General features: G+C 45.4%; 1 protein-coding gene and 1 pseudogene across 1 annotated transcript; one reads left to right on the forward strand and one right to left on the reverse strand.

Moving 5' to 3' along the window:
* Positions 1-42,676: 42,676 nt before the first annotated feature.
* TGFA (transforming growth factor alpha) lies at positions 42,677-159,361 on the reverse strand. The gene is made up of 6 exons (XM_055122783.1): positions 158,900-159,361; positions 121,234-121,287; positions 64,006-64,126; positions 51,137-51,286; positions 48,505-48,614; positions 42,677-46,334 (listed from the first exon to the last, which is right to left on the reverse strand). The coding sequence occupies exons 1-6, from the start codon at positions 158,937-158,939 to the stop codon at positions 46,327-46,329; spliced, it is 483 nt and encodes a 160-aa protein (XP_054978758.1). The 5' UTR covers positions 158,940-159,361; the 3' UTR covers positions 42,677-46,326.
* On the forward strand, positions 150,592-151,160 carry LOC101553608 (low molecular weight phosphotyrosine protein phosphatase-like; annotated as a pseudogene).
* Positions 159,362-226,777: the final 67,416 nt, after the last annotated feature.

Raw genomic sequence — 226,777 nt, forward strand, 5'->3', positions numbered from 1 at the left:
GTAGCTTGCCAGGCTCTACCGTGTGGGTGGGATACTCTCGGTAGCTTGCCGGACTCTCCGAGAGGGATGGAGGAATCAAACCTGGGTTGGCCGTGTGCAAGGCAAACGCCCTACCCGCTGTGAGAGTAAATTATAGTGTTTATTTTCCAATAACTGCTACATTTAGGAAGGGGTGGTGACCCTTAGGTAGGGGTGGTGACCCACAGTTTAAGAAGCTAGGGTGTCTGCCAGTCACCCTGGTGGTGTTTGTTACAGCAGCCCTAGCAAAACAATGTATTTGGTTTGGTGCTCGTAACTCTGCTAGGAACTCTGAACCTCTCAACTAAATCCAGTGTTCTGCATAACTTTTTTTTTTCTTTTTGGGTCACACCTGGCGATGCACAGGGGTTACTCCTGGCTCTGCACTCAGGAATTACTCCTGGCGGTGCTCAGGGGACCATATGGGATGCTGGGAATCAAACCTGTGTTGGCCGCGTGCAAGGCAAACACCCTACCCACTGTGCTATTGCTCCAGCCCTCTGCATGACTTTTCTTTTGTAGCTATTAGTAAATTCTCAAAGGACCTGGTCCTTCTCAACAATCAAGTTTTACTGTAAGATTTGTATTCATCTTTTATGTATTTTTGCATTTTTTAAAAATTAAAAATAACTTAGGCAATATAGTTCTAATAGTGTTAAATTTTATGATATTGATCTTTGAAGTTACCACATCCAACCACCATTAAAACCCCCACGGCCCTCCATCACTGTCCTATATCACTTCTGATCTGATCTTCATTCTCCTCTCACCCTGTTTGTTAATAAGTTTTATAATCCAAGGTCAAGGGTTTGTCATTATTTGATACTGTCTATCCCCTTATTTTGTCTCTCTGTGCCACAGATGAGTGAGGTCATCTGGTATTCGTCCTTTTCCCTCTGTCTTCCTTTGCTTAACATGACACCCTTCAGTTCCTTTTAACTTGCACCAAACTGCATGATTTCATCTTTTCTTACAGCGACAGAGTTTTCCACTGTGTTTATAGTTTTTGCATTCTTTCATGCCACTTTCTTAGTTTTTCGGTCATGGCCTGTGTATTAGGAAACTGAAGCCATACTCAGCATCCTGGATCTGTAGAAGCAGCAATTGAGTGTTCTCTGAAGTCACTCAATTGCAGCTTTGGCACATCTCCTGCTGGACAGGTTCTTTTTTTTTGTTTTGTTTTGTTTTTGGGTCACACCTGGTGATGCATAGGAGTTACTTTATTCCTGGCTCATGTACTGAGGAATTACTTCTGGCGATGCTTGGGGGACTATATGGGATGCTGGGAATCAAACCTGGGTCGGCCATGTGCAAGGCAAACACCCTACCCGCTGTGCTATTGCTTTAGCCCCGTTCCTCAGGTTCTGGACTTCTCTGTAAGGCAGCTCGAGAATTTGTTGTTCCCCACATCTGCAAAGAAATCCTATAGGATTTCTGTGGAAAAAATTCCTGTGAGGAAATCTTATAAGAAGAAATCTTATAAGATTAGTCATGTGCTACTGAGAGAACAAGGAAGAATATCCTGATTCCAGGGAGCAGATCTGGAATTCAGAGACATTCCCAGTGCTGCCTGTGACTTACTTAGCTCCATTAGGCAAGTGGGTGAATTGCCTTTTGTTTCCACATAGGCAATGGTTGAGCTCACACCTCACATGCCTTGAAAATGGATGACTATTGAGATGTAAAATACCGCAACATGGACTGAACTATTCTAGAGACTCAGCCTGGCTCCTGTTCTAGAGAAGCTTTGCCACTTGGGCAGCCAGGCTGAGCCTACAGTCTAGGCGGGGTTTGCATTGTCCTTTTCCCTTCTCCACGTGCAGCCTGCCCTGTCCTATCATCCTGCCATGGACAGCTTATCCATTGGAGCAGGCACTGCCCCGCTGTTCTCTGGCACGCATCTAAGCCCCATCCTCGGCAATCTCCTGATGATTCCCCTCGAGCTCCAAGTTTTACTGCGTACCTTCCTTTAATTTTATTTCGTCCAGCACAGCTTCATAATTTTAGATGCTTCCTCTATTTTCAGAACTAAAAGGATACACAATGTTTCATAGTCCACTCCTAGATACAGGAAACTTACAGTTTCCAGGGAAGATCAGGTCCTTATGTAAAATCATCAGAAAAGAAAGATGAGAGAGGGATGGTCTCTGCGGGGTTGAGCAGTGGGTCTGATACACACATGGATGAGTCAGTTATTGAGCCTGGTAACAGTGAGGAAGGAGAGCAATTAGCAAGGGCCGCAATTTTCAGAATGGACTTCAAAGAAAGCTGTGAGCCTTGATCTGGTTGGCATTTTCAAGTGGTATTATAGTTTCATTGAAGATGCCTTTGAGGTCAAGATCTTGAAGGGTCTTGCTGTTTTTTTCCTCAATGTATTCAATGGAAGTAGGTTTGCTATTGAGGCCTTTAATCCATTTTTGAATTGGCCTTAGAGTACAGTATGAGATAGGGATCTAAATTCTTTTTTCTTTCTTTTTCTCTGCATGTGGCTAACCAGTTTTCCTAAGCCCATTTGTTGAAGAGGCTCTCCTTTCTCCACTCAGACACCTACCCACCTTGTCATATATTAACTGTCCATGCAGTTGAAAGTTTATCTCTGGGCTCTCAGTTCTATTCTATTGATTTGGGAGTCTATCTTTGTTCCAGTCCTATACAATTTTGATCACTGTAGCTTTGTAGTAAAGATTAAAGTCTAGGAATCTAATTTCCATTTTCTTTTCTTCTCAGAATTTCTGTGTCTATTCTGGGAGATTTGTGGTTCCATACAAATTTGAGAACCATTTTTTCCCTATGTTCTTAAAGAATGCCATGAGAATTTTGATGGGAATAGCATCGCATCTGTAAATTACTTTGGGTAATTTAATAATTTAATTTTTAAATTAAAATTATTTATTTTTATTAAGGCATTGTGATTTACAAAGTTATTCATAGTTGAGTTTCAGGCATACAGAGTCCCAGCACCGGTCCCACTGCCAGTGTCAACTTCCCTCCACTGATATCTCCAGGTTCCCTCCCGCCCTCCAGCCTTCCTCCTTGACAGGCATAATTTGACTGCTGTAGTTTAGATCTCCTGCTTTCAGTGTTGCTGACTGTGTGGTTTAGATAAAAAGCTATACCAGCCCTCTACACCACCAACGTACCCAAGGCCCTTGACCCCTGACCCTGTTATCTCCCATCTTCTTACTTCCCCCTAGATTTCTTTCCTTCTCTGTCCTTCCTCCTATACTTTGGGGCTAATGGTGATCTAGACGCGCGCCCCTTGCCCCTCCCTCCCACCGCCTTCCCTCGTAAAACATTGCATTCCCTTGCCCAGTTAATCTATATAATACAGATAAATGTGATCATTCTGTTTCTCCTTCTTTTGGTTTATTTCACTTAACATTATATCCTCCAGTTTCATGCAAGGTACAGCAAATTTGCATGATTTCACCATTCCTTGCAGCTGCACTGTGTATATATATATATATATATATATATATATATATTTTTTTTTTTTTTTTTTTGGGTCACACCTGGCGATGCATAGGGGTTACTCCTGGCTCATGCACTCAGGAATCACTCCTGGCGGTGCTCAGGGGACCATGTGGGATGCTGGGATCGAACCCAGGTCAGCTGCGTGCAAGGCAAACGCCCTACTCGCTGTGGTATCGCTTCAGCCCCTGCACTGTGCATATTAACCACATCTTCACAATCCATTCATCTGTTGTTGAACACCTACGTTGATTTCATATCTTAATTTTCATACTAAGTGATAAAATAAAGAATGGTGTGTATATGTCCTTTTGAATAAGTGTTTTTGTGTCTTGGGGGGGTACATATCCAGAAGGGACTGTACGATAGCTCAATTCTTACCTTATTGAGAAATCTTCATATTGTTTTTTATAGAGGTTGAACCAGACAACATTCACACCAGCAGTGTGTAAGAGTTTCTTCTTCACCACATTCCTGCCAAAGCAGATTGTTTTTAGTTCCCCCCCCCCCCCCGCCCCAACACCTCTCTTACATGTGCTGTTCTCGCTGGTGTGAGGTGATATCTTATAGTTGTTTTAATTTGGATTTTCCCAATGATAAGTAAAAAGGATCACTTTTTCATGTGCCTCTTGGCAGTAATGACATTGACTCTCCAATATATGAGCAAGAAATCAAAAGCAGAAATAAGCAAATGGGACTATCACCAAGTGTATCCCATTGTGTATGTGAAACCTCTCTATGCCTTCACCTTTCATAGCTGTAAAAAGTTGAGAATGGGGCTGGAGAGATAATACAGCGGGTAGGGCGCTTTGCCTTGCACATAGCTGACCGGGGTTTGATCCCAGGCACCCCAGATGGCCCAGGAGTGGTCACTGATACAGAGACAGGTGCAAGCCCTGAACAGTGTAGGGTGTGGCCCAAGAACCAAAACCAAAACCAAAACCAAAACCAAACCAAACCAAAATAGCAACAACAACAAAACAGGCACATGAAAAAAATGTTCATCATTATTGATCATCAGGGAAGTGGAAGTCAAAACAACACTGATAAGTCACCTCAAACCAGCTAGAACAGTCTACATGAAAAAGACCAGAAACTAAAAGTGCTGAGAGATGTGGTGAAAAAGGAACTCTCATTCGCCGTTGCATGTTTAGTCTCTGCAAAAACAGCTTGGAAACTTCTTAACACATGAATACAACTTCCACATGACCCTGAATCTCACGCCTGGGAATCTAAAACAAGAACAAGAACATAAAACATGAATCCCCAAAGATACATGTAAGCCTGAGTTCATTGCAACACTATTGACAATAGCCAAGATCTGGAAATAACCCAAGTGTCTAACAATAGATGAGTGGATAAGAAATTGTGGCTTATACAATGGAATACAATTCAGCACTGAGAAAAGTGAAATTTTGCAGTTTGTTGCAACCTGGATGGAACTGGAGGCTGCCATGCTGAGTGAAGTGAGTCAGAAAGTGAAAGGCAAATATTGAAGATCTAATTCATATGTGGAGCATAAAGAAACAAAGAAAGGGATTAGATACTCCCTTAATGCAAGCAGACCCAGAGACATAGTCAATAGAAGCGGAAGCTGAGGGTGTGATGGGGAGGAAGGGACCATGGGGTAATGGAGGAGGGATCTTGAAACAGTGGTGGAGGCATTGGTGTAGTATTCTGCAACGATAAAACCATGATTTCAATATTACTGTAAACTGTGATGCTTCAATTAAAAAATTGTTCTACGTATATGTGGGCATAGAATAGGGGGGAGAATTTTTATGACTGATAGAAGTAAGATGCTGGGTTGAGGAGAGGTAAGAATTAGTAGAGAGAAAGGGGCAGAGATGGAACGTGGACTTGAGAAAATAGCCTGTTTAATTTGGACGGTGTGAGATGGTTTCCAAATAAACAGTTCTCTCCCTTCTCCCTTGCCTGCTTCTTCAGTTTCCAGACCCTGATGTCATGACTGAGTGCAGATGCAGTTATGTGGCTTTTCCTTTCCACTCAACAACCCTCTCCTTCCCCACTCCCTGCCTTCCAGCTAAAGTACCACTTTTTTGGCAACTGAAACAGAGTGCCCTGCCCATGGAGAGAATGAGTGATGGAGTTTGGCCTGTAAGCCTGATGGACAACTGTATGCTATGGCTTGAAGTTAGCTTAGATGGTCATTGGGAAAGGGTGTGGGGTGATTCCTGTGAGATGGTGGGACTTAGGATGCCCAGTGAATCCTCATCTAGAATCTGAAGATGGGTGTAGACTTCTATCCCTCCTGAATCAGCCAGGACCATGACACTGATCTGGGAACTTGCAACACTCATTTCCTCCCCTGGACCAGGGATATCATTGTCCTGGGGTTCATTTGATGTGATATTTGAGGTTGGAGGACTCAGGACTGCTGTAAGATGGGACAACAGCCACATAAACGGATTATTGAAAACGAGAAGTTGGATGGCAGTGAATGCATTTTATTTATTTCTATTTTATAAATTTTGTGGGGGTTTGGGCCACACCTAGCTGTGCTCAGGGCTTACTCCTGGCTCTGCACCCAGTGATCACTTTTGGTGTGCTGAGGGCACCATAAGGGGTGCTGGTCATGGAATTAATAAGACAAATCAACTTACCCTATGTACTATCTCTCCAGCCTGCATTTTCTTTTTTATGTAGACAGGAGAATCTATTCTTTGGAGCATGTCTATTTTAACTGTGCTATTTAAAATGTCATCAAGAATATTATTGGAAAGATAGTACAATGGATAGGGTGCTTGCTTTGCACCTGGGTTCCATCTTGGTTCCAGATGGTCCCCTGATCTACGTAGGAGGAATCCCTGAACACAGAGTCAAGAGTATGGCCCAGAAACAAATGAGAGAAAGAAAGAAAGAAGGAAAGAAAGAAAGAAAGAGAGAGAAAGAAAGAGAGAGAGAGAAAGAAAGAAAGAAAGAAAGAAAGAAAGAGAGAAAGAAAGAAAGAAAGAAAGAAAGAAAGAGAGAAAGAGAGAAAGAAAAGAAAGAAACTTGGCCCCATAGAGCCACATCTGGTAACATACTTTGATGACTTAAAAATTGACAGTCTGCTTGCCTGCCAGAGAGTTCAGGAGGGCACAGTCCTCTTTGTCTTGCTGGTGGCTCACATAGAAGGTTACATCTAGAAAGTAGCTGCATACAGAGGCTATTTCCTGGGCACCTGCATATGCCATGCACTGATCAAATTAATGAACTCATGTCAGATGGTTATGAGGGTTTTGAGGACATCTTTGTGGGGGACTTTGTCATTGGAAAGTCTTCTGAGGATGTTGAACATGGCTTTAGCAGCGGACCAGGAGGGGTACTACCTGTGGACGTGCTGAACTCCAGGGCAAAGATGCCAGCTGTGAGACGCTTATGTCTCTAGAACCTTTGAAGCACAGAGTGTCACTGAGTATGAGAGAATCTTGGAAGATCCTTTTCACTCTTCCTTGGATTGCATTAATGGTATTTCTACCCTAAATAGACCCCTTGTTATTAAACCCTGTTTTACCCAACTCAGTGCTCCCCAGTCTCTCCCACTTGCACAGGTCTCTTCTCTATTAGGAGGGTTAATGTCTAGAGTTCTTGGGATAATATCGTTATTAGTCAAGCAGACATATGTTCCCTCTCTAATCCCTCCAGGCAAAAGTGTATCTCTGCAAACTGATGTATCTCTGCACCAGCTGATGCCAAATGCCTGGGAGTCAGAAAGAGCAAAACCTGCCAAGCTTTTAAAGTTGGATTTTCATTCAAATTGCAAGTTAGGGAGCTGGTTCTTCGGAGTTTGGAGTGAGCTAGACATCAGGGGAAAACCCTAGTCTCTGGAAGTTATTAGTTGAGTGACATCAGGCAAATCACTGAGTATAGCTGGGGCTATTTCCTTAGCTGTCAAATGGGGTGGTTCAAAATATGTGTGGGGTGGGGCTAAAGGAGGCAATGTGCCCGTTCTGCTGTTTTTCCTCCACCTTTATGGGTGTTACTGCAGTGAGGAGCTATTCGGATAATGCAGGACAATCTCTCTCATCAAGACCCATAATTTAATCACAATTGCAAAGTCACTGATGCCTTTTCAGGTAACCAGTTTTGGGCATTCGGATGTGGACCTATTTGGGGGCCATCATTCAGTGTATCACCCTGCCCTCTACTTAAATGTGGGCTGTGTATAGTGACTTTTATGAAAGTCTGGTGTGCAAAGGGGAAGAAAGAGTGATTTATGGTGGAGAAACCCGACGAACACTACCTAAGCCAGATGATCCAGTTTGGCATCCACAGTGACAAGTCATGCTATGAGTATGTACCTTAGTATAAGATCATGACAGTGACACTTGGCCTCTCTGATCTTCTCCAAACCTCATAACCCCAATCTGACCATGGGAAAGAGATCAGACAAATCCCAGTGGTGGCACATTCTACAAAAGACAGGACTAGTGTTTCTCTAAATTGACAAGACCACCCAAAATGAGGTAGGTCTGAGAAATTTTCCCTGTCAAGAGTAGCCTGTGAAGACAGGAATGATGAATGTGACGTCCTGGAACAGAAAAAGAACAATTGGTAAAAGCTAAGGAATTTTTTTTTATTTGCTTGTTTTTGGGCCCCATGTGGCCCCATGTTCAGTGCTCACTTCTGGTAGGACTCAGGGAACTATTTGGGGTACCAGTGATGGAACTGGAGTCAGCTGTATATTAGGAAAATTTGTTAACCCCAGTAATATTTCTCTGGCCCAAAGCTAGGGAATTTTAAGTGAAATAGAGTTAATAATAATATATCAATTTTAACTCTTTAATTGGAATAAATCATAAAAATGTTAAGATGCTAACTGGGGATCTGCCTCTGAGCGCCATTTCAGCACATCAACAGCCTTGATTCAGAGACACAGCAGTGAATCCCGGAAGACAACAGCTCACAGGAGATCTCCACAGGGGCACCCGTGAACATGGAGCAGTTGTGCTCTCTTTGCCCATTCCAGATGAAACTCTGATGACCACGAGCTTCCAGAAGAAAAACCCTGGTACTCGGGTTCAGGGGCTAAGACTCCAAGCCACATGATGGCAGTGGAAATGGGTCGGCCCTTCCCATATCCCCACCTGATTGGGGTCCTGGCTGTCATGCCCACGATCTGCCTCTGGGCACCATCTCATTGCATCAACGGTCTTGATCCAGACTCCCAAATGAATCTCAAAATGGATCAGCTCCCTACAGAGATGCGTCTGGACCCCAGCCATTTACAATTTTAGAATTCCAGAAGCGACCTCTCATGATATTCAGAGTAAGCAGTAGAAAATAAATTATCTGGCATCTGTCCCTGCAGGCAGGCTTGAACGGTGGTGGGAAAATTTGAAATAATGGTGGTAGAAGATGTCATGGTGGTGGAATTGGTGTTAAAATAATGAATGAAGTCGATTAATGTGAACAACCTTATGAAAATAAATTTTTTTTAAAAAAGATGCTAACTGGAGGGGAGATTGGATGTAAGGTATACGGGAAGTCTATGTGCTTTGTGCAATTTTTCTATAGGCTTAGAGTATACTAAAAAGTTTATTTAGAAAAAAATAGAAAGCAGAAGTACAGTATCTGAAATGCACGTAACTAACAAGTATATGAGTAGACACTCAACCTGCCAGAATTTAGGGGAAATTCACAGCCATTCAACTGTGGATTTGTATACCCATTAGTCAGGGAAAAATTGAGGAGACGTATTATCCTAATACCAGAAGATAATTATTTCGGATCTTTCCATAAAGCTGGATATTTGCATAAGTAATTGCCCTTTCAGACATATGCCTGAGTCTGGATAGGCCCGAGAACGCAGTGGAGGAGGCTAGAGAGATGGAGTCCAAGGCTAAGGCAGAGCAGCTGAGAGGGCTTTGCTGGGTTTCCTGGGACCCCCTTAGACCTCAGTCGCTGTACGTGAGGAAGCCAAGATGCTGCAGGGAAGCCCATCTTGCCTTCAGTGGGATAAACGGCATCTTAGAATTCAGAGATGGGAGGATTTGAACAGAAATGACTACACCTTTTGCCACTTAGTCCACAAATCTCACACTGTGCTCATACTCTCCTTATAACCCATTTTTTAAAAATTATAACCCATTTTGGGGTTTGCTTTTGGTTTGGATTCCTCTAATTTTCAAGATCTTCAGTCCTGTGATTAACTCACATCCTTTCTTGCTTTAATCTTCTCTATCCTTGCTCCATTTCTTCATATGTATATCATTATCAGCATCATCCCATTGATTGTCGATTTTCTCAAGCAGTCTCGGTAACGTCTCCATTCGTCCTAGCCCTGAGATTTTAGAAGCCCCTCTTTACTCGTCCTTCCCAAAGGTGCCGCATTAGAGGCTCTTTCAGGGTCAGGGGAATGAGACCCATCATTGTTACTGGTTTTGGCATATGAATACGCCACAGGGAGCTTGCCAGGCTCTCCCATGCGGGCTGAAAACTCTCGGTAGTTAGTCAGATTCTCGGAGAGGGAGAACTAGGCTATAAGATGTTGCACAGCCGCTTCATGGGAGCTTGGTTTTATAGTCTCTGGATGTTGGCCATTGATGGGATTTCATGGCGCTGGGGGTAGTTTCTGGGTGTGATCGCCTAGCTACTGGAAAATGGGGGCTTTAGGCAGAAGAGGCTCACTCCCGATCTGAGCACATACTCATGAAACTTCCAACTCTTTAAAATAAAAGTGGTACAGTAGATCAGAGATATGTCTCAGTGGGTAGAGTGCCATGCTCTGCCAACATGAGCCCCAGACTCAGTCTCCAGTACCTCACAGACTCCTGAGCACCTCAGGGTGTGGCACAATTGACAAAAACAGTAAAATGAGAAACAAAATGTCATAGTATCATCTTCAAATATATAGCTTAGTGTGAATTGCCAAGAAAAGTCTTCGCTGGGAGATGCAGCTGTTGGGTGTATAGTTTATATATATATGTACATATATATACATATACATATATATTTAAAGTGTGCTGTAATACCCTCCACTATTTTTTTTTTTTTTGCTTTTTGGGTCACACCCAGCGATGCACAGGGGTTATTCCTGGCTGTGCACTCAGGAATTACTCCTGGCAGTGCTTGGGGGACCATGCGGGATACTAGGAATCGAACCCAGGTCAGCTGCATGCAAGGCAAACGCCCTACCCACTGTGCTATCACTCCAGCCCCTACCCTCCACTATTTAACAAAGGCAAAGAGGTTCACTTTTCACCCTTGCACCAGTCCACCTTCCTGTCATTCACTCTCAGCGAGAACCTTCTGGAGAGCTGGCTGCCCCATTGCACTTTCTCTTCTGCCCCACTCCTGGCTGGATCCTGCCTCTATTGCTCCATCAGAGCAGCTCCAGGGCTCACTGTGCCACCAGTGCCACCACTGCCACTGATCAGCGTCAGCATTTAATAGTGTGACAACTCTCCACCCCTCCCCCACTCCTCCTGCTGCAAATAGTCACCTCCTTATTTTCCCTGACTTTTGATCTTTGGGTTTGCTTTCAGACTCTTGTCTACAGGTCTATATCACCTGGTCACTAGTTATTCTGTGCTCCGGCCTCGGCTGGGCCTTCTTCTCTTTTTGCTTCCTCTCCTGTCTTATACGACTCTCTCTAAGAGACTCTCAGAGCACTGACTCTCAGAGCACACTGCTCAGGGTTGCCACGTGCTGATGACTCTCTCTGTGCTTCCACCTCCCTCCAGATTTAACGATGCAAACACTAAAGAGCGGTGTCTCACAAGGATATCTCTAAACTCCTCCAACATTAGCTTTCCAAAACAGAGCACATCTTCTCCCCAGACTGGTTCTTCTCTAGTATTTCCATCTTTGGCAAATGCTATCTCCTACCCACATGGTTGCTCAAGCCTAAAATCTAAGAGTCACTTTGGACGGCTCCCATTTTCCTCATGCCCCAGTCTCTGAACTGCAGTAACCCCAGCCAGTATTTCTCCCGGGGCGTGTTTCCGATATGGCCTCGGTGCCATTGCACCATCTTCACTAGCCATCATCTCTCACCTGGACGGCTGCTGTGGCTTGAGAACAGGATTTTCCACTCCCATTCTGACTTTACCTTTCATCGCTCTGTAACCTTGGAAGTGTTTGTTCAAAAGGTAAATCATCATGTCAGTCCACTGCCTGAAATGTTTTTGTGGCTTCCCACTGACTTAGCAGAAAATTCCAAGTCACAGGGGTCTAGAAGTTGAGAGAACTATATGCCCATTGCTCCTTCAGATCATCCACCTGATCTGACCACCCAATGCTACTGCCATAACCACCTTTTCTTTATCATCATCTTCTTCGTTTGGGAGAGGCCACATCTGGTGATGCTCAGGAGTCCTGGCACTGCACTCAAGAATTACTCCAGGTAGTGCTTGGAGGACCATATGGGATACTGGGGATCAAACCCAGATAAGTTGCATGCAGGCAAGCACCCTACCTGTTGTACTATCTCTCTGCCTCCCCCTACCCCCTTTTCTAGCTTCTGGAACATTTCATTCTAGGTGCTGTCACTCCATCTCTCTGGCACATTGTTGAGGTCTTCCTATTTTATATTTATACATTTATAAATTTATACATTTATAAATCTCTCCCCTACATAGAGATATTCCAGTGGGCAGGGATGGTTAATTTTTTGCTCAATTTTGTATTTCCAATATCCAGCACTCTGGAAGTTAGAAGGTCCACAAACGAGTTCTCGAGAATGACTGCATTTTCTCACTCTCCAAATTCCCAGTCCACCTTCCTGAGGTGCGCCTCATTATCAGATGCACTTGGAGACTCACTTGGAAGAGTTACAGTACTTCACTAGTTTTTACAGCTGGTAAGAGTTCACATCTAGTGCTTGTCTGACCACCAGAGCCCATGGGCAGTACCAGTACCCCTGTGTGCCCCCATACTGAACAGTGCCACTGAGCTTTAGCATGTGATCATGACTTACAGCAAAAGTACACAGGGTCATTTCTGGAAAAACCCATTTTCAGGAGTAGCTAGGGGAACCAGGCAATCAAAACAGGTGTTTTTAAAAGGACACAAAGCAACCAAATAAAAGTCATTGAATCTTTTTCTTCCTGGTGTTTCCCCTTGTTTACTGGAGGTGGGAACAGATTCTTGGAGGGAGTAATGGGAGGGGGACCTCGGGCAGGTGAGAAGTGGGCAGGGACAGGTGGAAGGGACTCTCTGGCCCACTTATTAAATTGACTACTGCATCCATCCAATGAGGGCTGGAGCCATAGCACAGCGGTAGGGCGTTCGCCTTTCATGCGGCCGACCCATGTTCAACTCCTCCGCCCCTCTCGGAGAGCCTGGCAAGCTACCGAGAGTATCGAGCCTGCACAGCAGAGCCTGGCAAGCTACCCGTGGCGTATTGGATATGCAAAAAACAGTAACAATAAGTCTCACAGTGAGAGACGTTACTGGTGCCCACTTGAACAAATTGATGAGTAACAGGATGACAGTGACAATTACAGTGATTCATCCAATGCATTTCTGAAGTACAGAGGAATCCTGGCTTTCTGTGGTTCTACATGTGATTTTTCAGTTTTTTAATGGCACATTCAGTAGTAACAATACTTAAAATAACTTCACTCTCACTACAGTATTTGATGAATTGCATGAGACATTCAATACTTTATTATAAATCGGCTTTGTGTAAGAGGATTTTGTCCAACAGCAGGTTAATTTAAGTGATCTGAGCATGTGTAAGGTAAATTAGATTAGGCTGAGTTTTGGTGGGTTACTATAGACACATAAATGCATTTTTTTCCTTTTTGGGTCACACCCATGGATACACAGGGGTTATTCCTGGATCATGCCCTCAGGAATTACTCCTGGCGGTGCTCTGGGGACCATATGGGATGCTGGAAATCAAACCCGAGTTGGCCATGTGCAAGGCAAACACCCTACCTGCTGTGCTATTGCTCTAGCACCAAAGGACATATAAATGCATTTGACTGAGAATATTTTCTTTTTTTCCTTTTTTGAGGGGGTGGTTGGGCCACACCCAGCGGTGGGGATATTCCTGGCTCTGCACTCAGGAATTACTCCTGGAGGTGCTTGGGGGACCATATGGGATGCCAGGGATTGAACCGGGGTCGGCTGCATGCAAGGCAAATGCTATACCTGCTATACTATCGCTCCGGGCCCCCAAGATCCCTATACTTCCGGGCTTGATTCTTCCTCTCCGGTTCTACCTCCTACAACATAATCTGCGTTCATTTCATCTCACGTTGAGCCATGGGCAGCCTCAGAGCCCAGTGTTCTAGCCAGGCTGTGTTTTCTTCTGAAGCCCACACTTCCCTGGAGAAACTCGGGTGCTAGCTCCTGCTGTGCACTGTTCCCAAGTGGCTGCAACTTTTCTCTGACCTCAGCTCCTGCCCAACTCTGGCAGACCTCTACCCCTGCTCTCATCATGCTCAGGCCATTCACGTTCTTTCTATCTCAGCTCCCAGCACTGTCCTTCCACTAGAAAAAAATTCCCCAAGACCGGCCCCAGTACTTTCCATTTGCAAAATGGTGCATTCCCTGCCTTAAGTCCGAGAGGCCTCCTGTAGCCTTGGCTCAGGGCTGCCCTGCACTACCGCTGAACAGCGGGTTCCTTCTTTCCCCTGCCGGAGTGTTGCTCTGGGACTCAGATCCTGGCTGTTGTCTTAGCACCCAGGGTGGAGGCATTGCATCAAAGTGTAGAGCGAGTGACTGAGTGAGGGCTGACGCTCGTCGTCTCTAAAACTGCCTGGGAGCTGAGGGCTCTGCTACCAGGCCCTGATACACAGAGGCAAGTCAAAGGTGGGCAGTGGCTGGGTCGTCCTGTGGCAGAGACCAGGCGGCTCCCATCTGGCCCCTCTCAGCCCTCTCAAGTAATCCAGGGAGTGGCAGTTAGCAGCACACAGTGGAGTCTCCCAGCCAGCAGCTGGCATGAGATTCAGAGCACTCTCGAGGCAGGGCTTCTCAGGCTGAGCAACCTTCGGAAAGCACCTGTGCCCCGGTGAGGTCGTGAACTGTGCAGCTGGATAAATGGAAGGGAAGGCTGAGCCCGTGGCTGGTTTCTCCGTGTCATCACCTTGTCTTGCTGCCGCCTCGCCCGCCGCTGCTGTGCTGGCCCTGCACTGGCCTCAGGCTGGGTGGCGCTTGGAAAAAGACGGAGAAGCTTGGCCCTTGGAACCTCTCGCAGCGGTCCTCAAACCTGGGTGCCTTTTGCAATCACTTGAGAACTTTTGAAAGATACAGATGCTTGGTCTCATCCTCAGAGATTTAGCTTTAATTGGTTTGGGTGGAGACCAGGATTGGAACTCGTTTAAAAGCTCCCTAGGTGATTCTAATGTACAGCCGGTTTCGGAAACCTGGGGTTCAGGGATTTAATGGAATGTTCCTTTCTAGCTCTGATGCCAAGGAAGAGCCCTGGGGCAGAGGCTGAGGGCTGGCTTCCCCAGAGACTGGTCAGCCCGCATCAGAGCTTGTGCTCCGGGATGGCGGTCAATGAGCTTTCTTAGTGAAGATCCAGCGGGGAAGATGGTTGTGTCTTGTGGGCCATTTGGTTCCTGTCACAGCTTCTCGGAGCAACTATTGTGGCAGAAAAGCAGCTGGAGCTGACCACATATAAATGAATGAGCACAGCTGAGTCCCCTGAGCTTCATTGGAAATTAGAAATTCACATTTCATACAGGTCTCATGTCAGAGAAGAATCTTTAGGTATTTTAATTTTCTAGTTATTAAAAATGCTTCTCAGCTGGTGCACTCCAAAAGGGTGGTATCATGTAGGGTGACCATTCTTGCCTCCAGGGGTTCAGGGGAAGCTGCTCTGAATGGCCGGATGAGTGGTGTCCCCCACCCAGTTTTCCAGTACTGGGTGCGGGATATCACTTTTCTCCAGCAGGAAAGCCATTGCATTGATATGAGCACTTTATTTGGAGCAAAAGGTGCTCCAGTGCACATTGGGACAGGGGGTGGGGGTGGGGGCGGAAGGTGGAAAAGCTTTAAGCCTGTAGCTGTTTGAGACCTGCCTTTCCTCCCAGAAGATAAGGGCCCGGGGACTGGGGGGAGGCAGGCATGGGAGACAGGCACAGTTCCTTATGAACCTGACTGAGAAAGGAGGATGGGGCAAGAGGGGAACTTTAAGTTATTAATGTGGGTGGTAGTGGGAGACCCAGCTATGCTCAGGACCCAGCTGTGATCAGGGGATTCTGCAGTGCTGGGGGTCACCTGGGGCAACCTAGTGGTGCTCAGGGATGATGCAATGCTAGGCTATGGGTGATCTACTGCTGTGTTCTGTTTCCCTGGTGAACAATGCTAGGCAAGTGATCTACTGCTGTGTTCTGTTTCCTTGGCTCCAAGACTTGAAGCTCTTTATGTCACTGAAGTCTAGTTGGCTCATTCAGTTTGTCTTATCTGAACCAGCTAGTCGGGTCCAGAGTTTGGATGTGGCATTGTTGGATGATGCCCATGTCTTAGTCGGGTCCAGAGTTTGGATGTGGCATTGTTGGATGATGCCCATGTCTTAGTTCCTGTCATCCACCTTGTTTTCAAGGGGACCCCATGTCTAGCTCCAAGGGTGAACCATGAACAGTTTAAGTATACGCAGCATCCACATGAGAAATATCCCTTTTCTCTTCCTACATGCTGTTATATGTCATTGATACCTACATGTTGATGACTGGAACTGTGGCAGTGATGTTGGGAACAGGAGGAAAGTGAGTCTAGACAGAACATATGGTGACCAGTACAACAGAAAGGTAAAAACAATCAGATGGAATCCTCATTAGCTGTGTGCAAAACAAGCACACTACCCTTAGTACTAGCTCATGGGCTCCCAAAGGCACAACTTTAAGTGCATGCATTAATTATTATTGTCTGACAAGGGCAGTCCCCGTTCTCCTCTGCCCCTTCCCTCTCTTGATTGTTGTTTTGATGACACGGGTTTTAACACACACTTGGTTGTGGTGCTCAGACATTTGCTGGGTGCTCACCAGGATCTCCTGTCTGTGATGCTCATGCACTTGCTCTTTGTAAGGAACTAGATACTTCACCCATGCTTGCATATATGCTTGCAAAGGGGCACAGGGTAGGTACTCCTGGTCATGGTGATTGCACATTTTCCCAGCTGTGGGCCTCACAGGGGTTTCTCTCAGGCTTTACCTGGGTGTGGTACAGCTGGAAGTGTTCTATATTTGAAAACAACAACAAAACAATTTATCATTGCATAATCTAATAGTAGATAATATAATACCTACTAATTTTCGGGATTTGCTTAGAGTGCATTGAACAGTAAAGCTCTCTATTAGGACATAAGCTGATGATGCTTGGAGAATTTTTGTGGGAAGTAAAATTTCCAGAACATCAGAGCTAGACTCTAATGAAGCTAGACTCTGATGGGCCTCCCCTAGTGGAGAGTCTAAGACTAGACCCCTGGGAATGAAGAGGAAGAATAAGTTAGGTAAGTGGTCATGAACAGAGCCCAAGGTCACCAGAGCCTAACCCCAGGACAGGAGCTTGTTTCTCCTGATTTTCACGCAAAGATTGCTTCACCAGGTTGGAGAAGAAGTCTTTTGACCCTTGGGCATCATCAAAATGTGACCACAGGGCACAAGTGATCCTGAGCATTACACGGTCCCCTGAGCACTGCCAGGAGTAATACAAAAACAGCGAGGTTGAAGCCAAGAAACTCCAAAGAACAGGAGTTCCACCCCTTCAGGGAAGATGAAGTGTCACCTCTATGGAAGGTAAGTGATTACTGAGAAAAGTTCATGGGAGTTGCCTGGAGCCAGAATAGGAGGTAAAGTGTTTGGTTCATTTCCATTATTTTCACTTTCAGCTAGGATGGCTTGGAAAGTCCAAATTAATACTTGCATATATTTGTGGTTGATTCCCTGCCCCCTATTTTCTTTTCTTTTTTTTTTTTTTGCTTATTTTGGGCCACATCTGGTCCTGCTCAGGGCTCTGTGCTCAGAGGTTACTCCTAGCTGTGCTCAGGGCACCATATATGGTTCTGAGGATCCTCATGCAAGGTTAACCTCAAGCAACGTGAAGTGCCTTGCCCACTGTGTGAGTTTCAAAGAAAAGCCGGTGGGTGGGGTGGTGCGCAGGGCAGAGAGCTATTCCCCTACCCAGGCTTGTTGGTCAATAGTTTATTTCTCTCTCCCCTTCTCCTCCCTGCATAGTCAGACCTCTCCCTTACAGCACAATCGTAGTCACAGTTTTGGTCGTAGTCCCAGTCATCATAGTTTCATCATAACAGTCTCCATAGTCCATCTCATCCTGTCTAGTCCTTTCTTCCTAGGCCCCTCTATCTCCTTACAGCACAGTTATATAGAAATCATGAAGGGTGGGGGTGCAAATAGGTGGGGTTGAACATTGTCATAACAACAGAGGTAAAGCTCCTCCTTCAGGAGAAGTTCTAGGAGATTAACTCAAAGACAAGATCTCATCTGAGGGTTCAGCACTCTGGATTACTAGGAGATCTGCTCAAGGGTGGGATTCCATCTAGGGTGTATTGCTTTCTCCTTTCCTCAGCTAGTAATCCATTCAACCAATCATAGTATGTTTACTTCTTATAATATTTCTAGTCATTTTATATGAACATAGTAAGAGATATATTAAACTTAAAGGTTGGCTCTTCCTGGGGACCTCTCTCTATATATCCCAGACTACATTCCTCAGGCCAGGTTACTCTTTCCTAACCCTATCAGGGTGCTTATTCAGTTACTTTTTTTTTGGATCATGACAGAGTTTTTTCTATGACTGTGCATTTAATTTATACTTTTTATTGCACTTAGCCTGTCCCTTTCTGATGTCAGGGTAGCTTACAGCTTGCTTTGGGTACATCCAGTCCCTTTGTTAGGGTCCTCCTTTTGGGGGTGTTAGGAAGTAAGGAGAACTGAGGCTTAAGTCACGTATATATGATGGATGCCTAGGAGCAAATATTATTTGGAGGCAATTAACTCCCATGCTACAAAAGCATAGCATGTCTTCCTGTGTCTATACAAAAAGGACATTGCTAACCCATGCAAGTTACATAAAGGAAAGAGAAAAGCAATATAAGATTATTAGTGCTTGATGGAATTGGGTGTGCCTCATGAGCACTTCTGTGGGAGTAACTCAATAAACCTGAACTCCCTGCATGAGGAGCAAGAACAAACCAATGTTATCCAACACCACTGTACTATATCTCCACCCCATCGTGGTTGACTTTTTTTTTTTTTTTTGCTTTTTGGGTCACACCCGGCAATGCACAGGGGTCACTCCTGGCTCTGCACTCAGGAATCACCCCTGGCGGTGCTCAGGGGACCATATGGGATGCTGGGAATCGAACCCGGGTCGGCCGCGTGCAAGGCAAACGCCCTACCCGCTGTGCTATTGCTCCAGCCCCCGTGGTTGACTTTTTTGAGTGCCCATATCAGTATCACTATGCATGATTTTAGGGAATTTCAATGCAAGGAAAGTGCCAGGTGACTATGTGCTCCCTGAGTCTAGAGTCCTGAGGGAGCCAGAAGGCAAGGTGTGTCTGGACTTCCTGTGCAGAAATCCAATCAGAAGTTTTCCGATTTCTTCTGAATGAAGAAATGTACTATCAAGGCAAGAAAGTCAAGACCACCAAGGGTCTCTCCTCCATCTTCCACTTTTAAGATGGTCACTAAAAAGCAAAAACAAACCAAAAATTCTGGTTAGTGTGGACCAAGTCTTCTCCCTTAAAGATTCTAATTTGTTCTGTCATTAGAAACATTTGGGTGTTTCTAATGGCCTTTCTGATGAAAAGACTCATGCTAGATTCTAAACACGTAGAAGGTTTTGGCTAAGCTTCTAACACTACAGAATACTCTGGAGATGTCATTAATAAGTCCAGAGAAAGGACTCCCATTTACTTTGAGTCCAGTGGGAAAATGAGTGTTGTGTTCTAGGAAGTAGCGGGGGGTCAGGGGCAAAGGGGCAAGGGAGCAGCCAGGGCCTGGGTCTGGGCCCTAGGTATGGTTCTCAGGAGAATATGTCCTGAGGCTATAGAACCTTTAGGTCACTCTGACACTGGTGAGAGCTTAAGTTGAGGCTAGGAGGGCTCAGGAAAATACAAAGAATTATTTATAGATGGTAGCATGGTGACTGTCGTTCATAACTGGAAATCTTGCATCTTGATGGCTAAGAAGAGAAATACAACAAGATACCCTCCTACTAAATGGCCCAAATTAGCCAAAGTCCCCACTGTATTGAGTTAGTACCATGGGAAATTAAAAATGCTTTTTAAAAAGTCAGCTGGGAGTTTTTGACAGATAAATGTTCAGCTCATGACGGATAATTCTTCACAGCAAGCAAATATCTCCCTGCACTGAAAATTCTAGAGTCTGTCCCGAGGAGTATTTAACTAAGCTGCTTTGTATGTGACAGGAAAAATTCTGTGTAACACAGCTTTCTGCTTCAGTGATTTATCCTAATGCAGTCTGCTTTTAGAGCTGTGTTAATTGGTAAGTAGAGATACAGAATTAAATAAAAAGAGTGAATGACACTACACATATAAATATTCAACTGAAATAAAAGTCAGGTAAACAAGTACTTTTTTCCGTGCATGGGTAATTTCCCTCTTGCTGGCTATTAAGTAAAGCCTTTAATTTTTTTTCATCTGCCCAGTGGCTGGTTATTTCTTTTGACATTGATGGCAAGATATGTATTCACTTCTACGGCATAAAAAATGTGAAAATCCTGCATCTGAGAACAGAGGTAGCCATCTAGAACAGTGGCGTAGACACTGTTGGGTTACCAAATCAACATCCTCCTGCAGAGTCACCAACTAAAGCTAATGGGATATGACATAAGAGAGTAAACTGGGACATGTGCAACATTAAAAACGCATGATGTAGGGGAGGGGGAGACTAAAACATTTTGATGATTTCAACTTCAGTATAAGCTATACCATTGGAGTGCACAGTGGTAGCTGGATAATTTTCCCCTTAAAATATGTAAATTATATTTTAAAACACATAGCCTTCCTCTGGGCTGGAGTAATAGCACATGTTCGATTCCTCCACCCCTCTCGGGAGAGCCCGGCAAGCTACTGAGAGTATCTCGCCTGCACGGCAGAGCCTGGCAAGTTACCCGTGGTGTATTCGATATGCCCAAAACAGTAACAATAAGTCTCACAATGAGAGACGTTACTGGTGCCTGCTTGAACAAATCGATGAGCAACGGGATGACAGTGATAGCCTTCCTCTGATTAAACTCTCCAGTGGCTTCCCAGAACACTGGGAATAAAACCACAACTCTTCTCACTGTCCCTCCCAGATCCAACCCTCCAGTCTCTGATCTCCTCTCCATCTCTCCCTGCTCTCTGGCTAACTGGCCTCCTTGGTGTCTTAAAACTGGAGCTGTTCCTTCCTTGAGGTCCTGTACAGGCCCTTCTTTTCTCTCTGGAGTATCCTATTCCCATACGGTCCTGTGGGCTAGAGAGTCTTGCCCACTCTCTGTATTCAGATCTTGAAATCTCAATTTCACTCCATAAAACCTCTGACCTTTCTATCTGGGTCAGCAGCCCATTCCCTGTGCTCTATCCCCTTGCTCTATCTTGCTTAATTTTTTCCTCAAAACTCAGATTGTACTATGATATTATATTTACATATTTATTATCTATGGCCTGTTTATGGTACTGCGGCATAAGTAAGCAGGGATGTTTGAAAGCAGGGATTTTTCTGTTTTCATCATTCTCTCTCTAGTGCTCAGTGAGTACACATAGGAGGTACCTTTTTGAGTCAGTGCTTGAATTAAAGAGATTTTTCTTGATGTGAGTCCCTGCATAATTTATTTTTCATTTCATTTATTTATTTTGGGGGTTTAGGGGCCATAACCGCTGGAGGTGAGTGGCTTTGTGTCTTAGTCAAATGCCATCTCCTGGCAACTAACAAACAGCCAGAGCCAGTGCGGGCTGGCTCCGTTTGACTGGCATCCTGTTGGTGCTGGTGCTTATTCCAAAGAAAAGGCACATTTGGAGGACAGACTTCTATCTTAAATTAATAATTTCATTTTTGTTTTTTGTTAGGTTTTAGAAGCCACACTTGGTGGTGTTTGAGGCACGGTTACGACAGTGCATGGAGGTACCATGTGGTACAGATGTCTCACACTCAAAATATTCACCCCTGCCCCTTGGGTCATTCCCCTTACCCAGATGTTCCTTTCTTTATTTGTTTTATTTATTTTTTATTTTTTTATTTTTTTTTGGTTTTTGGGTCACACCCGGCGATGCACAGGGGTTACTCCTGGCTCTTCACTCAGGAATTACCCCTGGCGGTGCTCAGGGGACCATATGGGATGCTGGGATTAGAACCGGGTCGGCCGCGTGCAAGGCAAACGCCCTACCCGCTGTGCTATCGCTCCAGCCCCTCTTTATTTGTTTTAAATCTCATTTTCCCTCCCTCCCTCCCTTTCTTTCTTCCTCCCTCCCTCTTCTTTCTTTCTTTCTTTCTTTCTTTCTTTCTTTGCTTTCTTTCTTTCTTTCTTTCTTTCTTTCTTTCTTTCTTTCTTTCTTTCTTTCTTTCTTTCTTTCTTTCTTTCTTTCCTCCTTCCTCCTTCCTTCCTTCCTTCCTTCCTTCCTTCCTTTCTTTCTTCTTTCTTTCTTTCTTCTTTCTTTCTTTCTTTCTTTCTTTCTTTCTTTCTTTCTTTCTTTCTTTCTTTCTTTCTTTCTTTCTTTTTCTCTCTCTCTTTCTCTCTCTTTCTCTTCTTTCTTTCTTTCTTTCATTCTTTCTTTTCTTTCTTTCTTTCTTTCTTTCTTTCTTTCTTTCTTTCTTTCTTTCTTTCCTCCTTCCTTCCCTCCTTTCTTCCTCCCTTCCTTCCTTCCTTCCTTCCTTCCTTCCTTCCTTCCTTCCTTCCTTCCTTCCTTCCTTCCTTCCTTCCTCCTTTCCTTCCTTCCTTCCTTCCTCCCTCCCTTCCTTCCTTCCTTCCTTCCTTCCTTTCTTTCTCTCTCTCTCTCTTTCTTTCTTTCTTTCTTTCTTTCTTTCTTTCTTTCTTTCTTTCTTTCTTTCTTTCTTTCTTTCTTTCTTTCTTTCTTCCTTCCTTCCCTCCCTCCCTCCTCCTCCTTCCTTTCCTTCCTTCCTTCCTTCCTTCCTTCCTTTCTTTCTTTCTTTCTTTCTTTCTTTCTTTCTTCTTTCTTTCCTTTCTTTCCTTTCTTTCTTACTTTCTTTCTTTCTTTCTTTCCTTCCTCCTTCATCCTTCCTTCCTTTCTCTCTTTCTTTCTCTCTCTCTCTTCTTTCTTTCTTTCTTTCTTTCTTTCTTTCTTTCTTTCTTTCTTTCTTTCTTTCTTTCTTTCTTTCTCTCTCTCTCTCTCTCTCTCTCTCTTTCTTTCTTTCTTTCTTTCTTTCTTTCTTTCTTTCTTTCTTTCTTTCTTTCTTTCTTTCTTCCCTCCTTCTTCCTTCCCTCCTTCCTTCCCTCCTTTCTTCCTTCCTTCCTTTCTTTTCCTTCTTTCTTTCTTTCTTTCTTTCTTTCTTTCTTTCTTTCTTTCTTTCTTTCTTTCTTTCTTTCTTTCTTCTTCTTTCTTTCTTTCTCTTCTTTCTTTCTTTCTTTCTTTCTTTCTTTCTTCCCTCCTTCCTTCCTTCCCTCCTTCCTTCCCTCCTTTCTTCCTTCCTTCCTTTCCTTCCTTCCTTCCTTCCTTCCTTCCTTCCTTCCTTCCTTCCTTCCTTCCTTCCTTCCTTCCTTCCTTCCTTCCTTCCTTCCTTCCTCCTTCCTTCTCTTCCTTTCTTTCTTTCTTTTTTCTTTCTTTCTTTCTTTCTTTCTTTCTTTCTTTCTTTCTTTCTTTCTTTCTTTCTTTCTTTCCTTCCTTCCTTCCTTCCTTCCTTCCTTCTTTCTTTCTTTCTTTCTTTCTTTCTCTTCTTTCTTTCTTTCTTTCTTTCTTTCTTTCTTTTCTTTCTTTCTTTCTTTCTTTCTTTCTTCTTTCTTTCTTTCCTTCTTTCTTTCTTCTTGTCCATACCTGATGGTGTTTAGTTTCTCTGCTCTGGGATTACTCCTTGTGGTGCTCAGGGAACCACATGTGGTCAGGGATTGACAATAGGTTTGCCACATGCAAGGCAATTTTCTTAACCCTATGTTGTCTCTCTGGTCTATTTATTTATTTATGGGCCACACCTGTCTGTTCTCAGGGCATACTCCTGGTTCTGTGCTCAGGGATCACTTTTGGGGGGCTCAAGAGACCATATGAGGTGTCAGAGATCTAATCTAGGTCAGCCATGTGCAAGGCAAGAACACTGCCCCCTGTACTATTTCTCTGGCCTCTGGCCCATTTGTTTTTTAAGTTATTATTATTTTTTATCAAGGTATCATAGCAGGCTTTTATTTTTAAATGTTAATAAATATTAATGTGAGAAAGGAATTAGTTTCATTCATTATTGCTCTAAAGCTGCACTCTCTAAATTTTAAAAATTATTCACCCATATGGGAAAAATATTTTCAACATTCTTTCAGCAAATATATATTTACTTGCAAATTATATGCATATCAGCCATCAGCACAGCTGACTTTCCTTGCTTTTAAGATTCTAAAGAAATAGTTCACTCCTCCAGGTAAGAAGAAGCTACAGGAGCATCTAATGGTTGTTATAAGAATATGAAAGGGCCATCAAAAGCTCATGCTTTGGGGACTGGAGAGGTAGTACAGAGGGTAAGGTTCATGCCTTGCATGCAGCCGACCTGGGTTCAATCCCCAGCACCTCATGTGATCCCCCAAGATTGTAGGAGTGATTTCTAAGCACAGAGCCAGGAGTAAGCCCTGAGCACTCCCTGGTGTGGGCCCCAAAACAAACAAATAAGACCAAGACTTTTTCCCTATGACCACTCCCACATTAATTTTTAAGTATGAAGAAAACTCCAGGCCAAGAGAATTTGAAGAAATTGTTTATAATCTTCTCCCAAAAGCCCTTCTCTGACTTTCTCCACTCTGGAAAATCCCATGTTCTCTTAAACATGAATTTTTCATTCATTTTCTTTCCCTCACATTTCTCTAAGTAGATTTCTTTAAATAAAACTAGTTTGCTTCACAAAAAAAGAGAGAAAGAGATAGTTCTACAATGACAAGTCCTTGGTCTTGGATTATAAAATTTATCAACAAACAATGGGGAAAGAATTCAGTGGGGCAGAAAGGTCAGACCAGAGGTGCCATAGCGAAAGAAAGTGGAGGGTCGTCGTGGCCACTTCAGTGCTGGTGGGGTGCAGTAACTGTGTACCAGTGTCATAAACTTAAACACTCTTATAACCCTGTTACCTAAACTATTGAAAGAATAGTACTAGTATTTCCATCCACAGACTCTTTGTTTATTTTTGACCACACCTGGCAGTGCTCAGGGCTTTACTCCTGGCTCTGTGCTCAGGAGTCACTCCTGGAAGTGCTTGGAGTAGGTCATCTACAGGGCAAAGGCCATGTGCAAAGGCCTTCACGCTGTGAGATCTCTCCAGCCCTCCTCCCACCGTCTGAAGAAAGTCTTTCATTCCTGTTGGGGTGTTCACACCCTAATTTGGAGGCCTGACACGGGGGAGGTGCACTGTTAGTCCAGTAGGGGGAGGACCAAGGAGGCTGATTCTGGCCAGACTGGGGTATCCATAAGCTCTGTCTGTCATACCAACACCCCTGTTTCTGGGTTCATGGCAATAATTAATATTTTCACAAGGCAGTTATGTGACACAAGACATTTGATGAAACCCTGGTGGGAGCCCAGACAGGGACAAACGTGGATCTCAAGGACAGACTGCACATCAGGGGTGCAGTAGTTGCGCTCTTCAGGAAGTGGGTGCCAAGCTGGTAGGAGTGCAACTGATTCTGGGAAGGGTGTGTGTGGGGTGCTTGCGAAGGATAAAGAGGAGAGAAGGCAGGAGAAGGTGGGAAGATCCTTCAGGCCATGACACTGGTCTGGAACCCATGACAAGAGAGGAAGAATGAATGAATGATGGGGCTGGAAGAGCCTGAGATGTCACTGCGTCTCTGAAAGTATCCCAGTCAGGTGGATGAGGCATCTTCACACGGAACTGCCCACCCAGAGAGTCTTCTGCTAGGCAATGCCAGCCCAGCTCCACGGTCCTTGCTGTGCCCAGTCACGGGGAATAGCTTGGAGACAGTGATGTGTGAATGCTGCACCCCATCCTCAAGGGGCTGCCGTGGCTGGAGGCTGACACCGAGCCACACGTCCTTGTAGCTGGAGACCTGGGAAGAGCATCTTCAGGGTCCCGTAGAAGCCTGGAAAAAGGCTGAGCCTAAAGTGGGGACTCTAAATTGATGACAAATGAACCCAACCAGGTTCTCTCTCTCTTTCTCTCTCTCTCTCTGTCTCTCTCTGTCTCTCCCGCTTTCTAACTCTCCCTTTCCCTCCCTCCCTCTCTCTCTCTCTCTCTCTCTCTCAGAATAAAGGCCCTTTGAGAGTTGACAAACCATTGGATGTCTGGGAATACTCACTGTGCCTGACTGACAATTGACCCTCTTCCCTGCCCCTGCACGGCCCCCTCCCACACACACACCTGGTAGCTTTTTTTTTTTTTTTCTGACTCCGAACTCAGGAGTGACCCTTGGCAGAGCTCAGGGGACCGTCTGAAGTTTGGGAGTTCAGGCCAGAGTTGGCTGAAGTAGCCGCAAGCAAGGCAAGTGTCTTACTTCTTCTTAGATCTCTCTGGTCTTGCAAGTTTTGTCTGCTCCGTCTGCATGTGACTTTATACCACATCCTCATCACTTAGCATCTCCCGAGAACATACCTTACCAGAGCTCAGTGCACCTCCCCGAAACACAGTTAAATAAGGAACTTGAGGAACTTTCCTTTGCCAGGGGGTGGGGGTGGGGAGAAGTCCTCTAAGTGGTGCTTAGGAGGCCTGGGGTACCCCTGGTGATTCTCAGCCAACTGGGGATACCTGGACACCCTGACAGTACCGAAGGCCTCCAGGGCTGCATGTGGTGATGCTTGGGGGCCTCCATGGCTGCATTCAGTAGTGCTTAGGGGACCATGTGGTGCCAGAAATCAAAGCCAGGTACTATCTCCCAGCTCCATGAAGATCCCTTAGGGATAAGAGACACCGGGCCGTGGCTATACTGGCCCCACAGGGAGTGACCGCTGCCTGAGCACTGGGCTTGCTTCAGTTCAGGTGGCTCCTCAGAAAGTAGGACTAGACCAATAGTCCCCAAAGAGAGCCTGGGGAACCCATAGTAGCTGTGTGTGCGGGTAGGCCTGAGTGGGGGCTGCTGGAAGTGCAGATAAAAAGCACTTTCCCCCCCACCTCCAAAATCAGCATATTTGGGGGAGGGATCCAGGAATTAGGATGAGTTGAAGTCTTTCTGGATAATGTGGACTATAAGATCCTGCCCTATTCGGAGACTCTGATTCTTTGTCTAATGTGGCCGATCCACTTGAGCGATGCAGAAACCCATGGGCTGGTAAAGTGGCAGCACCTTTGAGCTCAGTGGTGCCAAGCACCTATTTCCTACCTTGCTTCTCCTTATGGGAAGCCTTGCTTGTAGCGGCAGCAAGGGAGAGGTTAAAAAATAGTGTGTGGCAGTGACATGAAGTAGTAAGTGCTCAATAAATTTTTGTTGATTGAGAGCGTGGTGTAGGGTTAGTCAAAGAAGACCATTCAAAACAGGAGGAAAGCCACATCTTAAGAGCATGGAGCTTCCCCGGCTTGGCTGCCTTCAGGGCTAACATGAAAGCCGTTATTTAGGTTGTGCCTCTGAAGTGGGTTGGAGGGAGGAGGCAGGGCTCACCCTCGCAGACCAGTGACGGGCCAATAAACGCTCAGCTCGCCATGCATGCCTATTGCCGTGTGGCTCTATCAAAGGCTGCGGGCCGGTGGCCAGAACACAGAGCTGGTCCTGTGTGGGCACAGAGAGGCCTTGTCAGGCTGCCCCTTCGAGGAGCTGATTTTCATCCCCTGTAGGGAGGAAAAGGAAGGAGGAGCGGGAGGTCTAGAAGCAGCGGGCCCAGAGGCAGGGGGCGGACAGCAGTGCTCACAGATCCAGGGGCTCTCCCAGTCATGCTCCTTCTGGCCTGACAGTTCAGGGCTTGGTCCTGGTGACATGGTGCTGTGCTGGCCCAGAGGGGCTGGGGGGGTCTTCAGGGGTGGGTGAGGGGGAAAGGGAGGGAAGGCGGAGCCTCTGGTATACCTGGGATTAAACTTGAGTCCCCCAGATGTGCTTCCGGTCATTTGAGCTATCTTCCCCACGCAGGGTGGTGGTCCTGACTGCAGTGGTTCTGACTTTCCATCCTCCGGGTGGGGTGGGAAAACACTAGAACTATCTAGGCAGAAGTAAATTGTTAGAGCAACAGAGCCTAGAAAATGGTCTGGAGGAGTGGAAGTACGGTGTTGGAAGTTGCAACAAGGGTAGTCTCATAGTATTTGGGGTGGACTGAATGCTGTAAACTCTAAGGCAATCACCAGTGAGGCCTCGTTACCTCCCCAGAGCCCCCAAAGATACCCAGGAACTGTCGGATATGAGCGCTGGGCACTGGGCATGGTAAAGCTTCTGAGGGGCCTGGAGCCAGTCTGAGGACCACCGCTGAGCTCGCTTGGAGGAAAGGCCTAAAGCTGTGAAGAACCACGGCCTGAACCCGGTCTTATCCACACACACTGCAGTCCGGCCCCTGGGACTGTTTTTTTTGGTTTTGTGTTGTTTTTGCATCATTCCCAGCAGTGCTCAGGGCTAACTGCTGGTTCTGTGCTCAGGGATCACCTCTGGAGGGGCTCGGGAGAGCATACGTGGTGCCGAGGATTGAACCGAGGCGGGCTACATTCGAGTCAAGCAAACGCCTTAACCTTTCTCTGGTCATTAGGACTTGGAGGGAAAAATATACTGCCTCCCTACAACCCCCCAAGTCCCCCACCCTCCAGCTGGTTAACCCTGCTCTGGGCAGTTGCTGGCACAATCATGTTGCCCCTGAGGTCAGTTCCCTGGAACTGCTAATGGGCAAGGCCTGGAGCTGGACCCAGCTGACCCACCTCCTCTTCTCTGTAAAGGGAATGACTGACTCTGTCGGTCTGAGCTCCCTTAGGGCCCATGTGAAGAGCTGGGCAGGGCCAAGACGGGTGTGAGACAATTCTTCCCGAGAAAGCCAACATTTAACAGGCAGCAGACATTTAATTTTTGTTTGTCTTGGGGCCACACCTGGCATGCTCAGGGCTTACTCATGACTCTGTGCGCAGAGGGCTTGGGGGACCGTATGGGGTGCTCTGTGCTCTGTACTGCTGCTGGTGAGTTCAGGGGACCAATGGGGTGCCAGGGATTGAACCCCGGTTGACTGTGTGCAAGACTCACATCTTACCCACTGTACTATCACTTCAGGCCCCAAACATTTACTTTTTTAAAACATTGTGTCCACACCCACCGGCGCTCAGCGGTCACTCTGGCGGCAGTGCTGGAGGGAGGCTGCAGTGCCAGGGACTGAGACCAGCCTCCTGAGTGCACAGCATGTGCCCAGTCTGTGATGCTATTGCCACAACCCCACGGGGGAGTTTCAGAGGAATTTTGACACAGGTTCACTAAATTCGGCTGCCCATCAGAATTGTCCAGAACAATAACTGAAAAAAAAAAATCTAGATTCCTCCTTAGGCCTGTCACATCGGTTCCTCAGTGGAAAAACAGAGGCTCCAATGCGTACTTGTCCAGGCAGCTTCCGGAAAGCAGCCGGAGACCCCAAGGCATTGCCAGGACAGGGCTGGGAGCTGTGGCCGGTGGCAGGCTGCTCTGACCCCCTCTTTTTGGATTTGGGGCCTTCTGAGTGGAAGGACAGAATCTGGCCTGCTACTCTGGGCCCCAATTCGGGTCCAGGGCAGGAGTCCCCCAGAGACATGCCCGGTGTCTGCAAGGGCTAGTTTACACCAGCTGCTGGGGACTGTGCTCACAGAAACGGTTTCTTTGTCAAAACACACCGATAGCGAGCCTGCTTTGGCCCCAGGCTTCTGTTTCATAACTCTTTTTTATTGGAGCAGAAAGAAGTAGCACAGTATTGTTCTTCTGCTCCATGTTTTCTCAGGGATTAAGAGAGCAAGAAGCACTTTGTGCAAATAGAAAAGACAGCTTTGTTGTCTGAGGACAGAGAGGTGAGAGTGATGAGAAGGAGGCCATTCACAGACCATAAAAGAGACTGCCACACAATGCGGGCTTGAGCTGCCGCTGGGCGGGGAGAGCTGGGAATAGGTGGGGAATAATCATTTGCCCTTCTCCACGTCCAGGTTCCACCTGTCTCAGCAGAGAAAGTGGCCTGGGCAGGGAGGTGCTGGCTGTCCCAGCTCTCCATAGACTTGGCCAAGGCCATCATCATCATCATCATCATTTTGGGATGCTTTCCTGCTGTGACATGATTTCTAAAAAATGAGTTGGTAAAGTTGTGGGGAGAACTTTAAGAAACCTTGGCACTAAGAATTCATGCCGATGTGTGTTCCATGTGTTAGTTGGTCATGCTCGGAAGCAGAGATGTGGGTCCATGGGTACCACAATGTCATGTGATTTTTCCCCCCTTTTTTAAATAATGAAGTGTAAAATACAGAGGGCAGGTCATCACTTTAATGTTGTTCTGTGAGAAGTTGACACTCTTCCCAGCCCACTTTCTTGCCTCAGGGCTTGGAAGTGTCTGTCCCTCCTCCTAGCTGCAGATGACCTCAGTGCTTTTGGTCTCACTTACAGAGTTGGTCCTATGTTGGCACCTAAAGGGAAGGAGCACAGCTGACACATGTAGGTTCCTGGAGCAGGAGACAAGCTCTTCTTGTTTCTCAAGAAAAGCCTGGAATGCGATCAGAATTTTTTTTTTTTGGTGGGGGAAATACTGAGCATGAGCAGTTTGGACCCTGAACTTGAGGATGACCAGGCATTGGGAGTGCAGAATGCTGCATGAAGATGCAGAAGATGCAGCCAGGAGTGTGAGTGTTGGAGAATCAGTTCTGGTTCTAGGTAACAAATGAGACTTAAAAGCATCATGTGGGGCCAGAGAGATAGTGTAGCGGGTACAGGACTTGCCTTGTATGTAGTAGTCCCAGGTTCAATCCCTGGCACCTCCTCTGGCTCCTAAATAGAGCCAGGGATGGTTCTTTAGCACAAAGCCAGGAGTACCCTCTTGGTGTGGCCCAAAAACAAACAAATGAACAAATCAAGTCAACGCAGGATGTATCTCAAGTAGGATGGGAGCACATACTTCTTATGGGCAAGACCTGAGTTTGAGCTGCAGCAATGCATGGTCTGCCTTCCTTCCTGAACCCCACAGGGTGTGGTCACAACAACAAAACAATGACAACAAGTGCAGAAAAGCATAAAAAGGAAAAAGAAAACCACACTCTTATGATACAAAGTTCTCATTTCAATCGTTTCCCTTCCCATCTCTCTACACACTCCCCCATCTGTCTTTCCTGATATCAGAGGGACCGTTTCTCCCTCTCAGGCAAAACTCTGTAGACTCTGTAATGGTGCTCGAGCGCCTCACGTCCCTGACATATTCTGGTTCTGAGTGAAGGCAGCTCCTTCCTGAACCCTGGCTGGTTCTCTGTTGGCTCCTTGGCTGGCAGGCTGAAATGGCAGCTGTCACACTGAGTGGCGGGTGCCTGTCCTCTTTGCTTGGGTGGGGGTGTTTGGCAAGCCTAAAAGGCAGTATGGCGAGCAGTCGAGGGAGAGCACCGAAGCCAAGCCCATGATCACGGACCTCCAGATGGAATGCAAATTGGGGGAAGTAGAGATGGTATAGTAGGGAGGGCACTTGTTTTGCACATGGCCAACCCGGGTTTGATCCTTGGCACCCCTTATGGTCCCCCGAGCTCTTTCCAGAGTGATCCCTGAATGCAGAGCCAGGAGTAAGGCTTGAGCATTGCCGGGTATGTCCCCCTCCAGAAACAAAAACATATAAATAAAAAACCCTAAACCAAAACCAAACCAAACCAAAACAAAACCACCAACAAGTGGAACACAAATGGTCACACCCGGAGCATGATACCTTTGGGGGAAAGTGGAACTAAACAAATGTGCAGCCCTCATAGATGTCAGCCCCAGTGGTGCCAGCTGCTGGCCTCTGCAGGGACCCTGGGAATGGGCCAGAAGTTTCTAGCCTTGCCTCTTGCTAATGGCACATTCAGGTGGCTGAGCTAGGAGTGGAAGTTACCAGGAGAATCTATATGCAGTCCTAGAAGGCTGGCTCATGCACGCATAAAGTGTGCAGTCCGTGTGGCTTCGGGGTTCTCCAGCTGTCCCTGCTGGTGCAGAAACCCCAGGGGTCAGCTGGGAGGGTGGCAGTGCGAAGGACCCGTGGGGTCCCTCAGGAAGGAACTTCTTTGCGGCCTCCTGAGGCTCGTCTTGCCTGTCACCTCTCACTGCCTTCTGGTTTTAGGTGGGGGGCCCCTGCAGACACACTAGACCTGCTTTGTGACTACGTGCATCTCCCCGAGGGTGTGTTCCCTGTCCTTGTGCAATGAGGGCTGAATAGCTGGGCACAGCGCTGGATGCAGCTCCCAGGCAGCTGGCACCATGCCACCAACTGGCCCACACCCCTCTGCCCGCTGGGCTTCTGTCACAGTTGCCTTGATGTGGCGATGGCAGTGAGGGACCTCAGGAACCCTTCACCACACACCTGTGTTCACTGTGATCTGGCCCTGTGTGTGTGTGTGTGTGTGTGTGTGTGTGTGTGTGTGTGTGTGTGTGACGATTTCCAGGGACCCTTGAGGGGAAAACCAACCCGAAATCCACATCAGAAACATGGTGTTGCTAGTGATAATTAATACAATAACTATTTATCAGGCACTTACTCTGCATCGGTCTTGGGTTCAGAGCTTTGATGCATTAACTTAATAAAGCCTCACACAAACTCCCTGAGCTAAGTACAGCGAACACCCTCATCTTAATGAAGAAATGGAGATCATATGGGATGCTGGGATTGAACTCTGGTTGAGAGCATGCAAGTCAAGCACCCTACCCACCGTACTATCTCTTGGGCCCCCAAAACTTTATATTAGTGTACTGAGTGAGCACTTTAATTGCAATAGATTTTCTGTTGTTTTGCTAAAATTTTATAAGCATGCCATTAAATAAGTCATGTTTACTCTTTTTGCTCCACTTAAAAATTTTTTTTTTTTATTTTTGATGGGCTCAGGGGATATTCCTGGCTCTGTGCTCAGGAGACCATGCAGTGCTGGGAACCAAGCCTGGGCCTCCTGTGTGCAAAGCAAGAATTCCAGCCCTTTGAGCTATTTTTTTCAGTTATATTTAATTTTTTTTTTTTTTTTTTGCTTTTTGGGTCACACCTGGCAATGCACAGGGGTTACTCCTGGCTCTGCACTCAGGAATTACCCCTGGCCGTGTTCAGGGGACCATATGGGATGCTGGGATTTGAACCCGGGTCGGCCACATGCAAGGCAAACGCCCTACCTGCTGTGCTATCTCTCCAGCCCCTATATTTAAATTTTTAATTTTTGTTTTATGTCTATTGTCTTGGTTGATGACCCCAACTAATGACTAAGTAACATGAAAATAGTAAAAATTTATGATTTTGAAATGAATAATTTAGTGTTCTACTATTATGAATGAGGAGCCGGAACAATAGTATAGTGGGTAGGGAATTTGCTTTGCACACGGCCAAATTGGGTTCTATTCCCAGCATCACATATGGTCCCCCGAGCACCACCAAGAGTGATTTCTGAGTGCAGAGTCAGGAGTAACCCCTGAGCATCACTGGGTGTCACCCAAACCCCCCCACCCCCAAAAAAAGAGTGATGTTGACTATAAAGTTTATCTCATTTGACTTGTCACCATGCTTTTTTGTTGTTGTTGTTCATTTGTTGTTGTTTTGGGGCCCCTTGTAGCAGTGCTCAGAACTTACTCCTGACTCTATACTCAGGGATCATTCCCGGTGGGGCTCCGGGGACCAATGGGGTGAGGGGATCAAATCTGGGTCAGCCACATGCAAGGTAAGTGCCCTACCTGCTGTACTATTTCATTATGTGGTTTTGTTATCTTCTGTTTTTGCAGGAATGGGGATCAAACCCAGGGCCTCACATATGTAAGGTAAATACTTATTACTGACTACATTCCCCATTCTGTCTAATTGTGCTCTAAACTCTTCTTTTTACCTGTCATCCAAGATATTCACTATTGGCTGTGATACTTTCCCCCCCTAATATACTTCAAGTTATTAGAATAAATAACTTACTTTTATTTATAAGTAAGGTTTAACTTTAGTGCTTTGTTCCATCTGTATATACCATTTGCACAACTAGTCACATTTATTAAAATGTGAAACAAGTTTAGTTTTTGGAGCTTGGAATAACTTCTAATTTACCAAGGGAGAAGAGGAAGCCTAGAAGGCAAGACAGAAAACCTAGAACTAGATAAGAATACACAAACAATATTAACAATGTATATAATATATTATAACATGTAAAAGACACTGTGAGTAAAACAAGACAAATAAATCATTTAGAAGCAATTTAAACACAAATTTCAGACACATAGTAGTATACAAAAAGATTCTGTAAGTTATAAAGAAAATAAAACAAAAGTGAACAAATATCATGAGAAGAGAAAACCCAATGGCCAATTATTATATAACAGATGTGTGAACTCACTATTAGGAAAATGTGAGTTGAAACATTATTGTATGACAATTTCACATATCAAATCATATTCTCTCTCTGATAGAATAACAAATGACTACAATTTATTTGAAAGCTCTATTATCAATATCTATTTAAATAAAATATACATGGTGATAGATACTAGTTGTATATCCAGCTCATTTCTGGATATTTCCCATTATAAAAGCCCAAAATATACTTTCTTTTTCTTTTTTGGGTCACACCTGGCGATGCTCAAGGGTTACTCCTGGCTTATGCACTTAGGAATTACTCCTGGAGGTGCTCGGGGGACCATATGGGATGCTGGGAATTGAACCTGGGTCGGCCGCGTGCAAGGCAAATGCCTTACCCACTGTGCTATTGCCCTAGCCCCCAAAATATACTTTTATGAGCTGTGTGCACCCCTGTGTACTGAAGTTCATTCACAAAAAGCAAGATATGAAGCCACCCAAGAATCCAATGACAGATTCAAGGATAAAGAAGACATAGCATAGATACTTCAATGGACAAAGTTCTTAAAAAAAAAATATCTTGCCATTTGTGATAATGTGGGTAGAACTGGATGAGTGATGTTGAGTGACCTCAGAAGGAGGAAGACAAAATCTGGATAATTTTACTCACATGTGGATTCTAAAGAAGTAAAGCAAGGGACTAGACAAAGCCAAATCCAAAACAAAATTTTGGATTATGACCATAAAACTGAGGTTGCGAGAGGGAGGGAGGGATTGAGCGGAATGAGAGACTGTAAGGGACCCAGGGGGCTGTGGTGGAGGGCTGTTGGTACCTCGGTGGGGGTGAGGTGTGGTAATGCACATTTGAAGAGGTGTGAATCAGTATTCTTAAACACATACAGTATTGTAAACCAATCTTACGTAACACAAAACGTTCTGTTTCAGTTAGAATGGAGCTATAAGTTACATCATTGTTTTCATCTGAGGCCTCATGAGAGAACATAGCAGAATTCATGGGAACTGACCTCAAGAAGAGAATTGTGTAGACTAAAGACTTAGAAAACCCTTCCCATCTTTCCCCTCTTTTCTATGTCTCATATAAACTTCATCTTCGATGGAAGCAGCTTCTGGAGGTCAAGACCTAGAGGTATCCTGAAGGAAGATTACTGGTGTATGAGCTATGTGCAAATAAAGATAGCTATGAAAACAGTATACCCACTTACTAACTGCTATTACTAATTACATACCACTTACCATTTACTAACCCAGAGGGGAGAATATAAAAGGGGTTAAAAATTCCTGTCACATAAAAGCAGAAATTGACCAATGGAACATAATAATAGAGTACAGAAATAAAACCTCATGTCAACTAATATTTGACAGGAGAACCAGGAATAGCCAATGGGGGAAAGAATGGTCTCTTATCTGTTTTTGTCTCTGTCTCTGTCTGACCTCTCTCTCTCTCTCTCTCTCTCTCTCTCTCTCTCTCTCTCAATAATCCTCTCTCGACATAACAGTGCTGGAAAAGTGGACGATCACATAAGAAGAATGAAATTTGACCCCTATCTTGCACCACAATAAAAATGAACTGAAGGGCTAAAGTGATAGTACAGCAGGTAGGGCATTTGCTTTGCATATGGCTGACCCAGATTCAATTCCCGGCATCCCAGATAGTCCTCTGAGCACTGCTAAGAGTAATTTCTGAGTGCAAAGCCAGAAGTAACCCTGAGTATGCCAGGTTTGGCCCCCAAGCAAACAAAAATACCCCACACCAAACAAACAAACAAACAGACAAACAAAAAGAACTGGAAAGGGTTAATAAAAGACAATACATAGTAACAAACCATCAAACTCTTAGAATAAAACAGGGGAAACTTTCTTGACATTGCTCTTAGCAAAGACTTCTTTTTTGCGGGGGGGGGGGGGGGGTGGGGGTTGTGAGAACACTAAAAATGCAAGAAACAGAAGTAAAAAATGAATCAGGGGACTATGGCAAACTAAAAGGTTTCTTCATGGTATGAGAAATTATTAACAATGAAAAGTCAATTTCATAATGGGAAAAATATTTGTAAGCCATTTTTCTTATAAGAGTTTAACATCCAAATGTCAGAAACACACAACTCAATAACAAAAGCAAAACGAAACCCCAAACCCAATCTGATATAAAATGGAAGGAGGTCCCAATAGATACTTTTTAAGGGAAAGCATATATGTGGCCAAAAAGATGAACACATGAAAATGTACTCAAAATTAATACTCATCAAATAAATGCAAACTGAAACACAAGTCAATTCATGCCACTTAGAATGGTTATAATAAAAAAGATGAAAGGGAGGTACTGGTGAGGATTTGGAGACAAGGGAGATCCTTTTGTTCAACTGACGACACCCACAAAGGTGTTCCCACTAAGAAAAACAGTATTAAGAATCCTCAAGTATAACCAGCTCTATCACTCAGTGAAATTCTCCCTCTTCTAGGGATATATGTAGGGAAAATGAAATCATGATCTTAAAGAAATATCTGCTTCTCCAAGTTCACTGCAGCCTTGTTAACAATAGCCAAGATAAGAAAACAACCTGCGTTTATGGATGAATGGATAAAGAAACTGAGCTATGTACACATAAGTGTATAGACACACATGTATCAACATGCATGTTATTCAGTTGTGAAAAAAAAGGAAGTCTTGTAATTTGAGACAATTTCGAGGACATTATGCTACACAAACTATTTCATAATGACTGTGTGATCTAAAAAGGCAGAAACAGATAAACGAGTAGTTGTGATTGCCAGGAGCTGGGAGGGTTGGAAAACAGGGAGATGTTGGTCAAAGAATCACTGTCATCACTGTCATTCCGTTGCGCATCAATTTTGCCCGAGCAGGCACCAGTAACGTCTCCATTGTGAGACTTGTTGTTACTGTTTTTGGCACATTGAATATGCCACGGGTAGTTTGCCAGGCTCTGCTGTGTGGGCGAGATACTTTCAGTAGCTTGTCGGGCTCTCTGAGAGGGGTGGAGGAATCGAACCCGGGCCAGCTGTGTGCAAGGCAAACGCCCTACCCGCTGTGCTATCGTTCCAGCCCAGGTCAAAGAATAAAGACCCAATTAGGAGCAGGCTCTCCACTTCCAATGCCAGCACTGTGGCGATAGTAAACACTGTTTGGTTCTTTGGCATGCTGCTGAGAGCGGCTCTTAAATGTTCTCACCACACGTATGTAGTCATGTGAGGTAAGGGAGGTGTCAACTCGCCTAGTGGTAGTAATCATTTCACAACAGATACCTGTACCAAATCATCAAGTGGACAACTGAAAGCAAAGATCTTCAGAGGAGGCAAGGGTCAGGGAGGGTCAAAGACCTCTGATGAGTAAGTGTCTAACTTAGCAGCCAACACCACGTCCCAGTTACTGCCCCACAGGACCTGGCCAAAGCCTGAGACAGTGATGGTTCGGTCCAACACCATGTTATTGCATTGCCTTCCAGACCTCAGGCTAAATGCCTGGGCGAGAAAAGTGCCCAGGACAGAGGTCCCTGGCCTTGAAGAGTTCAGGAGGACACAGGATGACTTGGGGACACAGGACAACTGAGGGGGCGTTGTCAACAAACGTCGGCAGCACAATGCTTCGCCTGTCTCCCCAGAGTCTGCAGAAAGAGCTCCGGGTGAGCTGGAAGGCTCCGCCTGGGGCTCCAGGAAGCCTTGGGAGAGAGAGAAAATGAGGTGTGAGCCTGTTCCTGAAGGAACACACGTTTGTTTGGGCAAAGAAGCCGAGAAAGCCATTTCCAGGAGAAGGAAACTGAGGAGGGAGAGGGGTGTGAGAGGGCCTGGCAGGACCTGGGACAAGCAAACAGCTCGGGAGTAGAGGTTTCCTGGCCCATGGCCTGAGGACAGCTTGCAGGGGTGCGGCGGGGGGGGGGGGGGAGCGGGAGACGGCTTCTACATTTAGGCCACATTTAGAAATGAAGGAAAATCTTGTGACTTCTACTTCTCTTGTGGGGAAAGAAAAAACAAGTGGGGGGGGGGGTGGGGGAGGGAGTCCTGGTCAACCCTGCTGGTCCTCCACCCCGGGCTGGAGCTGACAGGCGCCTACTGCCCTCCGTGTCTGTCCTCACTGCCACTGCCTGCTCCAGAGGCTCACATCTGAAGCCAGATTCAGACACGCTTCACAGGCTGTAGGGCTATTGCAGGTGACTCGCTTCCCTCCCGGAGGCGTTTGGATCTTCAGCCTTTGTGTCTCACTTTCCTGAAAGTTAAGGAGCAAGGGGAGAAACCTGGCATCCAAGGAGCTCCCCTGGGCAGCTGCCGCCCCCCCATCCCAAGAATAGTGGATCAAAGGAGGGCAGTGGAGTGCACGGAGGGTGGTGAGGGCTGGAGCCTGGTGCAGGGGGACGGGGGAAGGGGGTAGGGTAAGGTGAGAGGGGTAGGATAGGGTGAGAGGGGGTGAGTCGTGTTCGGGGAACAGTCCTGGAGCCGTGAGAGAAAGGCGGGAGGGCCCTCTTCCTTCTCCAGGGCCCCCACTGGCTCAGCCTCCCAGAAAGAGGGCAATGGATTTCAGAGTGTCACGAAGGTCCTCTCCAGAGAGCCATCCCCGCTGTGGTCCCTGCATGGGGTCTCCTCTGGGGAGGGGTAAACACAGGCTCTCGTGCCTGTGTGCGGTAGGGAAGGGGGCTGCACAGGGTCCAGGCCCCCACCATGGATTCAAAGCCCAGAGAGGATGCAGAACCCACAGTTAGGGCTCAGGGCAGACCTGGCTCCAGTTCAGGCTCACCATTCTCTAGGATTTTGTTTTGTTTTGTTTTGTTTTTTTGAGGGAGGGTCACACTTGGCAATGCTAAGGAGTTTTCACATGGATCTGCACTTAGGAATTAACCCCTGGTAGTGCCCAGGGCTTTCATATGGGCTTCTGGACATCAGACTCGGGTCAGCTGTATGCAAGGCAAGCGCCCTACTCCCATACCACCTCTCCGACCCCTCACAGAGACTATTCTAGAAGAATGTTGTAGAAGGGGGCAGTATAGAGAGCTGTGTAAATGTCAGGTCCATAGGCAGAGGACACCAGCCCAGGGCACTGCACGAGGCCGGGCTCCTGTCACGGGGAAAGACACTGCACGGAGCTGACCTTGCCTCTTCCCTGAGGACCAGACGCTGCCTCACTGTGTGGTGGGAGGGCAGTTTCCTCCACGCCCCCCTTGGCCCCTTTGAAAGGGGGAGCAAGTCTCTGAGTGTGACTCCTACTGTCCCCACGTCCCTGTGCTCTGGAGAGATTCCCTCATGCCTTCTTCTTCCACTTTGACTTGAAGGTCACTGGGTGATGGGTTTGGGGGGTCCCCTCCATTGAGTTGGAGAACTTGTGCATGACATTTAGGATGGTGCTAGGTAGTTTTGTCCTGAGAATCAAGCATGCACATTGAGGCAGGTGAGCTTTATCTCTGCAGTGCCCCAGCAAAGAGCCTCAGAGGCTGAGAATCAGCCGCGAACCAGGGGACACAGCCAGCCAGCAGCAGGGCGTAGCCCTCCCCAGGTCTTTGCTGCCAGCCTCCGCCCACCCAGGATCCCTGTGTTCTGGCTCGGGGGGCTGCTGAGGCGTGGGGGGCACTGCTAGTTGTGGTCTGGGGGCCCAGCTTTGAGGGTTGTGGCTTCTCACAGCACCTGCCCTCCTGGAGGGCAGTTCCAGGCCTGGATCATCTCCAGGCTGTGCAGAGCAGACACTTCAGGGACCAGTGCAGCGGCCTCGCCTGGTTATTTCCACTCCAGTCCTCGGCCTCCAGTGACGGTCACTCTCAGGACTGGGCTCTCGTCACGGCCACACAGGCTCTTCTCCCTTCTCAGGGCCCATGAGGATGCACCCAGGCACTGAAGCTTCCCTGGGACTCACCTCCTCCCTCCCTCTCAGCTTGAGTGTTGCCTTGTTTTTTTTATTACCAAAGACACAGTTTGGCCCCTGGAAAGTCATTGTCCACCGATGCGTGACTTCAAGTGGGGCCCTTTATAGGTTTCTGTTCCCAGATGAGTTCTCACTTCTCTGCCCTAGATGACTTTCTAGAAAGGAGGCCAGACCTCCGTGTCTCCTGAGGGGCTCACACCTAGTCCTGAAGGGATCCTTAGCTTGGACGAGGGTATGAGGCCATGGGTGGGCATCAGGCACCCTTGGCTCTAGGCCACCCACCGTCTCCCATGCCATCTGCTTTCTAGGGACCTGGTGGGCTCTAGAGGGGCAGGAGGGATTGAATTAGAAACTCTGGAGCAGATTTTATTTATTTTTTTGGCCATATCCGGTGGTGCTCAGAGCTTACTCTTGGCTCTGTGCTCAGAGATCACTCTTGGCAGACTCAGGGGACCATATGTGGTGCTGGGGATCAAATCCAGATCAGGCACATGAAAGGCAAGCACCCTGTCTGCTTTGTTCTCTCTCTGGCTCCAGGAAGAGATTAAAAAAGCTGCCCAGGGCCAGCTCCCACAGTCCATCATTCAGTCCAGCTGGGGTGAGCAACCCTTGCCTAGTGGAACAGAGTTGGCTAGACACAGGTCCTCTGGCCAGGGGCATGGCATTCCCTGGTTCTGGAGGGGGAAAGTCTGTGGTAGAAATCCCAGGGTCTGCTAGCAAAAGCAAGGCCTGCAGAGAGGAAATATGGAAAAGATAAAAGTTGGTGCTAGACTATTTACAATAGCCAGAATCTGGAAAAAACCCGAGTGCCTGAGAACAGATGACTGGTTAAAGAAGCTCTGGTACATCTACGCAATGAAATACTAGGAAGCTGTTAGAAAAATGAAATAATGAAATTTGCATATAAGTGAATGGTCATGGAGAGTATCATGCTAAGTGAAATGAGTTAGAAAGAGAGGGGCAGACATCGAATGACTGCACTCATTTGTGAATATAAAGTAAAATAATAGGAGACAAACACCTAAGGATAGTAGAGATAAGGGCCAGGAGGATCACTACAGGACTTGGTAGCTGATCTCATGTGCTGGGGAAGGGGCAGCTGGGATAGAGAAGGAACTACTAAGTAAATGATGGTTGGAGGGCTTGCTCGGTATGGGAGATGTGTGCTGAAAGTAGACTATGGACCCAACACGATGGCTGCTTAGTACCTGTTTTTCAAACCATAACACCCAAAAGCAGAAAGAGAATAAGAGGAAACGTGCCTGCCACAGAGGCAGGGAGTGGGAAAGGGTGGGGATGGCAGGAGGGACACTGGGAACACTGGTGGTGGAGAATGGGCATTGGTGGAGGGATGGGTAACTCGATTACTGTATGACTGAAATGTAATCACGAAAGTTTGTCACTGTATCTCACAGCAGTTTATTAAAAAAAAAAGTTGGTGCTAGAGTCAAAGGCAGTGGTTGGCAAGGAGATGTGAGATAGAGAGGAGGAAAGGCTGGATCATTCTCTAACACCTCAGACTGGACCGGGCAAAAGTGAGGACAAATAGGAGTCAGGGCTGACAAGTGAACCATCAGATTAACAATAGAACATTCCAGTCTAGAACATGGATCCAGGTTGCAACTATAAGTCATCTGAGGGAATGAAGGAAGATCTGGTTTGGCTTGTCCTTCCTAAGTGCTTTATTTTTTTCTGGAAGGGGCCCTTCTTTCTAACTCCCCCAGCTACCCCAGTGCAACTGGCTAGGACCAGGGACAATCACTGGACCCTGCCTCTGGCAGTAAGGCACCCTGTAAGAGAAGGGCTTACAGTTGAGGGAGAAGGAATGAGATAGACCATCACAGCAGTAAGGATGGAGGATGCCTGGAGCAGGGACAGGAGGGGAAACATGTGGTGTGGCAGCAGTCTCTCTTTCTCCTGGAAAGAAGGCCAGACACCGGACCAGACATGCTAGGACATGGAATGGCCTGAATCTCCATCTTCTTGCAGAACCAGCCAATGTAAAGTGCAATGGGGCCTGAGGTTGAGGGTGTGGCGGTGGCTACACACGCTTCTGACTGTCCGGAGGCCTGCAGAGTTCAGAACTCTCCTGGGCCTTCTCGGGAGCGGGACGTTCCCCGGGGAGGCTGCTGCTGGCCTGGGGTGCACCCCGGAGACCCACATCTCTCTACCCCTCCTCCGACAATAATGTGGTGAATATGGATTTGGTCTAGAAAGGCTCTGCAGGAGTTTTCTGCATGTCAGTCTGTCTTCCCAGCTGAAACTCGATTCCTTCAGGGGAAGGGATTGTGTACCAGACATCTTCTTCTTCCAGATTAGCTGCACACATAAAAATACCTAAATTGAGAAGAACTTTATAGAGAATTTTGTTTCTGCAAGTAGAGAGGGCTCAACTGAGGTTCATTTTAACGTTGTTTTAAACATGTGTTAACAATGTTAACATTTAACATGGCTTCCACATTGTTTCTGGATGGGGAATCCCAAGTGGTTCTGGAGCTAACCAGGCTGGGCAGTTGCAAGTTTGGGCCTGGTGATGAGACACTACTTGGGCTCATTGGCGCTCGGGGCCATCACGACCATACCTAGAGGTGTTCAGGGGCCTCCAGGGTCACCTGATGGTGCTGGGGGACTCTGCAGTGCCAGAGATCACACTTAGAGCCTGAGATATGCAGAACATGTACCTTGACCCCTGAGCTCTCTCCCCAGCTACAGATGACCACATTTTGATTAAGTACACCATTTCCCTTTCATTATTCATATTTGGAGAAAAAAAATCTTAATTTGCCCGCGCAATGTCCCCTCTCATAGAAGAAACAATTAAAAAAAAAAAGAGTTCCAGTCTTGACTTAGGAAATAAAAAGAGTTCATTCCTTCATCCTTCCAAATAAGGTACAGTACAGCTGAACAATGATGCACATCACTGTGAAACACAACCGCGTTCTGTATCGCTCACTATGCTTTAAATAAGTGTAATCTCAGATATTAAGGAAAAGAACTGCTAATCACATTAATGCATTACAGAAATCAAAATTAACTTACCACACAAAATAAATTAAAACATTTAAATATTAACCTTTTCAGTGCAACATATACAGAAGTCAGAAAAACGAGTTCTAAAAAAAAAGCATCAGGTGTGTTATAATAAAGATAATGAAAAGTCGAACACTTCAGGCAGTTATTACACTAGGAAGAGGGTTTACTTTTCAGTACTGTATATGTGTTTACCACTAGATCTTTCTAGAAAGCCATATAATGCTTGGATGGAGAGATAGGTCTTATGTTAGAACATGACGAACTCATCTAAGCATTTGTCTTATTTCTGTGATGTCTCCCTTCATCCTGTTCCTTTACCTCAGTTCTCCAATGCCCCACTCCCCAGCCCGCACTGCTGAGTGGGTTCAAGAAATCAGAGCCCACACTCTTACTAGAGGGGTCGGGGTGCAATGATGCAGGGGCGCTGATTCATTGCTGCCAGATGGCCTTGGGCGAGCAACAGCTGGGCCCACCTGCAGAATCCAGGCAACAACCCACCGGCTGAGGACGCCAGACCTTTCCACCTCCAGGGGGCGCTCTCCTAAAATCAGGCTCTGCACTTCCTGCTGCATTGCCTGTGGGAGTGGGTTGGTGAATCCCACCTCTCCTCTTTCTGAGGCCAACAGGCTCTGAGACCATTCTGTCCTCCTCTGTTACTGGAGCACAGGGGCACACTCTTGTCTGTGTGTTCCCTGCATGTCCAGATGCTTCTTCCAGAAAGTGGGTATGGGGGAGAGGGCGGGGGGTGCTGTTTTCATCTACAAGGCAATGCCTCCTGCTCGGGTGCTCTAGGACGTCTCCACTGCAGAACCATGGGGGAGCACTCCGGTTCCTGCAAAGATTTGGAAGCACCTCTCCTTTCATCAACTGAGGACTTTTCATATCCCTCCCTGGACACAGACCTTGGAAACAGCCGTGTCCCTCACTTCCAGGGGCATGGCTGCTCCCCAGGCTGGGGAAGTGACATCCCCACTGCTGTTAGCCCCACTGAAGGCCAAAGGTAAGTTCTCATCTGCGGTGTAGACAAAGCAAAGGTAGCCAGGACTGCCCTGGCCCTCACCTCTCCTAGCAACTCGTCCTGCCTGCTGGTGCAGTGGGCCCTGGAAAGCCACTTTCCAGTTGGTGACTGTGATGGCTGTGTGGTTGCACAGGCTTGGGAAGGGGCCATGGCTGTGTGTGGTTTGCTGGGCTCCAGGCACCGAACCCTTATGGAAATCAAATCTGCAGTCCCCACAGAGAACCCAGAAGTTTCCTTCTGCACCCACCCTTCTCTTACGCCTCTGCAAAGGTCTTAGATGCTTCCAGATCGAATATGGACAGTGTCATTGTGAGTCACGAGAAACAAAATGGGTTTGGGGCATTCTCTTGAAAGGCAATCAGACCTCCTGAAGTTTCTAGAGAGATTGCTCTATGGTTAAAAAAAAAAAAGGATCTCAAGTTCAAAGTCAGTTCAAAGTCACTCATCCATTAAGTCTTTAAATCAGACCCTTGGGCTTACAGGAGAGGCTTGAGGTGAGGGGTGTACAATAGGTTAGCAGGGGCACCCCCGGCACTGATGGGTATGGTTTCTGAGTAAGATGCTTCTGTCAAGCCTCTGCCACCAATCTCCCTTGCTGTAGTGGGCTGGCCCAGGAATGCAAAGGGAAACCTGATTTGAGTTCTGGGAGCTGGGCCAATGACACTGCTGGCAGTCTGCTGGGGAGCAAACCCCGGTTCTGATGATGGTGGTCTGGGTGCAGCTTCCTTCAGCCCCAGTGCCCACATGCTGGCCAAGGTCAGAGAACTGTTTCAGTGAGAAGGAACAAGGAGAAAATCCATAGACACTAATGGGAAGATGGCAAGGAAGAACTAGGGGAGGACCAAATTTCCTGATGGAAATTTCAAGGCAACTCATGTATTTGAAAAGTCCCCTTCACCGTGTGAGGAACTAGGTGCACTGAAGGGTTAATACACAGAGCCTGGTCTTTTCCAAATATTAGTGAATAAAGAGTTCCCTCACATAAGGAATTGACATATTATTTCACTGTTAACTGTTTCCAAATGTTCATGGAAATTCCTAGGGACGAGTGTCCTGCTGTTGAGTTGGAGGCAACCAGAGCTTCTCCCAGGCAGGCCCCCGGGGGCCAGAATGGCCCCAGTTGCTCAGGAGAACAATTTTTCCTTCTCTGGGGTGGGGGGGGGGGAAGCAAGACCTACATGGTGGAGGTGACTTGTGAGAGTTTCGGTTCATAAAACCAGCATCCTGAATGGAAAATGAAAAAAGTCACTGGAATATTCCTCTGAGTGCTTGAAGATAAATAGGAAAATTACATTTCTCCTTTTGAAAATAAAGCAACAAATCAACCTAGCAACAACATGAAAAATAAATCACTGGTCCCCTTTTCCTGGATGTGGCCCCAAATGCCATGGCTCTTGGCTTATGCTCGGTTGTGAGTGTGCTCTCCGAGGACTCCCTAGGAAGCGAGCTGTCCCACCAGGGAGCTGTGGAGTACACTGGAATTTCTCCCCCCTCACACGATCTTCCTCTCTCTCCCACAGAGGTGACAAATGGGCCGCTTTTCTTCAAATTTGCCAGCTTTCCTTCCCACTTGGTGTCTTAAGTGGCACAACCTCTGGAGCCCAGTCTTTGTCCCCATCAGAAACCTCATCCTCTGCTCTCGTCTCTGCCTGCCGGTGGCTTATCCCAAGCCTCAAAGAGGTCAAGACACTTCTAACAACCGTCACTTTACATCCAGCAACATGGACATCATGAATACAGAAGTCTGAAAGGCTTTTATGCTTTCTACATCGGCTGTGTAAAAGATTGAAAAAGAAAACCCCTCATCCATCTAATAAATAAGAAAGCATTTCCCTGGGGCATGATGCCTGGAGAAGGTCCTCATCACCCTGCCGAGGAAGACGCTGGGCTGGCGGCGGAAGGTCTGGTGCACAGAGGGCGGATACGGTTCCTTTCACATTTAACATCTCGATACGACCCTTGTTCACCTTTTCCCAAAAGTGGATATAAAAAAAAAAAAACCAACAACACAAAAACAAAACCAACAATAGGAAATCCTTGGTGTTGGGCAGGATGGATCCTGTTGAAGGGACACAGACCCATGAGAGACAAATGCTGTCTGGCACTGGAGGCTGGCGGGAGACGTCTGCCTGCACACAGAGGCTGGGCACCACACACGCTGAAGCCGGGCAAACAGGGAGTCCTCCCTTTCTCAGTTCCTTTGGTCCAGTTTTTAGACAGTGGCCCATGGATTTCTTCTTCAGGACACCAAATAACCCCAAGCAGACAGAGTTCTTGACAGAGCTTTGAAGGAAGGCCCACAAAAGACGGAAAGGCTGCTCAGGTGATTACAGGCTGGGTAGGAAAGGCTGGCCGGCATGGCCCGGTGTCCCTCGCGGTGCTGGCCTTGAGAAGTCCTTTCTTCAGGTCGCCCCCTCCACCTGGCTGAGCTTCTCCTCAGGGTCTTCAGACCACTGCCAAGAGGGAAAGACAGGTTAAGTTCTGGAGTCAAATCGCAGTCATGCTTGGGAAGCTGGCCTGGCTCAGAAACTTGGAGCTGAAACTGGTCACTAGGTTCTCTCAGGCAGTCAGGGCTGCTCTGGTGCTGCTGATTTGGCCTCAGGGGCAGCAGCTTCTGAGATCACAGTTCTCCACGCTACCGGAGTACAGGAAACGGAGGGAGTGTTCAATGAGAGAAGAGAGTGGGAGGTATGGCCGGGGCTAGGGGGCTACACCCTGTTGTGCAGGGGACTAAATTCAACTGGAGGTGGTTCAGCTGAGACTGGAGTTTGTTCCCCTACTAGGGACGGCTGAGTGGACAGCACCTGAGCTGGTGCTGGTGACTCTGGTGGCAGAATGGCTTCCTTCAAGAAAGGACCCATGGGGGCTGGAGCAATAGCACAGCGGGTAGGGCATTTGCCTTGCACGCGGCCGACCCGGGTTCGATTCCCAGCATCCCATATGGTCCCCTGAGCACCGCCAGGAGTGATTCCTGAGTGCAGAGCCAGGAGTAACCCCTGTGCATCGCCGGGTGTGACCCAAAAAGAAAAAAAAAAAAAAAAAAAAAAGAAAGGACCCATTTGTGGCCCAGCCTCTGTGGTAATTTGGGTTAGACCCATTTCCAGCAGCTCCCGAGTCTACTAGGCTGGGGTCACTTCTGGATCCCAGAACTTCCCTGATCTACCTTCTGGAAATTGCAGAGGGAACACCCTGGCCTGGTGTGAATCAGTGGGTCAGCTTCAAAAGGGCTCCTGTCAGCTCTAGAAGGTGCCACTTGGGATTTGGAGCCCGCCTCATCTCAGGTACAGGGGTTTCTGCTCTTACGGCCAGTCATGTTCCAGGCTCCCAGCCCATAACATCTTTACAAAAGCGGGTGGTGAAGGAGGAACATCCACCAGAACCTTCTCTCCTCAAATGACTGTCAAGTACAGAATCTACTACATGCTTTCTCAGAATAGACATAAACATCTTTTCTGTTGGTGCTCGGAGAAGAAATAGAAGTACTTCCTTCATTAGGTGAGGAATGGTCCCCCAGAACAGTGGAAAAGAAACAAGAATGGGGCACTTTGAGGCACTGGATCTTGTCCCAGGACTCATGACAATACCCAAACATGTCCTGGGCAGACTCAGTTTACCTGCACTCAAAGATCACTCCTAGTGGCTCATGGGGAACTATATGAGGTACCAGGGATCGAACTCCAGACCAGGCATGTGGAAGGAAAACACATTACTTGTCGTACTATCTCTCTGGATTAGCATTTTCAAGACTGTGGGCCTCCTAAGACAAAATAACTGCTTAAAAATAATTATGGTGGTTTGGGAGATGAAGAAAGGCCGGGCTCTGGCTCTGAGGCTGGCTGGCAACATTGTGCACATGTCACAGTCCCACTGTGGGACAGGACAAGACAGTGGCCCAGCTCCCCAGGCACCTTTCTTCCTACCCTCCCCAGGAACCCGTGAGCTTCCCAAACGCAATGTGAACTGACAAGGACATCCTGGCAGATCAGCCTGCGGTGTCTGTATCCGGACTGCTCAGGTCAGTTGGCACCAGGTCCCACAAACAGTGATGCCACTGGGATCGCACTTAGTATAGAGGGTGGTGCAGGGGATTGAACTTAAGGACTCACAGCTGCAGAGCAGATGCTCACTGAGCCACACTGCTAGATCCCATTCCTCTTCCTCCTCCTCGTCTTCCTCTTTCACCTCCTCCACCATCACTACCTCCTCCACTTCCTCCTCCTCCTCTTCCATTTTCTTCATTTTTTTTTTTTGTGGTGGCCATACCTCCACAGGGTCCCTTCCTGGATCTGTGCCCAGGAAGGCCCCTAGGGTGTGCCCAGGGGGCCATATAGAGTGCCAGTGTCTCAAAATGAGGCTGGCTGCATGCAAAGGAAGTGCCTCCCCCTACTTGTCTTGTCTCTCTGGCCCCTCACCATCATTTTTATTTGAAGAGGATGGACCCCAGGATTTGGGCTTGTGAGACCTGCATTGGGCTGCTGTGCTACACTCCTGGCCCTCTAACGACCTTTTTCCTTTCCTCCTTTCTTCTGCTTCAGCTTCCCAAACTCCTTCGCTGGCCTGGAGAACACGGTCCTGTTTCTCACGCAGCCTCTAAGGGGGCAGGACCTTGGATACAGCCCTTACCTGTTTCAGAGTGGCAGCATGCGCTCCTTCCCTTCAGGAGGGCACTGGGCTTCTCGTGCCGGCAGACGAGGGCCCGGCACCATTCACAGTGCTTCCGGACCTGGCAGCAGCTGCGAGGACACAGAGAACAGGGTCTGAGCAGGAGCCTGGCAGCCGGGCCTGGCCCGGGCAGCATCCACCCTTGAGGCTGACTGGGCTAGTTGGGGCTCTAAGTCAGCCTTTCTGGGGGAGAGGGGCCCAGGAGGGACAGGCACAACAGAGGGACGCAACGCCCTGCAGAACAGGGGTCTCTGGGGAAGATGCTGGCCAGCCACACAGTACCTATTGGTGACCCCAAACTACCAGCTCCGATGGTGCAATTCTGCTCCATCGGCAAATACCTTGCCCTGCTGCTCCCAGCTTAGCAGTAGGTAACTCCATACATGTAGTCCCAGCCTCAGAAGTGCCGATGGACTAGGGACAAAGCAGCCAGCTCAGGCAGCAGGGCCTGGAGTGCCTGGGAGGGGGTCACCCACTAGGTACTGGCAGCAGCAAAGCAGGAAATGAATTGGCTCATGGAAAGAATGAGAACAAGTCGTAGACCTCAGTGGCTCTGAAGCCTCCTCCAAGGACTAATATTCTCTAGTTGCTGCAGACCCAGCGTCGCGGTGACCTTGTGTCACCAAGAACCCAGAGGGTGAGGCTTATGAGTGTTCTACCTCTCTTAGTGCAGTGGGCAGAACTGACCAGCTAGCAGAGTTAGCCTGGAAGGGAGACCGGGGAACTGAAAAGAAGGGCCGAGGAGGAGGCATGGAGCAGGGCAGAGCCGCCTGAGGGGGAGCTCAGCTCCCAGGAGCCTGAAAACCGAGCAGAGGAAGCAAGTCTGTCCCTGTGCTTTCCCTTCCGTGCTGGTTGGCTGCTTCTGGCCTCTCTCCAGCCCCCTCTCAGTTCTGTCCCAGGAAGGCTACTTGGGTTCCTGAATCTCATGGATCCGAGATGTTCCTGCCCAACCTGCTTCGGCTGGGTGGACAGTGAAAGGCCAGGGCAGTGGGCTTCGGCAGGAGGCCCTGTGTGGGTTCCAAGCTGTGACGGGCTCATTCCAGGTTGGAGAGACCCAGAGTTCTTCCTTCTAGACCCGAGACTGTTGAGAGCTGGCAGTGAGCTGGGCAGGCTTGCCTCTCCCTTCCCAGCATCCCAGAGAAGGGGACCAAGGACTTGGGTCCCTCCCATATGGGATGAGTTGCTCCCAACCTGACCCCACGCCCAGGGAACCACCAGCCTGTTTCTGATCTTGGACTCCGCCAATGAGGGAGAGGACAGAGGAGATGTGGGATGGCTGCCACCCTGTGAGTGACAGAGACTCTCCAGGTCACTTAGATACGTCCTGTTTCTAGAGCCTCATCCTTTTATTTTTTTTAGTGGGAGAGGGGTTGGGCCATGACTGACTTGAAAGGTCACTCCTAAAGGTGCTCAGGGGACTGTATGCAAAACGCTAGGGACTTGAACCAGGGTTGGCTGCAGGCAAGGCAAGTGCCTTAACCCCTGCGTCATCTCTTTGGTCCCAAAGAGCCTAGATTCTTAAACTGTGGGTGGCGTCCCACATGGGGTCATGTCACTGAATGTGGGGGTTGTGAAAAATTAAATTGTTTAAAAAATTTTCTTTCTGATTTGCTGTCAGTAACTGATCGGAATACCTATTATATACACCTCTATACCCGAGGTTGCATAAAAATTAATCTGCTGCAAAGGGGTTACCAGTGGAAAATGTCTAAGAAGTCTTGCTCTAGAAAGTCTGCAATACCTGTCTTTCAGCACCCCCTGCAAAGGCCCAGAAAGGCCCCTTGTCTTGATCCCAAGTCTCTGGCAGAGAAACAGGACTGTGTTTGTGGAACAGCACACACGAGCAGCTCATATGAGAGGGGCAAGGCTGCTGGTCTGTGTGGGTGCTCTTGGTCCCAGGAAGATTCTTCCCGAGTGGCAGGGCCTGGACTGTACCCTAGCCAGAGCCAGGAATGCTGGTCACTTCCTACAATCACAGCATTCCCATGATGCCTGCAAATGAAGCGCAGGCCTCTTGGGGAGGAAGGAAGGTCCTGTTCAGATCTCAACGTCTAGCGCTGGCCCGGGCCAGGTCTGGGCCCTTTGCTGGGGCACTGTAGGGAATACATCTGGCCAGAGTTGGGGATACAGCCCTGAGGTGTCTCTCTCTTTGAAGACAGATAATGGGCAAGTAAGCAGGTCTAAGAAAGAGCTGAAAGGGGTCTCTCCTGGGCTCAGAAGATGAACACAGCCTTTGCGGTTGTGACGATGAGGAAGGAGAGACATAGAGAAAGGGGCAGGGCTGCTGTCAGCTGGTCATGAGGGCAACTAGGCCTCTGGGGACAGGGGCTCTAGGAGTTGTGATGAGGGCCAGTGGCCTTGCCCCCTGGGGCTGTGAGCACCTGCCGGATCTCTCAGGCATGCTCCCCCCTTCCCATGCTCAAGGCAGAGCGAGCGAACAGTGCTGTTGGCTCTGTGCCGGCCTCTGCAGTGCATGGACCACCGTTGGGGACCCTCCCAGAATGCGTGGCTTTGATAAAACCCATCGAACATGTGGGCGGTACCCTGAGGTGCAGCAGAGGGAGGGGGAGGACCGTGGCCGGCCACTACTCACTGGATCAGCACACATGCGATGATGAGAATCGCCAGGGCCACGATGGAGACCACCACCAGGGCGGTGATGGCTTGTTTCTTCTGGCTGGCTGCCACCACGGCCAGGAGGTCGGCATGCTCACAGCGGGCGCCTACGAACCCAGAGTGGCAGCTGGGGAAGAAAGGAGCGTCAGTGTGTTCTCTTGGTACAAGGTTCCCCCAGAAAAGAGGCCAAGTGGGACAGAGGGTCCCCAAGTTCCTGGAGAAAGCCTTTTAATGGGACTACTCGGCTTTTTCAAGCAGAGGCAAAAGTGCTGGCCACCTAGCTCCTTCTTCCTCACGCCTGCCTTTCGTGCTGGGGATGACCCCTGAGTATTGTCAGCTGAGGCCCTTCATGATCACTGTTGCCAACCCTTGTTCCCGGGGGACTAAAGGGAACCTATAAAACTGTGTTTCTGCCATGGTGTCCATGTTGGCAGTTCATAAAAAGCCAGATAATAATAATAATAATTATTATTATTGTTTTTTTTTTTAAATTTTTTTTTTTGGCGTCATACTCGGCGTTGCACAGGGGTCTCCACAATCAGGAATCACCCCTGGCGGTGCTCAGGGGACCATATGGGATGCTGGGAATGGAACCGGGTCGGCCTCGTGTAAGGCAAACGCCCTACCCGCTGTGCTATCGCTCCAGCCCGCCCCTATTATTATTTTTTTTTAAGCAGATGTGTTTTCAGAGTTTCTGATGATGGGAGAAAGAAAAACATGAGAAGTCAGAGGGAGACCCAATGGCCTGGAATCACGCCATTCTCAGTTGAGGCAAGCGTGGGGGCTGCGGGCTGGCGCAGGGCGCAGCAGCGCCACTGTCTGCACGGCCACAGCTGTGGGAAGCTGGGAGTCCCTATTTCCACAGGGATCAAGGTCGGGCATGGCATGTGGAGTAGGTGCAGGGCGGGGGGCGGGCAGCCGCAATGGAGGCTCTGCCTAGTGTTGCTGCTGTCAGAGGCCCACCCCCACGGTGGTGCAGAAGGGGGCAATGCCTTTTCCATCTGTTCTCCCTCTGCCGAGCTCCCCAACTCCTGATTCTGGAGGGGCCACAGGTGGTTCCTGGGGGCTGGTCCCCAGAACACGGTCCAACCACAAGGAACCAAGGGCCTCTGAATGAGGGGGCTCCTCTCCCCTAAGCACAGGCTTCTCAGCAGCAGATGCTGAACTCAGCTCCTTTCCATGTGGTGAATTTCTGGCTGTAATGACATAATGGAAGTGTTTGATCCCCACTTTCCTTTTTTTTTTTTTTTTGCGTCCACCCAGCAACGCACAGGGGCTACTCCTGGTTCATGCACTCAGAAACTACACCTGGCGGTGCTTGGGGGACCATATGGATGCTGGGAATCAAACCCGGGTTGGCCGCATGCAAAGCAAACGCCCTACCCACTGTGCTATCGCTCCAGTTCCCCCCCCCCTCCATTCCTTCTTAGATGGGAGAATTTCCTTCCCACAGAAAACTCCCCACCTGTGCCCCCAGCATTGCTCCAGTTCATGCAGGCTGCATTTAAAGCTTCAATCCTCCATCCACATATAGTGATGATGGATTAACTACCTTTGACTAAGTATCAGCAGATACTTAGTCTGCTGATAAGTATCTCTTCACTTTTAGATAAGACCTTTGAGGAACAAAGGGCAGATGAAAGTCCGGGTGTGCCTGCTATCATACCAGGTGACTCCTCTAAACCTGTGTTCCTGAGCTGCAATCCCCACATGCCGGAGTCAAGAAGGAGAAACAGTAAATTTATTTTCCTGAGCACTGGGCTTTGTTCAGTAGCAATACAAATGCAGTAATTTTTTATAGTTCAGCAGAGATTCTCATACTTATTTGGCCTACCATATTCTTTTCAGGAAAAACAAAAAAAGTCATTCAGCACCTCCCAGAAAATGAACAAATAAAAAGCCCCCACCCCCATCCCAAGGCAGTTACTAAGCCCCTGGATTGTTCCTGCACCCCGGGATGGTGTTGCCCACTCAGAGAAACCATGAAAAGGAGCTGGTACTGTGTGGACTTCAAGTTTATGGCAAACAGGAGATGCTATAATGCCCAAAAGTAGAGAGAGAGTATGGGGAATATTGTCTGTCATGGAGGCAGGGAAAGGGGGGTATACCAGGGATATTGGTGGTGGGGAATGTGCACTGGTGGAGGGATGGGTGTTTGATGATTGTGTGATTGTAACCCAAACATGAAAGCTTGTAACTATCTCACAGTGATTCAATAAAATTAAAAAAAAAAGAGATTTAAATATGTGGAGAAAATAACCTTAATAAAAGCACTGTAGCACTGTAAAAACAAAACAAAACAAACAGGAGATGCTAGAACAAAAAGTGGGGGAGTGACAGTACAGCAGGTAGGGTACTTGCTGTACATGCAGCCAACCTGGGTTCAATCCCTGGCATCTCATATGGTCACTGGTGCACCGGTAGGAGAAATTCCTCAGCACAGAGCCAGAAATTAACCCTGAGCATCACCAGGTGTGCTCCGCCCCCCAAAACAAAACAAAACAAACAGAAAAATCCCCATCCAAACAAAACCAAACCAGCTGCTTGTATCTCCCCTCTGAGACATCACTGTGAAAAGGTCTTCCATGGGGTGCTTCACCCCAAAGCTCAATTTTTATGTACCTTATGCACTGCCATCCTGATGTTCATCGATTTGCTCGAGCGGGCACCAGTCACGTCTCCGTTATGAGACTTGTTGTTACTGTTTTTGGCATATCGAATACGCCATGGGTAGCTTGCCAGGCTCTGCTGTGCGGGCGGGATACTCTCGGTAGCTTGCTGGGCTCTCCGAGAGGGATGGAGGAATTGAACCCAGGTCAGCCGTGTGCAAGGCAAATGCCCTACCTGCTGTGCTGGAGTTTAGGCACTTGCTTTGCTGCTTAGGGTCCATTTCCATTAAACCTGGATTTTCTCATTTAATCCTGACACAAAAATGTCAACACTGGTGCCTGCAGACACCGGCTACGGAAAGGAGAGAAGCTCACATGGAACCTGCTGGGGCCGCCTATGCCCGAGCTGGGCGCACTCATTCCCCAGGCTGTGTCCCGGTGTCCCAAGATGGAGGGGGATGGGACATCAAGGAGAAAGCCAGCATCAAACCTGGCTCTTGGTTTAGCCTCCAATCTCAAAGGAGTGAAAGAGACTTGAGCATTTTCGGCCCAATAGGGGTGCAAAAGGTTTAAAGTCTTTCTCCAGAGAGCCAGCAAGGAGAGAGCAGAATCAGGAGGCAGAACAAAGTGGAAGAGGTGGGGATTCTCCAGAAAGAAGACTTTTCCTTGAAAAAAAGATCAGGCTCCGAGGTATTGCCCAAGGATGCCAACTCTCCAGACCTGTGCTGGAAGGGAGTGGCCGGGACAGGCTTTATAAACTCCACTGAGCCCACTTTGGTCTGTAACGTTATGTGATTCAGCTGCACTGCACTAGCATTCGACATCTGTTTACACAACATCATGGCCCGCACCAAAGTCAAGCTTCTCTCTACCACCATACAATTAACTGGCTTTTTCCATTTTACCTGCCCCACCACTCCTCTCTGGTAGCCAATCAGTTCTTTCTAGGGAGAAGGGTTTGCTTTTGTTTTGCTTTGTTTATTAGCTTTGTTTCTTTATATTCCACATGAGTGAGGTCATATGTTATTTATCTTTCCCTGCCCGGCCTATTTTAGCATAATACCTCAAGGTCTGTGCATGTATTGCTAACAGCAAGACTTGCCTACTTTATACCTGAGTAGTATTCCATGCTGTGTGTATCTACATCTTTAGCCATTCAGCTGTTGATGGACATTTGCACTTTTCTCATATCTTGTCCATTGTAAATAATGTTACAGTGAACATAGGGGTGTGTGTATTTTTCTGGATAGGTGGTTTTTATATTCTTCAGATGAATACCCAAAGGACTGGAGTAATAGCATAGCGGGTAGGCTGTTTGCCTTGATGTGGCCCACCCAGGTTCGATTCCTCCGTCCCTCTCAGAGAGCCTGGCAAGCTACCAAGAGTATCCTGCCCACATGGCAGAGCCTGGCAAGCTACCCATGGCATATTCAATATGCCAAAAACAGTAACAATAAATCTTATGATGGAGACGTTACTGGTGCCTGCTTGAGCAAATCGATGAACAGCAGGACGACAGTGCTATAGTGCTACAGTGAATACCCAAAAGTAGAATAGCAGGGTCACACAGTATTTCTATTTTTAATTTTTTTGAGGAATACCCCTGTGGTTTTCCACAGAGGCTAGACTGATTCACAATCATACCAACAGTGTTCTCAATAAACACGGGCATGCATACAACTCTTCAAATTAATGTTTTTGTATTAGATTTTTTTGGGGGTAACTACCAGAAGTGTGGTACCTGGATTATATGGATTTTCTATTTTTAATTTTTTGAGGAATCTTCATATTGCTTCCCATCATGGCTGTATAGTTGACATTTCCACTAGTGTATAAAAGTTCTCTTTTCTTCCTCACCAGTGCTATTTCTTGTCTTTTTGTAATAGCCATTTTAACTGCTACGAGGTGGGATCTTACTGTAGCTTGGATTTGTACTTCACTAACAATGGATGAGGAATATCTTCATTTGCCTGTGAACCTTCTGAATGTCTTCTTTGGGAAAACGTGTTTTCAAATTCTCCTTCTGGTTTTAAATTAGGTTTTGTTGTTGAATTCTATGCACTCAACATATTTCGGTGACCCTTTGTTGCATATGTGATTTGAAAACATTTCTTTCTGTGAGCTGCAATTTCAGGCCACTGAAGATTCTGTTCATGATGCAGCAGCATATCAGTTTGGGGTAGTCCCATTTGTTTACTTTTGCTCTTGTTGTCATTTGAGTTGAGTCCAGAGATTCTGAAAAAAGCCAGTGCCAAGGAGTTTATCAACTACGTTTCCATCTATATATTTTACGGCTTCAGGTTTTCAAGTCCTTAAAACATTTGGAATTGACAGTTTTGTCTGGTATGAGAGAGAGTGCTAGTTTTTACTTTTTGCATACACCTCTCCAGTTTCCCCAGTCCTAGTTACTGAAGGATTTTCCTTTCTTCTCTGTACATTCTTTTCTTTTTTTAATTTTATACTATTTTTATAAAGTGGAAAATTTTTACCTATTTTCATAAAGTAGTTCACAGTAGTTCATTACAGGTAATATTCAAACACTCACCCAACAAGTGAGCATCTTCCCACCACAGTAAGAGGGAAGTGTGTGAAGGTGGTTGTATTTCATTCTGGGGCCATTTAAGCCCGTATATACAAGAATACAAGCAAGTATGTTATTATTTAAAAAATTTTTTTTAATACAAGTATGTTAAAACCAAACACACGTATGCTACTTTAGGTACATCAGTGGGCTAGAGTATAAGAGGTTGTGCGGCCCTGAATGCGGCCACGTGCTCCAGGAAATACTGCATTGCTCTCTTCCAGGAGCTTTATTTTCTAGTCTCTGGATCTTGGCCATTGATGAGATTATATGGGGGCCAGGGAGGCGGGGTTGGCGGTTTGTGGGTATGACTGCCAAGCTACTAGAAAACTGGGGACCTGGGTGGAGGAGGCTTGGTCCCAATCCAAGCAGACTTGGAGATTTCCTCTCTATATGTTCTCAATGGCTCCTTTGTCCATACATGTGTTGATTTATTTCTGTGCTCTCCATTTTTTTCCCTTAACCTGCGTGTCTTTTTTTTTTAAGTCCCAGTACTGTACTGTTTTATTTATTATTTTTTATTGTGCTGTTTTAAACACGACAACTTTGCAGTACAGGTTGAAGTGGAGTATGACATCTATGTTTCTATTCTTTTTCTTGTGGGAATTCTTTGATTAATTCATTTAATCTGCAAATAGACCAGCTTTTTTAATTTCCCTTTCTGGTAGTTCATTGTTTGCATAGAAAAACAACAGGTGCCTGTATTTCTGAAGCCCCTCGATGGTTTCATATGGCAGTCCAAGTTGAAACCTGCAACTGAGACGTTCTGGCCTTAGGGCTGGGGGAGGCCCTTTCTCTATCCAAGTTGATAATAAAACAGAGAGGCTTCTCAGTAACTTAAACTAATTTTACCTTTAATTGACAAATTACTGATTCCTTTTCCCTGTCTATGGTTGCTGCTATGACCAGAGTTCATGTATGCTTGGGCACTGGTGCTCACTGGTGCTCACATACTTTGTCCTTGCACTGTGTCCCAAATGGCAGTGCTGCTGAGACGGAGCTGAGCACATGTGGGGTGAGGCTGGGGATCAGAGTTGAGACCTTATGTCTGTAAGGCCAGCACTTTGCCACAGAGCCATGCTGGGTGTCCTCTTTATGAGGAGTTTGGTGACAAACTCTCCCCCCCCACACCAACTCTTCACATTTCTAATATTAGATTGAACTATGCCGATTATTTTAGGCACCAACCACAGAAGGAAGGGGAGAGTCACCTCATCCAAGCACCAAAGAACCAGGTTTGACTCAGGCACTGTCCTTTTTGTTATCTCAGGTAGGTGCCAGTCCCCACCTGACTGTACTTGAGGTACAGCCGGATGTACAGCCGGGTGCTCTGGAAACTGCCAAGCCCAAGTCACACACCCGGACAGTCAGTCTAGCTGGCTGGGGTGTCCATATGATTCCAAAGTGTGGCCAGGCCTGAGAACCACTAAAGCAGGGCTGTCATTTAAACACACAAAATTAACAACCAGCCACCTCCCCTTCCTCTCCTCCCCTCTGCCCCACCTCCCATTCTCTGGGTACTTCCTCAGGGTGGTGGCTGTTGATGGGGCCCCTCAGACAGGGTGCAGGAGACAGGGGAGCTGCTGGGTGCTCTATGGACAAAATATCTCTGATCACAGAAGGAATCAGAGGGGGAGACAGAGTATTTTCTCTGTTTACTGACCATTCAATTTCATCTGTCTCGAGTGGGTTTGGTCAAATGCATGCTTCTGCGTGTCTTTAAATTTTTTTTCTTCCTCATTCAGAAAAATGAGGCTTTAGAATTATATTCAGGATGTTTCCCCAAAACAGAAGGCCAAAGGAAAGAAGTGCAAAGTCAAGGCAGCAAGCTGCCGAAGGGAATGTTGTAGCAGGGGCTACGAGGCCACTCGTTGCCTGGTCAGTTGTGTCCAGAGACCTTTCACTCTTCTTACTGACTAGACCCAAGGTGGCCTTGGTGCTTTTAGTGCCCGTGGGCCTCTCCATCTGAACAGAATTCAGTGCTGGTAATGTCCTTTCTCCCCGGTGGGCTCCTCATCCTGCTGAGCTGCTCTCCTTCAACACCAACTCCTTATTTCATCTGATTCACACCCCCCTTTTTCTTTTTCCTCTTTTTTTTTTTTTTTGTTTTTTGGGACACACCTGGTGATGTTTAGCACTTACTACTCCTGGCTCTGCACTCAGGGATCACTCCTGGCAGTGCTCAGTGAGACCCTATGGGGTGCTGGGGATTGAACCTGGGTCAGCTGTGTGCAAGGCAAGAGCCTTACCTCTTTGTATTCTAATTGAAGCTCCAGATACTTTTTTTTTTTTTTTGGTTTTTGGGTCACACCTGGTGATGCACAGGGATCACTCCTGGCTCTACACTCAGGAATCACCCCTGGCGGTGCTCAGGGGACCATATGGGATGCTGGGAATCGAACCCGGGTCGGCCGCATGCAAGGCAAATGCCCTACCTGCTGTGCTATTGCTCCAGCCCCAGATACTTTTTTTTTTTAAGTAATTTTTTTTCTTAAGTAGAAAGGGTCTATTTCTAAGCGAACTAGAAAGTACATTCATAAGTAAAATAAGGCAGAAAAGAGAGGAAAGAAAGCCAGCCCATGCTCTCACACTGGCCACCAATGTCACAGGGCAGTGACATTGACAAGTTTCCCTTCAGGATGGTTCCCAGAAGCTTCTAAAATGGTTATTTTTTTGTTTGACAGTTTGGTATTAATTTTCTCAACAACATTCCTTTACCTTTCGGCTAACATTAGAAACCTCTGCAAAAGTCACTTAACATGATTGCACATTAAATATGTACAGTAACTTATGTATATGTTCGTTTCATCAAACCACGTAGATGTATCTAATTATGGTGTCATAAATGATGCCAGGTGATTATCTTTAAGCACACACCTTTGTTTGTACAATAGGGCAGAGACTTGGTGTCAAATGATCACAGGACCAGTCCCCCACTACTTACTACCTGGGTGACCCTGGCAAAGTTACTTAACCTTTCTGCACAAAGTGTGATAGTCATAAAACTTAGAGTTGTAAGCACTGAGTATGAAATGCAATGAGCAGAGCCTGACATAGAAAAGTGCTAAAAGAGTAAATAAGAGGATGGTGACATTTTCAAGGTTTGAGAGATCCTGAAGATGGCATCTCTCTGGAAAGAGGCGAGTGTTAATTTTTAGTCAAATCTTTTGGCAGAGGTATCAAAGAAAGCCATTACTATAGGGGCCAAGGGTCAAACTGACCAAGGACCATAGTTTTGAAACATATTTTATTCTCGGCTGGAGTGATAGCGCAGTGGGTAGGGCATTCGTCTTGCACACAGCCAACCTGGGTTTGATTCCTCCGTCCCTCTTGGAGAGCCTGGCAAGCTACCAAGAATAACTCGCCCGCACGGCAGAGCCTGGCAAGCTACCTGTGGCGTATTCGATATGCCAAAAACAGTAACAACAAGTCTCATGATGGAGATGTTACTGGTGCCCGCTCGAGCAAATCGATGAACAACGGGATGACAGTGATACTCGAATGTAACATTATGAACCCCCCACATACAGCAGTGGAGTGGGGAATATTGGGGCCCAGGGACACCTGGACTGGGCAGTTTCACTCTGGGTTACTTAAGAACCAGATGTGCCCAGTCCAGAACCTCCCTACTCTGGGAGTGAAAGAAGTGGACTGGGTCAGGGCCTCCTTGGAAGCTCTTGGCCCAAGCTTCAGGGGAAACCAGGAGACCTGTGACCACCTGGACTCCCACTGTGCCTTGCATCAAGACTGGACAAGAGTCTCTGCTCTGGGGTGGGGGGAGTGTCACAGTGTGATGTGCAGCTTGGCTTGTAGTCTCTGCTGGGAAGCAGCCTGTGGCCTCTCCAGCACTGTCTAGCAGAACTTTTTTTTTTTTTTTAATTTATTTATTTTTAATTAGAGAATCACCGTGAGGGTACAGTTACAGATTTATACACTTTTGTGCTTATACTTCCCTCATACAAAGTTTGGGAACCCATCCCTTCACCAGTGCCCATTCTCCACCACCCGTAAACCCAGTGTCCCTCCCACCCTCCCCAAACCCATCTCCCCCCCACCCCACCCTGCCACTGTGGCAAGGCATTCCCTTCTGTTTTCTCTCTCTAATTAGCTGTTGTGGTTTGCAATAAAGGTGTTGAGTGGCCGCTGTGCTCAGTCTTCTAGCAGAACTTTCTGTGCTGATGGGAATCTTTGGTGCCTGTGCAAACCCAGCTACACTGGCCACTGCACGGTGCGGAGGACCTGAAGTGTGGCTAGTGTGTGGTGAATGAAGTTAGCCACTCCAATCACCACACGTGTCTAGTGACCACCCCATCCCCTGCGTTGGACAGCAACTGCCCTCTTGCACTCGGGTCACTGGGCTCTCACACTACAGTCCCCTGGAGGGTTAGTATCTTTCATTTTGTACCCATAGAACCTGCATGGGGAGAAGCCAGTTGGATGAGACACAGAGGCTGATGCAGACCCAGATCTGTCCGGGGTTTTAACTCCCGTCAGTGGGACCTTGTCATCAGTCCCTGAAACTGCGATGTGATCCTGGGTCTCTCAGCTCTCGTGTCTGCCTCGAGAAAGATGGGGAGCAGAACAGATGGAGGCTATGGGCTTTCCCCAGCCCGGGAGTGAGATGCTGCCATTCTTCAGCCCCTGCCCCCCACTCCCGACACTTTCTGGTTGCTGGGGTGATGTAGGTCCATCTTCACATGGTGGCTCGGACAACCACACAAGATCACTTGAGTCCACAGGTCAGCTGTGTGCGGCTCACTTGGGCGGGCTGCTGGCGCATGGACAGTGCTCACCCTCTCGGCGTGTTTGCTTCTGTTCCCATCCCACCGGAAAGCTGTGGCTGGGGCCCGGGGAATATTTCCCTTGGCGGCCAGTGCTGTGCTTGCACAGTCCACTGTGGGAAAGTTCAGCCAGGGTGTCCAGAACCTGGGCAGCATCTGCGACCGCTGAGGTGCTTCTTATTCGTTGCTCTTGGCAACCACCTGGGACCTTCGAGCTTGTCCCTCCGTGGCTGCCTTCAACTCCCTGTGTTTGTTCAGGCAGCTTCAGTGTGGGGTGTTCAGCCAGGGAGTAAGCAGGGCACCGAGTCCTCACCTGGTCTTTCTTCCACATTACTCCCCAAGGGAAACATTTTCCCTTAAGATGAAGTTGGGTACCACAGGGGTTTACTAATGGGAGAAATAAAGTCCAACTTGGGGTTCACAGGGCAGAAGCAGTGCTTTAGGCTACTTTCCACTACCTTGGTCACCCCTGATTACCGAACCTTTTGTTCTCTTTCCTTCATATTCAGTGAGAGATATCATTTAGTTTTCTGAAAACTTGACTGTCGTGTTTCTGGCAAACAGAGTTTCTGTATGACAATGTTTTATGGCAGGTTTTTGATTTTTCCTCTTGGGTCACACTGGGTGGTACCCAGGGATCACTCCGGGTGGTGTGGGTGGGGAGGGAGGGCAGGCTGTCTCTCTGGACCCAGCAGGTTTGTTTTTGACAAGAATATGTGTGTCTTCAGTTTTTCCTGAAGACAGAACTAAATCTTCTCTGTGGTGGCCTTGGAGGTGACAGACAGCCTTACAGCCTTATCACTACAAGCTTCAATCCTTATCATCTAGCAAGGCATTTTTTCAGACATATGTACAGAAAGCTGCAAAGTTCCCTTTTCTTTGCAAAGCTATTTACTTCCCCGTTTTTCTGTTTGAAATGTACTGCCCCTTTCTAGAAACTGTCTAACCTCACTGGAAGGACCAAAGGACAGAGCCCACGGTGCTCTCTGGGCCCCTGAGTGCACAGGATCCAAGTCTGGGCTTTCTCTCACTCTCTCTTGTGTCAATTCAATTATTTCCAGCCTCACCGACTGAGAAGGGTAGAGGAAGGCTAGCTCCCTCCCCCACAGTTTTCTCTGCACAGACTGCCTCTGGTCTAGAGGAAATCCATTCAGTAGAATCTTAGTTTCTTAGCTCTGCAGACAGAACACAGGGCCCTCATATGATCTTCCTCTGCAAGAGGTGGTTAGTGTGTTTCTGGGGTGGGGGCTCAGAGGGCCCCAAGGAGCCTGCCCAGACTCATGTGGCTGCCCCTCAGGAACAGGCATACCCTGCCACCATGGCTCATGGGACAGGCTCTCCTGCCCCCAATCTCCTGGGTCATTGCATCTGACAGCCACAGATACTTGACTAAGAGCTCGGTGTCAGGTGCTGAGAGCCAAGCACCGGAGTGTGTGACTGGGGCACCATCCCACTCTGCCCACCTCAGCATCCCTGTAAGGATGCCACAGTGAATGTGGGGCTCATGCTGAACACAAGACCAAAGCTCAGTTCCCGCCTGCTTTGATTACTTCGTACTGTTGCCCCGGGTCTGCTAGCAAGACGGGTGCTGCGACTTCATACTGTCCACAGGGAGGGGTCATGGGAAACCTGCTGACCTGCCACCATTTCTGACCCACAGAAACAGCAACTTGATGTAGATGGGTGGTTCTGGGTGGGCTTTGTCACCCCATCGCCTACATCCATCCACGAGCAATATCTGGCTGGGGGTATGCTGTGCCTTCTGGTGAAGGCCGGGTATGCTACTGGCATCCTTCAGTGCACAGGAACTGCTTCTGCCCCCTATAGGGTGCTTCGGCGCCCACCTACTGTAACAGGCAGGTAGTTTCCGTTATGTGCCTCTCCCAAACCAACCTGGCAGGCGCTGCATAGACAATAAAGCTCTCCCCAGCAGGCGCTGGTCTCCACTTCACACCCAACCTTTTCTACTGGAGAGGAGCAGAGCGCAGCCAAGTTAAACTGTGACAACCAAGCCTGGAGTCACCAGCGTGGCTTCAAATGAGCCGGACCCTGACCCTTTCCGAGGAAGCTTCCTCACATGCTTCTTCCCCAGCAGGGCTGGCCAGGGCCATCACTGGAGGTTCCCGAAGGATGTGATTCCTGGGGTGCCATCAATGGAGATTCTGAGTCAGAAGGCTGGTGTGTGTGTGTGGGGGGGTTGGGGCACTGGGGAGCTGGTTGGCGTGGAAACCATCCTGCCCTGGCCCCCATCATTACTTCTGAGCTGCCCCTGTTCAGATGGCATCACTGCAGCCAGCCCTTAGCATGCATTTCCATAACCAAGCTAGGAGAGAGAGAGACCCTGGCTGCTCAGCGAGGTGTAGCCACAGCTTGTCCCGCAGAAATTCTAAGGGAGCTGAAATTGGATCCAGGAAGTTTCACACTTTTCGGACTCCAGGGGTCACCCCGGGTGTGTGATGAAGATGCAGACTCATCGGGTTCTACCTCTGAGGGATTCTGCTTCAGGGGCTCTGGCAGGAGGCCTTGGCATCTATATTTTGGTCCTGTTTTTTTTTTGTTGTTGTTGAACCAGAGCCACTCCCAGTGATGCTTAGGCTGCTGCTGTAGGCCCTTGGGCCGAGAGCTCAGTGACAATGCAGTGCTGCTGGGCACTGTCCCATGCACTCTCCAGGCTCCCGGGCGCAGGGTCTAGGAGAGGTCCCTGGCCTGCTGCTGTGACCCTCTAACATGTCACCCTGGGTCTCAGGGCCTCTGATGGAGGAGGAGGTGAGAGCTCTGTGAAGGACTTGCGAGGCTGCCTCCGCCCCCCCTCCCCGCCCTTACCCCAACCCCTCCCCACCCCCGCCACCCCGCCACCTCATCCCAGGACACTCACACACATGCTGGCTTGTCTTCCTGCACCAAAAACCTGCAGGTTCCATGGAAGCAGAACTGGCTGTGGGAATCCGGGCAGTCGTTAAAGTGGGACAACACGGCCGCGGCTACAGGGGGCTCAGCTGTGGAGAGAAAGGACACGGGGCTCAGGGACACAGCACTGCAGGGGCTCATCCTCCATCCCCCCCACCGCGTCCTCCTCAAGGAAGGCTCTGGTGGCCGGGAGCTCTGCTCCCACTCAAGCACCCCCCCCCTTTTTTTTGCTTTTTGGGTCACACCTGGAAACGCACAGGGGTTACTCCTGGCTTCGCATTCAGGAATTACTCCTGGTGGTGCTCAGGGGACCAAATGGGATGCTGAGGATCGAACCTGGGTCGACCGCGTGCAAGGCAAACGCCCTACCTGCTGTACTATTGCTCCAGCCCCTCCAGCACCCCTTCTGCGCTCTCACTCACTCTCCCACTCTCTTGCTCTCTTGGAAGGGGCTGACCCATGGCAGTGCTGGGGGCGGGGAGCACCAGGGCTGCACCCATCAGTCCTCTGGGTGGGGGCAAGCAGCACCTGGGAGGGGACCCAGCACCTCAGAAATGTAAGGCTTTCCTCCACCATGGGAGCTCTCCCCACCTCTGCCTCTGCCTCTGGAATTTTCCAGTAGGACATTATCTTTGTTTGTTTTTGTTTTGGGGCCACACCTGGCAATACTCTGGGGTTACTCCTGGTTCTACACTCAGGAGTCACTCCTGGCGGGGCTCAGGGAACCATGTCGGGGATCAAACCCAGTTTGGCTATGACTGAGCACTCTACCCACTGTGCTATCTCTCTGGCCCCATGGACTTTATAGTAGAAAATGAAGTGATCTCTCCAAAAGATTCAGTATGATTCAAGGACACCAGAGCAATTTTTACTAGTAAAAGCCTACTATTACCAAGAGTGAGCCAACTTGTCTTAACCAAGTGAGAGGGATGAGTGAATTTCCCTCCCTGCCCCATAGGGCCCTGGCAGCCTAAAACCTCCAGAACGCAATTGTTGCCACGCTTACGGCCGCTCTCCACAGGCTCACATGAGCCTCACCCATGAGTGAATCTAATGCATAATTGTCTTTCAAATTTTAGAATTCCTAGACCGCAAGGCTGCATTTGTATATACTCTCAAACTCTACCAGAGTAGCATACAGCATCTGATGGGGCTTAAAGTAGAAGGAAACCAATCTCATAGGGAACAAAAATATATGTATATATATGCACACAAGGCTCAACCTGAAACAAACATGTTAGTAATCTCTTATACAAGGACTTAATGGTTCCAGGATGAAATACAACAATCTTCACACACTTTTCTCTATGGAAACTTTGTTGGACCATTTTTACAGGATTATTCATAATAAGCAATACAAAATTAATTGTTTTGTTTCTGCTTTGGGGGGCACGGTTTGGGATTTGGGGTGAAAACATTTTAAATATGGTGGTGGGAAGGTGCAGTGGTGGTGGAATTCATGTTCAAATATATATATATAGCTATTTTTTGCTTTTTGGGGTTACACCTGGCAATGCACAGGGGATACTCCTGGAGGTGCTCAGGGGACCATATAGGATGCTGGAAATTGAACCTGGGTCAGCTGTGTGTGAGGCAAACGCCCTACCTGCTGTACTATTGCTCCAGCCCCTCAACTATTAAATGTAATGAATTATTGTGAACAACTTTATAAAAAATAAAATTAAATTTTAAAAAAGTGAGCCAACTTTACTCTGGCAAAAGGACAGCAGTCCTTATTTATTTTAAAAAGATTGCCTTCCTGAAATCTGTTTTTATAAGTGGGAAACCAGAAGTAAGATACAAGAGTGCCAAGTCAGCATTCAATTGGTTAATAACAATACAAGACATATATGACTGTAAGTGAAGTGGTACATTTCCAGTATGGTCGATCTCGAATGATTCTCCTTCGACACCAGAATAATCAGAATGGAAGTCTGAGAAGGACAAACAGGGAAACAGCAGCCATCTCCCTGGGTGGGGCTGAGCAGTCCTCACACCTGCAGTGGTCCAAGGCAGCCACCAGCAGCCCAGACAGAGCAGGGAAAGTGGAGGGGGGGCAAGGGAACAGAGCGGGCCCATCACTGTCCAGAGCCCGAGACAGCACCTCATCTCTGGCTTTCCCTCTCCTGGCTTCCACACAGCAATAAATAAAAAAAAAAAAAGCCAGCTCCAGGAGCCAGGGAGCACAGCTCAGAACCGGGGAGCACCAGTCCGGAACCACACCACAACAGACGTGCTACACTGTTAGACCCTTGAGACACGTTAGGCGTTTATTTTGGTTTTGTTGTTTGCTTTCAGACCACACCTGGCAGTGCTTAGGGCTTACTCCTGGCTCATACTTCGGGATCACTTCTGGCAATGATCAGGGGACGTATGTACAGGAGTTTGAACCTGGGCTGGCCACGTGCAGGTCAAACACTGTACTATCTCTCTGGGTCCCTGTTTTTATTTTGGGCCTCGCTCAGCAGTGCTCAGGGCTTACTCCTGCTTCTCTGCTTTGGGGACCACATATAGTGCTGGGGAGGAAATCCAGATTGGCTGCACGCAAGGCAAGTGCCTTACTCCCTGCACTCTCTCTCCAGCCCCCTTAGGCAGCTATTTCAAAAGGCCCAAGAGATGTTTCTACTGCTTCTCCCAAAAGGCTCTCTGAGTCTGTACTGGGTATTTGGGGAGTGAGTGTCTCCTTTGTGCTTGGAGCTCTTGCTCTTTGAGAACAGGCAGACCACTTCCTGTTTTGGGGAGGGGCTAAGACCATCACTGAGTAAACCTCAAACTCACACTGTTGGCTCTCTTCACGAACGGCTTCTAGAAGCATCATCACCTTGGAAAGTGCATTTCCCAGTGGAAAAAGCAGAGGCTGAGTCCACACCAGCCTTGGGGCGGCGAGGGGGCACTGAGTGGAGGCAGAGAGCTGGCGACCAGGGAGTGCCCCGCCTCTGGCCCCTGGATGCTTGTGCTGTCCTCACTGCTTCCACCGCCATAAGATGGGGCGAGTGGGGCGGTGCTGAGGCTGCACAAGGCTCAATGAAAGGGTGCGGGCCTCTCAGCTACAAGCGCTTTGTCATCACGGCAATCGGCAATCGCAAGCAGCTAGTGAAGCCCTCCTGCGAGCACTAATGCCTCCAGTCTGCCCTGAGTGAGCGGGGCCCCAGGTGTCTCCCTTTGGCTCCCAGCAATCATGACGTGCACACTCGAGGAAGCCCAGCATCAGGCGGAGGTGCTGACCCGCTGGTTCTGCTCCGGGACTGGGGCTGGGCCATCACTGAATATGGACAAAGGGAGGTTTCCCGAAGCCCGGGATGGATTCTCTGGGGCTGTTCCAACCTGCTCCTCGGTGCGCACCCACTCCACCAGTGGAGGAGCAAATCTGGAGAGATGAAGGGGCTGGAGAGGAGTGAGTGCATCTAATTCGATTTAGACGTTGAAAAGGCTTTTTGATAAGCTCCACAAAAGGCCTTTAGACAAGCACCTCCGAGCAGCTCTCTCTGTGTGTGTGTGTGTGTGTGTGTGTGTGTGTGTGTGTGTGTGTGTGGTGGGGGGTGGTGTCCAGAGCGTGCCTTAAGGTGTGGTCCATGGAACTGCAGTTTCCCCTCCCTAGTGCTTGTTGGGAAGCCAGGTTCCCGCCCCTCCTCTGCCCCTCCCCGCACTGACTGAATTGGGGTCTGTGTGTGTATGTGTGTTGGGGTGGGGGTGTGAGGACAGTGTGACAGATACTCCAGGTGCAGTTTTTCCCAGGCAGGTTTCTTGAGAGGAGGGAGAGGGAGAGAGGGAGAGAGATTGGGGGGGGGGGGAGAGAGGGATAGAGAAGAGGAGAGAGAGAAGGAGGGAGGAAGAGGGAGAGAGGGTGAGGGAGAGAGGGGGAGGGAAAAGGGGAGGGAGAGAGGGAGCAAGAGCAAGGGGGGGAGAGAGAGAGGGAGGGAGAGAGAGAGGAAGAGGGAGGGAGGGGGAGGGAGAGAGAGCACCTAGGTTTGCCCCAGGTGTGCTCAGGTTAGAACTGGATTGCACAGGAAACAATAGACAGACAAAGGGCAGCTCAGAAAGAGGGACCCACAGGGGGTCTAAGGCCGGCTCCTCTCTGCAGCTGAGGGGCAATTTCGGGGCGCTGAGCCTTGAGGTCTCTGAAGACTCTCTGTGTGTATGGGGGTGCTGTTGGTGGGGAGACATACTCTGGCTCTGCCCCATGGAAAGGCAGCTTTCACACAGACTGGGGGCCACAAGCCATGCAGTGGCCGTCTGACCAGGGCTGTGGATATTCTGGGGCTCTTAAATGACTTACGGGGCTTTATGAAAACAGGTGCCAGTCAAAAAGGGAAAGAGAGATGTGTGAGAGAGAGAAGTGGGGAGAGGGAGGAAGGGGGAGACACAAAAGGAAAGCAGGGAAGGGGAGAGAGATGGAGAAAAGGAGATGGAGAGGTGACAGGGGAAGGGAGGGCTGGAGCAGGGCAGTGAGGCTCACGCAGGCACACGTCACTGGACCTTGCTGTGGCGGGCAGAGGCCCCGGCGACTCTCCACGCCCCTGTCCGCAGCACAGCCAGTGCAGTCACAGATGTGAGCCCAAGGGCACTGAGCTCCTCTCCTGGGGGTGACTCTGAGGGACCGAAGTACTGGAGGGACAGGAGTGTCCCGGTTGGAGATCCACGCGGAAGCCTCAGTCAAATGCTGGCCAGGTCATGTCTGGTGGCAGGACACAGCCCAGGGTCCTCCACGAGCCCATTTGACGCCCCCCCACCCCCAACTTCGGAGGGAAGCAGGGGAGACAGCAGTGTTCTGGCCGGTCACCACCACAAGAGAAATGGCCTTGAAACTCTCGCCAAGTGGAAAAGGGACCCCTCAGTGTGGAACCCTTTGGGGAATGCCAACGAGGGAATCAAACAACTGAGGGGCTGCAGAGACGGTTAAGAGGGCTGGAGTAATAGCACAGCGGGTAGGGCGTTTGCCTTGTACGCGGCCAACCCGGGTTCAATTCCCAGCATCCTATATGGTCCCCTGAGCACCGCCAGGGATAATTCCTGAGTGCAGAGCCAAGAGTGACCTTTGTGCATTGCCAGATGTGATCCAAAAAAGCAAACAAACAAAAACAAGGGGGCTGGAGAGCAGGCTTGCATATGGGAGGCCCCACACGGTCCCCACAAGCTCTGAGCTTCAGGGGGTGGGCCCCTCCTTAAACACAAAACGGAGAACAACTAACAGAGTCAAGGCACCTGGCCTTTCAGTGGGCACTGACATCCCTAAGGGCCCTCTGCACGCTCATGGGAGCTACTCCGTGCCAGGCCTGCAGCCCCCGCCCCCCCCCCCTCCCCGCCGAATATCAGGCATTTCCGAAGCTCAGTTCTCTGCACGGGGTGAGCTGTGCCTCGAGTCTCCAGCAGCGTGGCTGGAGATGGAACTTGGGGGGGGTGGAACTCCCACTTGAGAGATGGAAAGCGAGGGCAAGGGCGGAAGGCAGCAGGGGGTGGGTTCCGGCCACACCCCCAAAGGGGTGGGCTCTGCGCAGATTGAACCCCCCACCCCCCCTCCCCCGCACTGAGTGCGGCACTTGCTCCTCTGTGTGTGTGTGGGGGGGGGGCTTCTGTAAGGCGCTGGACTCGGGTCTCACCCGAACCAGCAGAGGAAACCCCGCAGCACGCGCGTGCAGGGCAGCCTGCGCAAGAAGGCGGGTCTCCGCGTGCCAGGCAGGAGCTCAGGCAGCCTTGGAGAGGGGGCTGCCTCCTGCTGAGGGTGCGCGGGTGCCAGGTGCTTTCCTTATACACCCCGCTCCCAGGGGCCAGGCAGGTGGTCAGAAGAGATGCAAGTGGCACCTGGTTACTAACCTAACCCCAGCTCCGGGGTAAAACAGCTTCTATTGATTTAACGGAAATAAGCTTCTCCCAGGAAACCCCCCGATTCGGCAGTTTCCCAGAGAATGTGTCTCTCAGCCCCTCTTTCAATCTCCCCCTGTTCCCTGCTGGTCCTCTACCTCTCTCAACTCTTCCTCCCTATTATTTCTTTTGTCCCCTTTCCATCTCCCGCCAAACCCAAGAAACTATCAAGTGAAGGAGAAAAATAGTCCAAACACTTAAAAGAGGGGAAACAGTCACTTAGGAAAAGAATGGCAGAGAAGGAAGGGGGAGGGGGACACTCCCCAGGATCTGTGGAGGCCCGGGCAGGGGGAGGGATGGTGGTGGTGGTTGGGGGGGTCCCCAGGGTTCAGCACTAGATCCTCCCAACAGTGTCTGATTAGCACCCGGGGCTGATTGGAAAATCAAATGTTCCGGTTTTCAGCACAGATCTCAGCCCAAGCCCATCTGCAGCTGGAGTTTCAAAGGCGCTCAGTTCCTGTTGCTCTGAAATTTATGAGACGCCTTTCCAACGTGTTAACCAAACGCACATCTTGCAGACACCACCGTCCTCCGGGGAGGCTGGGGAAGCGCTGTCCAGAGACCACAGACCCGCTATTGGGGCCTGGAAGCCAGCCCACTGTGGGGAAGAGGGTCTGGGAAGAGTGATGGAGGAGCCGGGAGCCTTGGATTCCATTCCCAGGAGGGGTCGCTCCAGCCATCTGAACAGTTCCTTTCCGTAGCCCAGCTCTGGGGTATGGAGCTGTGTCCATACCCCAATTGCAGAACCCCTGTGCCCCTCCAACCCCCTTTAAAAGCTGCCCTAATTGGATTTGCTGCTGGGCTGAGCAGTGGGAGCGGCCCGGGCCTGGTGTCCTACTCCTCTCCAGATGTCAGAAGCTGCAAACACGTGCAGAGGTGACATCACTCACAGCTGCTTCATTACTTCCTCACATATCATGGCCAACTTTGGGACCATTGAGTAACAACACTGAAATTTTCTAAGAAGTGGGGTGGGGTGGTGTACTTGGAGCCAAGGTTTTTGACCTGGGATTAAATATCTCCTTTCAGACACAGTGACAAAGCCATCTAATGCTTCTGGAATGTCTAGGAGAAAAGGCAGTAGGTGAGGTGGAAGATGAGAAGACAGAGCAAGGTGCTCCGGGTCATCCTCCCCAGCCGCATCTGTACTCAGGAGTGACCCTTGGTGGTGCTCAGGGGACCATATTGGGGGTCCTGGGGATCAACTAGGGTCATGGCTAAAGCTATGGCACTGCAAAGCCATTTCTTTTTATTTCTTTAAAAAAATTTTTTTAGAGCATTACAAAGCCATTCATGATTGAATTTCAGCCATATGGGAGCAAGGCCATTTCTGCTATACTCTCTCTCCAGCTCTACGCCTGTAGCATGTGAACTGCATCCTCTGAAATTCTCCACTGCCCAGGTCTCCTTCCATCCCAGGGCCATGCGAGAGTTACACACAGTTCTGGGCAAGTTTGAGGCTACTTTGGGCCTGTTTTATGGACATGGAATTCCGAATTTATTCGGGACAACACATGAAGGTGTATGATGAGCCTGATGTGAAGGCTGGTTCAGATGTTACACTCAATTTCAGGGGGCATGTATCAGAGGGAGGCTGGTTATTGGGTCCTGCTCCCCTGGGCATTGGGATGGTGCTGGTGGGGGGGTAATGGTGGAGGAGAATTCTTACCAGATTTGTAGATGACCCTGAAGAGGATGGGTAATGCCTGTGTGGTGTGGACCTACAGGACTGAATCAGGGAAGATGCTGCATGAGTGGGAAGATCATGGGGATGGCCACAGGGGTGACGTTAGTGTGAAACAGACAAGGGAGGTGAAGTTATCCTAGTTACATTCATGAGAATAGGAAATCCAGCCCTTATTACGCTCTTATTCACGAGGGCTGCTGATTAATGACGTGACCTCAATGTTTTCCTGTGGTATATGCTTGGTGGTGGGAATGAGAAAAATATAATTTCACAACTCATTCGCTACAAAAGCCAGCACTAGTGAATAATTTTAAAAACAAGTGATAGTAAAGCCATTTGAGAAGAGTTTGGTTTCCCAGTACCAGTATGTAAAAGAAGACACAGTCATTTCATCAAACAGAATAAAGTAAGTTCTGAAATAGCTCCTCACTGCCCCGTTCCACTTGTTGAGAGGGCATGTGGAACTATTTTTGTCACTACCAGCCCCCCCCCACCCCAAGGTGCTCAATTTCCTGAGAGTATCCCCCATCCTTAAAGGTACATATTCCTCTTGAACATGATCTCTGACCACAGATGAACTCCAGCAATCTTTCCCAGCATGGGCTAATTTTGTCCCTGTTAGACCTTCATCTTTCCCAATCTAACCCACGCTTAGATCCAGGGAAACCGTCTGACCCCACCACTAAGCACCTGCTCAGTACACCCTCTCCACCTCCTCTGAAGGGCAGAGGAGACCTATTATCTCAGGAAACCTCAAAACCACTCTCTGGCTACACATTACTAGACTCTATTTTTCAGATGAAGAAAACTTGCCAGTGGACAAGACAGGACTAGAACAGGAATTTCACTTCAGTTCTCTCTGACTTAGGAGAATAAAGAGCTGCAGAAATTAGGGCACTATTCAAGTCCAGGAAGACCAAACAAACATGGAATGGCACACAGTTACACCTGCTCTACTGAGAGAGAGAGAAGCTTCCAGAAGCTTCTAGCCAGCAGAAGAGGGCACTTGTAGGAGAAATAAGAGGAAGAATTATTTCATTGTGGGGATGAGTGGGAACTCCACATATGGGACTTATTATTCCCACAGGGGATCAGTGGCTGAAAGACATAAACAGATGCACTAGCACCTTCTATCCATCCACAGATGATGGGGAGCTTAAGAGTAGCAGGAGGGAAGGTGGGGGCGGCTTCCCAGGAGGGCACGAGGTGTCCCACAAAACCGCCCCACTTTCTGGTCATTGTGTGGCATTCATGCCATGAGCTCAGAGGCTCAGCACAGCGCTGAAATACCCTCTTAAAATTCTTTGGTAGCTTTCACCAAGCTGCCGCAGGAAACCTAAGAGCACAACATCTGTGCTGATTTAGCTCCCTGTGATCATTTCAGACCCAAGGGGCATCAGAAGTGGAGGAACCAAGTTAAAAGAAAGATGTTAGTAAAGAAGCAAACAACAAATTTTCTACTTTCCTACAAAGATTCTGATTATGAAAGACTCAGCATGTGTGTGTGCATGTGTACATATTCATGTGTGTGTGTGTATATGTGTGCACAAGAGAGAGAGAGAGACAGAGAGAGGGAGAGGGAGAGGGGAGAAGGGAGAAGGGAGAAGGAGGAGGTGGGTGAGGGAGGGAAAGGATAAGAGAGAGGAAAGAGATTGTGTGAAGGTTAAAATATCCTGTGGGTATACCTTCCACAGTCAAGAAAATTAGTTTTTTGTCTTTGTCTTTGTTTTGGGGTCATACCCAGCTGTCCTTAGTGTTTATCTTTGTGCTCAGGGATCACTCCTGGTGGGCCCAGGGAACTATATAAGGTGCTGGGGAATGAACCTGGGTCAGACAGATGCAAGACAAGCACTTTGCCCACTGTACTATCCCTTTGGTCTTAAGACAAGTCTTTTATCTGGAGAGAAAACAAATCAGGAATTACCATGAAACTCTCAGGATTATTTTAGAATAAAAGGACTTCGTATTGCCAAGGCAAAATGATTTCAACTAGCAAATCATATTTGGGAATCTAACATAAAACTCTGAACTCATATGCAGTAAGGGCTAAGACCCATTTAACATGCACATTTAACATGCACATGCCATACTTCTCCACTTGTTCCTTCACATGTATCCACTGTGCCCAGGAACAAAGGGCGTGAGACAGCATGGGCCTGTGTGATCAGGGAGCATCTGAGTTCCCGGGTGGCTTAAACTCGGCTGTAAGCAGAGCAGAATACACTAGGTATAGAAGTTTACCCCCATCCCTTCCTCCTGACCCCATTTCTCCAGCCCCCAGGTTACTCTTTCTAGTGTTACTTTGGTTTTTTGTAATTTTAAGCAAAAAAACCAATTAAGAAAATTGCAGGTCATGGTTTTCTTTGAAGACGGAGAGTCAAATCTCCCCTCCCTCTTTTACTGTTTAATAATGTGATTTCAAAGAGAGATCACTTCTTTCCTATCTTCCAGGCAGAAAGTCCCATATTCTAATTACATCCTCTTGGGTGTTAAGCAGTATTCTGAAAATATTTCAAGTTTCCATTTATGAAGTAAACAAGGATATCTGTGTTTGGCTCTTGTCAGCCGGCTCTGAATGGGAACAGAAATGGCTCTGAAAACCAGGGTGCTGCTGGGTGGGGAAATTTTCTTTCAGCTTTGTTGGAGGTATAGCCCCGTTACAGCCCAAGGCTACCTGGCTGTGCAGTTTCTGAGAGTCTCTATTCTCTTCTCTATTAATATCAAAATTGTTAGGTGAAGTGGTTGGCAGGAAACCCTCAATCTACCCTTAGGGAAAAATGCTTCCGCTTGCAGTCTTTGAACTATAATTCCTTCAAACTCTCCACACTGAGTATATGTAAGCACGACCAGGATGATTACTTTTCTAGAACATTCTATGCCCACAGAAATTTTGACAAATGCCATTTTCAGTTATAGTCCTGCAGATGAAATCTGGATGATCATTTTAAGTGAGGAAACTGAGGAGAGGAGAGGAAAATTGAAGAAAAAGTTAAATAGTCTTAAAAACTTAGATGTAGGGCCTGGAGTGATAGCACAGCAGGTAGGGCAATTGCCTTGCATGCGGCCAACCCGGATCGGTTCCCAGAATCCCATATGGTCCCCTGATCACCGCTAGAAGTAATTCCTGAGTGCAGATCCAGGAGTGACTCCTGTGCATTGTCAGGTGTGACCAAAAAGCGAAAAAAAAATCCCCCAAAAAGGTAGATGTAAACCTGTAGCTAGACTTTGTCCATGATAAGAAGAGGTTTCCTTTTCCATTTGAGTTTTATATCAATGATTTTTGTTGCCATTAGATAAATGCTTTTTAATTAAAATAATATTCCAGAGGAAACACAGTGAGATGTTGAGACTACTCATAGGGTTATACGTATTTTTCTCTTTTATCATTTCCACATAAAATGAACATTTTGGAGCTTGAAAAGCATTATTTAAAATAAAACTGCACAAGTTATAAGCACAATTAAAGTTTAAAAATTTAAAAGTCTTATTTGTTTACTTAGAGATAGAACTGTAATTTCATAGACTACTTATTTTTGGACTGGAGCGATAGCACAGTGGCTAGGGCATTTGCCTTGCATGTGGCCAACCCGGGTTCGATTCCTCCATCCCTCTCAGAGAGCAAGGCAAGCTACCGAGAGTATCCCGCCCACACGGCAGAGCCTGGCAAGCTACCCGTGGTGTATTCAATATGCCAAAAACAGTAACAACAAGTCTCACAATGGAGACGTTACTGGTGCCCACTTGAGCAAATTGATGAACAACAGGACAATAGTGCTACAGTGCTACTTATTTTTAGCTATCTGAATCTCAGTTTGCACTAGATATATCATGTCACAATCTCCTGTTTGATCAGTAAAAGGGAACAAGGAGGAGGGAGACACAAGACAATACTTAGAGAAGACAGAAGATCCTTGTATGAAAGATGTTTGGCAAGAGTTAATCTCAGACTGGTCTCTAAGCACAGAAAACTCAAAAGTTCCTAACATGAACAGCAGCAAAACTCAGAAAAAAATTTATTTACTCCATTTCCAACCACCTCAGGCCTGTCATATTTTAACTGAAAGCTGGCATTAGGAAAACTATTCTGTGAAGGTGGTGGAGACAGAGAAGGTAGACTTCCATGAGCTCCCCTAAACCTGCGTTCATTTCCCACCCCACCTGGGTATACAGTCTTGTAGTTAGGTGTGATCCTGTAGCCAGGTTATAGTCAATTGATAAGAGCAGAAGGGATGAGTGCCACTCCCAGATTTGGTTCATAAAAATCTCCCCAGTGAGAGATCTTTTCTTTGTTCCCTAATTATTGGCTGACTGGAGAGACTTCCTTCCAAGACATGGAGAAGGGAAGAGTCACAGATATAAAGAAAGCTACAGGCCAATATCCTCAATGAATATGGAACTCAAATACTTTCAACAAAATCCCAGTGAACCAAATTCAACAACACATTAAAAAGATAGTATAGGGTTGGAGTGATAGTACAGTGGGTAGGGCATTTACCTTGCACATGGCAAACTGGGTTCAATCCTGGTGTCCATATGGTCCCCCACCCCCAGTACCTCCAGGGATAATTCCTTTTTTTCTTTTTAACTTTTTTAATTGACTCACTATGAGATAGACCTTATAAAGCTGTTCAGTATTGCATTTCAGTCATACACTATTCCAACACCCATCCCTCTACCATTGCACATTTCCCAGTGCCCCCAGTTTCCCTCCCATCACCCCCAGCCCCCTGCCTGCCTCTATGACAAGCACTTTTCTTCTCTCTCTCCTCCTCTCTCCCCCTCCCGTCCTCCCTCCTTTCCCCCTCCTTTTGGGCATTGTGGTTTGCGATATTGATACTGAACGGCTATCAAGAAAAGCCTTTTACCTATTTTTAACCCTCAGATCTTTTCCAGCTATTACTGTCATACTGGTCCCTTCTTTATCCTCAGTCTACCCCTACCCTCAGCCCCCCACACACTTGTGGTTAGTTCCAACCACTGGCCAGTCCTCCTAATAAGGCTGATTCCTGAGTGTAGAGCCAGAAGTAACACCTGAGCATCACTGATTGTGACACAAAAAGCTAAAAATAAAATAAAAGGATAGTATATCATGACCAAATGGGATCTATCCAAAGATGTTTAGCAGATGCAAATCAACCGTGATTAAAATCATAGTAAAATCAAAGATTTAAAATAGATTAATGTGATTAAATCACATCAATAAAATGGAAGAGAAAAATCAAATAATTATATCAATAGATCTGAAGAAAGCTTTTGACAACATATGTTACAATAAGAACTCTTGACAAAATGGGACAGAAGAAACACCCAACATAGTATATATAGGTCATATAGAACAAACCCATAGCTAACATCAAGTTCAGTGGGGAAAAACTGAACAAGAACAGGCACAGGACAAGGATATCCATTTTCAACATAGTACTGAAATCCTAATCATAGCAATTAGACAAGAAAAAGAAATATAAAGGATCCAAATTGGAGTATTTCTATTATTACTATTTGCAGACAGTATGCTAGTATGTACATAAAGCACTTAAAGATTTTACTAAAAAACTATTAAAAACCATAAGTTAAAACAGTAAAGTGATAGGCTACAAAACCAATGTACATGTCCATATTCCTATATTTAAACAATGAACTAGAGGAGAGAAAAATCAAGAAAAAAACTCTGTAGATAGTAGCATCAACAAGAATTAAGTATCTAGTGTTCAATCAAGGTACTGAAAGACTGATGTATCAAAAACTATGACAGTTTAAAAACTAGAAAAAGACAAGTAAATGGAAATTATTATGGATTGAAAAAATATTAAAATGGTCATCCTAGCCAAAGCATCATACAGATTCAATGAAATACTAACATGCGTACAGCTGCAAGAAAACACATAATCATGTAATTTGCTGTTACATGGCTGGACCTGGAGAGTATAGTGTTAAGTTAATCAGAAGAAGAGTGAGAGATACAGAATAATCTCTCTCTCTCTTCTATGGAAATATCATATGCATGAAAGATTATCAGTAACAGTATTATAAATCATGGTAGCTAAAATTTAAAAATATTAAAAGATTCCAACAGCATTCTTCAAGGAACTAGAACAAACATTACTAAAATTTGTATGAAACCACAAGATTATCTGAATAGCCTAAATAGAAATGTTTTTGGCTAAGGAAAATGAAGATGGGAGGCATCACATTCCCTGACTTTATACTATAAAGCTATAGTAATCAAAACTATGTGAAATTGGTATAAAAGCAGATACTCAGACAATTGGAATGAACTGAGAGCCAGGAAAAAAAATTCCTCATGTATTTGGACAGTTAATTAATGCAAAGTTAATTGAACCAAGGGTATAGATGGAAAAAAATAAAATCTCTTCATCAAATGGTGTTGGGAAAACTGTATAGACACATACTAAATAAGGGATCAGCATCACTCTCTCATACCATGCATAAAAGTAAACAAAAAATAATGGAAAGACTTAGATGTTGGGGGTGGAGCTGGAGGGGTGAGACGGTGGTGGAGATAACAATGTATGAGATTCTGGGTTTGATACCTGGCACCGCTGGGGGTGGAGGGGAAGACTTAGATGTTAGATCTAAATTCATAAAATTCACTGAAGAAAGAACAGGCAAAGACCCCATTCTACTGTGTTAGTGGTGTCTTTGGTGATTTTACTCCTTAGCCAGGACAACAAAGAAGAAATAAATGTGACTGCACCAAACTACAAAGCTGCAGTGTGATGGAACTATTATTAAAATAAAAAGATCCAATTTCTCCCTTGAGAAAAAAATGTAGGTACACCATACATTAGACAAAGGGCTAATATCCAAGATAAAATTACAGAACTCAACAACAACCCCATGAAAAAAAGGGGAGAAGAGATAAAACAGACACTTCTCCAGAGAAGACATAACAACTGGGCATCAGGCACATGAAAAAGTGCTCATTATCACTCATTACCATGGAAGTGAAAATCAAAATGACAGTGAGACATCATCTCATACCTGTGAAAATGACCTAAATCAAAAAGGACGAACCAACCAGTGCTGGTGGGGATGTGAAGTTAAAGGAACCCTCATTCACTGTTGGTAGGAATGTAAACTGGTCCAGCCCCCTATGGAAAACAGCATGGAGATTTCTCAAAAAAAATTAAAAAACAGGATAATCATATGATCCAACAATTTCACACTCCTAAGTATCTATGCAATGAACACAAGAACATCAATTCAAAAAAGACACACCTATGTTCACTTCAGCACCCTTTATGATAGTCAAGATCTGGAAACAACCCAAATGCCCCATGATAGACAAGTCGATGCAGATATGTATATACACACAATGGAATCCTAACCAACAACTAGAAAGGATGATATATTGCCTTTTGGTATAGCAGGGATGGAAGTGGAGGGGTCATGCTAAGTGAAATAAGAAAGAGAAAGACAGATACTAGGTGATACCACTCAGGCATTGTCTATAAGGCAAGGCAACAAGGTTGAGTGAAAACAAATCCTTAGACTCTGACTACAGGATTGAGGTTACCAAAGGGGCAGTAGATAGGACAGACTGAGGAAATGAGGAGGTTCAGTCAAGAGATACCAGCACCTTGGTGTTGAGAGTGCTGTGGTGATATTGTACCCTAAGAACAAATACTCTCTTGGAAACTAACGTTACCTAAAAAAGGAATAAAAACAAAAATAAGGTAATATATGTCGTTGTAGAAATTTTAGAAAACACAAATTCCTAAAAAATTACTTTCTTTATAAGAAATGTCTTTGTCACCCTTCCCTTCCCTGCCCCCAGTGTCAAGAATAGAATCCAATGCTTCATTCATGCAAGGCTTGTCCTCTGCCTGAGTCCACTCTCCAGTCCCAGAAATAATCACCATCTTCAAAAACACTACAAATACATGCCATTTCTACTCAGCTTCCTCTTTTTAAACAACAACAGCAAGAAATCTTTGCATAAGGGTCTATGTTCCTTAAATCCCCGTTTCCTTGTAGTGATTTCAGAACAATGGTTTCAACCATTTTACACCTGCAAACAATCAATTAAACATGGGAGAAAAATCTTGTGGGCTGCGAAGGCAGAGACAAAATCATTTTTTCTATGATTGTATTGTTTATATTAGTTTTAAAATACAAAACGAAAATGCTATCTGATGTACCATATGTTAAGTGGCAATAATTTTCAGTGATTAGTAGGACATGACTGTGGATCAGTATGCGTCCAGGAACTGGCAGCTAAAAACTACTGATTTAAAATAGGTATACCCTCTTTGTAATGCTTAGGATTATCTTTACATTTAAAAGTGGATTTCATTTTTGCTAATTGCTAATGTTAAGAATGAAATTGGGTAAGAAATTTAGCATTCCTAAGCTGGAGAGAGATAGAGTGATGGAAGGTATATGCCCAGTGTGCATGTGACCCTGATTGTATCTCTGGTACCACATGGCCTCCTGAATAGGAGTGACCCCTGAGAACAGAGCCAGCAGTATCCCCTGAACACCACTGAGTGTGATATTAAGAAGACATAAAATCCTCCTCCTCCAAAACACAAAAATCTACCACCTGCCCCAAAGAAAGTTAGACTGTTTTTACTTACTCTTTCCTCTTATCCCCATTTTCAGTTGTTACTATAATCTTATTGTATAGCCTCAGTATACTTACACAATAGTTTGTATTTGGGAGAGGGGTTTCCTAAGCAGTGCCAGGGGCCATCAGGATTTCTTAAGTGGTACTTGGGGGAGCTTGAGGCGCCAGGAATCAAACCTGGGGCCTCCACCAGCCAGGCATGCACTCCAGCCCATCAAGCTATTTCCATGGCCCTTATCTATGATTTTAATAATAACTCCCATCTGTACAAGTAAAAACTAACAAAAATTCCTTAAATACACCTTATCGCTATTTTAATTACATCTCATCTTTCTAATTTGGATATATATATATACACACATATACATATACTTATCTATATATAACTTTGATACACCTGCTACTTAACTGAATGGGAATCTGGATATTCCCCCCCCCCCCAGTAAGGACATGTAAGGGGTATGTCTACTCAATGAAATATTTTATGTTTGAGAACATCTTTCTGTTTTATTATCAATATTCATGGATTTCAATATGAATGACAACTTGGGCCACAATCTGTAGAACCCAGAATCTTCCCATCATTTCTTCTTATTTCATTTAATTGTAATAAACACTTAATTTCTATTGAAAATTAATGTTTTCATTTTAAGAACACAGTTTTGATGTAAAACTGGCTAGCCACTGGGCTTGTCTTTTCATTCTAAGGACAAAGTTGTATCAGCTTAGAAAAGTTCTACTTAGTCCTTTGAGGAGTGTCAATCTTACTTTTTTTTTAATATCTTAGAAATATTATTGTGTATAATGGATCACCTAGCTTTGTTTTCCGCACTCTCTCCCCTATCATTATTTAGTTATTTGTCCTCTAAGTTCTGGAAGAAATTTCCCAACTTATGTAATTATTTCACTAATTTACAACAATAGCCTATAAAGCTGTAATACTACAGATCTGTTGCTCATTGGTCATTGTGGATTCAAAATTGTTTGCCATTCTATTTTTCCCCATCTCTTTGCAGCTATTTTTTTTTGTTTGTTTTACTTATAGCTCCAGGCTGAGAGTCTATAAGTGCACTATCAACTTCAGTCTTGAAGATACAAATTAGAGACTATTCAACATCTTCTTCCACTTTTCAGGAGTAGAGACAGTCATTAAAATTCCACAGTGCTGCTCTTCCATAAGTCTTTCTTGCAGTCCTTTCTTGCATCATCATCTTTACAAAGATCTACTTTGTTGAGCCGGATGGGGTATTAAGGTAGATCCTATCAGAACCTACTGATGTATACCTATTCAATATATTGGGACCAGGTAAAGAGAGAAAAGAAGTTTAAGTATACCGTGTTTTTTTAAATTAATTTTTTAAAACTGAATCACCGTGAGATACAGTTACAAAGCTTTCATGATTGAGTTTCAGTCATGCAATAATCAAACACCTATCCCTCCACTGGTAAGTATACTGGTTTTATCTAAGAAATCTGGTAGGGGCAGGAAAGTTTATCTTGGGTTAGAAGATTTTATTTCCCCCCTACTTTGCTAAATATACCATGCGTGGCAGGCCTGAAGAAGAGCTTACCTAATTCATTAGTAAATATGAACTAACTGGTCTCTTTCCAGTGACACAGAAAGGATCCAAACAGACCTGCCTTTCCTTTTGCCCCATGGCTAGCCCTCACCTACATACTCTAGGCTTCCAAGATTGGGATATTGGGGCGATTCTGTTCCCAGCAACCTCCTCAGCTTCTGGACGGGTGGTAGATGCACTGCACCAGGACGGGTCTCACCTACCCATTCACATGTTCCTCAGAGAACCCCGCACTGATACAAATGTTGAAATGACTTAATATTTTACTGTTCACTTGTTTCAATGAGCACCCAAGGGCATATGCCAAAAGGAGGCGTTAACTCGAACTGTCCAAATCCCCCTTTGTTTCCTTGTAAATATTCTCTGTTAGGATTATACAGGGTGACCACGCTAACTGTGCCTCGTCACCCTGATCCCTTCAAATATTTGAAAAGATTTTCCAGGAGATGACGGGAAAATGAGTGTCATTTCAGTTCACCATGTGGGAATGCCCAGCAGTGACAGCAGCTGTGTTGCCTGCTTAGAGAAGAGACTTGATCTCCCCTAGTGGGCGTCTGAGCCCTTCATGGACAGAAGCCCCCAGAGCTGAACCTTCAGCCCTCTCTCCCGAGTCAGCTGGATTCCCAGTGAGAAAAACACAGTCCGAATGTTCCTGCCCCCTTCATGATCTAAGGTTGCCTCATAAGCAGTTGGCAATTCCTGATGCCAACCCCACGGGCAAAGTGCACACGAACCACGTCAGAACTTTGTTCTTAAAAGGAAAAATGTTAGGGAATTCCAGAGACACCACGGCGGCTGTACCTCTTAATAGTTTCTCCAAGCCATACTGGTTCAGGAACAAAGACTTTACACTTCAGTGAAACATTTATTTTCCATCAAATCTAAAAGAAAAGAATGAAGCCCTACAGGGTCCTGTTCTCAAAACTCCTCCCTAAACCAGAAATAAAAATCACAGAGTTGGAGGTTCTCAAGTTTAACTTTCTATCGAACCCCACCGTGAAAGGGGCCTCCTGATTGCCCATATTCTACCTGGGTCGCTGTGACAGGAAGGTTCTTCCTTAAACCAAGTGGATGGATGCCTCTTAGAAACCTCTGCTTGTTGGTGTGAAGTCTGTCCTTGGAAGCCACATAGAATAAGTCTTGTATTTTATATTGCAGCCCTTCCCTCTATTTACAGCCACCACTTGGGTCTTTGTGTGTGTATGTGTGTGTATGTGTGTGTGTGTGTGTGTGGGGGGGGGGGGGAATTTGTAACAGCCAGCTTCCACTATGGTGGTGGAAACCCCATATCTTGCTTCCATGGAGCCACGAATCCCCTCCCTCATTGTCTCAGGGTTGGTTTGTGTAAAGATATAAATAGTATGTGACTTCAGGGGAGAGGTTTTAAAAGTCTCACTGTCTCTCTGTGTCTCAGAGGTCCAAGGATTCTACCCACAAGTTATGTGAGTGAACTCTTCCTGGCCCCTGTCAAGTCTTCAGATGACCACGCAACCCTGGCAAGACCCATTCCCCCTGAGCCGTCCCCCGCCCCGCCCCCGAAGAAATCCTGAATCAGAATCTCTAAGCCAAACTGCTTCTGAGTTCCTAACTTTTTTGTACTTTGTGAAAGAATACATGTTCAGTGATTTAAACTGCTAATTATTTTGCTTGCTTTTTGGGCCACAGTGGAAGTGCTCAGGGCTTACTCTTGGTTCTGTGCTCAGGAATCACTCCTAGCAGTGCTTGGGGGAACCAGAGAGGGTGCTGGAGACTGAGCTCTGGTCAGCTGTCTGCAAGGAAACACCCTACCTCTGCACTGCCTCTCCATTCCCCATAAGCTGCTAAATTTTTGAGCAAATTGCTATATAGCAATAATTAACAATATACGTTCCAGTTTGCTATAAATGTTTGTTTTTAAAAACCCATGACAGATCTGATGTCTTTTTAGTGACCTTAAAATAGCCCATTAGAGGCAGGAGTACAGTGCTAAGGCATCTGTCTTGCATATAACCAACCTGAGTTCCATCCCATATGGTCCTTTGAGCCCTACCCGGAGTGATCCCTAAACACAGAGCCAAGAGTAAACCCTGAGCACTGCTGGGTGTGGCCCCCAAACAACCCCCCCAACCCCAATAGCCCACTGTAACAAAATCGACAACACAAAGAGAAAAAGTCTTTACCAAATGCTTTAGGTACTGGTCTTTATGCTAAGAGTTAGATACACACCATCTAAATTAATTCCTATAAAATTCCTGTGACACAGTTCTACTATTCTACATTTTATACATGAGGAATACAGGTTGAGAGAGTTTAGCATTTTGCATGAAGGTGTAAAATTAGGACAAGGTAGAGGGGAAATAGGCAGAGTAACCCCTACAGGAATAGGGGACAGTGGAGAGCTGTCTCCCATGACCTGAATTTCTACATGAATAGAACTTAATTCTTCATCATTTTTGCTAGCAGCTCTGGAATGCTGTTGTCTTATATAAGCTTGTGGCCAATAAGGCCTCTTCTCTCACTTAGCGACAGTCACACTTGGCCTCATATCCTAATTAAATAATTATTCTTAACCTAAATACTGTTAAATGTGTCACTGTTTAAATTGGCTTTGATCCATCATGAAAGCTCAACACTATTCCCCCACTTCGAGTCTTTATCGTCCAATATTTCATTTATCATTCTGGATTTTGTATTCCCTCTAAATTTGACAAATTCACCTTACATGTCCTTTTCCCCCCAATTTGTTTATTTATCTTTTTGCTCATAAAACTGTCAACAAAAAAGGAAAAAATATTCCCACCAACACAATCCCCTCAAGGTTCCCTCCCACGTCAGCATAGATCCACCAGTGAACAGTGTCTCAGGGTACAAAACAGCCTGATTTCCAAAGCTCACCCATGAACCCAAGGCGTGTGTGCCTGGGGGTCCATTTACTTAAGTTCCCTCATTGTTCCACCTCAATAACCTGCTATCCTTTTACACACCTTTCTCTAATCTGTCCTACTAAAGTCCGTCATGCGCCTTACTGAAATAAAACTATATTATCTTTATAGCATCCCCTGATCAGTCCTCTGACACCGAATTACTGACAAATAAATAGAGTTGACCATGACTCATTTTTGGTGGATTCATTCAGGACCAGAACATTCATTCTTTATTAGTGACAATGATTTTGTCTAGAGTTTTCCTGGGACTATCATCAACTGTTATCATCTATATTCCAAAGCCTCTTCTTACGGAGTTACTTTAAATCAGAAGCATACTTGTCTTTTCCACCTTCTAAACAACTTTTATATTTGCTACTATTTCTTAACGGTTATCAGCTGTAGACTGGGAATGCGGCTCCAGTGGAGAGCACAGGCCTTATCTATGCAAGGCCAGAACTTCAGCACCGCATGGTCCTGCCCCCATCCTGCCCCAGCAATGCTGCATGTAACCTTGATGCTGTCCGAGCACTGCATCCACTGGCTGAGTCACACAGGGAGTGCTCCTCACTGTACAAAAAACTGTCAACAAGAATAGAGTGATTTTTCCTGGGCGGTGATGATGTTGGTGGTATTTGGAGGCCACACCTGGCAGTGCTTAGGAGCTATTCCTGGCTCTGTGCTTAGGACATATGAACACAGGAAGGTGGTGCCCAGGGACCATATGATAAGCTAAGGGTCAAACCAGGGCTGGCCAGTATGCAAGGCAAATGCCTTAACCCCTGTACTACTTCTCAGGTACAGATGGAACAACTTTTTGTCGTTCCAAGTTTTGCTACAAGTTTCCTCAGTATATTAAAGTGCAGTTCATGTGTATCCTCAAAGATAAATTCACTCATGGAATGAAAGGTTCTTTCAGTAAATTTTCTATTTCTTAGTTATTAGGTATGTATCAGCTTCCCTAGCCTGAAGAGTCTTCTCCACAGAAAAGATGAGAACAAAGTTAGTAGTTTCCCCCTGCTTCTGTGCTAACTGTATTCCATCTGCCCCCCAGGGATGAATTTATTCCTTTCCCTTTCACATGCCTGTCTCCAAATATAGCTTTATGAATGGCCCTCTCCTGCTCCCCCCCATTTTATGTGGGTAGCCAATAATGATGGGGACAATCCCCATTCTTCTGTCTTTGGCTTTACTGACATTGTTTAGGAACACTCGTGCCCAGGAGGGACCAACATGTTGGTTCACCTAACGAAGTGCTATTCAGTCCTGTTTTGGGTTACATCTCAAGGATATGTCTTTGGTTTGATCTTTGCACAGTTTACTAAATCTCTGGGTCCCCAGAGAGCCCCTCTGAAGACGCACCTGGACACTAAACACTTTCTCCTTGTCTTTCTCCTGTATACTCTGACTGGGAGCCTAGAACCAGCACGGGCTTGCCCACCTCCCCAGGCTGTGCTCCTTTCTAGACTCCCCTTCAGGGGCTCAGCTCTGGATTTACTCTGAATGTTTGTTGACCCTGTTTTCTAAAGTTGAATGAGTCTGGCATCTCCTTCTTTCATGGTTGAAAACTTCAGTTTGGCGTGTGTGATGTCAACCTGTAATCTTTTCTAGGCAAGATCACATTTGAAGGGAGAAGGTATCCCTGTTGGGTTCTCTACCTTCAGGACAACATTTAGGGGCTAGAGCAGGTAGGGCATTTGCCTTGCATGCAGCTGAACCCAGGGTTCTATTCCTATAAGGTCCCCTGAGTAGTGCAGTCAGGGGTAATTCCTGAGTGCAGAGCCAGGAGTAACCCCTGTGCATCACCAGGTGTGACCCAAAGAAGCAAAAAAAAAAAAAAAAAAAAAAAAGAACAATAGAACAACATCTAAGTTTATATGTTAACAGGCATGTCAAGAATTTTCCAGCTGTCCAGCTGTTCAATTTGTGGCACACCAAGATTTCCAGAAGATGAATTGATCTGCAGTTTGCTGTCAAATCACATTATGTCCTCACGATTACTTCATAAACAAGATTCAGGCAGCATGAACTACTTGGATAAACCCTCTCTCCACAAAATGGATGAGTTATAATAGTACTTTTGATACTTCTTCCTTTTTTCATCTTGATCTTTATCTTTGTGCTCAATAATATGACTGCCTCACGATCATTTTTCCACTTGAGTATCCAGATTTTTGTGGGATGGGGGATGATCTCTTCCTTCATGTGTTTACACTAGTTTATGACCACAGTGAGATGTCTAACTTCCTTTACACTTTCTTTTGCAGAGTTTGAATTTTGACAGGACAAAGAGCTAATATAGAGGAGCACATGCATCACAACTGTGGCTTCCAGAGCACAATTCCTACCTGGACATGGGTCCTGTTACTCCCAATCCCTGGCTCCCATAGTCACTGACTACTCATGTTCCAATCTGAATCTCAAGTTTTCCTACTGATTCTGTGGGATTTTGTCAGCTTTATGAACAAGTTTGCCTTTATTCAAGTTAACTCTACTTGATTGATGCAATCAGAGAAGTCTAGCTGATAGACTTCACGACAAGGCATGTTCTCCCAAGAACTCACTCTAATGGCATTTCTTTCCAACACATTTCCAATGTCTACAGCATCTGAGAATTACTCAACTGATTGGACCCATCCACTTATTTCAATTTTCCAAAATTACTTCCCTAGCAAGCTCTTGAGGCAGTTTATTGGATTAAAGTTTCATCTATTCACCCAAAGTAGGCTCTAAGGCCGAGTTATCTGAGGTCTTAAGAACTGTTTATAGAAATGATGCATTCTGCCTCATTTCTGTTCTTTTTTACCCCAAGTTTTCCCATCCTAAATGACTGATTTAACTTCATGGCTTCTTTTATTCATTTTGACCATTTTAATTGAGGTAACAGAATTTAGAATATTGTTAATCATACTTAAAGTTAATCATACTCTTCATGCATACATCATTCCAATACTACATCCACCAAAAGAGAGCTCACTTTCCTCTACCAGTGTCTCAGGGACCCCTCCAGAACTCCTACCCCCATGTAAGCTTGATTCTGTACACAAAATCTTCAGTTCCAATGACTTTGACCATTTGTTGTTTCCTTACTATGTTTCTCTATATCACATATATGAGATATTTTTGTTTTAATTTATTATGGAGGTGATAAAAGCTACACACATAGAGGTGAATAGAACCAATCTGAAATTCCACAAAACAATACACCAATGATAATTTGATAAAATAGATTTTTCCCCAATGATATATTTTTCTTTTTCTAATAGTCATATACATTTGAAAACAAATAATTTTGTACTGATAGATCAAAAAAATTACATGAAATAGATAAACCCCACAAATGTAAAATTTAGTAAGAGTGAATAAAACTAAGAAAATAGGGGGAAATCTGAATAGACCTATAAAATTGTGTTTTATCCTAAGAAAGGAAATACTGTATGTCAGAAAAAAAACTACATTACAGATACTGCTTAAGTATCTGCATTAATAAAAAAAAGATTGAAATCAACATTTCTATGGATGTTAAAAAAGAACAAGAACAAAAAACACCTGATTAGATATAAAACAATCACTATAAACGAAGCATTTGCTATGGAAAAGAAATAAAATTCTTTAGCAAGGTAGGAATAAACAAACCTTTCTTAACCTAGTTGTGGACAACCTTAAACACCATGAATGAATGCCATGGAAGCCTCAATGTATGGCTTCCTTTAACGGTTTACAGGATTAAAAAATTGATTCAGTTCTTTAGCTGAGAACTGAGAATCAACTCAAATGGGCTGAGTGTGGTTTAGTTTTCAAACTATATCTCCCACCCTCTCCATATGTCTGACATTATAGCTTTATTTGCATCTTCATCATCTCGAAACTTCTGTTTAAAGGCACATTGCTCAGATCTGGTGGCTCTTTGCCAAATACATACTTACTTTCCTGGCTTTGTGTCCATCTCTTGCAGGAATCTTTACAGGTCAGGGCCATATGTATATATAATGTTTATATAGGCAACAATTCCTTTTGGTGGTATGTATGTTGGCTATTCTCCAACATGTCTCATATGTCCAAGAAAGACCAGCTACCCACCATTCAACAGGAAGTCTTAGTTCACAACTGTACTGCCTCTTCTGGAATCATAAACCCTTAGGATCAATTACGCTTCCAGTTGCTAAGGGGATGGTATTTAAAAGGTAAATGCTCATGTTGCAAGTCCCTTAATGTATCTGAACATGTTTTTCCTAGATCGTCAAGCCAGGAAGTTATTGATTTCTACTGCCCACTGAAGTTGGCTTATCCTGCACATACCCACTTAGGAAATATTTCTTGCAAATGAAGGTTTCTATATTTTGCTTTAGACAATGCAGCAAAAATGCCTTATATAGATTGAGCTGGTAAAACAATGAGTATCTGTTCTATTCTACAGCTGTACTTGTGGGATAAAGGGTTAAGGAAATGATGTTGTCAGGAACAAAGGCTGAGTATTTCACCTTGCTTGGGTAGCATTAAGGTACAATTCCCAATAATAAATGTCTATTTGGTCTCAAAATCAGTGAGAAAATCCTGCCCTGATTCTTATCACTGCAAAACTGCACCCCATGAATTTTTCTTGTTTCAATAACTTTTGAAATTGCAAAAACAACATATGTTAAAGACAAGAAACTCGAGAGACCAGAAAAGCACAAAGAAAGAAAAATCTGAAGCTAGCAGAAAGCCTATCACTCAGAGATAACTGTTCATACTTCAGGTATGACCTTTCTTCTGTGCCTTCGGGCACATTTCTCTGGGAGAAAAGGAAACTATATCAATAACTTCCCAGCTCAGTGTGTATTGGTTTGGAAGATAATTTTCAATGACTGAGTTTTCTTTAAGCAATCATCTTATTGGATATTGTAATCGTTTCCCAATATCTCACTACAAATAATATAGCTCTTAATATCCTCTGCGGATATCTTTGTTCATAAGGATTTTTTATATTTCCCTTAGGAGCAGAACTTGTATGACAAAGAAATACTCATTTCTAAGACTTTGGAGACACATTGTCATGCTGTATTCCAGGATACTGGCAACAACTTTCATTTCCATCAGGGGGAGATGACTGTTTTTTTTAATATTCTTCTTGATATTGGATATTATCCTTTATTTCCCTCTTTATGAATTTAATGGTGGCATATGGGAATCTCCTAATTTGCATTTCCTTGATTGTTTATGCTGGATTTTTTTTTCACAGAATTGTTAGCATTTGTATTTCAACTTTGGCTAACTGGCTATTTATGCATTTTGTGTATTTTTCTATAGATATGCTCTTTCCTGTTTATTTGTAAGAGCTCTTTAAAATAATAAGAATAATAACTGTGCATCCTGTTATATATATTACAAATAATTTGTGGTTTGTGTCTTCATTTTGTTTATGCAAAAGCCACCTCAGCTATGATTAGAGACCTGTTTTCCCTTAAGATTATATAAATATTTACCTATGTCTCCTTCTACTACTTTATTGTTTATATTTAACTCCAAACCATCTATAATTTATTTTAGTATATAATATGTACTTTGTTATTTTTAAAACAGATGACCAATTATTCCAACACCAATAATTAACGACTTCATTGTTTTCTTATTGAATAAAATGTTACCTTTGTTGTACAATAATTTTTGTGGTCTTTCTACTCTGTTCAATTGAGGTTCATTCTATTTTATTTTTTATTATTTTAATTTTATTTTACTTTGTTTTGGGGTAACACCCAGCATTGCTCAGGGCTTACTCCTGGCTCTGCTCTGAGGAATCACTCCTAAAAGTGCTCAGGAAACCATATGGAAAGCTGGGGACCAAACCTGGGTCAGCTGCGTGCAAGACAAGCGCCTAATCCTGCCAGTCCCTTTATTTTAGTTTTTAAATTAATTTACTGAATCACCATGAAATACAAAGATATTCATGATTGAGTTTCAGGGGTACAATATTCAAGCATCAATCCCTTCACTGGTGTCCACTTCCCTCCACCAGTGTTCCCAGTTTCCCACTCATCCTATTCTTATATCATTGCCAAACTATTTTATTTATTATAATTCTGTAATATTATTTAATCTCAGAAGATACAATTTTTTTCTTTTTGACTCCCATCCCTATGGAAAAGAAAAGAACCAAAACAAATACCAGAATATTCTCATGTACTTTTTTTTTTTCCATATTAACTATACGATTGTTTACAAGTTCCTTCACCCGTATCAAAATCTTCCAGAGCCTGAAGTTACAAATTAACTTAGGGATAAGTGGATCATTTGACTATGAGGTTTCCCGAGACTCAAACGTGCTGTTCTTTTCCATTTATTTACTTGTTCTTTGCACATCCTGCAGAGTGGTCCATGGAGGAAGGAGTCTGTGGAAATTGAAATCTAAAGTCTACTATGAACATTGCTTAGGAGCAGAAGTAGCAAAGGATGAAAGGCGTGATTGTTTCAACGGGACTGGCTTAATCTGAGGACACTGGTTGGAGAAGAAGGGGTGAATGTGGGTTTTAAAAGGCTCCTCAAATATATGGAGTTGCTTCCTACACTATGACAAAGGTCTGGGGTGCTGGGGGCTGCAGACACGGGTGATATCTGAAGGAGCAGAGAGCAAGGCCTAAGGTGGAGAGGCAAAGAGGGGCAAAGTCTGAAAATGAAGTCTGAGCCCATTCTCACACATCTGCTTCTTTTTTGGTTTCGTTTTTAGCTCACACCTGGCTGTGCTCAGGGCTTACTCCTGGCTCTGTGCTCACGGATCACTCTTGGCTGTGCCCAGGGGATCATTGCCAGGGGCCCAGGCTGGAATCCAGGTCTGCTGCATGCAAGGCAAGTGCCTGACTATTACTGCTGTACTATCTCTGGCCTGTGTCTGCTTCTTTAACTCAGTCTCAGTGGCACTTCCACAGAATCACCTTCCCCAGGAGGACCCTGTTGAGGATGTCCAGCTCCCATCCCAAGATATCCCTGGTCTACAGACTGGCCAAAGGGTCCAAGTTACATCACCATAGGGATGCAGGCTATGAGGCCATCCTTTCCAGGAGTTGAGAGGGCCTGGAGAGCACAGAGCAAGACACTCTTTTCTGGCCCCAGAGACCTTTGACTAGCTGTCTCTTTGGCACCCCTAGCACAGAGGGAGTCCCAGTGCTGGCCCAGAGGGAGTCCCGGTGCTGGTCTCAGGGCAGGTGAGCGCTGCTCCCACCAGCTGGCCAGCTGGTGGGCGTTGGAATGCTGCTCCCAGGCACCCTAGCCTGGCTCAGCCTGGCGTTTCACACACCCAACCCTTAACCTCATTCTCTGCCCATTTCATTCCTCTGCCCACACAGTGTTTACTAAAATCTCTCCTCCCCACCAGACGAGGCACGAGACTGGGGTTCCCTGGGCTGCTGGGGAATGTTCCCACAACTGGGCGAGCCGCCAGAGCAGAGAACACAGGGTACCTCCCTGCAGACCGTGGTCCCTGGCCGCCCACTCAAGGGGGAAGGACTCGGACCTCCACCTGGAGGGTGATGTTCTCTAGGATGATGTTCTCAAACATCGTCAGAGAAAAAGCGGGGCCTTTCCTTGGGGATTTATCATTAAAAAACCCCCAAAAACCAAAAAGCAAATTAACACTTTACAGGAAAAGGAAGATGAAGACGCGGGTGGCTTTGCTGTTTGTTTACAAAGCAAGGAATAGCAGTGAAGGGACCAGTGAGACCTTGTGCAGCCTCTCATCATCACCACGGCTTCTGCCAAGTGTCTTGCTGTGAGCTCTCTTCCAGAGCCTAGGACCATGCTGCTCACAGTGTGGGCCAAGACCAGTAGCATCAGTGCTGGCCGGAAGCTTGCCAAGAATGCAGGGTGCCAGGCCCTGCCCCACAGCAGCTGAATCAGTATCTGCATCATTTACCCAGGACTCCCCACTCTTCCTCTGCCCCTGGGGCTGCACACACCTTGCAGTTTGCAAAGCAAGTCCTGGTGCACTGTCCCTTAACCTTGGCTGCACATTCGTGTCACCTTGGAAAAGTACCTGTGACTGGGTCCACCCTGGAGGTGATGAGTAAACTGTACTGGGTTGCAGCTGAGGCAACGGGAGTTTTTAAAGACTCTCCAGATGATTCTAATTCTCTGCCAAGTTTGAAAACTACTGGTCTGGGGGGGGTGTTGTGTGTGTGTGTGTGTGTGTGTGTGTGTGTGTGTGTGTGTGTGTGTGTGTGTGTGTGTGTGTGTGTGTGTGTGTGTGTGTTGTATATATGGAAAGGGGCAGGGGGAAGAAATGAAGAAATTCCTTCCTGGATCATTAACAGAATCCAAAAAGTTCTGCAAAACAACTGAGCAAAAAATTCGGTGAGCAGAAAATGAAGACTCATTGACTCAATGTGCCTTTACCAAACACCAATAAATGACTGACAGCAGCCTCCCTTATCTGAGGGGACACATTTCCAGGACCTCTCAAGGGAGCATGAAGCCTCAGATAGTACCAAATACCATAAATACTGTGCTACACATACATCTTGACGTTAGTTTAATGTCTGAATTAGGCACAGTGAGAGAAGAACAAAAGCTAAGAGTCAAAAAAGAAACAGTGACCACAGTCTGCTGTACTAGAAATTATGTGACTGTGATTGGTCTCTCAAATATATTACTGTCTATAATATTTTTTTTATCATAATTGACCCTGGGTAACTGAAAGCATGAAAAGCAAACTTGCAGGGAAGAGGGAGCTATTGAATTCTAGAAAACCCCAAACGAGACTGAACTGCATTTATCAGTGGAACGGGAACATTCCTCACTCCCATCTTCATTCTATCTCATAACTGGTTTAAAACACAAACAAACCCCATATCATACAACAAATTCCATATCATGACAAATGGGGACTATATGGGAACTTTGATCTTACTAGCATGATTTTACTTTTGCATTGCAAATGTTGGGTCTGATAATGCATGATGCACTACAGTCACTGAAGAACAGTGGAAGTGCTTGTGTTCACTGGCAGAATACAGAGTTCCCTTTTAGCCACACACTCCTTTAATGTAGCTGGACATCAATCTTTCTAGCCTAGAAAGAAGGTTTTATTTCACTGCCAGAGGATAGAACTTCCAAAAAACACAAATGTCTTTCAGCATCATGTTGAAAAAATAATCAAGGGGGTATGAATTGGTCTCTCTCTCTTTCTCTCTTCTCTCACTTCCTGCCTTATTTGCTTTAAATTCATAGGTGAGCTATGCCTATTAGACATCTGCCCTAATGTTCCAGCCACCAGGCAAGACGTGCAAGATGTCAGCCCCAACGACAAGTCAAGGTAATTCCAGTGTGTCTCACATTTACCTGTCCTGGGATTCACCAACCTACAAAGACATGGCCAAGCCTGTGTACTGGTTAGTACCAGTTAGTGCCTTTCCTAAGCCCAGTCATTCATAAATCTGACTCTGGAAAGTAGAAATGACTCTAGGCACAGGCTTCCCCATTCAATCTGATTTTACATACGATACGGCCATCTGCAGTGGCAATTGACAGCAGGGAAAATGGTCAGTGTGAAGGATTCCAAGTTCCCGGGCAGCGCAAAGTTAACCCCTGCACTGGGCCACTTGGATTTAACTCTTACAAGAGGCACTGTGGGGCTGGAGTGCTAGTACAGCAGGTAGGGCACTTGCCTTGCATACGGCCGACCCGGGTTCGATTCCAGCATCCCACATGGTCCCCTGAGCACTGCCAGGAGTAATTCCTGAGTGCAGAGCCAGGAGTAACCCCTGTGCATTGCCGGGTGTGACCCCCAAAAGAAAAAAAAACTAAAAGAGGCACTGTCCACTGCCAGGGCCCTGGCAGAAGCCCAGTGAGTCCTTGGAGCAGAGCGTGGGTGACAGCTTCTGGATGGTGCTGCAGCCTCAGGTTCGGGGTGGTTAGGAAATGGGCTGGAAGGTGCCCCCAGGCTGAAGCTATACTGAGGCAGGGCACAAGGTACCTGGCTGGCCAGGACCAGTGGATTTCAGTGGTGGGAGACACAGGGGACTGACGTTTCTCTAGACCCAAACCACACTTCCCAGCTTGACACCACCCAGCGGTCACCTTGCTCTGCTTAGGGGTTTCATCAAAGCCTACCTCAGATGGAACCTTAAAAACTCCCTTGGCCTCTCAGGCATGGCGGGGGTGAGGTGCAGTAACTTTAAGTCCATCCAGCCACAGATGTTAATGCTCTTATAACCAATGTGACCTGACCTACAACAGTAATGAGAAACAAGAACCCAGGCAGAGTCATTTCAAGGTCATTTCAAGGTTGACTCGAAGAGAATCAAATGGCAAAATCCACTCCCATGTTGGGAAGACCGTGCAGGGGTCCTGGATACATGCTCTGTACACATATGACCCAGGTTCAATCCCAGGCAACACATCACCGGGGGTGGCCCAGAGGCCTCCTGCACTGTGGAGTGGGGTAGGTGGCCTCAGCACCACAGGGCTGGAGCAGCAATGGATGTTCAGGCCTCACCCTGGGCCACTGGTCAAGCTGACTGAGAATGGTTGGGAGAGGACCCTGGGCCTCCTGAGTACCACTTGGGAGGAGTCCCCCAGCAATAAATAAAAGCATCCATCCCCTTTATCTTGAAATCACAAAAAGGGCGCAAGCATACCCTGTGAAGTCTCCCTGACACTCTGCTCCAAGGAGTCAGACCTCTGGCAGGAGCTGGGGTCACTCCAGGGGGTGAGTGACAGGAGTCTCGGCACCTATTTCTGTCTCACACGGGCTCTGCCCCACAAAGGAACCTACACCCCAGCTCCCTGACTCCTGTGAGCAGCTCACATGGGCGTCATATCATGGGGAAGGTTCCACTCCAGTCAGTCTCCTCCTGCACGGGCCCCAGGCCTAACTCCACATGATCAGAGCCATAAAACCCGGGAAACAACCTGTGCATCTTCAGGCTTTCTTCCCCCAGTGCTCACTAGGCTCTAGTTTTCTGTAGGACAACTTGCTGCAGAAGAGAGCCCTTGCTGAGACATCTTTTGCTTACTGCCCCGGACTTGGACTTGCTTAAAGCAGGGTTCTCTCATATTCTCCTGCTGAACTTCAAAATCCCGCTTCTGTTTCACTAGCTCTCTGTGTTCCCCCCTTAGTGTTTCGCAATCACCGATTGTGCTTCAAATGTGCTCCAAGAAACAAAGACACCTTTCACGTCATTCCCCCAGACAAAAGGTTTTACTTTTAGGTGTGAATGCTCAATTCCACAGCTTTTGTTTCCAGGAGTGATTAAGATGAAATCACTCCCACTTTAAAAAATGGCCCTTGGGACAAGAGGTAGCTCCCTGGACTGAGGGCAAGCTTTGCCTACGGGGAGCCTGGACTTGACTCTTGGTACCATATGGTTCCCAGAGCACTGCAGGGAGCAAGCCCTGGGCACAGAGATAGATTATTCCATGAGCAGTGCTTGGTGTGGACCCTAAACACAGAAACAAACCTAATTTTTTTTTTAAAGGCACTAATCTTTTACAGGTGCCAACACTAATTTGAAAGTCACATGGATATGCTGGATCAAGTCTGACCCAAACAGTAATGGATCACCCCTCCCCCTCACCCCCATACTATATTTAAACACTGTGGTTTACAAAGTTGTTCACAATGACTTGTTACATACATTCAATATTCCAACAAGAATCCCCCCAACCACCCTCACCTTACAGTAATGAACTTGATTCTGGTTCTTGTGCAGAGGAAAGGGTGGTAAAACCCCAAATACCAACACCCTATACTACTGAACATGCATGCTCTCAGAGGTATTGGGTGATCAAACTCTCGCTGCTAATGTCCGGCAGTTTCCTATAGCAGCACCTAGCGGGCCATTTCCAGGGGGCAGAGCGCAGACAGCGTGGAGGAGAGGAGACAAAGGGAGACTCCTCTGACCTTGTGGGCTGCAGACCCTGGGTCCTTCCACTGTGGATGCTGATGTCACATTATAACCTCAGACCTCTCATTCTGTACATGTTAAAAACTTTCAGTGATTTGAAATAGGGCCTGAGGAAGGGGACTCTTTAGGGAAACCTTTCTAATATGACCTGAGCTCCTCTGGGACACTGCGAGGCTCACATGCCAGGAGTCCATTTGTCCCAGGTCTCGTGGGAGGCTTCTCATCCCTGGGTATGTCTTCACTGTCTCCCTGCACTCACTACAGCACTCTGGGATCCTCTGGAAGACAACTCATCACACACCCAGGCACACCCCCCCAAAAAAGGAAAATGCTAACAATAGTAAAGCCAGCTTCCAAAATAAACAAACTGAAATCTACTCACAGCCTCACCCGTACTTATCAGTGTCATAACAATGACGTATCTAATGACGGTCAACAGATGTTGAAGGATGAATAGAACTTCAGAGTAAGAACTGAGGAGCGAAGAAGATACAAGCTAGAGGGGTGCCTTCCTAAACCTGGGACAAGAATTCAGTCTTCAAACTTCTCATGCTGGACTAATGTGTAGTGATGGCTCAAATAAATTTAAGCCATTCTCCCATTTTTTTCCAAATTAGTATTAGTTTTCTAATGTTGCCATTACAAATTACCACTAATGCAGTAACTTAAAATAATACAAATAGGGACTGGAGAGATTATATGGCAGTTAAGGCACTTGCCTTGCATTTGACTGAGCTGGAATCAATCTCTGGCACTGCACCTGGTCTCCCGAGCCCCACCAGGAATGATCCCTGAGCACAGAACCAGGAGTAAGCCCTGAGCATGTCAGGTAAGCCCCTCTCCAAACAAAACAACCAACCAAACATACCCCTTCCCACAAGAAATGTATTTTACAGTTCTGTAGATGTTAAGTGTGAAATAAGTCTTAAAGAGCTAAAATCAAGATAGCCTCAGGGCTGACTCCTCCAGACCACATTTTCTTGATTTTTCCAATTTCTTGAGTTTACTGGGATCTTCATCACTCCAGTACTGGCTCCCCTCCCTTGCTCTGACCCTGGTCCTCCTTCTCCCTCACAGGAGGGGCCTTTAGAGAATGTTGTGCTTATTTAGATGGCTTATTAGATCATCTCCCTGTTTCAAGACCTTTAGCATGCTGATGCTGGTGCAAACCATAGATTGCTGACATTTGGATATGGCTAAATTAACACACATTGGAGCACTGGTGTCAAATGTGTTTAAGCAACCTACAAAGCCCCCTCTGCTGTGTGAAGTAATAGAATCACTGGTCTTGGGGCTCAGGAGGTGATCCTCTTTGGAAAATCTTATGCAATCTGCCACATCAAACAAAAAATAATTCCCTTCTATTTGCTCAGTTATCTGAGTTCTGCAGAAAAATATTTTCAGGTTTGATGGTATTTTTAAAGTGAGTAGTACAGTAAGAAAAAGCAAGCTATACATTTTGTTTGCATAGTTATAAACCACAAATCAACGTAGACGAGAACTTGAAGCAAAAGGCTGTGTTCTCTAGGACCATGCAAGCTTAAGCAGGCATTCATTTATTTAATAGCAAAACTCTAAATAAAAAATGTAGGTCCAATGCACAGTAACCTGGAAGATATAATCCTGAAAAACTTCAGCTAAAATGAGAAAACTTAAAAAAAAAAAAGCAAGTAACCCAAGTGACAGGGCATCAAATGCATCATTGTCCTTTACACATATCAGACACTAAGCCAGTGACCTGAGCACTAAGCGTTCTGTGCGGTCCAATAACAGAGACAGGCCCTGCCCCACCCACTGCGAAGCAATTCTAAGCCTTTCAGCATCTCTCACCGTCTTAGGACCTGGAGTTTTCCTAGTAAACATCATGCTGCAATGAACATCACTGTAGCTGAAACCTGACACAATCTACCCAGGCTTATTTCCTTAGGATAAATTCTTAGAAGTGGTATTTCTGGGTCAACGGGTAAGCAGGACACCTTGAAGCCTTTATGATGAGTGTTACCAAATGGCTCCCATAAAAGCTGTGACAACTTACACACCCAACAACCCGAGTCTCCAACATTATCTACTTTGGACACTGACATTTATTTTTATCTGTACTAATTTGATCGATGAAGACGATGTCTCATATGGATTTGCATTTCTTAGAGCACAAGCAAGGCAGGACATCGTTTCTGTGTTTATTGGCCACAGGTGGTTGCTATTTTGTGACTGATCTATTCCAACAACTTGCTTGTTCTCTTACTGGTGTGAGAGCTGACATTTCTATTAATGGTTTGCATGAGAACTCTACGTATTAAAGACATGAATCATCAGGTTCAGATATCGGCACACAATGCCTGTGCAGTTTCTCTGCAGTGTTTCTCTCTCTCTCTCTCTCTGTGTATGTGTGTGTGAATTTTCCTATATTACTTGTCTTTGATGTTCATATTAGTCTCTTTTGTAAGTTATAGAAATGCTCATCTGTATTTTCTTAGTGAAATTTTATGATTCCATTTAAAAAAAAATTCCAAGGGCTAGGGATGTAGCTCTGTGGTAAAGTACGTACCTCACAGGTGTGAGGCCCTGGGCATCACAGAAAAGAAAAGAAAAAGAATAAATATTCCAGTCAATTAGAACCCATCTTTGAATTTAATTGATTTTTTCTAATTAACTTTAACTCTTGCAGTGTGTGACTTACAACCCCACAATCACTTGTGGCATTACTCCCTCTTTCCCTAATGATGTGAAATACACCTTTATTGTTTGTTTGGTTTTGGTTTGTGGACAACACTTGGTGGTTTACTCCTGGCTCTGTGCTCAGGAATCACTCCTGATGGGACTCAAAGGGCCATACGTAGTATCAGGGATCAAACTCAGGTTGGCCTCATACAAGGCATATGCCGTACCTGCTGTACTATCTCTCTGGCCCTGAAATACACTTTTATCACATGTCCACCTGCTATTTGTCACAGGCACCTTTTCGTCTGATTTCTGGAGTTTATCATGGTGGCTAAGGAATGTGTTTATTCTTATGCAGGGTCACCATGTTTAAATTAGTTTAGTTTTGTATTATTTATTAGCATTTGATGGCCCAAATTTTGCTACCTTTTAACCAACAATTTCTTGTACCTTAATTTTAAGGTAAATTTCAGAATCCTTTATTCAAGTTCCCCTTTACCCTTTCTGATCTTCTGTAAATATTGGTTGGAACTGCCTTAAGTTTACAAAGGAATAACGAGAAGAACTAACAGTTTTCCAAGTTGTGCCTTGCTACGCAGTCACAACTCTTTTTTGCCAAATAAATCCCTTCCAAAGGAATGCTTTACAGTATTTGTTAAACAGATTCTGAACACATCTTTAAAAGTGTATTCCCATGTTATTTATACTTCCTTTTAGAACTCATTTTTTTTTTCTTTTTTGGTCACACCCAGTATTCAGGGGTTACTTCTGGTTCTGCATTCAGGAATTCTTCCTAAAGGACCATATGGACTGGTAGGGATCAAACCTGGGTTGGCTGCATGCAAGGCAAGTATCCTATTGGCTGTACTATTGCATTGGCTCCTATAACTCACTTTTAAAAGTGATCGTCTCTAGTTTATTTTTATTGGAGTCTGATGGGAAAAACCACTAGTTAATTTTTAACTCCTGAAAAAAATGGTTTTATTATGTTTTTGGAGAATTTTTTTTGGGGGGGTTGTCAGAGAGGGCCCACACCCAGTGGTGCTCAGGACTTATTCCTGGTTCTGTACCCATCACTCCTGGTGGGTTCGAGGAACCACCTGGGATGCTGGGGATCAAACTCAAATTGACTCTGTGCAATGCAAGCATCTTATCTGCTGTACTATCTCTCTGGCCCCTATCTTACTATGTTTAATCGACTTTCTGATGGTCTGTAGTTTCCAGGTATATGACACTGTTTGTAACAACAGTTACATATTTCCCTTCCAGCCAGGGTTTATGAGCTCCCTCCTTCGTGGGTCTCCTGGTCTGAGAGATGGTGCTGCTGCTGAGCTGTGCCAGCGTCACGGAAGCTGTCTGAGGGTGGCTGTTCTCCAAGGGAGGCCACTGCTCACAACAAGCTTTGTTTGCCAAAACCCTGAAGATTTTAAAGTCAGTCTTGAAGACATGCTTTACTCCTCAATAAGAATCACCCATCAATAATCCTCATGCTCAAGCAGATGTGTACAGCCACCTCCACTCTCCGCCCCCAGTGGGCTTCCACTGGAACTCTTCCTTCTTACCACCAAGTTCTTTTGGGCAAAATAGTGGGAAATGAATGATTTCAAAGCCCACGGGCAAAACAGTGTTGAGTCAGAGAAATAAACAAAATACTTCCTACTAATACATGAATAAAGATATAGAAAAGGGCAAGATTTGAGATTGAGCCAGACATGATCTGGGATAAATGCTGCCTGGCAGGGGGACAGAGATCAAATATTAGCTCTCTGTGGCAAATTCTGACTTGGGATAAGTCATTAAAATTGTCTGGGCCTCAGTTTCCCCAAAAATCAACAGTGAATGTTGAAAAGATGCAGTGGTGGTATATTTACTTGGCTTCCTTCCTCCTTTCCTTCCTTCCTTCTCCCCTCCTTTTCTTCCTTCTTTCTGTCCTCTTTCTCTTCTTTCCTGTCTTCCCTTCCAAGCGCCTTCAAAGGATCAGGCACTGTGCTAGGCACTGGGGAAGGTATTAACGAACCAGAAGAACAAGATCCCTGCCCTCCAGGATCTTAGGTCTTCTGAGGGAGGCGAGCAACTGATAGGTAAATAAACACATGAAATCATTAGAGGCAGCCGGCGCTCAGAAAGAAAGAAGCAGAGGTGTGATGGGGAGAAGTGTAGGTGGCCAGAAGTTAGGGACAACCTCTCCAGGGAGGAGAAATAGACTGAGACCAAAGACAAATGAGTCTGTCACGGGAAAAGGTAAAAAAGAGTACTCCACACCCGAAGAGGAGCAAGTGCCAAAGTCTAAAGGCAGAGAAGAAAGGAAAACACTTGTGAGGTGCAGAAAGGAGGCCAGGCGGGGGGTTGGTGGGAGAACAGTAGCCAAGGAGGCAAGAGGTGGGAGCTACTGTGGAGAAGAGCGCAGGGTTGCGGGGTGACAGCGTACGTTGTGGCTTCAGCCTGAACCCTGAACATGTACACCACAATTTCATTTGGAAGAAAGCCAGTCACTGAACTGACTTAGAGCTTCATTTAAAGACTGAAGAGCATTTCCATTTAATTCCACGAATCTCCAATGTCTGACCAAGACCTAACACCATGCACCAAACAACAGAAACCACCACTGCACCATCAGTGTGGGAGCTGCAGAGAGAAGGAGAGCCGACTTGTGAGGTCCCAGCTCCTTGAACAACTCTTTTTGGGGGGCGCATACCTTCCAGGTCTCTAACTTTTGATGAAGAACCCAGAAGTGGGAGTGAGGAGATTCAGATGGGGCAGGAGTGGGGGGGGGGGGGGGAGGAGAAGAACTTGGCCTCCGGCATGTGGGAAGGGAGGGGAGACCTCCAATACGGTGATTGACATCAAACCTCCACTGCTGAGATGCCCGGCATGTCTGCCTGGCCAGTAACAAACCATTTAGAAGGATCCGTGTCGTCGCTGTCCAGACTGAGGTCTCTCCCAATGTTTCCTAAAGTCACCACTTTCACATGAAAGGCACACCGATGTTTTCATCAATGGAATTGCCTCTATTTCCATGAGGTACTCAAGCATGATGCCTTGGAAACTTTTAGACCCACGAGGAAAAATAATTAAAAACAGCTTATTTATTCCCACATTAGCTTGTAGCTTTGTCCATGGATGACAGCCAATGTGGCTGTGTTTGTATAACCCAAGAAAATCAACTTCTTAGGCAATTACAGTCTACAGAATGGTAGCATTTCAAGAGTTTGTTTGAAATTTGGTTGATTATAACTCAGGATCTAGCAGGAGACTAAATATGAGCAAGCATGAGAAAGGGTGCCAAACAAGCACACCCAAACTCTTTACGAGTTGCATTCAGAGTGCCACTGGGGCTGCGGTGCCTGACATGCCCTGGGACCAGGTGTTAGGGGCGCTCTGAGACTGAATTCCATAAGTATTTCAGTCTACCAGGATGCAGAAACCTTGGCCTGGCCCCTGGGACTTGCCGCCTGCCCTGGCAGAGGCCTGGGAAGGGGGGAGGGTCAGTTGGGAGCTGGCCAATAGGGAGAGATTGGGTGGGCAGGGGGGAGATCGGGGATCCCAGGAGCAAAGCACAGCTCTGAGGCTGGAGGGAGAGTGAGGGCTCCGGGGCCTGGGAAAGGTGGTGGCTGCAGGACAAGCTCGAGAAAGGAAACAGAAGCAGGTAAAGAGGTTTTCCCTCCACAACTCTCACCCTTCTAGCACTGAGAAGGGACCCAAAACCTGACTGTACACAGAGGCAGGTGGGGCTCTCCTTTGTCCCCATGCTTTGTGTGGGGAAGGGACACGCACAGCACGGGAACACATGGAGCAAGCCAAAGCCGGTGGAGGAAAGCTGCGGGCCGACCAAAGGTGTTCTGTTAGCAGTCGGCAAACATGTCCCGGGTGACTTGCTCTCTACTCCAGTGACCATGGGCTGCTGGGCTGAGCCTCCGTCCGCATCAGTGTGGGGCTCATGCCTCCTCGCTTCGTGCCCTATCCTGGACCCAGAGACTCTGGAAGAGACCGAACAAACTCTGGTGCTACATCTCTCCCTCAGAGCTTTTTGTGAATTTGCGTCTCAGCAGTGGGGCAGAGGCAGCAGAGTTTTGAAAATTTCCTGGATAGGTGCTTTGTTTATTTATTTATTTATTTTTGCTTTTTTTGGGGGGGTGGGTCACATCTGGTGATGCTTAGAGGTCACTCCTGGCTCTGCACTCAGGAATTATTCGTGGCATTGCTCAGAGGACTAAATAGGATGCGGGAGATCGAACCAGGGTGGCTGCATGCAAGACAAATGCCCTGCCCACTGTACTATAGCTCCAGACCCTTCCTGGATAGTTGTTTTTTTTTTCCTTCCTGGATAGTTTTGTTAAAACTATCCAGGAAGTGGCCAGTTGCAGCCAAGATCAAAAATGTCCTCCTACCCAAAGGCCCCCTAACTTTGAGGGAACTGCACCAAGGGTTCTAGAGATGGAGTTTCTGCCAGGCCTCGTCCCCTGGCAGTGAGGGCCAGTCACATGAGTTAATTCAAGCAAAGAAATGTGAACACTGAGAAGTGACACATGTGTGGTGGAACACTAGATGGTGCATGTCACCTCCTGAGCGGGAGGGTGAATCAGAACCAACCGCTTCCCTGGAAGTTACCAGGCTGCGCAGTGGATGCCAAATGAGAACGGAACTTCTGGTATTGGGCCAGGGAAGTCCCTGCATCTTATTCTAACGGCTCCTGCCCGAGCCTGCTGGCCCAGAGGGAAGCCTGGGGATGGTCAGTGTTACAGGCAAGCTAGGTGATTCTTCGGCTTAGAGTGGCCAGTGGCTGCCTATTCAAGAGGTAAGCCCAGCATGGTGAAGTTCATTTGTTTGTTTTGGAATCCCACCCAGCTGTGCTCAGGGGCTACTCCTGGCTCTTGTCGGCGAGCACTCCTGACTGTGCTCGGGGAACCATCTGTGGTGCTGGATACTGAACCCAGGCCTTCTGCATGCAATAGCTCAGTCTATTGAGCTATTTCATAATTAATACCTGCTGTTTCATGTCTCTATGGAGCAAAGCGAGACAGCTCTAAGGACTAGACTGCACACATTGCATGTGGGAGCCCCAGGTTTGATCCCTGACATTGCATCATCAACCAAGCACCACTGGGAGTGACCCCAAAGCTCCGAGCTAGGCACACTACTGGGTGTGGCAGCCAAACAAAACGAACATAGACTTAATAAAAAAACTGACATTGGTGAAGACCTCTCCTCAAGTAGAATCCTGGTTTACTCACACTACCGTCCTACTTATTGAGTGTTAAAAAAACTAAGTCTGGGGCCAGGCTGACAGATAACTCAGAGAGCTGAAGCATGTCTTGTAGACACTACCCTGGCACTGTTTGTCCTTGTCACTCCACCCTGGGCACTGGTGGCCTTCAGTACCACATCACAGGCCTGAGCATTGAACTACTGGCCCCCACTGCTAGGCTGAGTGTCCCCTGGAGTGGCCTCGGGCAGCCTCTCCCTGTTTCACCCCTCCCAAAATTACTCAAGCAGCAAAGCTAATGCCTTGGAACATTTCTGTGGCTAAATTAGCCATGAGGCCACTGTGACAGAGAGAAACTATTTGGATAGCTCAGCAGCTCCAGTGCTCTTCAGCAAGGCAGATGATGTTGGCTTAAAAATGAGCCATTATGAGCAGGGCCAGCTGCTCTGAACCCCTTTCCTCACACACAGAATAGACCATCAGAAGCCCCCTGGCTTGAAGCCACAGCCAGGTGCTTTGGTGTTCTGTAGTTTAGGTAACAAGGTTACAATAATGTCAACATTCATGGCTTTGAGGAACAAAGTCACTACCTTTCCCACCATCCAAGAGCAAGAGCCCAAGGCCCTGCACGGCTGTCACCCCTAATCCATCTTTTTTACTTTCTTTCTTTTTCTTTTTGGGTCACACGTGGCGATGCACAGGGGTTACTCCTGGCTCTGCACTCAGGAATCACTCCTGGCGGTGCTCGGGGGATCATATGAGATGCTGGGAATCGAACTCAGGTCGGCTGCATGCAAGGCAAATGCCCTACCCGCTGTGCTATCGCTCCAGCCTCAAGTCCACCTCTTCTTCCCTCCCCAGCTCTCTTGGGTAATCTCAGTTTTGCCAAGGCCAAGGGTTTGTCCTCATTGGCTGTGATCTACTTCCTGACATGGGGGAACCAGCTCTGGGCTCGGTGGGTGCAGCGGGGAGAGGGGGGCCTGGCTTTCCCACTGTGCTTTGCGTCCTCCACGCTGGGACCCTGAGCTCGCTGAAAAGTAGTCTGTGGTGTGTCCTCTCCAGCGGGTCCGGGAGGAGGCAGCTGAGTTCCCAGCCTGGCAGGACTCGCCAAACTCACGTGCCTCGGTCCTGTTGTTGCTGAGAAGGGGCGTGAGGCTGGGAAGGGCCTTCTGTGTGGTGGGGCACAGACGTGGACCCTTTTTGCACTCCCCTCTGAACGAGGCCAGCCTGTCCTGCCCTTCCTGACACATACTTCCAGAGCTCCCTAATGGCTTCATCCCAGGGATGTTACAGCCTCCCCCACAGCTCCCTAGAGGGCCCTGGGGGTGGGGACTGCCCCTCGCTGTCTCTCTGAAGCCCAGCACACCCCTCTGCAGCAAATACTCATTTTCAGTCATAAACTCATTTGAAAAAGGGGCTGGAGAGACATAACAGTGGGTAGGGCACCTGACTTGCACACACAGTTGACCTGGGTTCGATCCCCAGCACCTCATTTGGTCCCTTGAGCCCTGCCAGGAGTGATCCCTGAGTTCAGAGCCAGGAATAAGGCCTGAGCACCACCAGATAAGGTGCTCCCAAAGAAATACACACATATTTATTTATTTATTTGCTTTTTTGGGTCACACCCGGCAATGCACAGGCTCATGCACTCAGGAATTACTCCTGACAATTCTTGGGGGACCATATGGGATGCTGGAAATTGAACCCGGGTCAGCTGCATGCAAGGCAAACGCCCTACCTGCTGTACTGTTGCTCCAGCCCCCCCACATATTTATTTGAGAAGGACACGAGTCCTTTGGCCTTCTCCAGGGTACTGGGGAACTTCTGGGTTTGTGTTTGTGTTTGTTTGGGGCTGGGGAGAAGGTTTCATTGTCTCCCATATCTGCCTCTGGAGGGTTAATCCCCAGAGCCATTGAATCACCAAAGCTCTAGTTCCACAACTAGGAAAACTTTAAGTTTATCTAATTATATCCCCATCTTTATACATTTTACCTTGTACTCCCACTTCTTAAATGATACTTGAAGCTTTAGAGGGGAAATTAAGGGTGAACTCCGCTCACTGAAATCTCTATGAATAGTCCTCACGTGGGCCCTCCCACCTGAACCTGCCTGGGAGCTGAGAATCCCCCGCCCCCCTCCTGCTTGGCTCTAAGTGTCAGAGCACGCAGCCCGAGTACCTGTGGATATCTGAAGCCATGGCCCTGCCATGCTCTGGAATACGTGGTGGAGGCCAGATGGGGAAGCCAAGACTCTCCTCTGCTGTCCTTTTCCTGCCCTCTGCTGTCCTGGCTACTTGGGCCTCCAGCTTTTCTTGATGGCATCCCCAGAGGGCCTCTCCTATGCCTCTGTTCTCTGCCGAAGTCTCCTTTGCTCAGAGCTCAGCACCATCTCCCACGTCTCCCACAGTCCTAAAGAGGCAGACTGTACTTCGGCATTGGGCATCCTAATTCTACAAAACTAAATGCTTTGGAGGAGCAAGTTTCCTGCCACCTTTTCCGAAAAGTGAGAGTGGGGCTTGCTCGGACCCATTCCCTTCAAGAGTCAAGGCATGTGTTAAGCATGAGTTGTGTGACTTACTTGTCACAGTGGTTTCTATTTATGTGATGCTGAGGATTGAAGGTAGGGCTTTATGCATATGAGGCATGCTCTCTACTGATGAGCCACACCCCCAGCTCCTGACTATCAATTCTACTCGTCAGGGCCAGAGTGGTACTATAGTAGGGAAGATGCTTACATTTAGCCGATCTGCATTCAATCCCTGGCATTCTATGAGCCACTGGGAGTGATCTCTGAGTACTGAACTAGGAGTAGGCCCTGAGCATGACACCCCCCCCCCAAACAAAACTAAGCAACTCCATAAACTCTACTCACATCCTCTGATGGTTCAGGCGATCTCAGGATTTTATACCCAATTTGTCACACATATGCTCCATTGCTCTCTCCTCCTCTATCTTTGAAAAGCTAGGCAAAGAGACATATGGCAAATATTGGGATTGAAATTGGAGTTGAAGAGACAGAACAGCCAGCAAGATGCTTGCCTTGCACACAGCTGACCTGGGTTCGATCCGTGGCACCATATATGGTCCCACAAGCACAACTAGAAATGATCCCTGAGAGCAAAGCCAAGACTAAGTTCTGAGCACTGTTGGGGGTGACTCCCAAAGCCAAACCAAGACCCCCCCTCCAAAAAAAAAACCCTTCAAAAAGTCCCTAACACTTCCATTGGTCTGATTGACTACCTGGCACTGCTCACATCCTTTCATAGGTTATTTTGTTGAATTCGCCTGCTGGTCCTGTGAGGCAGACTCTGCAGTTATCTCCACTTTACAGACAGACACAGAGACACAGAGTAGTTAAGGAACTCACCCAAAGTCCCACTCCCCACGGGGACCAGCTGTGAAGACTCACACCCAGGCTGTCTGGCTCAAGATACTACTCTAACTCCTGTGCCTTATAATTTTTAGTTTTAGGCACTTATTCATCAAGTACAACTTGAATAATTGGAAAAAGCGCATTCTCTTATCTGCTAATGAGAAGCTGAAACCAGGTCAAGCACCCAGTCTAAGGGTGGTTGAGAGAGAGGTTCTGACCTAGAAGACAGCAGGTGGAGGGGAAGAGGGCACAGTGCAGAGTCAGAGTGAGTGGGACCCCCCTCCCTCACCCAGGGGACATGGTGATGTGGGGCCCTAGAGGTCTCATCGCCTGTGTTCCAGATGCCTAGGAACTTGACCACCCTGGAGAAGTCTAGGAAAAGATTCTTTGGGGGAAAGCACCTAATCTGTCACTTGGACAGGTGTGAAACATTGAGAATAGTGATCATTTACCGCATTTATACACAGCTTCTGTGTGCTTCGAGCTCCACCTGTCTCGCCACAGACCTGCCCACTCAAGTCCATGCCAGCCTCTAGCTCAGTTCCAAAGTTGCTCTCTGTGGGAAGTCTTTCCCGACGGAAAGAATAAGTGTGGGTTCCACTCCTCCTCCCTGGGCCATGTGTGTCTGCCCAGCAGCACTCAGGCCACACAAGAGGCGATTATTTGTTAGCCAGATAGCTCTGCCCCGAGAGGGGGAGCAACTCAAGGGCAGGACCCACGTCTACACTGTCCCTCCACTATTCAGCATGTCCAAGGGCACTGAGTCAGTCTTTGTTGAATGGAAGAACAAACTGATTACAAGAAGACCCTGCCGTTTTGTGTTAACAACATACAAGCTGATATACATACATATATACAGTCATACACAGGCACATCATAGAAGGTTATGCACACACATGTCTATTGCTTTAAGAGGCATGTTCAAATACAAGTCTGAAACTTAACGTGAGGGTCCATTCACAAAACTCAGGTTGCCAGAACGAAGGGAGAGGGAGAACAAAGGACAGAGTAGATCCAGTAAGCAGTGGTGGGAGAATTTCAGCACTGGGGGATTTCTAACACTTTGGAGAGAGGTATGCAAAGACCACTTCCTTTTGAGGGGTCTGTAAAAGCACTCCTGGGACATTTACAATGATGTACAGTAATAAAAGGGTGTCATTTCAATAGAGAAAGATGACTGGATAATTTTTAGTAGAACAGTATATTAAAAACTCAGAAAAATAGTTCCATATGTATTTTGGGAAGGGGCAAAGAAAATCACAGTTATTTAATTCAAGGCATTTGCAAATCTTCCCTGACAGGTACCTATGATCTGATTGAGATTTTTTGTTCCTCTGTCTTTTTAAAGCTGAGCAAAGCACGTTGGGTTCCACGCCTAGAGTTCTGTCTCTTTTTACCTATAAGATGATATTGGAAAATATTCATAATTCTTTGAGCCTCAATTTTGACAACTGTAAATGGGGATAACTTCTTCATGGAATTTAGGAATTAAATTAGGAGGTCTAGCATATACTCAGAAGAAAGAGTTCTGAAAGTGTTAGCTTCTATTGTTTCTATGTGAATTCTACTGTAATCAATAAAATACAATTTTATTTTAAAGTTGCTAAGTTTTCATGGCAGCTTTAATATATTAATGTAATTTAATACTCAAGGCACAATTACTATCTGTGGACCTTTAAATACATTTGATGTTCAAATCTGGTCTTTATTCTGAAACAGGTCAGGAAGTAGTAACCCAGGCTAAATCCCTGGGGAACTGCCTACAATGACCCCGAAGCCCTGTCATTTGGGCAGGGGTGTTTCCATATTTCCAGGAGCCTTTACTGTGCTGAGCTGTGTTTATTTACCGGGAGAGCAAGCAGACGTCCTCCTAGGCAGAGAATTTTGTAGAGGCTCCTATATTTATTATGTGATTCATGACAAATTACTTCTTGTCATTCCCCCGAGCACTGGGAAAATTCATTTGTGGTAAATTTCATAGGAACATCTAATATCTTCCACTTTCAAGATCTAAGAAATACTTTTCCTGATTCTACTGTCTGTGATAGGGAGAGGCGTGCATTATATTCTGAAGCCTCCAAAGTTGGGAAAATAAGAGGTCCAGAAAGAGAGATCCCTAAATAGGCTGCTTTATGACAGCTGGAAATCAAAGTTCTTTGATCCTATTTCATCTCATCCAGTTTCCCATGGCTTAGCATGAGCATGCTTTGGCCTTGAAGAAATGTCCAAATGTGTGCACCTTCTATGTCACATTCTGAAGAGGGAGCATGGCAACAGCTTTCAAGACAGGAACCTAAGAAGAGAAGAACACGTCTGCCAACTGGATAGCGGCTGAGTCTGCAAGGGTGGACGCTTGAGTCTGGAAGGATTTTCAAAGTCTAAAGGCCCCTTCACTCATAAATAACCAGATGCCCAAGGCTGTTCCTCAAACTCAAAAGCTTCAGGTTGGCGCTTAGGCTCTTAGAAAACAAATCCTGTACCCAACCCACAGCCATCACGGTCATTTCATCATACCAGGCTAACACCAAAGCAGGTGCTGTGAGCAGATGGCCCAGACTTGAGGTTCTTTGATTCCCCTTACTAAGCTCCTGGGTGAATGCTAGTGAGTCGGTCTGTGCATTTTTGATGGCCAGAAACAAGCGAACAAAGATCCGGGGGCAGGATGGGCTGCGCCATTGGAGACTGCACCTCAGCCCATAGCTGGTACCTACCCCCTCAACGGCTTCCCACTCTCCTTAGTACCAGGGGGGTTTCAATGCTCGTAGGGACATCAGAATCGCAGTAACATGGTCAGCTGCATGGCTCATCGATTTGCTGGAGCGGGCACCAGTCACATCTCCATTGTGAGACTTGTTACTGTTTTTGGTGTATCGAATACACCTCAGGTAGCTTGCCAGGCTCTGCCGTGCGGGTGAGTTAGCATTTTAGGAGCTAAGTACAGGGCGTGATGGCACCATGAAGCTAGAGGCTTTGTGTCACTAACCATGTGCCACCAACACTGAGCAAGAGCAGGGAGGAGGGGCAACAGCCCATGCAAGACTTGGGGGAGTGTGTGTGGGGGCGGGGGGGGCGGTGTGCTTATAGGCCCTGGCTTTAACTCTGTTTCTTCATCCTCACAACAGCTCTGGGAGTAGGTGTGTTTCTGGGTTCCACTGCATAGATAAAGAAGTTGGGTTTCAGAGAACTTAAACAATTTCTCCAAAACATTGCAGCTAGTGAGAGAGATGGAATTTAAACTTGACCTGTCTAGATCAATATCTTCACATCACGGATATGGGATGTGAAGCTACAGGACCCAGAAAGACCCGAGTGCACTGCTATAACCTACAGAGATGAGATGTATGCACTCTGTGAAATGGATCAAGATTTAAGAGTCAAACGGCTATTGAGAGAGTTGGGATGAGCATCTCAGAACTCGGATGTAAACTGGCAACTGTCCTGTCTGGGCCAATCTCTTGAGACAGTAAGGCCATGTAGGAGAGCAAGACAGGAGCCCTGAGGTGCAGGGGTGCAGGCCAGTATCACAGGTCCCCGCACCCCAGCCTCAGTGCTAGTCATTCGACACTCAACCCACACTGCCTGAGAGCTGTGGGAAGGGTAACAGCTACTGCCGTTTCTTTCTTTTAGAAAGAGCAACCCCTTTGTTTCTGATTATAGTTTTAAGACATGCTCACTTCAGGCTGGGAGGCAATGAGAAAGCACAAAGGAAATGAAAATCAGCCGCAGTTCATTTGCCAGAGATAATTCATGTCGACACTATATGCTTGTTCTTTAATTTTACATCTGCATACAGTTTATAACCCTGACATGGTATCACTTAACTTGCATGCCATTTTTTTTCTATACCTATATCATATGCAGTTTCTAGTAGCTTTACATATTCATCATGATCTTTTAGGGCCTCTCATTATTCATTCTCCATAACTATTTTCAACTTGTTGACATTTAAATTGGTTCTATCCCTCTGATGACTCTATCCCTCTCTCTCTTGCTCTCTTTGTAAAACAGGTGGCTGAAATTACAAATTATTAGGTCACAAGTGGGATAGTTTAAAGGTTATTGTTTATGAATACCAAGTAATTAACTTCTCTATTAGTACTAAGCTATTTCCCAGAAAGCAAAGATTCATATCCATTAGTAATATATGACCCTCTCACACAATAGCATTCAGTGTTGCCATTCTCAAAAAGATGCCAGCCAGCCAGATTAGAAATATAATATTGCACCATTTCTCCCAGGGATGTATAAGGTCTTAGGAGAACAAGGCTTTTTCTGTTGTGACCAGGGCTGGCATCTAATAAATGCTCAAGAAATACTTGTTGACTAAATGAATGACTCAAAGGATCAGTCTCAATGAGAAATGGTGGTCTTTGACCCATCCAGGTCTGATAAGAGGGTCTGCTTTGTCCTGTACATGGCCTTTGCTGCTTATGGCACTTTGTTTCCCTCCAACTTGGCCCACAATTGTTGTATGACCCCTGGGACAGGAGAGACAACCCGTTATATCCTTTCTTTTGAGACTTTATGCTAAGAGGCAGAGAGAGGGATTGAGTTGATATTAGAACAATCTTTGTGGAAATTACAGAGCAAACACCTCAAACTGCAGTCTAGGCCAATCTTTCCCAAAGTGGACAATACTGCCCCCTGGGGGGACACTGGGATGATTCAGAGGGGGCAGCAGTAGCCTTAGGTGCAATGGGGTGTGTGGGGGGGGGATTGAGTAATTTTTGTTTCTGATAAGGGGGTGGTAGGTCAAATAACTTTGGGAAACTCTGATCTAGGCACATGTGTATTTGGGAGCTATTCTTGCAACGTCCAGCAGAAATACCCTCTTTGCCAACCTCACGGTCAACAGCCATCACCTAAATGGGTGCTGAATAGACCGAGAATGGGCCCACAACATGGGCTGCAATGTGCAATTTCTGTTTTGTTTTGGGATCATGCTGCACGATGCTCAGGAGTGACCATCGGCAGCGCTGCTCAGTGCCAGGGATCTAACCGGGGTTGGTTATGAGCAAGGTAAGAACATTTACACTATGAGCAAGACACAATTTCACTGAGATAATGAAAAGGACAGCAATCCTATAGCCACTGCTTTGCTGTTTTTCAGTTTAGGTCACCAGGAACAACCACGGTCTAAAATACTATTGAACAGCAAGCTATTTTGAGAGAGGGAGCTCACATCCATGTAACTTTTATTATAGTGCATGTTACCCCTGTTCTATTTTATTATTAGTTATGATGGTTAAATCTTTTAGTGTGTCTAATGTATAAATTAAGCTTTAAAAATTAGGGGTCATGCCCCATGATTCTGATGGGGGGAAGCACTCCTAGTGGGTTTGATGGTTCTGTGCTCTCAGGTCAACAAGACCTGGGAGGGCCTGGGCATACTTGGCCATGCTTGAAGTGGCCTTGGGGTTCCAGGGATTGATTTACGGGTCTCACACTTGATGGGCATCAGTTATCTCTCTAGTCCCATAAACTTTGTAATAAGTGTGAATATACGTATAGAAAATAAAGAATGTACATTATATATATTTATCACATAACCTACATAATAATGTATTATATACACACAGTTGATCAGTTTCAGACATCCATGGGGCATCCTGGACATATCTCCAGTAGACAAAGGTGTATACTTTAGCACCCGAGAAGAAATTGAAGAATCTGATTATGAAGAAGCAGGTGCTTACTTCAAAGAACTCCACCTGGCAAACCGTGGCTTTATGTGTTTGTCATTGACTTTGAGATGTGAAAATGTGAAATTTATCTACCTGGTTCTGAGCTCTCTGAGGAGCAGACTAGTGCTTGATTCTCCTGTATTTCCAGGGTCTAGCTGAATGCCCAGTATGAGGCAGAACTTAATGTGTACTGAGTAAATGCTGGAAACTTAAAAAGAGGGAGATTGGCAATGCTTCTCTAGGTCTAGATTTTAAAAATGACACAGCCATGTAATTTGCTTTGTTTCTGCTTGGGTGTGGGGGGGGGGCAGTGGCGTGGGGGGCGGGGGCTGTGTTCAGGGCTCTGTGGTCCTGGCTCTGAACTCAGGGATTATTCCTCATGAACTCAAGGGACCATATGTGGTGCTGGGGATTGAACCCAGGTTAGCTGCATGCAAGACAAGTTCCCTATCCACTGTACTATCTCTCCAGCCCCCGTCTTGCTGCTTCAAAAGAAGGCAGTCTACTCTCTTAGACTACGTAGCCAGTGCCCTCAGCAGGAGAGGCTGTTAGCTGACTAGTTTACCAGCCCATTTTTATTTTGACCAGTTAGGCTGTATATTTACCAGCAGGATATTTGTGCTTGTTCCCAAACCTGTTTATGTCAGTGTACTCATTATTATATTTACGTAATTTAATTATATGTTACGTAAACTAATGAAATAGCTGCGCATAAGGAAAGAGCTGTTGTTTCTATTTTAAGTTGAGTGTTTTGAAAAGAGTAGATGAAGGTGAGTAGATTGAAAGAACTTGACAAATTAGGGGTGAACCAGGCTATAAAAGACCAGAGACATGTGTATGTGTGTAATGTACAGATTTAGAAAGATCTATTGCATTTACTGTGCAAGTGTCTTAAGTTCTCAAACGAAAGAAATCAAATCTGGAAATTATAGAGTTTGCAATGTGGATACAGATCATTTGGGCAAAATACTGCAGAAATGCCAATGTACGAAGCTCAGCCTGACTAATAAGAGAGTATCTTGGCACAATACCTGTTCGTCCTTCCCATCATGCTTTCTTAAATCTTCTAAATTAGCCAATCTCGTTGCTAAAAAATGTAGGATGTGGCCCACTGAAGTGATTTTATGACCCCTAAATTGGAAAGATACTGCCATAATGCCACTCCTTGAATTTATAAGGGGGGGGTGACGGAGGTGTAGGAAGATTCCAGAGCCTGCCCTGCTATGGCCACACAGTCAGGGGGTCAGAATGACCATCCATACCCAGCAAGCCCCCATCCTAGGGCCCCATTACTTCCTGGCTAACCACCTCTCTGGCCCTCTGCCAGAAAAAAAACAAAAACAAAAACAAAAAACCAGAAGGTGAACTGCAAAATTGGATGATGAGACTACATCCTGGATAGGACAGAGGAAAACTCTTCATTCTCTCCTGAGATTTCATTTTTCTCCAGGTCATCCTTAGGTCAGCTGTCTCTTTGATATGAAGAAAATTTATTCAGTGCTCCCTCAGAAAATCTTTTAACAAGTCAACAAACAGAAAATGCCCCCCAATCATACCCAAGCTATTCCCACACCACTTCAGGATGGGTCCAGCAACCCCTGGGGTGGCACCTGACTTTGGGGACGACCACTCTGAAGTTCAAGCACACACAGGAGGTTGGACCTTCAGCCCCAAACTAAGACATACCAATGCTCTGGGGCTCGAGACACACATTTGGAGCAGTGAAACACGTACCCCAGAGCACACGTGAGCCTTCTAATTTTAGAATGAGCTCAGCTCCACATGGGAAAACTCCAGACAATGGAACGGGGAAGCAGTGTGCAGTTCTGAAAAGCTTTTGTTCGGTGAGATGAGCAATAAGCAGATCTCTTGCTTGCCGGCTCTTACTTATTTCTAAACAAGTAACAGCTTCAAAGACTTGTCCCTGTAATCTGCTCAGCCCTTCCTCGGTGCACCCCCAGTCCAAACTTGCCATCTCCGCATAGTTCAGCCCAGTGTCCTCACCAAAATCTCACCACCATCTCTTCCAGCAAACTGATAATGGGGACCTTCCCACGCGTCACCACATCGTGAGTCCAGTTCTTTCATCACCACCTCTGAAAAGTCTCCCAGACACGAAATTAAGCAAGCCTGTTCCAGGTGGGTGTCATTAGACACAGACTGAGAGGAAGGAGCAGCAGTTCAGAGCTTTCCAAAGGCACTCTGAGCACCCAGATGGTGCCAGGCAGATAGCAGGGGTGAAGGCCGGAGCCTGGCTCCCAGGTGCCCGAGTCAGGCCCTCACCACACCCCTAAGTCATTAGTGTGAGTCTCATGAAAATATGGGAACCAGATGGGCGGGAAACGTGTGACATTGCAGAGGGTTAAGCAAGCAGCCACCCAGCAACTTAACTGGGTGCATTCTGTCCCTTTTAAGGAGCATGAAAAGGTGCCTTTTGAAGCGAGGTCGGAATCCTTCCTCGAGAGGGTGTGACGATGTTCTAAGCTGCCCTGATCGTGCCTCCAGCTAATGTTTCTTTGCCTGCTTTACAGTCTGACAACCAGCCAGATAAAAATTTCCCGGCCCAGCCCCCAGATTACTGATGGCACTCCTGCCATAACTATCGTCTACCCTGTGTTTCTCAACCGGGTCCATGTGACATGGGGTGGGGAGCAAGATATTCCAAAGGGGCCACAGGTCAAAAAAAAAAACTATGAAATGGGGAGCTGCATCATGAGAGTAAGGGGCTAGCCTGTAGGGCAAAGGGGGGTCCACAGGAGGGAAAGAAGGTCAGAAGGGGCCGTGGTGGGGAAAAGGGTGACAAAAGCCCATTTAAACTATAGATGATACAGTCAGCAGGGATGGGTGGCACCATCTGAGACCCCCACAATGGGCGCCAGGCTGTCTTCTCACCTGTGGGGCAGGTCCCTCTGGGACTGAGACAGAGGAATGCTGCCAGGTTGTTCCTGCAACAAGAGTGCTAGAAGCCAAAGGTAAAATAGCTTCTGGGTCCATGAGAATTAAACACACAGCAGCCTCATTCTCAGCTCCCTGCTGGGACCCACAGGGGCTCTGTCGGTAGACCCTGCCGGATTTCCCAAGCGCCTGAGGCAGCCTTCCAAGGCTCAGCCAACACAGCTCTCCAAGGGTCACGGGCTCTTCTGGAGTTAAGTTCAGTAGATGTTCAGTTTCCTAAGTCAGACCCAAATAGGATCCAGATGCATCAACTTGCCTGGGGCCTTGGCAAAAACTGAGACTAACTGGACCCAGCACCCAGGATTCCTGCCCTCCGGTGCTAAGGCATGGTGTCCTCCCCGGGTCGCCTCCAAAGCTGATGTCTGAGAAACATTTACGGATGTCAGTAATGCCAGTTTCCAGTGCCTCTGGCACCATCTACCCTACATCTGGGGATCTGAGAGGAGGAACGATGGGAAGAAATGAGTGAAACATAGAGATTAGGACAATTATCATGTCATAAAAACATGACTTTTTTTCCCTCAAAAAACAAAATGTAAGAAAGCCACATGGGATCAGCACCTGCTCCTTTGTGACCATGGACCCCAATACCCACCATTTAATTGGCACATGGAGTTTGCAATCTTCTCTCTATGCCTCTCCATCAAAATATGAGGCCCTTATGTCAAAATATGAGGATGCCTATGGGCCTTCTTGCCTTATCATTCCAGAATGTATCAAGACTTCTATGACCGTTACTCTTTCTCATTCCTATCAAATTCTTAGAGCAAAGAGACCTACATGTTGATGACATGGCTAAAGCTATTGTAGCATCTGTTTTTAAATGACCTCCATTATGTGATTGTAATCCAAACACGAAAGCTTGTAACTATTTCACAGTGATTCAATAAAATTAAAAAAAAATCCATATGGAGAGTTCCGGAACTTAGTGAAGGAGATGCCTTCTCACCCCAGGATTGAATGTGTAAGGGGCTCAGGGGGACTCATGTGAAAATCAGTCACCCCGTATAAAGCTAGCACTTCTGGGAGCTTGAGAGATATAGTGGGTACAGTGGGTATAGAGGTATACTGAGTAAGAAGTATGCCTTGCATGCAGCTGACTTGGGTTTACTACCCAGCACCCCTCATGGTCCCAGGAATGGGCCTTGAGCACAGAGCCAGGAGTAAGCCCTGAGTACCAGTGGATGTGGCCCAAAACAATAAAAAAAAAATATCAGTACATTTTATAAAAGTGTTCACTTGAAAAAAAGATCAGTATAAAACAAAATATGAAAACATTGAGGCAACAGCAAATTAAAATAAAATGCCACAGAAATGAACATAGCATTATCTACCCTCCATATGCAGGATCTAACAAAACAACTGCAGTGACCTTGGTGGTGTAATGGGACTATGGCTGTGTTCTGTTAAGTCCTTAAGTGTTAAATACATGGAATGTTATATGGAATGTTATAAGTAAATTGGTCTTTGCTTTAAAATATTCTTGCAAAGAGCAAAAATTTAAAGGTGAAAAAGAGATGAAAGAAAAATGTCAGGGAGATGTTAACTACTGTGGTTGAGTAATGGATGAATATAGGGACTGATTTCACAGTCATGTTTCTTCTGTATATGCAGGCATCTACAGTGAACATGGACACACAGTATTACTTGGTAAATAAGGGACTGCAGAGATAGCATAGTGGGTAAGGTGCTTGCCGTGCATATGGCCAACCAGGATTCAATTCCTGGCACCTAACTGAGCTGCACCAGGAGCGATCCCTGAGCATCTCTGAGTATGGCCCACAAATACACATAAAATTTTACTTAGTAAATTAGCCAAAAGTCATATTTTCTGTCCAATGCTGGGGTAGTTTGGGGCTGCTGAGGGTGGTCATCAGTTAGAGCCATATCCTCCACAGAATTTCATCCATGTCTGGTAAAGACAGAGCTGGGGTGGATGGAGGTGATTAAGGGCATCCAGGACCTGGGCAATCTTCTAGAACAGTGTTTTCTAGCTGAAATCTACCTGTCCCTTAGTGGGCCTCTGGGACATTCCAAGAAGGCCACAGGTGAAAATTGGGTAAGTGGGTAAAGGGCAGGGCTCAGCATGAGACTAGGGGTACAACTGGTAGGAAAAGGGAGATCACAGAAAGGAAACAGTGGTTGTTATAAGGCTGAGGAATGTGGTTCCAGAAGACTGGATGGTTACCCAAAAGAAAGACACAAGTCAGCCTGCCCGACCTGATAGCACAGCCCTCGTTCTTGCAGAGGTGGCAAAGACATGGTGAGCAAAGCCCAAAGTGTCTGTCAGCCCCACCCTCTCTGGACTCATGTCTGAGTCCAACTGAGGCAGAGCAGAGAGTATTAAAGTGAAAAGAGTTAATTCATGACCCATGAGGCCCAGTGCTAGGTAACCCCTCCACAGAGAAGGACAGAGGCTCGAGGCAGTCAAGTCTCTTCCCCACACTGCGCCACAGAATGGCATTCAGCTGGTGATGGGGTGAAGTGGGACACAGCAGGACACAATTCCTGCTTTCTGAGCAAACACTGCAACGAGGGGGAGCGAGCCTTCAGGAGCGAGCCTTGAGGATGTCACAGACACGCTCCTTGACGCAAGTTCAGAGGGGAGAGATGGATCAGAGGGTGGTCACGTCTGCAGCGAGGACTGTCACTGCTGAAAAAATGCAGTAGGCACTCCTGGCAGGTCAGCCAGAGATACCTGGCAAACCCCAGCAGGCCTGAGAAGAGGCTCCTTTGCCACGTCCCTAGGCCTTCCGCCCATTGGACTGGATGAAGATAGGCAGGAGCGGGAAATAACTGCCTGGATGGCTACAAGGCACTTGCCGGCCCTGCAGCCTGCTGCCGGCTCGTGGCTCTGGGGAAAACTCAGCCTTTTGTTGAAGAGAAGACTGGTGTGGCTAAGGACAGGCGTGTAGCCAAATGCATGTTAGGAAGGCGGCCGGGACTCTACTGGGGATAATGGAATGTATGATATACATAGAATGTATCACATAATATTAATAATATGTACTTCCTTGTATGCATGGGGTATGTAATTGAATGTATGATATACATAGAACGTATATACATATACGATAGACATAGAGTCACCAGCCTGTCCTCCTCACCCCCTTATATTCCCAAATGAACCCCTTGTGATGAAGGAGGTAAATCGCAGCAGCAAAGCAATAATCCATGGGAGCTCTGGTTGCCTGTGGAGCCCAGAAATACTGCTCTGCGGGGACATGTCCTTCCGCCAGCAGTCTAACAAAGCCCCCCATTGGGGAAAAGGAGCCTTTTCCTCACTGTTACTGTGGACATCTGCATCAAGGCTCTTGGCTCCAAGGGGAAACCGGGCAAAGCCGGGGCACCCAGGGGGAGCGGTGGTGTCATCTCCAGGGTGTTTGGAGGGAGAAGTATAGGACAGAAGAGCAAAGCACTGAATAGGCTGAGTGACTGGCGGGGGGTTTATGAATGTGTAAGAAGCATATCTCCTGCCCTCAGTGACCTGGAATAATGAGGGTCACTGCAGTGACAGTGCCAGCCAGGGTGTAGTGATAATGGCATACTCCTTTGTTGCTGGCACGAAAGCCAGCTAGATTCCACAGCAGAAGTATTTGGTCATTTGTACCAAGGGTCATACACATAATTGCTCTTGTTGCTGAATATCTGCCAAAAGGAAGGACACCTGATGAAGGAAAACGCTTCCGGGATGGAGTAGCCCCACTTCACCTGGAAGCAAGGGAAATACTCAATGGGGAAGGCCTGGCTGAGTAACACATGTCCATTTCAATGGAACATCGTGACATTTTATTTTATTTTTGGAACATCATGACATTTTAGAAGAATAAATTTCAAGATTTTGCAGCAACATGGAAAAATGCACACCCCCAAACTTGAATTTAAAAAGCAAGAATCAAAATAGTTTCCTCTCTATGACTAATTGTATGAAAACATGACCGCATGGGGACAGGGCCTAGAAGCAAAGTGCAAGGGGCACGGAGCGGCCATCGTGCTCTGCCCACAAGGGCTGGGCTTCTGACCTTTCCCAAACTTTCCAATCTCCCAATCTGGGATCTTTAAACTGAAATTAGGAATTATCAGAATAAATATCAAGAGATAAACAGGCATGGAACTAAGTAAAAATCACCAGGCAGAAGCAGACAAGAGAGCGCAAGAGTCTGATATTTTTTGTGATGGGAAGGGGACTGGGGACATCCCAGGCTCCAGGGGCCTAGGGCCACTTCTGGTAAAGCTCAACCAACCAGGTCAGTTTAATGATCTGGCCTTGTGATGCAATGTTGCTTGGGCCTAGCGGTGCTAGGTGACACCAGAGCCACACTGGAATGTGCTTGGGAGCCTCTCGGGGGCTGGGGATTGAGCCTGGAACCTTGAGCACGCAAGGCATGTGCATCAGTCCTTTAAGCGACCACTCTAGCTCCTCTCTAGTTTTGTCTTTACATGAGTGACCCAGGCTAGAAAAGGAGCTACGTTCTGAGCTCTCACCAGGGTTCAGCAGACTCTGCTTTCCAATACCCCAAGAGTCCACATCACCAGAAGTTTCTGGAAACATGCATGAGAAAAGAACCACTCATGAGTTCTGCGTCGGCAGGAACTCCACTGAGTGAGACCCTTCAACGCTATAGCAGGTCTGAAGAGGCGGGAGCGACAGGGAAGGATGAGCTGAGAGACAGGGGAACAGTCCCCTGGAGCCTGCACATAGCTTCCAGAGCAGGACCTCAGGTCCCACGTGAGCCCAGCAGGACAGAGCTGAGGGCCCAGCAGGCTCCAGAGACCAGCCCTGCCCATTCCTTGCTGCACGCCCCTCTCTAGTGCATGGGACTCACCACTCAGGGCAGCGGTGGTGTTCTCCAGGGCTTGACACACAGCCAACAAGACACCTGCAAGGGGGAGGAAGAGAGCAGAAGTTTAGAGGGTGCTCAGCAAACCCCTCCCTCAGCACGGCAGTTCCGCACAGCACATGACACACAAACCTGACTGTCATTTGTACGGTTCAGAACAAAATAAAAAGTGGGGGCCACATTGTTCCAAAAGCCAGAAGGAAGCACCATGGAGAGCTTTTCTGCTCTCTCCCCATCACGTTCCCCCCCTTCCTTTTTGGCGGGAGTTGGGGGGATATCTTATCTTTCTCGTGGTGGTAGAATAGACTCAACATGAAATGGACAAGTCTTAGCTATTTGGGCATGTCCGTTCAGGGGCAGCAAGTCCATCCCACGCTTGTATGTTGGGGTGCATCTCTTTGCTCTGTGGGCCCCCGGCATGCTGGGTCCAGGCACGAGCAGCTCCTCACTGGGCTGAGACTCCAGCCATGCCCAGCCCAGCCACCTTCCACCTGTCCCAGGTAATAGCAGGGCTCATGCACCGCCACCAAACTGGGCAGTCTAGTTGGGTACTTCTCTTTCAGGGACAAGTTACCCCCAGCCGAGGGGACAGCTAGTCCCCAAGAATACTGCAGCCTGGTGCTGGTGTGTGTGTGTGTGTGTGTATGTGTGTGTGTGGAGAGAGAGAGAGAGAGAGAGAGAGAGAGAGAGAGAGAGAGAGAGAGAGAGAGAGAGAGAGAGAGAGAGAGAGTGTGTAGGGTCTTTCTTACCCAGTCTCCAGGGACGGAGCCCTGCTATTGCCAGTAATGTGGGGGCAGCTACCACCAGGCTTCTCCCCAATATATCTTGGGGCACACAGGCCTAACTCCCTTGCTGATGTCCAGATCCCAGCAGGGATGGACTGTAGCAGTGGGGGAATTAGGAAGGCAGGAAGGTGGTAGGCCCCCAAGAGCCCCTATCACCAGAAGTTTCTGGAAACATTCATGAAAAAGGAAACTCGCTTGCGTTCTGCAGCCAGCAGGAACTCCATTGAGTGAGCAAAAAATGATCACCTCCCCTGACAGACATCCCAGCATAGAAGGATCGACTCAGCACAGAAAAATTATAGGGGGCTCCCTTCAACCCCTCAGTGGGGCTAGGAGGATGCTTGTCCCCATTACCCTCGAGGAGGGGACACACAGGTGTCCTACTCGCAGGCCAGATAAGACCCTCAGACTTGGGACTCTCTCTGTAGGGAGAAATACCGTGTACTCCAATTGGCTGGAGTGCAGGGTTTGCCCTGAAGTTGATCCCCTGCACCCTCAACAGAACCCCCTGACACTGCCAGAAAGGAGCCAGGAGCAATCGCTGAGCATGGCTGGGTATGGCCCAAAAACAAAAAAAAGGAAAAGAAATAATAAAACTTCAGCCTGCTTTGATGGGAGACCTGGTGAGGATTTCCCACTCGTAGGCCCCAGGAGGTGAGAAGAGGAGGAGAAAGCACAGTGCTGTGGCTTCCCAGTGCCATGCAACTCATCAGACACCGACTCTGAGTTCCACGGGGCATGTGAAAAAGCCTGATCTTACACCCTATATTCAAGGGAGGCCCTCCTGTCCTGGGGTCCCATGACCCAGCTCTACTGGCACTCCCCCACAGCACTCCGGGGAAGCCAGCCAGTGACCAACATTAGTGTGGAGAACAACACGAGATGCTTTGCATACCTCTCTGGAGGAAGCGCCGCTGGCTGGGCACAAACTGTCCCTGAGCAAATGAACGAGCTACCACCTCCCTCCTCACCTGTCAGTCAAAGGAAGTGCCGGCCAGGCAACCTCTGCTCCAGCAAAGCCGGGCGGACAGCAGCTCCCTGGGGGACACCAGGGGAACAAGTCACCGCCCCCTTCTGTTCCTTACCAATGAGTTGTCCATCCACTATTAAACTCACAAGGGTGTTCAGGAAACTAGTGTGCAAAGCTGGCACAGGAAGGGGAGAGGAGAGACCCTGCATTTTTATGCATAATTCGAGCAATTCCAGGAGAAAGGTGTCTCTGCTCTCCAGTCCCCACCCTGCGCTCCTGTCTGCAGGTGACATCAGGCACCGCTTTAGTTGAGGTGCTGTGAGGAGGGTGGGGCGCGGCTGGTGGGGTGAGTTCCCTGAGTCCTACGAAGTCCCAGGCCTGAACGACAGGGCAGGCCTCATCTGCTTCTCAGCGAGGGATTCGCTGATGGGGAACACCCCAGTTCCTGACCCGGCCCGGGGGCCCACGGGGGTATCACATTTAGTCCTCATGCTGACTCCTGCATCAGGCACAGTCTGGCCTCCCCGCCTGGGGAAGTTGAGGCTTTGTGAGGTGAAGAAATTTGGCAGCTGGGGCTGGAGAGACAGTACAGCAGGTCGAGTGTTTGAATTGCACGCAGCCAACGTCGGTCCAATCCCCAGCATTCCATATGGTCCCCTGAGAACCGCCAGGAGTTAATTCCTGAGCTCCAAGCCAGGAGTAACCCCTGAGCATTGGCCAAACCCATCCCCTCCCTCCCCACTCCAAAAAGAGCAAGAGATCTGGCAGTGGGTGTGGAACAGTGGAACGCTGTACTCATGAAGCTCCCATTCATGGCATGGCCAAGCACAGAACCTCCGTCAAAATGGGACGAAAGCAAAAAACAGACATTTGCCAAAGTGCTGAGCCTAATCCCAATTCCACTGCAAGTGCTGAGCCCACACCAGTGTCGAGTCCCATCGTCACAGTGCAGGAACCCCTCAGCAGTCCTGACACACAGGGACAGCCGTGCTCAGCACCCGAAGCCCCAAACAACAGATCCCACAGGCCTAGGACACAGACTCTTGGGGTTCCCCCCACAGCCTCCAGCTCCCCCTGCCCTGAGCGAGACCTGCTGGGGGAAGTGGGGAGTGTCCACACCCCCGCTGCCCAATTTGCCTGGCCCAGAGCCAGCGTGCTGGCCGCAAGGCTGCATGTGTGGGTGCTGGGCTATATGACACTTTTCGGAAACATGAGGTCTGGAGGTTCCAGTTTCCCAGAGCACCTGTGGGGACAGCCCAGGTGAGGACCTCCACATACACTGTTCCACGGAGGCTGGGCCCACAGCCATGGGCCCCAACCTGGCCTCTGCTTGTCACCGATTAAGGGGGTTGGATCTGCTCCATCACTGGGCCTAGAGGTGCCTGTCATAGGCTGGGAAGCACCTATCACATGGCCAGGTCCTGCCTTGTCACAGGCCTGGACTTGCCTGTCAATGGGGCCTAGATGTGCCTGATACAGAGCCTGAACCTGTCTGTTACAGGCCTGCACTCGCCTGTCATAAGGCCTGGACTTGCCTGTCACAGGCCTGGACCTGTCTGTCATAGGCTGGAAGCTCTTGTCACAGACCTGGATGTGCCTGTCACGATAGACCTGTCTGTCACAGGATCTGGATATGCCTGCCATAGGGTCTGGATGCGCCTGTCACCGGCCTGGATGTTCCTATCACAGACATAGACCTGTCTGTCACAGGGCCTAGATGTTCCTGTCACAGGGTCTGGATGCTCCTGTCATAGGCCTGGATGTACCTGTCACCATCCTGGATGCTCCTATCACAGGCATAGACCTGTCTGTCACAGGCCTAGATGTGGCCATCACAGACCTGAATATGCCCATCACAGGGCTTGGATGTGCCTGTCACAGGCTTGGATCTGCTTGTCACAGGCCTGGATGTGCTCTCACAGGCCATTTGGCACAGGCTCAGGTTGGGAGACAGACGCTGGCTACCGCCTACAGGGCAGCTCTCCCTTGGAGGCTCCCGCTGCCTGGCTCCCATTTCTGTTCAAATAGCAACAAACGGGGGATCCCCAGGATTGTGGTCCTCAAAAAGCGAAAAGAAAGGGGGTAGTGTGAGGAGAAACCCAACGGAAGAACTGTGAAACGTGGATCTTCTCACCCCTATGTGGACAGGGGCCCCCCAGAACTGCCCTCCAGGAACAATAAGGCCTTTGGGTCCATAAGGTAACCAGCTGCTGGGAACGTAGGGAACTGCCTCTAGGCAGATGTGTCCGAAGCAAAGTCAGCCACGGATTTGGGGGGTTCTTAGAAGAGAGCCATAGGAAAACCCATTTCTTGATATGCCAATGGAAAATGTAGGGCACTTGTCTCTTCTAGGTCACAGAGAAGGGACTCCCCACACTGCACCCCACCTCCTTCTATGTACCTGGGAGGCTGACTGTGCCTTCAACCTGGGGCATTCATTATCAGTGACCATCTCCTCTAGGGACCTTCAGTTCCTCTAGCCTAGGCCTGGGAGACACAATTTAGGGCACCCCAGAAGAATTGTTCACACCCTGTGGGGCTCTGCCACCTCACCATTGGCTTCCCAGCTGCCACCACTCCACCTATGGGGGAGTATTTGCCTTTAGGAATCAGGAGCTTCACAACCCAGCTGTGTTGGGGTCTCCGTCACCAGGTGTCCCTGGTGAAGGTGGGATTCTGGTGTCAGTTGTGGGAGGGTGGGGAGAGGGTACATCCGGCCCTGTTGGATGAGGGGGCCACGGACTGAGAGACAGCAGTGGGGAGCGGCCTGCAGGAAGGCAGATGCAAGATGGAAAGGAGACAGGCAAGAGAGAGGCAGAAGGGAGTGTGTGCGCTCAGGAGCAGTCAGCCTCCCTACAGGTACATGCCCACGCACACACATACACACATGCACACACGTGCTCACACACACACTTCTTCAATTATACTCAGGGCTGGGGGTTAGGAGGGACAGAGCCAGGTGCTCAGGAAGCAGTTGGTGATAGCTAGAGGATGAGAATCCTGCAGTTTGGTACTAAGTCTATGGGGGCAACTGACAGGCAGCCACATGGACATAGAACTCAGTATAAGTCAGTCACAGAGAACCCAAGGCTGCTAGTGCAGGTTCTAAGACAAAAACTTCCTAACATTTCAGTCTTATCTGCACACAGAACAGAGCTTTCACTGAGGGGCAAAATGCCAACACTGCACGGTCTTATTGATAAATTTAAAGATGAGAGATTTTTTTGCTAGCCCGGAGAAGATGCTGGTTTCAGGGTAAGAACTGATCTGATTGGCAATAAAGAAAAGGAAATGCATTTCAGGCAGGGGTAAGGAGGTAAGCTGGCAGGACCACGCCAACATGATCGTGTCTCTGCTCCACTCAGAAAACATCAATGCCAATGGCCAAGGCTGCCGCTTGATCATCCCCAGTGTTCCCGGGCAGAGGTCTCTCAGGAGACAACAGCTTCTCTCAGAGCTACAGGGGACCATCCCTACTGGCCCCGCAGATGACAGACACACCGGAGACCCAGAGGGTGCCCAGCAAAGCTGCAGAGGAATTTATGGAGGAACTGGCCAGACGAGATGAGGAGAAGGTAGGGGAAGGTAAGCAGCGCTCAGAAATACACGCCGTGGGAATGAATCACCCTGGGCCGATGAGATCTGGGCACAGAGGGCTCTTTCTTTACCCTCCCGGCATCTGGAGCACTGCTTTTCAAAACACAGGCTGGACCTGGCGCCCCAACGAGAGTCTTCGAGAGATTCATTGAAAAGGTCGGTGCTGGGTTTCAGGTGGCAGGGCCCTTTGGCAGAGCAAAGAAAGTAGCTCTGCAGGGAGCAGAAAGCTTTTAGTTACAAACCCTTAAATGACCCTGGAACCTCAACATAGCTGTGACATGGGACGGGCTCAAGAGGAGGATGCAACTGAGCCAGTGGGGGGGGGGTGGAGGGAAGCCCACCAGAGCCTGCCTGGTCTCCTCTGTTCCCTTCTCACACTGCTCAGCCTGCAAGCAGGGCAGAGGATGGGACTTCGAACCCTAATCGATTAGAGCATATAGGTTTACTCCACGTCATCTCATTCGATCCTTAAGGCAAGTCTGAGGGAGTTGGTGCTCTTCCACTCCCATTGTAGAAGGAAGGAGATTAAGTAACCATTCAAGGTCAGGCAGCTTGTAAGTGACACAGTGCACACGCCAGCCAGTTGACCTCATTGTACTTTGTTGGCCTGTGAAGTACAGCCAGAGAATACAGACATGCTAGGAAAGACCACGTCCTTCTCTTTGCTCCTGAAAATAAGCCAGTTGTATACCGAGATAAGGAAATTTGGGCTAAAAGGGAGCCCAGGCACTAGGGTCACCAATGAGTGGTGCCACCTTTGGTAAGTCTCTTCAACTCTCTTAACTGGGGTTTTTAAAGGACAGAGCTGGGCCTGAAGATCTTCCCAGTCCCTAACTTACTGGCATCTCAGGAGACATATAGCTATCCATCTTCCTCAGCCACCAGGCACACATTCCAGTGCTTTGTAACTGGATTCCATGCTTTGAACAAGGGTCAGGCAAAAGTGAAGACTGTGTGCATTTGTCTCAATGGATCTGATTCATTTATGATTATTCTGCCTTTCAAGTTCACAGGACAGAAAACGGGGGGGGAGATCCTAAACCTAAAACCCTTTAGGTTTAGGCAGTCTTGATGTTGGCTTGATTGAATGTCCCGAACACACAACCCAGGAGGTATCCTTTGGTCAGTGAGCTCACGACTCTCAGCTGTCCTTCCTAATGACCCGTGGGGTGACCATGAACAGTCAAGTTCAACTTGATGAGTCTAAGGCAATAGACTATGATGATGGCATCATGAAAAGTCAGTCAGTGCTACCTGGATGGACGCCCGTGGTGGTGTTTCCCCCCACATCCATCTCAATATGTGTGCAGGTAGGAAAACCCAGAAGTCTCAGAAGGAACCTTCAGGGGCTCAGGGAGGCAGAAACGGTTGAGCAGATGGAGTACTCACAGGGCACACATCCACTATTCTTTAATTCTGGTTGAGGAGTTGCTGAGACAGAGAAGAAACGAGACTTCATATCTTGTATATCTTGTATACGGCTGCATGTCTTCTGAGATGCCAGTAAGTTAGGGACTGGGAAGCTCTTCAGGCCCAGCTCTGCCCTTTAAAAGCCCCAGTTGAGAGTTGAAGAGACTTACTAGAGGCAGCATCAGTCATTGGTGACCCTAGTCCCTGGGCTCCCTTTTAGCCTGAATTTCCCTATCCCAGATGTCAGGCCCAAGTTCAAGTCCTGGTTCTGCCCCTCCTCACCTGGGAGGCTGTGACTATATGAACTAACTCCACTGAGCCTCCTTATCCATGAGAACACAGCTGCCTGTGACTGTTGCAAAGGTACGAAGCAGCATGCAAGTTCCTCAGAATGCCTGCCATGTATACTCACTAAAGCATGGGGCCTTGTTCTGGTTTTTCTCATGGCTTCAGTGTAACTTCTATAAAATTCAGGAAGAAGAGATGGCATGACCTCCAACCCTGCCCCGACTCGTGGATTCGCCAAAGAACTCCACAACAGATTTCCAGTTGAGTCCCAAGGCCACGTGACTGCAGGCCACAGAGGATCATGGCGCTGACTGTGGAATATCATAAATATCAACTACTAAGGGTGAATTTTTTAAAAAAGAGATAGACACGGGAATTATTCTTACTGTGTCCAAGTGAGTGCACTCAGCAGATGGGACTGCCACAAAATTTACCCAGATGACTATAGAACAAGGGAATCTCCTTAGTGTGGCAAAGGAGACAGGGATGGACTGTGGAAGCCACCACACAGATGCACTGAGATGCACCCCTTGCTCCCATACACATTCGGACCCCACCTCCTCTCCCGAAGTCTAGACCTCAAGCCCCGTGTTCTGAAATAAACACAAGTCATCCCCTATCTCCTAGCCTGCTCCACCTCCTCCTCCTCCTCATTCTGGGTGGGGCTGGAGGCCCGACAGCCATCATAAACCCTCCCTCTCCATCCCCACAGATCCCAGCCAAGCCTCCTCCACACCTGACCTCCCCAGTTGTCCCGCTTATCTGTCCCCCCTCTATCCCTACGGTCGCTGCCCCAAATTCAAGCCTCATCATCTCTCCCCGGCTATCACAAGAGCTGCCAGACTGGTTTTCCTGCCAACAGCTTCTGAGCATGTGCTTCTGCTGCCAGAGGGAGCTTTCTAAGTGCTCAATGAGAGCGACACACTCTGGGTTCTGCTCAGAGAACCCAGTGGTGCCACGGCCCAGGCAGAGACTAAGGGCACATAATCTAGTCCCAAAGTCCCTCTTCACCCATCTCTTGGTTCTACCCCAGTCCGGTGCTCTCTGACTATGGCTGCCCTGCATGGCCCTGCTGGCACTGCACGCAGCCAGCCCAGACCCCTCAGCTCGGCGCCCTGGCCCCAGGCCACCCGGGAGAGGACTCGAGTCCTTGCAGTCCTGAGACTTTCCTTTGCTGTCCGAGGCTTGGTTTCCTTTGATGTAAGGAGGGATGAGGCGATCTACCGCTCCCACGGGGTTAGCGAGGGGTCACATGAGTAACAAGCCGTATACCAAGTGGTAGACCTGTGACCAAGGGCAGCTGCTGCCACTGTGTCACCATGAACGTCCCAGTGATCTCTTCCGAGGGGAAGCCCCTTTCTCGATTCTTGGGAATTGACGTTCCCTCTCACAGGCTTACTCAGGTGTTGGCAACAAATGCTTTTTTTCTTTTTTTGCCTCAGTCAGCTGTTGTTTGACTACCTGTACCTCAGAAATTTGTTTATTTTTTGGCCACACTCAGTGGTGCTCAGGGCTGACTCCTGACTCTGCACTCCTGGTGGCGCTTGGGGAATCCGGGGACTGAAGCCGGGTCAGCTGCATGCAAGGCAATCAACCTACCTGCCATACTATCCCTCCAACCCTGAGAAGCTTTTGCCTCTTATCTGCGAGTCTCTTCCAAATGTGCCCGCGGTGGCACTCGCCTCGACCATGCCCTCACGAACTCACAGGTTTCTTTTTTTTCTTTTTTTTTTTTTTGCTTTTTGGGTCACACCCGGCAATGCACAGAGGTTACTCCTGGTTCTGCACTCAGGAATCACCTCTGGCAGTGCTCAGGGGACCATATGGGATGCTGGGAATCAAATCCGGGTCGGCCGCATACAAGGCAAATGCCCTACCCGCTGTGCTATTGCTCCAGCCCCGCACAGGTTTCTGATACCTGGATGCTGAATTTTGCAAGCAACTTGCCAGCTTCCAAAACACAGCTGGGGGGAGAGGGGTGTGTGACAGGGAGGAGAATGTGCAGACGGGCAGTAGGAAAGTCAGTGGAGCCTCCGGAATCCCCTCCTCACTCCCAGACACCCACAGCGACAGCCCTGACACATTGTGTGGCTTGTGCTGCTTCCATGCGACACATGGAACCCACTGATTCAACAGGTCTGGACCGAGCAGGACACGGGGAGGCCAGTGTCCCAGGAGGACTGCAAGTCCCTTCCGCAACATTGGCCACCTCCTCTGCCTGCGGGCATCCTGCTCCCAATGCCGGGAAGCCATCGACTGCAGGGCACAACAAACGTGGGGTCCGGGGGGGTGGGGTGGGGGCATGAGTTCCAATGTGGCTTGACCACAGTTGGCTCGCCTCAGGGGAGCGGGGTGCATGGAGGCGCTCGCGCGTAGAAGAGGGTAAAAGAGGACAAGCACAAGATGCCAGGGGCACTGCAGAGCCCAGTTTGGGAGCAATGCCAAACACTGACCCCTCTCCCAGCATGGCTGAGGCCACAGAGCTGAGAAGGGGGGTGACGTGCACTCGCCCTGACTTCCGGGAAGCATGCAGAGAAGAAAAGAGGCCAGAAGAGAGCAGTAGAGACCCCAGGGTGGGCTGTGGAGATGCCTCTGAGAACTGCCAGGTGAGACGCTGCACACATGGCTGTCTCCCCACCCTGCCCGACACCCCAACATCTCAGCCTCCCGCTCGCACACGCATCTTTCTTCTCACCCTTCAGACACCTCAACACCTTGCCTTCACGGCCACATACAAGTCGGTCTCCCCATTCTGCCTGACACCTGCCCTCCCCCAAGCCGCACAGGGTCATCGCTGTCTGCTGCTCTGGGGTCCGAACATCCCCTCCTCCAGCGTAGAGAGCCAGCAAGGGCCACATGCCTTTCCATCCAACAGCCCCCGGGGTGCTTGCGACCATCCATGTGCATGTAGGCCACCCCCTCCCCAGCTTGGAGGAAGCAGCCAAGTTCTCGGCCGAGTGGACATTTTCTCAAAGACGGGGCCCCGGGCTGGCTGCCCATGCTGACTTCCTCTTCCATGGCCTACCCTGTGGCGGCCTGGGGCTGGCAGAAGGCCCCGTGGGGAGGGCAGGGCAGGGTCCCCGGGGCCTCCCGGCTGCTGAGTCACCAACAGGCTCCACCAGGGCCAAGCTCTGAGGTGGCACGGAGCGGTGCCAAGCCATGACACTCCAAAAACCTGTTCCAGGTGACTGGCACTCGACTCAGGCATCAAGGTATCCGAGGAAGGGCAATGTTCTGAGCATCTGAAGAATCCCCAGGGAAAGAGGGGCCAGGGCTCGAGATGAGGCCAGGATGATGTAGTGGACACAGTCACTGGAGCCGCAGGGCCGGGAGCCTTAGCACAGGATGCTGGCTGAGCAAAGGCCTGGCCGCCAGGAACTTGAGGATTCAAAAGCCAGTTCTGGAAGCGTCGAGAGAAACATTACAGCCTCCCCCCTTCTCCGCAAAGCCTATCAGCTCAGTTGCAGCCTCCCCAGAGCTGCCATCCTCCCGGCAAAGGGAGTCTCCGGGAAGCCCATAAGGCCAGGTCTGTTCTCCGTTCGGGCGGGGTCCAGGAGACACATGGCCTGTGGTGAGGGGCTGGAAGCTGAGGAAGGGAGTGAGGAGGTGAGAACAGGCAACCCCTGAGTTCAGCCGCATCTCCTCCATGTGAGCCCGCCTCCCCCACCCCCGTGAAGACCACATGCAGCCCCTCCCCTCATGCTGCATGCTTGGGACGCCCCCGGACAACACTGCTGAGTCCAGGTTGGGAGTTGGGCGAAAGTAAAGACCCGTAGCATCAGGCGGGGTTTCAGATCAGCGCATGAGACTGGGGCAGGGGTGAGGGCAGAGGGGCCTGTACCATGCAGTCAGGCCACAGGACACCCCTAAGAGAACACATCTGATGAGACAAAGGCCACTGCTGGAGTCCAGGCTCCGATAAAGGCTACACCCCTCAAGTTTCAGGAGTTGCAGGTGGGGGGTGTGGGGGTGTCGGGGGGGTTATCAGGATATTACCTTTAGTTTCTGTTACTGTCCTCTCCCTTTCCCCATCATGATACGGTGACCTTTTCCTTGGGCACAAAAATTGGGAAGGAGGAATAATAGGAGATAGTAGATAAGTGTGGGGCCCCATGGCTGAAAGGGGTCCAGAGGAGGAGTGGGTAGGGGGTGCCCAGAAAACCACCCTGAGCAGCTACCGCCCACCCCACCCTGAGCCCAGGGCCCTTGACTACTGGCAGTGCCTCCTCAGAGTACCGGGGACTAGGAGGTGGGCTTTGGTGGTTCCAATGACTCTGGAGCTTTCCTAGTGTCTACTGCGTGAGCTTAGGGATGCTCAATTCTCGAAATGCTGAGGACTTCATGCCTGAGAGGCCAATTCCCCATTCCTATTGAGGCGTTCTGGGTCCCAACAGAAAAGTCCCTTCAACAAAGCTCTGAACATTTGACTACACACACACACACACAAGCTACACACACACACACACACACACACACACACACACACTCTCAGACCCAGAGGAAATGGAGAAACCTGCGACACCACTACAAACCCATTCTTTAGAGACTGCCCACGTGTCTGGAAGCACTAGGCTGGGACGCTCGTCACTCCCCAGGGGCAGGGGTCTCTTTCCTCAGGCGCAGCACTGGGGCACCTGGGAAGAGCCTCACTTGGCTGGCACTTGAGACAGACCAGCAGGGAGCAGGTGCAGTGACAGGTTGAGAACATGGTAAATTTTTAGTGGTGCCAATGTAAAGTATTTAAAAAACACCCAAAACCAAAACAACAGCAACAATAAGAACAACAACAACAGGAACAACAACAAAATTCAAACCCTGTGGGAGACACTGACATTCTCCTATGGAAAAATGGGAGCAGGGTCTCCCCTGTCAACCTGACAACTGTACACCCACCTTCTCTTCTTTGGTTTTTGTTGGGAGAAAAGGCCCATAGTCTGAGCAAACACCCACCTCCCCCTTCATGCCCTCCCCCTGCCCTGTGAGAGCCCATCCACCTTGCAGGGAACTCCGCCCTTCCTCCTCCTCTCTCTCCCCTCCTCACCCTCCCTCTTCCCTTTCATCTTCCTCCTTCCTTTTCTCTTCTTTGTCTTCCTTTCCCTTGCTCCTCCACCCTCCCTTTTAGGGCTCATCTCTACCTTTTCTGTCAGGTTGACAGAGGAGACCTTGCTCCAATTTGCCCATAGAAGAATGTCTGTGTACTCAAGGTTTATTTCTGGCTCTGCATGCAGGGACCACTACTGGTGGTGTTTAGGATCATATATGCAGTGCTGGATCAAACTAGGATTGAATCAGGGTTGACCACATGCTTGCAAGGCAAGCGACTTGATCCCTATACTATCTCCAGCCCCACCCCAATTTTTATAGCAGCTTTATTCATAATTACCAAAACTTGGAAGTAACCAAGACCACTCAGTAGGTGAATGGATAACTGTATGACATTAACTAGGCAGTGGAATATTACACAGCCATAAAAATAAATAGACAATCAAGACACAGAAGAGACCTTCTACAGAGATATACTAAATGTACATTATGAAGTGAAATTCACTATGCCCAGAGGCTTTTTACTGTGACCGTGTCATTTTAATTATATGACTTTTCTGGAAACACAGAGAAGTCACTCTCAACATCCTTGGCTATGCCACCGGGGTCATCTGAAAGTAAAGATAGACAACAACGTTTGCTTCCTGGCCAGCCTTTGCCATCACAATGAATCTGGCCAGATGCGAGAAGCAAGACACCCCACTGATTGTCCCATATCTTGAAATGTGTGGTAGGAATATGCGCCATCGATGTCACGGCTGGGCACTGAGCACCTCATGCCTCCCTAATGGCTGACAGTGCTGCTCTCTTTGGAAGTAGAGGAGGAGCAGAGGAGGAAGAGAGGAGCCAGGGTCTTCTAGGCAAGGTACAGTACAGAACCTTGGATGCCTTCAAAACAGGCCAGAAAATCCAGCATCCAGTCTACTGTTATAGGGGTTGCTCATATAAAATGGTGTTTTTCAACCTTGTCTCCATCAAGGCCCTTTCCAATCTCATTTTCTTCCCACCCCACCAGCCCCCTACCCTCCATCCTACAGGTTGCCCCCTACCTTTGTCTTGTGCTGTGGCCCTCAATTTTGTGATTTTCACCTGTACTCCTCTTAGTATATCCTGAAGGCCCACAGGGCCCCAGTGACCCCTGGTTGAAAGCTGCTGATGTGAAACTGAGGCTATATCCTAGATGTGCGCACTCTCTGCTGAAGACAAGTTAGCATCATGCTTGCAACCTGTCATCAACCAGCACCAGCTCTGTGATGGGAGCAGATAGGAGAGTTCTGGAAGGGTGGTTTAGCTTCCCATCTTGACCCTCAAGCTACAGAGCTGGCCCCAGGTGGGTGTGTGACACAGTCTTGACTGAACAAAATGCAGCTCTGGTTGCAGAGAGCGTGCCACCACCTCTTCCTGCCCTTTCTTACTCTTCAGCAAGCAAGAAAAAACAAGATATGGGAGCATTTTCATTGCCCAGGAGTACCCTCGGGGAAAACTAGCCAAATGATGACACAAGTGGCGCCCCAACCCATATAACACTTTATTTATGTTTATTTCCTGTCTCCTTGGTCTGTGTGTGTGTTGGGGGTGATTTTTTTTATTTTCTATATTCTCAATGCATAGAATAATAAACAGTTCTCAACAAATATCTGCTGAACAAATTCAGTTTCTTTTTAAGCCAAAATCTCCAGACCATTCCACAGAGAGGTCCAGTGAGTGTGAACCAAAGAAGACAAGAATATTGAGCAGGAGTCCTTTATAAGCACTTGTGGAATTAAAATCCTTTTATTCTGGAACAATAAGACATCATTCCAACTTTTCAGTGGAGACAGTTGTCCAAGAAATAGTGCAGGTATTGGAGCATCTTATTCTCTCTCTCTCTCTCTCTCTCTCTCTCTCTCTCTCTCTGTCTCTCTGTGTGTTTGTGTGTGTGTGTGTGTGTATGTAGGCAGTCACCATGGACATCCTTTCTGAATAGGAGCCGTCCAAGAGAGAGTGCCCAACAACAGACAAATGTAAAAAAAAAAACTATGGCACATCCACACAATGGAATACCATGCAGCAGTCAGGAAAAATGAAGTCATGAAATTTGCCTATAAATGGATGGACATGGAGAGTATCATGCTGAGTGAAATGAGTCAGACAGAGAGGGACAGATACAGAATGACTGCATTCATTTGTGGCATATAAAAATATATAGAAGAATAATATCCATGGCCAGGGAAAACAGGGGTTAGGAGGACTGGTTGGAACTTACCACAAGTGTGTGTGGAGCTGAGGGTAGATAAGATAGAGAAGAGACCAGTATGACACTAACAGTTGGGAATGATCATGCTGGACAAGATTTGAGAGTTAAAAGTAGGTAAAGGGATATTCCTGATAACTTTTCAGTATCAATATTGCAAACCACAATGCCCAAAAGGAGGGGGGAGGGGAGAGAGAGAGAGAGAGAGAGAGAGAGAGAGAGAGAGAGAGAGAGAGAGAGAGAAGAAAAGTGCCTGTCATAGCAGCAGGCATGGGGTGGGGGGATGACAGGAGGGAACCTTGGGACACTGGTGCTGGGAAACGTACACTGGTGGAGGGATGGGTGTTGGAATATTGTATGACTGAAATCCAAGCATGAACAGCTTTGCAATGGTCTACCTCACAGTGATTCAATAAAAAAGTTAAAAAAAAATAAGCATCAGGGGAAAGAGCATCGCGTGCTGAAGCAAAGGTCCAAGGTGTCAAGAGCAGGATGGCTGGTGTGGCTGGAAGAGGCAGCAGTGGGAAAGGAGGAGGCTGGAGAGATGGAGGGAAGACAGCTCTCATGAGGAATGCTAGGAGCCCGTGTTTTTTTTTCTGAACTTGATAGTCATTGGAAGGTTTGAAGTAGAAGCACAACATCTGATGAATGTTGTGTTGTGCTCTCAATGCCTGCCATTCTTTCATTTTTCATCTCATGCAATGGAAGCGTATCCACCATCTCCTGGCAATTCAACCAGGGATGAGCGACCACCGAGGGGTAATGAGATCAGGAGCACATTGTGAGGCAAGATTGAGCCCTGGGAGATGCAAATCAAAACAACAATGAGATATCATCTCACACCACAGACACTGGCATACATCAAAAAGAACAAGAACAACCAGTGCTGGTATAGATATGGGGACAAAGGGGACTCTCTTTCATTGTTGGTGGGAATGCCAAGTGGTCTAGCCTTTTTAGGAAATATGGGCATTCCTTAAAAAACTATACATTGAGCTTCCATACCTCTTCTGGGATTATATCCTGATGGTGCAACACAGTAGAAATGACATCTGCTTCATTGCAGCACTGCTCACAATAGCCAGAATCTGGAAACAACCCGAGTGCCCAAGAACAGACGACTGGCTAGAGAAACTTTGGTATATCTAACACAAAGGAATACTATGCAGCCATTAGGAAAGATGAAGTCATGAAATTTTCTTATAAATGGATGGTCATGGAGCATATCATGCTAAGTGAAGTGAGTCAGAAAGAGAGGGATAGACATAGAATGACTGCATTCATTTGTGGAATATAAATATAAAATATGAGACTAACACCCAAGGACAATTGAGACAACGGCCAGGGAGACTGCTCCAGGGTTGGAAGCCTGTCTTATGAGCTGGGGGAGAAAACAGCTGGGATAGAGAAGGAATCACTAAGTCAATGATGGTTGAAGGGCTCCCTCAGGATGGGAGATGTGTGCTGAAAGTAGATAAAGGACCAAACATGATGGCCTCTCATCATGTTTTTTTTTTAATTGCAATACAGCAATTACTGTATTGCAAACCATAATGCCCATAAGTAGAGAGAGTAAGTAAGAGAGACACTGTCTGCCATAGAGGCAGGGGGAGGGGTGGGATGCTGGGGACATTGGTGATAGAAAATGCACAGTGGAGGAGGGATAAGTGTTCGATCATTGTATGACTGAAACTCAAACATGAAAGCTTTGTAAGTGTAGCTCACGGTGATTCAATTAAAAATTTAAAAAATAAAGACTGGGCCCTGGAAAAGGATGAGACAGAGATAGATGCCTGTAGAGTCCAGGTGAGGAACGAATGAGAGAGCCTCAGGGGAAGATGGATGTTCAGATGTCAGAAGATAGTAGAAATGATGCTGATAAGATTCTCTGGATTTGGAAGGACTGACCATGAAAGGCTTACCAAGCACCTTCCTTCAGGGAATTCCCCTCTTGACCCCATCTCTACCTTTCCCAAAACCAAGTCAAATGCCTGCATCTTCAAAACCTTTCCCATCAAAGACCTTTCTCCCTCAGAAAACTAAAATATATACATAAGAATACAGGCCTCACCAAACCGACTGGCAGGCTCAAGAGCTGTAAGAGTCAAATGCACCCAAGTTAATCTCATCTTGGTCCTAGAGTTGTCACACATCTTAAAGAACTTTCTCAACAGTTCCCTTCCAGGCTCTGCACACTGTTTATCAGGTTCCTTAGGGTACTGCAAACTGGAAGTAAGGTATGCCCTTGATCATCTCCAGATGGCTCCTAGGAATTCCAGTTCAGAGGAAACACATCAAATTACAAGCTATAAATTCAACACCCGGTGAGTTAGCTTCCCGATGACTATAGTTGTGCCCATTGCTTTCTGAGTATTTTGTGTGTTTGTGTGTTCTGGGGGGGGGCAGGGGTAAGGGGACACCAGGGACCACAGGCTTAAACAGTAGATCTGCCAGTATCATGCCTGGTTCATATGGGACACAGGGGACTTGGACTCATGACCATGAGCTGCAAGGGTGCCAGGTAGGTGCTCTAGGCCACTACCCTATTTCTTTGGATTCTTTCATCATCTTATTCTAGTCACTAGGCACACACTATCCCCTGCAGACTGGCCTAGTGAGTAGGATACGATGATAAATCAGACTCAGAAGTGAGGGGCCCCAAAGAGCCAAGTGAACAGGCTCTGATGAACCTGTGACCAGAGCACAGAGGCTAGAAATGCACAGACACAGAGACTATGCTCTGGGCTTCTCTGTCCCCAAGGTCCTGCCACCACAGCAGCCTCCCATGCCCACTGTGAGCACAGCCCAGTTCCCTCCTCTCCACCACATACCCCACTGTAAGAGAGCAAGAGCAAGAGGAGATCACCCCACAGAGGGAGCTGCAGAGGTAGGACCAGAAATATAGGCCACATCTCCAGGGCAAGGGGCCTTTCCCTCTAGGAAAGGTAGAAGTCAGGGGTCCTTCTGTCTAGGAGGCAGCCAGGACGCATGTGCTAACCACTCAGTGAGGGCCAAACACGGAGATTCATCAACCAGCTTTTATCTGAGGTTTCCTGCTTTTTCAGAAGGGAGGCAAATGATGTTCCAAATGATGACAAGACATGTCTGTCAAAACTCTCTTGGGCTCCCTGCCTTGCTGACATGCTAGTCCAGCTTAACAGGACTCAGTGGGTCCTATACATGGATGTGGTACTAGGTTGACAGTACCTTTAAAAAATCAGAGTACTGTATTTGTTTGAAAGGCACATAAACAACGGCAGTGGATACATCTTTAGTTCTTTGGAACTATATGTTTTCTCATTATTAAGAAAAGTGCCCCTCATATCTCAAACAGGAGTGCAAGTGCATGGCACACAACCTCTACAGTTAGCCCACAGCAGACATTACCAATTGATCACAGTACTTTTTCACACTGAATTTCTATAGAACTTCTAAATCCTTCCAGTCACTTTTCAATGATGACAGTTGGCCTACAAGACGAAGCTATTCATAATTTAGACTAAAAAAAAAAAAGTCTGCTGTCATGTCAATGGTGTTTTGAGAGGGAGAGGGAGGAAGGGTTAGGGAAAGAGAAGTGGACCGCATATAAATTACTTTTCATCAATAAAATGTATTGGTCGGCCATTAAAGATTAGGTATTGCACAAAGCTCCGCAGAGGCTGAGAACAAGGGCAAGAAGAAAACTGGAATAAAAGATCCATGGAATCAATGGAATATAGAGAAGTGAAAATTCTCTATATAATACAAGCTTTCCCCCACACCCCCAACACACACACACACACACACACACACACACACACACACACACGTTGTCATCTGACAAGAAGCCAACCAGAGATACTATTTGATATTTGACAAGAAGTCAACCAGAAATACCCCCTTGGTGTATGGGAGACAACCTAAGAATATCAACTGCTTGTGCTAATTTATCCAACTCATTAATCAAAAGGTTTTTTTTTTAAGTAAACAAGACTAGATTTTCAGATTATTTCTACCTGTGACACTTTTGAAAGTAGATTATCAGGTGATAAACCGCCCAGGTGAACATCATGATAAATGGAACTCCTTAGAAAAGAAGCTCAGTGGACAAAAACCCAGAACAGCAAGTAGGTCACTGAGGATAATCTAGGTTCTTCAATGCTTTCTTCTACTACTTTTAAACTTTTCTTTTTGCTTTGCCCACATCCCGTGGTGCGCAGGGGCTATACCTGGCTCTGCATTCAGGAGTGACCCCTGGTGGTATTCAGGCGATCGTCCACAGTGTCAGGAATCAAACCAGGGCTGTCCGGGTCTTACCTCCTCTGCTATCACCCGCCTGGCCCCTTGACTTCTTTCTAACTATCTCATTTGGGAACCAACACATGCTTTTTCACAAAAGTTAATTTAATGACTTTATCTTCAAGGCCAAAAAGTGAGGTCGTTTGCCCACGTTTGCTTCCTTGGCAGTGAAGTCCGATGACATCATGGCCCCCTGAGGCCTCTCTCTCGGCTGGGCCAGGACCAGCCTTTGGGGCCAAGGCCATGCACAGAGAAGGGGGTGAGACCCAATCACAAGGGCAGCTGGTACCTACCCTGCTGCAGGCAGTGTTGCTCCAGGAAGACTCGACTCAGATCCTAATGTCTGGGATAAAAAAAACTCAGTTCCACCACCCGCCCCCGTGGTTCACTTCTCGAGGCAGGGAGCTCAGATAAAGAGCCGGTGCGCAGGGCAGGCCTGCAGGGATCTGGCTCGAGCTGCCACTCAGACAGACCGTCTCCATCCTTGGCCTGCGAACAGTCACCCACTGGGGCAGAACCCTCTCCCTGCTGCAGGCGGTTCCTCTCACAGGAGAACCGCAAACAGCTTTAAAGTGCCTTTCCCTGGTTCGTAGGTGAAGCCCATCTATGAGCGGCTGGGCACATTTATCTCCTTTCCTGCTGGGAAACGGGGAGGTTTAGGCCGCTCAGGCTCTTAGCCTTGTTGCCATTCACTTGCTCCATCCAACTTTGCTTCCTTGGGTTCTGAGCTCTAAGCTCAAAAGAAAAAAAAAAATTGAGACTCCCAGGCTTTGCTCTTTCTGCAAAAGTTACACCTTTCTTTTTTCCCTCTTGAATGTTACTGTGATAAAGTGTCAGTCGGAGGAGGAGATGCTAGATTTGTGGGTCACCGAGAGATTAGGAAAGGCCAGTGAAGACCCAGGGAGCGTGGAGCAGGGCAGAGAAGCCCGTGGCAAGTGCCGAGAGGCCAGCCGCGCGGAGAACAGGACTGTTACAAGACTGATCTGCGTGCTTCAATCTTGGGAGAGAGTTGTATCCTGGCTCCCTAAAACATCTTTTCCTCCTGGTGGGCCAGCAGGATGGGCTTATACACAATTACCAACTAGTCAAACTGTATGTGTGGGGGGGAGGGGCGGGGGGCATGGGAAGGTGGGTGGCAGATGCTGGATGCTTGAAGCGAAACAGATGTGAGAAATTTGAGTTTACAAAAAAAATTAAGGAGGATGTTCTAGAAAAGGATTATCCAATAAGATCTTTTAAAAATGGTTGGGGAATTTTAAACTCCCCTCCGCCTTCCGCTCCCCATGTTTTAGACATTAACAAATCTCTTGCAAGAGAGATCTGTCCCACTGGCTGTTTGATGTGTTCGTAACAAGGCGCTATCTGCCCATGAACTGCTTTACTTCTACCTAAAGGGAGAAAAATCACTTTTGAGATATATATGTATATATATATGTGTGTGTGTGTGTGTGTGTGTGTGTGTGTGTGTGTGTGTGTATTTATGTGGAAAGTGCAGATGTAGCCCAATACCCAAAACTATATATATATTTTATATATATATATATTCCACATATATATATTTATGTGGAAAGTGCAGAGGTAGCCCAATACCCAAAACTATATATATATATATATATATATAATATATACATATATATATATGTGGAAAGTGCAGATGTAGCCCAATATTCAAAACTGGGAACCCAAAGCTGAACATACAACTCAAGGGCTGAGGCACACACTTTGCAAGAAAATAAATTCACAAGAAAACAAATTCAAACCAAAAAATTTCAATTGCACCAAACTTTGATTTCTAATAGCCCTGGTTCTATCCCTGGCATCACATGGTCTGCTGAGCATCACCAGGAGTCACCACAGGGGAGTAGTCACTGAATATCACTGGGCATGGCCCCCCAAACAAGCAAACAAAAAAAACCAAAAAAAACCCAAAGTCTAGAGATCCAGATGTTAAACAATCAGGGACGCAAAGGCCATGGAAAATGCTGTCAGCTAAACAAAGAAAATCCCTGAGCCCTGCTGTTTCTAGCAAGTCAAGTCAACGGAAATGGCTGTGTTTGGTGGGTTCGTGCCATTGCTGAAGTCTGGGGGTGAAGATCTGAAAGTAAGCCAGCTATTAGCAAATGTGCTAACACAGATTCTATCTTTAGTTGGGCTGTGAAGAACTAAAAGTGTTAGAAGTGAAAGTGTTAAAGACTCCATTTCTTCGCTATTATTTGGGGGAAGCGTTCGCAGGGGAGGTGCTGCCATTAGCACTGGGGTGAGGGGTGGTGAAGCTGATGAGCGGGACAGGCTGCCTGCATCAACAGCAGAGCTGGTCCTCTCCAGCAAGCACTGAGAGCCAGAGAGACCGCACAGGGGTTGAGGCACTTGCCTTGCACGCGCTGTCCCCATGAGAGAAAGGCAAACTGGCTTCCATCTGGGCACAACACACTATGGCAATAACACACCACACGCCACCGCCTGTCTTCTGAAGACCCGAACTCTTGACTGAAGGAGGGAAGGAAGCATTCTCCCAAGCTTGTCTGGGACATGACTTCACGGCAATGGGAAGCAACCTTACACCTTTTAAACAGCATGAACAAGGCTGGCGCTGTGGTCAATATTTAGGGGCATGCCTGTCTGGCAGCCTGATTCAATTTAGCCAGGTATGGTTGCTACCAAGTGGCAACCTGACATGTGGAGAACTCTGGGCAGCCTGTCCAGCCTTCCTGGATGAGCACTGATGCTGATGTGCAGGGTGGCCAGGATGGCAGGGCAAAACTTCTGGGCTCAAATGCCTGTTCTGCCACTTCTTAGTGATGGAAGCTCAGGCAAGTTACTTAACTTTCTTGTGCCTCAGTTTCTTCCCCTGCCAAATGGGGTTAAACAGCTCGTTTTCTAGACCCACTTGGTGGTTTAAAGGAGTCTGTACAACACTGAAGGTGGCAAAGAAATGAGCATGTGCCTGACCCTATTACAAGGGATCACCATCATCCGTGTGAAAAGATGCGCTCGGTGTCACCAAAAATCTTCTACTGAGCCACACTGCATCTCGAAGCACTTTTGAAATCTGTGTCCACTTCTCCACCAGCTACATGGAATTCAGGGGCTGGGGCAAGGGTTGGGCTATGAACCTTTATGTTATTGATATTCCCAAACCTAGCAAAGGATCTGATAAATAATTATCAGATTATTATTATAAAACAGTTAAATGTTTGCTAAGGTGAGTAATACCTTGTACATAATTAATAGCCCAAATAATTAGCACACCTCACTTTGAGATGAGAGATCTTATTTTTTTCCTTTAATTCGATTTTGAGTCTCTAATGCAGCATTAGGTGAATTAAGTAGCTACTGTGGGCAAATTAAGAACCAAATGTTACATGAGGCTCTGTTCACAAAAACTACAACTACTATTTGATCACTTGGATATATTCGACATGGGATGACAGCTGAGACACTCCAAATGCCTCGGTTGTTATTGTTAAAAGGAAAATGTGCTGCCTTTTATCTGAAATCCAAAGAGTCCAATTTAGTTGAAAGGGCTGTTGTGTTTATTTTTTCCTCTGTTCCACAGTAGGGGAAAGAGAGCTTCACAAGAAAATAAGCTCACATTACATAGTGAGTTGATGTTGTTTTCCTAAGCATAAATCTCTTTCAAGTGGTTCACTGGTGCATAACCAGTCCATTGGCTTAAGTCTTCTACACCCTACAGAGGGTTAAAAAAAAAAAAGGGAGAGTATTTGAAATGATGGCCTCAATCAAAGGACTGAGGTCCTGCTATCACGATCCTACTAGTGCACAAATCCAGGGATTGGACTCATGCCTTTGGCATGTTTTCTCACCACACATTTAAAAAGAGCAGAGTTCTGCTTAACCAAGTCAAGAAGAAAGCCTTACTGAAACTTTTCATTCACAAAGGAAAGAAGTTTGACATCTACTATAGATACCGTACGGGGATAGAGTTCACCAGTGATGACATAGCACTCAGAGACTTTGAACTGGCTTCCATATCACTAAGCAATGATGAGGTATATCTAACATGCATATACTTAACAACAGAACATTAAAACATAAGAAGAAAGTGCTTCTTAATAGGAGAGAAGCAACTGAAACCACCATTATAGCTGGAGATCCAACACTCTTAGAAATGGGCAGATCCAGCAGGTAGAAAATCAGGGCATTTAAATGCAACCCCATCAATTGATTGGCTATAACTGACAGCTATAGACTACTTCCTCCAACATGGGGAGAGCACACAGCATTCTCAAACTCACTGAACATTCACCAAGATAGACCACATTCTGGGCTACCAAACACATTATGACACTTAAAAGAATAGAAATAATTTGATATCTGCTTTAAGATCCTAATGAAGTTAAAAAACATAGGTAACAAAAATAAAACTGAAGAGTCCCTAAACACCAGAGCTTAAAACTCATTTCTAAATAATTTATGGATCAAAAAATAAATATCAAGAAAAGATAATCATATTTTGACTACATAAAAATGAAAATAAAGTGTATTATAGTTTGTGGATACAGGAAGTGCAGTAGTCAGAAGGCTACAGATAGAACTGGATGAATATATTAGACAAGAAAATGCTATAGAATAAACAACATAACTTTTCAACTCAGGAAAAAACAAAACATATTAAACCCAAACTAAGCAGACAAATGATGACGCTGCTCATCTTGGTTATTTTTTCTGTATTATTGTTTTGCTATACTTATTTAATACACCGTACCATTACCCAAAACAGTATCAGAATATGTTTTCAAAGAGCTTAGAATTGGTTTCTTTTGTGTGTGGGAGAGAGTTGAGTCAATCCTGGCAGGCTCTGGGGAACCCTATGGGGTGCTGGGGGTCAAATCTGGGCTTGACCACATGCAAAGCATACACCCTACCCACTGTACTATCACTTTGGCCTCTAGAGTTTAGATTTTAACATAAAGGAGTAGTAGTTCTAAGGAGTAAGTAAGCCTGTGTAATTTAGCTTAAAATAGAATTTCATTTCAGAAACAGTGACAAATATGTTGTAAAAATTTTTGAAAAAATATTAGTCCATTAATCTAAATGTAGACTTTGCATAGAGAAGATTAATGGACTAAATGTATGCTTTGCATACAGAAGACTCAGTTTCAATTCCCAGCACTGTTCCCAAAGTATACATATATATACATATATATATATATATATATATATATATATATATATATGTGGGCTGGAGCAATAGTACAGCGGGTAGGGCATTTGCCTTGCACACGGCTGACCCAGGTTTGATTTCTCCGTCCCTCTCAGAGAGCCCGGCAAGCTACTTAGAGTATCCCATCCACACAGCAGAGATTGGCAAGCTACCCGTGGTGTATTGGATATGCCAAAAACAGTAACAGTAGGGGCTGGAGCGACAGCATAGCGGGTAGGGCGTTTGCCTTGCACACGGCCGACCCGGGTTCGAATCCCAGCATCCCATATGGTCCCCTGAGCACCGCCAGGAGTAATTCCTGAGTGCAGAGCCAGGAGTAACCCCTGTGCATCGCCAGGTGTGACCCAAAAACCAAAAAAAAAAAAAAACAGTAACAGTAAGTCTCACAATGGAGACGTTACTGTTGACCGCTGGAGCAAATCAATGAACAAGGGGATGACAGTGCTACAGTGCTATTTGAAAACCAGTAATATTCTCAAACTTTTCACTTTAGTGGCCCCCCCAAAAAAAAAATAAGGAACTCACACATATTCCTCTAGAGTTGGGGGTCACAAATTTTAATAATGAAAAGAGAAAAAAATCACAATGTTCAGAAGTATTATGCCCTAACATCCAATTTTGATATTTCAGCCTTGCTTTTAAAATATGAGTTTGGTATGAAAAGAATATTGTGACTTGCTAGTTTGATTCCACTTTGCTGACTGGGTGCCTATTCCAGGGAGATCTGTCAGTTTGGGCCTGTATGAGAATGCAGTGCACCACCACTTGCTCCTCCGTGATATCCATTGGAGAGACGCACACAAAGAGATCCAGTAAGGCAGAATTCCATGTGGAGTTCTGCAGACCTCCAGAGCCCTCATTCCCACAAAACTCAGTCTCAGAAAGAGCAGGACAGCAGGCTGGAGAGACACAGCTTCAGTAATGAAGAGACCCAGGCCTATTGGAATTCCACCACAGTGAGGAATGAGGTGAAGTCCTCCTTTCTCCCCTGAGAAAGGACTGAAACATAGTTCTTCTCTCCACCAACTTCCTAAGTGTTCCTTTCCTCCACCACCAGCACTATTTCTTCCTCCAAAACACCATCCCCAAGAGGGAAGTAGAAATCTCGTCACAAAAACTGCATATTGCTGCTGAGTTCTCAATATTTTCTGTCACAACTGCTTGGGGGTAATGACATATACCCAGCCCAAAAGAATGGTTCCTGACAGGATGCATCGCAGATGACTCCACAAACAGACCAAAGTACTCCTAGGAACGTATCAAGGAACAAAAGTAGGATGAAATCTGTGAATAGAGAAGAACTATTCATCACAGGGAGTCAGAACTGGGTCATTATTTTTGTTCTTGTTTTTGCTTTTTGGGTCACACCCAGCAATGCACAGGGGTTACTCCTGGCTCTGCACTCAGGAATTACTTCTGGCAGTGCTCAGGGAACCATATGGGATGCTGGGGATCGAACCTGGGTCGGCTGCATGCAAGGCAAACTCCTTACCACCTACCCGCTGTGCTATCACTCCAGCCCCAAACTGGGTCATTATTTAACAAAAAAGTAAGTTAGATTCATAGCTCACATCTTACACCAAAGTATAGTGCTGAAGAACTGAAATTACATATGAAAAGTAACAATATAAAAGTTATTTATAGTGAGAGATCAGAGAGTAATAGTAAATTCTTTTCTAGCCCAAAGACAAAAGTAGGTTTAGAAAATAAAGAACAGCTTTTAAGTCCTTAAAAGTTAAATAAAACCATACCTCGGGAAGTTCAAACACAATATACAATAAAAAGAAAACTAAAGAAAATATTTGTGGTGTATCTTTAAAACTCTGATTAGAAATTAATAAGAAAATAGTTGACCTACCCCAAGCATAGGTTTAAGGACAGAAAAAGGCAATTCACAAGAAAAGAAATTCAAACCAAAAAATTCAATTGCACCAAACTTTAGATTTCTAAACAAAGGATTACAAAGAAGATTCCCTTTTCTAACAGAATTAGAAAAGTCTGAAAAATGGTAATATTCATCATACACGTTTCCTGATAGAAGTATTCACACAAAGGTGAGAGAAACACACATTTGTATGCCTTTTCAGGGGGAAAACTGCAAAAACAAATTAAGAGATTAAAAAGTGTATGCCTTCTATAATCTAATTCTGGGTATTTAACCATAGAAAATAATTTAATTGCTAATCATGTTTATCAATTAATATGATTAAATACACTTAATTTTTAGTAATGACTTAGAAGCAAGGATTTTCATTTTGGGTTTACATACTTAAAAATCTGAAGCAACCTATACTTTATCAATGAAGAATGGAATAAACAATGTGAGAGTTGTGTGATGGAACGCGTAATAGTCATTAAAAAAATAAGGTTAATAGATACACATTTGTCACAAAATGTTTCTTCTTATATGTACAGAAAGTAAAAAGGAAACTTTTAAAAAGGAGACTCACTAAATGCCATCTCTGAAGAAAAGTGAATCAACAAATCCCTTAATATGCAGAAAAAAATCTGGTAGCGCTACATGTTAACCCTAGCAAGAAGATACCTCTGGTGAGTGGAATTTGGAGGTGATTTTGAGGCTCTCTGCCTAAAGATCTAATGTCTATTCCATTTTGGGAAAAAGAATAAGTAAATTTAACCAAGGTTGGCAGAGATGTAGGGTGGCTCATGAATGGTCCATGCAGAGCAGTGGTGACCCCAAGAGTGAGCATGTCCAGTAAACACAAATCAGACTAGACAGTGGCCAGCCCAAGAGGTATGTTTGTTTTGTGGCCAAGGAAGGGCTTGATGAATTTAAGGTGTGTCTAGATCCAGGATTCCCCATCTGTGTGATCTATGAGTTTACCTCACCTCCCTTAAAAAAAAATGCTCAGGCCCCGGGCTTGCTTTCATTCCGGTTCAGGGACCTATGATTCATCCCCTGAAACCCTAATTATAACACCCAAGGTCTGCTATGTGCAAAAAACATCTGTCATTGTTTAAATTTGTTGGCGGGGAGTGTGAGCATGCAGACTGACCAATGATGTGCTCCTTGGGTGCAAAAATAATCACCCAGAAACCATCCCCGGGTGAGCCAGACTCTAGTCTGGAGTTTGCAACTGAGCTCAGTGATAAGCAAGGTGGACAGATTATGTCCATCCAGAGTTTAGGGAGAGATTCCTTCCAATCACTGCAATGGTCAGAGTTATGGGTCTTAGGCTATTTCCTTCAAGCAAGAAAAGGATCTTCAGTTTGTGTTTTTCTTTTTGGTTGCCAAGGCCTGGCAGAGGGAGGGGAGCAGGGTGTAATTGCAAACCTCTCATTTATCAGCTCTGGCTGCCTTTGTGCCACCCCATTACGTGTACCATTTAGCCAGTTAATCTCCTGTGCCTCTTGGATGTTCAGTAATTACACAGAGAATGCCTTGGACCCAGCAAGAGATGATGAAAGAGCAGTAAAAGCACATCTGTCCTCTTCTCACCCAGTTGAATTGTTTATAACCTTAAGAGTAAGGGCCCCAATGAACCGGTGCTATAGTAAGGGAGCTTTTTGTAGAATTCTGTATTTTTACCTGGAAAAACTGATCTTGCAAACAAAGCAAAAAAGCAACACATAGCAGGGTGGTACTTTTACTGTAAATACTATAGTACCATTTAGTAGACACAGTGTATTAGGAGGTTATTACCTAAAAAAACAAAAACTTAAGGAATGATCAGAAAGCATTTGAATAGACACTGCTAGAAATTGTAATCCAGACACATGTAACTACAATTTTGACATGTACAGTTATGCAAATACACTATTAACTCAGGTTTCTGAGAATACCTTAAACTACAAAACTTTCCCTTGAATTGCCTTTGTGTGCTTTAGTGATAGTTTCCTCTCCAAAGTAAGAAAGGAAAAATCTTAAATGCATCTTTTATTCTGGGGACCAAGGTATTTAATTTCACATTTGGTAAAGTCACACTAACCAGGGCCAAAGATGCAAAAGAAACCATTTGGTGTGTGTGTGTGGGGGGGGTGCATACCTGTTGATGCTACGTGGCTATTCCTTGCTCTGTGCCTGGGGGTTGCTCCTGGTGGTGCTGAGGGATCCTTTGGTGCAGCGATGGAACCTGGGCCTCCACATGCAAAGCATGCAAGCAAGCCCACCGAGCTACCTGACTAGCTCTCAATTAAAATATAGTCATTTATAAATATACTGTATTTAGAATGTACAGATGTAAATTGATTGTGGGGAAAAGGAATAATGATCAAAACTGGCTCAAGAGATAGATAGAAAACTTAAAATGATGACTAAAAGGGGGCCAGGCCCAGGAACTTCAAAAATAATATTTTTTCCAACCATTCACAGACCAGTAGTTTCCATCTTTCAACTATTCTAGAGCATAAAACACACATTTTAAAACATATTTTAGGGGCTGAAGCGATAGCACAGCGGATAGGGCGTTTGCCTTGCATGTGGCCAACCCGAGTTTGATTCCCAGCATCCCATATGGGTCCTGAGCACCACCAGGAGTAATTCCTGAGTGCATGAGCCAGGAGCAATCCTTGTGCATTGTTGGGTGTGACCCAAAAAGCAAAAAAAATTAAATAAATAAAAATAAAAATAAATAAAATGTATTTTAGAAATCAAACATGATGCTGGTAATAAAGTCCAAGAGAGAAACAAGTCCCTAACTATTTCAGAATCAATCGCTGTAGTAGCATATAAGGAGAACAGTAACATACAGCCAAGGAGGGGGCATTCCAGGAATTCAAGATGCCTTTCACATAGCAAAGTCAAGAATAGCCTCAAAACATTCGAAAAAACAAAGCAACAGCATTATTTCTCCTGTTCAAACAAAAGAAAACAAAGCATGATGCCAAATCTTTTTGCAAGTAATGAAAGCACATTTTATTTACATGATAATGTATATGCATATGCATATAGGTGTGTATTTGGGAATATATATACTGATACAGATAACCAAAAAGCACCCATGTACTTTTTGTTACATACTACAAACATTATCAGGAAGACAAGATAAATATAACACTACTATTAGGGGCCAGACCCATTGCATGCAGCCAATCCCAGCTCAATCCTTGGATTCACTCCCCACCCCAGCATTGTCATGTTCAATCCCTGATCACAAAGGCAGGAGTAACTCCTGTGCACTACCCACCTCTGCCACTCCATGCTATTCTTAAGTTCCTAACCAGCTCTCTACGAAAAAGCAGTGGTCTAAAAACACTAAAAGGAAGGAGGCAACTATTCGATTTTATATGAGCATCTACCCGTGAAATCTCAGAAAATTGACTAAAGAATTATTAGAATTAGCAAAACACTAGGAAAAATTGTGAGGAAGATTTTAAATACCAGCAAAAACTAATGCAAATGAGTGTGGGGAAAACGGAAGTTCTCAGTCCTAGAAAAATGGGACTGGGTCTCATTTCTGGCTGACTCCCAGCAGCTAGAAACTAATCCAACTCAGATGGGTGCTCAGTAAATACTGGCAAGATAGATGAATTAAAAACAAAACTCCAAATAATGGAACCATGCACCTATTTAGTATGTGATAAAGATGGGATTTCTGTGCATGGGAAGATGGCCAAGCAGGTGTCCAAGTGGGTGTTATGAATGTTTCTGGGTAACATCTGTCCATCACACACTGCAGAAATAGTTTTCAGAAAACTAGCAACTGATCAAAATGTTTCCAATAAATGGAGAACAGACAGTGCAGCGATGTTCACGTAGGAAGCAGGAAACCCTGATCACTGAGGGCAGAACTGCACATGATGAAGCATAGCAGGTCCATGAGTCACCTTGCCCAACAGATTACCAATAAAGACTTTAGCGCATTTGACTATATGTATATATAGGTGTGTGTGTATATGTGTGTATATATGTGTGTCTATACACATATATACACACACATACATCACACTACATACACTGTATGGATGCAAGCAATCTGAGAGATTTGCCTAGAAAAGTAATCAAGTTCAAAATTGTTCACCTAAAATTGAGCTACTCAGGAGCTCTGACTCACAAAAACAGATGATTTCTGAAAAGCCCTATTGTGGCAATGACTTGACTTTGAGGCTGTCTACCAGCAGTGCTTGAGAAGCTTCAGAGCTTTCTTGGAGAAGCTAAGCTGACCTACATCCACGCCCGGCACAGCCACAGGGACCATCCCTTGGGCTCCATTTGTCATTTCCAGTGTTCATCTTGCAAGCCACAGCTGTGCCTTCAGTTCTCTCATCTTAAACAATAGTTGCAGACAAAACCAGTTGTCTTGTTTGACAGAAGCATAGTAAATATGTTTGATTCACAAAGGAAAGAAGGAAGGAAGGAAGGAAGGAAGGAAGGAAGGAAGGAAGGAAGGAAGGAAGGAAGGAAGGAAGGAAGGGAGGGAGGGAGGGAGGGAGGGAGGGAGGGAGGGAGGGGGAATTTCAAGTCAGAGGGGAAAGAAGACATTATTCCAGAAATTATGATTGAGGCTACAGATTGGCAGTCTCCAGCTTTTAAAAAAGGAAATATGAATTGTAATTCATACTATACACCAGAATAATTATAGGTGTAATTAGTACGACATAACATGAGATCATTAAGGGATTAGAAGGAAAAATAAGTGTCTGTTTGCCTTATCTTAGGACAGGGATTTTTTCCCCCCTAAATATACAAGCAAAAATAGGAAGCTTAAGGGGAAAGATTTATAGTTCCAGCTAAATAACAGCAAAAACCTTAGGCAAGTACAAAATACCATAAACAAAAGAGTACAAGATAATAAATAGGGGAAATATTTGTCAAGTCTCAAAATCCTTTTATATAAAGTGTTGTTACAAAGCTCGATGATAAGGAATCCTCATAAACATTATAATAGTGTGATACTAGAAATCTGTTACTATTAGAAATAATACAACAAATCCTTATTTTTTGCATATTTAGGCACATATTTATGTAGAATACATCTCAAAAATGGAATTAATGATTCAAATTACGCTCACTTAAAACTGTAACATTGATTTCTAAAAGAATTCTACTAATTTATATTCTCAACAATGAATGTGTGAATTACAATGAGAAATAGGGAAAATCCATATGGCCAAAGTGTTTCAACATTGGTTAAATCACAGTAAATAAAGTCAAGTACACGTGTATTTTTCCTACTAAGAATGACATTAGGGATGCATGCCTAATTATATAAAAATGTTCATTATAAAATTAAACTTGTGAGTCTATAGAAATTCATACACACTAACAACAATTTATACCTAGGTGCACACTTATCAGATTATACAATAAAATATTAATCAGTTATCTTTGTGCAGTGGAATTACTTTTTTTTTCATAGTCATGGCTCAAACTCAGGACTTCAGACCTATGAGGTATGTACAGAGTTATCTTCCCAACCCAAGAATTAAAAAAAAAAAAATCCAGTCCAAGAATTATGAATCATTAAAAGATTTTTCTCTTACGCTTTCTGGAATTTTTTTAAATGTTCTAGAGGGGAAAGAAATTTTTGCAATCATTAAAAAACATTGTATCATAATCTATTTTTGACAACAACAATAAAACACTATCCTGAGGATTAGCTGCATCAGTGTTGCAAGAATTTACAGGCAACCACCCTTGATTATCATGACAAAGAGTTTTTCAGGATTAAGGTTAACTACAAGGCCAGGTGTTTGCCAACTGAGTGTACACCAGAGCATCCAGCCTTGGGCACCCCAGGAGTCATCAGGTGCTTATTGGGCTCCTCGGAGGTTTAGCCTCAGAAGTGCCAAAGAAATGAGCCCTCAAACTAGGGAAGAGAAGTCCAACACCACCCATTCATTCATGACATTGGAGGGTCAATGCTCTCAGGAAGTTCTCATCAGAAAAGTTAACATGTTCAAACATCAAAATCAAAAAAGGCAAGGCAGTAGCACTTCGGGATTGCCCAGTTCTGTAAGCTTGTTACCCAAAGGAGCACGCGCAGATTCTTTCTTGAGGAAGTCCTTGAGAGAAGTGCAAGTACCAAGGTGGAGAAAACAGACTTCTCAAGGCGGGGAGACAATGAAAGAAGACAAAAATACTGAGCCCAGGATTCACTAGATTCCATATGAAAGGAAATTGTTTCCTCTGAATACAGAGAAAAGATACTAGCAAATACATAAAATCCCACTTCAACAAGCATCCAATTTCTTCTAAGCCTGAATAACTGCTATTTAAATCATTCTCAACACAACTAATTCAAAGGCATTGATTAAGTCAGGCTTTCAGAGTTGGACGAAGGCAAATGTACTTTTATAACCTCCGTGAAGCAGTCCTAAAAGACTGTTCCACAGTCTAGATTGTTCTAGCACTCGAAATGTCTGGCTTGCCTCACCTTAGATTTTTACACTTGATCTCTCAAAAATTTTTTAAAAAGTAACATAAAACCAAAAGCCAGCATCAATGTAGCCTGATTCTCTTCTAGATGCAATCTAACTTTATGCTAAAGACTAATGTGTTTAAGTTCATACTTTAAAATTGGTTGATTAGAAAATTGAAAGGCCAGGGGCTGGAGTGATAGCACAGGGGGTAGGGCGTTTGCCTTGCACTCAGCTAACCCGGGTTCGATTCCCAGCATTCCATATGGTCCCCTGAGCACCGCCAGGAGTGATTCCTGAGTGCAGAGCCAGAAGTAACCCCTGTGCATGTGTCACCTTTTGGGGGTGACCCAAAAAGCCAAAAAAAAAAAAAAGAAAATTTAAAGGGCAGCAACACAATGTCAATGTTTGATGGTTCACAAGAAAAGCACGTGACTTAGTGCTTTTAATAGTAGCCCATAAATCACAGCAATATTTGTAAACATCTAAATAGATACATGCAAATAGTTAACCAAATAACTAAGGTTCCCTAACAGAAACTGACTGGAAAGCAGTGGCCTCTAAGTATCTCCCCACCAGTGGCAAAAGCTACACCTGGGGCATGTTAGACATGCGAACTCCCCCACAGCCCCACCTTCTGCTGGGCGATCTGGTAGACCAAGCTCTCCAGTTAGTTGGGATTTGAGGCTACTGCTGGGTAAAATACCATGGAGGAGACGCATATGAAGCCAGGGACAGGATGCCAATGCAGTGGGTTGGGCTATTTCCACTTCGGTTGACCCAATCTCTACTTCCCAGTGCCCATCCCTCCTAGTGGGCAGCCCAGAGTATGCATTTGTTTGAAAAATATTTTCCAAAGGCTCGTAGAGATAGGTCTAAAGGAAAGGCCAGCCATTTTATCATTTACTCTTTTTTGGTGGACTTATCTTTTGTTTTATTTATTTTATTTATTTATATTTATTTGTTCTTTTGTATGGAATCACCATGAGATATACAGCTATAAAGATTTTTATGATTGGGTTTTAGTCATACAACATTCAAACACCCGTCCCTTCACCAGTGTACAGTTCCCACTACCAATGTCCCCAGTTTCCCTCCCACCACCCCGACCCCTCCAATCTGCCTCTATAGTAGGCACTTTTCTTCTTTCTCATCTTCTTTCTCATTTACTATTTTTTTTCTGGGGAGGAACACCTGGCAATGCTCAGTGCTTACTTCTGGATCTGTGCTCAGGGATCACTACTGATGGGGCTGGGGGGGGGGGCGATATGTGGTGCCGGGGATTAAATCCTGGTTAACTGCATGCAAGGCAAGTGCTTTACCTGCACTAACTCTCTCTGACCCTGCATCATTTACTCTCATGAGAGGTCTCCTTTGGGGGATATTGAGAGTCACTTACAGAAAACACTTTCTTCTGAGGAAGCCAAATTGGGGAAAGATAAATATAAAAATTCAGCCTTTCAGCCTTCTATATATACATTGTTATTTGTGATTTATTCATTTTGGTTTTGGGGCCATAGACAGCAGTGCTTGGGGACCATTCTCCAGCTCTGTATTAAGGAGTTGCTCCCAGCAATGCTAGGGATCAAATCTTGGTCTTATGCATGCGAAGCATGAGCTCAGCCCATTGCGCTGGCTGTCAAATGTGTATAAATTTAGAGTTCACAGTTCAAGTGTACATCCCCTGATTGCACCTGCCCAGTACCTGTCTTGGGCAAACCTCAAGTGCCTGCTAGAAAGACATCTTACCTATGCCCCCAGCCGCTTCCTCAGCTCCGAATCCATTGAGAAGCTGATCTGTTTCCTGCCTCCCAATGATTAATGATACTTTGTGTTCTGGGTTTTACTTCTGGTGGCTTCCATAAATATGTTCGCTTCTGTGTTTTAAAACCTATTTCTGTCTTGCAAAGCCAATTTCATTTTAGGTACAGACCTTTGTCTTCAAAGAATATAAATTGCTCCCTTGTCTTATCTCAATTGAATTTGATAACAAACTTTGAGGGGGACATAGTTTATTATTCCACTTTACTGATGAGAAAATTGCAAAATTTAACAACAGACTGCTGAGTGTCATGAAGAAAATACAAATCTTTTGTATCAAAAATGAAAGAATTGTGAGCCAGAGATTAAGCATAGGTTAAGATGCTTGCCTTGCACACAGACAATTCTCCTGTGATCAACTCTACTTTGATCCTTGATATCACATATCCACCAGCACCCCCTCCCCACCCTGCCCAAGCACTGCCAAGAGTGATCCCCGAGCACAGAGCACAGCTGGGTGTGACCTAAAACCCTGTCCACACATACAAAAATGAAAGAATCCATGATGTGCCAAGAACCCTCACAGGAACTGGGGGTGTGGCTCAGAGGTGAGGCTAAAACCCTGCATACGTGAGTTCCTGGGTTTGATTCTAGCATCTAAAAATGGAAAAGCATCATTAGAATTTCTTGAAGTTGTCACATGCTAAACAGTATTCACTGAAGTCATGAGGCAGAAACTTTTGGTGGGTGGTATTTTCTGGCTTGGGAAAGGTGAGGAGTTGGAAGATAAGGAAACAAATTCTCATTTATAGAATTGACCTAATCTACAATGAGATCTAGAATTTCAGAGGGTCAAAATAACAAGAAAGATGAGGAGGAGGATGGATGGAACTAAAATGAATAAGCTTCCTGTAGGAGAGACGCCACTCTCTGTTCATTAAATGTATTCACAGACCTTAGCAACACCACTATTCTACAGACAAGAAAAAGAAGGCAAAGAAGCTAAGTAACTTGCCCACAATTATACACCTTCTCCCTGGACACAGAGGAGGATGTGGATGAGAGGTGCCAAGCCCCTGGGAGGCTGGCCCTGCAAGCCATGGAAACCTGACTTGGGAGGGCAGCCACCGCAGAAACCTGGATTACTTCCCAAAGTTGCCATTAAAGTAGCCGTCTCCACATGCTCACGGCCAACATATCAATCAATGCTTGGGCTCCAAGTTAGGAAGAACACCAACTGAGATTCCAGTTCCTTCCCAGACAGCCCCCACCAAGGCGGGGAGGGAAGCGCAGGCTTCTAGATCTTGGTTAGCGGTGGAATTGGGGCTGGTTTGCCTGGAACTACTTTGTACCAACTTAAGAAAAAGAAGAAAGAAAAGCAGCACTGGAAGAAATATGCAAATTAAAGATGCACGAGGCTTTGATGAGCGTTTAGCAATCTAGTAGGAAGTGAGGCAGGAGGCAGAAGTTCTAGTAAATGCACAGAAAGGCCTTTAAAGAAAAAGAATGTAAAGGAGTCCCCACTGGCATACCTTACTCTTGCCTTCCCCCTCCCCCCACTTATTTTTTTCCCCCAACTATTTTTTTACTTATTTTTTCCCTAACTATTCCTATTTTGAATGTGTATGAGGCAGCTTTTATATTTCAACTGATCTTTTGAAATCTATATCTCTTTCTGAAGTTGGAGGAAACAAAGATCAAGCTGAAGACGAAGACTTAGGCAAGAAAGAGGAATGACAAGCAAAGAATGAAAGCTGTCTTCATGGGCAAATCTGCTAGAGAGGGAGAAGCTGGGAGGCCACTTCCAAAGGCTTCTTGAAACCTGCTTCCCTTCATCATCTCCTACCTCTACACCTAAGGCTACCTTGAGAGCAGCGCCAACAGAGAACCCAACTCGACAGCCAGTTCCCAGGTGCTGGTATCATCGAGCTTCCAGGAATATGCCCAAACCCAAGGGCTGTACTATCGTGACCTCCAGTCAGGTGGAAGGTGGACTTTCCAGTTCCAATCCTTCCACGTTCTTTAATAAGTGCAGCCTGACTGAGGGGTTTGACTGGGGAGGGGGGGTTTCTCCCTGTGCCTCAATTTCCTCCTCTATAAAATGGGGGTGTGATACCTTCTCTATCAGGTTGGCACAGAAATTGAATGCAAACCCCTGCATACTTAGAACACTGGGCCCAGAACAAGTGGTTCCAACAGGTTAGCTAGTCCCCTATTAAAATTTATATTTAAAAAAACACACATTTATACAGGGGCCAGATCGATAATAGGTAGAGCACTCGCCTCACAACTGGCCCACCTGGGTTCCATCCCTGGCATCCCATATGGTCCCCCAAGCACCACCAGGGGTGATTCCTGGTCAAAGAGTAGGGAGTAACCCCTGAGGACTGCGGGGTGTGCCCCATCCCCCAAAAAATGTTTATGCAAGAGGGGGTGCATACACGAGGCTTCAGCTGTACTAGCAGTGTTTTACTGCTTTAAACAATAAAAAACTAAACTCAGAACCACCACCAAAAAAAAAGAAAAAAAAGGTTACTCATAATTATGCCACCTGTCGGTGAGAGTACCACGGAGCACACGCGGTTCCACAGCTGCTCCGCACTTTCCTGAGATGATGCTTCCCGTCCTCAGGCGGTTCTTAATCAGCGTTTCATGGGCAGGGTGCCAGGTGGATCTATGCGCCCCCCCTCCCACAACTACACGAAAGTGGGGGAGGCTCCAGCTTTGCGTCACTGGAGCGAGGCGGGGGCGGGGGGCTCTATAATTTTCTTTCGATCCTTAATAGAGGACCCTGGAGCTGCAGCAAGCAACGTGCGTCCCAGGATTGAACTCCTGGGGGGTGGGGGTGGAGAGCTGCCCTCCCAACTGCTCCCAGCTCTGCTGTGAAGATAACCAGCAACCCCCGACAGTGCATGGGCCAGCTCCGCATCGGGGAGGGCCGGCCCCGCGGCAGCGCCCGGCGCCCCGCACCACGCACTCCCACACCCACCTGTGAACTTCCCCGATGCGAACGCGGCCGTCCCGCACACCCGGCCGCGCCTCCTCCTTCCCCCCATCCCGCGCTCCCTTCCAAGAGAACCAACTCGGAGGAAACTGGCACGGGCTCCGGACTAGGGGGTTCACGCCCTGCCCTCGGTTGACACTTACACCACCTCTCCCGGGCAAGTTAATTAAAAGCACAATTAATCCGCACAAAAATCCCAAACCGAGCCCACGCCTAAATGCCCTCTGAAAGTTCGCAGATTGAACGACGCCTCGGTCGAACGCTCCCAATCTGCCCGTCGAGGGGGGCGGCAGGGATGGGGGGCGCGCAGAGGGGTAGGGGCGGGAGCGGAGGTGCAAAAGGAGCCCCCACACATACACCCCCGCAACCCCGGGGACGACGCCGGGCCACCAGTTCCGAGTCTCCGCGCCGGCTCGGCGGCGGCCAGGTAGGCAGGTAGGTGTGGGCAGGAGTCCGCCACACACCGCCGCGGCGGATTAAAGTTCAAGCGCGTCCGCGCATCGCTGCCCTCTCCCGGGGCTGGGTTCTCACGCACGGCCCGGCCGGCCACTGCCCCGGGGGAGCCCGGCAGCGCGATGGTGCCCCCCTGGGCAGTGGGGGCAAGCGGGGGGGAGCCCGCCCAGGTCTCCCAGCCTCGGCATTTGCTCCCCGACAAGCATTCGCTCGCCCCCCCCCCGACTTTGGGAGACCCCCGCCTCCCCCGAGATGGGTGGGATTGGAAGGAAAAGGCAGGGACTGAGCGGCGCGGGGTAGGGCGCGCGGCGGGCGCGGTACGTACCCAGTGCGAGCAGGGCGAGCTGTCCAGCCGAGGGGACCATGGTCCGGGCGGCGGGCGGCAGGCGCTCCGGCCTCCTGCCCTACCTGCGGTGCCCGAGTGGCGGAGCCGCGCCGCGGTGCGCGGGGGAAAAGGCGCGGGCGAGCAGGGCCGGCCCCCGGCGCGGGCGGGCGGGCGGAGGGAGGACCGAGCGCCGCTCTGCTGGCACGCACCCTGCCGCGCGGCCGGCCGGGCGGAAATGGGAAGGCGGTTACCGTCACCTCTCCGCCACTCGGCGACCGGGGCACGGAGGACCACCCTCCCGCCCCGATGGGGGTGCCCCCCTGAGGGCACCGGGGGTGGCGGCTGGGGGCGGGGCCGCTCCGAGCGCCCGGCGCGGCCGTGGCGCGACCGGCAGGGCGGGGCGGCCCGGGATCCTCCGAGCCCCGCCGCCGCCGCGCGAGCCCGACACCCCGGCCGCCCGCGGGACCGGCCAGGAAGCGGCCGGCTGCTGTCACCTCCCTCCGCGCTGGCCGGGAGGTGCCCGGCGCCCCAGCGCGGCGGAGTCGGCTCTGGCCGCGGAGCCGCCGCCGGGACCTGGACGCAGTGACCGCTTCTGGGCTCTAGGGGGCGCGGCGGAGCCGCCCGGGCGCGGCTCACCTTGCACCTTCACCGCCGCGACCTGAGGCTCTTACCGGACCCGGGGCTTGCTTTAGGGACCGGTGAACTTCCCGCGCTGCCTGGAAAGAGTGGGCGCCAGGAAAGTGCGCCCGAGAATCAAGTGAGGCATTTGTTAAACCTTGGTTTTTCGAACCTGCGCCCCCATCCGGGTGAAGAGCAACCCACTGCCGCCCACTTTACAGGGCTGAGATCGGCGAGTTTACGCACATCTGACCTGGGGCTGACAATGAGGACAGATTATTGTCAACAGACCCCCTGATCATCCTCCATCACCATCAGCCCTGGCCCAGTCCACCCCACCACAGGCAGTGCGGCCCAGGGACACTCCGAAGTATAGCTTTGAGCTGATCCCTGGTGCTGGAGTTTGGGGACATGGAGAGACAAAGGGAAGATCACTGTGGGCAGAGAATGGCAGAACCAGTTGTCCCTCGGTGGTCATCTGCAGGTTCCCTGGGGATCTTCCCTGGGGGATGTCTGGCCTCAACCCAGCTGCTTCAGGGAAGACCCGCGCCCTCCTTTCCGGTGGCTGCAGGGGCTTTGGGTATCTTTTGCCGGTTCTTGAACCTAAGACTCCAACTCTTAGGGAGTGATTACTGCTGTCCGTTGAATATGAACAGGGGGCCTGTTTTCAAAGTGCAAACACTTGGTCCTTGGCCTAATCATTTGAGCAGGAAGCACCAAAGCAAAGCAGATTAAAATAATATTAAAAATAAATTCACACCAGAAAACGATTCCTTTCAAATACATTGTCAGAATACTTTGCTGTTCTTTTCAATAATGATCCACAGCGGGTGCTTTATGTAAGTCTTTGGGTACATCTTTTTCTCTGTCCTCACCCCTGCAGGTATAGGGCACACACATGCTCTTCAACAGTATCAGCATCTTCTCCCTTCCCTTGATCTGGCTGTCTTGGTTACAGAAGTGGGGGAATCAGGAGTGCTCCCTGCTCTTCTCCTGTCCTTCAGGACTAGAAAATTAACTTGGCACTTGTTTCCTGCAGGGACATGCTTATCTACTTCTCTTTGGCCACCCAAGCTGGGGAGAGTGAGGCCTAGCCGTTTCTCCTCCTTGGCCTATTGCCTATATGCTAAGTTGGGAGTGAAGGAAACTAGCTTCAGAATCATGCCAACAAGCCTATTATCCCCGTCAGGATGGGAAAATCTTAATCAAGAGACAATTTGTCATCTTCTGAATGAAAGAGTACTCAAATCAAACTCATTTTCTTTTATTGGAGGGGGCGTGTGTATGTGGGGGACATACACATGTATGTGGGGGACAGTGCACCAGGCCTGATTACATGTGCTCAGCATTTTGAGTTCTCTCTGGCTCTCAAAGCACATTTTAATGCTTGGAAATTCTTGGGAATGTTTTCCCACAACATTTTCAAGAGCCAGTCCATATCTAAAGTTTTAGATATGTTCTAATTTGTTTAAGGCAAACAGGTCATCAGAGGTTGTTGTTATTTTTAGTATCACAATATGTTTGTGAATTGACCTGAAATAACTTATGAATATTTATTTGTAGAACTAGGAGGAAACCTAGTACTCTAGTATGTGAATATGTTTCCATGGTATCTGACATATCTCATTTCTCTCCACAATAAACTTATGAGATAGACTCCATCCCCTTTTCACATGAAAACATTGAGACTTAGAAAATTTCGTGACTTATCCAGTGTTAACAGCCAGTAAGTGGTAGAGCCTGATTTTGAAAGCAAAATGATCTGGTTTCAAGGCCCAGATATTGATATCTAGGCTATGCTGCCTTCATTCTCACATTTTAAACAAGGATAACAATATTGTGTGCTCACTGGTTTGATGGAGGACTAACTGTAAGGGATTTTTTTGCCTACTTAGTGCAGTATTTGAAATTAACTAGTCTAGCCTTTGTTTAAAGAAAAACTCCCTCTGTGCAAATACCTTTCCCTTCTCTCAACTCCCTGCCATTATCTTATTTTATCATTTCCATATCAGTGTCTTTGCTAGTGCATTTGCATATGTGTCTGTGTATTGGTGGTGGGGGTGGTGGCTGTGGTTTTCTGTTAAGTTGGGAGCTATGAATTTGTTTCCCAGCCTGTGGTTTTCAGAGGACATTCTGTGAATGTACAAGTACAGGATGCAATTTTGAACAAAGAAATCATTTCCCTGACAGAATGGTGTGAGGCTTTTGTACAGAGCCCCGTTACTCTCTGAGCTGAGTGAAACTCCAGGTGCAGCTCCTAGAAAGCTATGTGGCAGTCAGGTGAGTTCCACTGGCCCTGGAGTCAGCTCAGGGGGCTTCCAGCGTCCCATTTCTATACCCAAGAACATGTACCCACCCCCGACACCACCCCCTCCCTAAAACTGGGGCTAGGTCTGAGCTATTTATTGTGCGCCTGTTTCAGCCAGCCGGCCCTGAGCTCAAGGACCAGCTAGCCCTTCTGCAAGCAGCAAGTCACAGCCTCTCTCTCCTGTGCCAGCAAGATGATTCTGTTATGTTCTGCTCACATAGGCAGCAAAGCCCAGTTCCCTTTCCTCTCTTCTCCGTGCTTAACAGAACATATGCTAAAAAGTACCCTTCTTCTCTGTGATGAGCCTTCCGCTCCTTCCTGAGTCGGTGGAAGTGGTTGTGGGGCCACAGCTTTGGGGTCTTCCCTGGATAGGCCAGCTAAGCCTCTGTTGAGCTTGGCAGTTCCCTGGGTCCTACTGTGTCAACAGTGTGGACATTCTTAAGGAGAAAACACAGCCATGGGCCATTCCAGCATTGATGGAATCACAATTCTGTAGACATGTCTCCTCCATGGTAGCAGCGGTCAACTTGGGGGAGAGGGTTTAAAACAGAAAACAGAGCAGTGCGCTTGGCTCAATAGAAAAGCAAAGGTCAGATGTCATGTGTGAATGAGAAAGAGGTTTTATAAAGGGCTGTGTTTATGCAGAGTGAAGGGATTTTTTAATGTGTTAAGGGATTTAGGGAAGAAATCTAATCTGAAATGAGGTATTGTCCAAGTATCAGTTCCTCTGTAGCCTTGGCTGTTAGCTAGTCCTTATGTCTGGCCAAAAGAAAAAGCCGGAAACCCCATAGTGAATCTGTTTTCAACAGTTTTTATCACCCACCTAATGCAGGATGGGGTTTGGGAAGAAGTCAGAGGCATTTGCCTTAATCCTTGACTACCTGCATATTTTTCATCATCAAGGTAAGACAAAGATAGGGCTGGAGCAATAGCAGGTGGGTAGGGTGTTTGCCTTGCACGCGGCTGACCTGGGTTCGATTCCCAGCATCCCATATGGTCCCCTGAGCACCGCCATGGGTAATTCCTGAGTGCAAAGCCAGGAGTAACCCCTGTGCATCATCAGGTGTGACCCAAAAAGAAAAGAAAAAGTGGGACAAAGACTGGTTATGATTGGCCTATTTCTTGACATCATCCATTCCCAGTTCTCAAGTCTACCTTGGGAGTTTACACAGAAGCTATATACTTAGCTTGAGTTCTTTCCTTTAGAGGGGTGATTCTAACACTCATCAGGAAAAGCTGAAAGTTCATGGTTCCAAGGGTGCTTCAAGCAGTGTCAAGATAGCCAGGCTCTAAATCTGAGACTCTCAGACTCAGATTACCAGTGGCTGCTATAACTGTATCTTCTCTAGGATGCAACAGAGGTGCCCAGAGGATTTAGTATAGCTGATCTGAATTATTCCATCAAACGTCTTAACAGTGGAAGAGTTATGCGTCTGTGCACACATATCTGTGGTCTGCCCTCTGCCTCACCATGCAGTCACATGATTCCAAAGGCTGGGAACATTGCTCCTAAAATTCTCAGGAGAGGAGTTCAAGTGGAGAAATCCTAAAGCAAATGTCCAGAAATCCTTAAGCAAGTAAACTAAAATTCTCCCCTAGATCAAAGGAAAAGGGGGGAAAATGCAATAAGAGAATATATGAGGAAAATGCCAAAGCCCAAATTCTAAACTATCTTTAACAGAGAGCCCAGACTGGGAGCAGAGAGGAGGGAGCAGAGAGAAAAAAAAAATTCTCCTGAAGCCCGGAACAGCAGGGGTTAGTGATGAGAGAAGCAGGAATGGGGCGCAGAGCTGAAGGGTTAGAAGGGGGACAAGGGGTTGTATAAAGGGATGATGAAAGTGTAAGGACAGACTTCTGTTCTGCCACAGACATCTCAAGCCGCATGTTGAACCTTCCATCCTGCCTGTCTTCCAAACTCCCGTGGAAACAGCCAAAGGAAAATAATGACAGGAGAATCTGTCATTGTTCAAAACTGAAAAAGGATTCCGCCCACATACCAGGCATTTCAAGGAATTTCTGTAAGACACAACGCAGATGAGACCAGTTTGAGAGAAGGGTTTGACAACCACTAATTCGCCTCACAGGGAACTAAAGCTCTCTGTAGGGGAGGACCGCCACCAGAACCTAGGCACCCTCACAGGGCTGGTTGTGACTAGGGCTGTGGGGAAAAAAACTCATCACAGGAAAGTTGGAAGAGACAAATCTCCATTTGCTTGGAGGAAATGCAGGGACTGAGGTGTACCCAGGGCAGGGTTCCCAGTTGGGGGCTCACAGTTAATACCTGGCACCTGACAGAAGGCGATGGTGACAGCAGCCACAGCAATTCCAAGTCAGCTGGTTGTGGTCGCAACATGCAGGGGGAAGAAAATCTTCAATAGCAAGGCAGGACTCTGGTAAGTTCCCACAGACAACTGGCTCTCAATGGTTTGCTTTCATCCCTTCATTCCATACCAGCCTGTTCTGTTCCAGGCACCAGTTTAGGCACTAGGGATTCAATGATGGACAAGTAAATTGTTCTCTGAACTGTAACTGCTGGGGCAGAAGAACTGGGTTACCTCTGAAAGAAAAGAAAAAAAATCATTTTGACATTTGCCACACAAATGCCAAAGACCACAAAGCAATGTTCATGGAGTTTTGAGGGGAAATGATTGTGACACAAAATTTCTATTTTTGACGAAAATATTTCAGACAAGCTGTTATGAAAAAGTAAGTCATTCATGTGCCACCCTAACTGAAAGGAAAAAAATAAGATTCCTCAAAAAATATTTTAGCCAAGGAAATATCCTCGATATTGTCAAAGAAATTATGTAAAAGAATTGACTGTGAATGATAAAAATAATAAAGTTTCATGTTGAGCTTAACTATGATTATTTTGTTGTTTTTGTACCACACACATGCACAATATCTGATAAACCCATTGGGCTGTCGCTACAGTCTGGTAATTCTTACGCTTTTTGGGGGGAGCTTCCAGGCATTGCTCAGGAGGCCTGGGGACCCTACCAGCAATTCTCAGCCAGCTGGATCATCAGTTCAACACAGGGATGAGAGGATGAGATGCTGTTTGGACCCTGCAGTGCGAGGGGTACCCTGGGCCATTCCTGCAGTGCTGGGAGCCTTCAGAGCTGCACCAGCAGAGCTCGGGGGCCTCCATGCCTGTACCTGGCAATGCTCGGGAAACTATGTGGTCCAGGAAATCAAACCCAGGCTGGGTCCATGCTGGGCCTGCTCCCTCGATGATGTACTAAGCCCAGCCTATAGTAAGTCTGACTTTTCATCTGTAGCGGCACTCATTGTTGGATGCTAGTAGGATAAATGTTTTCCTCCTTCTGCTTTCAGAATCCCAATGACAATATGCCCTGGCCAGAGAATAAAGTAAGACAAGTCCTTGTTCCTTGCTGATGGAGCCAGGGGTGGTCTTTTCACAAGTTTCAGCGTGTGAAGACTCCTTTTAGCCTTCTTAGAAAGGAGTCTGCCTCTCTAGGTGAGGGAGGCAGTATGGGCTCCTGGCCTCTCTTCCTGCTTTGAAGATGATTTTCTAAGGATGAAATGCCTGGACTGTGGAGTCCATCTTGTGACCTCGAAAAGAAAGTCAAGGCATCTGAGCGAGGTTCACTCAGCACCTTGAGGTGGAATAGCTATTCAAGCATCCCCTGACATGCCTCCCTTCATCTTCTATCCGCTGGAGCCAGTGAGACATTCTGCACACCCAGTGGTCAAAGAGAGCCAGTGGCCAGGCTCCAGGCTCCACTCCACTGCACTGCCTGCAGGCAGGCCTGGCTTGGGGTGCTCTGATTCAATGTGGAGGTGGGCAATGTCCAGGCCTGGCCTACACCAGGAATGTGCTCGACTGCTTTAAACCCTATTTTCAGACTGACTCCTCCATCCTGGGGCTTTTAAGAAACATATCCAATTGTAATCTACAAAATAAAACTGCTCTGTGCATACCAATGAAAAGAAATCTGGTGGGGTAATATGAGAAAACTGAAACTTGTAGCAAAAAAAAAGAATAAAAAGGAATTACTATGGGGCTGGAGTGATCGCACAGTGGGTAGGGCATTTGCCTTGCACGTGGCTGACCCGGGTTCAATTCTCAAAATCCCATATGGACCCCTAAGCACTGCCAAGAGTAATTCCTGAGTGCATGAGCCAGGAGTAACCCCTGTGCAATTCTGGGTGTGACCAAAAAAAAAAAAAAAGGAATTACTATGTAAAGGACTGGAGCGATAGCACAGCAGTAGGGAGTTCGCCTTTCACACGGCTGACCCGTGTTAGATTCCTCCGCCCCTCTTGGAGAGCCCGGCAAGCTACCGAGAGTATCGCACCCAAAAGGCAGAGCCTGGCAAGATACCCATGGCGTATTGGATATGCAAAAAAACAGTAACAATAAGTCTCACAATGAAAGACGTTATTAGTGCCTGCTCGAACAAATCAATGAGCAACGGGATGACAGTGACAGTGACTATGTAAAGAGAACTATTTCAATCAGAACCATTAGAAATGTAAGGAGAAGAGAATGAGAGGACTCATTCATTTGTCTTGCCAGTCTTGTCATCTTGCTGATGCATTTGGGGGAGCCTCTCCTTTTTCTACTGGTTGCCTCATCCAGGGCCCCCCATACTAGGGCTTCTCTGCCCATGTCTCTTACTCAGTTCAATGGGACTTCGATGAACAGAATTCCTAGTAGAGAGTTCAAAAGCCCTGGGCATTAGGGCTTGCCTAATATTAGGAATCCACCACCCAAAGGGTCGATGAAAGAGGATGAATTGGTACTGTAAAATTCTTTGATAGAGAATGACAACAACAAAAAATAGTCCACTTGAGTCCTCCAGAAGATGAAAGAGCTGTGGAACCCACACAGACCACCTTCCCGAACCCAGCCATCCTCCACCCACTATAGGACTCAGCTCTAAGCATCAAACAAACCCTGCCAATGTGCAGAATCAGTATCATAGAACGTCACCATTGAAAATCTCTATATTTTGAGGCAGTTTGTTAAATGGCAATGATAGAAATACAAACCCTTGATGAAAACTGAGCATCTCTGCAACACCTTAAAGAATCAAATGTAAGTAATGATGAATTTGAGCATTGCCCCTAATGGATCTAATTTAGTATGCACAAGTGAACATTCTCTGTTTTTCAAAAAAGCTTAGGAGACTTTTAAGAAATAGATCTATGCTGAGCCTCAAACAAAGCCTTTACTAATTCCAAGAAGACAAGAAACTTTAGGCTACAGTCTAACTGTAATGCAGTTACTTTTAGAACTTAATAGCAAAAGGATAACTTAAGCATACTTGGAAAATATATTCTAAATTGCTATCAAACCAAACAGAAAACTAAAGTTGTGTTATAAAATAGTGATGAGAACAAAATAAAAATGTTTCAGGTTCAGTCAACACTATATAAAGAAAAATATATTGCCACACATTTTCTTTTATTATGAAGAAATAATAAAACTAAAGGAATTAACAATTGAACTGAGAGAGAAGGGGAAAATTAATAAAATCGAAGGAAAACAAAAACATGGGTTTATAATTAAAACCAAAATTTATAAGGAAAAACAAAAACAGAAGGTAAATAAAATAGTGTCTTTGAAAACAGTAAGAAAAGGATGGCGAGGTGAACCTGAAGGATATAAATAGAAGAAATGTGCCACAATGGGAAGAAGATGTGGGCTAGTACATGTGAAAAAGAATTTTTGTTTTAATAAATAGTATGTATAACCCAATGTTGGGCTGGAGCACAGCAGTTGGGCATTCGCCTTTCACGCGGCCAACCCGAGTTTGATTCCTCCGTCCCTCTTGGAGAGCCTGGCAAGCTACTGAGAGTATCGAGCCCTCGCACCAGAGGCTGGCAAGCTACCCGTGCATATTGAATATGCCAAAAACAGTAACAATAAGTCATCTCAATGAGAGACGTTACTGGTGCCCACTCGAACTAATCGATGAGCAATAGGGTGACAGTAGTAAACCCAATGTTAATAATTTTGAAAAACCTCATTTAAAAACAATGAATTTTATTGAAAAATACAATTACCAAGTTGGCTTAAGAAGTTGAAACTTGGGGCCGGAGCGATAGCACAGCAGGTAGGGCATTTGCCTTGCACGCGGCCGACCTGGGTTCAATCCCCGGCATCCCATATGGTCCCCCAAGCACTGCCAAGAGTAATTCCTGAGTGCAAAGCCAGGAGTAACCCCTGAGCATCGCTGGGTGTGACCCAAAAAGCAAAAAAAAAAAAAAAAGAAGTTGAAACTTGAAAAAACCTGAAATCAGAGAAAAAATGGAAAGATTGTTAAATAGCACAGTAGCACAGTCATCCCATTGTTCATCAATTTGCTCGTGTGGGCACCAGTAAACGTCTCACAACAGAGTTGTGAGACGACACGGGTAGCTTGCCAGGCTCTGCCGTAGTGGGAAACATAACTCTCGGTAGCTTGCCGGGCTCTCCGAGAGGGGTGGAGGAATCAAACCCGGGTTGGCCACGTGCAAGGCAAAGGCCCTACCCTCTGTGCCATTGCTCCAGCCATTGTTGTTAAATAATCACTCAAATATGAGTGGCTCATAGTTATAAATTATGTTTCTTTTAGCCCTCAAGAAACAATGTTCTTGTTTAATGTTCTTGCTATTTAAAGTGTTTAAAATTATGAGAAAGGACAGAAAGTGTTCTGATTCAGTTTTTCAAACCTAAGTAATTATGTTTCCCAAACTAGCAAGAATGGAGGGGAGGGCCTGAAGAATAGTATAGCAGGTAGGTACTATAATGCTAACTTTGCATCAGCTAACCTGGGTATTCCAAGTGGTTCCCCAAGTCCAATGACCCTGGACTCCTAGAGCCAGAAGTAAGCCTGGAACACTGCTAGGTGTGCCACTCCCCCAAAAAAAGAGTGGAAGGGGAAAAAACTTACTAAAGATCAATTTTACAATTAAATACATAGTTTAAAAAAAGTAAGTATAATGTTACCCACATCAAAACTGTTCATTAAAAAACACACTATCACCAGTTAGAATTTGTTCTGGTAATTAGGCGATCCATATTTAAGTAATTACATTTAAAAATCAAATGTACAATTTATAATCTCTATAGCTGCCAGAAGAGTTCCTTTCTAACTAGAAATAAAGTGATGTATCAAATACGCATGGATAGGATTCTTCATATACATATGAGAAGCATATGAGAATTTCCATGTGAGAAAAATTAGAGGTGGGAACCAAGGCTGCTAATCAAGCTACTCTCCTCCAACCTTCATCATGCAGTTTGACTTGTTGATAAAAAGCCTTACAACTTTTTTGTTTTCTTAAGTTTTGCACGGGGTTGGAGTGATAGCACAGCGGGTAGGGCGTTTGCCTTGCATGCAGCCAACCCAGGTTTGAGTCCTCCACCCCTCTTGGAGAGCCCTGCAAGCTACCGAGAATATCCCGCCCATACGGAGAACCTGGCAAGCTACCCGTGAGCATTTGATATGCCAAAAATAGTAACAACAAGTCTCACAATGGAGACATTACTGGTGCCCGCTTGAGCAAATCAATGAACAATGGGATGACAGTGATGATGACAGTGAAGTTTTCTGTATTCACTGGCTTTATCCATTCATTTTCCACTGATTCGAAATAATAGTGTCATAATACTACAAATCTGTTTTATTCTTGGTTCCAGATACTCCCTCAAGTTTTACATTCTGTATTAATGATTTTTCCATGTGTGATTGCCTTTTCACAAAATTAGCATAATTTTGATTTAATATGTCCTTGTGGCCGTATTAAATTACATGTATTCATATATACACACAAGTATTCATTGCCCTATAGGGCAGTTTATTTATTTATTTATTTTTAAGATTTTATTATTGAATCACTTTGACAGAAATTTTTACAAAACTTTTCATAATTTGGTTTCAGTCATACAGTGTTCCAACACCATCCCCCCACCAGTGTACATTTCCCAGCACCAGTGTCACCAGTTTCCCTCCCACCACCCCTCTCCCCCGCCTCCCCAGCCTGCCTCTATGGCAGTCATTTTTTTCCTTCTCTGTCTCTGTCTCTTTCTCTGTGTCTCTCTGTCTCTATCTCTTTCTCTCTGTCTCTCTGTTTCTCTCTGTCTCTCTCTCCTTTTGAACACTGTGATTTTCAGTACAGATACTGAAAAGTTATTGGATATATTCTTATAGAACAGTTTAACCAGTTAATATTTCTGCAAACTATGTGGTAGGCAGACTCCTAAAATGGGTATCCCCCACCAAGCTGAGTTAATATAAATCTCTGTGTGTGTGTGTGTGTGTGTGTGTGTGTGTGTGTGTATTTGGGCCACATCCAATTGTGCTCAGAGCTTACTCTGGCTCTGAGCTCAAGGGATCACTTCTTGCAGGACTCAAGGGACCATATTCAGGGCTGGGTATTGAACCTGAGTTTGCTGCATACAAGGCAAGTACCTTAACCTGCTGTACTATTTCTCTAGCCCCAGGTTACATGTATTTTAAAGAATCTGATGAAATCTATGAACTGTCTTCCTTTCCCCCCTATGTATCTATGTCTCTATTTCTGTACTTCTATAGCAAAGTGTACATTTTATAGATTCTCTGAAGAACTTGTAGACTCTTTTACCTGGAGTCCACATTAACAGCATCCGAAACTAATACTTATCTATACTTACTCTAGCATTTTTACATTAAGCCCTTTAATTTAATTGCAATGTTTTAGGATTATTTATAACATGTCCCAAAAATGCTCACCTAGATCCAAAGGTTGCCCATATGTCTATTGACCCCCACAGAGAGGGAGTCAGGAGGCTGCAGATACCCAATGGGACCATACTCTGTCTGGTGGGCAAATGGGGCTGCTTTGTCCAATCTTCTTTTGCCTTCTCCTTATTTACATGTTTCACAATGCATTACTTCACTTTTGTAATAAGACACAAATCAATTTCTTTCAGCAAGAAAGGTGGGTGCAGGCAGTTTGGGGCTGCTCAGTAGGGTCCAAGTGGCCCAGAGGGGTGATGCAAGGGGTTGTCTTGAGCTGAGGCAGTGCTAACGGCTGGGGAGATGACCAGCAAGAGTCGGGTGGTGCAGGAGTGGGCGTGGGGCCCTTCTCCTCGAGGACACAGGGCCCTCAGTGTGTGCTGGGTCTGCTTGGGCCCCACCGTGCTCCCCCAACAAGGGCCTTGTGTCTGACACCATCCGACACAAAGGACAGAGCTCCTCTGTTTACTTTGGATGAGAAACATTCAAGTGATGGACAGCAGAAACATTTGAGTTTTCCTTCTATTTCAGTGTCTTACCAAAAAAAAAAAAATTCAAAAACCCCACCCCAACGAATTGTAGTGAGTTGGGGGATTTTTTGGGCATCATTCCTGAATAAAAATCAATGGGACTGTATTGTTGAAGGAGTCTTAAAGAGCATCCCCTGTTTATTATTATTATTATTATTATTATTATTATTATTATTATTATTATTATTGCCCCCAGATGTATGGCTTGAAGGCTAAGCAATGGCAGTGACTGACTAGGTCTCTGAATTGTCCATTCATCTTCCAGGAAATGGGGCATTTCCAGGCCCTTGGTCAGCTGGCACAAGTGAACTTTGACCCTTAGCAATAAGCTCCTTATCAGTTGGAAGCAACCACATTCATGGCCATGCCTCTTTGTCTGTCTCTTCTGCCTAACCTCCCACACATTGGAATACTCCTTACTTTCAGGTGTTCATTCCAAGTCCCGCCAGTTAGATGGTTAGATCAACAAGGACATAAAAATGTGATCAGGCACCGTCGTCTCTAAATCCAAAACCAAGGAGACCATTCCTGAGACTGGAGAAACAGGCTCTTGAAGACCCTGGTGTCAGGTGAAAATTGTAGGCATTTTCATGGTTTCTGGCTCAGGTCCTGATTCTAGCACTAGTCACACAAGGACAACTTTTCTGAACCTTTCTGATTGTCATTTCCCCATCAAATGGGTGTCACTCATGATGCACCCAGAGTCATTCGTGAAGATGGAATGTGGCTCTTGTGCTAAGGGTCCAAGTCAGAGCCTGACACACAGGAACCACTCCATGCATAGTGTGTCATTGTGGTGACTTGTACGCTGGTGTCCCCTCTGTGAAATAGCCTCAGTATTTCTCTGTGAAACAGTCTCAGTATTTCCCCCTTCCCGTAAGATGGGGCTAAACTGGTGCCTGGGTCTGACTGGCAGAGCACAGCTGTAAAAAGTGAGATTTTCTGTCTGATGTTGGCTTATTCTTGAGGAATTACCATAATATCCTGCCATTTCTCTTCCCAGGAGAGGACAGGGGCTGTGAAGAAGGCTCAAAGGTCTGGAGCATATACTTGGCAGATAGAGGCCCCAGGCTTGATTCCAGTCACAGATGAGCATGCCCGCTCTTTTGCCTATCTCACTTTAGTATGACAAATAAAGTATTGAATTCATTTTCATTTAGCTTGTTTTTTAGCCATTTGTTTCTTTTGTTTTAGTTTTATTTGGGGGGCACACCCAGCTGTGCTCAGGTCTTTCTCCTGGCTCAGGCATCACGTCTGGTAGTGCTTAGGGAATCATATGTGATACCTAAGGACCAGAGGCCAGTAGGCTTCAGGCAAAGCAAGTGTCTTACTCACTGTACTATCACTCTGTCCCTTTCTTTTTTCATTTAGTTTTAGTGACAAAAGTTTATATGTTGTCTATAGGTTTAAGAGAGTGTGTTGAAATTTAAGTTTTTCAAAAGATAAATATAAATTAAGTCAGGGTCCAGCAAGATAATACAGTGGGTTGGGCACTTGTCTTGCACACTGCTGACCCAGATTTGATCTCTGGCACCCCATATGGTCCCCTGAGCCCTCTAGGAGTTATCTATGATCTTTGAGCCTGAGCATAGCTGGATGTCACTCCCTACCCCACCCCCCAAACCCTCAAAATAAAATTTATTAAGTGGGCTTTTATTCAGATTTAAAATGTATGTTATTTTATCATAAAAACAATGATAATCTTTCAACTTCTCTTCTGGTATCCAAGTGATGCTTACTCTTGTCATTTTTTCCCTCACTCTCAGATAACCAGAACCCTGCATTTTCATTTTTTCCTCCCTTACAGTTGTATAAAGGTGAAGGCATATGCATTCCTGTGCAACTCAGGATCCAACAGCTCAGCAGAATCTGCTTCCTGCCCATGACCTAGCCTCTCCCTCTGTCCTGAAGCAGCACCAACGTATCTTAGAGCAAAGGGCCAGCCTGCAGTGTCTCCTGCCTGGTCTTTTACTTAAGTGCCATGAGAGATCAGGTCTGCCAGCTGTCAAAGGACTTCCGATGCCAGACAGGAATCATCTGAGTGACCTGCCACTCCAGTCGAGTGAGACTTTGGAATTCCCCTGGCCAGTGGGATTGCCTCGAGAAGCTCGCTGTACTGTTATTGTTGGATCATCCTGGGCAAGATAACCACTTCCCTCCTCAAACGCTTACCCGGAGTTTCTGAATCATCATTTCACTTGAGCTTTACATCAACCCTGTAAGCTGAAGCCACTCTGGGATCCCCATTTTATAGAGGGAAATAAATGGGGACCCAGAGATTCAAAGAGATTTGTAGAGGATCTCACAGCGAGGAACGACCAAAGCAGGAATCCAAACTTTGAATTCTAAATCCAGACCCTGGCACGGAGCAGGCTCTGGAAGCATTTGTTATTCCTGTATGCTTCCACTATTTGTCACCTGTCCCAAGCAAAACACAGGTCATTTCTTCTTCCTCAGAAGACTGTCTCTCCAGGAGTATCACTATCAAGACTGCAGCAAAGAGGAAGGTACAAGTGTTTGTGACATTGGTCATTCAGATCAATGGCTCTTGGCCCCAGCAGTCCCTCTGCTAGCTCAGCTGATGACGAAGCTATTTTATGCACTATCTGCATGCACCAGAAAGGAATGTCCCCCAATTCTCACAGAAGGTCATGGTAGGGACCTTCTGTCAGAACATAATAGAATAGTTTAGAACCAGATTCACATTAGGGCATCAGCCTCTATGTGCACAAACTCCTCTCTAGTCTCTCTACAGTGTATAAGGATGGAGTTGGGTAAGTCTCCAAGCAGTTTCTGACAATAACAGAGACAAAAATGGCTTTATAATTTTAAATGAAAATAAAATCCTCAGAAGTGGAAATGAAGTTAAAACTTGGAACCAAGGTAGAGATGATGGTGTTTCTGCAGAAGAGCTGTTGAAAATGAAAAAAAAAATGGTGGCAATTGGTGGCATTATTTATGGGGGCTCAAACTAGTAAAGATTACATATAATTTTGCTATTTGTTCTGAATTTTGATTCTAAAAAGAAAGCTGACTTTGCCTATTTATTATTTCTTTTAGAATTTTATTGAAAAAAAAAATGCAACAGTTAAAAAAAGAAACTGCTTGAAAGCATTCCGGCCAAAAGAAGCTACAAAGGAAGTAGATGGAGAACCTAATGACTAAGAGAACAAGGAATGAGAAGCATGTGCTCCCTGGGGAGGGGTTCTACCTGTGCACAGCTGCACATACAGGAATCTCAACCCTAAACGTGTGCTCACATGTAAGGTAGTGGTGATGGAGTCAAAAGGAATCAAAGTCAGAACAAAGACAAGTCCGAAATGTGTTTATTAAGAGGTTATTCTAAATAATCTAAAATGTGAGGAGACATCTCTGAATCCTCAGGTTCCTGCAGAAACCAGCTGGAACAAATCCACAAGAATTCCCAAGATCCCTCCAAAAGCCCAAATCTCTCAATATCTAAGAAACAGCATTAGTTTCTTCAACTTAACAACTTTTAGTTGAAGTAGCATTGCTCAACAAACCATAGCACAATCAAAATATCTTCCCATATTATAGTCTCAGAACACACACACACACACACACACACACACACACACACACACACACATACCTTTCCATGTGACTGAGTATAAACTCTCCCTGTTACCTCTGACTCTCCTTTACTGCTGAGCCCAAATATTTCTTCCTCTAAGCAGCCTTCCCGGAATCCGAAAGCATGGTCAGAGTCCTTGCGCTTATTACCCCACCCCTCATACACACTTCCTGTGAACCCAGAGTGTAGCTGCAGGCTTCTAAGGGCACTCACAGAATTTCCTTTGTCCCTATCTTGGAGCTTTGTGTCTGACCCTGATGATGCAGATATAGATACCCTTACCAGGTTCTCTTGGTTAGCACCATTTCTGGCAATAATGGAGACTGTTTTTTCTTTTTCCAATAACAATGGAATTGTTACATGGCATACATGGGAATAAATATAGTTTTCACTGGGATGTTCAGAGGAGGTATTCCCCAAAAGAATGTGTCGGGGTGGGAGTGTGAGCTAAGGTGGGCCTGGAACCATGAGTGTTCAATGCTGGAGGGAAAGATGCTGACTCTGGGCACCCCATCACACAATACTGCCTTCGTCAGGTGGCAAGACCTCAAGTAGGCAGATATAGTTCTACAGTCTTGGCACTCAGTCTGCAACCTGCACTCCTCAGCCGTGGCTCCCCAGGGCACCACTCAAGCTTAGATATGGGTAAAACTTTTGGAAGAATGGGCTACCATGGCTGGGAAACTGAGGAAGAATTGGCCAAAGTAGGTGCCAACCTGAGAAATGGGACTCTGTACTCATTTGCTGAATGTGATCAGTTCCAAGGTAGCCTGAATCCCCAGGGCCACTTTATTTATGGGCCAGGGGTTCTTCAAGAAATTGTCTTAGAAGAAGCAAAGTGTCTTTTTGTTTATCTAAATTCATAAATCATATCTACATGACAGTTCTAATCACAATTTTCAAAATTTTTGGTTTTGTGTCTACCGTGTCTACCATCTCCTTTAGGAAATTTATATACCTAGCACACTTTTAGAATGCAGTTGATTTTATATACATATATATATCCTTTCTATATATCTATATTCTTACAATCAATGAGTAAATTCATCTTTGAAAAATAAATTCCTTAAACCTTCTAATAATCTAACTCTCTTGTTGGAAGATTTTACCAAATGAAAGCATACAATGATCAAAATTCCAGATGTTTTTGATGAATCTGGGCCACTCTTCAAGTATGAAACCGTACTTTTGAAATATGGGTGTTTCCCCCATAATGCTCCAAATAGTGGCATTTTTTTAAACCAAGAATGGGCCAGGAATCCCTAGGGATTAAGTATCTTAATCAAGAACCTGCTATCACTGGTGGATTTTACCAAACCACCCTTTTCTTTTGCACTTTTCCCATTTAACTGCCAAACCCAGCACTTTTGAATGGATAAAACTAGGGAAAGGAAGTTTGAGAACAAACAGCTGGATCTAGAAATTTTTATTTTACAGAGATCATGCTATGTGTGGGGGTCTGAAGTCCTGGAGGTTTCAACTGATGGGAAATACTATCCCAATGATTAGAAAATGTGACCTGTCAGGAGAGAACCAGAATAAGAGAGACAGGAAAGTGTGTGTGTGTGTGTGTGTGTGTGTGTGTGTGTGTGTGCTGAAAGCAAGTGATATTTGATATGTATATAGAAAACCAGGTCCTATGTAAATAGCACATTATAAGTGGCATGATAGGAGCATTATCTGATGTCTGAACTTAAACATAACTGGCACAAGTTTCATTATGCCATTTGTGCCCAACTCAAACCAAGTTGCTCGATTTCACAATTTCTGGCACTTTGCCTCTTTCCCTATGATAGATCTAAACACATATCTAAAAAATGTATCTTCAAGAAATGACTTCTGACTGTAAATGTCATTTAATTCCAGGCATCTAAGGCAGACTCTCCCAGTGTTCTTTATGATACATATATATGTAGACAAATACAAGAAGACAGAACATTAGCAGCTTCAACCCAGTCAATGGCTTACCTAGATTCTAGCTGGCATTTCTTTCATTAAAAAGTGGAATGAAAGATTGGTATGAACCTAGCCAGATTATGTCTTTTGAAATTGAGGATGGTGGGGCACCACTTTTCCCTACCTTTTGTTACAGACACAAAGGTTCACAGTCTATACCAACTGTACACTAGACAGGTACCCATGAGCCACAGAATGCTTTTTTTTAGAGGATGCTAATTCTACATCTATTTGGAGGTAGTACCTAACAGGAAATAACTGGTCAGGAAGTACATGTATGTGTTGGGGATGGATGGAAGGAAGGAGAACCAGCAATTTGTACCATATCCTGGGAGGTGCCATATTTGTAAGCTAAACACTACAGGCAGGGGTGGGGACAGGAAGATCCTTAATAGCAGTTCATACACCATCAATAGCAGTTTTACAAATGGTTCCATGTGTCAAGGGAACAAAAAGCCAAGTGGGAAAATGTGCCAACTCAGTAGAATAGAGCCGTGTCAGGCGAAAGCTTTTTAGGAACTGAAGATGGGACCAGATAGTATGAAAGTCACCTGTCCTCAATAGCTGACAAGGAGACATGCATTGTACATGCATCTGTCAGTACTACAAGGGCAACACTTAGACTGATAACCAACACTGAGTCTGTGAAGATTTCACAGTAGTTGCGGGGGGTGGGGGGAAAAACTGCTATAGACAACACCTCAAAACTCAACAAATTAATCTTCTACAAAATATTAGCAACCATATATTAAACATTGAACAGGGCCATACATATGATCAAGTGGAACTTTTCCTAGAGCTCCAAGAATTTTTGAACATCCTTAAGTCAATGGTATGGCCCAGATTAACAAAATGAAGGAATACAATCATCTGCGAGCAAATATATTTGCTGAAAAATCCCAGACAAGTCAGCACTGAAATGGATTAAAAACTAAAATGTAAGGTCTGAAACCATAACATTTCAAAAAGAAAATATAGCAAGTAAATGTTTTTACTTTGGATTTTGGCTTCTTTTTTTAAAGATTTGACATGAATGAAAAGGTAACAAAGGTTTTTTGAAAAGTAAATAAGTGGGGCTGGAGGAATAGCACAGCGGGTAGGGCATTTGCCTTGCACGCAGCTGACCCGGGTTCGAATCCCAGCATCCCATATGGTCCCCTGAGCACCACCAGGGGTGATTCCTGAGTGCAGAGCTAGGAGTGGCCCCTGTGCATTGCCGGGTGTGACCCAAAAAAGCAAAAAAAAAAAAAAAGAAAGAAAAAAAAGAAAAGTAAATAAGTGGTAGTATATCAAGCTGATTTTATGCTTGGTTTTATAGTCTCTGGATGTTGGCCATTGATGGGATTATTGATAAAAACCAAGCTCCCGGAAGAGAGCAATGTAGAGTCTCTTGCCCCCACACCTGGCTGTCTTCCCCCGGGTCCCTCAGAGGGGGTGGGCTGAGTTTCCCCTCTCTGCCCCGAGCAGAGCCCCGGCAGCTGAAAACCTACGGAACCCAGCCACAGCCATGCTCAAGGCCCTTCTCCACACATTCGGACGAGTCTCATGCATGAAGGAACCGGTAGAGGAACCCAGATGTGCGGGACCCAGCTGAGATCTCCAAGCCTGCTTAGATTGGGACTAGGCTTCTTCTGCCCAGATCCCCCATTTTCCAGCAGCTAGGTGGTCACACCAAGAAACTGCCCCCTGCCCGTGTAATCCCATCAACGGCCAACATCCAGAGATTATAAAACCAAGCTCCCAGAAGTGATACCTTATAGCCTAGTTCTCCCTCTCCGAAAACCTGGCAAGCTACTGAGAGTTTCCTGCCCACATGGGAGAGCCTGGTAGGCTCCCTGTGGCATATTCATTTGCCAGAACCAGTAACAATGATGGGTCTCATTCCCCTGACCCTGAAAGAGCCTCCGGCACCATTGGGAAGGACGAGTAAAGAGAGGCTTCTTCTCAGGGCTAGGACGAATGGAGACATTACTGAGACTGCTCGAGAAAATCAACAATCAACGGGATGATGATGATGATGATGATGATGATGATGATGATGATGATGATGATGATGTTGATGATGATGATGTCAAGCTGAAAACAATCAACAAAAAGAAAGAGCAACCTATAACATGGGAGAAAATTTTTGCTAGTCACATATCTGATAGAAGGTTAATATTAAAAATATTCCAGAATACATGAAGCTCAATAACAAAAAAAGCAAAAAACCCTTATAACTGGCTTATAGAAGTGGACTTTACAGAAGGGGTGGGGTGGCAGGGAGGGAACCTGAGACTATGGTTGAGGGAAGAGGACACTCTGGTGCAGGGTGTGGTGTTGGAATGCTGTAGGCATGAAACCCTGTTATTAGCAATATTGTAAATTACGGTGCTTCAAAAAATAAATAAAAATGGGAACCTACAGAGGACCCAAAGAGACTTATTTTCAAAGTGTACCTCTAAGTGTTCAACAGGAATGTGAGACAATACTGGACACCGCCAGTTATCAGGGAAATGCAAATTAAAACCAGAATGCACTGCAATCTCTTACCTGGAATTCTGGCTGGTATTAAAACAACAACAACAAAAGATAGCAGACATTGGCAATAATGTTAAGAAAAGGCAGCTGTCTTGCAGTGCAGGCGGGAGCATAAACAACAGAGGCACTATGGAAAGCAGTACAGAGCTGCCTCAAGAAAGTAGGATTCTTGTAGGATCCTTTAATCCCACTTTGGGTATATATCTAAAGGAAATTAAATAACCGCTTTAAAATACAATAATCAGTACTACAATATTTGAAAGAGTCAAGGTCTGAAAATGACCTACGTGTTCATCCATGGATGAAAGAATTCAGAACATACATTTGTGACAACATGGATGGAACTTGAGGGATTTATATTGAGCGAAATAAGCCAGACAAAAGCTAGTACTGCATGGTATTACCTATAGGCAGCATGCATTAAAAAAAACAAATCTCATTGGAATAGGGGGTGGAATAGAGGGTTGTCAGTAGCTTGGGGGTGGGGGGCGGTAAGTGAAGGAAAATAGGGAGAGGTTGATTTTTTTGAGGTTGTTTTTAGGTCACACCAGGTGATGCTCAGGGGTTACTCCTGGCTCTGTACTCAGAAATCTCTCCTGGTGGTGCTTGGGGGACCAAATGGGATGCCAAAATCAAACCCAGGTTGGCGGAAAGCAAATGCCCTACGTGCTCCACTATCACTCCAGCCCCTAAAAGAGAGGTTGATTTTTTTTTAAAGTACACAGTTTTGATTTTCTAATGGTGACACTCATTGATAACATTTATTTATAGAATTGAGATTTACAGGGAGTTGAACTTAAACATCCTTACCCAAAGGATGAAAACAGTGGGAGTTAATATGTGAGGTGATGGATGTGCTAATTAACTTGAAGGGGGAAATCATCATCATCACACACACACACACACACACACAAAGGTGAATGTCTTCCCAAAATATTTTCTCAAACCTCATATAACTTTGATAACTAACCTGACATGACTATCCCCTCAAAAGTACCTCAAATAAATTTCTTCTATAAACATTGATTTTTCTAAAAAATAATAAGTAAAGTACTAGCGAATTGAAATCAGCAATAAATGGAAAGAAAACACTCCATGACCAATTAGGCTTTGCTAAACTAATGTAAGGATGGAGTCATTATGAAATCTGAAAGCTTGACTTATCATGTCAGAACAAAGAGAAGGAAAAGAGCAATAATATTAACAGATGCCAGAAGTAATTTGTCAAAATTCAGTATGTAATTTTATAACCCCTCTAGGTTTTGGGGAACAGATTCTTTCTAAATATGATGGGATGCATATGGTCCCCTGAGCACCACCAGGAGCAATTCCTGAGCACAGAGCCAGGAGTAACACCTGAGCATTGCCAGGTGCAAACCAAAACAAAAAACAAAAAAACAAATAAACACAATGGGATGTATCTAAATAAAACCACTGCTATTTTAAAAGGATGAGCCCTAAACTTATTCCAGTCAAACCAGGAAAAAACAATGTCCCCTCTACCATTCTCTCATCTGGAAGTTCTAATTAATGCAATTAGATGTTTGTTATTTCAAAACAGAAATGTGAACTGAAATGGCAGAGGAAAAATGATAAAATTTAATATATGATCAAATATTTACCCAGAAGATTATTAGAGGTGGGTGTCAAGAATAAACTTCCCTATGTAGAGACAATGAGAAAATTATTACCTCTAGAAAATTTAAAATAATAAATTGACTAGGAATCCATTCATTTTTTTTATCATCTCTTTCCAGTGAAGACTCTAAATAAGGTTAGTAAAAAAATACTTTTCTCAGATGAAAATTTTTTAAGTTCTAAGTAATGTTAGAATTGTTTTGTTTTTTGGGGGCCAAACCTGTCAATGCTCAAGGATTTTTCCTGGCTCTGCACTCAGGAATTACTCCTGGTAGTGCTCGGAGGACCATATGGGATATGGGGGATAAAATCCACATATAAGACAAGAACTCTGCCCACTGTTCTATCTCTCCAGCCCTGTTTGTTGATTTTAATCTAGCTTTTTATCATTACTTTACTATTTTTTTTGGTTGGGGTGCTCCAAAGCAGTGCTTAGGGTTCCTAGGGCCATTCCTGGCAATACTCATCTAACCAGTGCAGGGCTTGAGGGACTTTTAGGGCTATACACTGAAGTGCTTGGGGTTGGGAAGCAGAGGTCAGACTGTGCCAGGGCTTGAACTCAGGCCCCAATGCATGAAACACATGTCTCCTGACTGTTGAACTATCTTCCGGGTCCCTCATTACTGATCTCTCTCTTTTTTTTTTTAATTTTATTGAATCACCGTGAGATACAGTTACAAAGCTTTCATGTTTGAAATTCAGTCATATAATGATTGAACATCCATCCCTCCACCAGTGCATATTTTCCACCACCAATGTCCCCAGTATCTCACCCTCCCCCACCTCCATCTCAGTCCTCACCCTGCCTCTATGGCAGACGATTTCCCCAATACTCTTCTCTCTACTTATTGGACATTATATTTTGCCCAAGTTTTCCCACCACCATTCAAGCCTGCCTGCCAGGGGCAGACGCAAGAAAATTAATTTTCCATTGCTCATTTTGAATATCATGAGGATTTGTGTGCTTTTGGAATCCTACATTGTAAATAGTTGTGTTCAGGAGACATCTCTGCAGGGCACTGATCCGTTTGGGGATTCAGTTGGGAGTCTCTGGACCAGGGCTGTTGGTGTGCTAAGATGGCTCCCGGGGCAAGCTTGTGGGCATGACAGCCAGGTCGTGGAGTGGGCGGAGAGCCGAGGAGGGACAGTCGGGCGCCTTTGCCACCACGCGGCTTGGAGATTTTAGTCCTAGAACCCACATACCTTGCTTGTGGAAGCTCCTGTTCGCCAGGGTTCCATCCGGAATAGGCATGTTACTGATCTCTTAATAAGCATTGTATCCTGGAAATTAATCCAGGGATCTCCCAGATAACCAGTCAGTCACACAAACAACTAATTTGTCATACAGGCTGTATGGGTAGCTAGTTTCTAACCATTTTTAATATTTGCTCCTGCTTTAAGAACATTCTGAGTCCACTGTTCTAAAGTACTACCTGGTCCTACACTGAAAGGGTGAGTTAGCAATGAGCAGTAGTGACACGGTTACTGTAAACACATAGGAACAGAACCTGAGTTACTACAATTTGTACATGGAATCATTGCCAGGGGAACTCAGGACGGTAAGGGTTGGATGTCTCTATCATTTTCACTAAGACGGGAGACTGGCTCTAAAGGAAAACATCAAATAGTGGCAAACGCTAGCCCCCACTCATTTTCTATGATTTTTACACAAGGAAAACTTCAGCACTTTCTGAGGAAAATAGTTTAGTGATATATTACAGTTTCGAATGTATAATATCTACCTGCTCCATCCTTTTCTTTTAGACTTTTCAGGGTTATTTGACTGTTTGTATATCTGGTATTTCATGTAGCTTTAAAATGAAATTATTTTGAAAAAGGTATTCCCCCCACCCCCAGTGCTAATGAGCAAACCCAGAGTCACACATGTAACATCTGAGTTCCAAGTCACATTCACATCCCTGGTCCAACAAAAAAATACTTATATTTTGTGTTTTGGGCCACACCTGATAGTACGCAGGGACTACTCTGCTCAGGGTCATGCATGAGGTACTTGAAGGACTACATAATGCAGGGATTGAACTTTGCATGTAAAAACATCTGTTCCAGCCTGTTGATTTATCTACCCAGCCAAAAAAAGTATTTAAAAAAATACTATGAACTATAAACAAAGAGAAAATAATAAGCCTGCCTTTTCCAATGGATATGTACAAAAAAACAATTTTAGTAAAAACAGTGGCAAATTTGTGAAAGTTAAGACTCAAACCCATAAATTGCATTTATGAAGTTATTCATAGTTTCTTCCTTCAGCAAACAGATTAACAGGTGTATATTTCCTTTCCTTCCTGAAAAATACTTTAATGCAATGAAGATGTATTAATCTATCATTTTTTTCTTTTTGTGCCATATTTAAATTTTTTTTACTGACATGGTCACATATATAAAAGTTTCAATAAAAATGTTTACTATAATGTATTTCTCAGGAAGGAAAGGTGGAATAAAAGTACAATGAGCATTGTGCTTGCCTTACACATGCTTGACCTGGGGTTCAATCCCCAGCACTACATATGATTCCTCCTCGTCTCACAGGGAGATATTCCTAAGCATAGAGCCAGGAGTAAACCTTGAGCATCACCAGCTATGGACCCCCTCCCCCCACTGAAACAAAACTATAAACATTCACTCTCTGTTCCTTCTGTCACTGTGATTATTTTCACTCATCTCATGATTACAAAAATTAATTTCATTGAAATAAGTCTGTGGACTATAAAGGAGCAAAGCTGGGGAGCAGATATCGCCTAACAATAACAAATCCCTAGACTCAGTAGCACTGAGATTGCCAAGCTAGGGGAGGGCAAAGAGCTGAAAGGGTGGAAGGGCCTAATGGATTAGAGGGATATTAGCATTTTGGTAGTGGGTGTGGCAACATTTGTAGCCCTTCTAAAATTATTAACACTGGGCGGGGGCGGGGGGTATACTGGGGATTTTGGTGGTGGAATATGGGCACTGGTGAAGGGATGGTGTTTGAATATTGTATAACTGAGACATAAACCTGAGAACTTTGTAACTTTCCACATGGTGATAAAATAAAAATTAAAATAAATAAAATAAATAAACATGAAACTAAAAATAAAAATAATAAAATTATTAACACTGACTGTTTTTGAAACCAGCTACCTGTAAACAAATTAAAACAAAGGCTATAGTGATAGCACAGGGGTGCTTGGTTTGTTTATTGCCAACCCTCATTTAATCCCCAGCACCATACATGGTCCATTAAGCACTGACAGGATTCATCCCTAAACACAGAGCTAGGTTAAGACCTGAGCACTGAAAGTAGATAAAGGACCAAACATGATGGCCTCTCATTATCTGTATTGTAAACCATAATGCCCCAAAGTAGAAAGAGAGTAAGAGGGAAATTGCCATAGAGGCAGGGGAAGGGTGGGCGGTGGTGGCGGAAGGGATACTAGGGACTTTGGCGGTGAAAAATGTACACTGGTGGAAAGATGGGTGTTTGATTATTGTATGACTGAAACTGAAATATGAAAACTTTGTAGCTGTAGCTCATGTGATTCAAAAATTAAAAAAAAAAAGACCTGAGCACTGATGGGTGTGGTCACAAAACAAAATTTCAAACAAAACAATTTCATTTCATCTGCAAGGGGGATAAAAAATGCCAGGTCACTCCAGGTATAAAATGCATTACACACAGCTCTGCGAACGTTTTCAGGATATTACACAAAAAACATCTCTCATGGAAGGAGCATTAAGCCCAATGCATTGATTCTTTTCAGAGTCCTGTTTCTCTGACCAGGCTGACATATATTTTAAAACTGAAATAAGTTTCACAAAATTCAGAACCTTAACAATTCCTTTTGGATGTGACTCTCGCCCAGGAAAGCACATAGCTAACTCAAAGGGGAGCAATCTCACAGGGTCCAATGCAGCCTTGTCCTAAGCCTCAGGTTATGTACAACGGGCATGTGCATCAATCGCCACACTGTCAGACAACATCCTGGCCTCTCCCTCCCCAATCATTGTCTCACTGAAGAGCATCTCTCATGATGCTTCTACCTATGAGTGAAAGAGGGAACATTTCAGGTGTCTAGGAACTAAATGAACACATGTTGACCCTGAGATATAAATTTAATTTTGATACCATTTAAAATATAATTTTAATATAAATTTGTGTGTTTTTGTTGCACAAGTCTAGGACAACAAACTACCTGATTTTCCTGGACTGAAGGCATTGTAGACACATTAGGATTCTCAGAACTAAAACCAATGACGTCCTTGCACACTGGGATGAGATGGGCAGCCTGAGCGTAGGACAGGTTTCACTGTATCACTGTATCTCTATCACCCTGTTGCTCATCGATTTGCTCGAGCGGGTGCCAGTAACATCTCCATTGTGAGACTTGTTGTTACTGGTTTTGGCATATCCAATATGCCACGGGGAGCTTGCCATGCTCAGCTGTGCGGGCGGGATACTCTCGGTAGCTTGCCGGGCTCTCCGAGAGGGATGGAGGAATTGAACCCGGGTCGGCCGCATGCAAGGTAAACGTCCTACCCGCTGTGCTATCTCTCCAACTCAGGACGGGTTTACAGCCCTATATAGACCTATGAGTATTAGGCATGACTTGGGTGGTTTGCAAAAGAAAACTCTCCAACAGCCATTTAACCCAGGCAGATACTTATCTGCTCCTGTTCTGCCCAGTGTGGGGTGGGCAGACCAGGCTGCTGTAAGTTACCACATTTCCGTCAGTGTTCTAGGTCCCTTTTGTGTCTCCAGTTTACCTTGAGTTTATAGTGAATCTGAATCTGGAGGACGTTTTCCCACTCCAATGGCAACCCTCTGACTTCTCCAGGTTGCTAATATCGCAGTAGTGATGCTCTGGACTTAGATGTGTCTCTAGCGCCCATTCCCGAGTGCTGCAGAGCCCTCATGCCAGTCCCAGGACCAGATTAGCTCCCCTGCAGCCCGCAGCAGGGGTGGAGCCGCAGATGCAGGCAATCTGTAATTTACAGCTGTGTGATCTCAATGAAGCCACCTAATCCTCCGTGTCTTAATTACAGACATGGTCAATTGTCTCTTCCTGCTTGTTTTTAGTATGAGTCGGACAAAATACCAGCTAACGAAGCAGACTCTCCTGTTTCGTGAAGGTTTGGGGTTCCAACCTCCAATCCCAGACTGCTATCGCCTGGTCTATCTAGGTTCCCACTCTGAAAGTTAACTTGTCCGCAGGTGATCCTGACCCTCCTCCCAAATAAAATTTAAAAAAACACTAGGGGCAAGTGTGCAGCTTAGATGTATTGAACTTGCCTTGTTTATGAGAGAGGCCCTGAGTTGAGGCCCTGGCATCACACAAAATAATTAATTTTAAAATGTTCAAAATAAACCAAGTAGAGGATGTTGGGAGGACCCATTCAGGTTGGAAGATGCGAGCTGAAAGTAGACTATAGACCGAACATGATGGCCACTCAATACCTCTATTGCAAACTACAACACCCAAAAGGAGAGAGAACAAAAGGGAATGACCTGCCACAGAGGTAGGGTGGGGTGATGGGGTAGGGTGGGGGTGGTGAGAGGTATACTGGGATCATTGGTGGAGGTGAATGGGCATTGGTGGAGGGATGGGTAAGCGATCACTGTATGAATGAAATGCAAACAAAAAAGTTCATAAGTTTGTAATTGTACATCACAGTGATTCTCTAATAAAAAATTTAATAAAATAAAATAAAATGTTCAAATAAAATGACCACTGTTCTAGTCCTGAAAAGACAGACCAATGTTTGACACATAACTGTCATTGTCTTCTGATGCCAGTAAATGGCATTGCCAACTTCCAATCAATTCCTCAGGCCAAGACACTGTTTCTCTAGCACAGTCATCACCTAACGCTGCCATACTGTCCTCAATATTTATCCAAATGTCAAATAATTCAGCGGTGCTGGAAAGATAATAGAGCGGGTAAGGCTGTTGTATCACTGACCTTATACATGGTCCCGTAAGCCCTGCCAGGAATGAGCTCTCAGTACAGAGCCAGAAGTAAGCTTTGAGTACCACTGGCTGTGACTCAACACCCTAGCCCTCCAAAAGAGTCAAACACAGGGCCAGAGACTTAGTAGAGGGGCGTTTGCTTTGTAAGTGATTGATCGTGTTTGGTCCCTGGTACTACATGGTTCCTCAAGTGACCACAGAGCTAAAAATAACCTGTCACAAACCTTTGAACTCCTCTGGAATTATCTGGAGCAAAGATACTCTGCAAAAATATTCCGACTCCACCAACACACAGAGTCCACCAAGTGCAGTATCATTTCATATCAGCTTGCTAGTCCTGCTGAGGTTATAGGTACATAACCTACATTACTTAGCCCTGGTGACTATGGAAACCAAACTATTCCAACTGCCAGTACCACAATTGAAGTAGTGCTATGAACACACCAATAGATCCACACAGTGTTCTGTATAAACTCTCTAGGATGCTGTTACTAGCTCGATGATAGCATGATAGCATGAAATCATGATAGCATGATTTTCAATTTATAGAGAAAAATATATGAATTTTTAAAATCCTGAAAAAAGTCAAAAAAGGAAACATCTTATAGAAGAACTAAGAACATAATTTGCCTTCTCCTTGGGAGCCATGCCAGGAAGAAAGAAGAAAGTAAATGAGATATTAAAAACATTAGAAGAAAAATGCCACAGAACAATAACAATAAAAGTCAGCTTGAGGGGCTGGAGCGATAGCACAGCAGGTAGGGCGTTTGCCTTGCACACGGCCGACCCGGGTTTGAGTCCCAGCATCCCATATGGTCCCCTGAGCACCGCCAGGGGTAATTCCTGAGTGCAGAGCCAGGAGTGACCCCTGTGCACTGCCGGGTGTGACCCAAAAAAAGCAAAGCAAAAAAAAAGTCAGCTTGAATCATCACAGCAGGAAGGTTGGAGTCTCAGAACTGAGAAATGTTTGCTGTGAAGCTATTTGTCGGATTACCAGGTACTGAGAGAGGGGAGGGATATGGTTGGTGTTTTAAACGTATTGAAGTGATTTTTCAGTTTGGGAGTTAATACTTAGCCACACATCCGTTAAGACTTTATAGGGGACCCAGGAAGCCTTCCCAGTCTAGTAAGTCATGGAATGAAGTCATGGAATCTTTCTCAATATTCAGACCCACTCTACTATTTCTCAAACAAAGCCACTTAATTCAACTGCACAAGTTAACCTGTATCTTAACATGCAGCTTGAGAACAATTCTCCAGCCATTTGTCTCTTCATCCATGCCAAGAAAAGCAAGAATAGAAACCTAAATGTATAGACCATGATACACTTGGATACCTATATGTGTACCTATCTATCTACATATATATATATATATTTATTTCAGATTTAAAGCTCTTCATTTAAGATGGAGAGGAGACCTATAAGATAACAAAAGTGTTTTCTGCCAAAAATGAAGCAAGTGTTTAAAATCTGAAGATAGTTTTATTTCCAAATATTCATCACATCACACATCACAATATCCCATTAATCACCGATTTCTTGGGCAGGCTCAGTAACATCTCATTTCGTCCTTTTCCTGAGTTCTTAGAAGTTTATCTCGAGTTGGCCTTCCTAACGATGTTGCACTGGGGGCTCTTCAGGGTCAGGGGAATGAGATCCAGCTAGTTACTGGATTTTGCATATGAATACACCAGGGGAAGCTTGCAGGAAACTCTCAGAAGATTGTCAGTTTCTCCTAGAGGGAGAAGTAGGCTAAAGATATAGCGCGGCCGCTTTCTGAGAACTTGCTTTTAAGTCTCTCTCTGGATGTTGGCCCTTGATGGGATTACACACACCTGGGTTTCTCTGCCAGTACCTTCATGCATGAGGCATGTCCGAACGTGTAGAGAGGAGCCTCCAGCATGACTGTAGCTAGGTTCCGGTGGTCTTTGGCCACCGGGAGCTCTGCTCGGGAGGGGGAGGGAAGCTGGAGCCCATCCCCTCCAAGGGGCCCCGGGGAAGACAGCCAGGCGTGCGGGCAAGAGACTCTTTCCAAATATTACCCAAGGATAATATTCCATCAGGAAGCCAAAATTATTAGTTTGTAAATCAAAATGCCTAAGAAATTTTTCAATGTATTAGTTCTCCATTCCTGTATCAAAGCTGATTCAGCAATGCCAGAAGTAGAGTTTTCCGTGAAGAGAATCTGAAGACTGCAAATCTGAAGACAGCAGAACTTTTTAAAGACTGGCAATCACATGCATTTTTCATATGTCCTTAGAAAGACTATCCATGAGTCTGTCATTGGAAACCCTGGGTTGTCATAAGCAGATTGATTTTTGTTTGTGGGCTCTGAGGTCATCTGGTGCAGGTGGCAAGCAGTGAATTACTAGGCACTATAAAGGCTTGTCCAATGGATCTCATAATGCATGAGGTTGACTTTCGTCTCTTCCTTTCTCCGTTCTCCACCCACCTCCTCATTGTTCACATTTTAAAATTATTAAACTTCAGGAGTTAACAGGTTTTCCATGATAACTGATTTTCCATCAATTGATGCCTTAAAATGCAGACCCACACTCAGTGTGTCTTCCCCAAATCTTAAGAGGTCAGCCCAACCTACACATCTTCCTCAAAGTCTTTTGTGCGCTTCATTATTTTTATCTTTACCTAATTCTTCTTTTTCTCTTTCTCTCTTTGTGTAGATCTGAGCTTCTGACAAATATTATCTTCCTTCTCTATGAAAACTTTTTTTTTGGGGGGGGGTCACACCTGGCGATGCACAAGGGTTACTCCTGGCTTTGCACTCAGGAATCACTCTGGCAATGCTCAGGGGACAATATGGGATGCTGGGAATCGAACATGGGTCGGCCGCGTGCAAGGCAAACGCCCTACCTGCTGTGCTATCTCTCCAGCCCTATGAAAACTTTTTTAACCTTTACTCTATGGCAGACATCCTGACAACAAAATCACTCAGCTTTCGCTTGAGAATACAACTCTCATTTATTTTTAAAGGATAACTTCACAGCGTACAGAATTCTAGCTTGGTAACATTTTCCTCAATTACAAATACTTAATTTCATTCTTCTATTTCTCCTGCTCCCCCCTCTTTATCCTTTTCTTTCTCTTGCTTCTCCTTCTCTTTTGGTGCCAGGTATCAAATCCAGGGCCTCCTAAATTTAAAAAAAATTAATTTAAAAAAACCCAAAACATGCTCTTTACCTGCTGAATTACATTTCTTTTTAAAAAATTTTTATTCTAAAAAATATAAATAATAATAATAATTATTCTATTTTATTTAATTTTCTGTTTTCTATTTTATTTTATTTTTATAAAGTAGTTCACAAAATTTGATTACATTTAATATTCAAACACCAGTCCCACCACCATTACACCTTCCCACCACCATATTTCAGATGTTTCCATCCTGAGCCCCAACCTCTGCCTCAAAGCAGAACCGAAATATTTTGTATTGTTTGTTATGAATAAATGGCTGAAAATGCTCCAAAAATGTTTCCTTAGAGGAAAGTGTGTAAAGATTGTTGTATTTCAACTAAGGGCCATTAAGCCCTTCTGTAAGAGATTACTGACATGTTGTTAAAGGTTGAGACTTGTGTGCATATTATGTATATATGTTTATCTACATATAATATATATATGCACTGTAGCACTGTCATCCAGTTGTTCATCGATTTGCTTGAGCAGGCACCAGTAATGTCTCCATTGTGAGACTTGCCGTTACTATTTTTGGCATATTGAATATGCCACAGGTAGCTTGTCAGGCTCTGCCGTGCAATTCGAAATTCTCAGTAGCTTGCTGGGCTCTCTGAGAGGGACAGAGGAATCAAACCTGGGTCGGCCACATGCAAGGCAAATGCCCTACCCGCTGGGGTATCGCTCCAGCCTATGTGTATATATATATACATGTATATATATATATATGTAGAAATATATTTCCCTCTAAGAGTGGTTGCCTTCTACTTTAAACCCCATCAAATATGGTGTGCTACTCTTGGAATATTAGTGGTGTGAGGTATGAGATGAGGCCAGGAGTTTCCAGGAATAGGTTCACTCATGGGTGAGACTCAGCCCGAGTGTGTGGAGAGTGGCTGTGAGCCTGGTGACGGTTGAGTTCTGGAAGTTTTTGGCTTCTGGGGCTGGGCCCCTTGGGGTGGGAAGAGGCCTCACCTGCACCCTCCAGCATGCTCCGAATGAAACAGCCTGATACGAGGTCCAGCTGCATGAGTATGGAGAGTCGTTTTATGCTCTCTTCCAAGAGAGAAGGACAATCAGTCACTGGATCATGGCCATTGATAAGATTATCTGAGCCAGCCAGAGGTGGCTTGTGGGCGTGGCTGCCAAGTTGCTGGAAACGAGATGAGGGAAGGTCACCCATTCCTAACATGGAATTTTCAGTGACTTACATTTCTGATCCCTTACTCCATGCTTCTTGTTTGTGTGGCTTTTGAAAAGAACTCAGCTTGAATTTTTTGTGCCTCTATGGTAACGTTTTTTTTTTCCCTTCCCTCTAGCTTCTTTCAAAATTTTCTCTTTATCCTTGATGTTCTCTAATTTGAAAATTATGTGCCTGGGTGTAATTTGGGGGCCATTTATCCTACTTGATGTTTTCTGAGCCTTCTGGATCTGTAGTTTGTTATTTGTCATTGGCTTGGGGAAAATTTTCAGTCATTATTGTTTCAAATATTTCTTCTGTTCCATTTTTTCCCAGTATTACCATCATATGCATGTAATACATTTTGTAGTTGTCCTTGAGTCCTTCGACACGGTATTCTATTCTGTTTTTTTTTTCCAGTATTGATTTTCTTTGCTTTTTCGATTTGAAGGTTTCTATTGATACATTCTCAAGTTCTGAGAGTCTTTCCTCATATGTTTCTGTTCTCCTAGCAAGCCCATCTGTTCTTCATTCTTCACTTCTATTATAGTGTTTGGGTTTTTTAAAAAAATTTCTTCTATTTCTTTTGTTTATTTCTCAGAATTTCCATCTCTCTGCTTACCCATCTGGTCTTGCATGCTGTATACTTTATCTAGTAAAACTCATAGCAAATAAATTATAGTTGCTTCAAACCCTTGCCCTAATAATTCCAACATCTCTGTCAATATCCCCCGAGTCCTACACTGGGGCTGGGGATCAAACCAGGTCTCATGCATGCAAGAACTGTGCCTTCCCACCGAGCCACATCCCCAGCTACCATATTTATTTCTGATGCTTGCTCTGCCTCTATAAATCATGCTTATTTATTTATTTCTGCCTTTGGATCTGCTTTGTAGCTTTTTCTTGGTAGTCAAATGTGGTTACTGGGTGAGGTGGGGTCTGGGCAGCATTCAACAGTTCTGTAATTTGATCCCAGTTTTGAGTGAGTTTATCTCTGGATTGTGATCTTCACTGTGTGCAGCAAACTTTCCCTCTCCCCCTAGGTAAGGGAGGTTGACTAGAGTGAGCAGGACTTGAATATTTCCCTTCTGGAGTTAGCCAGCCTCTGATAATTCAACTCCAGGTTAGCTGGTTTCCTCTGAGGTCAGACTTATCAAAGAGAACAGAGTGCACTGGAACATTTAAAAATAAAAGGTTGGAGGGTGGGAAAGGAGGGATATACCAGGGATATTGGTGGTGGGGAATGTGCACTGGTGGAGGGATGGGTGTTTGGTCATTGTGAGATTGTAACCCAAACATGAAACTTGTAACTATCTTGCAGTGAGCCACTAAAATTTTTAAAAATTAAAAAAAAAAAGGTTCTATGGGGGCAGAGTGTTCGAACAGCAGGTAGGGCATTTGCCTTGCACACAGATGACCTAGGATCAATTCCCAGCATCCCCTATGGTCCCTGAGCATGGCTAGGAGTAATTCTTGAGTGCAGAGTCAGGAATAATCTTACACAGGCATGATGTTGGGGAGCCATAGGTGAGATGGCCCAACTCAAAACAAGATTCTAGTGACTTAAAACTCCCTAGGGGAACTGGTTGAGTTGTAGTTATGTACACGTTTCTGATCATTTTTTGGAAATGAGATCTGGGGTCTCACTATAGGATTGTGGAGCGCTTTTCTCATCTTCTTGAGAAAGAGCCAGGAGTAATCTTTGAGCATCACTTGGTGTTGGCCTAAAACAAAACAAAACAAAAAATTTAAGTTCCTTACATTCTCCCCATACCCACCCCTAGAAGTTTTGGGGATTTTTTCTCTAACATTTAACTTGGAAGCATCTGGGATGTAAAGCTCTAAAATTATGAAGTTGTGGGTAGGACAGCTGTGAATAGCACAGGGGGTAGGGCATTTGCCTTGCACACGGCCGACCTGGGTTTGATTCCCAGTATCCCATATGGTCCCTGAGCACCGCCAGGAGTAATTCCTGAGTGCAAAGCCAGGAGGTAACCCCTGTGCATTGCCCGGTGTGACCCAAAAGGGGAAAAAAAAATAGACTAAAATTATGAAGTTGTCTTGGCATTTGAAAAAATCTCCTAGTACTCAGTAATAAATCTCTCAGAAAAGAGCACAGAACAATACACCATAGATATGCCGTTAGACCCCGCACCAGGCTATTTCATTTGGGATGACCCGGAGGGGAAGTGGGTGAGGCTCCTCCCTACCCCAAGGGACCCAACCCCTGCAGCCAAAAACCTCCAGAACTCAACCACTGCCATACTCATGGCTGCTCTCCACAGCCTCGGATGAGCCTAACCCATGAGTCAATCTATTCCTGGACTGTGCCCGTGACATCTCACACTTTACACCACTGATATACCAACAGTAGCATACCACATTTGATGGGGTTTAAAGTAGAAGGTAACCAATCTTAGGGAGAAATACATTTATACAAATATATGTATAAACGAGGCTGGAGTGATAGCACAGCGGTAGAGCATTCGCCTTTCATGCCGCCGACCCGTGTTCTATTCCTCCGCCCCTCTCGGAGAGCCCGGCAAGTTACCGAGAGTATTGTTCCCGCATGGCAGAGCTTGGCAAGTTACCCGTGGTGTATTGGATATGCCAAAAACAGTAACAGATAAGTCTCACAATGAGAGACGTTACTGGTGCCCGCTCGAACAAATCGATGAGCAACGGGATGAGAGTGATACAGTGATGTATAAACACACAAGGCTCAGCCTTTAGCAATAGGTTACTAACCTCTTATAGGAAGGCTTAATGGCTCGTGGGTGAAATACAACAATCATCACACATTTTCCTCTAAGAAATCTTTTTTGGATAATTTTTAGCAAATTATTCATAATAAGCAATGCAAAATAAATTATTTTGGTTCTGCTATGGATGCAGGATTTGGGGTTCTGGATGGAAATATGGTAGTAGGAAGGTGTAATGGTGGTGGGATTGGTATTTGAATATTAAATGTAATCAAATATTGTGAACAGCGTTATAAAAATAAATTAAATTTAAAAATATCTCCTCGTGGCCCACATCAAACCTTCAGCAATTTATCATTTTGTCACTGACAGCTGGGGTCGCCTCCTGTCAGAGACTCCCTGAACTCTCTCCAGTCTTGGGGGCAGCTGAGTGCCATTTGCTCTCTCTTCTCTTATGGCATAAGAGGAATAGTTGATTTTTACATCTGTTCAGCTTTTAATTTGTTAGGAGTGGCTACTTCCAAGCACTCTACCTTTTCAGAACTGAAAGGTCCCTGTGCATTATTTGTATAAGGCTGCATCATGAAGAAGCCACAGCAAGAAAGGCGTGTGACTGTGTGGGGAGTGCATGGGAAGGCACTGTTAGGTGTGTGCATGCATGTATGCTCAGATATGTGTGTGCATATGTACATGGATGCTTCATGCGCACACAGGCATGATGTTGGGGACCCATATGGAATGGTCCAACTTGAAACAAGATTCTAGCAGTTTAAAACTCCCTAGGGGAACTAGCAGAATTGTAGTTATGTCCACCTTTCTGATCATTTTTTAGAAATTGGATCTGTGGTCTCATTATAGGATTGTAGAGTGGTTTTCTCATCTTTTTGAGAAAGAGGTATACCTCTGTGGGTGGACCTCAGAGGGGCCCAAGCAGGTGGGGGTGGGTGCTGAGCCTTGGGGTCTGTTATTTGCTTGTAAATCAGCTTCATTTGGGGTTGCTGGTTTCCTAAGACTGTTGAAGCTACAATTTCCTATTTTTAAAGGTTTCAGGAGGCTATTTGTCTTGTTTCTGTTTTTCAAAATAGTTATCAGGCAGCTAAAATGAGATGGGAGGAGGGAGAGAGAGGGGCAGGGAGGTAGTGGGAGGTGGTTTGAGGTTGGAGAAACTTTAGCTTTAGATATAAACCCAGAGGAATTTGAAGTCTTTTCCTGAGCTTTATTTCTATGTTTTGGAGGATTTCTTCTTCACTCACTCCCATTACCGCCCTCCCCTCCCCGCCCCAAATAAAGTCTCAGACTCTTGGAACAGGAGAAGCATTTTCTGAGAAACAGATTGGATAAGGACAATTTTTGTTAAGATCTTTCAAACAAGCTAGGCAGATTAGAGACCTTCTCTGTCTGGGTTTAGTGGAAACACAATGTCTGCAGGCTTCTTTGTGGATTGAGTTTTATATGTACATATAATCAAATGACATGTTTGGGGGTGGACTGAAGTGGGTAGCTGATTAAGGGATTAGTTTGATGATATTAACATGAAAGTTGGTGATTGGGAGGATGACAGAATTAATTAAAAACAGTGTAGTGGGCTGCAGATGTATTTTCAGTTTAAGACTCTGGTTTCTAGTTGGAAAATTAATGTAAAATTGCCTCCTGAGGATGAAGTCCTTCTTTGTTTCACTTTTATGTGTTCAAAGAACAGAGCAGAGGCCTCGTTCCCTGAAAATCTTGGCTCCTGTATGAAGCAGAAGCCTAAGGGGGCAGGTAGAAAGGGGGACATAGGAGAGATTGACAAGATCTGGATGCAGGCTTTCTTTCAGAGGTAATGGGAATGTTCTAGAACTAGACTATGGTAATGATTGCATAACTCCGAAAATGTGATCAAAACCCTGGAGTTATACACTTATGATATGTGGCTTTTGAAATGGAAGAGGAGGAGGAAGAGGAGGAGACTAATGAACCATAGGAACTCTCCTGCAGGATGGACAACTATGGCTGACTTCAGTGTAACCCAAAGTCACAACCCAAAAGCAAAAGAAGTTCTGTTTGCCTGACCTAAGTTAGGGAACAGCAATTTCAGGAATGCTGAATAGACTGGGTATCAGGAAGGGCCTTCTGATGTTAGAAAGGCAAGTCAGACAGGAAAGTGTTTAGTGGGGATGTGTGCTCCCTGACTCAGGGCATAGAGCAACATCACCAAGAGAGCATTAGGACCCTGCCAGCTAATGCCTCCTAAGATGAAGTCCCAGATCTGGGACTCTGTTGCAGGCCTGGGGAAATTCCCTTGTCCTTGCAGAAGACAGGATGGACCATCCACATTTCTCCCTCACTCGGAAGCTGTGAGCTGCTCAGAGATGTGCTGATGACACAGGCCAGAGGGGCACAAAGATTCGCTGAAGACTTGGACTCAAGTAATAACAGGAACTTGGCACAAACAGACTGCAATTGTGCCTCCATAATAATAGTAATTAATATAAGAATAATAACTTCATTTTCTATTTCCTTTTGCGACTTTTGTCCTGGGTAGCTCATAAGCCCGACAGAAAGAACCTGAGCTACATGTAGGGTGTGGCCTTCATGCAGTGTTTTTATGTTTGTTTTGGCTCTTATTTATTTCTTTAATTATAAAAGTGCTATGTTGCCTGTAAGAGATTTGGGAAAGGTAAGCAATGTAAGATAATATCAGTTTAATGGAAATCCCACAAGCCAGTGGTAACTACTATGAACATATATCTTGTTATATATTAGTGTATATCTTTCTAATTTGTTTCAATCATGTGGAAATAACATATTTTATTTGTTTTATATGTTTATTTTGGAGGAGATTTGGGGCCACACCTGACTGTGCTCAGGGCTTACTCCTGATTCTGTGCTCAGGAACCACTCGTGGCAGTGCTCAGGGATCATCTGTGGTGCTGGGGATTGATCTGAACCAAGTTGTCCTCAAGGTAAGTGCCTTAAACCCTGTCCTATCTCTTTGGCTCTGTAAAAAAAAGTGGTGCATGTTATCTGGTAAACTAATTAAAAAACCATTTCTAAAGATATTTATTGAGAAGTAATAGTTGAACATATTTTAACAAGCTTTCAGTATAAATTTACATTTCTTTTTTTGTTTGTTTGTTTTTGGGTCACATCCGGCGATGCTCAGGGGTTACTCCTGGCTCATGCACTCAGGAATTACTCCTGGCAGTGCCCGGGGGACCATATGGGATGCTGGGATTCGAACCCGGATCAGCCGCGTGCAAGGCAAATGCCCTACCCTCTGTGCTATTGCTCCAGTCCTAAATTTACATTTCTCTAATATACTTAGGTATGATTATGATCATCAACACAACTACTACAGGAGATAAATCCTGGACTTCGTGAAAGTTTCATGCTAACCATAATTCTGGCTCTGAGAGTCAGAATACAACCTTGGCTTCTGAAGCTTGTTTGCTTTTATTATTTTTTATTATTATTGTAGTTTAGGCAACGTATTTGCAATAGTGTTAACATTTACGGGTTTGATGGACAGTTATCACACCTCACTCCAACAAAGTGCCCCTGACTCTCCCCGCAATGTCCTTATATTACCTCTAGTCCACGTGGTCATTCTCCTGCGCCCGTCCACTCTGCTTGGTAATCTCAGCTTTGTAATCGAGGGCCATGTGCTGCTATTCTCTTGTTTTGTTTCTTTCTATACTGCAAATGAGTGAGTTCATTGGTCTGTGTTCTTCTTCCTCTGACTTATTTCACTCAATGTGATACCCACCCTACGCTAAATTCTAATTTAGCAATACATTTCTGTCTTTCCATGTCATTAAGTATGCATTCAAAATGTCTCTCTTAATGGCTACATAAGATTGTATTATATAAAATATATTGACATATCAGCAAATACACCAGTGAATCCATTCCTTATTGTAGAATTAGATTGCTACCAATTGTTTTTGCTCTCTACAGGAAATTTTGTTAGGTTAAACCATTTTTTGAGGTCAAATTGCATATCATTATTAATTTTTCAGAGGGGGCCTCCACGTGGTGCTTGGGGCCTGGGCAACTCCTGGAGATGCACTTCCCTTGGGAAACATTCTTTCTGATTGTCCAGTGGGGTTTACAATAAGCCATTATTTAGGCTGTGAAACATATTTTTAACAAATAGGCTTTTCAGAAAGATTTACTAATATATTATTTAGGAAATTTACCACTGTGTTAATAACATAAATTGATCTGCAATTTGTTTTGTTTTACTTTGGCAGTGCCAGAGATGGAAGATGCAAAGCAAGTGTTCTACTGCCGAACCACGTCTTACCCCTGCATCTGTCCTTTTAAGTTAGTTAATTAATTATTTATGATTTATTTTAATTTTTGCATCACACCCAGATGTGTTACCAGAGTTCAAATCTGGGCCTCCTGCATACAAAGTACTTGCTCAGTTCGTTGATCTACTTCCTCAGCTCTGTCATTTTTACATTTTACATTTTTACTTTTAATTTTTATTTTATACATTTAGTTTTATTTCATAAATCAGAAAGTCTTCTATAGGCTTGTATTGTCAGTAGTAATGATATGCTTGAAATAGTTTTTCTGAAAAGATTGAAATAACACTCCAAGTAATTGTTCGAATCTGTTCTTTCAGATTATTATTACATCCCAAGTAACTGATATTTTTGTTGTTGTTGTTCATTTGTTTTATGGTCACACTCAGGGCTTATTTCTGGCTCTGTGCTCAGGAATCAGTCCTTCTGGGCTTTGGGTACCAGGGATTAAATCTGTATCAACCATGTACAGGCAAATACCCTACCAACTGTACTACCTCTCTGGTCCCATCAATCATAGGTAAGAGTCATATGAACCATGATGTCAATACATGTTAGGAATTACTCCTATCTCTGCACTCAGGTATCACTTCTGGCCGTGTTCAAGGAATTATACAGGGTGCTGGAGATGGAACCCAGTTGGCTGCTTGCAAGACAAGTGCCTTGCCTGCAGTGCTATCTCTCTGGCCCCACTAGTTCTTAAGTATTCTTGCATACATAGAAAAGAGAGAAACAGAAAATGGCAACTATAAAGGTGATGGATATGTTAACCAGCTTATTTGTGGTTATTTTGCAATGTCTACAAATATCACAACATCAGATTTTATTTGTCGATAGAGCTGGGAAAAAAAAAATATCCATACAGTGTATGGCATAGAGATAGGAGAATGCAGAGGTGAAAACACCCTTTGTATTCAGTAAACCAACAAAAGCCAAACAACAAGGGGCAACTTGTTAGAGCCAGGGCCTTGCATCCTGAGCTATGAGTTCAACTGTAGTCTAAACTTCACATGTTGTATGTGATTCTAGTAACCCTGCCTGCCTTTGGGATTCCCGGCACCACAGGTGTATGAGAGCCAGCACACGGCAAACCTCTGAGCACGAGCGCACTCGTGTGTGTGTGTGTGTGTGTGTGTGTGTGTGTGCGCGCGCGCGCGCGTGCAGCTACTAAAGTGAATGGTCCCACCTACCCAAGTACACTGCAACCAAGTGTCTGACCCCAGGTCATCACAATAAGAGAAGGGAAGGGGGAAATAAACTAATTTTTTAAAAAGCCAAACATTTTTCTTCTCAGGTTGAATGTTTCATTTTCACTATTCCTTACAAAAATTAGCATTTGAACATTTTAAAAATAATGTTTGAGACTATGATTTTCTGAGTTTATTTTCTCACATGCCATAGTTTTGAAAGCTTGGTATTATTATTATTGTTGTTGTTATATTTAAAACACTATTTAATTACATGTTTTATTTCCTTTCTTACCCAAGAGTTATTTAGAAGACTATTGCTTAATTTTATGGTATTTGGATTCTACTATTTAGTATTTTTCTTACTAATTCTTTATTTTGCTGGGTTGTGGTCAAAGAGTTTATGTCTAAGAATTTATTGAAAAATTTTAATAACCTCAAAAAAAAGTCACAGGGCTATTTTAAAGGGACTATTTCAGGTATTTGCAAACAATAAGTGTTGAGAAGCTTACTGATTATATTTTTTAATTCCTTTATTTGCATGATCACTTTACTTACCAAATTTCATGTAGCAAATGATCAAGGTTAGCCCTAAAATTACAATTCTATTAATTTCTTCTTTAGTTTGAAAATTTTTGTGGGCCCTTCCCAGCTGTGCTCAGGGTCCGAGGGCCTCTCCTTATGCTACGAGGCTGTGGTACAGTCTTGATGGTATGGTGCTTGGGCCCTGACATGCAGAAGGGCTTGGAGGGGAGGTTCTGGGGTCACTAGGCCTCCGCCAGGGGGTGTTCAAGGGACCTCATGTGCTGGAGGTCGAGCTCAGGACCTGGTGCAAGCAAGGCTGCTCCTTCTCTTTGAATTATCTCCTCAGCCCCTTGAGTGCAAAGATTGTTATTTTACATATTTTAAACAAATGAGGTGTGGAACATGGGGACCAGAACAACAGTGCAGCAGGTAGGGCAGTTGCCTTGCATGTGGCTGACCCAGACTCTATCTCTGAAACCACATATAGTTCCCCGAGCCCTGCTAGGAGTGCTCCATGAGCACAGAGACAGGAGTAAGTCCTAAGCACCACTGTGTGTGGCCACATCAAAACAAAACAAAACATAGAAGCAGACCATAAACATTTACCAGTTGGTATTTTCTTTGTGATTTTCATTTTACACTGAGATTTTCTATAATTTTTTTCTGGAATTCATCTTTTCTTGGTAATACTGTTACCCTGATCTTCATTTCTGCTTTGTTAGGTTTCCCTCGGCCTTGTTTGTGTCATCCTTTGGTTTGTTTCAATAGGGGCCACGCCAAGTGGTGCTCAGTGACCGTGGGTTATTCCCATCTGTGCCGGGGGTCTGGACTCAAGGCTGAAGTTACTCCCTGAACCCTCTCCCTGGTCCCCCTCCCAACCTTTCAAAGAAGAACCGAATGGGTCCCCCTGATTAGAGACTGCAGTTTGCCACCAGTGTTGGTCCGAGACTAAGATTCCTATAGGGGGAATCTCTGTGTCTCCGCAAGGGTGGGTGGGGGGAAGGACTGACTAAAGCTGAGGGCCTCCAAGAGGCTGGAGGAGGGAGGGGCCGCTGTCACCAAACTCTAGCCAGAGAGGGGTCAGGGAAGTATGGCCACTGCTGCCGGCACAACCACCTCTCTATCCCGGAAGTTAGTGACCAACCCTTGGGACTCACACAGGGCCAGCCACCACCAGTGCTCCTGTCTGCTTAGACAAGATTCCTGTCTCCCAGCACAGCTGTACAAGCCAAGAACCTTGCTGTTTGCAAAGGGGAGCTTGGCTCGTTCGTTTTTCATCACGTCTGATCATATTCCTCTAACTTCTGTATTCTTTGGGGGAAGGACCCAAGGGTGCTCAAGAGGCCTGGGGCTTGGGGGGATCTTCCCAGTGATGCTGGGCTAACTGGGCCTGAGCATCACCATGCTGCTAGATCACAGTGCTGGGGATTACCTAGAAGGATTCAGGGGCCTCCAGTGCTGCACCCAAGGTGATGGAGATAGTGCTGCCCTCTAGCCTACTGGGCTGTCTCTTAAGGCCCCTTGCTCAATTTTTGTGTTCTTTCAAATCTGTGTTCTTTCTTTTAATTTATAAATTCTATATTCCACTTTATTCTAGTGACCATCTCTTATGAAATACTTGCTTTTAGGCCACACTGGAGGTGCTAATTCAGTGTTTGGGGACCACGTATGTCAGGAACTGAACCAGGACTCTTGAATGCAAAGCAGGTGCTCCAGCCCACTGACCTATCTTCCCAGTTCTCCTCTGGTTACTTTTAGATAAAATATCAAATATAAATAATATATAAAGTATGTGTACTTGGGTTAAATATGTTAAATATGTATAGCAATATATGTGCATATTGCTATAGCTTTTTCGAGGACCTGGCATAAACTGCCATCTTCTGGGCAGGTAGTCTAGTTAGGACTCAAGCTTGTCAGTAAGAGAAGAGCATCTGGACCTCAGGAGCTCCAGGGACCCACCTGTGTGAGCTACTAGCCAACTTATCCATCTTGCCTCACAGCGGCAAGTAGGAAGAGATGGAAGGTTCATGAGCTTTGAACCTCACCCCCCTAACCCCCAGACACTGCTTAGGTCCAAGCTGCTGGGCCCAAAACTTCAGCCTACTCTGAAGTTTTCAGTACCGGAGCAAGTAATTTAAAAGGGTATTTTTTTTCTTTTTGGGTCATACCCGGCGATGCACAGGGGTCACTCCTGGCTCATGCACTCAGGAATTCCCCTGGCAGTGCTCAGGGCACCATATGGGATGCTGGGAATTGAACCCAGTTCGGCCGTGTGCAAAGCTGCCCTACCCGATGTGCTATCTCTCCAGCCCAGAGTTCTGGAATCTTGGCAGATTCTGGGATCTGCCGTAGGGGTTCTGCAGCAGGAGAGGGGAGAGCTGGAACACGGCCCCAGGGAAAAAGCAAGGGGATGCACGGCTAGAGCCCAACATGAACCCGTTACCTGCCTCCTCGTTCTCCAACTGAGACTCCAGCAAGGAAGTTGTTACCCAGCGTGGAGCACGGGGACTTCCTAAAAATTCTCCCTAAATCTTTCTCCTGCAGCAGCTTCTCCAACCCCACTTTTAACCCCACCCCCCCTTCAACCTTTGTCTCCCCCAAGCTTCTGTCTGCCTGCCAAGTCCCCCCTACCATCACCTTACTTCCACCTACCACCCAGGGCAGGTGTGCTATGGTCTGACCTCCGCAGGCTGAGGCACACATTTGCACCCCACTTCTGGCCCTACTGGGTTCCCCAAGGGAAGTCACTGCCACCTTCTGAGTGAGCTTCCCTGACAGCTAGCAACCCGCCTTGCTGCAGAGCTGTCAGTGTGCTGGAACCCCGCGCTGGGCCTTTCTAGCTGTCTCACCCACTGTCCCTGCCTTCCCCGACAGTACTGGGCGGTGCCCTGGCGTGACCTGCTGAGAGGGCCCCAGGTCCCGACCACACTCTGCTTCCCCTGCCAGCAGTCCTGAATCCTAGCACGTCTCCGCTCTCCCCGCTGCCTGGCTCTCTGCCCCAGAGCTGGGCTCTGGTCTGGTGACCACAGGTAATTATTAGGACTGGGCCCTGTGTACCTCTTAACCTCTACGTCCACCTGGGGGCCACCATTCTGCAGGGTCTGGGAGTGTTTAACCACAAAGTGGACATGTGGTGGAGCCTGTGGGCTCCTGGGTTACTGGCACCTCCATGGTCGGACAGAGCTCTGGGCATGTCTAGTCATGTAGGCCTTTGACCTCGTCTGGGAGAGATCCCCATCTTTGTGCAAACTGGGCACTTACATACAGTGCTGAGTTAGTATTACTCATTCTCAGCCTGTGCCTCTATTTCTTTTTTCTGTTTTGTTTTTAGGTACTATCCCCAGCTGTGCTTGGATGCTATTCTCAGCTCAGAACTTGGGGTTCACTCCTTGCAGTGCTTGGGAGACCATATAGTGCAGAGATCTCTTTCAAAGAGGCATTCCCGTCTTTCAAGCCATCTCCTTGGTTCTTAATCAGTGCCTTTAACACAGTTTTTTGGTGGGTGGAGGGACAAGGGGATGGAGGAGAGCAGTGTAACACCTATTAACACTCAGGGATTACTCTTGGAGGTGCTTGGGGGACCAATTTGTTGTGCTGGGAATGGAGCCAGGATCAGCCACATTGAATGGAAGGGCATTTATCCCTGTGCTATATCTCTGAACGTGCCTTTGATAGGCCATACCATCCTCCCTTAGTCAAATAAGTAGGTGTTTCCATGTCCCACATCTGGGCCTGCAAAGCATGCCCCCAGGATAATACTTTTGATTCTCAATTCACTGCATTCCCTTGGTTGAAGGAGCATTTCCAAGGATTGCTCCGCTCCGGTGGCTGAGCCCACCTCTGCACCAACATGGAACAGTCTTCATGAGAGTTCCTCCTATCACAGCTCTAAGGAGGTAATTTACCTAAAGGTCAAACCCCAGACAAATCACTAAATATGATGAAACATGCAGATCACTGTCATCATGTCTAGTTGAAATAAACAAAATTCTCACCTTCAAACAAAAAGATGGGGGAGCATGTGCTAGACCCTGAGTAGAGTCTTACATGTCATCTTACAATAGTATCTCTTAGAAGCTTATCTAAATGTCTTCTTATGCTCCCACTTTGATTTCTCATCAATTTCTTATGGCAAATGCCTTCAATCTAAAGCTCTGGTTACCCCTCCTTTCCTCTTGCCTTTGTCCCTGTCACAGGTTCTCTCTTTCCCTCCCTCCCTCTGGTACATTTCCTTAGCCTTCTATTATATCCACTTCTCTGGTCAGTAAAACAAAACTATCTTCCTGAGCCTCCTTAGAAGGAGCAGAAGGAAGAATTTTTTTCTGTAGTTATTTTGGTCTTTGTTTTTTTGGTTTTTGTTTTTTGCCACACCCAGTGCTGCTTGGGGCTTACTCCTGGCTCAGTGTTTAGAGATCAGTCCTGTCGCACTTGGGAAACATAAGTAGTGCCAGAGATCAAACCTTGGTCCTCCGCATGCAAGGCAAGAGTCCTATCCACTGTACTATCCCTCTGACCCCCTGTAGTTATTTATTTAGTAATTTTTATTTTGAAATTAAACTGTTATATAAATATAATCATACAGTGAATAATTTTAGGGGATTCCTTCTTTTCACTTAGCACAATTCTCAAGAATCACCTGTTCTAATCATTCCTTTTTATTATTGAGCTCGTTGGGGTTTCTCTAACACACACCAGAGTGCATAGCTTATGAATGGCAGAATTGATCTCACACAGCTCTGGAACACAAGCAACAAAGCCTTCTTGCTTGTGTTCCAGGGCCTCTTGCTCATTTGTGGCTAATAACTTCTTATTGTATCTTTACATGTTGGACAGGGTTAGGGATCTCTTTAGAATTCTTCTAGAAAGTACTTACCGTGTTTATGAGATTCTGCCTTCTTGACCTGAGTACCACCCAAAGACCTTGCTTCCCACTCACCATCACCTTTGGGGTTTAGGATTTCAGCTTTTGAATTTGAGGAGATGTAAGCCTTCAGACCATGGCAAGAGTGTTCCACAGTAAGAATGTACCACAATTTGTTTAACCATTAACTCCTGAAAAGACAGCTGGGTTGTTTCCCATTTTGGGTGATTACAAATGAAAAAAAGAAAACTGCTATAAATATTCATGTATGATTTTTTTGGTGTGTGAACATAAATCACCGTTCACCCAGTAGTGATGATTTATATCCTGGATCATATGGTAGTTTATGGTAGCTGCATTTTAATTTTTTTTTTTTTTTTTTTTGCTTTTTGGGTCAAACCCGGCGATGCACAGGGGTTACTCCTGGCTCTGCGCTCAGGAATCACCCCTGGTGGTGCTCAGGGGACCATATGGGATGCTGGGAATCGAACCTGGGTCGGCCGAGTGCAAGGCAAATGCCCTATCTGCTGTGTTATTGCTCCAGCCCCACATGTTTAATTTTTAAAGAAATAGCAAATATTTTTTCCAGATTACTGTAGCATTTTTCCTTCCCATCATCAATGTGTTTAGTTTCTCTTCCACCATGCCAGGATTTAAGAGTACCACCATTTTTTTTTTCAATGAGGGGAGAGTAGCTTCTAAGCAGTGTTTAGGGGACTGTAGGGGTCAGTGTGAGGACACAGAGCTGCTCAGGCCCTGAAGACTCAGGGACCCCTAGGGTCCTATGTGGCAATCCTTGGAGAGTGATGCTTGGGAGGCTGTGTGGTACTGGGGATAGAATCTGGGTCAGGTGCTTGTCATACATGCTCCCTAACTCCTACTCTATCTTCCTGGCCTCCTGCACTTTTTATTTTAGCTATTCTGATGGGCATGTCGTGACTTTTCACTGTGATTTTAATTTTCATTTTTTTCTGATGCCTATTCGAGAATTTTTTTATGTACTCACTAAATGTAAGTGAGCATATAAAAAATGTAATTCTCTTCAGTTTAATGTTTAATGTTTCTCCATCTCTGTTGCCCGCTTTTAAAATGATTGTTTGCTTTTTCACTGCTGAGCTTGAAAGTTCTTTATATATTCAAAATACTTGTTCTTTATCAGACACATGGCTTGAAACAGTTTCTCCTGTGGCTGGTCTCTTCATTTTCATAAAAGACTTACAGGGTCTTTTACAGAGTAAACATCTTAAATTTTGATGGTGTCAAATTCACCGATTTTTCTTTTACTGGATCATGTTTTGGGGGTCAAGTCTAAGAACTCTTTCCCAATGTCTTGCTCTCAAAGATTTCCTCCTATGTTTTTTCCCTAAAAATTTACATTTTATATTTCAATCTATGGTCCACTTTTGAATGAATATTTTTGTATTAAGATGTGATACTTAGGTAAAAGGTTTTTTTTTCTTCTTTTGCTTATTATGCTCAATAATTCCATCATTTGTCCATTTGTCTTATCTCCGGGGCGGTTGGGCGTTGGCCTTTCACTCGGCCGACCAGAGTTCAATTCCTCCGCCGCTCTTAGAGAGCCCGGCAAGCTACCGAGAGTATTGAGCCTGCTCGGCAGAGCCTGGCAAGCTACCTGTGCCTACTGGATATGCCAAAAACAGTAACAATAAGTCTCTCAATGAGAGACGTTACTGGTGCCCACTCGAACAAATCGATGAGCAATGGGATGACAGTCTTATCTCCATTAAATTTTTTTTACACAATAAAGATTATATACTATAAAATCGCAGGTAATATAATGTGGTGGTGTCATGTTACAGTTTAAATAAAATTAAAAATTCACCTATTTTTACATCCCTTCCAGTTATAATTGTCTTAATATTTTCTTAGTGTACCGTTAGAACCATACTAAACAGTGTCCTTTTTTTCCTTCAACCATCATTTTATAAATCTCAAGAGAGGAAGAAATCCAAATTTTTGCTCAAAATATATTTTCTTCACTGTCACTGTCATTGTCATCCCGTTGCTCATGGATTTGCTTGAGCAGGCACCAGTAACGTCTCCATCTTGAGACTTGTTACTGTTTTTGGTATATCGAATATGCCACAGGTAGCTTGCCAGGCTCTGTCGAGGGGGCAAGATATTCTCGGTAGCTTGCCAGGCTCTCCGAGAGGGGCGGAGAAATCAAACCCCTGTCGGTCACGGTCGCGTGCAAGGCGAACGCCCTACACACTGCGCTATCGCTCCCTATTTCTTCTTTTGTTGTCCCCTTTTGTTTAAAGAACTTACTTGATGCATTATTTTAAGGTACAACTTCTGGCAACAAATTCTGTTGTTGATTTTTTTTTTGTTCATCTTAAAATATCTTGATATCTTCCTTCTGTCCCGAAGGGCGTATGATTTTATGTTGGTAAATCTTCTCTTTCTGTATCTGAAAATTTCTGTGCCACTTTCTTTATACTTCTGGTTTCTGAAGAAAAACCTATTATCATTAGAACTAATTTATCCATACAAATTAAATTTGCATGTGGTTCTTTTCACTAATTTTTTATTGTCTTTAGTTTTCCACATTTATTTTTAAAAGTTTTTTTTAATTGAATCACTGTGAGATACAGTTGCAAAGCTTTCATGATTGAGTTTCAGTCATAAAATGATGGAGCAGTGTACATTTCCACCACCTATGTCCCCAGCATCCCTCCCACCAACCCCACCTCACCCCACCTCCTGCCTCTATGGCAATTTCCTTCTTTTTTTTTTTCTTTTTGGGTCACACCCAGCGATGCTCAGGGGTAACTCCTGGCTCTGCACTCAGGAATTACCCCTGGCCATGCTCAGGGGACCATATGGGATGCTGGGAATTGAACCCGGCTCGGCCTCATGCAAGGCAAACGCCCTACCTGTCCTGTTGTGCTATCACTCCAGCCCCAGCAATTTCCTTCTTACTCTCTCTCTACTTTGGGGCATTATGGTTTGCAATTGATCACTCAGCATCAGCTTTCCACATTTTAATTGTAGTGTGTTTTGGCATGGGTTTTTTGAGATTAGCCTGTCTAAAATTTATTTCACTTTTTGATCTACAGGCTAATTTTAATTTACCAGTTTGGGAAAGTTTTCAAGCACCCCATCTCACACTTTTTTTTTTCTTGAGTCACCATGAGATACACAGTTACAGAGTTGTTCATGATTGGGTTTCAGTCATACAGTGTTTCAACACCTGTCCCTTCACCAGCGCACAGTTCCCATGTCCCCAGTTTTCCTCCTGTCCAACCCCCTATTCTGCCTTTTTAACAGACACTTTTCTTCTCTCTCTCTCTCTCTTTCTCTCTCTCTCTCTCTCACCTCTCTCTCTCTCTCTCTCCTCACTCTCTCTCATTCCTTTTAGGCACTGTCGTTTGCAATACTGTTACTGAAAGTTTATCATGTATATCACTTAACTTCCTTTCAGTACTCAGTTCTTGTTCAGAGTGATCATTCTTTGTCCTAACTGCACTTCCTACCCCCACTCCCTGCCTCCTTGTGGCAAGCTTCCAACCATGGACTAGTCCTCTTGGCCCTTGTTTCCACTGTCTCTGATTATTATTCTCATACTATGTTTCTTTATATCCCACAAAAGAGTACTATCCTGTTTGTCCCTCTCCCTCTGACTCATTTCACTAGGCATTGTACTCTTCCATGTCCAAGCATGTATAAGCAAATTTCATGATAAATTTCAAATACAAAATATTTAATTTTTCTGACATCAATCATTTTTGAGAACCTTAACTCTTTCCCCCTTTTCCCTCTTCTTCTGGGGCTCTAATAATATAAATGCTACAGTGTCTTTTATTTATTTATTTATTTATTTATTTATTTATTTATTTATTCAGGTTTAGCCAATAATGACTTCAAAATCACAAATTCTTTTTTTTGTTTGTTTGTTTTTCTTTAAATTTTTAAAATTTTATTGAATCAATGTGAGATAGCTACAAGCTTTCATGTTTGGGTTACAATCTCACAATGATCAAACACCCATCCCTCCACCAGTGCACATTCCCCACCACCAGTATCCCGCTTATACCCCCCTTATCCATCCTCCCCCTGCCTCCATGGCAGACAATATTCCCCATATTCTCTCTCTACTTTTGGGCATTATAGCTTGCAACAAAGACACTGAGAGGTTATCATGTTTGGTTCACTATCTACTTTCGGCATGCATCTCCAATTCCGACTGGTTGCTCCAGCCATCATTTTCTTAATGGTCCCTTCTCTATTCCATCTGCCTTCTCCCCTCCGCTCATGAAGCAGTCTTCCAGCTATGGGGCAATCCCCCTGGCCCTTGCATCTACTGTCCTTGGGTATCAGCCTCATGCAAAATCACAAATTCTTTCCTCTACTCTTCCACTCTTCTGTTTAATTCCTCTCTGTTCATTTAATTTTAATTTTTCATATTTTACACTTCTAAAATTTCCATTTGGTCCTTTATATATTCTGTTACTTTGCTAAAGTAATTTTACGTATGTTCCAAGTATCCTTATAATTTTGGTTTTGGGGCCACACCCCACCATGCTAAGAGCTTACTTCTGGCTCTGTGCTCAGGTATCATTCCTGGCAGGGTTTAGGGAACCATATGTGGTTCTGGGGATGGAACCCAGGTGAGCAGCATGCAAGGGCAAGCACCTTATCTGCTGTACTCGTCTTGTAGCCCCACATCCATATTTTTTTACTAAAACATCTATCATGGACACTTTATGAAAAGTATTTGTCAAATTATCATAACATTTCTGAACTCTATTTTTGCTTTTTGTTTCATTTTTCAGCTTTTGAACTATACCAGCAGTTCTCAGGGCTTAGTCCTGGGTCTGTGCACTTGCCCATTTTGCTGTCTTTTCTGCCCACTTCTCTGAACTCTTGATGATGGCACCTATTGAATGTTTCAAATTTTAGTTTGATAGCATTCCCATTGAATCCTGAACATCATTTGTGTTCTGCAACTCTGACCACATTTAAGCTTTGTGGGTTAGCTGAATTTTTCTGACATAATAGAGGTTCCTTGGTTTCCAAGGTGCCTGACTGGTTTGCTTTCTTCTTTACATCCTTTAATGTCTATTTACATTGTTTCCAATATAATGTCAAGGGAATTGATGTTGTTAGCAAGAAGAATAAGGAAAACGATGAAGAGTTTTTCTTTCCAGAAGTAGACTTCAGGTAGAAATTAAAATTTTTTAATTTAATTTGTTTGTTATATTAAAAAGTAAAACATTAAGATATTAATTTTATACTCTCTATCAGGTATTATATGGCAGTAAAATTCAATTGCAACATAAATGAATCTGGTAAATTTAATATTAGTGACAGCTGAAAAGAGAGTGCTAGGGGTAGACTGAGAGAAAGAACAAATTATAGGAACATTTAGAGGATAAAATTTTCAGAGACCAAATGATTATTTGAATGTGGGGAATGACAGAAAGGAAAGACATAAGTTGATTGTGCCAATAGCTTGGCATTCTAACATGGTGGGTGTGTTATAAGGATGGAAAAACACAGGAGGAAAAGCAGGTCTTTCAAGGAGATAGCAAAGATTAATTTTTGACTTATTATATTTGAGACAACAGATTATCCAAGTGGAGATGTTGGTCAAGCACTTTTACACCAGTGTGAAGAAGGCAAGGGCAGTGGCCATAATTGGTTGTATTTGATCAATATGATCTCAACACACAAGGTAGTAAAGACATGATAAATGGAGATGACTTGTGTGGGAACAGAGAAATACAGTGTGCCAAGAAGAGAACTCTGATGAGGAGAGTGTAGAGGCAAGAGATTGTCTTGCATGTGGCTGACCTAGGTTCAATCCTCAGCATCCTGTTGTTCCCTCCAAATCCCACCCCACTCTAGCTTTGCTAGGAGTGATTTCTGCATGCAGCACCAGGAGTAACTCCTGAACATCGCTAGGTATGGCCTCAAACACCCCCGCCCACCTCCCCACCTAGCCAAAGAAAAAAACCCAAAACCATCAAACTAAATTCTCTGAAGAGGCCTTGGTGAGTGAGTGCAGAGCTCCTTGATTTAGCCTTCCAGATACCTGGAAAACTTTTCCAGGACAATTGCAAAGTAGTACGAAGGAAGAAGCTGCAAGGAAAAGCTTAAAGTGGAGTTTAACGGAAGAGGAAAGAAAGAGGAGAAAAAGTTTGCTAATGATGGAGAAAGCTAGGAAAAGGGGAGGGTAAACAGAATGATTTTGTACTTTGAAAAAAAAGTAGAAGAGACTTTAGCATTCTTAAAATATGAAGTGGGCTGGAGGGATAGCACAATGGGTAGGGCGTTTGCCTTGCACGCGGCCGACCTGGGTTCGATTCCCAGCATCCCATATGGTCCACTGAGCACCGCCAGGAGTGATTCCTGAGTGCAGAGGCAGGAGTAACCCCCCCCCCCCCCCCGTGCATCGCCAGGTGTGACCCAAAAAGGAAAAAAAAATGAAGAGAAAAAAATAGTAGAGATGAAAACTTTGAAGATGAAGGAGAGAGGAGTTGACTGGTAGACCAACCCAGATGAAAGAAGCAAAAAAGTCAGGACTGTAGAGGGAGGGTTAACTTGGAACTCAAGTCAAGAAAAGAGGTATGGGAATAATTTTGCAGGTGGGGGGAGGGGCAGGAAAGGGAAATCGTTTCAAAGTGAGCATACCAATGATCTTGAAAAAGTGGGTGCTCCTTTACTGCCACAATAGCTAGGAAGCTGCTTGAGTAAGGAGCTTGGAGACAGTTGTTTGAATAGGACTCTCGAAAAGAGAAGGTGTTGACTACAGCTGGGACAAGAAAGGTCATCTGTATGGAGGACTCAACTCAGGCCAGGCATGTGGAAACTGCAGAGGTAGCCCCATTGTTTAGAACTAAGGGGGTTCTACAACTGAGCCCACAATTCAACCCCAGGCATGCTTGAATTTGTGACATGTGGGCCAACAAAGATAGAGACGAGACTCTTGGCATGAGAAAGAAATGAATAAGATTTTTTTAGTGATAGTCTTTCAACAGTGAAAAAAGGTTCATGTGAAATTTGGTTTGAAAACGTTATTGGCAAATACCACTGGTAGCAGGCTTGTACAGCTTGTGTAGTATAATTATTGTGTGAGAGAAAAAGGAATTTCATGAATTGCCTCTATTTCACTGCTTGGGCACAGAATCAACTGAGGTCAGGTAATAATAAGCAGTCCTGCTACCAGCTTTATTCATCTAATCATCTCTTAGGCAGCCAAGACAAAGCTCCTCTTTATGCCCTGTGGAGGCCATGACTCTGTGATTGTAGGAACTCTTGCCAACTCAGCACTTGGCTTGGTGACCCGAGGGTTTGGGGGCCACATCATCAGAGACAGCTGGTGCCATGGACACTTCCGCTGTCTTGCTCCCCACGCGATGGCTATTGAAAAGCCAAGGACAGAGACTCAGTGCAGAACCCCCATTCAGTCCGTGCAGAGCCCAGAGGAGGGCAGGACTGACGTCAGCCTGGGAGGTGAAAAGCCCAGACCCAGAGAAGGCAAGCAGTGTTTGGGACGATGACAGTTTCTATGGAAGGAGATGTATGGTCTTCTTTCTAGCTCTGTGGCTGAAACCAGAGGCGCAAAGGGGGATATGGAGACGTTCATACATTATTCATGAGGCTGAGAAAGGCTGAGATGGCAGACAGAGAAGGAAACAAATTGTATATTTTTGAGCTGAAGGATCCATTTATACAATCAAGTTCTATTTAGACAAAGCTCTGAGCCTGGTCATTCAAATGAATCTAGGAGTAAGGGGAGCCCAGGGTGGTCCATCTGCTCCCAAGCAGAACAAAGAGTTCTTCTATTGATAGTAAGTTGGTGTGTATTATCTCTTCCTTACACTAACCAAGGAACAAGTACAGGCATTTATTGAACATCTTCTGTATATTCCTTAATAAGGTCTTCCCCAGTCTTCAAAGCACCTGTCATACATATCTGAGCATTGCATCCCAAGTAGACAAGGAAAAGGGTGGTTGGAGCAGGTGAAGAAACTTACCTATCCTCCACAAATACCAGTGGTGGGGTTACATCAGGAGCTAGGCTTTGTGTCAAAAGAAATCTATTAATATTGCTTCTATTGTAACCAAAGATATCCAGTAAATCTTGTGTTTGTATTTTCTTCTGCTCAGAGTGCCTATTTGGACATCATAAAACGCGTAGTTGAAGACCAAATGACCTCAGAGGGCAAGTGAATATCTGTATATAGCTTCAGGGATGGGAGAGACGTGTTTCATTTTATAGGCTTAGAACGGGGCACAGCTCTTTGTCTTTGAATGCTCTCTGCCTCCAGCAGCCATATGTATGCTTGTCCCTGTCCTGATTCAGGGGAGACTGGGAACAAGGCCACTGTCACTCCATCACTTAGCAGGAAGTATTGATATTTTGAAGTATTAGCATTTTCTGAGTCGGAAGTTAAGAAGCATGTCTGACCAATGCCTTTTTCTGATTTATAAATATATGTAAATAAAAGGGATAACATCTAAACACATTTATTTCTAAATGGATTCAATGATTGTTATAGAAGGTTTCACAATTATGACATATCCTGGTTGGATCCACAGTGCAAGCATTGTGCTAAGAATAAGGGGTGCTCAAGACATCTGTGCTAAATAGAACAGATGTTAATTGGGTTCCACAACTGCCTGATCAGGAGATACCCTTGCCAGCTTTTCAAGTGGACTTCCTGCTCCCACAGCCATTGAAAATAGAGTTCTAAAATCAGTTTCTATTAATAACCATGAGTGGAGGACATGTTGGAAATTTCTCCTTGGAAGCCTTGCTCATTCTCTCAGTAAGTGAGCCTCTTTGAAACTCATTCCCCAGTCCCCCAAGATCTGGGGCTGCTCCCAAAGGAGCAGGTGGTTCCCAGATGTATCTCTTCAGGAACCAGAGTGACTCTCCCTAAAATCTGTCTTTACCCCTAAGGAAACTTGCATACTATTAACAAGTCATGGGTACCATAGGTTTTGTAAAGCTTGATACAAGGGTTTTGAGCCTTTTCAAAGATTCTTGTCTGCTGTAATCATTTCTCCTTTGCCACTAACAACTCTCCTACATGCCCCTCTAACACCTTTCTGTGATTTCACCACTGATTCTTCCTCGGATGATTGCCTTCAAGTACTTTGCAATCATGGGATATACCTCAGACTACTGCCTTATTTAAAAGTAACTATGTTCCTTCTCTCTAGCTTCATCAAACTATCAAGGAGGTCTTGATTATTTGGCCTCTCCAACCTCTTTTAAGCCACTTCTATTCTAATATCAGTATTTGTAGTTCTATGGGGAAAAAAATCAATCCCACCCCCTGAAAACTCCATTAAAACGCTTTGTAAAACTTAACAGAAATAATCAATTCCATCAAAAAATGGGTAGTAGAGGTGAACAGAAATTTCCACAAAGAAAGCATACAGAAGGCCAATGAAAAAATGTCCTACATCACTTATCATCAGGGAAATGCAAATCAAAACAAAAATGAGATATCATTTCACAACAGTGAAACTGGCATCTATCAAAAGATCAAAAACCACCAGTGTTGGTATGGATTTAGGGAAAAAAGAAACCTCATCCATTGCTAGTGGGAATGTCAATTAGTTCGACCTTTTTGGACAACAATCAGGACTCTTCTCAAAAAAATCTAAGAATTGAGCAGCCATATGAATCAGCAGTTCTATTTCTCGACATCTACCCCCAAGAACTCAAAAACACTATGAGAAAAGACATTTACACTCCTGTGTTTATTGCAGCAGTGTCCATAATAGCCAAAATCTGAAAACAGCCAGTGTTCAAGAATAGATGACTGAATAAAGAATCTATGGTACATAGACACAATGGAATACTATAAGAGAAGATGAAGTAATGCAAGTTATATGGATTGATCTAGAAATACCATGCTGAGCAAAGTAAGCCAGAAGGAGAGGGACAGATACAGAATTATCTATTTCATGTGTGGTATACGAAGAAACATAGTAAGGGGATAAAAAGGCAGCAGAATCTGAGAACCGGTCTGTAGAACTGAGCTTATCATGGTAGGGGAGAGAGAGAGAGAGAGAGAGAGAGAGAGAGAGAGAGAGAGAGAGAGAGAGAGAGAGAGAGAGAGAGAGAGAGAAAGGGTATGAGCAAGGCAAGACTAGTGTGGTGTTGGAACACTGTATGCATGAAACCAAATAATTAACAATATTGTAAATCATGGTTCCCCAAATTAAAAAAAATGTTTCAAAAGTTATTAGAGGAGTCGAAGTGACAATACTGCAGGTATGGCATTTGCCTTGTTCATAACAAGCCTGGGTTTGATTTTTGGCACAACATATGGTTCCCAAGCTCCATTAGGCACTCCTGTGCAGCAAGCCAGGAGGAAGCCCACAGAAGCACTGGGTGTGGCCCCCCAAAAAATAGAGTTATTAGAAAAAAATGAGCATATAAATGTGGCTGGCTACAAAATCAATCTAGAATAGACTGTTATATTCCCAAATGCAAATAGTGAGGAGAGACTAAGAAAACAATCATATTTATAGTTTCCAAAATATTATTATTCATACAAATTAGTTTAACAAAGAAGATGAAAGGCCTATACATAAAAACTACAAGATATCACTAAAAGACATGGAATAAAACACTAAGAGATGGAGAGGTATTATGTAAACATGATGGGAAGAGTGAATATATTCAAAATGTCCATTTATTTAAAAATAAAATACAGACTTAATGCAATCTAGGTTAAAATTCCAATACTCATTTTAAAGAAAATGGGTAAAAAAATACCATGGTTTACATGATGCCAAACAGATCTTGAATAGCTAAGGGAATCCTGAGGCAAGGAAAAGAAAACCAGAAGCGTTGTGCCACCTGATTTCAAATTACATTAAAAAAGGAAGGGGCTGGAGAGATAGCACAGCGGGTAGGGCGTTTGCCTTGCACGCGGCCGACCCGGGTTCAAATCCCAGCATCCCATATGGTCCCCTGAGCACGGCCAGGGGTAATTCCTGAGTGCAAAGCCAGGAGTAACCCCTGTGCATCGCCAGGTGTGACCCAAAAAGCAAAAAAAAAAAAAAAAAGGAAATGTACTAAAACAATGACACTGTAATAAAAATAGACACTTGCACAACTGGGATATAATTGAAAGCCCAGAAATGAATTCACACAGTTATTAACATTATGGCAAAGAATCCAAGACCATACAATAAAGTAAAAAACACTTCAACAAATGGTGTTGGGAAAATTGTACAGCTACATGAAAAAGAATAAAACTGGTCTACTTGTTACCTTTGCCTACAAAAATTAATTCAAAATAAATTGAAGACGTGTATGTAATACCCAGAACCATAAAGTACCTAGAATATAACATAAAATATGTTCTTAACATCATTATTAGAGGTCTTTGGGGACACAACTACAAACGCAAGGGAACTAAGACAAAGATATACAATTGTGACTCTTAAAATGATGATATTTTTCAATGCAAAATAAAATATTAAAGAACAAAAGGAAAAAAATTTCTAAACAGCGAGATAGTAAAGATGAAAACTGGAAGTAACATGAAAACACTGGTGGAAGACCTCAGGTACTTTGATGTTAGTGGAAGTGTGGTAACTGTGCCCTTTAAAGTGATAAAGTCACTTCCCACAGCTGCTACCATATTGACTCATCCGCCAGCCCCTCTTTACCAACTTACAACTACATCTCTAAGGAGATGCAAACCAAGAAGCTAAAATTCATGGACATGCTCCTTGACCCAGATCATAGATCCCGAAATCTTTAGACTGCATGGACACATACATATGTGGCAGCACAACACCTCCAAATTCCTCAATACTGAAATTCCAGTAGGAACACACCAAATTAGGTGGGAAAGTAACATAGAAGCCAATTAAAGTCAACAAACAAAAACAATAACACAGAAACCTCAACTAGCAACAAACAACTGAGTAACTCCTTAGATAAGGACTTAACAAGCCCATGGTGAGGTATTTATTTTCACATAAAAATTGATTTTTAAAAACTTAATGATTTTAATATTGGAGCTTTGTTATTTAATCAATTTCAACTCTAGAATTGTATTAATAGTTGACTTTTGTCTACATTAAAAAATAAATAGATAAATTTTTTTAAATGATGGAGATGTTATTGGTGCCCATTCGAGCAAATAGATGAGCAACAGGATGACAGTGATACAGTGGTAGAGCTGAAAAAAAACACTGAACGAGTGAGGATATTCATGCATCACGTATCTGATGAATGGTTAATATCTAAGGTATATAGAGAACTCATAGCACTTAATAACAACAACAAAATTAAAGTAACCTAATCAAAAATGGGCAGAATATTTGAACAGATACTTTCCAAATAGGATATAGCTATGCCTGACAGACAAGAAAAGATGTTTATCATCACTGATATCAGGGAAATGTAAATTAAAATCACAATGTGTTACCTCACCTGAAGAATGGCTACATCCAAAGGAATAGCAAATATTGAGAGGCATGTGAAGGAAAAGGAACTGTCTTATACTCTTTGTGGGAATGTAAATTGAAGCAACCATTTAGGAAAAAACTGTGGAAATTCCTCAGGAAACTAAGAATAGAGGGCCAGAATGATAGTACAGTGGGTAGGGTGTTTGCCTTGCATGCGGCCAACCAGATTTGTATCTTTGACATCCCACATGGTCCCCAGACCATGCCAGAAGTGATTCCTGAGTAAACCAGGAGTAACACCTGAGCATAACCGAGTGTGGTCCAAAACCAAAACAAAAACAAAAACAAAAAGGCTAAATATAGAGCTAGCCTATGAGCCTGCAATCTATCGAAATAATATTAAAAACATTAACACAAACTATTTTATCCATCCTTTTGATATCTGTTGCAATGGTAATTGTTTGGTAAATAATATGACATTGTTTCCAGTAGCTAAAATATGGAGTAACTGATGTGCTCATTGACTGATAATTGGATAAAGGGAAAGTGGTATATTTATACAATAGAATGCTCTTTAACATAAAATTACAATGGAATACTATTCAGCTATGTTAAAAGGAATTTTTTTCCATTAGCTAAAAAAGGATAAGGAAGTCAAGGGGTTATATGAAATGAAATAAGTCAGAAGGGAAAAGCCAAGCATTAGATCATTTCACCCATGTGTGTAATATACTGATATAAAGTTGATAAACAGACAAAATGAGATAAAAATATACATCGGTGGACACTGACAACAGATTAAGGTTACCTGAGGGGAAGTGAGGGAGGGGAGAATTGGAAGAAATGGTAGTAAGCCTGTAACAATTTTTTCAAAAAATAGGTTCCAAAGAGTGAGGTGGGGTGGGAGTCTCCTTCCACTATTATTACAAGAGATTGTGATGGGTGGGTGTAAATTCTTCCTAAAACATTTGATGAAATTCACCAGTGAGGTCATGTTCAGTCAGTTGTTGATGTTTGTTTAGCTACTTTTTCTGAGCTGATTCTGTAGAGTCTGTATTCTTTGTTCTGTTGACACTGGAGTCTCTGTTTAACTTTGCTGATAGTTCCTGAACTATCTGGAATTGCACATTCCCCCAGTCTTTACCAAGGGCTCTGTGTCCATACCAGGCATCCTTTAAGCCCTCAGCTGGACCCTGGACACCAAGGCAGAAACTCTGTCCTAGCTCTCAAGGCCAGCTGAGATGAGAGTCTGAGGACTTTGAGGTCCTTCCTGAACTTGTACAAGTGTGGGGGTGTGCAGGATCTTGTGGATTCTCAGGAATCTGTTGAAAAAGCCTCTGTGGATGTCTCATTCTTCAGCTATTTCTTGAAAGTTTACAGTTAGTGTATTTTTTGTCCCAATCATTATCCATGGCCTCAGATATCCTTGCTGATACAACCTTCGACAAATGCCTCACTGGGGAGAGGCTTGTAGCTCTAATGAAGTCAACATCAAATCCACTAAGAATAAGAGTCCAGAGGAGCTGGAGAGATAGCACAACGGGTAGGGTGCTTGCCTTGCACATGGCCAACCTGGGGTCGATTTCCAGAACCCCATATAGTTCCCTGAGCTCTGCCAGGAGTGATGCCCAAGTACAGTGCCAGGAATAAGCCCTGTGTTGTCCCCAAACCAAATAATGGAAATAAGGATCCAGAGAGATAGTATATTGGGTAAGGCACTTGTCCTGCAGGTTGCTGACCAGGGCTCTGTTCTCAGCACTGCTTGTGGCCCCCTGAGCACAGAGACAGGAGTAGTCCCTGAGCACAGCTAGTCTGTGAGCACAGACTACTCCACAGCTCAGAGGCCCCATACCTCCCTCCCCCAGTAGAATGAGGGATTCTAATGGGATCTTCCAAGGTCGTATTTTCAAATACTTACAAGCCTTGGGAAGAAGAGATCCCTTTTTATTACTTTTTTAAGGGGTCACTCCAGTGATACTGGGTAGTGAGTGGGGAGACCCAGCCATTCCCAAACAATGCCCGATGGTACTTGGCCAACAGTACAGCGCTTCTAAGATTGGTGCTACTGAAGACTTGTGGTGCTGAATCACTAGGTCCATTCTTTGTGGTGTTCAGGGATAGAGCAGGGGTCCAGCAGATTTAACTCTGGGCCTCATGCATGCTAGTCATGTGCTGTACCACTGAGACATCTCCCCAACCCCAATATTCAGTTACTTTCTCTTAAATGCACTCTGAGTTCCTGAAAGCTACTGGCTGGTTTCCAGAGTTCCAAAAATGTTGGTTCTAACCATTTTCGCCCTTTGCATCATTGCCTTTATGTTGGGTCAAGTTTTCTGAAGTGCTTACCCAGACATTTTGCTGGTGCCACTTTGATTTATCTATTTTTAATCTTTGTCTACACATTTCATAGTCAAGGAAATACAAAGTACTCTCAAATATGTAAAAAAGACAATCAATGTCAATTATGATCCCATAAATGGAAGTTTAAGTTGGTAAGAATGGGGCAAAATACACACTTTTCCCTTTGATTTTGGGCTATGTCTAGCTGTGGTCAAGGCTTACTCCTGGCTCTGTGCTCAGGGATCATTCCTGGCAGGCTTGGGGGATCATGTAGAGTGCCAGATATCAAACCCAGGTTTGTCATATGCAAGGCAAGTGTCTTACCCATTATACCATTTCTCTGGCCCTAGGATAAAAATACCTAATAATAACCGATCATGAGTGCAAAAGAAACAGGTATTTTCTTTCATTGCTGGTGGGACTGGAACTTGCTAAAATCTCTATGAAAGACCATTTAGGAACAGAAAATGTAAATGCAGTAATCCAGTTACAGCAGGAAGGAGGAAGTGGTTGAGCCTGAAGATGGATAAGATAGGCCATCAATTGATTACAACAGAAGCTGAGTGATAAGTACCAACTTCTAACCTAGTGATAAAAAAAAGGTCGAAAAGGAGAAAGAATTAAGCATTAATTTTGGAATTAAAGAACTGCAATTCAGAGAGTCGTTTTAGATAGAGACCTAAAAATGTATGTTTGAAGAAAAGGTACAAAGTTGGTATTTTAATGGGAAGAGGGGAAGCTTTGGTTAACATGGTTAAAGAAGAGATTTAATTAGTCTTAACAAGTTTTAACTATCTTGGCTATACATAATCAGTGACTGATTCTGTCTTCTGTTAGAAGACATAATCATCAGTCTCTGTGATTAGGATTCTCATTCTCCCACTGGGTCTCATGAAACAATTGCTGTCTGGCCGGTCCAAAGGTCCTCTGGCCCAGTACAAACAGACTATAAGCATCTTTTCCTTCCATGACTACTTCAACCCTATTTTACGCTAGCTCCACTTATGTCTGTTTCACAATGTGAGGGAGTACACAATAGATAACACCAGAATATCCTTTTTACTTTTGTATGGATTCAATTTTAGTGGCATAGGCAGTAACATCTATTTCCACCCCAAGGCATATAATGGCTGACTGTCTCTGTGCTGTTAGAAGCTATTCATTATATTGCTTAGGCCCATTAATTCAGTGGTAGTTACAAAAGGATGATATTCTATTTCTATTACACTTTTTAGCCAGAATTTTTTTATTCTGGCTAAAAATTCTTTGTAGGATGTTTCTATAAAGAAAAACTTATCCATTCTGGATATTTTGTAAAAGAAATAGATTTAATCTTTCTTTTTATTTATTAGTTTTTAGAGAAATGAGTTGATTTCCTAGATTCCTCCAAAAACAAACAAGGAGCATCACTAATGCTCCTTGTTTGATGCATCATTAAGGTTTGGAGCATCTTAAGGTTTGGAGCATCATTATTAAACTCCCAGACTCGGGCCCAAGCCAAGTCTTCTAGTTGCCTTCAGTGCGACAATTGGTCTCTAAGTCACATTAATTTTCTCTTATTCAGTGAAAGTCATGCTTACTTTTTATACTAAAAACATATCTGAATAAAGAATTTGTGTTTGCCTAAAATTGAGACCTGAAGGATAAGCAAGATAAGGCTCAAAGGCAATGGAATTAAGACATACAGCAATAAAAACAAATAAACTGGCAAGCTCTTGAGATTGAAACAATCCCTTAACGTCCAGCCCTGAAATTGTACTGCCCACAGCCTCTCACCTGAGTGCTGATAGCACTGCCCTGTAGGTATGGTCCCACGTGCTTGACCCCGACAGCAGTGATGGGGAGCGACAGACTATAGCCTGGATTAAAGACTTTTGTGAGGCAGCTGACCTCAACAGTGCTAAGGGTCATCTGTAAAAACCAGTGACATCTATTCCACAGCATTGAAATAAGAATCTCTAAATTATCCATTCGTTTCTGCAATTATTGCAATTACTTTCAAGATTTCACATCATTATAATTATCTGTAGCTTTTTAAAGGTTTTACTGTTTTTTTGTTGTTGTTGTTGTTGTTGTTGTTTTTATATCTGTTTGTGTCTATGGTATTTGGCCACTGTGGTCCTATTTCCATAGACCTGGTCTCTGTCCCAACTTGCTGAGCAAGAAGACGTGGATTTTGAAATCCTTTTATGTGTGTGTGTGTGTGTGTGTGTGTGTGTGTGTGTGTGTGCGTGTGTGCGCGCGCACGCTTCTCAGGAATCCAACACCTTATACACTTATTTCTAAGATTGAATTAAGTAAAGCAAATTGGTTAAAGTCTTGATATCCTACAATTATACTCTGTGATTATAGTCTGTGTGTTAAGTTGTGTGTAAATGCTAGTTTATCTTCCTGAATAAGATCCTTTCTTTCCAACCCCAACATCACAAATTCTTTTCAACCCATCAAGACTATAGCTATGGGGACTGGAGCAATAGCACAGCGGGTAGGGCGCTTGCCTTGCACGCGGCCAATGCAGGCTGACCCAGGTTCGATTCCCAGCATCCCATATGGTCCCCTTAGCACTGCCAGGGGTAATTTCTGAGTGCAGAGCCAGGAGTAACCCCTGTGCATCACTGGGTGTGACCCAAAAAGCAAAAGCGAAAAAAAAAAAAGAATACAGCTATGAATTCCACAGGTAACTAAAACTAGAATTGGCCCACGGGGCTGGAGAGAGTTGGTGTGGGCAGCAAGTGTTCAAGGAAAGGGTGAGAGTGCAGATAGGGTCGATGGCAACAACCAAACTTTCAGGTTAGAATGATGGGAACTTCCTGATCACAGAGATCCAAAAGAATGAGGATTCTCCAATCCTAGCAAACCTCAGAGAACAGAACAGGGAGGGAACAATCAGCTTCCAATACTCCAGATGGGCTCTGGAGGTCACACCATACCCCCAAGGCAACCTGTGCACGTGAAAGCAGACAATTGAACACAACCTCACCCAAAGAAGTGAGACACAATGGTGGCTTATCAGGTTCCTAGCTCCATGGTAATTAATCATCAAAGTCTTTTTAAATTTATTATTTGGTTGGGGGAGAGGAAGCTGTTTCTGAGTTTCCCCGCTTGAGTTTTCTGCACGCAAAGCAGGTTCTCCTGCTCCTTGCCCCTCTTTCCAGCCTATTGGCTCACACTGTTACTTAGAACCATCCTCGCCTGCTCAGATGAATCCGGCATTTGTGGGCTTTCTGTTGGGCTCTCCTGAGAGAAGGGAAGAGCCTGCTGGGCAGTGCAGGAGGCAGGGCTGATAAGCGGGGGGGGGGGGGGGGGGGGGGGGAACATCAGGGTTTTCTTTTCCCTTTTTTTTTTTTTTTTTTTTGGTTCATTTGGGGGCCCGAATCTGGAGATGCTCAGAGGACACTCCTGGCTCTGCACTCACCTGGGCTTGGGATGCTGAGGTTGGAACACGGCCATGTTCAAAGGAAATGCCCTCCCTGTTGTACTATTTCTCCGACCCCCAACCATCATGATTTCCAAGGGCACAGCGCTGGATGCTGGCTGGGAAAAACGGCTATTATCTCTTCCAGAGAACCAAGGAATTCTGATGTGAGTCTTCTAGTTAGGGAACATGAGAAGAAAATGGGAGAAGGGGGCATCAAAATATTGAAAAACATTTCTTTGAGAACATCTGAGCAATTTTGGTTTGCTTCTGTTGCTTCTGAGCAGTTCAAGTGGATTTGTGAACTATAGGTCAGAATCTGCTGAAAAGGAACATGGTATCATTTAAATTTTCCTTCCTGGAGAATTTTAATTAGATACTTGTCAGAGTGATAAATCATCTACTAATTAGACAGCTTCCAGATAGGAGCAGCTTTATCTGATTTTCCTAGGTAACAGAAATGAAGAAACTTAAAATACGCCCTTGCAAAATCAGAGCTAATTAAGATTTAAATCTGAGTTAAAAGAAAAAAAAAAGACGTGTTAATGTCTTCATATGGATTTCCTGTACCTGACGAATAGAATAAAGACAACACAAATAGAAATTGGATTCTGTAACATACCAAGTAAGCAATGTGTGAATTACAAAATGCCTAATCCTATCACCTGCAAAGCTCTAATAGTGATGGGGTGGGGGGAGGATCAATGATGTTATCCTAAACTGATTTTCTTTAATACATTTGGAACTCCAAATCTTCAACCAGAACTATGATTAAAAGTCAGAATACTGGAGCGAGAGAGATAGGATGGGAGTTAAACTCTTGTCTTTCACATGCCTACTTTTACCCCCCAACACCACCTATGGCACCTGGAACACAGAGCCAGGAGTAAACCCTGAGCACCAACTGGTGTGCCTGCCGGCTCCTCAAGTCAAAATGCTGACAAGTACTTTAAATTTTCCTTATGAAAGAGGTAGGACAGTCAAAATAATAGCAACATTAAACCAATGATCCCTGTAATCTAAACACTGACCAGACTTAGCACTCCTGCTAAAATCAAGAGAAAACAGGTGCTTTTCAAGTTTTAGAAGCTTGAGCTGCTTTTCAAAACCAAATCAAATTTGTCAGCAAAAAAAAAAAAAAAAAAATTCATCAAAGCATTCCATTACCTTTGAGAAGCTGCTTTGGCCACTGTCCTGCCTCCTGGCCTTGGGCAGGAAGGGCAGGGCGGCCACATCTACGATGCCCATCGCATGACCCTCACACAAAGAGGGTTTCCTCCTCAAGTTTAACTTTTTCTCCCCTCTTGGCAATTCTGTTTCCTTTGAGGTGGACTGAGGTGAGGGAACAAAGCCTTGCACCTCTGGGCCCTTGAAAGTGCTCCTGGCACTCCCTTCCCCCATGTTCTACACCCCTCAGCCACAGGCTCAGGAATCAAACGAGCAAGGACTTGCCAGCACCCAGGTCCATCCATTTGGTCTGAAGGGCCAGCCTGCACCTCTCCCCTGAGCCACCTTATCCTGCAAAGCTCTTTCAGGATTTCCCAAATGCACCCAATGGGGTCATGATGATGATGTTCTGATGTGATTGTCCAGTTAGGGACCAGTGCACCAGCCCTTTACACACACACACACACACACACACACACACACACACACACACACATACACACACACACACACGCATGTGCGCACACACACACACATATGTATATATGTATATCGGGCTCCCCCAAAGGGAGAGGAATTTCCCATTGTGAGTTATCTAGTGACAGGGTTTCCTCAGGACAGGACGTCAGGATGGGGAGTCGCATCACACAGGGATAAGCCCCAGAATCTTTCCAAACTCTGGGTGCTCCAGACTCGCGCTATGGAGGAGAAAAGTGGGCCTTGCACAGAATAGGCATCACCCCCGGCTTAGTCATGACGTCAAGGCCAGAGGGGTCCAGGGGTCGCAGGGAAGAGCAGGACCGTGGTGGGAGGGGGCATGGAGCTCACGGTGGACGTGCTGGCCCAGCCTAGCTGTGGGCTGGAGCTCTCGCAGGCGGCGCTGGAAGCTGGACCATACAATCATCTCAGCTTGAGCCTTGGGAGTCCTGGGGAGGGAGACGCGCAGATAAACAGCTCACTTCCTGCAAGAAAGCAGCAGTGGCACTGGATCATTTTCATTTTGATCACAACTAAAAACATAATCCCAGATGCTAAGGGGGTCCGGAACAAGTCCAATGATGAAAGGGACAATCCCTCTAGAGAAGGAATTTAAAATTTTGTTTAATACTTGGAACAGTTAATGGTGGTTACAAGTGCTGTGTGGGCTGAAGGCAGGTAAGATAGAGAAGAGACCTCTATGACAGTAATAGCTGGGAATGATCACGCTGGACAGGAGCTGAGGGTTTAGTAGGTACAGGATATTCTGGGTAAACTTTCAGTATCAATATTGCAAACCACAATGCCCAAAAGGACGAGGGGGGGGAAGAGAGAGAGAGAAGAGGGAGAGACGAGACGAGAGAGAGAGAGACACGAGAGAGAGAGAGACGAGAGACGACGAGAGAGAGAGAGAGAGAGAGAGAGAGAGAGAGAGAGAAGAGCCTGACATAGAGGCAATCGGGGGGTGGGAGTGGGGGGTGATGGGAGGGAAACAGGGACACTGGTGCTGGCGAAATGTACACTGGTGGAGGGGATGGGCGTTGGAATACTGCATGACAGAAATCCAATCATGAACGGCTTTGTAATGCTCTAAAAAATATTAAAAATTGTTTAAATTTTGATTAAAGTTCTATAGTTTACAATACTGCCATTGGTGGTTTCCCATGTACATAATCCCAACACCACACCCATCACCAGTGTACCCACCTTCCCCGACAAGGATCCCAATCCCCTTCCCCTCCAACTCTCCCTTCCGCCCCCCAAAACTTAATTGTGTGGACCACTCCTTATGTTGCCTTGACCCTTTGTTGCTGCCTTGCTGTGTGTCTTTAGTTCCCACATATGAGTGAGCTCATTCTGCATCTATCCCGTAGAAAAGTGTATTTTTTAAAGGTGCAGATTCAAATAAAGAAATCCAAACAGGGGCTGGAGCAATAGCACAGCGGGTAGGGTGCTTCCATGCGGCCGACACGGGTTCAATTCCCAGCATCCCGTGTGGTTCCCTGAGCACTACCAGGAGTAATTCCTGAGTGTGTGAGCCAGGAGTAACCTCTGTATATCACTGGGTGTGACCCAAAAAGCCAAAAAAAAAAAAAAAAGAAATCCAAAACATGTTTCATGTTTCCAGCCAAATCTATGAAGAAAAGGTTTAAAACCTTGGAAATTAATTAATTTGGTAATATGGAAAACCCAATATCTTTAAAATTCCTAAAGTCCATTTATATTAATATTAAAATATAAAATCCTTAAGAATAAATCTATTAAAAGGTAATAATAAAACATTTATGGAACTGGATGAAACCTTATAGAAAGATATTGAAGAAGACCTAAATAAATGCAGTCTTATCATAAGTGTGTTAACATTACTATAAGCATATGACCCAAACTATAATAAGAACATTTTTAAAAAATGAGTTTGCCAAGGGGGTTGTGGAGCATGGGGGGAGGGGGGTCTTTGGGACACTTGGCGGAAGCACACTGATATGGGTGATGGGTGTGGAACATTGTGTGTCTGGAACTTTATTAGCAATACTGTAGAGCATAATGCCTAAATAAATATTGGCAGGAAAAAATGGAGCCTTGAGTCTGGGAGATAATACAGTGGTTAGGGCACATGCAGGGCACAAAGAAAAAGGAGAAGGAGGAAGAGAAAGAGGAGTCAGTCTTACATTTGTAACTGAGAAAACTCAAAACCATAAAGATTGTAACCCACTCCCTAGCTTCTCCTGCCATTTTATCATAGCTGCTTACACACACCAGCTCA

Source organism: Sorex araneus, chromosome X (assembly GCF_027595985.1).
Source record: "Sorex araneus isolate mSorAra2 chromosome X, mSorAra2.pri, whole genome shotgun sequence".
Classification (NCBI taxonomy): domain Eukaryota; kingdom Metazoa; phylum Chordata; class Mammalia; order Eulipotyphla; family Soricidae; genus Sorex; species Sorex araneus.

Bases quoted from the DNA above. Each gene is read 5' to 3' on its own strand.
- TGFA (XM_055122783.1), bottom strand. From the start codon at position 158,939: ATGGTCCCCTCGGCTGGACAGCTCGCCCTGCTCGCACTGG. The intron at 121,288-158,899 runs GTACGTACCGCG...TCCCCCTTGCAG, and splicing joins GCTCGCCCTGCTCGCACTGG to GTGTCTTGTTGGCTGTGTGT. The intron at 51,287-64,005 runs GTGAGTGTCCTG...TTTCTTCCCCAG, and splicing joins GAAGACAAGCCAGCATGTGT to CTGCCACTCTGGGTTCGTAG.